A 288,358-nucleotide genomic window follows, 5' to 3' on the forward strand; every position below is an offset into this window, starting at 1 on the left:
GAATGGTGCCTTCAGGTGCAGTGCCTTCCCCCGTGAACCTTGTGCCGTGACGTCACCACGAGAATGCCTCATAAAGATGACAAGCAGAAATCGCGAATTCAAAAACCGCAAAGCATAGGTCCGGCATTCTTAGACATCGCTTTTAAATATTAGGCAAGTGTGGAATATTGTGAAATATTGTTCCAGCATATTTATGGGAAATCTCTAACCTTCCTGCGCGTAGCAAAATCTTGCTTTTTAAACTGTGACCTGCGCTCGTATCAAGTACTTAAGACCGCCATTAGAAAGTAATGGCTCCGTTTTTGACAATAAACAGCGTAAAACCGCAAGCGTCCCGAAGAAGGATGTGCGAATTTATTGATTGTGATGGTACATTCTTATACGAAATATTTCATTTATAAACGACTTCCCATTGAAAAAAATCGGCTTGCCAAAAATTTCTGGTTACGGTAAATCTAACATTGCTCAGGCATATAACCGATAGTGAACCACAGGAAGACGGCACAAATACACAAGCGCTATGATTTAGTAAAATATATTTTTAAAAAATTACTAAAAAACATGCACTAACTCGCCCAAAAAGAAGTTTTTGCAATTAGCAAGCTAGTCAGAGACAAGCACAACAGTTCAGGCTTGTTTTTAAGCATGAAATGCTTTTAGCTCTTGTTGTCGGCAGTGTGGTGACGTCACGCCGAGACCGAGAGCCAACCTCCGGGCACTGAATTCCAGTCATCCGGGCATTGAGTTCCACACATCCGGGAGCTGAAACGAGAGCATCCGGGCACCGTACGAGATTTAACGAGACTCATACGTGATCTGTTAGGGACTTTGAGAGAGGGCCGCTTAGAGCAAGTGGGGAGCTGGAGGGCGAGAAGGGCTTTTGGCGGAAAAACTGCTTCCGCGCCGTCCCCAAGGATGGCGCCGCGGTCCCACACTCACGCATGTAAAAGACCGGCCGCTGGGCCTTCAGCTCATGACGTTTTCCCCTTTGGCAGGCAAATATATACACGCTCGCGGAGTATTCGAACACACTGCATATACATTCTTGTCCGGCCTGCGTCTCGTCGTGTCCGCGTACGGTTCTGCATTGTCCTGCATTTCAATGCCGCCACCGTCACAGCTGCTTAAGCCGAGGAATGGAGCCTGATGAAAGGAGAGGTAGGAAGCGTCTTGCGGAAAGCGATTGCTTTGCGAGTGATACGCCAGAGCAGAAGACTGCTCGCCCCTGCCGACAACGTCATGATTATGCGGCCGCTCCCGAAAGCAACAAGGCCGCCACGGTTCGCGGTTGCCTACCTAAGCCCTCACTATTGCAGGCGATCGCTTCGGCGCAACAAGAAGAGTGTGGTGTGGTGTGTTAACACAAGACCCATTTCAAGATTTTGACTAGTACCATCTAGCTACAACCAATGTGTTATGCCCGTAAAAATTTCATGCTTACTCTACTCTCGGTTACGGGAGAGGCAGAGATTTCTTTTTTCTCAATGCGCGAATGTTTTCTCATTGGTGTTGCTTGAAAGCGAGCATAGCGTGTCAGCTTCTTCCGAACTGTAGGTTTTCAATCTGCGCGTGTTCTCCCGCTGCAGAGACATCACTGCAGAAGGCAGTGCAGTGTGGTTGGAATATACATCGCACAGAGTGAGGTTTGGTGCTTGACTAATAAAATATGATTTGGTACAGCTTTGTCGCGAGTGTTTACCTGTTATCACACTTTGACAATGGCAAAATAATTTGACATTGTCACCCGTTAATTGGAAGGTGCGAAAAGATCGCATCTTCTGCTCGGGCTCCGCTGAAATGACATCACCCGCTGGCTACTAGAAGACAAGTGAAGATGGGCTTCGGCAGCGTGGCACGCACCCTTTTGTTCTTATTTCTCTTATAACGGGAATGTGTGCTGAGATCGAGTGTTCGGTTGGAGCGTCCTCAAGAGCGTCCGTTGAAGTGGCGTTGAAGAGCGCCACTTCAACGTCCCAAGACGCGCCTTAAGTATGAAATCCATTTTTTCTGAAGTCCTCTTCTCGATGAGACTTTGGGTGCACATTGGGGCAGAGAAGTGAGCGAGCAGCTGGTCACGTGACAACTTTCAAGGCCAATAAATGAAGCTACGTGAATCGCAACTTGACGGAAACAGCACTACTAGCGGTTTTTCGAGGTGATCTAAAACTTTTGCGTTGACACTTTCTTCCTGAAGTTAATAATTAAAAAGTTAGCTAATTAAACTGAACTAATCACTCAACTTTGAAGAGCGAAAAAAATACTCAAAACTAGGCCACGCGACTATGAACAACCCTGAGTTGGTTTCAGGACTAGGACACTTCGCCTTTTTTACAAGTTTGGTTACATTTAGCTGGGACACTCGGTATATGCGTTGGTTGAAGCAAACAGCCTAATCATGCGAGTTACTCAGTTTCTGATTCCTCCCAAAGGAGGAATGAGAAACGTTCATTCTACCGCAACGGCTTGCATAGGGACGAAAAGAGGAGTGAGAAAAGCGCCAACAACACCGCACGATCTCCCGCGAAGTGCCAAGCTCTGGCGGCCACAGGAGAAAATTACGTGAGAGCGTAAGAAAAAACAATCGTGGGTGTGTAGTGGCGGTGTAATGACAAACCGGTTTAACCAACAGGTAGTTTTTCTTGCTATTTTCCCGGCTCGTTTGTGTTCCTTGTTCTCGACTGACAGCCAGCCACGCATACCACAGACTGATCATGCCGAAAAAGAAACTGAAAGGCGGTGCCCGAGCAGGAACCTGCGCTGGGGCAATGTGGTCCCCCCCCCTCGAGATTACAGACCACATGCGCCCCAAGAAAATGTCCCTAGTGTCACTCCACACAAAAATAGACAAAGAAAGTTCGGGATACGATCTCGCACACGAGTTTCTGTTCATCACGGAGTAGGCGACGTGCCATCCGCGCAGTCAGAATCGTTTTTTTTTTCCTCACGGCAGAGACAATCGTTGCTGCAGACAGGCGAGTACTGCGTAGTCTTTCAATGAGGCTTGCACCAGATCCTCTGCAGCGGCTAGCGGCAAGTAGGTTCCGATGCCTGCCCGCGGTCGACTTCGGCGAAGCAGCTGATTCGGCGTCGCGTTTACCGGACACAGCCGTCCTCTCGGCAGTGGCACGAAACACTCTTCTTTCGGGAATTACGTTGTGCCTACTGAAGCAGTTTCGCGGAATTGACTCGAAGAACGAAAGAATTAAAGAAAGAAAGGAAGAAAGAAAGAAAGGAAGAAAGAATGGAAGAAGGAAAGAAGGAAAGAAAGAAAGAAAGAAAGAAAGAAAGAAAGAAAGAAAGAAAGAAAGAAAGAAAGAAAGGAAGGAAGAAAGGAAGAAAGAGAGAAAGAAATGAAGGAAGAAGGAAAGAAAGAGAGAACGAAAGAAAGAGGGAAAGAAAGAAAGAAGGAAAGGAAGAAGGAAAGAAAGAAAGAGAGAAAGAAAGGAAGGAAGAAAGAAAGAAAGAAAGAAAGAAAGAAAGAAAGAAAGAAAGAAAGAAAGAAAGAAAGAAAGAAAGAAAGAAAGGAAGAAAGAAAGAAAGAAGGAAAGAAAGGAAAAGAAAGGATGAAGGAAAGAAAGAAAGAAAGAAAGCCCTCATGACTCAATGAAGTCGTTTTGGTTCCTTCATTCAAGTGGTTTGTGCCCGAATCAGAAGAAAATTGCCGAGAAGAATTATCAACTGAGAGAATCAAGTAGAATTAGTGCTCTAGGAAAAGCTATTCGCCACTGCACCAGCAGGTTGCTGTTTGCTGGGCTCCTGAGGCCCAGGTTGCTCTTCCCGAGCAAGTCATTAATTTAACTGCCACCTGCCACGATGGACAAGATATAATGATGTCACAAGGTCACGTGACCTGTTTGGCTACGCGCCATATTCCATCTGCTGCTCCGGCTACGAGTCTTCAAACGGACGCTAATGCCGACGCCGGACAATTTTTTTCCGACATGGGGCACTAACGCTGACCCGCCGCGGTGGCTCAGTGGTAAGGCGCTCGTCTACCGAGCCGGAGTACCCGGGTTCGAACCCGACCTCGGCGGCCGCGTTTCGATGGAGGCTAAACGCAAGAGGCGCCCGTGTGCTGTGCGATGTAAGTGCATGTTAAAGATCCCCAGGTGGTCGAAGTTACTCCGGGGACCTCCACTACGGCACCTCTTTCTCTCTCTCTTATTTCACTTCCACCTTCTTCCCTTCCCTTGCGGCGTGGTTCAGGTGTCCGCCGAGATAAGTGAGACAGATCCTGCGCCGTTTCCTTCCCTCAAAAACCAATTTACCAATTTTACTAACGCTCCCAGGAAGAATGAGTGGGATTGGGTATGGGGGGTACTGCCTTTGGGGAAGGACATTCCCAAAGGTAGTGAAAAAGTGTGGATTTGGTCACGCCACAGGTGGTACAATCAGGACGAAAGGTGGGGTGAAAGCATGAGAGACGGTGGGGTGAAATAAAGCAGCCTGTCTGTAATTGTCGCCATGTGGCGCTGGATAAGGGCGACAAGGTACTGTGGGGTGGTGGCAGTGTCATGCGGCTGAGTTTGTAGAATGTGGTGATTTGGTGATATGTAGAGAGGACCGATGGGGCTTCTTGCGCAGTGTTGGGTGTCTGATCATTACGTGCTTTGAGGTGAAAGGAAAAACACCTTGAGGTGAAAGGAAAAATTCAGAAAAGGACAAAAGTGAAAACAATAAGTTTACGGAGGTCACTTGAGACTACTTACGAATTACTGAGCGCCGCTCAAAATACGAATGTAATTTAGAAATGAAAGTTTTAGCGTGCCGCCTACAGATGGAGAAACCAGTTCGCACGTAAGGCCACAGCCTAAGCTCCGCAGACTAGCCACTGGTAATGACCGCATTTTGTTGCGATGGTTAGCGCACGTTAAAGATCCCCAGGTGGTCGAAATTTTTCCCGGAGACCTCCACTACGGCACTTCTCTCTCTCTCTTTCTTCTCTCACTCCCACCTTCGTCCCTTCCCTTACGGCGGTGGTGGTGAAAAACATTTATAATGCAATAAATATTTACAGAGAGGTGATTGGGGTAGGCCCTATTGGCCCTTTCCCCTAACAATACTAGGTGGAGCCCCTATTCCGGGGCCCCATTGGCAAGCAACGCCGCCCGCGTCCGGTGAACCAAGGCCTTTTGGGTCTTTAGGTCCTGACAGCCGAGCAGGGCCGCCTCCCAGTCCTCTCTGGTGGGGTTGGGGTTGGGGGGGATAGATGGGTTTGATTGACACGCCCAAACCATGTGGAAGGTGTCAGCCACCTCCCCACAGAACTGGCACGTGCCATCAAAGGAGGCGTTGAAATGTTTAAGTACCGCCGGGCACAGTACAGTGTTAGTAAGATTTTTGATGAGGAGGCGCTCGTCAGCGCGATCCAGTCCCTTACAAGGGGCCGGTTAGCGCCGGTGCTCCTCCTTGTAGTAATCGGTGATGTGTTTGAATGTAAGGGCCAGATTGTCTGATTGGGAGTAGGCGCCCAAGGACAGGGGGATAGCCCGGGGAGAGAGTGCGCGGGCGGCCTGATCGGCCTGTTCGTTTCCCTGGAAGCCCTGGTGACCGGGGGCCCAAATCAGCGCGGTTCAGGTGTCCGACAGGATATGCGAGACAGATTCTGCGCCATTTCCTTTCCTCAAAACCAATTTACCAATTTTTTCCGGACACGGAGTAAATGCGTCCCAGAGGTCTCTCGGGCGCAGTCGCTATACAAGGAGGAACTTGTAGCGACAGCCGCTAGTGACGTTAGCGGTATGACCAGGTAGCTGGGTCAGGATGGCTGCAGTTAGTGAACAATGCGACATCCCACAAATGGACGTGCACTTATTCCAATAGCGACCCGAGCTCGGCAAAGGTGGTTTCCTCATACTGAGCCTTCTAGACAGCACGGTTAGGTTAATCAGGCACTGGAAGCGTCGACGCAGCAGTGTCATATTCGCCGCCGTTTGGGGAGCAGCGGTGACCGTGTTACAGCTGGGACCCCCGATTACTCCGGTTTCGGATTGTGGCATGCTGACACTATTTTCGGGCGCATTTTTACAGCACGCGGCGGCGAATGCAGTCCGGCTATCAATGCTCCCCTGACGGCAACGGTGGACTCGGGACACAGTACGCTAAAGGTCTGCAGTGCCGATGGGTGGTGAGAGGAAGTAGCCCGTTGGCGTGTTGAGTGCCGTACAAGGCCGGCTGTACCTTTCTGCTGCATTCGGTATATCTGTCGTCTAAAATTCTTTTTTCAGTTAATCAAAGGCCAGTGCAATATTGACACATTCAATATTATATCGTTCTCCTCAGGGTACAACACAAGACAACGCCATGATTTTACAGTATCACTATTAAACGCACGAATTAACACCTTTAAGTACTCCTGTTTCCCCACAACGATTACAGACTGGAATAATCTAGCTAATGATGCCGTAACCCAGACTTCACTAAAAAGGTTTGAAAGCCACCTTTAACTTTTTTATATTGTCGTACCGCTACATTTCTGTGTTTCGTTTCTACTTTTTGCAATTGTGTTCTTGATCTTAAATTGTTGATCAATTGTTCTTGAATTGTTTGCTTGTTCCTAAGATCGTTTTGTTGTTTCCAGCATTTATGTATTTCAATATTGTGTGCCCACCCTGCGAAGGTCTTGCAAAAGATCGCAGTATCAATAAATAAAAATAAATTAATTAACCACCCTGTTTCCAACAAAGGCACGTCACATGTTTACCATTTTGCCGCCTACATATTTAGGGCAGTCACACGTCGAGACGCGTGTCAGTGCGATTAATATTTGGTGCCAAAACGCTATTCCGGTTTGGTTATTCGGTTTGGTTTATGGGGGTTTAACGTCCCAAAGCAACTCAGGCTATGAGGGACGCCGTAGTGGAGGGCTCCGGAAATTTTGACCACCTGGGGTTCTTTCACGTGCACTGACATCGCACAGCACACGGGCCTCTAGAATTATTCTGATAGGTAAACCCCGAGCAAGATCTTGCGATGTTTGTATGCTTGCGGTGTTTGTGGGTCAGTTCCAAGTGAAATAAATAAATAATAATAAATAAAATAAATACCTGCGAATGCGCGAAAGAACCAGCTTCGCTGGCCACTGCGCGAGAGCATTAGACTGTCGCCGCTGCCGAACGCGCCTCGTGTTAAACTGCAACACATTCTCGCGCTGTACACTGTACATCGTCTACTTCATCAACTAATACTACTATCTAACTAATATTCACGCATGAGCTATGTAACGGTAGTGACAGAGAGATGTGCGCTGCATGCGTTGGTGAGAACAATGTTTTGGCAGAAACAAGGAGCTAGAGCAATACGCGTTGGCGTTGACGGCATTGCTGCAGAAACGCGGCACTTGAGCATAGGGTAAATTGGGTACATGCGGTAACTTGGCATTGACGATGAGAAAGTTGAAGACGCGCATAACTGGCTCCGTGAAGGACAATGTTGCCAGCTTGTGAAACAGACCCGCTGCAAGCTTGACGGCATTCGCCTACTGCCTCCTTATACAAGCGTACGTTGCAAGATATAAGCTATATGCCTCGAACAGGCACAAAGTCGCGAAAAATACCACACGAGTGCTTTGAACATCTAGACTCATTACAAGCCCAGCCAGGCCCCCTGCTCCGAGGCTCTTAAGACTGCTTGTAATATGTCCATAGAGAGTTGAAGCACAGTGTTTCCTTGTTTTGTTTTTTTCCTGTCTGTCCTTTTTGGCCATCTGAAATGTGGACATTTCATAGAGTCATCCAGCAGTTTATTTCTTGAATGTTTTGTTGTCATTTTCATGGTGTTTTAATGAAAGATTATTATAAAGAAAATCTAGTATTGTATTCAACATTTATTTGTCCGTCACAAAATGAAGTCGTATTTCATACCGTTACCTTGCTGCATCTTTCCAACTGCTACAGACAAGGAAATGCATCGAATGAAAACCGAAAATAAGGGTCCTAAGTCGCAACAAACTAGAAGCAACACTCACCTCCTGTTGTCGGCTTCTACTGAGCTCGAATGCAGGAAAAAAATATTTCCTATGCTTTGTATAGAAAATAAAAAGACAAAAAAAAAACTCCGCTGCCTTAGCTGTGCATAAAAAGTCAAAAACTAGAATAATATTCTACCTCAGCTAACCCATAAACTCTCTCATCGTACTTTAAAAAAACTCCCACAGAATGCCGAAAGGGGTCATCGGGATGGAAAATCTTAACTCTTATACGCCTGTCACCTTCATGGGAGTAAACAAGATACTGGATTTTGATGGACTATATAGAACCTCCCTAAGTGCGTGCGCAGGAAGACAAGTCATTACATCCCATTTGTGCTTATTTTTGCTAATAGTGTAGGCACACCAGATTTTCGGGGCCTTTTTTTTTCTTTCGACCTGTAAGGAAGACAAGTAAATGTGCCACCCCCGGTGAATTTTTTATGTCCAGTATTTCTGGCACTATTCCCCGGTAGATTTTCTATGTCCAGAATTTCTTGCACTGTTATAACTTTCTATTATGGTGTCAGCAACTCAACAGCGAAGTCAAGACCTGCATTTTTTTTCGGCAAATGAAAGGTGCCCTTACTAGAGCACGGCATTTTCGCGGTTCCTCCTACGTGCATGAGGCTACGTGGCGGTGGCTCGTTCTACAGTCTGATATTATAAACAACAGCGATGACTAATGAAACGTGGTCTCTAGGCAAGCAGCAGTCTGTATAAAGGCTCCCAGCGCCAGCATCTACACTGCCAACGCTACAAAAAACGCGCACTTCAGCGACGTCCACAGCGCACGGTCCGATGTGCTTCAAGGCTGAAATATTCCGACGCCATGGCAAATCTCATCGCTGTACTTTCCTCCGGAGAACACTTTGCAGAGTCTATTGCGTCGTTTCCAAGGCTCGTGTGCCCGCAGCATGATGTCTGGTCCGGTGGGCAACTACGTGGCGAGGACGCAATCGTCGGAAGAAAGCCCCCAAGTCAGCGGGCGCCAAGAGCAGATAGTTCGGCACTCCTAAGCGCAGACACCTCGGCACATTGCCCCTTACTCTTCGGAGCTCCCGTCCAGCGAAGCTGAGACACACGTAATCCCTTGCGCTTCACGGGGTATCAACGAAGCTCGAACGGCAGCTACGGCACTCTGGAGAAGAGGCTTAGCCAAGCCGCCAGCGCCAGAATCAGCGGCAAAACCAAGGCTGGCTTCGGTGCGCAGCCGCTGCAGGCGGGCTCGTCGATGCGGTAGCCCGAGCAGTGCGTGGACACGAGGTAGCCGCCAGCCTTGACGATGATGTCCTCCGCGAGCTCGGCCGCTTCCACGTCACAGCGCAGGAGCACAGCCGTCTTGGCACACTGCTTGTAGCCGTCCATTTGGCTGCACGGAATACCGTGGGCCACAAGTGAGGATACACACAAGCGCACACAATAGTCGTACGCTTGTGCGCGCGCATGCTGGCGGTTCCCCAAGTCTGTGCTCACAATGACACTTATATACAGCGCCCAGAGTACCGGTTCTGCGCATACTTGTATGTTACACTCTGTATCGAAAAGCTTCACTTTGTTGGGTATAGTCTCGTCGACTACAGGCCTGCAAAAGGACAAGCACTCAGTGACCGGCATGACGAGTCATGCCCATGGTTTTGCTAGCAAAATGCAGAAGCCGTGTGCCTTTTACGCGCGATTCAAATCACAGCAGTAATGGCAATGTGCTGCACATAGGTAGTTTGCAGGAAAAGCTTCACCGTACCCCTGCTTCAGCCTAAAACTTCTTCATTAGGCTCTAGCTACAATCCCACTAGACGAGGAAGAAACCGTAGACGTTTTTGCAGACGATCCTTCGAAAGCTCAAACATTTTCAGCAAACGCAATTCGATAACCACGTGTTTTGGCAGAATGTATTTTATCGTCACGATCAGCCGGGCCAAGTACGCTGCAGAACAACGGCCTCCACCAGTGATCTCTGTCCTCAGCAATCCGAGCCATCCTCCTTGGTGATACCATCTGCCCACTTATGCCTCCCTGGATGCTCTTTTCCTCTGTTTTGATCCAGGGCTATACCCAAAGAGACCATCGTTAAGTTTCGTGCAAACGCCTATAAATGTAACTAAAAGCGTACCAGCACGAGTGTCGTATCCTTTCCTGGGCGCTCAGCGCCTGTCCCTGAATCTCGGCCCGCTGAGCCATGTACACAGAGGCGCACTGGTTGTAGTCGTCCTGCAGCTCCTTGTAGCACTTGGAATGCTTCAGGTAGGCTGCACACACCACACACAAACACAAAAAGGAATGAAAAACATGCAAAGTGTTCCAAAGGATGATGCGACAAAAGCATCATCCTATGAACCCATGTTTCAGCTCGTTTTCAAGAAGGTCGCCTCAGAAATTGCGAAAAATCCTTCGTGTGTTTCTGTCAGATGTTCACAGATAGCCATTTCACACCTGTCTGCCACAGACCGCGATTCGACAACCAATCAGTGATGTCAGCTCCCTGATAGTCAATTTGTTGAGAGCCAATAGATCGCAGACTATGGATCGATGGAGGAAAATACGGGACTGCTTCTATCCTTCTGAGTCTCTCCTGGAGCGATATTTTGATTCGCGCTTCCCGTGCCTCAAAGGACGACCAACCCACATTCCCCTGCAGAGCTCCGTTTCTTGTCTTTCTATGAACCCGTAGAGCTAATCTGTATAGTGCACCTTCTGTGAGTTTCTAGTGCTGTTCCTTCTTTTGTATTATTAAATAACTTTTGCACTGCGCCGCCCTTGTGTGACGAAGCGTGTCAGGCAACAATGTGGTTAAAGAAGAACGGGCCACTCACTGAGCCTGAACCGGGACCCTTCACGGCAGAAGTCCTCGATGAGCTGCGCCGCACCGCTGGTGAGCCGCTTGTAGATCTCCCGCTGCTTCTCGTTGAAGCAGCGGTGAGTGAACGCGTTCACGCAGTCCATGGCGCTCGTCAGGTGGCTGCGAGGTCAGTGAACCACGAAGCAAGGAGCGAGCTGATTAACTCTCCTTTCAGGGCTAGCATATCGAAGAATAACTTAGTAACAACAAAGTGCTCCTTAGAAAAGTAACTTTTTGCGCTCTGTAAGTTATTACCGAGCTTCATTGCGGGCACAGTGAACATTCCGCTAAAATTGTCTGCTGCTGTCTGGAACGGTCCTCTTTTCGTGCTTGAGGCTATAGAAATGCAAATAAACGAAGTTAAGTAAAACAGAAACTAAGGTTGATTCTTAAGACGGCGCAAAGGAGACAAGGACCAGGAAGGAGCAAAAAAATAACGGGACAGGCGTTTTTTTTTTTTTTTTTCGTGCCTTCGTTGTCTTTGTCTCTTTTGCACCGTCTTTAGAATCAAGTATCAGAAGAGGCTGTTCACCATCATTCATCACAGCAGTCGACAAGGAGTCTAAAGAGCTCGGGATTGGTAGCTTGGTGTAGATAAGTGCGAACCAACTTTGCAGAAAGCCCTTGTCGTCGACAGAATAAATGAGTTGCGAAATAGCACAAAAGATCAGCAGATGCCCGCTGAAAGAAAAAATTTCAAGGGGACACTAAGAGTAGAGAAAGTCCTGTGGAAAGCACGCAGAAAATCTATTTCGTCATCGTAAGTCGTTTGTGTGTCGCTTGCGGCCTGTCGTATACACTGCAGGGTTTTTCAGGCTCGTGCCTTTCTCGCAATAAGGGGCAACAGTGGATTGGCTTCACCCTATTCTCGGTGCAACGTTTCGGTGGCAGCCATGCATGATTACTGCCGCTGTGCATCTGTGCAAACACTCTACCGACATGATCATATTCGATAGGGAGGGGGGATTGAAGGCGCTGTTATTCATTTAGAACACGTGATGAGGCATGTTGAGTATGGTTCAACTTTAGAGTTAAAAAGTTAAACTAAATAAGAAACGGTTTATTTTGTTCCAGCGAAAGAAGAAAAAGAAGTTTCGCGTATCAGTTTGTCATTAGTATGTTTTCCTTCACAAGTCAGTCACCACTCTGCATATAAAATATATGCCATTAACTTTGTCGCTTAAGCATACACTGTAGTTGTCATTCGGGGCCTGACGAAAAAACACCTGTACAGTGTTCCGTCGCTGGGGCGGAAATGTGTCCCCGGTATCAGTATTGCCGCCCATTTCCCTATCTTCAGTGAGGTCACCTACTTTAAGATCAACCCGGAATACCATGACCACAAATGACACCTTCACGGATGCTCCCTCTAGCGTGGTCACATGGCACAGGCGACACACAAACAGGCGTTACAACATGCGACGCCAACGGGTGGCAGTTGAAGCTCTAGGCTTAGAGAGGGCTCCTGTAGTGCAGTTGCTTCTGCAAAACTGCAGATTGGCGCACTGCGGCGGCAGTGGTCCAAGGAAGCATCTGTGGATGAAAGCGGCCTAATGCACCACACGCAGCGGGGCTGTTTGAAAGGCGCCGACGCAGTACTGACTCGCAGATGCGCTTCAGCTCTGCCTCGGAGGTGGCGAAGGCGAGGCTCTTGTTCTGCGACAGCAGGTCCAGCTTGCCCACGCACTCGGTCACCTCCTTGTTCTGGCACGAGCCGCCACCGTTGTTCGAAGAGCCAGGGCGCGACGCCCGCGACGGAGCCGTGGAGGCGGCCCAGCACGTGCCCCCGTCCCACTGGCAACAGCACAGCAGCGCCACGCCTGCGAACAAAAAGAAGGAAATGCGAGTTTTCAAAAGATGATTCCAGAGCTTCTAATCTGGCGCAGAAGTGACCGATATCCGTGCATTATTTTTGGATTACGGAGGACCAAATGTATTTTTGCTTTTGCATTTCACTCGCCTTTCGCGGCTACCACGTGACGTCAAAAGTCTGAGAGGCTGCTCAGTCGTGTTCCTGATATGGCGCATTATTGATACCCTTCTGTCGGATGTAACACACAGCTGTGTATTCATTTACTTCTGGAAATTCAGTGCATGCTTACCATGCTTCTCGAGTTAATCTGCATCACCAGCTGATACCATTATATTCGGCGCGTCCCCACCTCTCCACATTACTCGCCAATTTCCTGCCGCAATGCTTGGCAGCAGCGCAATACACGTCCACGGATGTTCTTCATTTTGAATGGTTGGCACTACTGCAAGCCTGCCTACCGGCATTGAACGCAGAGGTAAATGAGACCTGCTTTATTTACTTTGTAGCGGTTGTCTCGGACTCTGAGGCGCTGTTTCGTGTCACCTCTGTGCTTTCCCAATAACAACACTGGCCGATGTATCGCAAGCCACTTGCTCAGTGGCAGCGCAGTCTACTCAAAACTCATGACGAAGGGGGCACACAGGCTTGTGTTCGTAGCACCGCTGCCATCAGCACACAGTCAACTGGGTCGGATGACTGGGTCCGTTAAATGTCATAAAAACTAATATCTCTGCATTCGCTTATAGTAACTTTATAGTCCCACAGAAGTCGCAGTTGTAAATTTCAGAAGCTTCATACTCGCCGCATTCTCAGGGTGCATCGAGTTCCAGGCTCTGCCTGTTACATTTCGTTGTAACCATAGCCTCAGCATCAGGAATTTTGGCCGCCAGACGTCGCAGTCAAGCTACTTTCGAAAGTATTCACTAGCAAACTGGGCGGCCGCCGCAGCTCTCAACTGTGTCGCAATGGCTTCCTCGTCTCTCAGCCCTTATACCAAAAAAACTAAATACCATCGATAATGAACTGTTCTCCTTCCTTCCTTGACTGCGAGTTAAGTTCGCTTCCCTAGCTCGCTTAGCAGGTCCAATCAAACTGTTACCGAACTAATAATAGGCTGCGCTTCAGCATTACTGACTACGTAATAAGTTGCCTGAAACATCCGTGCCAGCGGGGAAGCTCAAATCGGTGCCTAAGAAGGAGTCTTTATTTGCTCCCTGCGTCAGAACAACGCAGCCTGTCAGCGGAGGGTGAGTAAGGGTGAGGGTGAAGGGAGGGTGTGTTCCACTAACTTGGCGCAATATTTCGCAGCCCTGGATTGCGCAGCCAAGTATAGAGTCAGGACACACCGTGTTCAACGAGAGAAGACAGTTTTCCGCCGCATTTGAGCGCCTAATAAGTGCTCCAGGCGTGCGTTCGTTAAGAGCATTGCTCATCGGCGCCAGCAGCCGGCGGCGTCCCGCCTTAATTAAGACTTTTCAGACGGCGTTCGATCGTCTTAAGCAACGCGCTCCAGCTGAGTGATTTACCTGCACGCTTCGATTAGGCGCCGAGTTATTCACTCTGCTTTCATATGGACGAACTTGTTAGCTGAGATTAACGCTGATCCAGTGAACCCTGGTCGGTCCACGAGGCGACCAGATCGCGGCTTCTTGCGCAGGTTAGTTCATAGTAGTTGTTGCAGTTGTTGCGACTGAGAGAAGGATGAAAAAGAAAGTGCACGGGCCTGCCGACTGGCTCAAGCCGAGCCAACCCCGCTGCCACGTGCAGATAGAAGAGAGTGAAAAGGTAAGAGGAAAGAGAGAAAAGACGCAACAATTGCGTCCGCCGAAGCGGACGCTGGCTGAAGAAACATAACCGGCCATGTTGTTGCTGTTGTTGCGACTGAGAGAAGGATGAAAGGAAATTGCACGGGCCTGCCAACTGCCTCAACCGAGCCACCACCGCTACCACATGCAGATAGAGGAGAGTTAAAAGATATAAGACAGCCCACTGAGTATACAGATGATGACATGAAGAAAGGCACGGACTATTGCGAGAATAGACCTTTTAAAAAGCCTGCGTGGCATGAACAACGAAGCGCAAGATGTTCTCAGCGCTTGAAGGTCACTCCTCAGTGGACGGCTTTTTTTTAACTCGTTCGGGAACTAGAAATGCTAGCTCGCTATCCTGTATCGAAAAGTACGCTGGAAAGAAGTGGTCGAGCATGCCTCCAGGTTTTGCTGCGTGATGGTGAGCCTTGAATTTAATACTGCTGTCTCATGGTAATTTCTAAGGCCATCAAACCAATTGTCTATCGACTCAAAGGCCAAGAAAGCGCCGCTATACGGGCGGCTCCGACGGCCATCGAGTCCACTGTCTATCTTGTCAATGCAGTATCATGGAACTCTTATAGAGACCTCGAGGGCCTTCGAGCGGGCGCTGCCTACTCTCGGACGCGGGGCACGCACAGCGACACGCTGGGCAATAAAATCAATGCAGTACCATCTCTGAAAATCGTTAAAATACGCAGCCTATATTGCGGAACAAAAGACAGGCCGGGCTACAAAACGCTGCAGCAAATATACCATTGCTGCCAGTGATACGAAAATAACCAACGCCAGCTTTCCCCGAAGTGCATGAATGTTAATAGAGCTTTTCCTAGAAAACGAAGTTCATTTCAAGAGTGATTAACAATACTGCTACAAATAAACGTGCTTTGATTAACCTTTTGAGGTTGAACATGGAAGCTGATTGCTGGCCATTGTTAGCATGCCCGGAAAAGTATCGGCGGCGACGATGTCCCCACAACACATTGTAGTGAGGTGACAGAAACCTTCGACGCCGATCAAGTTGGTCATGCAGCAGCGGCCCAACTCTTTTCAGTTCTACAGCAAGTGGGGATCTCGAAGGCATTTGAATGTACGCGCGTGACAGAGGTATTAGCCACGGGGCAGGCTGTTCGCGAAAGGTTTTTCTGCTTTTCGCTTTATTGTCATTATCATCATCATCATTTATTATTCATCAAAGGCCCCTGAGTGGGGTATTACAAGGAGGGGGGGAGATTGATAATATACATGTATGTATTAATGGTCATTAATAGAAAAACGAGAACAGGCACTACAATACAGTAATACAATAACATTACAAGAATACCATAGATTGTGTAGTTCGTCCCGTTCCCTCTTACGTCAAGCCCATCACTTTTCTATTCGGGACGGTCTCCACTACCTTCGCAATTACCTATTCGACGGACGCAAATGGCTCCTAGTGATCCCCCGCCATCTACGCACCGATATTTGCACCACTTTTCATGCGGACCCACAGTGTGCCCACGGCGGCGTGTTGGAAACCTACACACGTCTGCGTCTCCGATTCTACTGGCGTGGCATGTACCGCTTTGTTCGCCACTTTGTGCGATCTTGCCCATCCTTTCAACGGCGTAAATGTCCGCCTCACACCTCGCCTGCTCCACTGCAGCCGTTACCCTGTCCTGCCCGCCCGTTTGACCGCGTTGGCATAGACCTCTACGGCCCCCTCCCTCCCACTCCCGCTGGTCACCGCTGGATTATCGTGGCCGTGGATCATCTCACACGTTAAGCTGAAACGTCTCCATTACCATCTGCGTCCGCCCGCGACGTGGCTTCCTTTCTTCTAAAGAACCTGATTCTTCGCCATGGTGCTCCTCAAGAACTGCTCAGCGACCGTGGACGCGTATTCCTGTCTGACGCTCTTGAGGCCCTCCTCAAGGATGCCGCATTATCCATCGAACCGCTTCGTCTTACCACCCTCAGACCAACGTCCTGACCGAGCGTTTCAACCGAACCCTCAGTGACATGCTGTCCATGTACGTCGACGCCAACCACTCCAACTGGGACCAAGTTCTTCCCTTCGTCACCTACGCATATAACACTGCGACACAAACCACCACCGGATTCTCTCCCTTTTTTCTTCTGTACGGCCGCGAGCACCCCTGCACGATGGATACTCTTCTTCGCTACCGGCCCGACATTTCCGAGTCCACGCCACTCTCCGACGCTGTCAGGTACGCCGAAGAATGCCGTCAGCTTGCTCGCTCGTTTACCACACAGACCCAGTGGCAGCAAAAACATGACCGCGACACTTCCGCGGTCTCTACCTCCTACCCTGCCGACTCCCTTGTGTGGCTCTGGGTGCCTCCCACAACTCCCGGCCTTTCGCGGAAACTGCTGCATCGGTATCATGGTCCCTACCGGGTTCTCCAGCAAACCTCTCCGGTCAATTATATTGTTGAGCCCGTTGCACCCGCTGCGGACTTGCGTCGCCGTGGCCGCGAAACCGTCCACGTGAACCGACTGAAGCCGTACTACGGCCCCTCTGTTCTTCCTTCCCCTTAAGACGCCAGGCTGGCTCCTTTTCACCCGGGGGAAACTGTAGTGTGCCAACTGTGACAGGTTCCGCTACCGCCATGCGCCGACACTACGCTGCACCTGACGACGACGAAGTTGCCCCCCGCTCTCTTGGTGCTGGCTACGCCCGTCTACGCTGCCAGACCCTGCACGGCGGTTCGGTCTCTTGAGGACGCCTAATAAACGCACCCCTACAATTGTAACAAAGCAAAATTCAAGAACTCCCAAACAGACTATAAGCAGCATAAGTACAACATTATAAAAAAAACGCAACATGGACCACGATCACATAAACGCTAAAGAACAGCAAATCACGCAAAAATCAAACAGATGTAGTTATTTGTTGAGATGGGCAGCAAGTTTAGTCCTAAATTTAAAAGCGTCTTGCTCGGAGGCTATTTATTCGGGTAGTTCATTCTTCCATGCTGCAATTATGCTGGGAAAAAAGGACCCGTTGAAAGCATCAGTGTGACCATACAGACGCTGAACACTCATTGAATTAAAATGGCGGCGAGAAGTTCGTAGCGGCGGCTGAGAGACAGCGTTCGGTCGATGAGGAAAATGATGGTACAGTTTATGAAACAAACAAAGTTGTGCCATTTTTCGTCAGATTTCCAGTGGCTGAAGGCCAAGAGAGGCTTTGATACCAGTTATGCTGAGGCGATTGTCGTACTGGGATGGGATGAAACGGGCGGTACGATTCTGAATGGATTCCGAAGTATTAATTAGATATACTTGATCGGGGCTCCAGATTGCCGATGCGTATTCGAGTTTGGTACGGATGAAAGTTTCAAAGTCGAGTTTTCGAACGAAAGGAGGGGAAGAGGATAGGGAACTTCTGATGAAACCGAGTGATTTGGAAGCGTCTGCACTAAGTTTTTGAATGTGGTCTGACCAGGTTAGTTTGCTGTTGATAGTGACGCCGAGGTAACGATAGAACACGGTTTCAGAGAGAGCTGTTGAATTTGGGAAATGAAAGGGGGTACTGCGCACAAAAAGACACGGACAAGAAGGTAACACAACAAACGCAGTTTAGTGTCTCTGTCCGTGTCTTTTTGTGCGCAGTAGCCCCTTTCATTTAGCATGATTGACCGGCTAGCCCAACAACGTACGCTCTTAAACTAAGCTGTTGAATTTATTGAGTACGGGTAGCTGACGTTTTGCTGCTTTCGAGAAACACGCAGATACTTGCGCTTTGAAACATTAAGCTGCATGAGCCTGCTTCTGCGTTTCTGTGTTTCTGCTTTCCGCTTTCTCTTTCTTTATACAGTGCAGTCTGCTTCTGTCGCAAGTAACATTTGTGGTGTGCTCTCCGTCCTTTCTGTCTTTTTTAAGCTGTTAGGCGCCACAGACACCCGCCAACAAAACACACCCTGAATCACATTAGTCTTTGTCAAAAGTAACCAGGTTGCATGGTTTTGCTTCTCAGTCGTATATTTAAACTACTATGCCAGCCCTCAAGCTCTAAATCTCTGTATGGTAAGGAGAACCTCTGTCACCTTCAAAGAACTTTTCGATCTTTAGGCAAGCCGTAAAGGCTCACCTATACAAATGAGAAGCAAACCATGCAGCCTGGTTACTTTTGACAAAGGCTATACCTTACAGGTGGAGATTGTGGTCCAACCACCGTGGTGGCTCAGCAGTAGCTTTGGCGTTCGGCTGCTGATCGCAAGGTCGCGGGTTCGATGCCGACAGCGACGGCCGTATTTTGACGACGGCAAAATACAAGAGCTCCCGTGTGCTTGTGTAACGTCAATGCGCTTTGACGAACGCCAAGTGGCCTAAATTGATCCGGAGCCATTCACTACGCGTCCCCCATGGCCTATACGTCGAACCCCGTAAACAGGCCCGTTCAACCCAACGAAAGAAGAAAGAAAGAAATATTGAATGAAGTCACTTAATTCTCACTCTGTTTCTCTTACTTTTCCTCCGGTCCCTCCCCTGTGGATAACAGCGGAAGGGATTCCGTCTCGGGTGTAGGTCATGTTCCAGCGTAGCTAACTGATCTGTATGGCGCCTGCATTCAGATCCGCGCCTGGGAACTCGCGGCCGCATGACACTCACCGCCATGGCGTCCCTAGAACGCGAAGACCAAAGCCCCATCTTCCTGATATGTTTGCCGTCGGTAGCCCCTCTCACGGTTGCAGAATATATGTTTTTCCCCAACCTTATATATATTGTTTATATTCTCCGATGCTGTACCGCAGCCAATTTTGCCGCCCGGCTATTAGATACCCAGTCACCTGAGATCTCACATAAAATCTCAAACGCCTGTGGAAACGGAAGCTCGAGTTTGGAAGTGACAGCTTAGAGGTAGATTTACACTGAGAGAGTCTAACACCGTTCCCTTTGCACTTAAATTGCCGAAAGTCGCTATCTTCATCATTACCATCTTTTTTATTCTGTCGTTCTATAAGTAATCTTTCACCGAAACGCAGGAATCAAACATAAACGAGAGAGACACAGGTCATGGTTTACCTTTCCGCCCACTTTATAGCCAGGGACGTTAATAACTCCATTGCACATTAGACACTTTATGGAACACAAATTGTATTTTATTTTCCTTTGTGGACACCTACTGATAGGATTAATATAATTAAGAGCGGATGAAATAAAAGCTCCTGACGAATATTTAATTTCTTCACGATTGTGCCTGAACATCATCAGCCTGACTACACCCACTGCAGGGCAAAGGCCTCTCCCATGTCTGTCCATTAACCTTGTCCTTTGCCAACCGCTGCGGCCTTATCCACGCAACCTTTCTATCTTTCTGCCGCCTCCCGCCGCGCTTGCCTTCTTTTGGAATCCAGTAAGTTACACTTGAGGACCATCGGTCATCCTGCCTTCTCATTATATTCCCAGCACAAGCCCATTTCGTCTTCTTAATTTCGACATGGATGCCATTAACATGCGTTTGTTCCCTGCCCAATCTGCTCTCTAAATGTCTCTTAATGTTACAGCCATCATTCTCTTTTCCATAGCTCACTGCGTTGTCCTCAATTTATGCTGAACCCTTTTCGTTAGCCTCCATGTTTGTTCCCCATAGGCGAGTACCGGTAAGACAAAGCCCTTATATACTTCTCTCTTGAGGGATATTGGTAAACTGGCATTCATGATCTGAGAGAACCGGCCAATGCGCTCCACCTTATTCTTATTCTTCTAGTTATTTCGCTATCGTGATCCGGATGAGCGGTCACTACTTGCCCTAAGCAGACGTATTCCCTTATCGCTCCTAACGCCTGGCTATCTGTCATAAACCGCTGTTCTCTTCCAGGACTGTTTAATATTACTTTAGTTTTGTGCATAATTTTAGAGCGAAAGCTATGCTTCCCGATCAAAGCTGCAAAACCCGATTCTTCACTGAAACCTTGACCTTGAATAAATGAGCAAAATAAAATATTGCCACGACGGGTATTCGAGCCCACGGCCGCGCGAAGAGATAAGCTTCTCTGGACACCGCGCGAGAGCACTAGGTTATCGCCGCAGCCGATCACGCCTCGTGTTAATCTACAACACACTCTCGCTCTGTGCACCGCTAACACATTGATGAGCTTCTGCCTCCCCAATTTCTTCCGTTCCCTCTTGATGCTTAGGCGAATTCGACACCTTACCATCTTATGATTGCTGCATCGAAACTTGCCGAGGGCCGGCACCTTCTGCAAAGTGCCAGTGTGAACCCACAGACGGTACGAAGTCTACTGCATTTTTAGTCTCGCCACTGGGGCTTTCCACGCCGATTTAAAGTTATCTCGTGGGTGAAATACGGTATCTTTCTGCGACCTCTCCTAATAACTATCCGTTGCTATTCCTAGAGCCTATCTTATGATCGCCCGCTGGCTGATCTCTAGCCTGCTTCTTGCCGCCTCGGCATCGAAGTCGCCCATCAGCAGAGTGCACTGTGATTCTAATTTGCTCATTGCCAATTCCACACCTTCGTAGAAGCTTTAAACGATCTGGTCACCGTGAATGGAAGTAGGTGCATTATGATAGTTAGAAGCCAGAACAAAAGCACAGAACAGTGCAGGTGGGATATTGAACTGTACAGGTTTCTCCATCTTTCTTCAGGAAAGCCATTCGTATGCGTCTCCGTATTCGTTCATTTTCTTTTCGCATTTTCTCTCAGAGTCTGTCTCACTGTAACCATGTACTCCAGCAAAACAGGAGATTGCGTCAGTCGGAATCGAAATCTCAATAAAAACTTTTATCACTCGTATGTAAGCCTTTAACAATAATGAGCACATCCAGCAGAGGTAAATCTGGAGAAAAATCAATCGCGATGAGTTTTTAGCCCAAGAAACTTTGTAAATTCGAGGCCTGATTCGTAAAAGCCAACTGCCACCCTGCACGCCTATTGAGAAACATGCGATGCTTTTCTCTCTGTTGCTTATGGCTGCCCAGACCTCTGCCATTCGAACAAGCAGCACATTTTCTTCACACACAGTTCGTGAACATTCACTTTTTTTTCTTTCAATCCTTCTGCCGAGTAAAGTCATTCGTCAGACTGGGACTAACCAAGACGGATTCGTCTTATCGGTGAAAGAGTACGTTGACTTAGAGGGTGGATAATGTTGGTTCCATCTTTATATGCCAGTGGCTCCTCGAAAATGACCTTCTTCGACTCCTAGTTGGCGTGAAGCCCAATCACAGAGAGTGATGAAGATCCGTCCGCGGCAAAGAGGAAGGTTTGGGAACTTTTCTCGAATCCTCTCGTCTTCAATGCAGTGGGATTGGTTGTTTCTTTTCTTAGGCAGCGGGGCGGATTTTCGAGACCGGGTTTTCGCTGGAATTTATTCCGGGTGCGCTTTTTCGCTATATACTTTTGTATTCATTCTTTCCCCAGAAGTAGCTGTTCGTTTTCCTCTATTTTGCTGCACTGGTCATAGGTGCGTACTATCTTTGCGTGGATATAAATAATGGAAATTACAAGGTGAAAGCAAACTTCAGGAGACGTCGATCACATGTCCGTTCTTTGCAACCCCCTCTACTGTAATGCCCTCAGGACGCAATGTAGGCACATGAATAGATGTATAAAAGAAAAAGGCATATTCTGAAAATCGCAGGGAAAAAACGCGGCGGGCGAAATACAGAGAAATAACCAAGGAAAAGTGATTGCTACTGAACGCCGGGGTTCTTCCTTCAAGGCGCAAGCACCCAAAGACGGATAGCACATTAACATTTTTTTCTCCTGTGCTGCGCAAATAAAAAGGGCAGTCCCTACTTTCAGAGAGGAGAGGTTGCAGCTTTTTTTTCACCTCCTTCAGTTTTTCTTGAGTTTTAAATTTGCATTAAGCGTTCCTTCCAGCGTTCAACCAGGCCTCATGCATGCGCCACTCAAAGGATCGTCGAGCTTTAACGGTCTCTAATCATTCGCCAAGAAGAGGAAGAGTACGCGTGCGTTCTCGAGGGAAACGGCGCCTGGTCTTGTGGAAGAAAAATCGTCCACCTTCGATTCGTTTCTTGCTTCTTTCTCGCTCACTTAACGACAGCTGCAAATGTGCGACAAGAGTCGCTACTCGCGAGCGATAATGCTCGGAATTCGGCGCAGCCGTAGCTTACGCACACCGGCCAAACTACGCCCGCTATTTGCCACTCCGTGCAAATATCTCACTGAGGGCGCAGCTTGGCGCCGTCGTTTTGATTTCGAGTTTGTTTCCTTGCTTGCTTACTTGTTTGCTTCCTTGTTTGCTTGTTTGTTTTTTTGCTTGTTTGTTTGCTTGTTTGTTTGTTTCTTTGTTTGCTTGTTTGCTTTTTTGCTTGTTTGTTTCTTTGTTTTCTTGTTTGCTTGTTTGCTTGCTTGTTTTCTTGTTTGCTTCCTTGCTTGATTGTCTTTGTTGTTTGTTTGTTTGTTTGTCTGTTTCTTTGCTTGCTTGCTTGTTTATTTGCTTATTTTTGTTTGTTTGTTTGTGTTCGTTTGTTCGTTTGTTTGTTTGTTTGTTTGTTCGTTTGTTTGTTTGTTTGTTTGTTTGTTTGTTTGTTTGTTTGTTTGTTTGTTTGTTTGTTTGTTTGTTTGTTTGTTTGTTTGTTTGTTTGTTTGTTTGTAGAAGAGCGAAAGTGGTAGGGGAGAGCGCTGCCGAACGGAATGAGTAGCTTTGAAAACGCTGCTTCTCTGCTCGAAGAATGCGGTGCAGTCCGGCAGAAGTGTGAACACTGGAAGCTACGAGAACAAAGTTTGTTTTCTTGGAAGGCCCCTTTTTTTTACAGCGAGAGCTTTTAAGGCCGTGCTTCTTGTTTATGCGACGGTGATTGGTCAAAATAGAGCGTCGTCACATGTGATGTCACGAAATTTCCAGCCGCTGTTTGGCGAGAATGCCAATCACTGAGTAGTGAAAATGCAGCGACGTCACTGTGACGTCACGAAGGCATTGATCAGAGCTTACCGACTGAGCGAAGTTGCCTGTACTATCGCGGTCGAAAGAAACGAGAACAACGAGGCGCGTACACGCTCCGCTGTTGGATTTTCTTTTTACCGTGCTTTTACCTGAGTGGTACGAAAAAAAAAGTACTCGGCAAGTTAGAGTTGTCCTCGAATGTATCATGGACGACTCTAGCGTCTTCTTACTATCACCGAAGTAAAAGCGCGATCTAAAGAAATTCGAGCTGCGGAGCGCTTAGGCGTCGCACAGTTCGCGTTTCTTTGGATCGCGATAGTGCGCCAAAAAAAAACCATAAGCCAAAAAGAACCTCTAACAGGAGAACCCGCGAAAGATTGACGTACACAGCGCGTTTGACTTAAACATTGTGTGTCTGACTTCTTGCGCGTTTATTTTTTTGTCGTGCTTGCCTGAGTCCGCTAACCGCCAAGAAGCTTCCATTCGAGCCTCATCGCTGTTCGGCCACAGTGCTTGCAGTACTCGCGCCGCAGCTTAGGCTCGCAAAGTGTCTTCGTCTCTCATCGGCCGCGGAATTAAAAGAGCTCCTTGGCTTAACTTCCTTGCGCAGGCAGGCCGGTTCCCATATTCCGGAAAGTCAATATTGTCTTTCGAGAACGTGACACAGATACAACCCGGCCGCAGTAGAGTCTTTCCGCGCAGAATTTAATGTGGTTCTGTTTTACAGTTGTTTTTTGTGCGAGGCCTTTGTCAGCATAAAATCTTCGAGCCCGGAATACCGGTGAAGGACAAAACTAAAAAAAAAAAACGATTGCTACGGTTCTTGGGAGCTTTAGGACAGTGTCGCCTCACCCACTGTTTGGCTTCTCCGCTTTTGTCCCGATCATTCTTGAGTGTGCAGAGGCGACAAAAGCCGGAGATGAGGAGCGCTCCTTTGGGTACAGCTCTGAAAGTCAATATGTGATCACTGTGTGAAGCTTTATATTCTAAGCTGCCCCGCCCTATGCAAACTCACGAAGGAGGTCAAAAAGACGTAGTTATGGCTTTAGATAACGCAGGTTCTTTAGTCTTCCACGGCTCAATTAGTGGAGGGCATCTAGCCGTCTAGGACAGCTGCAAAATAACGGATATTTTGAAAGAACGTACGTGACAGGCTCTCGATGCTAACATCGATAAGCGTTTACTATTTCTACCTCTGCCTCGTTGTGCATACGAAGCGGTGTTTAACAGTTTGAACTCAGCTTTCCTTTGGAAAACTCAGATCAGTTTCTTGTTAGTATTTGAAAAAAAAAAAAAAAACAGCGCAGAAGACGAGCTGTGACACTCGGAATTTTTCCTTCGTATAAAAGGTCGATGAAAACGATTTCATGCAGGATCCATTCATTGACTTATATCAATTGTCCTTTGATTTGTGAAATCCATGTTGGCCAGGCAAGGAAACGAAAATGGGGGTATCGGCATGACACACATATGGAAAAAGCCAGGTGTGAACGAGATCAAAGACCGCAATGGCTTTTTTATTTTTCTATTTCCGGTGTTGATCAGAGGATGATCGACAGTGCAATGATTATAATTGATTCGAAAGCAGAAGAAAAAACAGCCATATGTTGCGGGTTGGATCCGAGCCCAAGACCTCCGAATTCCGCTTCCGGTGCTCGGCAAACTGAGCTAAGGTGGCAGCTTTCCAGTCTTCTGCTTAGGAGGTATTTTGTTCAACTCTTTTTAGTGGTGGTCACCAGTGCCACCCTCGCCCATTAATGTTGGCTTCCTTCATATAACTCCATAGCGAATATTTTCTGCATGCTTTCAGACCCAATAGATTACAGGAAAACCTCATACTAACAAGGCTGTTTCTGTTTGAAAACTATTATGAAGTAAAATTTCTGCAGCATCCGGTAAAAACTGCAAAAAATATCAGTGCTCAGATGAATACAAGGCTCGAACGTAAAGCTTGCTCTTAATACACAACGTGACGACCACCCAACCATTTTCGGCGTCATGTGGTGCTTCGAAGCCGTTCTCCTCACACTCCTGCCTCCTGGTGGTGGAAACTGTTCAGTCCTTCGGCCCCAGACCAGTAAGGATGGCTGTAGCGTCCGTGGTGATCACAGCCACATAATAGAGCCTCAGATAGTAAGCCTAGAGCACACACCATCTCTCGTAACGATAGCCATAATATCACATGTCTGCCGTAAGGCACGCTTGGAACTTGTGAAACACACGGAGTCTATTGCGGACTCTACGCACATCGCCTAGTTAAAAATCGAAATTCATGTGGACTCCTTATGATACCATGCACATTATGTGGAAACATGGAAACATGTATACATTGTACAGAAAGGCTTTCGAATCCACACGAGAAAGATAAGAAAATCGTATGGTTCGTTATTAAGTTTCCGTGTCATATGGACTCCTTATTTCCATATTTCCATAAGCGCCACTCATATGTCGCTTTTCTCTATGAAGCGCTACACCCGGAAGAGCACACACCTTCTTTACAGAGCCGCCGCGGTGGCTCAATGGTTATGGCGCTCGGCTGCTGACCCAAAAGCTGCGGGTTCGACCCCGACAGCGGCGGACGAATTTCGATGGAGGCGTAATTCTAAGGCCCGTGTGCTGTGCGATGTGAGCGCACGTTAAGGAAACCCAGGTGGTTGAAATTTTCGGAGCCCTCCACTACGGCTTCCTTCGTAACCTGAGTCGATTTGGGATATTATACCCGAATAAGCCAAACCAGCCTTCTTTACAGAGACAAATTTATTGGCTCCCTCAGCATCCAAGAATATATTCGCTGCAATAGTTTGACTTCCTCGAAGTCCACGCTATACCACGGGCCATGCGGGTTGATTTCCCTATGCCAGATCTACGTTCAAGAACGGCTCCTGTTTGCCGGTCGATTGGAGAAATCGTTCTCCCTCAGAAGGTAACAACGGGGTCATGCCACCGCGGCTTCCGAGCAGCGCGCCTCTCGTTCACTCATTGCTCGCATGAGAGGGAAAACACGCAGCGCGTCCGGCCGACGACGGGGGAAGACGAAGCAGATGCGGGTGTGTCTCAGGTTGGGCCCCCGAAACGGGACTCGGCGATTATACCACCACCTCCGTAAAGCGAACCCACGCGTGTGTTCGGCACACGTGCGTATACCAGACGTTTACACATTGCCGAAGCTTGGATCCCTTCAAAAAGGCTGGACATCAGGCTATGGTCAATGCAGCGAGTGATTTACAGAGAAAAATTTTGAAGGCAGAGTCAAAGCGAGCTGAGTAATATTAAGTGGGGTAAAATAAAACAAGAAAAGCACATGGGCTGGAAGCAAAGTGCGCATAACTGGCAAGTGTAAAAGCGACCTGTAAGAACACGTAACCGGCATCACCAGGGGTCAGGGGAAGTGTCGACGTTAGAAACTCTGCTGGTATAACGTATTCGCGACTCGTCAGAAAACATGACGAATTAGTGGTCATCGAGGGAGGTCTTAATGAGTGCAGTGCAGTTAAAGGCTTGAACTTAAATTGAAGGCTAAGCAGCATAGAATGGAGATTAAAATGGTGGGGGTCACGTCGAGACACCGCAAGAGTACCGAGTAAATCAGGGAACAAACAATCCTGGATTATACCCTAGCGGAAATCAAACAGAAATGGGCACGTTACGGAAGGGAAGTTGAGCGATGTACGAAAAGTTCGCCGGCGCGCCGCACCAATCGCCGCTTGAGAACTGCCGCCCCACTGCAAGCAGCCACTCAAGGAGCGGCAAGCCTCGATGCGCCGCTCTACCCAAACTCCGCCCACAACCGGTGTCGCCACCGCGCAACAGTGCCTGAGCGCTGCCTGAATCGGTGTATAAATCTCGCAAGAAAAAACAAGATAGCCTTGTCATCAGCTTTCCAGATCAAATAGCTAGGCTACGACAGCTGCTTTCTCTCACCATATCTTGATTTCTGTGGCGTAAAAATTAAAACAAAAAATGACGACTAAAAACTCAGGCGATGACAGCCTTTCACCGAACGCTCGCGAGAAAAGCAAGACAACGTTTGTTCCATATCTCAACGGCTTTTCCCATCAGCTAAAGAAAATAAGTAATCAGCACCGTGTCAAAGTCATATTTTGCTGTTTCGCGCTGATGCTGTTTTCGCGCTGTGACCGCGTTACCATGATAACGCGTTACCATGATAATCCTTGGTAACGTGTTACCGCGTTGCCAAGAGGGTCTCATTACAGTCTCTGACTTCGGGACCACCTTTCGCATGATATGCTGTACTCTCAAAATGTATCAGAAAATAAAGACTCCTTCTGATTCCGATTTCACGTTCCGAGTATAGGCTTTTCAAGGGCGCCATACGCGAATTGTTCGGAATGCTTTTGATTAAAAACTTTTCTTGTGTACCCCTCAAGGCTCAAGCATACCCTCTGTGTACAAATGGTGTCCAGCAAAAGGTTGAAAGAGAAGAGAGACTGAAGGCCCTAAACGCCCAGTGTATAGGTTTGCTTTTCAGCGAAAACCATTGCACCTTTCGATTTTCTTTGGAACCGTGTCTGGTGATTACATAAAGCTCGAACTTGACCAATAGGAGAGCAGTTTCCACACCAACATAGTTCAGCGCCATCAGAAATGTAGATAAAGAAGGACGTGACAAGGTAAGTTAAACCAACGTTGCCTGAAATTGCACCACCCTTCCTTGCACTTTCACTACGTTTCGCTATACGCAGTGTCAGCCTGCCCGGCTCAAGCCTTGCAAGGTCTTCTGACAGTTCCCGTTTGCCAATGCGAAGAATAACGTCGACGCAAGTTACCGCAACGTACCCCGTCGTCTGGAAAGCGTTTCTGCGCGCATGAAGCTACCGCGTCCACTGCCTTTCCCCGCGGGGTTTTATTTTACCTACAACTGCTCCGGCAACTCGTGCTTCCAGAGAGCATCGAAGCTCTTTTCCACTCCGTTGCGCTATACGTCGGTGCTACACAGCCTTGGATGTAGCACTCAATGCACATAGATTGCGCGATCATCGCTGAGAGTAAAAAATTCAATATGACATAAAAATCTATAAAAGGAATCGACAGAATTATGCGTCCGAAACATCCATGCTTCATGTCTCCCGTGCATCGTTTCGCTTGTCTCTCTACTTGGTTTCCTTGATCGATGCTTTACTCGCAATTTTTTTTTTCGCAGCCTTTCCTACTATCCCTTGGCTTTCCAGGCATTCTTCGCAGTTTATTGCATGCTTTGAGCAGTGTTGCCAAACATCTGGAATATTTCGGAACTGTACTACATTTCTCGACAGCCAGATGGAACGTTTCGGAGCTGCGTTACATTTCTCGATAGCCTGCATGAACTGCTTTCGGAAAGCTTGTGTTTTCCGAGGTGCGTGAAGGCCCGTCAGTAACATGCCTCACATTTGGACTATTCCTACGGTTTCTCAAATACCGCATTCCTTTATGTGCATCTCGCTGCCCCTTTCGCAAAGCATGATGCTTTTAACGCGTGAATGCGTTCACAAGTAATTTGAACCGGGCTCATTTATATTTTCCTGTACTTTTGCCTCTTATTTTTATATCGTAGGTGAGAAGTGCGTCGAGCCACGACACACAACTTTCTTTTTCCTCATCCTTTCAACCATCTAACATAACTGTATGTCAAAAGAAAAAATAGGCAACCAGGTTGTGATTCTAAAAGCGACTTGGACGTCACCATGGAATTTCGATAAAGAAAAAAAAATTCAGGGGAGCACTTCCTTGACCTGAAGTGTGCTGAGGCGAAAGCCTTAAGCGCGGTGTTTCTGCTTGTGTCACTGATGTGTGGTTAAGATGTTAATTAAGTACATAATTGTTTGTGAATCTTAAATGCTGGAGACACTGGAGGGCGTCTGCAAGGCATCCGTCTGATTCGACGCCTTTCTGCAAACACTCTCCAGCGTCCTAGACAAGGACAACTACATATTCGTTGGCAGTAAGTACCGTAGCCATTAGCACGCTGGTGGTTCGAATCCCATCGTGAACAAACATTTTTCTTGTGGTCGGACTAGAAAAAACGCGACACCGCTGCTGACAAGCTTCTGCTGACAACCTTCTGTCGACAACGATGGGGCATTAAATCTTTCGCCTTAAAAATTCCGGCCTATGTTGCCACTGGAAGTAGGTTAAGAAGAATCTTCTTCCGGCTCTTCCAGTGTTCCTTCATTTTACATTTTGTCTTCTTGGTATTTCCTGCTTCTAAAGAGTATCAGTAGTTGCTTACCGAGACAACAAAGTGGAAAGAAATCGCCCTCTCGCGTCTACTTCCCCTCCATCAAAAAGATGGCAAACAAGTAATCTGACCTCAGTCCTCTAGCCAACGTTTCGACAAGAGCCTTCTTCTACGCCCAGAGTCTCATCTCCCTGCCCTCTCTCAGCAGCGAAGTTAGTTCTAACCTCAAATATGGATCGGCAATGTCACACCTTGACACTATCCTATGTTGCTTGCCATGTATTCCTGCTCTTGGATGCAAATTTTGCTTCAGCTAACTCGTGGTAAGTCATACACCACGTACAGGTGCCGTCAAAAGTAAATGGAAGGCAATATTCACGAAAAAAAATTTAATCATTGGCCCCCCCAATTCATGCATCCTTGAATACACATGTGCAGCCTAATTGTAATCTTGCGAATTGCACTGTGCACCAACAATCAAGGACCATTGTGCTTTATATTTAAAGAAATTAATTTTTTTTACAGAGACGCCTTCCATTTACTTTTGACGGCGAGTGTACATAGCAAACCTTGAATAAAACTACTGTGTAAGCTTTGATCCAAGAAGCTTGCACTAAACTGAGCTTCTGCGAGATGCAGTCTATATAAGAGAAAACTTTTTTAGTCAAAGAGCAAGTTAGGCGTTAAGTGGCAGCGATACGTTCAGCGTAAGCGTTTAACAAGAGCTTCGTGGTTTCGTCAGAGAATCGGGGCAGGTGGATGACGCCAAGAGATGAGCGTGGTGCTGAGTGGAAGCCGGCTTGACTCATAAAGGATGGCTGGGTGATTCCACGAGAGATCAAACTACCCAAACACCTGAAATCTTTGATGTGCTCGATTATTTTATATACTGTGCACACATTATTCAGCAGGCCAACACTGAATATTTTTCCTGAAAAACCTTAATATTTTAAAAGAAAAAATCACAATTGACGTCATGGCAGAGGAAGCATTTTCACGCGGAGCTTGATTTCGCAAATTTGCAGTGATGCAGGAATCTAGATATGAAAGCCATGACGGATATATTTTTCGTGATGAATGTGCAAGTGAGAAGGAATATGTCAGGCTCATTCCCGCCATTTTGAGATATTGTGTCGCTTACTGGAAAAAATTTCGAAAACGGCACAAGTATCAAACAAGGCTATTTTCAAGAATATTTTCTCTGCAAATATGAAGCACATCTTCAAATTTGCAAACAGATAAGCACTGAGGTGCTAAAAGAGTGCTCCAACTTTCATTGTTATGTAATATAGGGAAGTGCAAGAAGTATTGTCCTAAGTATGGCATTTTTTAGTATGGTAGTGTTTTTCAAAAACCAGAGGAAGAAAAAAGCCCCATCCGCAATTTTTCTTAAAACTTCTGAAACAAGTCTCTAGAAGTAGGCGAAAAGAATACGAAAGAACATGTTGCATTGTTTTCTTCAAAAACCATGTTATCCAAGCTCAATGCTGTAGCTTCTTGAGCATCGGCAGGAGCGCCTAAATGAGGGGGCGGAAGCAGCAAACACGCCCTCCGCTCTTCTAAATTTTCCTCAGGTCCCAAGACTGAGACATTTTTCATCCAGCGAGAGCATACCTAATCACTTTTTGTGGACAAACAGTGACCTGTGACGTAAGCAGGATTCGGTGGCGCCGCTATCGCTGAGTGCGGGTAACAACTTAAAGTGCGACCTATAGGAATGAATGTAAAGAAAAGTTTGCTATGTAATTTTCTTACCCCACAGTGCATCTATAATGCCGTGTGTGTTTCCAGGCCATCGCCTTGCTCTCCCACTCCAGGCATACTGCGGCTAATTTCGTTTTCTAATTCACGTTTGATTTAAAATTCATTTTTGTTTCTTTTTCGGCCTGTCTTCATTTATTTCGATTGGTTATGCGTGTATATGTTGGATTGGTTATAGCTATGCTGGAGGAGGCATTCCCTCAACTTGTGTACAATTTTCGTTAAGATTTTTCCCATCACAGAGACTCCAAAATGAGTAAATGAGGTCGTCCTTCGTTAATGAAAGACGATAAGAGCCTATAGTACCGAATGTGTATTGAGCCGCTTCGGTGCCTCAGTGGTTATGGTGCTCGGCAGCTGACCTGAAAGACATGGGATCGATCCCGGCCGCGGCGGTTGAATTTCTTTGGAGGAGAAATTCTAGAGGCCCGTGTGCTGTGCGATGTCAGTGCACGTTAAAGAACCCCAGGTGGTCGAAATTTCCGCAGCCCTTCACTGCGGCGTCCCTCATAGCCTGAGTCCCTTTGGTACGTTAAACCCCATAAACCAAACCGAATGTGTATTGGTAAAACGTCTCTGGCTATAGAAAAAAAGATTCGCTTTGAAATTACTTTGCATACTTACACGTTATTTTCTATGGCGTAGTTGGCTTTTTTAATGAAAGACAGCCTTATAGGTGCACTGTGCAGTCAGAAATTTACATTTAAAGATTTTCTTTACATGCATTCCTATGGGACGCACTCCCAGTTTTTACCCTCACTCGGGGATAGCGGCGCTACCGAAGTCCTGCTTATAGCAGTGATCGGTGTTTGTTCACAAAAAATAATTAGGCATGCTCTTTCTTCGTGGAAAAGGTCTCAGTTTCGGGATCTGGGGAAAATTTAGGGCAGCGGAGGGCGTGTTTGCTGCTTCCGCCCCCTCATTTAGGCGCTCCTGCCGATGCTCAAGAAGCTACAACTTTGAGCTAGGATAACGTTGCTGGAAACAAAATAATGCAACATGCACTTTCGCATTGATGCCCGTCGTAACATGCTTGCGGCTATATACAGGGCGCTGGGCATTCTCCCGGACGCTCTCACGACGCTGTTGTGGCCGCAGAGCAGTGCGCGCACCCGTGAGCGAACTCTGGTGAGCCTCTGTGCGTTCCTCGAACAGACGGGCTTGACGTCCCGCCTGTTCTCCGCCAGGTCGTTACGTGCAGTGACCGAACGCTCCGCGTGTGCTACCTCGGACGATGAACAGCTGGACGCCCCACTCCAGCTGTTCTGTGCTTTGTGTCCTGCGCGTGTGTTTGTACTGTGCTCTGCAAGACCTTCACGCGCGCGCGACCTGTACATATGTTACTGTGTTAATATGTAAATAGATTTATTGTCCGGTGTACCTCTACCCCTGTCTTTTCTACTATCCCCTCACCTCTTTCATTCCACTCCTACACACTGCCTGCTATCCTTCATTTCCGCTGCCCCAGCTCAGGCGCTTCCAGCAGCGATGGCAGATACCGGGGCTAGCAACAATCGTTTGCCTTCCATTTATCATGTTCAATAAAAGCACTTACCACTCGCATTCTTTTTCGCCTTGTCCTAGAGACTTGTTTCAGGAGTTAAAAAGAAAAATCGGGAATGTTTTCTTTTTTCACTTCCGTTTTTGAAAAACACTACTATATTCAAAAATGCCATATTTAGGGCAATACTTCTCACCCTTTCCTATATTATATGACAATGAAAGTCGGTAAACTTTTTTAACGCCTCGACGCTTATCTATTGCGCAAATTTGAAAGAGATGTGCTTTATAGTTGCCGAGAAAAAAATGCTTTGAAAATAGCCTCGTTTCAGACTTGTGTCGTTTTCGAAATTTTTTCCAGTAAGTGACAACGTCCTCAAAATGGCGGAAGCTAGCCTGACATTCCTTCTCACCTGCACATTTAGCACGAAAAATATATCCATCATTGCTTTCATATCTAGATTCTTGCGTCTTTGCATATTTGCGAAATTGATATCTTCTTAAAAACCCCGCCTCTGCCACACGTCGTTTATAATTTTTACTCCTCAAATATTAGCATTTTCAGAAAACGAAATTAACTTTTGGCCTGCTGAACAATGTGTGCATAATATATAAAATGTTCAAGAAAATTCGAAATTTGAAATATTTAAGCAGTTTGATCTCTCGTTGAAACACCCAGCTATGAAAAAGCCTCTAGGACAAATTAAAAGAAAACCTTGAGTGCATTTCAGCCATAGTTCGAAGGCATAGTTGAGGCATGCTTTGACGCAAGCGCCGACGATGGATGTTAATAGCATTCCCTTCCTGAACGTAAAATAAATGACGGAAATAAAATAGAAATAACAAATCCACCAAAGGAACCAAGGGTCGAACACACGTAAATAGAGGGCTAGGCCTTCATAAGGATTCGCCAGGGGAATAGAGCGGCTTCTCACATGTCTCTCGACGTCGCGTGAAAGCGAGTCAGCCATTCAGCACGGCTCGGCCCAGTCGCTTCCCTCGTCCTCAATGAAGTGACTCCAATGTGCGCGCCAGGGGGCGCTGAAGTCCTACAAGAACTCCGCGTGAGAAGAATTCTCTCACGGCAACCTATACATGAGAAGTGAGCTCGGTTTGTCAGGTCCTGGTTTTAGGCACATACAGAGCCTTGATTACGCTGAGTGAGTACCAGCACCTTAGACTTCCTTCACCGATGATAAGAAGATAAGGGAGTAATTACTCATTGACACCGCTTCGGTGAAGCGGTGGTCCCGGGTTCGATCCCCGGACCAGGACGACTTTTTTTTTAACTACGAAGTTTCTGAGAAAGCTGTATAGCTTTCTGTCGTGTCCGGTCCCTGTGTTGAATGCAGCGAAAGACGCACACGGTACTTTAAGACTTCGTTTATTTAAGGCCGATGAGGGTGCGACCAGCGTCGACCGAGGCAGGAGCCGAACTGCCCGCCCGAAGAAAGGAGGGAGTGGAGAAGCGTCCACGGCAGGGAGTGGCTTCCCAGAACAGGAGGAGGGTGCGGGGGCGCACCGTGGGGGGGCCTCTGGCGACAGCGTGCGACGAGGGGCAAGCGGTCGTTAGGAGGGGATGCGATTGGTCGTTAGGAGGAGGACGCGGGGGCGCACATACACAAAAGCAATAAGGGGACACAACACTTCCTTCCCCCTTAGAAAGTTGCCTGGTATCGTGCAGGGGGTCGGCGCTCACGCGTGGAGGCGCGCTGGCTTTGTGCGCTCGGGGAAGAAACACTTGTAGGCTGGCTGTTGTTCGCTGTGTCTCCTGGGTCTGTCCTGGGCGAAGTCTCTTCTTCCGGGAAGAGGTGCCAGGCTATGTGGGAAAATGGTGCACGTGTTCTCTCCGCTGGCGGACAGCTCTCAGACGGCGTCGTAAATCTACGCAGCTGGTTGAGATGTCGGCGTGCTACTGTGCCATGTATGTTGACGAGCCAAGAGCGCAGGCCTATGCGTCTGACAATTGTAGCTTCCTCCCAGCGTGGCTTTTTCAGAAACTGTCGGGCGAGGACGCGCTGCCCCTCATTAAGCGTGCCGCAGCGCGGAATTGCTTTTTCTTCCCGGAACGTCTCTGCCTTTGGCTCGGGGAGGATGGCTGTGAGCTGGGTTCGCATTTCACGCTCGAACATCATTTTCGAGGGGGTCTCGCCTGTTGTGCTCTGAACCGTCGTGTGCTGCTTGAAGAGAAAGCGCGCAAGGCGGCGCTGCAGCGAGCCTGTCTGATCTCTTTCAGGGGCGCGTTTTAGCTCGGCTACGTAGCGCTCGGCTTGTCCCTTTGTCGCTGGGTGGTAGGGGGCCGATGTAACTGATGAGATCCCGTTGTCGCGATAAAACTTGAGAATCTCCGCAGACACAAACGGTGTTCCGTTGTCCGACACTACCTTGCGCGGCAGGCCGAACGTTGCAAATAGTGATCGGAGGTTGTCAATGACTGCTGCCGAAGTCGTCTGTCCCATTTGCCTTATCTCAAGCCACTTTGTGTAGGCATCTACGACCACAAGGAAAGTGCAGCCCTCAATTGGTCCTGCAAAATCAATGTGCAGTGTGTGCCATGGTGTGTCTGGCTTTTCCCATTCTGGGACAGGAGCTTTCGGCGGGGCGCTCCGGCTGCTCTGGCAAGGCTTGCATTCTCGCACCACTGTTTCGATGTCGTTGTCAATGCCAGGCCACCACATGTAGCTTCTGGCACACTTTTTCATTGCAACGATGCCCCGATGTCCGGCGTGGATGAGAGACATAGCTTGTGCGCGTAGTTCTCTCGGCATCACAACTCGGGACCCAAATATGATGCAGCCGCGATGGGTGCTCAACTCTGTAGCTCGCCTGCGGTAAGCGTCGAAGTTGTCCCCTTTGAGTTTATGCACGTTGCCTTGTTGAACAGCTGTGTAAACTAGCCGGAGAGCTGCGCACTTCTGCGTAGATGCTGCAACTGTGCCTGCTGTAAGCGGAGGTTCTGGCAGTGCTTCGAACATCAGAACGTCTCCTGGTGGAAATGGTTCGTCAACAGTTGCGTCTAGTGGCAGACGGCTTAGCGCATCGGCGTTTTGATGTTTACCGCATATCATCACGCCTAGTGGAGAAAACCAGTTTCTCCCTAGAAGGCTTGATCCTGTGCCCTTCACAACAAGCAGAGGTAGCGTATGGGTCTGGCCGTTGTAGTTAACCTGCACGTTGGCAGAGCCCAATAGTGGCAGATTCTGTCCTGACCACGTTCGCAGGTGCGTGTCGTCTTGTTGCAGGGCGGGTGCGTCAGATGGCCATGAAGTTCGGAACGTGTCCTCACTGATCAGAGTACAGGCTGCGCCGGAGTCCACCTCGAACTTAATCAGCTGGTGATGTACGCTTACTTCTGTAAAAATCTTCGGTCGCGTGCCGAGATTCATGGTGTTCAGGTCGTACAACACAGATGGTGTTGCTGATGTTGTTCCATGGAGATCAGATAGCGGCGTATTCTCTGAGGCGTTGACGCTGTGATTAGGCTGGGAAGGTGACTTTATCTTGGCAAGTCTCCGTTTCGTAATGCATGCTCTTTCGATATGCCCTCGCTTGTGGCAAAAATTACACGTGGCTGACTGGAATCGACATCCCTGGGGGTTGTGTTGGTCGTCACACCGCCAGCAGCGTTGTGCCTTTTTGACCGATTTTACAACAACAGAAGGCTTGCGCACCTGGTTGCTTGTCTGGTGTACCGGCTCGGTGTTCCGGCGAATCCCTCTCTGCTGGTGACCGGCGCTCTCCGCTCGAACGGCGATGTCGTAAGCTTTGCTGAATGTGAGGTCCTTCTCAGCGAACAGGCGCTGCTGCAGTGACTCGTCACTCAGTCCGCACACAAATCTGTCGCGTAACATCACGTCCAAGGGAAGCATGGTGGTGTTAGCAGAAGAAGCTGCGTCTCCCTCCTGCCCGGTAGCTGTTGTCGACAGCGTTCCAAAATTGCAGTCGGCAGCGAGCTTCTTGAGCGCGGCTACGTAGGCGCTCACAGTTTCTCCTCCCAGTTGATCTCGTCGTTGGAAGCGAGCCCGGCTGTAGACCTCGGATGGCCTTGGGTCGTAGTGCTTTTGCAGCGCTTTTACGATGTCGTCGTAAGACACTGCCGCTGGTGTGCTTGGCTGAATAAGGGCGCAGACAGTATCGTAGGTCTGCTCCCCGCACAGCGTCAGCAGGTTGGCCCTCTTCAAGGCTGGGTCTGTGATGTTGTTAGCTTCAAAGTAGAACTGAAGGCGTCCAACCCACGATGACCACGATGAGCCGTTGAATTCTGGTATCTGATTGGGAAACCCTCGCGTAGCCATGGCTTGTCAATAGCGTTGCGTAGCGCGGGTCGAATCCACTTTCTCGTCGCCACTGTCGTGTCCGGTCCCTGTGTTGAATGCAGCGAAAGACGCACACGGTACTTTAAGACTTCGTTTATTTAAGGCCGATGAGGGTGCGACCAGCGTCGACCGAGGCAGGAGCCGAACTGGCCGCCCGAAGAAAGGAGGGAGTGGAGAAGCGTCCACGGAAGGGAGTGGCTTCCCAGAACAGGAGGAGGGTGCGGGGGCGCACCGTGGGGGGGCCTCTGGCGACAGCGTGCGACGAGGGGCAAGCGGTCGTTAGGAGGGGATGCGATTGGTCGTTAGGAGGAGGACGCGGGGGCGCACATACACAAAAGCAATAAGGGGACACAACACTTTCCTTTGTAGCCGTATGGCTGCGCTCGGGTGGATGCCAATGAGTAATTACTCCCTTATTACAAATCTACTCCACCTTTGGGGATTCCCCTAAAAAACATTTGGTCAACAATGATAAGAAGATGGCCCTTCACCGATGATAAGAAGATGGAAGCGAGACAAGCTTTGAAAAGCAGAACATCAAGATGACACCTCAGGAATAAGGGGGCGTTTGGAAGGTGGAAAAGGAAACGGGGTGTTGGGCAGCGGGAGGTGCTACACGCGGCCGTTAACGGATCTGTGCGTAATTATTCTTGCGTTCGCTGCATTTCTTCTTCAGTTGTACTTCCTATAGCGTGACATATCAAAGCAAGATGCACAACTGAAAGAAAACAACCCTTATAAAAATGGTCTATAGACAGTCTATATGCTTCTTATTGACTCTATTGACTTCCTATAGACATTATTTTTTTGTCTATTCATGGTCTATAGACTGTCTGTAGACAAAAGTCTTCTAGAAGTGTATGGTCATAAATCTATAGATTGTCTATAGACTGTCTACGGCATTTGTATTGCCTATAGACTGTTCTCTAGGATTTGTCTGTAGACAGTCTATAGACTTTATAGACAGGAGACTATAGACACTCTATAGACTGTCTAAAACTTTTTTTGTATCGGAAGTCCGTGTGTAGTGCTCCAAGGGTAGAAGGACATTTTATGAGAGCCAGGAAGCTGGTATCTATCTGCCTGGAAGTACGAAGGAAAGGAAGCTGGTGGTGCATGTTGCAAATATTTACAATTAAGGAGAGAAACGTATTGTTAAGGGTTAACATAATCAATAGTTCGACGAAAATACGTCTGGTCAGGCATTGAGTTAAAGGAAAAAGAATACGGTCACTGACCAAGTCAAGAAATTTCCGAAACGTCTAAAATTTCTTGACTTGGTCAGTGACCGTATTCTTTTTCCTTTAATTGTTAAGGGTTGTTGGACTGGGGCAGCTCTAAAAGCTGATAGTCTCAGCCGGAAGGCGTGTATAGCTGCTTTCAACGGCAAGTGATTAACGATCCTCCACGACAAACTTATACAGTGTAACCGCGGTAAGTTCCAGCATCGCAGGATCCGCGACATGAGCAGAGAGGAGTAGAGATACTGCCAGTGCATTTTGTACCTGCATGAGAACATCGCATTGTTGGGAAAATCGTCTCAAGATTTGGAGGTGTGAACGTCCGTGGTCGCCTGTCTCTCTTTACCGTCCCTTTTTTGGGAGGGAGCGGGATGCTATGAGCTTCCTATTTTCTTGGATGTTTATTTGCCGAAGCATGACATGACTAACGAATAACTCGGGAAGCATTACGTAAAGAATAAATATCTGAGGGACCTCTACTGCTTACAACTGCCCATTAAATGGCAGTAGAACTATTTCTTGTGCTACGTGTGCTGCTTATTTCGATAACAGTGCATTTTTAACCCTTACCTTTAAATGTAGCTTTCACGAGGTTATTCGCGAAGAAAAGTATTTATGTGAAAAGGCATAATGAATCAATTTTTGGATGAACTGCAGCTCTCTTAGCGCAATGAGTTAGGAGCAAGCAAGAGCTGCATGAACTCAAAGTTCATTTCTAGGAAGAGATGAAAGAAATGTGCCTGGTGAAAACGAGCAATCAAGTGATAGCCTCCGCGGTAACGAGGAGGTCATCTCCCTCTCCCGAGGTCTCACTTTCCGGGCTGGAGTTGGACCCCTCCGCCATCCCAGGAGCCTCTGCTCACCTTCAGAGATATCCTTACCCACTACGGAGACACCCGGCGCGTTTACGCACCGCCGGCTCCTTCTCTAACCCAGGCCTCTCACTGGCGCCGACTCCAGACCCGTACTGCTGCCTTCACTGGCGCCGACTCCAGACCCGTACTGCTGCCTACCCTATTCTTCTTCATGCCCGCTACTCCGATCAGTTCCTCTCCTCCTGTAAGCTCTGTGGGAGAGCGAGAGACTTTATTCATATCATCCTGACATGCACTACCTTCCCACACCTTCCACCCCGACCACGGCGGAGTCATACTGGGAGACTCTCCTGGCCAGCTCCGCTGCTGCTGACCAGCGGTGGATAAATACAGGCGCCTTGAAGCGGATAGCCCTTGGACTGTCCTTTGGCCTTTAAAGGCAACCCCCTAAGGTTGCCTCGTGCCTCGTAAGTGGGGCCAGGGTTTGTCCCTTTTGCATTGCTTGGCAGTAAATGTTTCCACCACCACCCTCACCAAAGCCCTTTTTGCGCGGCATCCCATAAATAGTTAAACGGGTGCACACGCATTAGCCATATGAACTTTGCACCTCCTCGAAACACTCCGCCTCGCCATCCGTAGTGCGAGGCGGAGTGTTTCCCTCTCTTGGCTGTGCGGCAGCGGTGACCCTTGCTCCGGTGATGTCATTCGCGTGCCGCGTTTCTGCCATTGGTTTCTGATGACGGCTGGTTTTCGCACAATGAGCCAAGAAATTCGAGAGATGTTCTGGAACTAAAATAGTGTATGCGTCCAGAATAAAAAAAAACTTGCCTTAGAGAAAGGGAAAGCATCCTTCTCGCGTATTTATAGAAACAATTCCTTACTGCACACAAGTAAAATTGTTTCTTTCATAATGCTTCGACCAGTGGATGTGGGACAGTCGGGAGGTTTCTGCATGCGGCCTGCGGTTTTCGCTGCTTATTGCTGCTTATTGCGCAAGATGTCATTGCAATCTCGTTCATGTCGTTTAACCGCGCATTATGGATCTGAATCCCGCATTATCGACCAGTGGGCGAAGAGCTTTTCATTCGCAAGAAACTGTTTTCTATTTCAGGCGGTGCTGCTTGCGCGGTATCGGCGGTTGTTGCCTCAGCCAGTGAACACATGAACTCGTGTCGTTAAGCTTACGTGCCATACAATCCTGCGTGTGCAGACAAGCTCTTTCTCGGGATCATTATGGGCATCACAAAGACGAGCCCGTCTTGCATGTCTTACCGGTTAATGCCCCACAAATGGTCGTCCGCTCCTCGTTTCGGTCCTTACCCGGGCCCTTTGTCATCGATGCATTGCCTTGCCTATCGGTGAATGGTTTGATTATCATTTTTTCGGTGTCTCTCTTGCGCCTCTCTTTTCTGGCTTCGACGGTATGACTCGAGGGTCGACGCACTCGCATAGAAAAGGATCTTTAAGGACTGTCCGGCTGCTCGGATATTTAGCGCGCATCAGTCAGCTGTGCGCAGCGCCATGAAAATGGCGCTGCAGCCTTCTTTCCTCGAGCGTGCCAAATCAGAACTGACGGTGCAGATCAGTGTGCCCTCCAAAAGGTTTAGTGAAGATCGAGAAATCATCCCCTGCAAAGAAATGCAATGGCGCATTTGACGGATCTTCACGTGTACGCGACGGCGATTGAGCTCTGAATCTCTCAGTGCAAGAAATCCGAAAACAAAAGATTACATAGTTGGAAAAATTGATGCTCAGCTCAGAGAGAAGCAAGACGCCGTGGCCGAAGCGCGTACTCGGATGGGAAAACTGCCCTGTTGAAGACAACATTAGTAAGTTAGCTTCTTAAATCAGGGACGCCCTTAACCTTTCCGGTTTGTTGCTTGCTGTCAATTTTCTTTGGTTCACTTTATAGTTCTGCATCTTTCGTGTGTTCTTTCTCTTCTTGAGTATGGAAAGGGGTCTAGAAATACATGACTCGATGGAAAAGGTCCCTTCAGTGCTGAAATCTCCGGGCTTTGGAAAAAAAAACTGATTCCAGAAAAATAGCATTACATTATTATTGTCCTCAGGTGTCAATGGCAAGCAAAATATTATATGGTTTATAGCGCGTACAAAACATTCGTTGTTAAGCATGCTATGTTATTATTCGTCTAAATAAATATATTATTAACACTGATATTTCAAATAATACTTTTGCGTATACAAATATTACTACTGCATAACTGCTAATGAGGAATATTCCCCTTTCTTTCTCGCGTTGTCATCACCATACCGCACATCAGCTATCGCTTTACTGATGTCAACGGAAATTTCAGTCAGCACAAACAATGTACGGTCATTAAGATTTCTTGCTAAGCGGTTGGTCCAGTATGACGGACTGACCTGAACAAGTAGAATCCATGCAGAATCTGGAGGAATGTTTGAAAATTTCAGTGTTTCTTACTCATGCTGTGTTCCACACTGCTGCACCTATTTCATTGTAGTCATCACTGTGACGATTTGACGCCTAATCGCACTTCATACTGAACATCTTTTTGTTTATTCCTTTATTAAACGCTGCGACGCGCAAGCGAAATTCTCTTTTTAGTAAAGCAGTGCTTCCAGTTACTAGCCTTAGTAAAACATTTCAAATATCTCGAAAAACTAGTCTGGGTTCAGATGTGGAAAAAAAAATATGCATTTGTACTATTCGAATGCTCCAACTGTCATTGCTGTCGCCACTCGACCGTCACGTGACCCTTGTCCGCCTTCCTCACTCGCATGTAATCAGCTGAATTAATCAGGTGCACGAATCTTTATCCGAAGGCAGTTCTTATCTGAAGCCCTCATCAATTATGCAATATTCGCCCTTCGGAGGAGGAGGGTCTCATGACGAAAACTAAGGTGCGGTTAACTGTCTCTCGTTGGGTGGACGCCTACACTGCGTCACGAAGCAACGAATGAACGGGGTCAAAGAGAGATGGGAGAAAAGGGTTTAAGCCCGAACAACGCGCGGCTTAAAGGGTGCGTGGGTCCATACGAACCAGCTATTTTCTTTTTAATTTAATTTAAGCATTCAGCTGCTTTAAAGGGCAACTGCGACACTTTTCGAGAATTCCTCGATATTCAAGGATTCAAACCTATATAGGCTGTAGGTAAATCATGAAAAGTGTTTTTTGCGCAAGCATTTAAAATAGTGACGTAATCGACGATTGAATCTTAGGCTCCTCCACACAGCTCCGTAGAAGTGTGGGCATGTTCTGTGTGACGTCACAGAAGGTGAGATTTCAAATTACCGCTGCCGTCAACTAAACCCTGCCGAGCCTCAGTTGATGCTGCCAAACAACTCTCGGTGGGCTTTGCTTTCCTTCAAAGCAAGCGTTTGTGCTTTGGAAATGTACTAGTACCTTCCATGGCGTCATCAGACCCTTTTCTGAAGGGCTCTGCGCTAAACAGACATTCACAGGAAAAACGTACAGACGACAGGACAGAAGCTCCTTTCAGAGAAAATCATGTACCAACTAGCCCGTCAGAGAGTCTTACTTCATCATACGCCCGCCACTTTGCGCTGTTTGTGGCGGAAAAGCTTTACTGCCATCACGATTTTAATTAGCGTTTACGACACCATTTCAAATGCCAACCCGAAAGGACTTCGCATGCTTTAGCTTCAAGTTTCACATGTTCGACCCATTTAAGCACACCGATTTCTAAAACCTACGCAGTTGCCCTTTAACGAGGCAATTGTAAGGTGCGGGGTAACATTCAGAAAATTGATTGCAAACGCGTTTAGGAAGAGACAACGACACGGAACGAGCGTTTTTGGCAAAGAGTTCATTACATCAATAGTGCGAGGGGAAAAAAAACTCCCTGAACAAGTCCGTACAGGCGTGAAAAGGTGAAGTGGTTAGATTAGGTTATAACAGCTCCTTGTAAATGAAGGTTTGCAAAATCTCAGGTAATCATCGAGTGGCGGTAAACGAGGCGTAACAGTTAACGCGTATATAAACAAACTTGAGGCATGCAAGGCTACGACGTGCACTAAGGGAAGCGTGGCCTAATTGGGAAGAAATGAGTACAGAGAAAAATTCATGCCCTGTCTGCTCTGAATTTCTCGAGACCAAATTTTTCAGGTGCGGAGTTCCTGTACGAGCTGTGTAACTCTCCCGCATGGCTCCGCTTGGGTGGATGCTAGTAATTTTTCCTCTACTTCTAGTCCGCTCCACCAGCTGGATTCCTTTAAACATTTGATGTACAGATTCTACTTTGTTAGCATCGCACTACTTATATGGGCTGCAAAGAACTAAATCGCAATTGAGGATGACATGGATGAGCGTTTTGTACGTTAAACTTAATTAAGGATGACTAGGTGGTCCAAAATAACTCTGTATGTTTTATCTGCGCAAATTACAACCACGCAGCGAGCGTAACTACCATGAAGTCTAATATATTCCTCGCATCACTGACATCGGGCAGAAAAATGTACCCTAACGCCCTGTTCCACAACTTGTACCATCATCCGGTTATACGGGATCAATTTTTACCCCCAGCCAATTTATGTATCCAATCGCATTGATCATATTCACAAATTCGGAATTGTATCATGCAACGCGAAGTGCTTGTCGCAGTCATTCCTGCCGCGAACCTCACGTGACTGGAACCACCTTCCCGCAGAAGTCGTTGACATATCAATTATTATGTGCAGTCCCGCGAAGCACTAGCCAACATTGTATATTTAGGTGCTATTTAACATTCATGTAACCAACTGTACTCCTTCTTTCAATTTTTTTTATATTTACCGCTCCCCATTTGTAATGCCTCTGGCGTGATGTAGGTATCTTAGCTAGTTAGCCCTCTAAAGGGCCTTGTTACATATCGTATCATGTGTTCTGGCCATAGCATGCCAAGCGTGAACTGGAAGATTAGATATCTGTATTCGAAAATATTTTGTTAGTGGGTTGTATCAAACGGTTTTGTAAAGAAGGGAGGGCCCAAATCTTGTGAAAATGATTTAAATACGGTCTTGTAGAAGTTGGTACTCATTTGCCACGTACAAATGAATGAATGGGGCTTATTGGGGTTTAACGTCCCAAAGCGGTAAGGGGAGGCTACGGCTATGAGGGACGCCGTAGTGAAGGGCTCCAGAAATTTCGACCACCTGGGGTTCTTTAACGTGCGCTGACATCGCACAGTACACGATCCTCTAAAATTTCGCCTCCATCGAAATTCGACCGCTACGGCCGGGATCGAACCCGCATCTTTGGGGTCAGCAGCCGAGCGTCATAACCACTGAGCCACCGCGGTGGCTTAATGAATGAATGAATGAATGAATGAATGAATGAATGAATGAATTGTAAAGAGCTACGATGAGCTCCGCAAGCAGCGCATTCTGGTGCTACCACCTTCCATGCAGCCTCTCCGTTGCCCTTCCCGTCCTTTTGACAGAGTTGGGATTGACCTCTACAGCCCCATTCCTTACACTGCTGCTGGCAACCGCTGGGTTATTGTAGCCGTCGACCACCTGACGCGTTACGCCGAAACCGCGGCTCTTCCTGCTGCTACGGCACCACACGTTGCCTCTTTCATCTTGCATCACTTCATTCTTCGCCATGGAGCGCCCCGGGAACTGCTGAGCGACCGCGGGCGCCTCTTTCTGTCCGAGGTCGTGGAATCTCTTCTCAAACAGTGCAAGATCACTCACCATACCGCCACGGCCTACCATCCTCAGACTAACGGTTTGACGGAACGGTTTAACCGCACCTTGGGCGATATGCTGTCGATGTACGTATCTTCCGACCACTCCGACTGGGACCGGATCCTGCCGTTCATCACCTACGCCAGAGGTTCTCAAACTTTTTTGCTTGGAGGAACCCCAAAAGCCTTCAATAAGTTCCAGGGAACCCCCCCCCCCCCCCCTTCCCCACTCCGCTTTCCCTTACCAGCAATGTTGTCGAGTGCATTTTTGCAAAGAGAGAGTTGCAAAAGTTAAATGTTTATTGCACAGATTAATAGTAGTAGTAGTAAAAGACTTTTATTCGACCAAAATTTATAGGCCGAGCATTTCGACCGCCTGGGCGACCAGAAGCCGCTGTTCTTCTTCCCCTTCAGCGCCAAGCCAGTCGAGCCAGGTGGTGATGGATAGAGAGGGTGGCGGGAAGGAACCCGACTGCTGAGCTGCCGGGCAATAGAAGAGGCAATGGGCAAGGTCCGCATAGATACAGGGGCAGTTGGGACAGGAAGGGTCCGATCGATAGCGATAGAGGAAGAGGCGGGACGGGGTGATAACTGCATTCATCTGAATGTGCCGAAGAAGGCGAGACTCCGGCACCGTGCCATACCATGTTGAATACGCCGGTTCTCAGATTAATACAAATACTAATGCGATGGGTGGTACTACTTCCCTTTTGAGAGCAAGTCAAAGCGTGGCTCAGCAGCACTCAGAGCCAGTCTCATATCAGCTGCCGGGTCAGGGCCGGTGAGGGTTCTCGCGGAACACAAGAAGACAGCCCGCGGAACCCCTGTGTTCCGCGGAACCCAGTTTGAGAACCCCTGACCTACGCCTACAACACCGCCACGCAGACCACCACCGGCTTCTCGCCGTTTTTTCTCCTCTACGGGCGAGAACCTTCCTCACCACTCGACACAGTACTTCCTTACCGGCCCGACGTGTCTGAGTGCACAACTATTTCGGAGGCTTCCAAGCATGCCGAGGAGTGCCGTCAGCTCGTTCGGTCGTTAACATCCGGCGAGCAGGGGCGTCAAAAATTCCGTTTCGACACAAGCCACACTGATGACAGTTTTCTACCCGGATCTCTCGTCTGGCTTCACGTGCCGCCTACCTCACCTGGCCTTTCCTCCAAACTTCTCCCCAAGTACCACGGACCTTACCGCATCGTAGAGCGCACTTCCCCGGTCAACTACATTGTCGACCCGGTGACACCCTCCACAGATCAACGCCGACGTAGCCGCGATACTGTTCATGTGTCACGCCTGAAGCCGTACTATGACCCGTGTGTGTTGTCGTCTCCCTGACTCGCCAGGATGGCTTCGCCTTCAGCCCGGGGGTGATTGCAAAGAGGAAGATGAGCAGCGGCGGCTGCCGCTCCGCTAGCGCGCGGCGCGAGATCATTGGCTGGATGACCGAAGCTCGGACCGGCATTTTGGCTAGCTGTCGCTATGTTACTTTCCCCGGAAATCCTGCTACAGAATGAATGAATGAATGAATGAATGAATGAATGAATGCGTGTGGGTGTGCGTGAGGGGGTACATTGCATGTGCGTTCGTGCGTGTTGGAGTGTGCGCAGAAGTCTGCGAATTAATTGTCAAGCGTACCATAATCAACAGGTGATGCCTGGAACTGTGACATAGCGAGTGCACGCCTCAATTATAGAGCATCACTTTGACCAGCTTGAATAAAGCTGTTCTGCTGTCGACGATTTAACCTCGTTCGTAGTTGAGAAGTGTATACCGAGCTACATGCCTGCTCTTGGTCTGGCTGCTGTATTAATTGTCTCGTTGACCTGCACCGGCGGAGCTGGTCCCAAACTCTTATCGATGCTACTACGCTTCGTGGGCAACGCTCAAACTGTTTCTCGCAACGACTTATTTTTGTTTTCACAACGATGCAAGCCATTTGACTTCGACCTGCGTTAGCGGAAGACGCCCGCGAATAAATTTCAGACACCCCGACAGCTGCCGATGCGAGCGCATGCATCGAGCGCTGCATGTCGCTTCACGAAGAATATACTACAGGACCACGCATTCGTACCAGCTACCGTGAGCAGAGCAGTATAGCGGTTAGTATGAGGCAAACCGATGGAGTCAACTGCGCGGGGTCGTAAATTAACGCCGGACGAGAGAGAAAGGAGTGGATACTGGTCGTGTTGCACTAAAACTGACAAAGCCCATTTGCGGCCGCGTGTAAAGAAAGGCACGAGTATCTTTTAGCACCCGTCAATTCGAATGCTCACAAAAATAACAGCTCAGTAGAGTGTAAAAGTAAAAGCACCACTTCTTTTATGAGTTCTGTGTTATCCATCCAAAAGCATATACACATAAACACGAAAAAATGTACGCACGATGCATGGCAGGAATGGGGAACGTAATGAGGTCTAATGCAACGGCGCGTTCACCCAGCAACGAGAGGGAAAGAGAGAAAGGGGAAGCGAGATATGGCGCGGAGTGGCCTGAGAGAGCGAAACAAAAGCGAGAGATAAAAACGAAAGGCTGTCTCATAAATCAGAGCTGACGCCCGAAGACAGAGGGCGCGCGCAGCGTGGGCGGGCAAGCTGTGCCATTGTTTGCGTTGCTAGTACAGCCAGGCCTAGCTGCCTGTGCTCGTACTGCTGCCGTTGGCTTTACCCCGCTGGGTTGGGTCCGCGGATCGCATATGCACAGCAGAGGTTGCCGGCGTGCCGTGGTTGCTGTTCGTACGAGACGATAAATAGAGCACACGCCTTTTTTTTGCCTTCATTACAGGCTACAAGGAGGCATCGGACGCCCGGGCTTTGACCCGCATGGCCGACTAACCGCGCCGGACCAAACAGGCGTTGCATGCATTCGACGGTGTTATTTTGAATAACGGAAATTACAAGGAAAGAACGAAAGGCTGTGTAACCAGAGAAAAGGAAGAAATGACGAAGCAGAAACGTGATTTATGTCTTTGAAATAGAAAAGAAAAAGGGAAACGAGAAATGTACGCCAGCAGCTTACACATTTTTCGCCTCCATCTTTTTATTCTCATTACTCTCCCAATTAATATCCCAAGAAAAGCATTCTTGGCCCTCTCCTGTTAAACATTTCTGTAATTGACATCACTACAGTTAACCGCGCTGCACATTATACATACGTAGGTGACACCACTTTAGTATTCCTCAACAGTAATCTCCGATAACTAGAGGCTAAAGTCAACAACATCCTTCAAGACCTACATAAATCGAGTGCCTTGAACTCCTTTGAAATTAACACTTGAAAACAAAAGGCTGCTATTTCAACTCCCAGGCGATCCCAGATACCGTACGCTTTAAATGTCACATTGGGATTAGAGCCAATACAAATCTCCGACACATTTCAAACATTGGAAGTATATATTTACACAGAGACCTGTCGTGGGACAACCATGTTAAATATATTATAACATTAATCTAAATATATGAAAATTTTGCCAATATTCCACTCACACGCTCCTACCACAAGCTGTGAAACTACACATACGCAATGAGTTAATTTTTTCTCATATCAACTATCACTTTCTTGTATGAGAACCCTAAATCGCATACACATACTACAAAAAAAAAGTCCATTCGTCATATCATTGGGGCTGACTCAAAGCTCGCACTGGCGAATATTTTACTCGGCTTAAAATAATAAGCGTACTATTTAAATACATTGGGAAAAATTTTGAGATCTCTGCGGTGACCCGCATTGGAGCAATGCGAGAGCAAAACGTCCACATACTATATCGACGTCCGTGGTTGTTCTGACGTCCATGTACTATATCGACGTCGATGGCTATGTTGACGTCCACACACTATATAGCTGTGCACGGCTGTTTGGCGTCCAAGAGGATTTTTTTGAATTTTCCGCCAATAATTAATTAACAAATCTAATCTCATCGACCGAATTTTTCCTAAGCCAATATATTAGCATACACTATTTCACAAAAACACATTTTCAAACATTCATTTTCTGAGAACGACGTAATCGTGCGGAGAAACTAGCGGACAATTTTGGTGACGAGACAGAGCCAAATAATGCTTTCGCATTAAAAATATACTAACAACAACACCGCAATAAACAGGAAGAACTTAAAACAATAGCACAATTGAACGAATCAACAAGCCTTCGTGACTAACATTTTTCACAACATTGAAAACTCCTCGTTCCCTGAAAAAGCAAGGACAACAAATGCTACAGTATCCTCTTCCAACATTAGTAAACGGTCTTCACCGCAATCAATATGATCTTAAACGCCCTACCATCTCCGAGCTTAGGGTTTTCCTTGGAGAGCAAGGATCAGGCCACTCAATTTATCAGCACTGCAAAAACCCTACTATTTGCTTTTGCCTGATCTGATGAACCTCAGGACCTTGTGTACGCGCTTGTTGTAGAAAGGAATGGTTTGCGGTTTATGGTGGCTTAACGTCCCAGAGCGACACAGGCTATGAGGGACGCCGCAGTGAAGAGCTCCGGAAATTTCGATCACCTGGGGTTCTTTAACGTGCACTGGCCTCTTGAATATCGCCTCCATCGAAATGCGATCGCCGCGGCCGGGATCGAACCCGAGTGTTTAGGGTCAGCAGCCGAGAGCCGTAACCACTAAGCCACTGCGGCGGCTTGTAAAAAGACGTGCTTTCACTGTAGTATAATAAGTTTTCTTACTTGTATATTGTACCTACAATAGTATAACTGGAAAAAGGACCATGTGACTTGTTCTACTTGGTTCTATCTGTACAAGTCATACAATTGCTTAGTTCTGTACAATGTAAATATACAGTCTTTTTCAAAAGTTTACAGCCCAAGGAGTCTGCTTCTTAGCTCTGCAGCGCGTCTCCTCTTGCATACTCAGGGGCCCTAATCTCACGTCCTAAACCCAGCCAAGCTTAGGTCGGTCAAATGTGCTAAAGAGCCCCGCTACATGACTTGGAAGCGAACTGTTTGGGCAGTATTTTTTTGACAAAGACTGTACATATTTTTTGAATAGAGTTTCGTCGTGACAGTATGCCATGAAAACAGGGGCTCGGACGCAATCAAGTGAACTTGCTTCACTTTTTACGTGAACCCCCTCCGTTGTTTTTGACAGAAATAAACTGAATTTGAATTTCAGTGCTCTATTTACTTTTTCGTGCGAGCGCTCAGACAGAACTGTGTAAAGGTGCCTGAACAGCTGGAGATGCTCAGCTCAAGGCCGATACGGTTAGTTCGACGCTGGCTTTTATGTATACCTTGATCCAACAAAACGAACTCTGCTCAAAGTGGAGAGACTATGGGCAGTTATCCGGCCTGCCGAGGTTGTTGCATTAAAGCCTGTACTTTCCATTTCGCTTAGCGGCATGTGTATGGGCGGTCACATGCGCGCATTGTCAACTCCAAAAGGACTACCAGAACATATCGCAATGGTACCACATTACGAAGGTAAACAGAAAAGAAAGAAAGAAAGAGAAAAAGAAAGGAAGGAAGAAAGAAAGAAAGAAAGAGAGAGAGAAAGAAAGAAAGAAAGGAAGGAAGAAGGAAAGGAAAGAAGGAAAGAAAGAAAGAAAGAAGGAAAGAAAGAAAGAAGGAAAGAGAAAAAGAAAGAAAGAGAGAAAGGAAGAAAGAAAGAGAGAAAGAAAGAAAGGAAGAAAGGAAGGAAGGAAGAAGGAAAGAAAGAAAGAAAGAAAGAAGGAAGGAAAGAAAGAAAGAAGGAAAGAAAGAAAGAAGGAAAGGAAGAGAAAAAGAAACGATGAAGGAAAGAAAGGAGGAAGAAAGAAAGAAAGAAAGAAGGAAAGAAAGAAAGAAAGAAAGAAGGAAGGAAAGAAAGGAAGAAAGAAAGAAAGAAGGAAAGGAAGAGAGAAAGAAAGGAAGAAGGAAAGGAAGAGAAAAAGAAAGGATGGAGGAAAGAAAGGAGGAAGAAAGAAAGAAAGAAAGAAAGAGAGAAAGAAAGAATGAATGAAAGAAAGAAAGAAAGAAGGAAGGAAAGAAAGGAAGAAAGGAAGAAAGAAGGAAAGGAAGAGAGAAAGAAAGGAAGAAGGAAAGGAAGAGAAAAAGAAAGGATGGAGGAAAGAAAGGAGGAAGAAAGAAAGAAAGAAAGAAGGAAAGAAAGAAAGAAAGAAAGAAAGAAGGAAGGAAAGAAAGGAAGAAAGAAAGAAAGAAGGAAAGGAAGAGAGAAAGAAAGGAAGAAGGAAAGGAAGAGAAAAAGAAAGGATGAAGGAAAGAAAGGAGGAAGAAAGAAAGAAAGAAAGAAAGAAAGAAAGAGAGAAAGAAAGGAAGAAAGAAGGAAGGAAAGAAAGGAAGAAAGAAAGAAAGAAGGAAAGGAAGAGAGAAAGAAAGGAAGAAGGAAAGGAAGAGAAAAAGAAAGGATGGAGGAAAGAAAGGAGGAAGAAAGAAAGAAAGAAAGAAAGAGAGAAAGAAAGAATGAATGAAAGAAAGAAAGAAAGAAAGAAGGAAGGAAAGAAAGGAAGAAAGAAAGAAAGAAAGAAGGAAAGGAAGAGAGAAAGAAAGGAAGAAGGAAAGGAAGAGAAAAAGAAAGGATGGAGGAAAGAAAGGAGGAAGAAAGAAAGAAAGAAAGAAAGAGAGAAAGAAAGAATGAATGAAAGAAAGAAAGAAAGAAAGAAGGAAGGAAAGAAAGGAAGAAAGAAAGAAAGAAGGAAAGGAAGAGAGAAAGAAAGGAAGAAGGAAAGGAAGAGAAAAGAAAGGATGGAGGAAAGAAAGGAGGAAGAAAGAAAGAAAGAAAGAGAGAAAGAAAGAATGAATGAAAGAAAGAAAGAAAGAAAGAAAGAAGGAAGGAAAGAAAGGAAGAAGGAAAGAAAGAAGGAAAGGAAAAGAGAAAGAAAGGAAGAACGAAAGGAAGAGAAAAAGAAAGGATGGAGGAAAGAAAGGAGGAAGAAAGAAAGAAAGAAAGAAAGAAAGAGAGAAAGAAAGAATGAATGAAAGAAAGAAAGAAAGAAAGAAAGAAGGAAGGAAAGAAAGGAAGAAAGAGAGAAAGAAAGAAGGAAAGGAAGAGAGAAAGAAAGGAAGAAGGAAAGGAAGAGAAAAAGAAAGGATGGAGGAAAGAAAGGAGGAAGAAAGAAAGAAAGAAAGAAAGAGAGAAAGAAAGAAAGAATGAATGAAAGAAAGAAAGAAGGAAGGAAAGAAAGGAGAAAGAAAGAAAGAAAGAAAGAAAGAAAGAAAGGAAGAGAGAAAGAAAGGAAGAAGGAAAGGAAGAGAAAAAGAAAGGATGGAGGAAAGAAAGGAGGAAGAAAGAAAGAAAGAAAGAAAGAGAGAAAGAAAGAAAGAATGAAAGAAAGAAAGAAGGAAGGAAAGAAAGGAAGAAAGAAAGAAAGAAAGAAGGAAAGGAAGAGAGAAAGAAAGGAAGAAGGAAAGGAAGAGAAAAAGAAAGGATGGAGGAAAGAAAGGAGGAAGAAAGAAAGAAAGAAAGAAAGAAAGAGAGAAAGAAAGAATGAATCAAAGAAAGAAAGAAAGAAAGAAAGAAGGAAGGAAAGAAAGGAAGAAAGAAAGAAAGAAAGAAAGAAAGGAAGAGAGAAAGAAAGGAAGAAGGAAAGGAAGAGAAAAAGAAAGGATGGAGGAAAGAAAGGAGGAAGAAAGAAAGAAAGAAAGAAAGAGAGAAAGAAAGAATGAAAAAAAGAAAGAAAGAAAGAAAGAAGGAAGGAAAGAAAGGAAGAAAGAAAGAAAGAAGGAAAGGAAGAGAGAAAGAAAGGAAGAAGGAAAGGAAGAGAAAAAGAAAGGATGGAGGAAAGAAAGGAGGAAGAAAGAAAGAAAGAAAGAAAGAGAGAAAGAAAGAATGAATGAAAGAAAGAAAGAAAGAAGGAAGGAAAGAAAGGAAGAAGGAAAGAAAGAAGGAAAGGAAGAGAGAAAGAAAGGAAGAAGGAAAGGAAGAGAAAAAGAAAGGAAGAAGGAAAGGAAGAGAAAAAGAAAGGATGGAGGAAAGAAAGGAGGAAGAAAGAAAGAAAGAAAGAAAAAAAGAGAGAAAGAAAGAATGAATGAAAGAAAGAAAGAAAGAAGGAAAGAAAGGAAGAAAGAAAGAAAGAAGGAAAGGAAGAGAGAAAGAAAGGAAGAAGGAAAGGAAGAGAAAAAGAAAGGATGGAGGAAAGAAAGGAGGAAGAAAGAAAGAAAGAAAGAAAGAGAGAAAGAAAGAAAGAATGAATGAAAGAAAGAAAGAAAGAAAGAAAGAAGGAAGGAAAGAAAGGAAGAAAGAAAGAAAGAAGGAAAGGAAGAGAGAAAGAAAGGAAGAAGGAAAGGAAGAGAAAAAGAAAGGATGGAGGAAAGAAAGGAGGAAGAAAGAAAGAAAGAAAGAGAGAAAGAAAGAATGAATGAAAGAAAGAAAGAAGGAAGGAAGGAAAGAAAGGAAGAAAGAAAGAAAGAAGGAAAGGAAGAGAGAAAGAAAGGAAGAAGGAAAGGAAGAGAAAAAGAAAGGATGGAGGAAAGAAAGGAGGAAGAAAGAAAGAAAGAAAGAAAGAAAGAAAGAGAGAAAGAAAGAATGAATGAAAGAAAGAAAGAAAGAAAGAAGGAAGGAAAGAAAGGAAGAAAGAAAGAAAGAAGGAAAGGAAGAGAGAAAGAAAGGAAGAAGGAAAGGAAGAGGAAAAGAAAGGATGGAGGAAAGAAAGGAGGAAGAAAGAAAGAAAGAAAGAAAGAGAGAAAGAAAGAATGAAAGAAAGAAACAAAGAAAGAAAGCAAGGAAGGAAGGAAGAAAGAAAGAAGGAAAGAAAGAAAGAAGCAAGGAAAGGAAGAGAGAAAGAAAGGAAGAAGGAAAGGAAGAGGAAAAGAAAGGATGAAGCAAAGAAAGGAGGAAGGAAGGAAGAAAGAAAGAAAGAAAGAAAGAAAGAGAGAAAGAAAGAATGAAGGAAAGAAAGAAAGAAGGGAATAAAGGAAGGAAGGAAGGAAGGAAGGAAGGAAGGAAGGAAGGGAGGAAGGAAGGAAGGAATAACGAAAGAAAGAAGGAAGGAAATGAAGAAAGAAAGAGAGAAGGAAGGAAAGTAGGAAAGGCAGTGAAAGGAAGAAATAAAGATGTAAAGAAAGTAAGTAAGCAAGTAATAGTAAGAAATATCCATTGCATTGTAATTGTTCTCCTTGACTCCTGCTTGAACCGAAAAGTATAAACAGGGAACGTGGCCCGAGTGTGACGCCAGTTATTAATTTTTTTTAAGTCAGCGAGTTGCCGGTAAATCTCAAATTTGCATAAAACTCTCTTCCCCAGCCTTCAACATTTTTCCCTTTTGAGTGCGTGGTGACTGCTGTTGTACATATTTAACGCAGGCGCGGGCGACCGGTAACAGCCTCGGAAATATTGATGCCGTCGCTCTGCGCAGTCTATTTGAATATGCACCGACTGCCAACACTGGTCTCGATCGAGGCTCCAGAGACACAGCGTGGCCAGCAGCAGCGACGACAGTGCTGATGCTGCAGCTTGGCGCGCACTGCGGTGTCTCCGTGGAGATGAGCTGCAAGCGACGCCCTGCAGGCGTCATACGTTTCTTTATGCATGCAAAAGAAGAAGAGCATCCACTGCCTGCCGAGGAACGGCATACGCAGGCAAAATGTCTGAAGCAATCACGTCTGCCGCCGGGTAAAAAGCACGCGCATATTCATCACCTTCCCACCGGTGCAGCGTGCGTGTTCGCCGGAACGAACAAACTTCTTTGAGCTCTTTTTGTGAACAGAAATGTTGCGCTAGATTTTGGAGGACTTTCTTTAGAAACAAAATGTGTCAGAGCGCGTTCTGAGTTTCCTCAAGTGAGCCTCGAACGACCGCTGGGTTGCAGAATTTAGGTATCGATTTCTTAAAGAATTTATTATCCAGAGACAGCGTCCGAGAAACAATAGTGCGAACTTGAGCAAAAAGTTTTAAACACCTCATGACTTTTGTTGTTTTCCAAGAAAAATAACAAAGCGGTCTGGAGTGCACACTCTATGTGTGATAATGCATCACAGCCCATCGAATGATATAGCAATTATGCTCACTTCAGTCTTGCAACTTTTTTAAATACGATTCATTATTGAAGGGCTGTTCACAAATGTAAATAGTGTCACACGTGGCATTACCCAAGCATCAGACTAGCACAAAAAAAGAAAACTGTTGGCCGGATAAACTTTGCTGCATTACTGCATGCAGGCGGTCACCACAGGTGAAGTGGACATACCGTTGCAGTAAAGCGGAATTAATCTGCTATTTCTGGCGCTGTCCACATATTCAAGGAATTATTGTAAGAAAACAGGAGGAGCACTCAATAAAAATGCCCTCCAATTCTAAGCACCCTACCTTACTTTATGCGTGCGCCATTCGAGAATATTTAGAGGTTTATGTTGATGTTCATACAGTTCGAACAAATCAAATATTTAGCAAATATTTAACCCTTTTCAGGCGTTTTGTACACAATTGTGTATACAGCAAACTCACAGCTTTTTCTGGGAGATTGGTGAACCTAGCAGTCACCAATCCAGTCCAGTCGAATTGAGCACCCTTCTTGTCGCAAATAAATCGGTTTTTTGTGCCACGTAGCGAACGAAGTACATAATATTTCACTCAACAGTGAGCTAGGTCGCATTTTGTCCACCATTTTTGTGCAGACGGATTTTGTTGCTAGTGAAGACATTGATTGTTTTTGCTCAGATATGGCCGTAATGTGCATGTTGGAAACGCAAAATGATTCCACGATTCCTAGGGTGCTTACCTGAGATATGAGAACATTTCGATGTTACTATTTCTAACAAATCTGACACTTTGTGCGGAATTCTCTATATCGTTGTAAAATCTTAGCCACTGGTCTTTCAAGCTCAAAAACTAACAAACTCCCTTTCTTGAGGCCTGAATGTACTAGTTTAGTTTAGTTTATGGGGTTTAACGTCCCAAAGTGACTAAGGCTATGAGAGACGCCGTGTGGAGGGCTCCGGAAATTTAGACCACCTGGGGTTCTTTAACGTGCACTGACATCGCACAGTACACGGGCGTCTAGAATTTCTCCTCCAAAGAAATTCAACCGTCGCGGCCGGGATCGAACCCGCGTCTTTCGGGTCAGCAGCCGAGCACCATAACCACTGAGCCACCGCGGCGGCCCTGAATGTACTACTGAAGTGAAAAAATAACTGATTTCAATAAAACAAATATGAGCGGTACGTTAGAAACAGTGCAGTCGCAGAACACGAAAAGAAGCCACAGGCGGCACGAGTCCTGTGGATATCGACTCAGGTGATTTTCCTCCTAGCTCTTTGGAGGCACTGCGCGAGAAGTCCGAAAAGAGAGAACCTATGGGCGCGCTGTGGCAGCGACTGCATTGGCGCCAGAGCAGACACGCCATGTTGCAGAGTGTTTCCAAGAGCGAGATGTTCGAAAGACGCTTGGAAGCAGTGGCGGGAACCTTCCATTTCGCTTCGCCTCTTACCAGCTCAACAAGGACTTCACGTTCAAAAAATGGCTGAGGCTTAACTTAGTTAAGCCTGGAGAATGCGAAGCATCATCGTGTCGCGTAATTTGGAGGCGCGCAACCACAGCGACGGCGCGAGGTGGGCCCCCGTTTCTCCACTGTCGTGACGTCATCGTGTCACGTGGTGTGACGTCATGTATCACGTGATTTGGAGGCGCACAACCACAGCGACGGCGCGAGGTGGGCCCCCGTTTCTCCACTGTCGTGACGTCATCGTGTCACGTGGTGTGACGTCATGTATCACGTGATTTGGAGGCGCATAACCACGGTGAAGGGCTGAAGTGGTAGCTAAAGTAGTATGCTTCGCATAAAATAACATCCAAAATCGAGCCATGGTAGACTGCTGGCGAAACCGATATGCAAAGAAATATACCCTGCATATCTCGTAGTCTGTAGATGCTTCATTCTGTTGTCTGAGTAATTAGGTAAATCTCCGTGTGTATTAAGATAGTACGTTTGTTCCTGCAGGCGTGGCAGGAGTAGACTGTTAACAACAAGACGTTAGAATTGCGAAGTGTGCCGGCATTTCATCCAGTGTCGTGTAGGCGATAGCAAGCAGCGATGACGTGATTTGCATTTCACTCCCACGTAATCTTTCTACAACTCTCATATCTAGTTTATTAGGCCCATATTAGATCTCTTCTCATTGCTTCACTGACTAATCAAGGATATTTTATCAATGTCATCTTGCAAGTTGTTTGTTGGATAACGTGACATGGCTTTTATACGCTCGGGTTTAATTTACGAATCTTTAACGAAGCAGCTTACTAGTCTCATTTCTGAATTGCTTTTTCCAATGCACTTAAATACAGCCCTCTGCTCTTTGCACAACTCTTTGGATGCAGCCTCCTAAAAATGAAACTAAAAATGAGACAGTAGGCGGACTGCTGAAATGAGTTCCCCCTTGCAGGAAATTACTGCGCTGTTAATCAGAACGCGAATCGCCTTTCTGAGTTCCCGACATTAAGGGTTGACGACGACGCTCCCGTTGACAGAATGCTTTCCGTTTCTCCTCAACTCGGTCCAGCGCCTTTATAGACTCGAATGGGTTCGCAGGCGCTGCAGCGGATAAGGGGCGTAGGCCGACTCCAAATCTAAAATCGATTTTTCATACGACAGCGAAGGCATTGTTAACGGCCGGTCGTCTTGGAGGAAGCATGTATCGGACCGCTTTTGCGCCCATGCGACGACATCGACGCAGACAGCGAACCGGCAGGAAAGGGGGAAAAACGAGTTCGATGCCTTGCGTTGCCGAAAAGGACACGCTGCGGAGTCGGCGGGCCCCGATAGAGGCAACTTCGCTCCTTCCAGCTAACCTAATTAGCAAAGACGACGCTAGCGGCATCGACCAGCGCTGCCAGCAATTTGGTCGGCGAAGAGCATAGCTACGTATATCAGGTGCCAACCTGCCTGCTGCAGTTGTGTGGTGAAGGAACAGTGAGAGAACGCTTTAAGACTAGGAAAAAAAATTCAGGGGGCACTTTGGCTCTCTAAAGTGCTGCAAGCCGAGAGCGTTTCCTGGCCACTGTTTGTTTTTATTTACTTTTTATTTTTCATATTTTTCTGCTCCTTTTCTTAATTTTATTGTTTTTTATTTTTATTTTCACGTCTTATTTTTTATTTTGTTTTCATTTTTGTTTACTTTCTTATTTTTATTTATATTTTCCTTTTCTTGACTTTCCTCCTTTTATTTTATTTATGAAGCCCATGCATTCACTAGATGCGCCTTTATTCATGCTGGAACCTTGAGCCTTTTAAGCAGTGACGCCGAAAGGCGGACGAACCTGCCGACGCGTCTGTCGGCACTTCTGCTGACGCGTCTGTCGACACTCCTGCCGACGCGTCTGCTAACAACAGTATGAGGCATTAAAGGCGTTAGCCTTAATAATAAGAGCACAGAATAATTGCCGTGAATGGGCGTTTCCACGCTATTCTCGGAGTAATAATATAACGTAACAGTGCCTCCACAAAATTGTTTTTTCAATAACTCTCTAAGCTAAAAAACCAGAAGCGTTTCTGCACCCACTTCGGCAGTCAAACTGAAGGTGTGGTACAGCATATGACCCTCTAACTCGACAACATAGCATTGACTAACTATTAGATGCGCGCGCCGTGCTGCTTCTTAGAGGCCATGGCTCTTCGGCGATAAAGTCTTGTTTCCCCAACGTGTACCCTCGCTGCTGCACTCAGGGTGAACCCTTTATGTGCTATTAGGCAGTCTTAAGGTGCGCCTTGGTTCGTATTGAGATACATCTCTCACGAACTCACGCCGAACTCAGTGCGTCGAACTCAATACTTTTGCCCCGTTTGGCTGGTGCCATACCGTGCTGACTTTTCATCTAACGCCACTGAACCTAGTAGATACCTAACTATACATGTCGTGTGTTGTGTCGCAGCCAATGATACCGCTGCTAGCAGCTAACTACGCAAGTTAAAGATTCGGTCGGAACTTATTGAGTCTTGAGAAGAGAGTTGTCCCGCTATACTGTTGCACACCTCCCCGAAAATAGAGCGTTTCACAAACGAGTACAATGTGCAGATTCGTTTTGAAGGGAAGAAATGCTTAGTAAAATTTGCTAACTTCAGAGTTAGGTAATTTACTTTTAGTTTTTTAAGTAAAATTATTAAGTCAACTAACGGAGCGCACTAAAGTGCATGACGTACAGAACAACTCAGCTTATGGAAACATGGTCCGGTATAAAGCAGTGTCCGTTTCCGAAATACATTTGGCGACCATAGAGGTAGCATTTAAATACTCAATCTTCACGAAAGGTGTGCAAGTCGGCATTCATATTTTTCTTCAAACGGCTGCTTGCATTGATGTAGCTTCCGCTTTGACCGGAGCGCATCCTGCGGATAATGAATGCAACCACTGTGCATGGAATGCCAGTACAACTGGTCGCGTCCACAGTGGAATTCGGTGCATAAAAAGTCAAATACCACGAAGGGGGACCATCAGAAATAGTACGAAACACGGATGCAATTTCTCGTGGCAAGTTTTCGAGCATTACATTTTAAATAATTTCATTGCTTTTATTTCTACTTTCTTGCTTGCGTATTCTTAAATCCTCCTGTATATATCCTTTCTTTGCTGTATTCACAGTACCTGGGCCAATCCCTGGATCCCTAACTTGTAATCAGGATGTTATCGATTGGTTCCTGAGCGAGGCGTTCCTCGTTGTCAGTACGATCGCGTACACGCTGGAAGGGGAAAGCTGTTCTCCTACTTTAGCGGATGTCGGCCCTCGTCATTAAAAGAGGCAGAAGAAAGTAAAGATTCCCTCGTACCGCCGACATCCCAGTAATAATAGTAAGGCTAATGAGGAGAATAGACAGCATTCCGAATGCCGAGAAACAAAGGGAGATGCGCAGGTTGACAGAAAGCATTGCGACTTCTGAATGTCAGTGTCATTTGTTGCGAAAACATTGAACACGAACAGAGCAGAAAAAGAAAAGGAACAGGTAAAAATACGCCGCCAGCAGCACTGGCATCGCAGACTCTGCGTAGAGTAAAGCAGACCAGGATCCCGCCTGGAGGTGAGGCGCAGGGTGGGGCGTTGAATTTGCGCAGAAAAAAAAATTAGGGGGCACTTTGGCTCTCTAAAAAGCTGCAAGGCGAACGCCTTACCTTGTGCACTGCTTAGCAATGATTTCTTTTTATTTTTTATGTTTCGGTGTTTTTAATTTCTATTTTTTCTTTTCATTTTCTTTTTATATTTTTAATCATTGATTTTTTACTTCTTAATTTTTTGTTTTTTTAACTTTCCGTCAGGGAAGGGAGGAAGATGGAAGTGAACGAAGACACAGTATTCACTAGACGCGCCTTTGTTCATTGCAAACCATCGAGCTGGCATGGCGGAAAAAATGTATTCCGCCATGCCAGCTCGATGGTATTCCGCCATGCCAGCTCGATGGTTTCTACCTGTCAGCACATGGCTCGATAGGAGAAACATTTTTGTGTCTTCTGTAAACTGTCGCTTGTGCAATGTGCCTGAAACAATTGAACATTGTTTTATAGACTGCAAAGACGCGATTCTGTTTTGGGATGTGTTGCAGAGGAGGCTACAGAAAGATTTTCTGCTAAATTCCTACAGTGTCCATTACCTTGTTGTTTCCAAACCTGACTCGAAGCCCTATGATATGATTCTTCTGATTGGATTTCATAGCCTTTGGAAAACACGCATGCAAGACAGCAACGTTGAATCTGTTGTTTCGCCCAGAATTCATTTTAGCCGAATGTTGCTGCAGGTAACGGACATCTACAAGGAATTGTACACACACACACACACACACACACACACACACACACACACACACACACACACACACACACACACACACACACACACACACACACACACACACGCACGCACGTACGCACACGCACACGCACACGCACACTCGCACGCACACACACACGCACACACACACGCACGCACCCCTCCCCCACACACACACACGCGCACGCACACACACACACACACACACACACACACACACACACACACACACACACACACACACACACACACACACAAACACGCACGCACACACGCACACACGCGCGCGCTAAAACCAAGCTGACCAGACAGTACCACCGAAGAAGGTACTTCAGTCCTTTGATATAGCTGCCATTTGCCGGACCCGCTTCTGCAGCCCCTCCTGATAGCTTTTTTATTTCCTTGAGTGCAACCAAACAGCATACATGAAAGTGTTATTGATTTTTAACGGCGAGCACTGCTGTGGGAGCCACTTCCGGCCCATTACAGGTGTCGCGCTGCTTGAATAACTTCTCGGCATGAACGCGTTAAGCCCGGAGATTTGCACCCATAAAAACCACTCAGCCTGTTTCTTCCGTATAAGCAGTTCGGACGTGCTCCTTTCATAAGTTGGCTTGCATCATCTTTCAGTCGGCGCCCGCTGCAATAAGAGTCAGCAACACCACTGACGGCATACCTCCGGTGTTTGCAAATCCTTACCAACGTGCGCTTGAGGATGTCGAATGAAACAAGCCTTGTTAACATAAATATCAACAGCGGCAGACAAACGGCCGCCTTCAGAGTTCCTCAACAGCTGAATTCGAATGAGAGCTGTTCGATTAGCAACACTAATTCGAGAAAGTGAACGTCTGAGACTAAACCTGTTAGATCGAGCTGGCAAGTCCATCCAAAATGCATGCAGTCCCAAATTTCCATGCATGGCCACGAGATTACAAAACAATGGATAAAGAATAAAGTTATTTCGATAATCAGCGAGCTGACCTCCAAAGCTTTGCGAAATCACAATGGTGCACCAACTTTCTTACAGAAATATGCCCATAAAGAACACCTGCGTATCCTGCGACATGCTGGCTGCTTATAGGAATAAAAGTAGAACTTACAGGGCTCAGAAATTGACATATCCGATTCCTGCCTTCTAGAATGAACCCAGTATGGCTTTGAGCATTATTATAAAAGGCCTATTCAACGAAAGCAATGAAAGAAAAAGGAACGTATATTTCCAGTTCAGAAAAGTCTGATGAGTTCTTTCCCGATGCTGTCACACATAACATACGCTCTCTTACGGCAGCAGGCCTTTATAGTTTATCTATTTTTTTCTCTACTTCGCTACATAAATGGGCGTAGTTTTTTAGATGTCAGCATTTCTCGGGACATTAAGCAGTTATTTTTTACGATCCTGTTTTGATAAATTTAGTTTTGCGGTGATGATGATCAAAGTTGAGAGTTCTCGATAAGAAACGCACCTTGCTGCATGTCACTGCGCTGCTGTTGAGTGATGTGCATAGGGAGACGGGAAGGGGCTGTATGCCTTTATTCCAGCCTCCTAAGCAACCATTATGACAGCAACAACAGCGCAAAAAAGGGTCGGAACAAATATTGAACTCTGAGCAATATACTCTTGACATCGATGCTACCTTTTGTTCTCATCGACCACTAATGTAGAAGGGCTGCTAGCAGACGATTATCGCAGTAGTGTTGCAACCCAGGCAGCCGTCACTATGAAATGCAGTGAGATGCTCTGAAAGCTATGGAATACGCTGTCGCTGATTAGAAGCCCTGCTCGCAATGCGACTGGAAAATCAGCATCGCTCGTTATTGGCTGTGCCCAATGACATCTTATCACCGTCTGGCGCGAGTGGAGAGCTCGCGTGTTATGCGTCCTTCCCTCTGGCTTCTTCTTGTCTCGCTTGTCTTCTAAGAGTTTGTATCATCATCATCATCATCATCATCATCATCCTCAGCCTGACTACACCCACTGCAGGGCAAAGGCCTCTCCTATGTCTCTCCAATTGACCCTGTCCATTGTCAGTTGCCGCCACTGTATCCCCGCAAATTTCTTAATCTCATCCGCCCACCTAACTTTCTGCCGCCCCCTGCTACGCTTGCATTCTCTTGGAATCCACTCCGTTACCCTTAAGGACCAGCGGTTATCTTGCCTTTGCATTACATGTCCTGCCCAAGCCAATTTCTTCCTCTTGATTTCAACTAAGATGCCATTAACCCGCGTTTGTTCCCTCACCCACACCGCCCTCTTCCGATCTCTTAACGTTACACCTAACATTTTTCTTTCCATAGCTCGCTGCGTTGTCCTTAACTTAAGCTGAACCCTCTTTGTTAGCCTCCACGTTTCTGCCCCATAGGTGAGTACCGGTAGGATACAGGTGTTGTATACTTTTCTCTTCAGGGATACTTGAAGCTACCATTCATGGTCTGAGAGAACCTGCCGTATGCGCTCCACCCCATTCTTATTCGTCTAGATATTTACCTCTCATGATCCGGATCTGCGGTCACTACCTGCCCTAAGTAGACATATTCTCTTACTACTTCCAGCACCTCGCTACCAATTGCGAACTGCTGTTTCCTTGCTAGGCTGTTGAACATTACTTTGGTTTTCTGCATGTTAATTCTTAGCCCCACCGTTCTGCTCTGCCTGTCTAACTGATTGATCATGCCTTGCAGTTCTTGTCCTGAGTGGCTTAGCAAGAGGTTGTATACAAACTATGAATTCACTTGGCCAACGTCCAACGTCTCTTAATGGATTTTAGTAACCCTTTCTTCTGTTTCTCATTTCTCCTTATCGCCTGCCATATCCTCTACGTTTAGCACAGATTAAGAGGCCTCTGACGTGCGTCGGTTGTCGCAAATAACGAGATTCATGGGAGCGCGATCTCACCGGCAATTCGTGACCATGTGTGCACAGTGTAAGATGATCTTTCATCATTGTGACAAGAGATGTTCTTCGCAACGCGAGCCACTGGAAGCGCACAGACATTCAGGAACGGGTGCCGTAATACAGACCCTCTTTTGTAAACTTAAAACTAAGAAAATCCATCCAAGGCACGTGGACCAGAAGCTACCGCTTAGAAATACATACATACATACATACATACATACATACATACATACATACATACATACATACATACATACATACATACATACATACATACATACATACATACATACATACATACATACATACATACATACATACATACATACATACATACATACATACATACATACATACATACATACATACATACATACATACATACATACATACATACATACATACATACATACATACATACATACATACATACATACATACATACATACATACATACATACATACATACATACATACATACATACATACATACATACATACATACATACATACATACATACATACATACATACATACATACATACATACATACATACATACATACATACATACATACATACATACATACATACATACATACATACATACATACATACATACATACATACATACATACATACATACATACATACATACATACATACATACATACATACATACATACATCTTTATTAAGGCCGCCGCGGTGGCTTAGCGGTTATGGTGCTCGGCTGCTGACCCGAAAGACGCGGGTTCGATCCCGGCCGCGGCGGCTGGAATTTCTTTGGAGGAGAAATTCTAGAGGCCCGTGTACTGTGCGATGTCAGTGCACGTTAAAGAACCCCAGGTGGTCGAAATTTCCGGAGCCCTCCACTACGGCGTCTCTCATAGCCTCAGTCGCTTTGGGACGTTAAACCCCATAAACCAAACCAAACATCTTTATTAACTCTCACACGCACACGCACATTACCGTGATTAGCCGATTCACGCGCCTTTTTCACCTTTCTCCACTATAGATCAGGACCCTGATGCAATCCTCTTTTGTCTAAGTTACAAGAAAACGCATACATCTCATTGTTAACCAGAACCGAATGTTCTTCAGTCGCGTAAGTCGTGTCTGCAGATTTGCTGCCCCCGTAACTGAACTTGCGAAATCTTTCTTTCTTCTTTTGCCCCAGTGCGTGAAGGTGTGGTACCGTGCTGCTGTATTCAGCGGCTTGGTAAAAGCGCAGGATTGCGCATATATATGGCCTTCATTTTTTTTTCTTTCGACTATAGTAAGCTCGCTTCAATATATTCTGCTCAGCCCCACGCTACACGTGCTACATTGTCGTTGTTGCCCGGTCTGGGAAAACCCCTTCGCCGCTGATGTGTCGACTCCCGGCGAAAGAAGCTTTTGCGCAGTTCGAGACAGCATCGAACGACAGAAAGATGCAAGCACGAAAAAGTCAAACAGAAACAGAGCAGAGGAAGATGCAGAGAACGGAACAGCACTTTGGCTGGCTGCGGTGCCGGCCGAATTCGGCAGAATAGTGAATAAGTCACCTAGCAAGAAAGGAAGAAGATTGTATGCACGAGCAGCATTCCCGCTGACTCCACGCAACAGTTCTCCGCCGCAGCTAGAAAGCGCGGGGCCGCGTCGAAGCTGTAGCAGCTGCTTCTTGAAGGCAGAGAGGGGCAGGAAACTTCGGAGTCACGGTTTCAACTACTTCAGCGCACCTGGTGGCAGGAAGATTGGTTTATTCGCTTATTTGGGCTTAACGTCCCAAAGCGACTCAGGCTATGAGGGACGCCGTAGTGAAGAGCTCCGGAAATTTCGACCACCTGGGGTTCTTTTAACGTGCACCGACATCGCACAGTACACGGGCCTCTAGAATTTCGCCTCCATCGAAATTCGACCGCCGCGGCCGGGATCGAACTCGCGTCTTTCGGGCCGGCAGCCGAGCGCCGTAACCACTGAGCCACCGCGGTGGGGTGGCAGAAAGAGGACACGACGCTGCCAGAGCGCAGCGACGGTCGAACCGGACAGGGAAACAAAGCTGCTTTGTTTTCTCTGGCGGCTATTCGAAAGCAGCTCGAGGTAAGCGTTTGTTTCTGCTGAATTGCGTTGCCATGACAACGATACGACGCTCTGGTTGGCTTCCCTCCATACGCTATGACAGCGATTGGCGCTGATATCTTGATTAGCCGGACACTGGCATATATAGGGAGTTTAATACCCCTGGAGTAAACTGCACATACTTTTTGTATTACTTTTTGTCTGTTGCATAATAGTGTCCTCCACGCAATACCCTGTTATCCTTTTTTTTTTCGCTCCTCAAAGTGTGCGATGTTAGCATCGACGAAGTTGGATTCCCTCTTGATCTCGTAGAGGGAAATTTAGTTAATGATGATTGTTGTAGGATTCTTGACGTCTTGAAGATTCGAATTGCTCAATCACATTGCAAGAGGACACTTTAGGAGAGGTTAACTTTTTATAACGATTAAAAGGACAAAAGAGGATACAAGCAAGGAGAAAACATATTTACGCTTGACTGGCTCGCAGTTCTAGGTGACGAAACCAGCCCTCGGTCCTGCCGAAGCAGCTGGTTTTAAAACCAATGCCCCCGCCCTCGGTTGGAGAATAACCAATCAGGTACTGTACAAACATCCACCCAATAACTTATTGGGGAAAGGAAAATACACCCAATGAATGATTGGGGAAAGAAGGTAGCCCCTCGCGACACCGTGCACCGTGCACGTACACTTTCTACTATCACTGCTGCGAGCTTCGCGAACATTCACTTTCCCATGATGCAGATTACTTCCAACGTCCGGTTGACCCAAGTTCCAGGAAAGCCATTTCAACTCATCTATTTCTCATCGTAGCTCCTCATGCCTGCAGCTAGCGTGACAATACGTCAAAGCACGCCGCTGCCGACATAGCACAAAAGCCACGCACTGTGACGCGGGTCAGACTCGCTGTACACACGTGCACACAGGATGCCACCTAACGACTCCGTCCATGAGGGGAGTTTGACGTCTCCCGTAATCCCCCGCCATTCGGCGCCTCCCTTCTCCCGCTGGGTTGACTGACCCCTTTCTGTGCGGTTGTGCGGAGGGCCCAAGAGAGAACGTAATGGGCATTCCACTACGCGAACCGGATGCGGCAAACAAAATACGGCACCGCGAACTTCACTCCTCCCAACCAAGAATGTCACACAGACACTTGTTGTCAGTGGGACATTAAAGTTCAGCCACGGTGTCCGACAACAAAAGTACATACGCACGCACACACACGTACGTCGGCTGTCCGGTCAGTCCACACACACGCACGCGTGCGCCGGCTGTCCAGTCAGTCCACCAGCACGCACACATGCGCGCACACAGCGGATATTTCAACCCGCACACACAAGGCCGGAAACCAATCTGCACATTCCAGAATTCACCATGTCAGATCGGTGCCCCAAAGGGCAGAAATTACTTCTATCCGCCTACATCTCGAAACAGAACGTCAAGTTTCTGTTGAGCTTCGTCCACAAGATTGGACCAAAATTTACAATTATCCGGCACAGCGCCGGTTGCAAAGGCTGCCGCCGCTATCAGATAGATCATGTCGCTTTCCTCAAAATCGACAGATGTCACCTGCTCCATGCGCTCTACGAAAACTGCTGCCATCGCGTTTGCGATCGTCCCTTTGGAATTCACATTAGGGTTACGCCGGTCATCAGCTACCTCGCGTGCAGCTCTGCATAGCGCTAGCTCTTTGTAAGGCTGCTCGCCGATGTTCTCTTCAAATAAAAGCATGCCCTCGTTCATTCTCTTCTCCATAGTTCCTTCAGCAGCTCGCTTCCGCACTGCTGATAACGAAGCATGTTGCTCCATGTCGAAACATAAATAGATGGGTGCATTATTCAAATCCTGCTGTTTCCTATCTGCTTCGAACACCGTTACCGCGATCAAATGCGCATTTCTTACACCCTCGGCATCAAATGCAGGCTCATCTTTCCTGGTTAGCCTATGATCATCTGCAATAACATTGGCAGCTTCCGGATCTGTCTCAAGCTCCACTGGAGCCTCAGGTTTGTCTGGAACAGACTCATGCGCAGTGTTGAAATCGTCTTCAAAACATGCTTTCTTATTTGCTACATATAGCTGCTCCTTGTCTGGCTGCTTTTGCAGCGAGTGTGTCTCAGGTGTTGCCAACTTCCCTACACCTTCAGCTATAGCATCTGCTGTCACTGCGCAGAGTGTCCGCTCCGGCTGGCTTACCAATTCATCTTTGGCAGCCAGCTTACCTTTGCCTTTAAAGAGTGTTCCCGCTATTCGCGCCGGCTCTACCTCTTCGCCGATCGTTACAGCTGCCGCAGAGTTTGCGTCAACCTGTTCTGGCTCAATGCTGAACTCCTGTTCACAAACAAAACACTCATGTGCCTCCTGGGTCTCCTCTATTTCAGCTTGCTCTGACAAGCAGCGCTTCAAAGGCGTGACTAACGCCCCTATGCCCTCAGCCATCTTTCCTGGCACGGCACACACGGTTGGGCCCTGCTGCCTAACCGCTGCAGCTTTCACACCTATAGCCATTGGCCCGCAGGTCATTCTCAATACGGGAACATGCTGTTCTCGCCTCGATTTCGGACAGTCAATCATTAAATGTCCAAATTTCATGCAATCAAAGCATTGAATTGCAGCAAATTGGATCTCGCTAGCAATTTTCGGTCCCTGCTTTAATTTCGATTGCATCTGTGCAAGCTTTGTTTTTTCTTGCTCAATTAGAAGTTTCAACTTCTCAATCTCCAAACGTCGCATTATGCCCTCCTGATCGTACCGTACGGCAGCCATCTCCCTTTTCCGTGCTATCATTTATAGCACGAAAACACTACACCGACATGGTGAATTCGGAGAAAGCAAAAAGGTCTCCTACCTTGTCACTAGTTGCTCTCCTCTGCCGCGGTGATCTCGTCGCTCTGAGTGACGACAGCGGGCTCCTCGATGCGGATGAGTTGAGCCCCGGCTCTCACAGCAGCTCGCTGACTTGAACCTCCTCGTTTGACTTGCTGGTCGCCTGGTTCTCTTGAACCTCAACGCGGACGCCTAGTTCCTTCCGCAGCTCACGGACTTGACACCTCCACGACACGTCGGTCGCCTGGCTCCTTCAGCTCCTCGCTGACTTGAGCCTCCTACGTCCCGTTGACAATGACCAGCTGTCTCTGAAGCTTCCAACGTCACTCTGTGACTCTGACGTTCCTCCTTTAGGACGTACCGCTCTGCAGCTTGTCCACCGACTTGATCCTCCACCCCTCCGTCAGATACCTCGAGCAGAAAGACGTAGCAAATCCTGTCGACTGCGCCAGTTGGATTCCCTCTTGACCTCGTAGAGGGACATTTAGTTAATGATGATTGTTGTAGGATTCTTGACGTCTTGAAGATTCTAATTGCTCAATCACATTGCAAGAGGACACTTTAGGAGAGGTTAACTTTTTATAACAATTAAAAGGACAAAGGAGGATACAAGCAAGGAGAAAACATATTTACACTTGACTGGCTCGCAGTTCTAGGTGACGAAACCAGCCCTCGGTCCTGCCGAAGCAGCTGGTTTTAAAACCAATGCCCCCGCCCTCGGTGGGAGAATAACCAATGAGGTACTGTACAAACATCCACCCAATAACTTATTGGGGAAAGGAAAATACACCCAATGAATGATTGGGGAAAGAAGGTAGCCCCTCGCGACACCGTGCACCGTGCACGTACACTTTCTACTATCACTGCTGCGAGCTTCGCGAACATTCACTTTCCCATGATGCAGATTACTTCCAACGTCCGGTTGACCCAAGTTACAGGAAAGCCATTTCAACTCATCTATTTCTCATCGTAGCTCCTCATGCCTGCAGCTAGCGTGACAATACGTCAAAGCACGCCGCTGCCGACATAGCACAAAAGCCACGCACTGTGACGCGGGTCAGCCTCGCTGTACACACGTGCACACAGGATGCCACCTAACGACTCCGTCCATGAGGGGAGTTTGACGTCTCCCGTAATCCCCCGCCATTCGGCGCCTCCCTTCTCCCGCTGGGTTGACTGACCCCTTTCTGTGCGGTTGTGCGGAGAGCCCAAGAGAGAACGTAATGGGCATTCCACTACGCGAACCGGATGCGGCAAACAAAATACGGCACCGCGAACTTCACTGACGACTTGTCGCATTAATGCGCTGAGTGCTGTCCCGAATATATCAAAACCAGATAAGGACACACGTTTTGAAGTGTCGCCAGGTGAAAAGGAAAAAAATCCTCCACATTTGAAAACCCGACACATTCACTGGCTCGTGATTTAAAAACTCCAACGGTTGCAGGGCGCACCTCATAACTGACGCCTGAGATCGTGCAGGCTAGTTCTTCGTCTTTAGGCCTAAGGACGCTCGCCGCAGAGGGACGACGAAGCCACGATTAACGACTTCCGGTCGATGAGGCTCGGACGAACCCATTCTGGCGGAAACTGGCGCGTTCTTTATCGCTTCAAGGCGCTCTTAACCTTGGCAGTGGTGCAGGCAACTAACTACTGGCACGGTGGTGCGTAACTTCGCTTCACTGTCGCTGCTGGACCCGATTTCCCGTATACGGCTACAGCGTCAACGGCAGTAACCGGAGTGCCGGGAACTCTGCGCGACGCTCGTAAAGGCCCGACCGACGTGAAGCTGTGTACTAAACCGCCGTCGCAAAGCGGGCGATGGGGCCGCCGGGCGGTTTTTCGGAAGCAGCCCAGGAGAGCGTGCGAGAACGACTAAACGATAATGCAACGTGTTTAGGACGCCCGGCTATTTGTAGACTGGTATGTGTTCCCTCTCCACACTTGCATTTTGTTGTTTTGTGAAAGCTCTACTCTATTTCTAGTCTTGGGGAAAGGAGAGAAGGGAACGTGAAATAATTAGTATTCGTAAAGAGGCAAACCCTGCGGCATCTGCTGTGCTGCAGCTCTTCGTCGTGGAATTTGCCTAAGTGAGTGAAGGAAAAATGGGGTAGGAAAATAGAAAATAAATAATTCACCAAGGAGTTGCAGGAGTTAGAACGTTGCAGTGGCGTTGAAGCCGCAGTGAGCATCAGCTGTCCAGGGTACGCGAATGCATGTTTTGGAGTTGTAAATGGAGTTGTAAAATCAGGGCTGGTGTGTGTCTTGTCTCCTTCTTGGTCTGTATGTGTTTGCGCTGTTGAACCATCATTATGGATGTTTTTATTTTAACTCAAGTTAGTTACTTCTTTAGCGACGTTATTTGAGTCGTCATGTGGAACATAGCACGCCTTCGTGTTACCCAAGCAAAAGTTCTCGCGGAGCTTGCGCAGTAGTTTTATTGAAATAAGTGCTCGCGTGTCAATGGTGTTTTTTTTTCTTTTCTTTTTGACATGTTGCATAAATCTGTCTGGCCACACGTCACTATCCAGGCTCTAAATAACTCTGCAATGCACTTGCGAGTGATTATTTATACAGTACTATGCAGGCTAATGCAATGGAACGGGCGGAAAAGCGCCTTCAGCGTAGAAGGCGAGTTTAACGAAGAAAAAACGAAAACACTCGCCCCATCCCAATTCTTTCCCTCTTTCCTTCTTCCTTTTTTCCTTCTTCCTTTCTTTCCTTCTTTTTTTCCTTCTTTCTGTCTTCCTTTCTTTCCTATCTTATCTCCTTCTTTCTTTCTTCCTTTCTTTCCTTCGTTCTTTATTTCTTTGTTTCCTTCTTTCCACTTTTCTTCCTTCCTTTCTTTCTTTTTTTTCTTTCTTTCATTCTCTCTTTTTTTCTCTTTCGCGCTTTCTTCCTTTCTTTCTTTTTCTCTCTTTCTTTCCTTCTTTCCTTCATTTCTGCCTTCCTCCCTTTCTTCTTTCCTTCCTTTCTTTCTTTTCTTCCTTCCTACCTTCTTTTCTTCCTTCCTTTCTTCCTTCCTTCCTTCCTTCCTTGCTTGCTTGCTTTCTTTCTTTCTTGCTTGCTAACTTTCTCCTTTTCTTCAATTCTTCCTTTTTTCTTCCTATATTTCTTTTCTTCCTTTCTTTTCTTCAACTTTCGCTGGGAGCCTCGGGCCTTTGCTACATGGTCAACAAAATAACTAGAACGTACAAGAGCGTGGCGAGCCGGCACACAACTATATCGTAGCCCGGAATATGAAGTATTAAAAAAAAATTAAACAGCACGAATTTAAGCATCACGTGCAGAAAAAAAATGCATTAAATATGCACACTGCAAAGGACGAAGTCACATGTACCAACGCAAAGAAACCACATAAATTTAAGACAACAATTTAAGAGAACACAGCATATCAAGTAAATTGCATAGGTAGTAAGACCCGATATGAAAGCGAAGTTTTATTTTGTAGGCTATAAATGATGAGCAAGTCATTAAATTCATATATGTGTACAATAGAGACACACCAAATGCGCAAATGTATATTGCGGACAGAACCGAAAAACAGTAAGCAAAGTCAGGTTATTTTTACTCCACCGCGCTACACCGATCTGCTCGTTGATTTGGTGTAGGACACGCAGCGGACAAACTTACGGACAATAGACGTACGGATTACATACGGAGTAACAGAGGAAACTAAACTTTGTACTAACACCTCGACAACGATACTGATACAGAAACTCACAAAAATAACAGAAGCTTCGCTCAGCTCTTGAAGCTGACTAAACACATAAGGCTCAGCTACCGAAGCTGACACGGTAAACTGCACTTGAGCTCAACGCTCGCTCTTCACTACTTGCCGAAAGCCTGGCAGGCCTAGTTCGCTCCGCGAAGGCTGACCTAGAAGCGCTTAACACCACGCAACAACACAAGTGTTGTTGGTTATCTGGGCTTGTTGGTTACCGATCGTATCTGAAACAGTGCAAGGACGGGACACAGCAAGAAGACACCACGCGCGCTCGTAATGTCTTCTTACTGTGTCCCATCCTCTCGCTGTTTCAAGCGCAACAAGCTCTTACGAAGCAGGTCCAAACTCTCTAGAAGCGGGCGGCGGCGCTGAGAAAGGCAGCCCCAGCGCGGGCTATAGGCTGCGTCTCTCTCCCCCTGTATTCTAAAAAGAGCTTGAACCATCTCGAACCCTCGGTCCACGCCCGCTTTCGCCAAGGTCACCGGGGAAAAGAACCAGTGCTGTGCCCTGGGACGAGCTTGCGGAGCGCCCACCTCCCAGTATATTCATAAAAATCTTTTCTTTGTCTTTTCTCTTCGGCCCCGTCGCGAACAGCCAGCGTTAGCCATAGCGGCCTTACACTGTGGTCCTTCAAAGATGTGTTACGACATCCTGGACTGAGTGATTTTTAATAAGGTGAATAAGTAACACCGGTGCCAATATAACAAGAATACACACTAGCGTAAGAGCTGTGTATAATAATAATAATAATAATAATAATAATAATAATAATAATAATAATAATAATAATAATAATAATAATAATAATAATAATAATAACAACAACAATAATAATAATAATAATAATAATAATAATAATAATAAAAAATTTCTGCCTCTCCCGTAACCGAGAGTAGAGTAAGCATGATGTGTTTACGGGCCTAATGTCAACTCGGTGGACACCCGAACCGCACTGTACAGGAAGGAAGGAACGCCACCACCCGTTCAGCGCGATGCCTTGCCATTTGAACGCAAGGTTTCTTGAGGAAAGGAAATGGGGCAGTAATTCTCTGCCATCTCGGTGGACACCCGAACCGCACCGTTGTGGAAGGGAGAAACGCCACCACCCGTTCGGCGCGATGCCTTGCCCTTTGAACGCAGCGCTTCTCCCCTGGGCCCCTGTGCAACTGCGCGGCTTTGCTTCGATGCGCGAAGCCCCTAAGAGATCACGTATGACAACGAAGTGTATCGTGGCATTTATGTGCTTTTTGCACGCGTTATTAGAAATCGGAAATTATAATTCCGTGCATTATCAAACGCACAGCGACTGATATCTTGATAAACATTGAGAAGGCACTGGCAGCAGTTATTTCTTGTGACTGCTTTGGAGACCAACCGGCGCTTGCATGCCGGTCGCGTAGGAGGGCTTAGAGAGTCTCGTTAAATCTCGTTAAGTCTCGTACGGTGCGCGGATGTTCTCGTTTCAGAGCCCGGATGACTGGAATTCAGTGCCCGGATGAGTGGATTTCAATGCCCGGATGATGGCTCTCGGTCTCGGCGTGATGTCACCACACTGCCGACAACGGGGGCTAAAAGCATTTCATGCTTAATAACTTGTTTATTTCCATCAGTGATGGGGGAGACTGCGGATAAAAGCCGCTTGACTACAAGCGACTTGACTGAAGCCCGCAGCCTCCCTACAAAGCAGGCAGCGATAGAACAACAACAAAAAACTCGCAGAAAGCACAATATTGAAAATTAATGCACCCACACTTGATAGTCATAAGAGGTAAATAACAAAAGGCAAGATAACACTTTTAGTTGTTATTGTAAGCAAGGATTGTTAATGAAATGTTTGCGTAGGGTTCGTACAGAAATTGTATGCAAATCTATGCCTGATTTGTGGAATGAATTTAAAAGGGTTGGCAGTGTGTAGGACACTTTTTGCCTGTTATAATTTGCCAGCACAGTGACTACCTTCCATGGTTCTGTGTAACGGGTGGTGCAGGAATGTGTGTTTTTATCGAGATCTGATAATGCAAGTATGTGAGCATGATATGCAACTAGCAATCTGAAGTAGTATACCTTGTCTCTATTAAGTATATTGCATACCAGACTGGTTAGTATATCAAACCAGTGTTTATCTAATATCATCCACTCGAGCGTATCTATTCCGCAACCAGGAAAGCTTGGAAACTCCGCTAAAATACGTTGGACTAACATCGCTTCCGGTCCGAAATGCTAATAAATTCTATGTCGCCCTGCAATCAGCTGGCGGCCTAGTTAACGTTGTTGGAAAATTTCACCAGTGCGCACAGGTGCTGTCTCTGGTTGCAGCCTCTTCTTAAGGCTAATTTTATTTTGCCTATGACGACATTGAGAAAGTTGTTTAGCCATCCCTGTAGGCACTTGGCACCGCTGCGGCGGGGGCTTATGAGAAATCAGTGTTACCGCCAAAGTCTACTCCGCAACACGAACAGAGCGCGAAATGTTAAGGTGTAAGCATACCGTTGTCAGTGGTCAGAAAATATTCGTGCCGTATCGAGAGGTTCGATGATTGAGGCTTCTCCGGTGCGACAACCAATATTAAATAAAAAGAAAAATGTCTGATGTCTGGCCTCCACCTAAGCAAGAGCTAAGGTCGACGGCCGGCGAAGATGTAGAAGAGTCGTAGGTCTAATCACGGAGGGTTGTGAATCCGGGTCTGTTAGCGGTCGACAAAGTTAGCGGCCCACCGTACGGGGAGAATTCAAAAAAAAAAAAAAAACTGGCTGTGGCTTAGCCTGGTTTATTGCCTGGTAATTGAGAGGCAATACGATAGGTTCCGCTATTTTATTGGTTTCCCATGTACTGACACGGCTAATGACGCATAGCCAAGAATGACGACACACACGTGTTGCTTTGTTTCTTTGCATTCTGCCGAAGTGTCTTGCTTGCTTGAGGCGGCATCTGACCGGCTTGACGAGAGGAGCGAACCGGCGTTGGTGCCTACCAGCCTCGCGCTGCGACGGCGCGAGATGGGGCCCCGTTTCTTTTACACAGATGGTTTGGTTTGGTTTTGTGGGGTTTAATGTCCCAAAGCGACTAAGGCTATGAGAGACGCCGTAGTGAAGGGCTCCGGAAATTTCCACCACCTGGGGTTCTTTAACGTGCACTGACATCGCACAGTACACGGGCCTCTAGAATTTCTCCTCCAAAGAAATTCTAGCCGCCGCGGCCGGGATCGAACCCACGTCTTTTGGGTCAGCAGCCGAGCACCATAGCCACTGAGCCACCGCGGCGGCTTACACAGATGGTATGACGTCACTCCGCGCGCGGCGCCCCTTGGGAGAGGAGCGGGAGTTAGGCCGCCGTTGGTGCCTACCAGCCTCGCGCTGCGACGGCGCGAGGTGGGGCCCCGTTTTTACACAGATGGTATGACGTCATGCCAAAGGTCATGCCAAAGGTCAAGTGGTGCCTACCACCGCCTCGCGCTGGAACGGGCTGAGGTGGTAGCTAAAGTAGTATTGCTTCGCAATAAAAAGGCGGGAGCCGGACGTTAATTCGATTTAATTAGGTAAATCGACCACACAGGGCAATAAATCGAAATTTCTAATAATGATCGGAACGTGTAGATTGAGTTCCCGCGGCAGAAAGACCAGTTCAGAATCCTCTTCACTGCACCTTTAGGTGACGTCAAAAGGGGCAGTCCACTCCCTTTTAGAGCGCCACCATCTCCCCTCAAACATATTCAAATGAAGGGAAAAAAACAAGATAGGCACGTGGAACGCCATACTCGCCTTTATAGACGGCGCAAAAAAAAACGACATGAAATACCGTGGCGCTCGGGGCGATAGTTTCCCTAACAAGAGTGCTCGCTGAGCAGCAGCGGTGAACCACGCGAACGTGAGCGCCAGCAAAACTCATTTTCTTCCAAAAAGACGAGCCCCGAAAGCCGACACCGAGAGGCCGGCAGAGAAGCACATGCAGCGTACTCCTGCGCCCTTAACAAGACGTGACACCTCGCGGAAGCGTGTAGGCCGCTCTCTTACGCGGGATAGTGCCCGAAGCTATATAGCGGAAGCTCTTGGGGCAGAGGGAAGATCGTTGTTTTTGCAAGAGAACCGCGTTTGTTTTCATTCCACCGACATCGCTGGATGCGGTGAAGTCAGCATAACTTTATGCAAACCCATAGACAAATTTGATCCGGACAGGTAGCACACCGGTGTGGTAACCACCGAGTGCATGAAGAAGCATATTTGGGAAAGAAGCTTGCTTCCAGGAGATGCTGCAGAAGTCGGGGAAACCCACATTTGCAAGACAGCAGCGGTCATTCACGGAGACAGCGACGGTTTCGATGTATGTTGTGTATCCAGCCCCTTTTCCTGCATTCGGAAGCCGAGAGTGCGCTGGAACACTCTGAAGGAAGGCCATTTCTTTAGTTGTTGTTATTATTGTTGTTGTCTATTTTTGCTGGAGCTCTCAGCACCGGCAAATGCAGTGCCAGCGTGCCTAATCCTTCCTCAAAGGCCTGGCGATGTTCGGGAGTTTTCTGACGTTTCAGGCGTGATAGTAGCGTACAGAAAGTTTGTCTTAACAGGGATGTGTCTTTCTCCACCGGGGCAAAAGGTGAGATTTGTGAAAAAAAAACTAAACAGAAATCAGCAACCACCTTGAACCGCACTCAGTTCAGACTTAGCTCGGAAAATGTTCACCACTTTAGTCCCGTCGGCTCTCTGCCCCATTTCCGTCAAGACGCAAAAAAAAAAAAAAAGCTTCCTCGCGTTCCGAGGAGCAGAGGACTCGGCATGCGGAGATTCTTTACCGTGCACAGAAATAACGGTGCACGGGTGCTGTAGCCCTGGGGGCCAGGTTTCGCAACCGGCACTTCCCAGGGCACTTCGCACCGGCTCACTTTCGTAAAGACTCATCCACGGCAGACAGTATTGGAAATTTATTCAACGCATTATTCGCTACTGCTGACAGCATCATTAGTTACAGCGGGATTTTCGTGATAGAGAGACAGGTACTAGTTGAACGTTATTCATTTGCTCTTACCAAAACCCACCAACATTGAATAAACCGCACAGCTGTCGAAATCGCCAGCACACGGACAAGCCGTCTATATTGACATGTAAAGGAGCCAATGTGAAAAAAAAAAAAACAGAAAGATTAAAGACACGTGAGCGAACTGTGTCCGTTCGATCGCGCAAATTAGATTTTCCTCTTCGGCTGCCGGTCATGAGCGCGTGGAAGCATAGCTGAGGTGTTATGGAAAACGGGAAGCACTTCTGCCTGCCGATAACGCGCCGGCCTGTTTTTTGGTTAAGTAAAAGGTGGGCCCAGCTCAAACCCGACTGTAACACGCAGCCACTGTACTCGAGCTAGTAGTGGCTTGATAAACGAAAAACGATAAAAGCAAACACATGGAACCCAAATAGGAAGGTTATTTTGCAGCAAGTTTCTTTTCAATTCTTTCTTTAGGCTCTTGGCTATTTTTACCTTACCTACTCGCTTATTTACGCTCGCAGTGAATTTGCGCATGCTTTCGTATGACACGGCAAAAACGCATGTATAAATTCTTGTGCTTTTGTTTCGAATAAAGTTCCTGGAAGTTAGCGCTGTGCGTGTCTACTCGTTCTTGGTCCCTTGGCCTGTTTGCGCCATTGCTCCGAAACACTGTTAGCACTTTGTACAGAAATATAGAAACCAGAACACAATAACTTTGCCATTAGAAATCATTATTCAAACATGTTTGGCCTTCTATTTGGAGTGAACAGAAGTTGTATTTTGTGTTTGAAAGTTCTCAGACTTCTACATGATTTTGCTATCGCGAGGATTTCTGGGTAATTATTACATAGTTTCATATTTTGATGATCAATTGTCTGCTTACCATAATTTGTCCTTGGTTTTTCTTTGACAATGAAAGTCCTACGCAAATTGTGACCAGTATCTCTATTTAGATAGCGACTAACAAAACGACTGTAATTGCTTGATACTTCAGATAATATGTACGCAGATAATTTCTGTGTGTATATTTCGTAAAAAGGTCGGATATTTTGAGTTCTCATTAAGGTTACACGGTGTACGTTTTTTTTTTATATATAGTGTTCTAAAGCTGGTAACAAGATTGGCTAAATTGAGAAATTTCTCCGAGATTTCTGGAATCTTTAGCGCATTCGATATGAACCACTGTTTTTGATTGGGTTTAAACGAATCCTGCTGCACGAATTTCTATAAGCTCCACTGTCAACTCAGCTGGTTTTGTAAGAACTTCAGCATTGGACTTAGGACGTTGAAATGGTGCACATGCATCACAGCCTAGCAAAATTCTTTCCTAAGCAAATCTGCGTCATGCGAACAGGTCTGTCGGCACTGGACTAAATACGAACACAACTGAAACTTTTTCCGCTGCTTTTCCTTTGTCATATTCACCGCTTCACCTCTGCATTCGTCCTGTGGCAAAAGGTTGTCACCCAGACTTCGCGCACGTTTACGTGGGAAGCTCCCAGACACCCTTAGAGCGTGTGGGGGTAGCGGTCTCGGACTCAAAGGAGATGCCCTCGACTCAGCGTGGCAAACTCAGCGGAGACCAGCTACCAAGTGACAAGAGGTTTTCGGGCGTTCGGTGCCCAGCTTTCGCCGGTCGCAAGCCAGAGAATGGGTCGGAGCCAAGGGTTCACAAACAAAACAAGGTTTATACAGCAATTGAGACGATACAGAGGGTTTCACAACCACTAGTACAAACACATACCAAGTGATTAACAAAACAATGCAACTCGTGCAAAGTTAAACTCGAGAGAGAATGCAATACAAAGGCAATATTGCACCTAAAGTGCACTAACACACGAGAGAGAGGTAAACAAACAAAACACAATTTGTTCACCGGGCACTGCGGCAGTCCGACGACCAGAGTTCCACGACGATGCCGTCCCGCAGACTGGCGAACGTTGCCTCGTTGGTCCGATGCTGGCCGAGTGGTGTTTTCCCCGGGAGTCGAACGGGCGCGCTTCTCCGAAGCTTAAACGGCGGTCCGGACTGACTGATAGCTGTCAGCGTCCTTCTTTTATAGGCTCGCTTTCACGTCTGTTTGTTCAACGCGCCAGAGTAGGCGCGCACATACACGCAGCATTTGCAGTGCTGTCTCCCTTCTCTCTTCTCACTGGCCGCGCGTCCCCATTGGTCAGAGTCAGGAGTCGTTTCGCGAAGGTTTCAGCGTGTTCTAGCGTGGCGCTGTCGTGGCGGCGTCGCCGACGTCCGAGTGCAGAGGAGGGGGACGTGACTTAGTGCACGCAAGGCTACGCACTTTTCCTCCGGTCAGCAGAAGAACCGACTCGCATGTTCGAGAATCTTCGGCATGGATGACTCATTCCTTCGGCGCACGCCGTGGCGATGGAGAGAGAGGCACGCGCTCGGCGGTGGCTTTCCCTCTCTCCCGTTGGGCTCGCGCCGGCGAGACGCCGTGCGCGCGGCGGTTTTTCTTTGATTGTTTCTAAAATGCGCTGAATTTTGTGACACTGCCCCTTCCTTTAAGAATATTGTGTAACAATATTCACAAAACACAAAATTCGCGCGCACATGCATGCGCTCACAAAGTCAGTGGCGAATGCCAAAATACATACATCAATACCATGATGTTTTCGCATACACAACACAGTACAATGTTCACAATGCACATAAAAACACGCCGAGATTGGGCATTACATTCACATTGCAAACAGGAAGCACACAAGTATGAGGCATACTTTCGCCTATACTTCCAGGTTTGGCCTACAAAGTTGGTTCGGAATAGGAATGTTTCGCTCAAGCTTTCGGCCGCACTCGTGGTTCTCTTACGCACGCGACTCTGACTTTTCTTCCTGTCGTGCGTTCTAGTCTTCTTCCGCCTCATGCTGAGGCTTCTCTTGCGAACGCTGTTGTAGCCCAGCTTCCTGTTCGTGCTGCTCTCTGTGCATCGGTTCATGCTTCGAGCTCTTCCTCTTTTCCTGTGGCTAGCGCGTCTGTTGCGAACAAATTTTACGCCAGTTCGCTCATGACGGCTCCACTTCTCGTGCTTTCCTTCTTGGCGTGCGCCCGTTTCTTTGCGCTTTCGCCTCCAGACGGTGTCGTTGCTGAACGCTGGGCTTGCTCGTCTCAGCTTCTTTTTCACTTTGCTGCGATGCTCGTGCAGCTTGCTTGCATTCGGCTCGGCTGTCTTCAGCTTGGTTCTGTCTCTGTTCTTTTTCTTCCTGAATTTTCTCCAGGGCTTCTGCTTTTCGGTTTCACCTCCTTCGGTGGTGTCCGACTCATTTCTCTTTCTTTTTTCTTTCTTCCAAATTCTTCTTCGGGTCAAGGCCGGTTCACTGGCAGTTGCGTCATCCGAGCTGTTCTCTCGTGATGAAGCCACTCGTTCAGCTTTCTCTTGTTCTTCGAGCACTGAGCTTTCTTCATCCAAGTCCTTTTTCCTTTCCTTTGGAGCCTTCCTTGTGAGGAGCATTCTGAGCATGGCTCATTAGCCGTTGATGACTCATTCTCCTCACTTTCGCTCAGTGTTGCTACCTCAGCTTCCTCTGATACTTTCCTGAGCTCGTTAGTTTCAGTGCAGTGGTGCTCCATGCCTTGTACTGCACATTCTCCTTCTTCCGAGACAAATGTTTCCTCGCCTTCGTCATAGGCACCAGTTTCCTCGCCTTCCTCATCGGGAAAGCCCTCCTCGCTGCTCAAGGGTTCACTCGCAATGGCTTCCGGGTCTTCACTGGGTGCGCTCTCTTCAGGTATTACCACGTCTGAGCTTTCACACTCAGTGCCATTTAACCACTCTTTCTCGTGGTCTTCACTGCCGGGCTCAGAGGTGTTGCACTCGGACTCCTCATTAGAGATCCCAACTGCTTCTTCGTCCCCAGGCGGCTGCCCTAGGGTTCCCTCTGACTGAAGCGTCAGGTTGGCCTTTACTTCAGTGCCTACTACCTCGGTAGTAGCTACACAATCAATTTCTAGAGGAAGCGGCACTCCGGTTTGTTCTTCACTCTCTGTGGTTTCAGTTGCAGGAACAGGCTGTTCCACAACCACACTCTCACTAGTGGAGCTAGTTACAACCTCTTCCGTGGTTGTCAACAAATTAGACTCGTTAGTCTTCCACCCGGCCTCTCCGGGGTTAAGCTCCACTGGATCTCTGACGCTCCTCGAACGCCGAATTTCGGCAAGCTTCTTCTGAATGATTGCCATCTCTATTTCAAAAGCTCTTTCGGCTGCTTCTTCTCGCCTTTTCCTTTCTCTCTCTTCTTTTTCGCGTTTCTTTTGCCTTTCTTTCTCAGCGGCTTCTCTAGCACGCTGTCTTTCTTTCTCCCTTTCTTCTGCTTTTCTCTGCCATTCTCTCTCTCGCTCCAAAGAGAGCTTCTCCGCCTCTTCTTGTCTCTTCTGCCATTCTCTTTCTCTCTCTTCTCGAGCTCTCTCTCTTTCTTTCTCGGCTTCTTCCCGAGCCCTCTCTCTTTCTTTATCGGCCTTCTCTCTTTCCTGGTCCACCCATTTACGCAGTTTGGCTCCGGTCATCCCCATCTGGAGACCGGCCTCTACTAGCTCCTTTAGCTCCTTAAAGCTCATGTTTGGAGACCTAACTCTACATTCAAAGCAATGAATACCTGTCCACGGTGAACCTCACTAACCGCTTCGGCGCGGCACCTCACGATATCGCTCTGCTGCTAACACTCGTTTACGATTCGTAAACTCCTTCCGACTCTTTCTCCGTTCTCTGTGCTTACAAACACCAAACATCCTGTCGCGGACGCCAGAATATATTGTCACCCAGACTTCGCGCACGTTTACGTGGGAAGCTCCCAGACACCCTTAGAGCGTGTGGGGGTAGCGGTCTCGGACTCAAAGGAGATGCCCTCGACTCAGCGTGGCAAACTCAGCGGAGACCAGCTACCAAGTGACAAGAGGTTTTTGGGCGTTCGGTGCCCAGCTTTCGCCGGTCGCAAGCCAGAGAATGGGTCGGAGCCAAGGGTTCACAAACAAAACAAGGTTTATACAGCAATTGAGACGATACAGAGGGTTTCACAACCACTAGTACAAACACATACCAAGTGATTAACAAAACAATGCAACTCGTGCAAAGTTAAACTCGAGAGAGAATACAATTCAAAGGCAATATTGCACCTAAAGTGCACTTACACAAGAGAGAGAAACAAACAAACAAAACACAATTTGTTCACCGGGCACTGCGGCAGTCCGACGACCAGAGTTCCACGACGATGCCGTCCCGCAGACTGGCGACCGTTGCCTCGTTGGTCCGATGCTGGCCGAGTGGTGTTTTCCCGGGAGTCGAACGAGCGCGCTTCGATGAAGCTTAAACGGCGGTCCGGACTGACTGATAGCTGTCAAAGGTGCAAGTTCCGTGCGCTTCGGAACACCCAACAATTATTTCCTTACCAAGGGTTTTATCATGCTGTTTGATGTTGAACATTCAGGCTAAAAGCCAAAAGAAACACAAAAAAAATAAGGGCTGAAAGTTCTTATTAGACGGAACGTATCTAGCTAAGCTAGTTGTTAGTTCACTTAGCGGTATTAAGTACGAACATCTGCTCAAACTGCCGGTGCGAAAGAGCCCAGAGATGCGGCCACGCTATATGAAAACATCCACTCTACAGGAGCAGACGAGCACCTTGCCGTGTTGTATTTAATGAAGGGGTCTATTATCAACGGGTGAGAAGGAAGCATAGTCATGTCGACACGAGGATCCTCGAGGTAAGAAACTCTAGTTTCGCAAACGCCTCTTGGAAACTACGGCTCGTAGGAGAACATGCTTCGCCAAACGAAAGGAATGCGTCAGCTGATGCATTCAGTGCTGACGGCGCTCATAACCGCATTCATCCGCATTTGGAAGAGTGCCGTTACCATGCTCCCAAATTAAGCAACAAATGTTCTGTAAGCTCCTGAGCGTGACGGCAAAAGTTGTTCATTTCTGTTGGCAACCACTGCAACTCGAAAATAGAGTGAAAGGGCCGCTGTTTCTGCGACAACGGTGAGTGTGTGTCCTCGACCCTGTTATCACTGAATGTGTAGACGTGCAAGTTATATGTCAACTATCTTCCGAAAAACAAACGTAGGGAGAAAGAAAAGCGAGCCGAAAAATTGCCAGTGGTTTAGCTCTGGTTAAACCTGGAGGATTGCAAAAGCAACGAGGAGAGAGACAGGCGATGGAGAGCGCGCGGCAGCGGCGGCGTCCCGGCACGCTAGCGCGGCGGCGGCACCTCCCGCGCAGCGATGGCGGTGGAGCGCCAGCTGTCCGCCGTGTGACGTCACTGCTCCTCGCGCATGCGCAGTATGGTCATAGATCAGCTCCGCGAAATGGCTCGGAAACTGGCGTAGTGTTGCTTTCGCAACACAACACTGGCGCCGTCTTACAGAGTGCTCGCCTGAGCGAGCCAGCTTCCCTAATGTCTGACTCACAGCAGCCTCAGAATCGGGGGCAATTTTTTTTTTTTTTGGGGGGGGGGGTTATTGTCGTGTATAGTTTTATTACACACACATTAAAAATGTATTTTCGATGCCGATACTACGATGCTTTCTTTTTTGCAAGCGATACCCAATACCGATGCACAGAATGTATTCAATGCCTGGGGCTGGCGCTAGTGGTCCTCACCAACACGCTGGCCACATTCCGCCATCTTCCTGGTGTAGCATCTAAAGCTTAGTTCGACTCTAAATAAAGTTTTTCTCCCCGAGATACAACATAGGTGCGGCAGAGACCACCTATTCTCTATCCGATTCTATCTACACCATCTCTCTCCCTATTTTTACTTACTCTTCTCTTGTTGAGTTTCTACTCATTGAACACACATATGTGGAAGCAAAATAACTTCACCGTGGATTTTCCACATCGTACGCAGCGCCTGAAAGAAGTGATTTTCGCTTAGCCCACTTTTATTTTCGGAAAAGTAGGTTGAGTTTCTCCGACAACTGTAAAACAAAAACATCAATTGACAAAACTTCAACACGAGTTTAGTAAGTTCCATGCCACCTAAATGTGAGCAGACTGACAGGCGCACGCAGAAAAAGAGCCACGTTGAATAAATAACAAACGCAAAATAAGTCTGCAAGGCAAGGAGCAGAAAGGCCCGTGCTCGGCCACCTGCCGAAAGAATAAGGCACCGGGGCCGGTATCACGATAAAACAGGCGCTCTAATTTCGAGCTTCTGTGCTCAGGAGACGTAATACATCGCGGCAGCTTGGACTACTAAGCACACCGTGGAGTTATATTTTCTGCCACGTCACTGCGAACAAAAAGCAATGCCCCCAAGCGGAAGCGACAGCCCGCCCAAAATAGGCCTCTGCCTGTCTCATCGCCACGGGGTACAGACGCCTGACAAAAGCGTCGTCCTTGTGTTTCGCCCGCTACCGACCTCATCGATCACGGCAGATCAGCCCATGGCGTTAGAGAGATGCGGTTCTGACGCTTCTTCACCACGCAGGAGACTGTATTGACTTTGTATTCACTGCAAATTGCGTTCATAGGAATCCGCAAAGCCGCCCGCGGGATGTGAGTGCGAGCATCCACCGCCTTTTCCCGGCCCCTGCAAAGGGGCTGAGTAAGACGGAGGAGCGAACTTTAAGGCGCCTGCAGACAGTTACTCTACTCTGTCCTGCAATCTTAAAGCATTACGATCCTAACACGGATGGGCGATGCCCGCACTGTGGGGAGACCTGTGATATCTTCCACATGGTGTGGGCATGTACTCAAAATCTCCACCTCCCCCCTTCCCCTACCCCTTCCAGAGAGGCACGGGAGACTGCCCTCCTCAACTGCTCCTCGCTTGAGTCCCAAAGGGCTCTGGTGAAACGGGCGAGAGACGGGGCATTGTCATGCGGTGTCCCGGACTAGGGACGCCGACCATGTAGCGGGGCCACTCTGTGGCTCCCAAACTCTATTTCAGTAATTAAAAGTTTTCACCACCACCTGTCTCTCTCTCTTTCTTTCTTTTCCTTCTTTCCTTGCCTCACGGTGCACCTCAGGTGTCCACTGAGAGCGGGACCACTCCCGCGGTAGCTTTTTCTTCACGAACTAACCTAGCTTAACCCAGGTTATGTGTTTGTTTTGTCTTCGTTAATTGCATGTCAGTGAGTGTCGGTTGCAGACAACGGTGCGTCACATTCTTAGAGTAATAATAAGTATCCTTAACTTTTCCTGTTGCTGCCAGTTCCTAAAAGCTGCGATTACGTTTAATCAAGAACCTGTCAGAGATACAAAAGAATTTGGCAATAAGTTAGTTATATAATGGCTCAAAAGCAACTAAGGCTATGATGAGCCAAACGCACGGTCAGAGCTTTTGTTAAAGGTGAACCTCTTTATACTTAGAGTTTGTTTAAAACCCTGCCTTCTTTGAGAAACTTGAAAAATACATGACAAATCAACCACTGCTCGAACTAAAAGCAACAAGGGGTGTAACAGGATGCATTCATTGTAAAATGTTGTGAATTATTTCTTTCTTCGTTCTACTACTTTTATACGTGAAATTGAAACATGGTTTACTGTGAGTTCAGCACGAGAGATTTCATAGAGAGGTTTGTCTTGTTTTGTCCGCAGGAAGTTGTGTGTGTCTAATGCGGAGCCGTCATAAAATAACTTCGGTAAAACGTTCTTGATGTCTACATGATTTCAAATCTCCTAAAATCGGCTTTACAGAATGCAGTTTGTTGTTTACCTGCTCTTCCCATGCAGCCTGCCACATATTTCTGAGTTTACTGAACATTAATTTCAAACAATCCCTGTGTGGTACGTTCACCACCAGGATCCCCTTTTCCCCGGACACGGCGATGCCACGCACGGCTAAGCGCGGGTGCCCGGGCCCGTGATGCCGAACTCCTCACCATCATCCCTCTGCGGGGATGTCCATGCGGATGCTCGGGAACCCGTGGTGTCGCAACTCACCAACATCTGCATGAAGCAGATGCCCCTGCGGGGTACAATTAGGCAAGAAAATATGAAATGCAGCTCCTTATATATTAGAGCTAATATTGAGACTTTCCCAGCTAAGTGTGCGTAGTTCGTTGCGTCGCTGTTTCAAAGCGTATTATGCGGTAGCATAAAAGCCCGATGTTCTAACAGCCACCGGCGGCGTGACCCTCCGCCAACTCCCACAGTCAGCAGGCGCAATAGTGGAGAAGGGGCAATCGTCCTCTCCTCTTCTAGTGGAGAGGAGGGAAGGCGGCCACCAAGGTTGCTACACGGAAGAGCCAACTGCCAACCGTTGCAGGTCTCTGGCAGGGTGACGACCGCGGACGGAGGCGGTTACGGCGAGGACGCAGGAATGCGCTACCTAAGAGTGGTTGGCACGCTCACAACGAGGTTCTTACGCTGCCGCGTTGTCAAAGCTAATGGTAAGTAGGTGTCCTCCGAGATGTTTTATATTCACACTATGCTTCACTCGGAGGCCTCTTTGCTGGTTCATGTACAGTCGGCCAATACTTTAGCTGGCGTGCGCGACGGCCGCCTTTTCTGCGCTCCTGCGCTTCACAACGAAGAAAACTTGCGGAAAGCTTTATAATAAGCACGGGCTCACTGAGCCCCTGCTTAGATTTCTTATTTTAGCAAGTTTGCTCCGTCATAGGCTGCAGGAGCACGGAAAACGCGGCCGTCATGCACGCCAGCTAAAGAATTGGCCGGCTGTACACATCGCACTACTTAGTGATTGCATAACTGTTGCCCACTTATTATGCTAAAGAAAGAAACAAAAACAAAGAGACGTCATTGTCGTGGTGGTGTGACACTTTTATTAAAACAGCCTTTCTGTTAGGCGTCCAATAGGTCTTGGGCCAAGGTGACGAGGGCACGTTGCAGTTTTAGATTCAGGGAGGCGAGCCAGATGGCGTTTCGTTTGTATTTACATTACTACTCTTGCGAAGGAGTGAACCGATATTTACAACATAACAAGTGAAAGTTGTTACGTATAATATGCGATTAAAACTCATGTCTTAGACCACAGAGTAACTTGGAATGCGGCTTCGTGAAGAAGTGTCATGGATGTCGTGGCGCGTGTAAACAAAAAGCCGCGAGGCCGCAAACAAAAGCTTGCGGAAACACCGCGTTAATGATCAAATGCGGATGAGCTAGTTCTTTGTCTTCCCATGTCATACTGGGGATAGCGGGAAAAACATATCCCCTCCAAAGAAGCTGCTCTTTTTCCTCCCGTCACAGCACAAACACAGTACAAGAAAAGGCATTGGATTGGAAAACGTTTATTGTCAGCACTGAGCCCTAGTGGGCATTATACTAGGTGGCTTCGAGCCCATGGCTCTTGGCGACCTTGTGAGCCCACTCAGTGGCCCGGACTTGCGTCAACGGGTCTGAGCTGGCCAGTATAGCCTCCCACCGCTCTAGAGAAGGGACTGGTAGTAGGTCCGCCGGTGGCGGCGCCTTTTTGCAGCTCCATAAAATGTGGTCATATCCGGCTATCTCGCCGCATTGTTTGCAAGTAGCGTTGTATTGTGTTGGATACATGTGTGCTAGTCTCGACGGGCTAAAGAAGGCTCGCGTCTGGAGCCGACGCCACGTTACCTCCTGGCTTTTGTCGAGCTTTTTGTCTGGTGGCGGATAGATCCTCCTTTCCAGTTTAAACTGATTGGTGTATTCGTGAAATGATATGAATGCATCTCTCGTGAAATTTGGGGACTCGACCCGGCTCACTGCTCGGCTGACATAACCTCGAGCTATACTGTGAGCCAACTCGTTTCCCCTGTTCCCCGAGTGTGCCGGCACCCATATTAGTTCCACCTCTCTTTGGGCCCAGTCTTTATGTCTTAATATTCGTTCTGCCTCCTGGGAGATCATACCCCGCGCAAAATTGTTGATAGCCACCTTGGAGTCGCTAATTATGGTGACTGCTTTGGTGCTGGCCATTGCCATGGCGATAGCCGCCTCCTCCGCTGTCCCTGAGTTTTTTGTTTTGACCGAACCGGCCGTTAATGTTTCACCCGAGTCGTTCACGGCCACGACCACAAAGGAGTCGCCTCCTTCGTATTCCGCCGCGTCTACATAGGTTGTGTGTTCCGAGCCTTCGAGCTTGGCTTCAAGGGCCTTTGCTCTGGCTCTCCTCCTGCCTTCGTGAAAAGCAGGGTGCATGTTTTTTGGAAGTGGTTTAATAGTGAGTAATTTTCTAACTTTGGTCTGTAATTTTGCCTGCGCGTTTCTTTCCGGAATTTTATCATGTAATCCTAGGTTGCTCAGGATCTTTCTCCCCGGGGGTGAGGACGCAAGCCTCCTTAATTGCGCAAATATATGTGCCTCGCATAGTTCCGTGGTGGTGTTGTAGATCCCCAGTTTAAGAAGTCTTTCCGTAGGAGTGCAGTGGGGCAGCCCCAATGCTGCTTTATATGCCTGCCTTATGATCCCATCTATTTTGTTCTGTTCCGCCAGCCCTAGCTTGAGGTAGGGAACGGCGTAAACTATTCTGCTTATCACGAAAGCCTGAACCATTCGGCAGAGATCTTTCTCTTTGACTCCCCGTCTTTTGTTAGCTATTCGCCTTATGAGCCTGGTTGTCATGTTAATTGTGGACTTAAGCCTGTTTATTGTCTCTGTGTTCTTTCTATTATCCTGTATTATAAGTCCTAGGACCCTGATTTTGTCAACTCTGGCTACCGGAGTCTCATTTACCAGTACGTGAATGTCTCCTGCGTTGGTATCGCGTTTGCTAGCCCCCCGGATCACCAGAAGTTCGGATTTGCTTGGCGAGCATTTTAGTCCTGCCCATTCTGCGTATTCCTGGACAATATCGATCGCGTGTTGGAGATTTTGTTCTATTTCCCCATCGTTTCCTGTATGCGTCCATATTGTTATGTCATCCGCATATAGCGTATGGTTTATACCTTCGACAGTCTTCAATAGCGGCGGTAGGTTCTTCAACGCCAGGTTGAATAAGAAAGGAGAGAGCACTGAGCCCTGCGGAGTTCCCCTATCTCCCAGCTTAATAGTTTCTGACTGGATATCTCCTAGATTTATTTCTGCGGTTCTGCCGGTTAGAAAGTCCCTTACGTAATCGTAGGTCCGCTTTCCAGGGGTAATCTCCGCCAGATTAGTTAGTATGACCTCGTGTTTGACGTTATCGAAGGCTTTATGTAGGTCTAGGCCCAGTATAGTTTTGGCGCCCCCTTTGTTGGGCGGGTCTATGATGTCTGCTTTGAGCTGGAGCATGACGTCCTGCGTGGACAACTTGCCCCTGAAGCCTAGCATCGTTTCAGGAAATACCTCCCTTTCCTCTGCGTATTCCTGGAGTCTGTTTAATATGACATGTTCCATCAGCTTCCCCAGGCAGGACGTTAGCGATATCGGCCTGAGGTTGCCCACTTCAAGTTTCTTCCCGGGTTTTGGAATAAAGATTACTTTGGCATGTTTCCATTGTGAAGGTAGACTACCTCGTTTCCATATCTCATTTAGGTAATCTGTGACTGCCGTGACCGAGACTAGATCTAGGTTCCTTAGCATTTTGTTGGTTACCCCATCTGCCCCCGCTGCCGACGTGGTTCTTAGTTGACTCATTGCTCTCCATACCTCCGCTATCGAGATGTCCTCATCTAGCTGTGTGTTCTCTGCTCCTTGGTAAGCTGGAGATGAACCCCCTTTGTCTGTGTTAAGGTGCCTGCTCTTCAGTTCCTCTATTAGGTCCGCGGCTGTTCCCTGGTATTTGTGAATCAATCGTTTAAGCTGCCCTTGTGCCGCCGACTTTGTTTGTCCTGGGTCTAGTAAGTGGCGAAGAAGATGCCACGTGTTCTTGCACCCTAGCTTTCCATTCATTTCATCGCAAATTTGTCCCCAGTGTTGACGCTGAAGCTCGTTTGTGTAGTCTTCTATCTGTTTTTCGAGTGTCGATATTCTCTTCTTTAGCCTTCTATTGTGTTTCTGTTTTTTCCACCTCTTCAAGAGGCTCTCGTGGGCTTCCCACATGTGGGCTAGCCTCGAGTCTGTGATGTCATGTTCGGTGGTTGGGGTCTGTCTAGTGTGACTGTTTACGTCTTTTTTGAGTGTCTCAACCCATTGATTTAGATCCGATATCTCCCTCGGAGCGGTTCTGTCCCGGACTTTTCGGAGGGTGTCCCAGTCTGTCAGCTTCGTTTCGCGCAGCTTCCCCTTCATCGGCCTGGTTTGTGTTTCAATCTCTATGATGTAGTGTTCGCTACCCAAGGTGTGTCCTGTGTTTGACCATCGTTCACCCTCGAGGTCTTTGCCTAGCGTCAAGTCTGGGGACGTGTCTACGCTGACGCTATTGCCTATCCTCGTGGGGTCTTGCGGGTTGTTTAGTAGCGTGAGCCTTAAGTTTTGGATTTCTGTCCATAGTTTGTTTCCCTTAGGGGAGGCCGTTCGATATCCCCATGCCGGATGCGGGGCGTTGAAGTCCCCCGTGATTACTAATCCCTTCTTATAAGATAGTCTAATGGCTTTACGTAATAGGTCCGCCAGCCCTGTGCCCCGGTTTTTCGGTGAGTTGTATATATTCAGAATAAAGAGACTGTTGTCCCCCTTTCTGTTTGGGATTATTTCTAACATCACGTAGTCCTCGCTTGTGTTTTCGAGTGCGTGTTGTGTTGCCGTTAGATTTCTATGCACTAGCGTGGCCGTGAACGACTTGGGTTTGTGCTCTTTTTGCACTTCTAGCGGGGTGTACGCGGCGTAGCCATTTAATTTGACCATGCCGCTTGCCTCCTGCAGCGTGATTACGTCCGGTGTGGTTATGTTTTTTTGAATGTATGCCTGCAGGTTCCATCTTTTGGACTGGAAGCCTCTGCAGTTCCACTGCCAGATTCTAATTTGTTGGCTAGGGGCCATGATGTCCTATAGAGGCTGCTGCTGCGGTTGCAGCGAGGGGAGGGTGTTGCCGGCAACAGGGGGAAGCCTGGCTTCTATGTTTGCTAGTTGTTCCAGAATTTGCTGGAAGCAACCCATGGTTCGTTCCCTGAACGTGACGAATTCCGCCGTCAGATTGTCAGCACGTTCGGCTATTTTGTCTACCCTAGCGGTGAGGGCATCAATTCTAGCGTCTTGAGCGTCAACCCGCTTCATTAGTGTGTTCATGTCCGGCCTAACGTTCATGTGGGTTTTAGCCGATGCGTCCTCGTTAGGACTTTCTGCCGCCTTTTTGGGAGTACTGTCGTCTGTGTTTTCCTCTCTGGGTAGAGGTCTTTTCAAGGGGACTCTGGTGTCTGTATCCATTGCGTTTTGAATGTCTCCCCCTTCATATGTGTCACGCGGGGGCGCCTGACTCGCGTTTTGTGATTGTTGCAAAGGAGGTTTTTCGACCACCTTCGGCTGTTTTGTGTTAGCGTGAATGAGTTTCCTCAGCTCCGCCATTTCCTTCTTTAAGGTGTCTAGCTCTCTGTCCCTCTTAGCGAGCTGCTCTACCAGTTCCTTCTCCCGAGCGGTTTCCCAAGAAGAGGCCTTATCTGGCCAGCTCACCTTTTTGCCCGCGTCTCTGTCCTTGCTTGAGCCTCTTCCTCTGCTCGAGCTGCTCTCTCTGTCAGGACCCGAGCTGGCGCCTCCGGTCCCCGGTAATGGTGGGAAGGAGCTCGATCTGCTTCTCCCCCGGTGGCCTTGGCGGGTGCCGCTGTGGTCCCTGGTCTTCGGTCTTGGTTGGTGTCCGGAGTCAAGTTGCCCCAGGTCGTTCTTGGCTTTAAAAGGTGCTTTCTTTGCCAGCCGATACTTGCAATTCCGGCTGCCGGTGTTGTGTGGCCCCCCGCATACGATGCATTCGGGCTTGCATGTCGGCAGTTCTCCCTCCGGTGGGTCTGGATGGTCTTCGCCGCATCTGCGGCAACGCTTTACCCATGGCTTATAGCACACATCCGTCCTGTGTCCCGTCTTCCTGCAGTTGTAGCAGGTCTCTACCCGCTCTCGGTACGGGTAGACGATGAACACTGATCCCCAGTAGAAGACTTGTCTGGGAAGCTTTTTCTCTCCAAAGGTGATGAGAATAGATCTGGACTTGCCAATTCTTCTGGCGTTGAGTACTTCGATGTCCGGGTTGCGTTTGATGAATCCTTGACGGACTTCTTCCGGTGTTCCGATATCATAGGCGTTGTATACCACGCCCTTAATTGCGTCGTCGGGAGCCGCGACATAGGGTGCCATGGCGAGGGTCTTCTCCCCGATAACTATCGTCTTTATCCTCGCGTAGGTGCTCGCGCGTTGACGATTCGGTGTGCTGATCGTGTACGTGTTGTTCACGGAGTTGATTCTTGAAGTGTCTTCGTCCAGGACATCTCCGTATGGTAGTTGCGCGGCCGCGCAGGTGGCCTGCAGTAGGTGACGTGGCACGTAATCGTTCAAGTTCCAGCCTCTGGGCCTGAAGATTATTTTATAGTCGCTCTCCGGGAGCTTCGGCATTGGTGCCCTTTTTCGGATGTTCGGGTCTTGCCTCTTTTTCTGAGTGGCAGTCGATTTCTTCACCCCGGCGCCGTGATCGCCAGCGTTCCCGCCGAAATTCGCGGCGGCGTTCGTGCCAGCGTTTCCGCTGGCGTTTCCAGGCTTCCCGCCTTTTTTCTTCATGCGGTCGTGCATGCTGAGAACGGTCTCCCACTCACCGTTCTCAAATTCCGAGGGTGCCAGTTCATCTCCGTCGACGGCGTTGATCATCGTGGTGGTCACGGGGCCGCCCCAGGGGCCGGCTCCCGTCGATGCACGGGTAGCTACGCTAGGTCTGGGCGTTAGGCCTAGCTAGCTCTCACGCGTCCGAGAGGTGAAAAGTCCCATGAAATGTGAAATAGTCCACCGTCTGCCCGAAATCCAGTGTCCCCTTGCACGGAGGGAGAAGCCGGATCTGTTCGCGGTAGTTACCGGCCCGCAGGCCCAAGTTGAACGCCGAAAAACAGCTGCTTGGCGGGAGCGCATGCGACGCACGTCTGCACTTAAAAATGGAAAGTGATCCATATATCGGCAACCAAGAATACAAGCCGTCTTGAATATTCATAGGTGGATATCGCCACATGAGGAAATTGACTCGAGAAACAAAAGGAAGGCGCATGAATAGACACTTAATTGCTCCGATAAAAACGCACAATAGGTAAGGAGGGGAAAGGGAGGTGTATAAAATTACTTCTTTCACAGTGGCTCCCGGGCCTTTGTTAAGCTTCTAATCTTCGTTTTTAGCTCCACAGAAAAAGGCCCTGTGCTCCCCTAAAAATGCAGCTTATTCGGGTGAACCTGATTTTTTTTTTTTTAAATCAAGCAGTTCACTGAAAGGACCTTCCGACAACCGATAGCACACATTCCTTTTACTGTTTATTTATTTTATTTCGCTCATTTTTCAACCTTTTATTTCAAGCCACATGATTTCTTCCAACAGTTTTTCCTTGTTTTCACGCCTTTTCAGACAGCGCGCTGTCACGTGGATGCGACCAGCTTAATTTGTCCGTCCTCCGGGAACAAAGTGTCGCCGCGTCTGAGGCGTGACTTTTGGCGGCAATTAACCTGAAAATAGCGCGGACGGTGCAACTCTATCTGCTCTTACGTCACGTAATCGAATTAAACGTCCCCCTCGTCTGGATATCCCCCTCCTCCGCCTGTTTCCATTGTTTCTACTGTCCTTTCATTACGGCTCTTGCGAACAGAACACGAACCCCGGCTTGCGTTTTCTGTTCTTTGCGTCCCATCAGCGGAGTGCCTCTTTGAGTGACGCCCCTTGTGTCTCGAAGACTTAATTCTGGCTTCGCGCAGGAATCTGTACTAGACGGCTAGTTCGTTACAATGACAGAAACGGGGTTTATTCACCAAAGGCTTAGGTCGATAAAGGGCCGCTACAGCTCGATGCACCACTAGAAAGGCAGTGCGTTCGTGCAAAGCTTGCGAAAAAGCCTTCTAGCCGTGCAGTTCAGGGTGGAAAACTTCTGTCGTCGTTGAACTGTACTTGTACAGCAGGTATGTGCTGCATGTACCTACTAGGTCCATGTACCAGGGTCCTAAAGTCTATGACTTTGGGACCCTCGTCTGTACATTTATAATGTTTTGTGTGTTTTTGGTGCCAATAAAACCTAACCTAACTATGGCAGCTACCTATATGGTTACGGTCCGTGCTCAATATGCAGAATACAATGCATAGGTCAACTGCTCTACAGAGCACGAATGTTTCTCAGATATAAGGAGCACTTCTTGCTGAAATTGCAATTTTCCTGTTCTCAGTGCGAATCCAGCTTTTGCAAGCATTTCTAAACACAACTTGGTACGACTGTTCTCCAATAATTTTTTGGTGAGATTACTGCAATTTCGTGGAAATTTTCCTGAGTCGCTGCCTGAATTGGCAGTGCCTAAAGCCACTATCGGTCTCCCCAAATACAGTGTGCTGAGCTAGTCGATTTGATATTACTTGCGCAACAACGCAAGCATTGCCACCTCTTTCGTCGTCTCAAAGCTCTCTCATGCGCAAGTATAGCACTGCTTAAAGAACTAGCTACGTAAGTGACTTTTATTGCACTTTCCAGCCTCAAATTGCGTTCATGCGAATGAACGTTTCCGTAACGTCTGCTTTATTAAAATATGTGCAGCAGGGCTCTGGAAGCCAGAATTTGGGTCAATTCAGAAAATGAAGGTAACGTTGGTGGCCACCAAGCAATACGGCAACCTTAGGCCACCCGTTTCCTTCGCATTCCCCACTGGAAAATAGGCGCCATAACACGGCGCAAATATTTCATTTGATGTCCGTGTCAATAATTTTTTTCTAGTACACCTTTTTAGTACACCTTGCAAGTAGGCCATGCTAACGTGGGCATGAACGACCGTTGTTGGTTAAGATTGTTCCGACAAGCACAAGTAATTCTCCCAACTGCTGATATCTGCCATCCTAAACACTCGCACCTTGTAGGGATAAGATGCCGCATCACCAAATCTAGGCTGTAATGAGGGAATGCGTTCTCGAGCAACGCGACAGCTCCTCAGCTGTGAATCCAGTGGCGCAGTACTAAACAGCAAAGGAAGCAAACGCTGTTCTTTCTTTATATGAGTTATTTAATGCGAGCAACAGGTCCCTCCAATATGAACGCAAAAAAGCAGCTTGCTCAAAAAGACGAATGTTTGAGTTTTAAACTTGAAAATGACTTTTCTATATTATACGCAAAGGAGCAAAATTGTTAGAAAACCAGAGAAGTGTACCTGGCACCCATAAGTAAGAAATTGTTATTAATTTAATGCTCAAAACTTGCCTCCCTTTCATACTTGAAGTGCGTGTACATGAGTTCCAGAGGTAGTCACGCATAGTAATAATAATAATCTTTTTTTATTATTTTGATGAAAACACGATGGAGGTGGCCGTGGATAGAACCAGCAAGACAGCTTGACCAGCGCCCACGGTCCCCTCTTCGAGACGATACACATGAGCATTCAGAAATATTTACAAATGGAAAAACGAAAACGTGCAAAATTATTTACATTCATACAATACAATGTGCCGTAGTTTACGAGCAGTAGTGTGACCTAAATCAATTCCAGATGCATTTAAGTTATTAAGCAGTGCAGGTAAAATGTAAGACAATGCTTCCATGCAATAATTGGCACGAGGAGTGACCACCTTCCAGAATTTAGCTTGGTGTGTTGTAGTAGCTTTCGGTTGCAGCTGAGCTAGGTTGTGAAAAAAGTTGTGGTTTTATATTAATTTACGCTTAAATGTGACACTTAGTCCGTAGTTAAGTAATTTCCAAACAGATATTATGTCTCCTTGACCAGATCATGTGTATGCGAGCAGTAATGAACGTAAAAAGAAGCTTATTGCAAATAAAGGGAACCAGCGAAAAAAGACGCAACACAAGAACAGAGAAGGCACACACCACAACGCTGGTTTTTTTTTTTTTTTTTTGATGTACGAAGACACATAAAAGAGCCCGGTGTAGACGAATAGTAGTTCAGGAGTGCAAACTGCTGGGCTAGTTGGTTCATATTGCAAATAAAGGGAACCAGCGAAAAAAGACGCAACACAAGAACAGAGAAGGCACACACTCTGTTCTTGTGTTGCGTATTTTTTCGCTGGTTCCCTTTATTTGCAATATGAACAAACTAGCCCAGCAGTTTGCACTCCTGAAAGAAGCTTATCTTTTTCTGCAGCATGAACACCTTTTCCAAGTTTGTTGCTGTTGTAGAACCCCCTTCTAAAGATCAATAACAGAGATGAGAATAATAAATAGAACTGTATACAAGCGTTTTCACGCTAGCAGGTAGTATCGTTCTCCATCGCGATAGAACCCCACCAACACTTGATAGCTTAGAGTAAACCGAATCGATACGAATATCCCAAAGCATATTTTGCGAAAAAGTGACCCCAAGAATTTTGGTACTCCTTACTACCTCTATTATTGTGCTACCATACGTGAGATGTACAGTCTTTGCCAAAAGTAACCGAGCAACAGGTTCTTGCTTCTCAACCGTATAACGGAGCATTTACAGCAGCCCTAAAGACCGAACGGTTCCGTAATGTAAGGACAGGGTATCGCCTTTCTTCACACTGAATCAGAGCTTAAGGGCTGCCATGAGTGCTTCACTACGCGGCAAAGAACAAACCACCTGTGCCGGGTTACTTTTGGCAAAGACTGTACGTTTGAATTGACATGTTTTAAATTCGGTCTAAACAGTACAGCCTTAGCTTTATTGGTGTCTATTCCTAAGTGTTTGCTGCGGAGCATTCCGTAAGTCTTCCCCCACAGATAGAGTTTCCGCGGTAAAAAATACGAGTTCAGATTAGGGGTGTGCGAATATTCGAAATTTTCGAATATATGTCGAATATTATATTTTCAGTATTCGAATTCGATTCGAAATCCAAGTATTCGTGTTCTTTCGTATATTCGACCCGACGCGAATATTCGTATCTAGCCGAATATTCATTGTGAGCACCGGCGTTCATTTCGATCCGCAAGCCCTATCGACAGAGACATAACAACATGGCGGCGCCCAGAGCAATGCGCATGGATGAAGGAAAATTTTTCCTTCGAATTTTTCCTTCGAGGAAGGAAAATTTTTTCTTCCTCCAAGGGCCATGCCGTAGCTGACTGCGCTGGTGAGCTTTTTTGTGGCTATACCTGCGAAGCTGCTATAGTCAGAGCTGTGCATAAAGTACCTCGCAATACGTGCCAGGTCAGTGCCAAGTGAGAGGGCATTTTCTGTGGCTGGAGGAGTCGTTTCAGCTAGAAGGGAACTACTTCTGCCTGACCATGTGGAGCAGCTGGTTTTCCTTCACGACAACCTTTTATGTTCATCCCAGCAACGCGCTTTTGTGCTGATGGCAAGCTAGCCTTAATCAATGCTATGTACTAGCCATCCTCTCTGATATTTCCACTCTTCTAAGAATAATGTTCGAGACTTTGATACTTTTTGTGCAGCCACACACACCTTTTGTGTTCATTTAATGATCGATAGTTGAACTGTGATGTTCTTAGGTGCTCAAATAAATGTTTTGTAGTGGTTAAATGCGTCTGTCCTTGATTATTCGATATTCGATTCGATATTCGGAATCAAGTATTCGTATTCGATTCGTATTCGAAAAATTTGATATTCGCACACCCCTAGTTCAGATTCCTCTTCAGTGCACCTTTAAGTGGGGTTTGACGAACAGCCAGCCTCGTTCTTCTGCGGTGGACTATGAAAACTATTATTGGCCTTCGCGTTGCTTGCAGATTACGAAAAAGCCTTAGATGTGTACTTGGCACCACACACAAGGACAGGACAGCGTGCAGGCTTTCGCGAAAGTATTTAGAGGTGTGCAATTTCGCAGTGTCTTTCCCGATGTGACGATACTGCGCAGAAATACCGCAAAAAGAAGGTGAGACAGAAAAGAGACAGCGGTGAGTAGAAAATTGAGGACTAGGCAAGAAAACTGATTGCAGCAAGAACTCGCTGTCTGAAGTGAGCTTGTGAAACCAAGAAAGACGTAACGTAGCAATTTTTCCTTCCCTTTTATTGCATTTTTTGTCGTCCGTCACATCGAGTGACAGATCGTTACGACAGCGGTAACGTGATTTGTTTGAGCCAATTCCGAAAGGCAAGAATATAATGTAATTAGAACGGAAACGCTAACACTTCCCGCCTCCACAGTTTGTAGTTACGCTGTCCACGATGCATTTGTCGGTCCTTTCCCGGTTTATTCAATGCCCTGACAGCGAATTTTTGCTTGCTGGTTCTGGTGGCAGAGAAGCAGGAAAAAAAAGGAAAATATTAAAACCGAGTGTTGGCTCCCGACCTCGCCAGCTATATAAATAAAAAGTAGCTGCGTATATACTGACTAATATAAACCCTCTATTTTAAGCAGAATGCCTCAGTGGTCAATGTTACTCGGTATGAATAGTCGTACAATGCGTACATACTTCACCTGACATCAAACGCGGTGAGTTTGACCAGCGTACAGTAATATTTCTGCCCTTTCGTTGTACTTAGTCCAAACATGCCGCCATCTTGAAGCATTGGGAAAATCATAAACACGCTTTAGTCGTTTCTGCACGCTGTTGGGCTGCCTTGACAGCCACGTGCGCATCGCAGAAGTCGATCACGCAACTTTGTAGTTTGCAGGCTTTGTTTAAAGAGTGCACTTTATAGGGCAGTAAAAAAAAGCAATGCTTTGCACGTTCCGAAGTGCCGCACCAGCAACTGCAAGTGACGTCATGTGGAGAGGCCTTGGGGCCGACTTCGATCACCTGAGGTTCGGTCCATGAAAACTTCACCTTCGATCACCTGAGGTTCGGTCCATGTTTGGGCTTGTTGGTCAGTGATCATGGTTAAAGAACTTTTTTAACTTTTTAACTTTAGAACTTTTTAACTTTAGAACGTTTTAACTTTTTCTTAGACTCTGCATGGCTTCCAGCATTTGACACAGCTTTCGCGTAGCGTTTCTTTTTGTTGTGTTGTGTCTCTTTGACTCTGCTTTGCTTCGACTTTTACACAGTTTCGCGATATTGTTTTGTTTTGGCTTCTGTTCTTTGTTTCTGCCAATTGCCTCACGATGAGTGGACAGCAATAGACGATAATTCATTCTTTTGTTACTCGTTTATTTTGGCTCTTCCTGGTCATTTAGTCATGCAGTTTTTAGGTACCGGGGTCACGTTGCGTCGCGTCGATGTGCTGTTTCTTCCATGTTGTGTGCAATGATGTGTATTAGTGTTAGATAGATTTCCCACGCCTGTTTGCTTTAACTGGTCACGTGGGTCTTGGATGGAATTATAAAAGCTGCTCGTTTCTTTGAATAAATGCGTTGGTAGTCAGCGCCAGTCCAGTCCACTTCTTTGGTTGTCCTTGTCCTTTCGCGCTGCATTCTTTAACCATGAAAACTATTTTTATTTCACTTAGCTTTTACAGAAATGCGCTCTGCGGGCATCGAAGTCATTAAAGCTGGCGCCTTCGAGTTCCATGGCCCTCACCGGGCATCGAGCCCTATCAGCACGAAGACGGCATAGCTGCCGAGCCAATGGGTATGGCCGGTACTACCGAGATAAAACTCCGCCCCTAACGGTCCAAAATGACCGCGCCTATAGATCGATGATCAAGGCGTCTCTGGCGACGTCGGCGGATGTCAAAGCAGAGAAAATTCTTTCCATCGAAGTTATTGCGTAATTCGTCACTCGGCAGGGGCGTCAACGTCTGCTCTTCCTATAGCAGGCTCAGGGAGCACAGGCTACTGACGGCCTACGAGGCTGTACAGAGGGCCACAGAAAAGAGGGCTCCGTCCTTCGGGACGAGGGCAAACCAAAGCGTAGCTCTTTTCGGTGACACTCGCCTCTCACCACTGGTGCCTACTATTCTGAACGCAAACCAAAAAGAAATGTATTCAGTGCTTTTCCTTTCTAGAAAAAAAGAAGGCGAGAAAAAACAGGATTCGTCACCATCTCTGCTCAGCGAAGTGTAATAACAGCCCTTTCAACGGTTTCCCGGCACACAGCCAGAAATGAAAGCTGCTTTGTCAACGCTGTGTCAATTGCGATAGTCTCTGAGACGGAAAAAGGGCGCCGATTGTGAAGAAAGAAACCATAAATCGCGAAGAGTTTAGATGTGTATATTTATGTTGTTCCATGCCTTGCTGCTGTTGCCCTGTACAGGGGGGCTGTGGGCCTTTGTCAAGCTGCCGTTTACGAGCAGCTTTTACCCACAACCTCCTCCATCATACCGATGGAAATAAAGATTATTATTATTATTATTATTATTATTATTATTATTATTATTATTATTATTATTATTATTATTATTATTATTATTATAACGACGCCATAACACGGAACGGCATTTGTGCAATTGACTCCTCTCAAAGGCGTGGGGCTTAATATTTTACTTAGCTTTTCTTCTGCGTTATTTTAACAGAAAAAAAAAAGACGAAGGAGGGGAGTGGGCACAAGAAAAAAAAAATGTGTCTTTCATGAAAGACCCTACGCCCACTGAACGCCATTTTTCAAAAGCCTTTTGAAGAAACTACACTCAGAGGAAGCTAAATTTCAAGATAGCGTGGACGGAGTGAAACGGCTGGTAGTTTTTTCGTAGGCTTCCAAGTCGACCGACGCACGCAATACCGCAAAATATTGTTTTTCTTTATTTGCCCAAAGTTTGTAAAGAATTCACGCACACAAAACTCTGGTATCTCACTTGGAGTCGATATGAAGAAAAAATCTATTTATATGTTGTGAAAACGCTGTCTTTTTTTACTACGAGTTAGTATAGTTTGTTTTTCTTCATCCCGCCATCAGTTCTGATGATCATTGTGGGATGATCATTGTGGGAATAAGCGAGCGCCAGATGTAACTTTACTGAAAAGTGCAATATTAATTATTTCTCAGGTTCTACCGCAGAGAAGAGGCATCTCAGTTTGAACGGTTCCTGAGAGGCGCAAAACAAAGTCGTCTGCTCATGGCCGGCCTTCACGGTGAGTGCACAATCGCGCTGAGAGGCGGTCGACTGGCGTGGCGAAGCCCTAATTTTCAGCTTCAACTTGAGGGCCTCTCTGCATTGTTTTCTTACTACATGTATGGTGGCTTTAGCTATAGGTTCCTCTCAGTGATGAAGCTCACTGTCGTATTATATTGAAGACAATGCTTGTCTTCAGGCATTGGAACGGAAACACAAAGTCATAAGCACGACCCTTCAAACGATCGTTCTTAGGGAAACTAATATATATACATATAATACATATGTATATAATACACACACACATACATGTGTGTGTGTATGTGCGTGTGCGTGTGGGTGGGTGTGTGTATGTGCGTGCGTGTGTGTGTATGTGCGTGCGTGCGTGCGTGTGTGTGTGTGTGTGTGTGTGTGTGTGTGCGTGCGTGCGTGCGTGCGCGTGTGTGTGTGTGTGTGTGTGTGTGTGAGAGAGAGAGAGAGAGAGAGAGAGAGAAGCCATCAGCCATACAAGCGAAGGGAACACAGGGGATTTTTTAAAAATATTTATCTACTTTGTGGTGTTGATCAATGAAGAATGTTACTGAATATGTTCTCGTTTAAATATAATTGATTAGAAAAGCAGAATAAAAAAATAAGACAAAGAGCAGAAGAAAAAACCATATGCCGCCGGTGGGAACCCAACCCACGAACCCATGACCTCACAAAAGTCTGTCGCCTTCATCCAGGCAATTTATGGCGAAGTTGAAGCAGACGGAATTCGAAAAAGGCTTAGCATTTGTCAGCAAGCACGTCAATGCGCGGCGACCGTAATCCGGTGAAAGACGATTTTATTAATGGAAGAGAAAATTATAATTTTTATGAGGCATTCATTCAAGTGGCATTATTAGTTGTAGCTCCACTACTCGCCCAATATTTGTCTCCGCCAATCCCCTGCACGAAACCAAAGGGGCTGCACTTTTTTTTTTCCGTTGGAACCCTCACCTCCGCCTTTCAGTTATTCTGAATTCTGCCCCCAAACCCCGCTACGGTGAGGTAATATAGCGCCGTATATTTCTTGCATATGCCCACACAGTGCATGCCGTATGACGCCGATTTCATCAAAGGGTTAGCACCCAATGCACGGCTGCAGATGTTACTTTCCGCAGCTATTCCTTTGATATTCACCATTAACTTAATTAACACGTGTCGTTTCTGGTACACAGGTATGTGCATTTGTTCAGGAAATGAACAATTGTGACAAACATATCTGGTTTCTCATAATTTTTGTCGCTGTCAAAGCCTTCGGCTACTCTTCCAGTGTATAAAACATTCTAAAACTTATACTGGCCATCAAACTTCAAAATTTTAATGGTTTATTTTGATGTGTAGCAGGAGCGTCGCGGAAAACATCTGTGTAGTTGCAGTCTCCTCGTTAAATCGCATGGAAGAATTCAAATTGATTTTAAAAAGGCATAGGGGCTTCCCAAGTTGCTTCTCCAAAGCTAGGCGCGCGCCCATGCAGTAATCTCGCTCCGAACTTCGATAACTTCGCACATGACAGCGAACAAATTTGAAAGGAAGTGATTCCACTTTTGTTGATCGCCATATCTGCTCAGCCGTTCACCTGCGCAGGTTAGGCTTAAAACATTCTCAACAAGACGCCTCAGATAACACTCCCCAAACTTTATTTGTTCTTTTCTCGCATCCAGTCACTAGAAACGCAGAGGTCGTTCGCTTAATCCTCCCGCCTGCGCACCAGGCACGCCCGTTGCTCACGCATTAACGTCCCGAGAGACTAACGTCCCGCGTATACGCTCTCAAAACGCCGTGAATTAATGACATTCAAACAGATGACCGGCGAAGCGTTTGAGCGGAGAACTACCTCAGAGCTTCATCGCTCTGTCTGTCTATGTGCGAGAAAATGCCACTCCGGGTCATCCTATACCCTTGCGTAGTTCCACCCCTGTTACCCGATCCCCGCATCTCGCTTTCTGCGCTGGAATTCTGCGGGCGGAATGCGTGGATGGTTTCAGCATGGGGGAAGCAATGCTTTCTTGGTACGCATCGTGCTCTGCAGCTTTGCAGTTGCAACAGCTTATGAGCAACCTACAGGTCGAGTTGGGAAGCTAAGTTGGAGGGTTCGGTGCAGTCCTCAAAAGCAGGGCGGCGTAGACGAAATGCGAAGGCGTCCTTGGACACTGTTCTGAGGCGCGTTTGAGACCCGCACGCCCTAGAAATTCATCTGGAGCCGACTCCATTGGCGTACCTCACATGATGCGTAAGAAGCAACCTCGACAGACCGGCCCGTATGCGTTTTCCAAGCACGCAACCTGCCATTAGGCACCTTTAGCATACCGTGTACCGTGTTACCGCTGCCGTTACCGGAGTACCGGGAGCCCGCCCACCGGCGGTGAGCACGCGCTGATTGGTTCCGACGCTGCGGGTGTGATTACAGCTGCCGGGTATGTGGCGCCATCTGGCGCCGTCAAGGCGATTTGCGCATGCGCACTGGCTGCGCGCAGGCTCCGGATACTCCGGTACCGGTAACGCTAACACGGTACACGGTATGCTAAAGGTGTCTTGTTTCAGCTAAACTGAGAGCGTTTTACAAGGACCCCCGATTCGTCGCGACGACATCCATCGGACGCTTCACCGCAGTGGAGTATCAGTCATATGGTGTTGTCAGCAGAGTCGACTATCCTGTCTATCTTGCTCTGCTATTTATTATTATTATTATTTAAGTATACTGCAAGCCAGAGTTGGCGCAAGCAGGAGGGGCATGCAACTAAAGAAACCTATAAAAACATCAGCTACAACACCGCAAGTCAATAAACAGGACCCAAATCCAGAGTCATCAGAGTCTCAACTAGGAGTCATACAATAAGTTCCCCAGCTCCTTCTCAAACTACTTAGATTTACATAGACCCGAAAGAAGACTATTCCACTCCGCGACAGTATTCGGAAAAAACTGTTCTTAAACCCACTAGTTCGTGCGAAAATTGGTGCTAATGACTGCTCATATGCATGTCGTGTTCTCCTAGTGCTCGCCAGTTTCACACAATCAGAAAGATCTACCTTCAGATTTCCAGACATGTAATTATGAAGCAGTACTAGACGGGTAACTTTTCTTCTTATTGCCAAGAACTGTAAATTACTCTTTCGAATTAATTCAGTTGGAAAGTCTGTTCTTCTATATTTGCCATAAATAAAACAAACTGCTTTTCCCTGAACACGCTCCAGTTGAGCAATGTCTTTCTTGTTACGAGGGTCCCACACTGCTGCCGCATATTCAAGTCGGAACCTAACGTGGTCAGCTCCCTGTGACAGCGGCTCCGCAGTGCCAAATGATAGAGGCTTGACAATGGCGCGTTCAAACCACCGAGTCGCGGAGACCGCGCGATTGTTTTAGTAAAATAAAAATGGAGGCATGAAACTTGTCACCCTGGTCGACAGTCGTGGGATATTCGCTCGAGATTCTAGCCTCCCGATGCCAGAGCCACCAACGCATGACAGCGACACCCAGCAGAAGCTGAATCGGTCGAAGCAAGCGAATCCCAGTCGCAGCAAAGCGGTCATCATCCAAGTCCACAGCAGGACAAGTTGTGCAGTCGGTACTGCAGACATTTACAAGTCGCGCAGCTGCACAATCCATTCCAACATATGAGTACAATCTCGCTGAATATCTTGTCTCTCGTCGCAGGCGTAGCCTAAGTCGTAGTGTCCACCGAGCTGCAAGAAGCACAAGACGCAGGGAATGTAGGACATTTCAAAACAAAGCAAGCAAACTCGCTCGAGGCGTCTGTACGTATAAGGCGGCGGCGCTCGCTTGCGGTGCGCCTGGCGAGGCGGTGCAGGAAGCGTTTGACGGGAAGACTTATTTGCATACACCATTTCGGTGCAGACACTCCCGCCGCTGCACGAGTGAACTCGCGACGACAGCGTTGTCGAACACACCCCTCTCTTTGATTTATTCGAGCGAAGCCTTGCACGCTCCACAGCATCCGTGAAAGGAAAGCGCTTCAGGCCCCACGAACAGCGCTTTGTGAGGTTTTCTCTCCTGAAAATGCCCGTTTGCTGAGACTTTTCGCCTTCTTTTCATGATGCGATACTTAATGCATGTTGTCCCATTTTCTTAAGGTCAGAAATGCCTCATAAGCGGTGAAAGCCTGGGCTGCCGCGATATACATTGGACTCCTTTTGTCCCCAAGGGCAGTGCGTGGGCTATTCCTCTCTCTACCGGAGCCGGCGGGAACACGGTGTCTGAATTACCGTAGATATCGAGACGAAGTAAACAGCTGCTCCAGGAAGAGATAGATGCCGGTTTACTTTGGCCGCGCTCTCTACCCTGTTTAGAGAATACGCAGGTTCGGTGATTTGCACGCAATCTCAAACATGAATGGCCTCTCACATGGCATCGAATGAAACCAAAAGAAACCAGCACAACACCCGTGAATGACGAGTGGCAATGGTGAAACTTGTCTAGCACAAAAATGAGCAAGAGACGGAGTTGAATTCCGCTGGCCGTCGTTTCGACTTTGCGTTCGTCTGGGCCGAGTCCTCTTGTCGAAATGCTGCCCAGCCAACTGAAGCTTCCCGCCGTCCCTTGCTCCTTCTATGCTTTCAAGAACTGCACTTCCCCGCCCTCATTTTACGGTGGCACTCTAACACTGTTGGCCAAATGTTTAGGGGAATCCCCAAGGTGGAGTAGATTTGTAATAAGGGGGTAATTACTCATTGACATCCACCCAAGCGCAGCCATAAAGCTACAAAGCTAGCTTTCCTTTGTAGCCGTACGGCTGCGCTCGGGTGGATGTCAATGAGTAATTACTCCCTTATTCTCTAACACTACAGGCCATTATCAGCTTTATTTGTTTGGATGTTGTTTTATTGCCAAGCAATTGCGATAGTCTCACCGATGCTAGCGACCAGTTGTCAGACGGAGTAATATGATTGGATTTTTTTTTTTATATATGTCACCCCTGCCGGAAATCGAAATTTCGTCCTGCCCATCGCAAAAGCGAGGGCTGCTTCAGTTACCGGCCATTGGATGGCCTGCTTTCTTCCTTTGCTTCTTTTTTCTCATCGTACGGAAGCTCTAGTAAGGGACGTCTGAGGAAATGAATGAATTAATTAATGATAGCTCTGCCATTCCTTACACGTACCAACGCTCACTTCTTTAATTTCCAAGAACTGCGGACAGACGGAAGCCAACAGTTAGCGAAACCAAGGAGCATAGAGGATGTTTATTTAAGCTAGTAGTGTTCATTAATAGGAGATTAATAAAAGCGAAGAAACAACAACCACATGCCGCCGGTGGGATCCGTACCCATGATCTCCGAATTTCGCATCTGGTGCTCTACCAACTGAGCCTCGGCGATGGGTGCCCAATCTCCGGCTTTTGGGGGTACTTAAGTGTAGTATAAACGAACCTTGAGAGTGTTCACCAGCGCCACTCTCACCCATAGCGGCGGACGTAGTGCGTCCTGTATTACCACGAGTGCCGCGTAAGAACGCGGTCAAATGGTGGGCGCGGAAACTGTGCGAGACTCCTCTTATGCTACCTCTGGAATCAAGCGTGCCAAATTCAAGGCCCTCGTTAAACTATTAAGCATACGAGGGGGGTGGAAAGAGGTGCTCATTATGTCATAACGCCCTCATCGTTCGACCACATTCCTTCGTGGCACTCCAGGTAATACAGGACGCGCTACGTCTACCGCTACGGACGAGGGCGGTGCGAGTGAACACTCTCAAGGTTCTGTTGCACTACATATAAGTACCCCCAAAAGAAGAAGACTGGACGGCCGTTGACTTCCAAAGACGTGATTTTGTTTTGGGATGTGTTGCAGAGAACGGTACAGAAAGCTTTTCTCCTAAATTCCTACAGTATGCGCTACCTTGTTGCTTCCCAACCTGACACAAAGCCCTATGATCTGATTCTGCTGAATGGACTTCATAGCCTTTGGAAAACGCGCATGCAAAACAGCAACGTTGAACCTGCTGTTTCGCCCAGAATTCATTTTAGCCGAATGTTGCTGCAGGTAACGGACACTTACGAAGGATTGGACTTTTTACCGGATTGGTTTCCTCTCCTCATGCGCTGTGTATCCTTACCGGCCTTTTAGTTCTAAGATGTTTATATAATGTTTGTTTTACGTAGCGCCTACCTAGGTTCTCTGTAAATAGAATGTGTGCGTGCGTGCGTGTGTGTGTGCGTGTGTGTGTGTGTGTGTGTGTGCTCACGCATATGTACATACTTTCTGTACAAAAACATGTAAATAAATACCGTCACAAGAAAAAGTCGACGTAGCTCAGTTGGTAGAGCCCCACACGTGAAATTCGGAGGTCGTGGGTTCGAACCCCAGCGGTAGCATGTGGTTGTTGTTTTTGTCTCCTTTTATACAAATAAATCTCCTGTTCATGATAGCTACAAATTAAAATAAAAATACATGCCCTATCCATGCTCCTTGGTTTCGCTGACTGCCGGCTTCCGCCATTTGTGTCATAACGAGCACCATTCCCTTGTCTGTAACCGAAGACAACTTTTATTTCTCTTTTCCAACATTCGCTTCTTCCAAACCTACTCCCTTCTCGTCGCTTCCTACCCCATGACAGCCCCAAATGTGGCACGTGTTTTCGCCCGGGGCATAACACGACGTGTGCCGCACGGAGATCTCCGAGAGAACAACACCCTTCACGAGCCGCTGCCTGAATGCGACTCGCACGCTTCCTGAATGAGCTCGACGACTGCAGCGGCCGGAAGTCGCTCTCCTCTTTTCGGAATTTCCTCCCAGAAAAGAAACCCTGCCTTTGTGAGTGCACGCGCCATGGTGGAGCCTCTCGGCGCTCCTTTTGAGAATGCTCACAGCCGCGCGTCGGAACTGGACGCGCGTGGCCGACCCCCCGCATCTGGAGCACGGCGCCGACTCGCACGGCGCGGCCGTTCAAAGCCGCGTTTCTTCCGCAATTAAGAGGCTGCCCATCCGACCGCTGCACAGGCTGTATCGCTGAGAACGCGATGCAACAGCATGGAGTGCAAGCCCACGTGGGTGGGGCAGCGCATAAACTCTACAGCGATTCTGTTCTGGTATTCAGGTTGTCCTCTGGAACACACTGAACCCAACCAGAGAGCATCGACAAATTTGAAATTCCAAAAGACCCGCCAAATTTGGCGCTTGCCACCCCCCCCCCCCCCCCCAAAAAAAAAAAAAAAAAATTGTCGCTTTTTTGATTGTGAAGTATTTGCAGTTGGCCGACCTCCAACATGCAGTCGCCTCTCTGTACTTGTACCGCGATGCTTCGGCGTACATCAAAAGCTTTTCGTTTGAGGTATTTTTGCAGGGTTTGGCTGAGGCATTTCTCTTGCCTTGGAGGCTAGTCAGGTCGATATTCTTGGGCATTGGTCTAACCATGAAGGTGCCTGGGGCGATGTTTGTGGTTTGATTGCTATTGTCTTTAGTATGTCTGTGTTTAGTGACGAGGGTGTGGGCTATCCTGGCCTGCCTTCTGGTCTGATAGTCGAGCACACCTTCACAATGTTCTTCGAAGGTGCAGTGGGTTATCTTCTTCTTCTTCACCTCTTTATCTGCTCATCGAACTTCTTCTTCACCCCGCCGCGGTGGCTGAGTGGTTACGGCGCTCGGCTGCTGGCCCGAAAGACGCGGGTTCGATCCCGGCCGCGGCGGCTGAATTTCTTTGGAGGAGAAATTCTAGAGGCCCGTGTACTGTGCGATGTCAGTGCACGTAAAAGAACCCCAGGTGGTCGAAATTTCCGGAGCCCTCCACTACGGTGTCTCTCATAGCCTTAGTCGTTTTGGGACGTTAAACCCCATAAACCAACCAACTTCTTCTTCAAGGCTCATGGGGGGTAATCCCAGGGCCAGTTAAAAGCCTTTTTAATTAGCGCGTTTATTATTTTTTCATATAGAGCCCGCACCAAACTTACTTAATTCATGCATTAGAAGCTGTCCAAAATCATGCCACTCGATTCATCCACTCTTCATACTCATATGACGTCAGCATTTCTTCATTGAAATCATTATCAGGACTACCGCCCCTTTAGTTCCGTCGTCGCATTGCAAGTCTCACCCTTTAACACAAATTATTTCATTCTTCCCTCAATCGGTCACCTTAATCACAGCTGCAGCACGCATATCTCACCGCACCAGTAATCCCCTTCAAGTTTCCCGGCTGCCATCGCATACTGCCACATTTTCTGCTTCATTTTTCTTTCGAGCAGCAACGGACCGGAACCGCCTACCCCATGACATCGTCAACATCGCTTCATCCTCTACTTTGCAAGAACATGTAACCGATCACCTTCAGTGCTAAATAATATTCGCTGTTTTGTTTGCTCATTTCATTAAAATCCCACCCCTTATGTAATACCCATGTAAAATGGGCCTTTAAGGAAAATAAACTGAACTTAACTGAAATGAACCTTAAGAAAGGCGCGAAATTTTGAGCTCTGTCACTCTCCGTGTAGCGTCTTGTTCCTTGGTCCCCTTTTTTTTGATGCTTCGTTATCGTGCTTGTCATTTTGCAGGCTTGTCTCGTTACATTGGCCAGTTTCGATCGTGGGGTCGCGCTTTCCTCGTTCTCGTAACCACAGGCTCGTAACCATTTTGTCTGTCTGTCGGGTCGGTTGGCCATCCGTGGCTGTGTCAGTGTCCGCTGGCTTGTATCTCAGGGAGAATTGTCGTACGTATTCCGACTCTTCCGGTGAGCACTGCATTTACCTAGATCGGGTTGTTCGCAGCTAGTTGCAGTCATTGTTCTTCTTGCTCTGCTAGCTAGAACTCTGCTGGGTCCATACCGTTATACCGTCCGCGTAGATAACGTGTTCTATGCCTTGCATATTCCTAAGTCTTCTAGCTACCCCCCTTATGGTAATGTTAAATAGTAGTACAGAGAGAACGGACCTTTGCGGAACGCCTTTGTTAGAGGTATTCCTCATTTTTGATGGGATGTTGTTAATATCGATGGTGGCTGCTCTCGGATAGCAACGCCTTCACGTACTCGAAGGTCTTTTTTCTGCAATCAGTCGCGGATAGTTCACTCGATAATATACGCACCCATCTCGCTATCCTCTTGCCTGGGGAAGCTTTATGAAAAAGTCGTCAAGAGAAAACTAGTAACTATATGGAAGACAACGACCTGTTTACGGACACGATGTGCGGCTTCGGGCCCAAGATATCCGCACAAGACGACCTACTGCAGCTGAAAGAGACTGTCATAAATAAAATATGGGCAAAGAACGAAGCGATTCGACTGGTCATACATCTGAAGGGAGCGTTTCGTAACATTAATCGCGTACGTTTGACCCGCCGCGGTGGGCGAGTGGTTAGCGCTGTCTTCTGCTCTGTACAGGGTAGTGCTCCGGGCTCGTTTGTTGGGCATGGGTGCTTCTCGTTGTGGCCTGCATACTGTGCTTTGCCTATCTGACTGTGACTTTGGCTGTGCTGTGGCTTTGATTTCCTCTCATTCATTTTATGTTTTTGTTTTTTTTTAGTTCCCCGCTTTTCCCTTAAAATTGTGCTGATTTTATTTTGAGCGTTTAGCTCCTTTCCATTTATTCTGAATTGGCTTGGAGCCCGACAAAGCGTTCCTGGTCCGGGCTCACTCTGTGTTTCTTTTATGTCTTTTTTTTTCATTTTTAAGACGACCAAAGAAAGGGCTACTCTGCCGGAGTACCCGGGTACACCTGCACAGCCACTGCGAAGAACAACGGTGGTTCGTTCGTAGCTGCAAAAAGAGGAGTTCCAAAACAGATATCATCGGCATAGCGCCGCATAAGACGGCCAGTGGCGATGACTTTCCAGCGCCTCGCAGCGGAAGAGTTCCCTGCGGCGATGGAGAAGACAGCCGAGCAACTTCCCACGCGAAGACGCCCACGTTGGGAGCAGATGCGGAGGAGACATTCATCGACGGAAGCAAGTACCACCCACGCGTCGTCTACGAGGCGCACACAGCGCGAGAGCTGGCAATGAAAAATGCACCCCTCAGGACTCTGCTGTTGAAGGGAAAGTCTCCGTGAACCGGATATTGGACTCTATTTTTCTTCTGCGTCTCGGAGGAACACCGCTGCAAGGAGATCGTTCTTTCTCTTTCCTAGAAGACAGTGCCTGCGGGAAAACCAGATTTTCATTTCGGGACACATGCGGAAAACAAGACGCCGCTTCTGTTTCCTTCAAATTTCATCATCTCAGATAGGAAAGCCGAAATGGTATACAACCGGGCAGAAAGCCGAGCTAGTTGGTATACATTCATTGTGAAAAATCCCGGCGTTAACAAACAACGACACAGAGGGCTTGTCCCCTCAGTTTGTTAGCGCCTGGATTTTTCACAATGGATGGTATAAAAGTTACGTCACACACAATAGTGAGAAACATCAGCACCCTAGGGAGCATTTTAACACGCGTTTATCCATGTCATTTCTTAAGCTGACGCAGAGCCATGTGCGGAGAACGCAATGCGCTCACTAATACTTCGTGCTCCGCCTCCTAATTTGGGTCCTCCATGCTTCTCCATACAGCCATATACTTTTGAGTAGATAACAATTTAAAAATTCAGAGCCAATGGTACTTGGTTAGCGAAAATCGCATAGACATTGAAGAAGAAAAATTTTTGTTTAGTGTTATTTTGTCGTCACGTAAGGTGTCGAATAATAAGTGCGTTATATTGCCGTAAAAGACAGATTGGTGCTTCGTTTCATGAAACAAAATTTCTGGAAGGCTGCGCAGGATGAAATAATCTTATGCTTTCTCGCTTTCTTTTAACACTAGAATCTGCAGCTATAACATGGGCCCTGTAATACTACACAATGGACTATTTTAAATTGTTCTGCATGCATCGTTATGGCCGTTCTTGAACGCAATTTTTTTTATTGCTTCTAAATAGAATAATAATAAGAAAAGTTGGAACTAATTGTAACAGCCGGCACCGCTGTGAGGCAACAACCTCTCCTTACATGCTCATGTGAACAAATATAAAAAAAAATATAGTATAGATGTGTCTAAATATGCATCCTTCTCACAGTCTGAGCATGCGCACACGTTGACTGAATACTCATGCCGAACGAACACACTCAAGCATTCTTTCTTTCCTTTAGCCATCAGCAAATGGAATCAGCTCGATCCATCGATTACCATGTCGGACTCACTATCTTCCTTCACCTCAAGATTAGTAGAATGTAACAGGAATCAGTAAAGTATCAATAGTCCTACATTTTACCAGATGACTGCCCAACAACTACTTATTGACATTTCTTGACATGTTATTTATAAGGATGATTGCATGCCTATTGCCACCCGTTACCTTCTTTTTCGCTTTCTTCTAGTTTCTATTGTAAAATACTTCAAATACTAGCATGTTTGCTGAAATGAACGACTCCTGCTGTACTTGATTTCTTTTTGTTTCAGTTCTGAATCTTCAAGGTAGTCTGTGCTAACCTGCCTACTAGTAGTTATGTAACACTTATGTAAGAGTTCTCATTTTTGTTGATCTGCTTGTAATTTATCTGTATTGTACTGAACTCTATATTGTACTGATTGCCCACCCGCTACGGTCTCTTACTGAGACTGGCGCTATTGTAAATAAATAAATAAATAAATATATAAATTTATTTTATCCGCAACGTGTCACAGGCGAGAACAGGCTTCCTGCGGACGTTCTTTCTGCCGCCCACCGGAGCGCTGGGTCTGCAGGTGCTGTACATAGTAGTATTTGCGTGGGTAGCCACTGTGACCAGCGTTTCCTAAAAATTTTAATGCTGCATCGCTGGATATTGTGTCCTCCTCACTTTCCTTCAAAGTAGCCCCTACGCTACCACCTTCAGAGGGCAATACTGCTGAATGCTACGAGAAAACAGCGCTGACGGACGGGACGGAAGAAGAAGAGACAGATACATGCGCTGAATAACAACCAAATCTCTGCCAGGAACAAGTTGGGAGGCCTGTGCAAGAAAGTGAACCAGGAAAGTGGAAAGAAAGCTTGTCAGAAGAAACACCAGAGACAAATTTGTCAACTGTTGTTGTGGTGTGGTTACCAAGGTCCCACTGTCATGCGGCTGTTTTTACATCGGGGAGACCGGACGGTGCGTCAACGAACGGCTGCGCTAAAGACATTGAAAACAAGTCACGCCGAAATAACATGGTCATTCATTCCGCAGATTGCAATGAATGTGAGGCGTTTCTGAACCAAACCACTATCATCGCCAAGTATAGAGATCGCACCTCGCGCCTGATATCGGATGCTTTTCACATTCACGCATTAGGCAACTCATGAGTAAGCCAACCATCGGTGGCTCTATTCCCACAGGAGAACGACTTTCTTAATCAGTGATGATTTCCCGTATATATGTCATGTTATGTTCGTCCCGCATTTCCTTCCCTTCTATACTTTATATTGCCCGCCTCTTTCGCAATAAACCATTTGGTTGTTAGTCAGCGCATGTGTCTCTCTCTTCTTCTTCTTTCCCGTCCGTCAGCGCTGTTTCGTCGTACCATTCAACATGAACCAACTAGCACGACTCAGCCGTCTCCTCGGCAATAATGCAACGACTCTTGGGTCGATTTCCCCGTTGGGCTCACATCTAGAACGATCAGCGACCGGCCAGCCGACTGCCTTCGTCGCCTTTTACCATTCTTCTCCTGCCTTTAGAAATTTTTTAATAAATACTGCACATTTAAGATCACCATCAAGCCAAATCTCCACTCGAAACACCCACCGCTGGTTTATACCATACTTTCGAAATAATTATAAACTACAAGCACTAGAACATAACTTACCGTCTATTCTTAACAAATACCTTTCTTTAGCTAATATTACCCTAAATGAGCTTAAAACATACTTTGTTTATTGCTAGCTTGTACGTACCTCTGTAAACTGTTATCACCCAAGCATACTGAGTGTTCAATTTGTGGTTTGTGTTCAAGTTTGTACCTGGTGTGGCTGTTGAAATTGACTTATGTACTCATGTTAAACTTGTTACTAATATCTCTTCACAATTTCATGTTGCTTAAATATTATTGTCAAATCACAATCATCCAGTTATGTGCGTCTCATCGTCTACTGCCATTATAGAGGTTCATAGGCCCCGTCAAGCGGTTTTACTAACAGCTTTTAGCCCTGTAACCTCTGCAGGATGTATTTTTTTCTGCAAAAATAGATTTATTTGAATTGGATTGAATCACTACAGCCAAGGACGGAAGGGTGAGGGGGTGTTGACCAATCACAAAGTGTTATTTTCTCGAAGAGGCACTGTGTTTCAATCGTTCACAGGCTGGCGCCAGGTCAATCTAGCAGAGATTGCGTGGGAGAATTTCTCGTTTGTAGTCTTCTTGCTTCGTCCCTCGTCTTGTTCGCGCTGTATCTCCCCCCCCCCCCCCCCCCCCCCCCCCCTTGATGGAGAATTTCTGTGCGATTTTAGCGCTCCTGAAATCCCTTTAGGCTTCTGCTTCTCACAAGAGAGGTGCGTGTCCAGGCGCTGAGAAACAACCTCAAACGGAAGGAAATGAATCCACGCCGGGACCAGAATGGAGAGAAAAAGCGTTAGAAAGGCCGCACAAAAGATCCCCAGTCTGTAAACACGGATCAACCGCCCACAGTTCGCAAAGAAGGCATTGATAGCGCTCTCTAAAGGCACGCTGTTGTGCGTCTGAACGCAGCCGCTGTTATGTTTAAAAGGAGATTTGGATCAACGCAAAGAAGGCCGAGGCGAACGCGCGTATACTTTGCAAGCCATAATGATTACAAAGGGTTCGCGTGGGTTCCTGTCAGGCCATGCAGGGAATCGCACAGAAATAAAATAAACATCTTCTGAGAAAAATCTGGTCTTATCGCAGCAGCCTATGTCGACAAAATGCTTTTATTTGAGAACCAGCTTTTTCTGTTCGGCAAAAAAAAAAAAAAAGAAACTTTCAGTCGTGGAAATGAAATGTGAGCGTCTAGGAAATTATGGTCAACGTTCACACGTGAACTACTTCGTTGGTTGAACTACAGTGGGTCTCGAATAACTGTGCGTTCCTTGTCGTGGAAACCAAGATGGCGGTGCTCCGTCGTCGGAAACCAGCGGAATTCACGATGGGCCAATTTGGTCACAGTTTTCGACGAGCACGCACAGAAAAAAAAAACGTCGCTTCCTATAATTGTACTGCATATTTGGCTATAATTTTTCATCTCGAGACAGATGAAGATCGAGGGTTACGAAAAAAAAGTAGAAATCAAAATTATGATCAAATGCGTCCATTTATTCGCCGCGCCCTCCCTCAGACAAGTGAAAGCATTGCTTTGTCTGGCCAAAGTTTCTTATATCAGTCAACTTTTCCCTCTGAGCCCCATGGTTTTCGGAGAGGTATGTCATGTGACACACAACTAGCTACATCGACTAACGCCACCAGCTCTACCTTAGATTTTAACATACTAGTGGAGGCATATTGCTCTTAGATTTCGAGAAAACGGACCTCCCCATAAATAGTTTCTTCTTAAACTTTCATGCCAGAATCTTAACCCTCTCATTCTCGTTTGGATACGCAGCTTTCCGACTAACCGGCAATAACTTAATATGCTAATATACATTCGTCTCCTCTGACCTCCTTTCCTTCCGCTATGACAAAATCTATAGAACTCAGGCCTTTGCTTTTTCTTATTTACATTAATGACCTGCTTATTGGCATCATTTCTAAAATAAAATTATTTGCTAACGACTGCGTAATCTATCGACCTACTACTAGCAGGAAAGATGCCTTACTATTCCAAGCTCTCTTGAACTACACTGAGTCTTGGTGCAGCAAGCGGCTAATCTCTCAAAACATAATAAAACGTCAGTGATTACATTTCGCCCTAAAGATCCGTATATCTCATCTAATATACAGGGCGTTTTACCTAATATTTTACACATTTCTTAAAAATAGGCGTTTTGGGTTAGCTATACTCCGTTTCATACATAGCAAAGGCACGAAAGTAGTCCACTGCAAAAAAACGAGCGAAATGTGTCCGTCCGCATCGCGTAGTGGCTGAGTGGTACGAAGCCGCCTGTCTGTTCATTTTATAAGGGGCCAAGGTTCGACTCCCGGCTTGGCTGTTTTTTATTTATTTTTTTTTCTTTAAAGATTAATTAGGTAGAAACTCTTAACTGTCAAACTCCAATACCTACTTTGAAAAACACAGCGCTGTTTAATTGTTTCGAAGGGAAAAGGCAGGCATACATACGATGTAACTTGAGTCGGATGGCGTTGAGTGCAAAGCTGTCATATTTAACACTGCGAGAGCTAGATATTGTCACCTTGCTAGGTCGTTTTTGCGGCCATCTTATTCCAGTACAGAGACCTTTCGTGAACCTCGCAACTGTCCGAGGGCTCATCCCGGTCATCTCGCCCACAGTTTCGAGAACTTCACGCACAGTCTTCTCCGGGAAGCGCTTCCTTACGCTAGAGTAAACATTGACAATCACCTGCTTGCAGTCTTTAGAAATTTTCGGAGACTTCAGCTTGGAGAATAGGCGAGCAGGAGATGTTTTTGAAGCCGCAGTGGGCGATGAAAACAAGCGAGTAGGAGATAGCGGTGCCATTTTTGCAGACTCAGAAACCGAAAGACGAAAGCAGACGACATCACCGGTCGGCCTAGCTGCGAAAACCTGATACAGGAGGAGCCGAAAAAAACCCAGAAAACTAAGGCACTCTGTTTTGAAGAACATAAAAGAAAAATCTATCTTTTTGCAAAATAAAACACTTTTATTATTATACTACGATGTCGACCAACATTTACTTTAATTTTAAGTTCATTACTCTTTTCACTTTCGACGCACTGCATTACGATGCGGAGCGCGAACAGGCGCCGCAGCCTTCGCTGAGTTGACTGCTATGCATGAAACGGAGTATAGAAGAGTGCTTCCTTCGGTATTGGAGTGTCAGCGGTGCAGCACATTAGAATGGAGCTAAGACGTGCTAAATAATGGGATGTTTAACTAATACTGAATAGTTAACTTCTGAACTATTACTATTAGGCTACTTAATAACTGAGAGGCGTGCAGCACCCCTTAAGTAATATCATTTTTCGAATTCCTAAAACGGGGTTACCCTTGGCGCTGTGGCCCAACAAATTTTGTCTACATCGCGCCAAAATGCATGCGCTTTCGAGAAGCTTGCAGGCAAAGCAACCTCTCCAGTTCAGGTAACTCTTCAATATAGCCAAAATGAGTTGGGCCACAGCGCCGAGACTAACCGCGTACTGACGGAATTATTGCCTGAACTATGATATCCACCTTGACACGGTATCTAAGCCAGTTTGCGTAACTTTTTTCTTGATAAGAGTTTGGACTAACTTCTTCAATTCTGTCTTTCTTTTAAAAACTGTATTTGATCTCCTTTTGTTTTTCTTTTTGCTCTTTATAGTTACTGGTCAATTCCACTCAAATTTATGCAAGCTACTGTACCGCTTTCTTTTACTCCTCATTACAAGAACTTCGCTCGGTCATTTATATACGTGCTATGACGCCTGTATTATGCCATCTTGTGCTTGACTGGATGCGTATTTTCTTCCGCTTGTTTTATTTTTCCATTTTGATGTGCTTCTTTTTCGTGCAGAGTGCTGGTTATGGTTTGGTTTTGTGGGGCTTAACGTCCCAAAGCGACTGAGGCTATGAGAGATGCCGTAGTGAAGGGCTCCGGAAATTTCGACCATCTGGGGTTCTCTAACGCGCACTGACATCGCACAGTAAATGGTCGTCTAGAACCTCGCCTTCATCGAAATTCGACCGCCACGGCCGGGATCGAACCCGCGTCTTTCGAGTCAGCAGCCGAGTGCCATAACCACTGAGCCACCCCGAAACCTGTGCAAAGTGCGTGCACGTTAGGCTGTAATGTGTGCCTTCACAATGCACACGTGTACATTGTTGGGGAGGAGGAAGCTAGTCAAGCCGGCCTTCCCTCATCGTCTGGACCTAAAATAAAGCTGTTATTATTATACACAAATTGAAGAGAGAAAACGCCGCAGGTTTGGCCCGGGACATCAAGTTGCAGTCTCCTTCATTCGAAAAACCACCGGCAGTGATTTCGGCCAAATGTGCTGCTGTCTCTTGCAGGTACACAAAGACTGCCAAATGCAATTTTTCCTTCCACTGAAATAAAGATGATGCTTCTTAGTGGCTACGTTGATACGTGTTTGGCAGCAAAAGATGCATTTAGTGCTGAAGAAATGGGACCTCAAAAAGTACATTTTTTTCTCTCTCCACTGCATTCAATATCGGTCTGTCAAGACCGAAAAGAATTCCGAGATCTCTAAAAGAGAGTGAGTGGAGGTGCAGCCCAGCCTCAGAGATCCGCACCATAAATTTCCTCGCAGTTCCGTTCCGAATAGGAGAATTTCATTTCTTTTTCACCTTATCTAACTTGTGAAAGTTGTCATTTGTCAGTTGTCTCTTTGTCATTTGAACGCGCTCATTTGAACATGTACGGACCAACTTCAATTTGGGTTCCGTGTCCCTTAATTTGTAGCTAAAGATTATTTCGCGCAAACTTGGCGATTGTAACCAAGAACAGTCAACGTCGTGACCCCATGATGTTAGCCACAGTTTGTAACAGTTTGCAACAATTGCGTGGCTAAAGAGCGCGCGTATCACCAGCACGGACATACTTTGTCAAGGGGGCTTCGCATTCGTCGCCAGACGTCGTTTCCCAGGCGTCGTCTCTGCCCGCTTTTTGCAGCTACGAAGCCCACTTGGTCCGAGATACCCAAGCTTCCCTGCTCGGTTTCACTTCTTGTCACGTAGCTATCCGCCGTTCCGTCATTGGTCAGAGGCGGTGCTGTCGCGCTGCCTCCCCGATGAAATTCCAGCGGACACGAACTACGCCGTTTTCGCCGCTGGAGTCGTCCTGTTTTTCCCCTGGACTTTTTTATACGTTACCTACTACTCACCTTATGCATTTACTAAGAGGAAAATTAGCCCGGATGGTCACAGACATGCCCCGTTCCTGCGCTGATGAGCCCGTCTGCTTTGGTTTTAGACGAAGCTCCCTCTTCGAGCCCATTTTGCAGCTGTTAGACGGGTTTTTATTGCGTAAGCAATACTGCGCCAGGTTTCGAGCCGTCGCGTAGCTCCCGGCGGTGGCCGAGGTCAAACAGATGGAGCGCCGTTGCCATAGCAACCGTTTCAGCCACGCTCCACCAGGCTCCACGCTGCTTACGCAACTTGCCCGGTTTAACCAGAGCTAAACTTCAGCTAATTTTTGACGAGCTTAGCACACAGGACAGTTTTGCAGTTGCAATTGGAATGCATTGACCCCTACTGCTTGCAGTGGAAGCAGTGTGGTGGGAAGCGGCGGATACGCGATATGATCCCGACACTCCGTGCGAGCAGTCCCTTCCTTTGAGCCAAGGTAACACAGAGGAAATAGAGCTTGGTTAGGTTTATGGGCGCGTGCTTGCGGGATGGAGTTCAGAAGAAATATTAGAGCAGCCTTCCTTCCATGTGAAATGCATGTAAAGTGCCGGGAGCAAATATTCTGACATGCAGCACGAGAATTCAAATAAATCGCATTGGTTCACTCACTGAGCACATGGAAACACTGCTCAGATGAACTGAAACCAACCACTCAATGTAGATTCCAAGAGACGATGCTCTGGAAGCGGAAACACAAAAAAGAAGCATGCTGTGGCGTTCACAGCCCTTGCTACACAGACCCAAACAAACGTGAATCGTCCGAAAGTAAAAGTGGGCAAAAAAGAAAAGGTAAAAGGAAACGCCTTTAGCTTTGAGGTGAATAAGCAGGAGCCTGAATCCGGCAAACAAATTCATAAAAATTAAACTCGAAGCAATATTGCGCCAGGGTTACGATTTTTCTCATGACGGTGTGTGCTCCCGTCATCACGATTACGGTGGGGCCACAAGAACACCGGTTTCGTTCTCTGCCCCGTAACGGTATGTCGGGGTGAACCGTATTGAACGTTTCTCGGCGTAGGCAGCGCAAATGTTCCGTCATCACGCAAGTATTCGAAGCGGAGGTCGGTTAAATGCCAATGAATAAAACGATCGCTTACAGAGAAAAAGAACATTTCTAGCGTGTCATTTTGCCATCTGCAAAAGGTAATCGCAGCCTGAGCGTATTGGAAAGCATCGATTGCACTGCACGAATTCCATGCTTATCGCCGAGGCCATCGTCTTTGTAGTTGGAGTTTCTATTGGATCAGCAGAAATTTTGCTTGCTCTACCGGCAGCATTAGCTGCTTCCCACGAGTACTGGCGCTAGGAGGTACAGTCTTTGTCAAAAATATACAGCCCAAGGGGTTTGCTTCCAAGCAGTTTAGTGGGGCTCTTAAGCAAATCTTACAGCCCTAAGCTTGGGAGGGGTGAGGATTTAGGTTTCTCCCGCCATCGTGAGATAAGGGTCCCTGAGTATGCAAGAGGAGACGCGCAACAGGGCTCAGAAGCAAGCCTCCCTGGGCCATTTACTTTTGAAAAATACTGCACAATATTTGTCAAAAGATCGCCGCCTACTGCAACAGTGGTAGGACCGGGAGCGCCATCCGCAACAGCGCCACCGTTGGGAAGCGCGCGCAGAACTGGTCTCGGTAGCGATGGGCGAGAAACATTTGACATACACTGTACTTTACATTTCAGTCACAGCTGAATCAGAAAGGTTTACCGGGGTCTGGGGCGTCACTCGTGAGCGAAGCGGAAATTCTTCTGACGTCATGACACCACATGGCGACCTTCTCACAAATGTCAAGCAGCTTGTCCCCAGGCGATCAATAACCGATGGGAAAGGAGCAGAGAGAAATGAAACTGTCCTGAATACATAAGAATATGATGGTAGTATCTGCTCACAGAAGCTCGCGGTCAAAATAGTAACCCGGATGCTGTAGAAGACCACTCCCATCTCCGAGTTCGCAGACGCCCGCACATGCCACTAACTGAATTATCGCAGCTAACGCAATTACTTTCCCCGGTAGTTTGTAATATAATTGATTACTTTTTTCGTCTAGTCATTTAGTAATGTGATAAATTATTTTAGGGCAGTAATTTTATCGCCGAAGTAATCAATCCCTTTCGAAATTACTTTAACTAAAATTCACCACTGCTTCTTGTATCAGCAAAACATTGCTCTCTCGTACGCCCGGTAGAGTGCCTCGAAAGCAATAACGACACACGGAAAGGCTGGGGCAGCGTAAAGGATCGGCAAGTAGAGACGGAATTCAGTAGCACTGTGCGTGCGGGACCACCGCTGTCTTTGGTAGCTGCTGCTGGCGGCTATGAGATGGAGTCAAGTGGGCGGGTCGACAAACAGAAGGCCATCAACATCTCACATCCGGACGCCATTGACTTGGTTCCCTTGTTTAGTTTTATGTAACGGGTTAGTTGCGCCCCGGCACCGGTCATCCGGCAGTTTTAAAACAAATGCTGCAAGTCAGGTACAGTTCGCCGAGCAGCCAAGATCTTGGAAGGTGTTACCCAAAAGCGGAGCCGATACGCGGGCGGGGCGAGAGTTGCAGCAGTTAGACGGCACACCGCACGACCAAAGACAGATGCCCCAGAGGCGGACGCGACTGCGTGTCAGCATTGTTTCTGTTGCAGATGCCTTTCCGTGTGTTTGTGTTGCGCGCTGTAGCCATGAACGGAAATGCTCGACGGCTTCGTGGAACGACAACAGGTGAAAATGCGCATGGCGCGAACATTACCGAGCGTAAGCTGCCGAGGTTGATTTCTGGGACCACCGAGGCAATAAATAACCTGCTTCGTAGGCTTCCGTCAGTGCATACAACTCCGGGCAGTAAGGCGTTGGGTTCGCCGCTCGTTTTTTCTTGAGCGCAGCGAAAGCGACAAGCATTCGGCCATGTTTCTGCGCTTGTTTTTGTTTTCTTTTTTTTTTTTTGGCGTTGTCTTATCTGTGATGGGCCATGTTATACGAAAGAAGTGGGACGAGGGAATAGTTGGCTGGGGCGGTTTTGGAGCGAAGAGCAAAGAATGTGCGCGTCATGTCTGGATAACGGCTGCTGTTTGTTTTACTCTATTTACGTGTCTTTGTGCGTAAGAAGTAAAAATTAATTTAAGAGCAATTGCATCACTTTTCGGAGGTAATGTTAATGTAATGCCATTATTTTGAGAGTAGTGAAGTGATTACATTCGCGCGATTTTTACTAAAGTAATTAGTAATGTAATTTAATTATTTTTCAAAAGAAATTTTGCCACGTATGCCACCAGGAAAGCAGCATAGCGGCAGATTGATAAATCGAGACGCGCTTACGCTTCTCACATTCAATACATGTTACGAATTTATTATTTTTTCCTCGTTCTTCATGTAGTTTCTGGCGGCAGCTATTAATCTTCGGAACGCGCATGAAATATAAAACAAAATTTAATCAAACGGAGGTTCAAGCCTGGACTAAAGCTGTCTTCTTTCTAATTTCATTCGACCAAGTGTATAATAATCGAACCTTACGTAACTTAGTTAGCACCAGAGGATAACGGCCGCGACGGCTAATGCGGCCCAGAGCGGAAAGACAAGGGGGGTTGTAGCATTTACATTTACAACCCTGGAGAGCGCAAAAGGGGCGAATGGAGTACAGCAAGCAGTATGATGAATAAAAACAAAGAAATTACGACAAACGAGGCGGATGGTTAACTCGTGTGCTTCATAACGCAACGACCCTGAATAGCACCGCCGGTGTACAGCCGTGCCGGTGGAGCTAATCCGATTTAGCACCGCCAGGGAGCGCGGTAAAAACCGTAAGTGAGCAGAGGCACGTAATGCAGTGCTGTAAGCTGTGAATACGAGATTGCCCGACGAGCACACGAGCCCATTGGGGTTAATCAGTCTTATTCACGAAGCCGCGCTCGGATCAAATATGCCGGCGTCTGGTAGATGTAAGGAGAAAAAATGCGACTGAGATCCAAAGTTTCATTTTTTTTTTTTTAGGCTAGTTTATCCCCATAGGTGCACCCCAAAAGTTCCGAAACAAGACGGCCTGTAGTGTTTTACTTAATCCCCTTGATACTATCCATTTCGAGCAAATCTTTCATTTAGTTCGGTGCCTTTAATAATGAGATTACGCCCCAGTGGTATTTGTCAGTGAGTGAGTGAGTGAGTGAGTGAGTGAGTGAGTGAGTGAGTGAGTGAGTGAGTGAGTATGAGCGAGTGAGTGAGTGAGTGAGTGAGTGAGTGAGTGAGTGAGTGAGTGAGTGTGTGTGTGTGAGTGAGTGAGTGAGTGAGTGAGTGAGTGAGTGAGTGAGTGAGTGAGTGAGTGAGTGAGTGAGTGAGTGAGTGAGTGAGTGAGTGTGCATGAGCGAGTGAGTGAATGAGTATGTCAGTATGTGAGTGAGTGAGTGAGTTATTGAGTGAGTGAGTTATTGAGTGAATTATTGAGTGAGTGAGTGAGTGAGTGTGAGCGAGTGAATGAATGAGTGAGTGAGTGAGTGAGTGAGTGAGTGAGTGAGTGAGTGATTTAGTTATTGAGTGAGTGATTGAGTTATCGAGTGAGTGTGTGTGAGTGCGTGAGTGAGTGAGTTATTCAGTGAGTGAGTGAGTGAGTGAGTGAGTGAGTGAGTGAGTGAGTGAGTGAGTGAGTGAGTGAGTGAGTGAGTGAGTGAGTGAGTGAGTGAGTGAGTGAGTGAGTGAGTGAGTGATTTAGTTATTGAGTGAGTGATTGAGTTATCGAGTGAGTGTGTGTGAGTGCGTGAGTGAGTGAGTTATTCAGTGAGTGAGTGAGTGAGTGAGTGAGTGAGTGAGTGAGTGAGTGAGTGAGTGAGTGAGTGAGTGAGTGAGTGAGTGAGTGATTTAGTTATTGAGTGAGTGATTGAGTTATCGAGTGAGTGTGTGTGAGTGCGTGAGTGAGTGAGTTATTCAGTGAGTGAGTGAGTGAGTGAGTGAGTGAGTGAGTGTGAGTGAGTGATTGCGTGAGTGAGTTATTGAGTGAGTGAGTGAGTGAGTTAATGAGTGAGTATGTGTGTGTGAGCGAGTGAGTGAGTGCGTGAGTGAGTGAGTAATTGGGCAAGCGTGTGAGTGAGTGAGTTAGTGAGTAGTGAGTAGTGAGTGACTGAGCGAGCGAGTGAATCAATCTATAAATCAATATATTAAACCATAATCAATCAAACAATCCCTCAATCAATCTGGCAATCAACTGATATTCTATCTTGAAGAAAATAACTTTTGATGTGCGCTTGAGCGCAAACGCCTTAACATCAAACAACGACACAAATGTAAATTGAATATAAAATACTGCAGCAGCATATCTGTAGAATTTACAGATCTACAATCATGCTATAAGCAACTTCATAGCGCAGGGCTCCCGACCTATCCCTGAGCTCCTTCAGCATGCACAAAATTTCAGTGCAGGGGCGCCCTCCGCAGCCATTTAAATATGACCGCAGCGGCCGTAATCTTCCCCAGAACTGGTGCTTGTCAACCGATCACCACAAGGTAAGCACACTAGAAATCTTGCTCGCAGTTCGAGGTCACTTCGATGAAAAAAAGAAAGGTTTTCCCTCGGCGAATACAGGAAGCGGACTCTACCGTGGGTAACAGAAAAAAAGAGACCGTTAAGCACAGTGCTAAATGAAACTAGAGCCGCTTGAGAGCAGACCGTCTTAACTACGATATCACGGCTGAAGTTTCGCTTTGCATAGGAAAAATGTAAGCGACACCCGCATTCAACGCTTGCTCATCGCAGTCTACTCAAAGCTCTATGCCCTTGTGGAAAGAAATCGGGGTGTCCTTCGATACGCACTTTTCAGACGCCATAGCCACCTAATGTACTCTGAAAAATCCTGCTGTTGTCATAGCAAGAACGCGGAGCGCGCTGAGCGAAGCGAAAAAGTTTCACATTAAAAGAACAGAGGCGAAGAAAAAGAAACTTTCGATGCAGAAGATTGTGATGGCGACGTTTCAAAAGGTATCCCTCGACGTCTCCGCAGAGAAAGCAATGCAAAATGTGCAAGTTGCAAAAACTAAGAATCTCCATATATCGTCTTCCGGTGCAACGGGAAACTCATCACTTTCTACCAATCGAATCATCTCCCGACGATTCATTACTGTCGCCACGTATACGGCCCGACTCTAAACAGGAGGAAGATAACTTGATGCGTCTTCGGCTTCTTGAGAGCACTCTCTGGTCTGCAGCGTGGCAAAAACGAGTGATATGCTAACGTAACACGCGAAAATAACCCGGCCTTAACCCTTTCAGAGGCCTTGTACACAATTGCGTAAGCGGCAAACTTACAGCTTTTTCTGGGAGAAAGGAGCACTTAACAGTGATTTCATTATTTCAGTTTAATTGAGCACCCTTCTTGTTGCAAATAAGTTATATTTTGGTACAAAGTAGCGAACGCAGTAAGTAATATTTCACATAACAGTGAGCTAGGTAGCACTTTGTCCGCCGCTTTTGCGCAGACAGATTTAGCCGCGAATCAAAACATCGATGATTTTTGCTCGATTTCGAGCGCAACGTGCATCTTCGAAACACAAAGTGATCCATGATCCCTAGGGTGCTTACCTGACACACAAGAACATTTCGATGGAACTATTTCTAACAAATCTGACACTTTTTACGGAATTCTCCACATCGTTGTAAGAACTGACCTGCTGGTCTTTCACGCTCGAAAACTAACAAATTCCCTTTCTTGAGGCCTGGATATACTACTCAGGTGAAAAAATAATTGATTTCAGTCAAAACAAAAAATGGCGCCTGAAAGGGCTTGATTTGCATCGTGTTGCGCAGCCTCGAGTGCAGCCTCTATGCAGCCTCGAGAATTCTGCGGTTGGATAGCTTGTTGCTAGAAGCAAAACCAAGAGCTGGATTTCGGCACAAGGCCACTCAGAGACGAGCACTGCCTGTAGCAAGTACGCGTGATGGTGATGATGATGTGCTCAGGCTTAATGGTACGCTTGAATTCAGGCGGTCGTCTCCCTCTTCCTCCTCGCATCGGAGATCCTACGCACGTTGGATGCTGTTTAGTCGCGATTTGTAACGCTACACTGCTGATGTTTACAAAGGCCCTGCACTGCTGCCTGCCCCGCAAATCAATAAATAGGCCACTGACCAATGATGGAGTTGTTCATCAAATCAATCCTCAGTTAGGCGGGCATATTTGTGAATCTCTGAGGAGTTAAAACACGCAACGGACGGATCAGTAATTAACTGCGCCCTCCGCTGCCACAATTATTGTTAAACGCAAGCACGCACACGCCGCCACGGTGGCTCAGTGGTTATAGCGTTCGGCTGCCGATCTGAAACAGACGGGTTTGATCCCGGCCGCTGCGGTCGCATTTCGATGGAGGCCAAATGCTGAAGGCCCGTGTACTGTGCGATGGCAGTGCACGTTACAGAACCCCAGGTGGTTCAAATTATCTGGAGCTCTCCACACTACGGCGTCCCTCATAGATTGATGTCAAACCCCACAAAAAGACCGACAGACCAACAAGCACACGCACACATACAAACAAGCGCTTGAGCTCACAGGATCAAGCCACGTCTTCACGACAGCGGAAGCCTTCTCCATTTGCTCTTTTTTAAGAGCGTTAGCTTTGTCAAGGGCACCTCTGTCTGCAGTGAAGGTCAAATTGACCAAAACAGTAACCCCGTGACCGCACTATATCACATAGCAACAGGGGGTGCGTAGCGCCTTCATTGACACCTATACTTTCGATCCGTTATGTATGTCCCGGTATAGCGGCCATCGAACCGAGACCCCTAACCAGGACCATCATTTGCATAAAATTTGGGGGCCACCTATTTGACGCAGAATGTTTTAAGTGGTGTCAAATGATTTGGCACGTTCCTGAGGATAAAATTACTAATTGAGATAAAGCCTACCCGCCGCGGTGGCTCAGTGATTAAGGAGTAAGGTTAAGGAGCCCGGATCAGTGGTTAAGGAGCCCGGAGTACCCGGGCTCGAACCCGACTGCGGTGGCCGCGTTTCGGTGGAGGCAAAATGCAAAAGGCGCCCGTGTGCTGTGCGATGTCAGTGCATGTTAAAGATCCCCAGGTGGTCGAAATTATTCCGGAGCCCTCCACTACGGCACCTCTTTCTCTCTTTCTTCTTTCACTCCCACTTTCCTCCCTTCTATTACGGCGTGGTTCAGGTGTCCGCCGAGGTAGATGCGACAGATACGGCGCCATTTTCCTCTCCTCAAAAACCAATTCACAAATATACCTATTTACATGAAGCCTAAAATATGTGTGGGACTCGCAACGACGACCTTTTCGCACCTAAACCGTGAATTCCGAGGACTTTCAGACGGCGATTACGGCCGAATCGTTTCTTGCATGGGGTTACGGATGGTGTCAAACGATTCGTCTTGTTGAGGTGCACACGTGCATAAAATTCATTAACTGATATAAGGAAGAAAGATACCGGATATAGCGAAGGTGGGTGTACATCGCAATAGTAGTGCAAAATCCATGATGTATATGGCGCTGCTTGGGTCTTAGAAGGAATGTTTCCGGGAAGCATACATCTGCGGATGTTTGGATTTGGTCTTCTCCACGTTTGCTGAGCACACCAGTCTAAACACTTCAAGCTCTCGTAGCTATAACGCTCTTAAGTCTAACACTGAGGCAGTGTTGGCAGATAACTTTTTTAAATTTTTTTCTTCAATAGTATTTTGTTCTGTTCTCGCCTTCAGTATACAGCCACCCCCGCTTTCAGCAAAGCAAGCCAATGCGCGTGTTTTCGCTTGCGGAGTCGCAGAAATGCGAGCACGCCTGCCCATTTAAGAAGATTGCGCGGCCGACGGATAGGAAAAAGCGAAAACAGGAAGCTACACGAAGCGCGCTTTGCTTGCCGCATAACCCCATGACTTTCGAGCCAAGTTGATTACAGGGCAGCAGCGCACGCGAACGGGGATATTCTGCGCCGCGGCGACGCGCCCTCTATACGATGCACGTAAGTAAAATATGGCACGCTCTTTGCCTGCGTGTACTAACCCGTACGTACGGTACGTGCAAACAGGCGCGGATCAAAATACACTTGCAGATTTAAAGAAGTTGCATAGTGCATGCGCAACGAAGACACAGAATACAGATTAGAAGGACACGGGACAAACTTTAACGTACGTCTTCTCATGTGCGTCTCTCTTGCGAATGCGCTGTGCTACCTCTCGGAACTATGCACCGCCTAGCTCCTCTGCAAAATGTGTTGAACACACGCGGAAACTCCACGCGTTCCCGGAGGAGCAATTTTCTGTGTTTCTGCAAAGGCTGACTTCCGCTTTTCGCGCCTCTCGCCTTGTGCTCTGACTTTCGCTTTTCGCGATTTACCCCGGCTCATTTTTTCCCCCTTCTTACTCTTATGCATTCCGTTCTTATCTGCATCCTGAGAGAACGATTTATTTGATTTTCCTAAATTTTGTTGCGTAATATTTGCACGGCTGAACGTGGGCTGTCAAGCGACGGTTTGGGTGGCACGGGGGAAGGGGAGGTAAGTGCCTTGGTTTCCCGCGGCCCGAGCGCGTACCTCTGTGTCGCCCGCTCGACCCCGGGGTGCGAACAAATCCCAGCAGTCGTTGAGGCATGTTCCGCAGGTGTGCCATTCCCGCGAGTTTTCTTTGCCCATACCTGACCGAGTGAAATGTTCTGTGCAGCACTGCCGAAGTAGCCTGGGACAAAATTTAGCTCCTTACCTAAATCTCATGCTGATAGATATATATCAAAAGATCGCATTCCCGGCAATGTAAAGTGTTTATCTTGCTATTGCTAATGTCCGGCCCGATGGCAGAGGATGTGTTTTTCTCATAAACGCATCCTCATGCCAGCGACCACACACATTACGTCAGCGCGAGCATTCAGGTACAAGACAGCGAGAAAGTGTGTCCCACTTAATTTGTACACGCGCTGTACGGACACCGCCGGACAAGCAGAGCAAAATGCAATAGTGCATATCCGCCCAAACAGTTCATTCATTCATTCTCTCCTTCACTTCCTCCCTTTTTCTCGCGCGCGTTCTTCCTGCTCGTTCTGCCAGTCAAGCTACCGTACATAATGCACCGAAATATATCCGTGGTGCGCTGCGATACACAGCATTATAGTGCAAACGAATGCCGCGTGGCGATACCCAGTTGAATGCAGTGTAAAGCTGTCTCGCGCATTGTCTGCCGCGTGAGTGGAGCCGTCTTGCGCTGGTTTTGTCTACGCGCAGCAAAGCATGTTACATCACGTCAGTGCAAAATAATATAGCGGGAAGCTGTACCCTTTTTTAATAGTGCAGCGCAGTAAAGATCACGGATGCAGTGAAGCCCGGAGAAGCCGTGGATAGCCCTCCCGCACTGCATGACACTGCACTGCACTCAACTGCACAAAGTACAACGCAGTAAACGCGAAACACAGGGAGCAAATCAGCTCGTCTCTTTTTCAGCGTCCCCCGCTTTCCCCGTGCAACACAAATCTGTCTGCTCGCGGCGACGAAAAAACGTGGGATCACCGGCGCGCACTGAGCCTCGTGGCGGCGGGCATTTGCATGAATTATCCAGCCGCACGCAGCGACGGCTCAAGCCTCCCTCGCTCTTTCGCCCTCCCTCTCGAGTTTAATTATATCTGCGCGCCATTTTGGAAAGCCCTGCGCTGCACTGGATGGCACGTCGCTTTCCCTGCGGCGAAGGCTCAGGAGCCGCTTCTCGGGTCGGGAGGGCGACCTCACCATTTAAAAACTTCTGGGGCTTCCGCATTAATTCGAGCTAATCCAGTCGCATCCCTGTATGTCAACTCACATTGCGGGGTGCTAAGAAAAATCAATTTTCGAGTGTGCCTAAATGTCCGGGCAGGTTAAATCGCCTCTCATATGTAAAAGAAAAGAAAGATCACCTCCACTTACTTCTACACAGTAAAAAAATTTGCACCCTTAAAGGCGTAGCGCTCATGGCAGCACCCATTCCACACCCTCATTTTTTCGTATTCTTTTTTGGAAAAGGGTGCGCTGAGCACGTTAGCACCTTTAAAGCACCCATTGACCCTTCAAAGCTGCACGGGTGCAAGGGTGTTGTAGCTCCTGCGGGTGCAAGGGTGCGTAAAGGTGTACGGTATTCTTTGACTTGTCGAACAACATTCCAGTAGTTAAGTCATGCGTGCCTTTAATATGATGGGAGCTATTCGAGTTTTTCATTAAAAGACAGCTTCAACCTTGATGCGAGCAGCTGTGACTGGGGTCTGCGTCCCCAGAATGAGATAATTAACTGAATTATTTTAGCTGAAGGAGCAGCGGTCACTGACTCCAAAAAGGGTGCGATAAGCATACTTTGCACCTTTTTAGGCAGCCAAAAAAGTGCAACTGTAACCATCCCACACTTGCTATGGGTGCGACGAGCATATTTTGCACCCTTTTGGGAGCGTGCAAGGGTGTGAGTTATAGACGCGGAAATGCACCCTTAAGGGTGCAAATTTTTTTACAATGTACTTGTATTGTGCTCATTGCAGCAGTAATATTTTGAAGCCTATGCGAGGAGAAAATGTGAACGACTGTGACACCTATCGGAGGAGTTCTGCGCCTCCTCCACCGTTCTTCCTGACTTTTGGCTTGAGGTCTTTAACCCAGGAGCACCAGCTTGGGTTTGTTGTCTGTGCGATCCTGAGACTAACGCCGCAGGGATAAAATACGAGGGAAGCACCGAAAACGAGAGCTGATTTTCAACAACGTTCGCTTGAAAGGCACGCCGTTCTTCTCACACTGTACGCTTCCCGTCCTTGGCTTTGGTTCCTGCACTGGTTAACTCACGCAGCGATATTTCACGTCGCGTAGACTGTGTAGCTCTCGTTGCGCATACATTAGAACTGCATGGAGTAAAGTGCAGACGTGTTCTGCAGCGGCACTTACGAGGTGCACATAAAGACTCGAAGCTGGATTTAAAGCACTGCTTTTGGATGCTATGGGTTAGGCGCTTTCAAGCTTTGCTTACGCATGCTTAAGTCTTGCGCCCAGGAGAATTTTGGAAAGCTTCATCGAGGTACTATCGTAATCTAAAAAACGACTGCGCTAAGCCACGCTGTTAATTGAGGAACAAAATTCAATGCGTTCATTGGCCAGTGACAGTCGTCTCGCTTAGGCCGCATCAAGGCCTGTAACAATGTATGAATTAAATCATACGTAAATAATAATAATAATAATAATAATAATAATAATAATAATAATAATAATAATAATAATAATAATAATAATAATAATAATAATAATAATAATAATAATAGTGCTAAAAGGGCACCTAGCTCGACCCTAATATTTGTGTCGTACTACTGTTTAGTGCCTCCGAGTTGAGTCCTCATTTCAGTTCCGCAGGTCCTTGCGTGTACATTGCAGCGGAGGAGTAGCCAGCGCCCCCTACGAGTATTATCATCTCCTTACCGCCATTGTGCGTACAGTGGTGAGCAGCGCTTGAGCACTCTCTTATTTACTGCGCTGCGCAGTTTTTACTCCTTTTTAACTGGTTTTGCTTTTGGCCTATAATGTCCAAAAGTCATTCTTCGTGGAGAGAAAACCTAAAATTTGAAATTTTTCAGAATGTTTGTTCCTTATATTGCTCACGACTGTACATCCGCACCTTTCGCCCTGCCCCCATTCTGACTAATCCCTGACGAAATGGTTCCTCCAGCATTAACAGGTTTCCTTCGCTCACTTTTCGACCAAAGAGCAGGCTGCCAGCCCCTACAAAAAAAAAAGTTTCAGACAGTCTATAGAGTGTCTATAGACTTTTGTCTATAAAGCCTAGAGACTTTCTATAGGCAAATCCCAGAGAACAGTCTATAGGCAATACAAATGCCATAGATAGTCTATAGACAATTCATAGAATTACGGCCATACACTCTTAGCACACCTTTGTCTACAGACCGTCTATAGACAATGAATAGACAAAAAGCAATATATATAGGAAGTAAATAGAGTCAATAAGAAGTCTATAGACTGTCTATAGACCATTTTAGAAGAAAGAATGAAAAACGAAAGGGTGATTTCAGCCAGCGCGCACAAACCTCCGGCATGCTATGGACCCGCAGTGAGGACCGAGTCCAGCAATCAGGAAGGCACCGAAAGGTTCGAAACTCTTTATTAGGCTCCCTTACGCCCACAAAGAAGTGAACGGCTGTGCAGCAGCGATAGCAGCTAACTTCGGCGGTCGTCGAAGAACAGAATCACCGCCGCTCTCAGCCGAGATTGATTTAAAGCCGATGAAGAATTTCGAGATAAGGCGCGCTAATCACCCGACTACAATCGCGGCCATAGCAGAATCCACAGCGCACGGCTGGAAACGTTCCAGATAAATCATGTCTCGTCAAAAATAAATTCATAAAGTTGCGCGCCGGCGGCACTGAGCATGAACAAACATTGCAAAGCTTCGCGGTACTGTAGTCTGCGCTGGTGGAGAGTTCAAGTGGACAGAAAAGTGATAAATGCAAGAAAATCAAGAAAATAATAGGCATAAAATATGCGGTGAATACATATCAAGCGGGGAAAGAAAGCGATTTTGAAGTCTGTCTGTACAGAGGCCCGGTGTTCCGCAGAAAGGCGGGCAAAAAGTTGTTTCTGGCGCCGGTGTGAATGGCTGGATGAGGGTTCTAAAACACTAAGTATAACGTGTTGTCCGGCTAGCTGGTTCAATACTTCAGACATGGCAGTTGCGCGAAACACACACACAAGACAGGGTACGGGACGAGCTCAAACAAACTGATTTTATTCGAAGGGCATAGCACATATTTGAAGGAAAAAAGAATGCACTTAGAGCATGCGCAGTGAAAGGATGCATCATGTGGCAATCAGCAGCACAGCAATTGGCCTGAACTTACATCGTCTTATCGAGAAAGGCTGCCTCACTATTGAGCAGTGCAACCGAAGAATCACTGATACATGTATTGGCCAGTCACTGACAGCTGCCCTAGATGGCAGGAAGGTTTTCAGAGTTTTTAGGTACATGGATGACATTTTAGTTCTTTTTGAGCAGCCAACCGCAAAGGTTGGAATTTGACTGGCAACACTGAGCGGCCACTGCCATTTACCTTCCAAGCCGACTGCGTCGCAGGAAGGTCGCCGTGTTGGAAGAGCTTGATATTCGGTGACGTATCGGGTTGAGTGTTCACTGAAGCGCAAATACTTCGTGCTCGGAGGCAACGGTTACTCAGAAGAGAAAAAATATTGTTATTATGTGCGAAGTAATGCAGCCGGCGGTTGTTTTGCTCCGCGGTTGCGTTTACTGCAGGAACTGTGATATGATTGTGAGCAGCATCTTAGCGCTGCTATCGGGAGCTTGTGCACGCCTTTTTGCCCCTTCCGCGGAGCAAGCTACGAAGGAAACATTTCGCCGCTCCGAGCAGCAGAGAGACAAGCTCGTGGTTTTGGGCAGTGAGTATCGTGGACCGCCATGGGACCGCCGTCTCGTTCAAGCAGGACGAAACTACTTGACATTAGCTTCTTCTTCCCATCCACTCTAGGCTTCTCGAAGTCTTCAGCACAAAAGTGGTCCTGCAAATGTTTGTTGTACAGTTGGAAGAGTGATGCTGGTCACCCGAATGCTGGGCTGCCCAAGGAGGCTCCCAGGGCTTTTTCGAGTGAAGCCCTGTTTCAAACATGTGGAACAATAAAAACATGGAAGATAGCTGTAATAATAAGCTTAAACACCCAAATAAAGAGGCGAAGAAAAAGAATACGTTATAAAGGTTTCTAAGTTTACGCAGTGACACCTAAAATAGCTCATTTGCGATGTAAACACGCAAGTGGCCGCAAACACGCAGCTTCAAGGATTGCTAACATTTGACGCATTTCTGTTTTTCTACCAGTCCCAACACAACTGCACAGAAAGCGGCCGTTAAGTGGACGTAAGACATGCCCGACCATGCTTTTATTGACTGCGATCGTCACGGTCCGCGAAAAACAAGTGCCATGGGTCGAATGACTCGAGGCGCGGAAAGATCGCGCGAGTGCTTGGTGCGCGTTAGGACGCGGAATTCTCGCGCGACAAATGTGCCTTCGCGTGCCACAAGCACGGAATAGTCGGAAGAGCCGCGTGTGTTGAGTAACAAGCGCGTACACGTGTACCCGCGTCAAGCGGGCAAGCCGCGAACGATCCCTACGCGACATGTGCGACGGTCTTGCTGTGAACTCCTATTTTCTTAGCATCCTATCGCTAACACCGCGTGCACTGCGCTTACATACCTTCTAAAACAGCACCAAAAAGCACAAGCAAGGCGCACTTATCTTGCACAAGCATGTGTTTTTTGAAGGCTTGAAGTTCTCCCGGCCGATTCTGTGCAACCACGCAGAACGACGCTGTCGGTCATTTTTCCCGGTCGGAATCGCGAAAAAAGTCTTTCCGGACTCGGTTCGGTTGCTGTATCCGAAGGCGCAGCAGCCAGGCGTGATTTATTCAGTATCAAACACGAGAGCGACAGTTGCAACACGAGAAACGTCGGGAACCTGCGCTCTTCTCAGCCGGACCGACCGGCGCTTGGAAGGTATATGGCACCCCAAGATCACGTGGTACGGTTGGGCCAATGAACGCGTCGGCGGCGCGGGGAAAAGAAATGCGGTACTCTGAAATTTTTTTCCAGTGACTCTAGCTATGACGACCTACGATATGGTGAATTAGGTTTTATTTCAGTTCAGGCAACATGGTAAAGGTCTAACTTTTACTCATGAAATGTCTTCGGGGGACTGCCTGCAGTTTTTAGACATCCACATAATCTTTTCTCGACAAGACGTTGTAAGTTCAGGCCTATCTGTGCTACTGATCACCACATGATGTATCCTTTCACTGCGCATGCTCGAAGTGCATTTTTTTTTTTTTCAAATATGCGCTGTGGCATTTGAATAAAATCAGTTGTAAGTTTGCGCTCGTCCCGTACCCTGTATTGTGTGTGTGTGTGTTTCGCGCAACTGTCATGTCTGAAGTTCTGAAACACGTACAGTTAATTCTTAGTGGAAACTGGGGCAAGAGTTTCACTGTAAGAGTCTCCGGGAAACAGAGGGTTGAACCCGCGGCGTCGTACTCAGCTAAGGAACGACGCCTCGGCATTCTGAGACACCGTCGCTGGTCCATGGCTCGAAATGAGCGGCGACATACATCATGGAGGAAAACACGAAAGCTTCGCGTTTGGACGGTCGTGCGGACGTCATGAGCAGAACGGGAACGTCGCTAAATGTGTCCCACGCCTGTCGCCCGCGGAGTGAGTTATCGCTGGAACAGATCTCCAGATCAGGGCGATTCACTGTGCCGTCCTGGGAACTGCGCGACAATGCGGCAAACGAAGTAGAATGAGGAGACTGAAGAAGGCGCTGGCTAATAGAGAGTGGACGACGACGGGGAAAGGTGAGTTAAACAATGCTCTCTCTGAGCTTCCGCATACCATACAGCTTCAAAAAGAATCGGTCACTGTTGCTAGCGTTAGTATCGGCCCTTTTGTATTTATGCACACACAGTGCCAAACAATAGCCCGAAGGCTGATGACAATCGGCAGTATTCACACGAGGACAGCTCCAGGCGAGTGACTTTTCGCATGCCGCGCTTGGTGCCTGTCTGTATTTCGTGGCGGCCAGAGTGTGGGCCAGGATGAATGAGACAGGAGGAAACTCGAAAGGTGTACTTAGAGTGCGAGTGGGCTGGTCAACAGCACCGTTCGACAAGGCGGAGGAAGAGAAAATTGTCCTGAATTCTGTTTCTAAGGCTTCGTAGAAAACGGGATGCTGCAACTCTCTCCCTTGCCTGAAATCGTACTTTCCTTATTTACATTTCCCTTAACGAAAGCGTCTTAGCTGACATGAGTACTGACAATGCTTCGATATGGAAAGCTTTCAGAACCAAGACCTAGATGTTGTCAGTTAGGTGCCGTGTAAACAGTTTACTTAGGAATCGGGAGTGAAAAGCTGCGAAAGATCAACTCTCAGCAAAACAAAATTAAATATTAAAGAATGAAACCCTGCCGGGAGCCAAGCTTGCCGACAGCAAAGGTTGGTTGGTTGTTCGGTTTATGGTTTATGGGGTTTAACGTCCCAAAGCGACTAAGGCTATGAGAGACGCCGTAGTGGAGGGCTCCGGAAATTTCGACCACCTGGGGTTCTTTAACGTGCACTGACATCGCACAGTACACGGGCCTCTAGAATTTCTCCTCCAAAGAAATTCAGCCGCCGCGGCCGGGATCGAACCCGCGTCTTTTGGGTCAGCAGCCCAGCACCATAACCACTGAGCCACCGCGGCGGCAAAGGGTCTTTTGCTTGTATGCCCACCACGGTATCGGCCTCTACAACACCTCCGCCTGTATCTGCGTGTGTCTCAGCCTTTCCAGGCAACTTGTATGATTTGCGTGGAGCTTATTTGTGGGGAAATGGTAAATCATCCAGTTAAAAAAGCGCGGTCTTCTCCTAATGACGTTCGCGGTCATGATACAAAACCACGGACGACGCTTAACCTGCCCCTAAGAGCAATCGAGGTCCTTGCCGCGCCACTACCCCTTCGCTTTCATAGATTCATAGATGGATGGGAGCACTCATACCACTGCTAGAGCAATGATGCAGAGGTTAAGCGACACGCCACTGCACTGACTGGCTTGGTTTATGGTGTTTAACGTCCCAAAGCGACTCAGGCTATGAGGGACGCCGTAGTGGAGGGCTCCGGAAATTTCCACCACCTGGGGTTCTTTAACGTGCACTGACATCGCACAGAATTTCGCCTTCATCGAAATTCGACCGTCGCGTCTTTCGGGTCGGCAGCCGAACACTTAACCACTGAGCCAGCGGCCGTGACGGCTGCCACAGCACTGGTATAGGTGGCTGTTTCAAACACAGCCACCGCTAGGGCTTGTAAGACCCAGGTTGCTCCACCCGGGCTCCAGTAGGTTTATGTACAGCGCCACAGTGGGCAGGTGGAAACTGCATTGATTTTATTGGAATTAATTTCTTTACCAACTGCCACGGAGGGTAGGTTGCCGACTGGCCACTGCTGCAGGCGGGCACTCTGCTTTTTCGTGACACGGACCGACAGACAGACGGACCTCTCATGCTGCCGATTTAAAATGGTATCGAATGTTAAGAGAAAATGCGACTCCTTGCCAACCTGCATTACAAGGAGAAACACTGGGAAAAATATGCAGTCATACTTTGCCGCAGCTGCTCGGTTAGAGACCAACGCTACGACGCACCGACCTACCCGTGGTCTGGCAACTTTAAAATGCTTGAAATTGCTCCTACGACTAGTTTCCTCCTAATTCTGCCAGGCGCTGCGCTCTAATTATTAGCATACTTTTAAGTTCCGCAATGCGGTAATATTTTCTTGGCAACAGACCGAGAAAGCCTTTAATAAAAAGCAGATATTTTAGCCGGCGTGTAACAATCGCTGAGTTGTTACTCTTCGCGGGGAAAGAAATTGAGAATAGAAAGGCAGAAGTAGAGAGCCGCACAAAATGATAACTTAAAGAAGTAGAAGAATAAAAAAAGTAATAAACAGAATAAAAATAAGTTGGTATTGAATTCGGGCTGAGGCGCATCAATTAGTAATGCTACAATATATTAAATGGTGGAGTACAATGTCCTACAAAGGGACACACAAAATGATTAGGCCAATGAAAAAGATGAGGGTGCCTAGGCAATTCTTATGCGTAAACGCTAAAGCAAGGGTAGCTGGCTCACTGGGTCAGCGGACACTGCAATCTCGCAGTGAAGAGCAAATTGAGGCAGTTATGCGCCTTTCGTTTTCTCAAAACCAACGGAAGGTTTATAAACCGTTGATTTTGTGGAAAGGAAAGACGCGTAACTGGCTCCCTGGACCAGTGAACACCTCAATCGCGCTTTGAAGCACGTAGCTTCAGAAAGGCTGATGACGTCATTTCCGTGCCCGTTTCGGCCACGGGTTTCTGATGCCAGAGTAGAAGCTTGGGCGAGTTGGTGATAGTTCACTTGCCACATAGCGCTAAAAAGACACGGACCAAGGGGCACCAAGGGGCACCAAGGGGCACCAAGGGGCACCAAGGGGCACCAAGGGGCACAATCCCCTGTGCCCCTTGGTTTCTGTGGCTGTTGGCTTCTCTCATATTTATAACGAGCCCCTCATTCCCCTTCCCTTGTCTGCTTAATTGCTTAACGAGGGCCTCGGTCCTGGCAGCCTTGATGCCATAGGAAGCATAAGAGGGTTCTCACACAGCTTCCACCCTCGCCGTTCGATGACGTTCTACGTCACATCAGCGGTAACTCAGGACGTGCTACGTCCGCCGCTTAAGAACGTGGGTGGCGCTGGTGAACACTCCCAAGGTTAGGTTATTTGTAAACATAAATACCCCCAAAAGCAGAAGGTTTGACAGCCGTCGCCGTAGCTCAGAGGTAGAGCACCGGACGCGTAATTCGGAGGTCGTGGGTTCGGATCCCACCGGCGGCATGTGGTTGTTTTTTCTTCTGCTTTTCTAATCAATTAGCTTTAAGCGATAACATATTCAGTAACATTATGAATTGATCATCACCACAAAATAAATAAATAAATTAACAATCCCCGGCGCCCCTTGGTTTCTGTGGCTGTTGGCTTCTCTCATATTTATAACGAGCCCCTCATTCCCCTTTCCTTGTCTGCTTAACGGACACAAGGGAGACACACAGGACGGGCGCTAACTTACAATTGAAGTTTATTGCATGAAACCAGGCAATATAACAGAGAAGAGGAGATAAAAACATGTGTCTCCCTTGTGTCCGTGTCTTTTTAGCGCTATGTGGCAAGTTTCTGATGCCAGAAGTGTTTTAGCACAATGAGACAAGCTTCATCGCACGTCTCTGCTGCGTAAGGCATGCTAAGTAACCTCACACACAATCCACTCTTAGAGGCACTTGAGTGAGTGACCCCGTACAATGTTCATGGTACGCGCACTCGCCGGGATAAGCTTAGCAAGAAAACGGGTTCTGTTACGTTTCACGCTGACAGTTCGCACTTGCATCCTGCGTTGTTTTCTTTATTGTTTTTTATTGTTTTTCTTTCCACAGAAAGAGGCAGCCGAGACAAAAGGCTGAAAATCCTGACGAGGCCTCGGCACCCTAACAGTTTGACAGAGACGACGAGTGAAATAATAGAAGCAAAACATACATCACAGCACAATTAGTGCATACATGTATATAAATGTACACACGCAAGAGCTGCCGGAACACAAACTATACAGCGAGTGCCAAATAACCAACACAACCACAATTATATGCAATAATAAACTGTCACTAAACTGCCCCACTGTCACTCACGAACAAAGGAACATACGGTAACACGCTGTAATCACAAATATTTCGCCGAAAACAGAGCTTTTAAGGGCTAGAAAACACCAAGACGCGAAATCAACGGCCAGTGTCTAAACTTAAATGCGTGCGCCGATACCATTTTTTTCCTGATCCAAAGGCTACGCGACAGCGCCGTTTATTTCAAAGTGGTGGCAGTCGGGCCTTTTCAGTGAGGAGGACAGGAGTTTGAATCCTATGACTGGAAGATTTTGAAGCGAAAGCTTCACTACGCGGGGTAAAACCAGTTTCGCCATGGCCGCAAGTTTGACCTTCACATGACCTTCATAACGAAAGCCCATGCGTTGTTGCCAAGGTGCATAACTGGCCCCGTGAGATAGCGGACACCTTAGTCGCGCTTCATATGCCTCCTCAGGCGTAGATCCCTAGGGAAGACGGGATAAAGTTGGGGGATGGGGTAGGGTTGGATTGTAGCCAACTGCTAGCGCTTCATGCGCTGTACATATGGCGTCTACCCAAATGGCATCGTGGTCTTGCCCGTAATACTTACGAAGGCCATTAGCGCGAGCTGCGCGGCGAGGATTATTACATTGGGGATAGACGTTTCGAGGAAGGGGTTTGACAACTAGAGGTGTATGGATGTGTCGAGGGACGGCTATAAGGTTTGACTGGTTAGCAGGTATGTGTTGATGAGAAGGGAGGAGAGTATATGGCGGCCAGTGGCGCTCGCGGCAAGTCTAGTGTACAGTGTCTGAAGGTGCGCGTCAGTATAGCTCCTGAAGGGTGTTATGCATGACTAGTGCAAGGAGTTTGGCGGTGCTAGTGATATACAAGATAAGTTTAGATCTACCTTAGTCGCGAGGCATGATCACGGTGTTCACGCGTTCACCTTCTGTGAGACATGGGGTAGCGTATGGAATGCGGCTAAGGGCAAATGCATGCACTACTTTCATGTTGTCCGCTTCGTCTAAACCCTTGTTAAGGGAGGATACGCGGCGTAGAAGGTGCAACACGGATTGCATGGAGGCCTTGCGTGTTTTAAGGGTATGCTCCTTCCGTCCAGAATCCTGCAGGCGGAGGCCAAGACATGGCCAGAACAACAATCAATGTTTACTATGAACAACAGCTGAAGCAGTCCTCCTTGTGTGTCCCTTATGTGTTCTGCTTATGCTAACTCCCAAATGGCCAGCAAAAGGTATGGGTCTCTCAAATCGCATTCACCAGTTTGTTCGTGTTCTCCTATAAGCCTCGAAGAAAACAAAGGTACTAACGAACGAGAGCAGTTCCAGTCTGTCCATCCATATTAGTTAGTTAGTTAGTTAGTTAGTTAGTTAGTTAGTTAGTTAGTTAGTTAGTTAGTTAGTTAGTTAGTTAGTTAGTTAGTTAGTTAGTTAGTTAGTTAGTTAGTTAGTTAGTTAGTTAGTTAGTTAGTTAGTTAGTTAGTTAGTTAGTTAGTTAGTTAGTTAGTTAGTTAGTTAGTTATATGGGGTTTTATGGCGCATAAGCAACTGTGGCTATCATGCGCGTCCATCCATATCGGTATGCCGCATATGCCCATCCGAACGAAGAGGGAAAAAAGCAAAGCAGCAGAGAAAGAGCGGCCGGCACGCCTCAACTATTTTTCCCGGCACGTAGCGAAGCGCTCCACTCGGGGGTGCAATGAGACCCTTTACGCCCGCGGCGCATGCAGCCAGACATGCATTCTTTCGCATGGGAGGCAGAAATACCTCGGCCCACTGCCGGACCGCAAATCGTGTTTGCCTCGTTCCGCCCGAAGCACGACGCCCAAGCTGTGGGCTGGCCGCGCTCGGGCATCGCCCGCGCTCTCCCCGCTGCCTCGGGGCGGGCCGGCACCAAAGCGTGCTCCGTGTACACTCGCGGATCGGCGCCACAACCGTAGCAATTAGTGCGCGGGGGAAAATGGTCTTCTTCGAAGCCGCGTCTGCAAGGAAAGGTGATCTAGATTTCTGGCTGATAGGTGACGCGGCGGGCTCCAGGCGTCGCTGAACATGCGCAGAACAAGTTGGTTCTGACAGTGCTTGTTCTCAGATATGCTATAATCATTATGGGCAAAAAAAATAATCAGGCAGTGCTTAAAGGTGCAGGGAAGAGGAATCTGAACTCGTCTTTTTGCCGCGGGAACTCGATCTTCACGTTCCCAGCATTCTTAGAAACCTCGACTTATTGCCCGGTGTGGCCGATTTCCCTAATTAAATCGGATTAACGTACGGCTCCCGCCTTTTTTTTTAATTCTCCGCGTACGGTGGGGGGAGTCGACCAACGCGTGGAGTGCCTTTCAGCCAGCTCCGTGGAGGCTTTGCTATCGCTTTATTTTGTTTTTTTAGGTTTCCGTGAATAAATAGTTTCATTTGCAGATAATACAGCCGCAAAATAAGCCCGCAGAAATAAAAATACGCGCGGACTATTTGCTACTACGGATTACTACGTATTACTCCACCGATGGCAGAGCGGCAAGCCTCCAAGGAGCTGGCTGAAAGACACTCCACGCGTTGGTCGATTCCGCCCACCGTACGCGGGGAATTCAAAAACAAAAAAAAGGCGGGAGCCGGACGTTAATCCGATTTAATGAAGGAAATCGGCCACACAGGGCAATAAATCGAAGTTTCTAAGAATGCTCGGAACGTGTAGATTGAGTTCCCGCGCGGCAAAAAGACGAGTTCAGATTCCTCTTCACCGCACCTTTAACTACGGCTATACCCAAAGGTCGAGTGAATAGTAGCATTTTGGCAATGGCCCGAGCCAAATTTGGAGGTCGCCATCATGTCGGGCAGGCTCGGTTATGTTTAGACATCAATTATGGTCCAAATCGGCCAAGGTGAAAATTTTGGGCGTCGGCCGGGGCAAATTTTCGAGACTACGATGATCAGGCAGTGCCGCCGTACCGAGTAAACGAAAGTTGATGAAGACGACGCTCTCCAATGCAGAGCGCTAGATCGGTGGCCATTATTTAGAGGACAACAAAAACAACAAGATCTGTGGCGCTGTTTAACACGAGGCATGTTCGTCTTTGATTCCTTTGGGACATACTTCAGCGGACGATCAAAAAGGACATTGAGATATCGCCTTACGCAATAAGGTTCTTGCACGCAGCTGTCCTGAAAAACTCTGGGATTCCATGCGACCTGCTATTGGAGATTGGACTTTTTAGCCTGTGGAAGAGCCGCATGATGGATTGACACGCAGAGCCACCTCGTTCATCTAAGCCTCTCTTCCACCTCATTTATCTAAGCCTCTCTTCAGTGAACAGTGCCCATTGGTGCGGGGAGTTGATGCTGCGCAGGACCGGCCGCCTGAATGGTTGCCGGTTCTTGACGCATGCGTACGTATCCCGCATTTTGATGTGGTGGTGGAGTGCAGCGTACGAAAACATGAGAATGCGTGCCTGTATCGCAGAATAGTATGTGTGTACGTAAAGCACTTGGTAGCTTAGCGGATTAGATTTCCATGCAGTAAAGAAAAAAAAAACTATCGCGATAGCCTAGTGATCTCGCGCAGTGAAGCTGATCTGTGCGCGCCGCTGCGGGTTCGACTCCCAGTCGTGGATATAATTTCTTTCCTGCACGTTTCTTCTATCTAGGCATATTTCGACCTTGGATAGGCTGAAGGTCAAATTCAGACAGCGGACAGGTCCCGTGGTGTTGAGCGGGGCTGGCGCATAGAGTAGAGCTATCGCTCCAAAATTGAAACATCAACTTCCCCCAACTTTTCTTTCTTTCTTTCTTTCTTTTTTCTTGCTTTCTATTTTCTTCCTTTCTTTCTTTCTTTCTTTACTTCAAAGTACACATGTAATTAGATAAAGACACTCAAGGATCCTTAGCCAGAGGCTAGTCGTAGATCCCAAAATGAATACAAATAAGTCTACTGACGATTCAGGAAAAAAAACGCACATATTTGTCGGTGTAGAATGAAACAATTGCAATGCAAAATACAATACAAAATACAATATAAAATACAGACTGAAACACTATCGTATGACATACATATAACCAAAGAAAAAATAAATGTTATTCTACATTCAGACTGCCACGTTCAATAGTTTAGTAGTATTATGCCACGCCACAGACGCATATAGTGTCGCTTCACTGAGACGCTCCTGTGTGAAGGAAAAAATTCTTCAAGGCTTCAATGCAATTCTTCAATGCAGTCAGCTTTTCGTGAAAGAAGTGAAAGGCAAAAAGCTGTTGTTGCTTCTTGCAGCAAATGTGCAACAGATGCGGCTGCATTTGACGCCAGCAGCGGTACAGATGTGAATGTGAGATTGAATGACCCGTTTTGTCCACCCCGTGTGGTCAAAGCAGGCCGTTATTCACAGGTGAGTGCACGATACATTATCCTGCATTTGCAATAGCTTGAAATGCTGCGCGTGCGTTCGTAGGCCAGTACGGTTCTCCGCCCTGAAAGCATACGCCGCAGGACATGCAGCTGATCCCGAGATGGCGAGCGCGACGCACGACACCGTTACAGGCTCACGGGTCAGCGACTGCGAAGCTGGCGGGACCAAAGAATGTTGCTCTCGCCTGCGGTTCAGCTTATGGCTATTTCTTATGTGATGCCCCAAAATCTGTACTGGAAGTAATTCCAAGCGCCATTAACCTCGGCTCCCTGGGGCGTATTCTTGAAACTTTTCTCCTCTCGTGTATGTTGTATGTCCGGTGGAAGAATTAAGCGGGGCGAGCGTTCGGATCGCGTCAGATAAGACGCCTGGCAGCGGCGGCTAATTGATGAGGCAGGGCGCTAATCGCGCTGCCCGTTCACAGAGCCACGCCTCTTGCTCGGCGGTTTTCTCGGCGAAGGGGTGATGCAGTAACAGCGTGTGTGGCACTGCCGGTCTCCAGGTTACGCTCGACTCATTGCAGAGCAGTTAAAGCCCATTGTGCAGAGACACATCTGTTCACTACAAATCGAGCTGAGATGGAGCGTCTCCTATACCTTAAGTAGCTCATGTGTGTGTGTGTATATATATATATATATATATATATATATAAATATATATATATATATATATATATATATATATATATATATATATATATATACATATACCAGGTGTCCCAGCTAAATGTAACCAAGCTTTTAAAAAACACGGGGTGTCCTAGCCGTCTGAAACCAAATGAGGGTTGTTTAGAGTCGCGTGACCTAGTCTGCAGTATTTTTTGTTCCTCAAGGTTGACTAATTAGTTAAGCTTAATTAACTAAGATTTTAATTATTGACTTGAGGAACAAAGTGTCAATGGAAAAGTTGTAGATCGCTTTGAGAAACAGCTTACTGAGACATTTGCAGCAAAGTAATATTCACGTAAAGTAGTTTTTTTACCGGCCTTTAACCATAACCAGCGCAATAAGAAAAAGCTTCCTCACGACAACTGTGCAACTTCAACGTCCCAAGACGCGCCTTAAAGAATAAAATCCATTTTTTCTAAGTCCTCTCCTCGATGAGACTTTGGGTGCACATTGAGGCAGAGAAGTGAGCGAGCAGCTTGTCACGTGACAACTTTCTTTAAGGCCAATAAATGAAGCCACGTAAATCGTAACTTGACGGAAACAGCACTATTAGCGGTTTTCGAGGTGATCTAAAACTTTTTCATTGACACTTTCTTCCTGAAGTCAATAATTAAAAAGTTAGTTAATTAAACCTAACTAATTAATTAACTTTGAAGAGCGAAAAAATACTCAAGACTAGGCCACGCGACTATGAACAACCCTGAGTTGGTTTCACTGTACTAGGACACTTCGCCTTTTTTAAAAGTTTGGTTACATTTAGCTGGGACACCCGGTATATATGTATATATATATATATATATATATATATATATATATATATATATCACAATCCAATGCCGGATATCGTGCAGTTTCATGTGGCTCCCCTGGTTTGCAAACTTGTTGAGAAATACATGAACGCGGGACTGTTGTAAAGCATTGCGAAAACAACATGATATACTTCATGGATGACGGATCCCAACTTTCTTCAGCATCTACACGGCGTGTCGCCGACGGGCGGATGAGGGGCTAATTTTGGTTTACGTTCATTTATGGACTCCTTAATTTATTTATTCATTTCTACCTGCAGTGCCAGAACACATTATCCGGGGAGGGGAGGGGGGGGGGGAGAATACATGACAGAAGCTACACGTGAGTGTTGTGAAAAAAACAAAACAAAGACGTACAACGTACGCTAGAAAACAGAAAAGAGGACGACTGCGCGTATTCTTAACCATGTGTTGATCAGAATGCGATTCACATTGGCTCTCGAAAACTTCTGGGGGCAGTCGTCTATCATAGTCCGCCGGGATCAGTTTGTACGAAAAAAAATACGACTGATTTTGAGCACCTTGTAGATACACTCGGCAGCCAGATATGCAACTCGCGCCTAAAAATGTACATGCACACATTGTCCCAAATATCGTAAAAGAATAACCGCTGGGAATTTCATGCCATATTCGACGATGCCGAAAAAAAAATACCTCATGGTTAGCACCAATAGATACTGCGCCAGGCACAATAAACATGTATTTTCCGCCGACTGTATTCCGGAAATTACGGTCCCGCTACTGGTGAATTTCATGATTACAAAACATAAAACTGAGCAGGAGACAGGACACAGAACAGAAGCCAACAGGAGGAGCTCATGTTTTATACTTTGTAATCATGTCATACCAACTAGCCCCTCATAGCACAGTCTTGGTGAATTTCGAATCACGAGTTACAAATCGAGGAGCAGAGTTTCGTGAGAGTTCTTTATAATCCCTCGAACATCGCTTACATCGGAGTAAATGTGCTGCCTCCAAAGCAGCAGCCCCGTTCACTGCAAGCTTCCTCGCAGCGACCCCAGCCTGCCCAAGCACAAGCGGCGAACAAGCGGCATACATAAAGAAAAAACGAAATCGGGCAGAAACAAGGAAAGGAATGTAAACTCGCATAAACACACGAATGAGCGCGCCGGCACCCCAGCAAACCGGATTGGTGACGTCACTGCCGTAACCCCTAGGACTCTCCCTTCTCGCGCCACCACCGGTGTTCTACGTGACTGTAGTCCCATTACGTGAATGAGATCGCCTCCGTCCGCCAGCCCTCCGTCCACTTTCCCGTCCCCGCCACAGCGCACACACGAACGCACGCGTACGAACATTCCCTCCTTATAGAAGAGAGCGCGTGCAATGTCGTAGAGTGCCTATGCACTCCAGGTAGGAAAAAGCGATGGCCGGCTGACTGTGAACTCGGCGGCGCTGCCAAGAGCGGCCTCTTCACAGCCGGGGTAAGAAAACCGGAAGTGTATACGGGCTTCGCCTATGCTGGCGGTTCCTTCCGGGCCGCCGCCCACAGACCTCAAAGCAGGCTGTTTGTATTCTGGTTCGCGATCAGAAATTAAGCCTTGCCTTCACTGTCTATACGCCTGCTCGGTCGGCCTTCTGACGACAGGAGCGTTGTTGCGGTTGTCTCAGCTGTAGTAATACCTTCAGAGATTTCACAGGTAATGTTCAAGGAAACACACGAGCCCGCGCCAACGCGGGCAGGTCGGACGCCGGTCGGACGCGTTCTATATGTCTGAGTCACATATATCGTGCCTCCGCATCGTTTGCATAAGAGTTACGCACGCAGAACTACTTTAGCTATACCGGTTTCAAACTGTTTGTAAAAGCGAGTGTCTCAATTTTTTAGAACAGCTGCACACCTGCGGTCCACTTACAAAACCATGGTCTCACGTGTTCTTTTTTAGTTTTAGCTTCAGATTAGTAATATTACATGTAATGCAACATACAGCCAACCATAATAGTAGAGAATATCAGAGTCCCAGACTGATATGGAAGCGCTAGCTTTTATTCCCTTAAGACAATATGAGTTGGCGCAACTCCGTTAGATTCAACCTCAAGCTCCTCATGACTGTGTGACTCAGAACACAGTGTTTGTGCAGCTTTTGTCAAATAAATTAGGCAGTGGCTTAGCTCTGGTTAAGCCTGGATATACAAGCGAAAAGCTGCAGTTATGCTTGGTTTGACGTCATGGCTGTCGCAGTTCGCGCACAATGCACTGAAAGCACCACTATAACGGTGGAGGCGTTCGGCCGTCCACACACTGCCTGTGCAAAGGCGGAGGAGACGGTAATCGGCGCGGTTAAAATTCAGGGGGCACTTTGGCTCTCTAAAGTGCTGCAAGGCGAAAGCGTTCCCTGGCACACTGTTCTTTTTTTTTTCGATTATTTTTTTTTCGTTATATTTTTTTTTCATTCCTTATTTTTATTGTTTTTATTTTTCCTTTTTTTTTCTTCGTTCCTTTTATTTTATTTATGAAACCCATGCATTGCCTAGATGCGCCTTTATTCATGCTCAAACCTTGAGCCTTCGTGGCGGAGTGGTAGCGTCTACGTTTCCCTTTTCCTTTTCCTTTTTTTTTTAAGTAGTGACGAGTTGGCAGCGAAGGCTGCGGCTACCTGCGCCGTGCGTGACGTCACTCCGTTTCGCGCATGCGCAGAAGTGGCAAATCTGGGCTCCGGCTCACGCGAAGCGCAGTGTGACTAGCTTAGTGAAGCTTATCGTTTCAAAAATGTACGAACCATTGATTTCGCTTCTGTCGTTCAACGCATGGCTCGTTTCGCACCCGGAGCAGGGCGAGTGTTTCGAGAACGAGTGAAAGTATTATTTTCACTGCTACTAATGTTGGGAGCTCTACGGGTGTCAGAAGGACTCAAAGACGTGGCCTTCAAGCCAGCTCTGTTACCTGCATGGATCCCAAAGGGAAGGCATAGTCATGCAGTCGCCTAATGTTGTTGATGATGATAATGGTGGTGCTCCTTACGATGCTGCTGCTGGGGGTGGTAGTCGTTGCGTGGATGAGGATGGTGTGGCGATTTGGTGGTGTACCGGTAAAGATGCTAAGCGTCCACATTCCACCCCTCCCCCAATCGAAGCGCAATTTAGAGCGCAACTCTGAGCCCCCGTTCCTACGTTTCGCGTCGTAGTCGGCGTAATGGCCTGTGACAGGTGGCGGCGTGTTGGCAGGCAGTAGCAGAGAGAAAGGCCACTCTGCCATGGAGAGAGCGGAGGAGTGGACAACCGGAAAGTAGCTGCCACGGAAAAATGGCGGAGGGGGTGGCTAGCATCGTAACACGGCGGCAGGTGGCGTTTAAAGAGCTGCGCTCAAATTTCGCATTACCGACTACCTTAATCGTCTGTCACCCTTTTTATCCAGCTGCTTATGGGTGCAGCCAACCGCAGACCTCAGCCAAACATAGGCAAATTCTTTCTAGCGACCCCCACCCAGACATTCGCAGCAAGAAGGAAATGTTGGGAAGAAAGACTGAACTGTTCCTCGCATCCTAAACTCAAAGAAGAAGAAATTTTTCGTTTGGTTTATGCAGTATCAAAGCGACTCAGACTCTGATGGACGCCTTAGTGGAAGGCCCCAGATAATTCAGACCAGCACGGGTTCTTTAGCGTGCACTGACATCCCACAACACACGGGTCTCTAGTTTCGCCTCCATCGAAATGTGACCACCGCGGCCGGGATGGAACCCGCGTCTTTCGAGACAGAAGTCGAGCGCCATAACCTCTGGAGAGTGGGTGGTGCTCCCTGCAAGTTGGTGTGCCGCACGCGACCGCATCATTCGAGAGCCAAGCGCTGTCCGGTGCAGACTGGTGAGTTCAATGGAGCAACTTATGCATGTTCTGATGACCTCAAGTTAGGACGCATTACACTCTGAGCGCTAAGATGCATATTTCTGCACTCCAGACATAGGACGATATTCCCCTTTGTATATGTGATGTCAAGTTTCGTGACAGGATTGGTAGTGTAAAATAACAAATCAATAAACAAATAAATACGCATGACGATTGATATATTGGAGTTTAACGTCCCAAAGTGATTCAGGCTATGAGGGACGCCGTAGGGAAGGGCTGCGGAAATTTCGACCACCATGGGGTTCTTTAGCGTGCACTGACATCGCACAGCACACAGGCCTCTATAATTTCGCCTTCATAGAAATTAGGCCGCCGCGGCCGGGATCGAACCCGCGTCTTTCGGGTCAGCAGCCGAGCGCCGTAACCACTGAACCACCGCGGCAGGGTTATAAATACGCATGAATGCACGTAAATAGGCAAAGTGCAGGTAACACAAGAGAATACGGGTAATGTCCGTACTCGCAAAATCTAAATCAACTAGACTCGGGCATAATCAGAATTAATTGAGAGAGAGGCCTTCGCATTGCGCTCCGATACTCCTGCTACGGATGACGTCGCTTATAGGATCGTCCTTTGCACTCCGTATTTCTCACTGCCTCTCTTCTTTTTATTGCAGCCTTCATTACGCTTCCTTTTTCTTGAGACAGGCCAACTGCCTACGTTAAACATTTCTTACTGGCGTGGAAAGCTGCGTCGACAGAGTGACACCTACAACTTCAGCCACGAAAAGAAGGACGCACTAAGAGAGCAATAATTACCTCTGTTTTTTTTTGTTTCAAACACTTTTGACTTCATTCGTATACTTGCCTCCTTCATACCACATTACATGATTTCCTCTAATATGGTAGCCAAACGTTAATTTTTTTTTTGTATACTGTTATGCCTCAACACTAATTTTGTGTGTCTTAAACACTCGCCTTGTAAAAATCCTTGCCACAATGCGTGATTTTCTTGAACGCATTAAACTAACCTTGCGTGTATATTGGCCACTCTACTACATCGAATTCGAACGGGCACTGCTCGTACTCCTGCCTAGATGCATAATACGGGCATGGAATCGTCTCCGCTATGTTCTATATGTGGTGAAACTTGGTTCAGCGCAAAAGACGAACGCAAAGAAAGGAAATGGCACGAAGTTTTGTTAAACTATATGTGTTGTGTGCGGGGATATAGAACATTATATAATGCACTGCCCAGAGTACAACGCGGAAAGGTATGTGGTGTTCGCTTCCTTCAAGAGAACACGAGCCCTTCACAGTACAGTTCAGGACATTCTCTACCCGATTTGAAACCAGTCGTGCAGAAGAGAGGTTTCACACCTTCTTTTAACATTCCTGCAGGACACTGATCTTGACTCTAAATGGTGACGGTGTATGGTCTTCTGTGATTTAATGTGTGCGTAGATGGTGCCTTCTGGAGTGGTCTATGTTATCCTGTGAGTGAATGTGTGCATGGATGGTGGCTCTGCAATGGACTATGTTCTACTGTGACTAAATATGTGTATAGATGGTGACTTCTAGAGTGTATAATGTGCTGTGAGTGAATGTGTGCATAGATGGTGACTGCGGGAGTGACCTATGTTCTACTATAAGCGACTGTGTGCATAGCGGGGCAGATCTCACCGGTTTTAGGACATTATTGACATATATTTGACACTACGGTGGAGCAATTGGCGGCAGAATAAGCAAGGCTAATTCCACCTGTAGCATCAAATAACTCAACTCAACTCAACTCTATACTGTATGCCGTATTTCCTCGTCTTCAGTTTTTATAGCGGAAGCTCTTGTTTGTTTTTATTTTTTCCTTCAAGACAAGTCGAGTGTGCCTGCGTGACATCTGAGCCTTCCTTACCGGTGCGAAAAGCCACGGCAAAACCTGCCTTAACGTGACGGTGAGAGCCGTTTGCTCCACGCATGCAAACCACGAACTGTGCAAGTGGTTGTGCATGCAGAACCTGAAACGGGACGCCTATTGGGCGCCGGGTGATTCCTCAGCTATACAGCAGCGTTCGGGTGTCTCAGCGCGTGACTGCCGTAAAGGTGGCCACTGAGCTGCCGGCCGCGGTAGCTCTCTGTGCAGCCGAGTGGTCGTGGTGGTGGTGGGGCGTCATCGCAGAACACCGCGGCGGAGTGCTAACGGTGCGTGCAGCCCCGTCGGTGGCTTCCGCGTGGCTTCGACGGTGAGTGCCCCGAAGCGAGCCGGAAGTAAGTTCCGATGACCGCCTTCGGAAAACGCGCCCCGCACGGCCGCATCGACGAAGCCTGCAGCATCGAATCGGCGCACGACCTAATCTAACGCCGCCATCGCTCCTAATTCCCCGCCGGAAAAAAAAAAAAAAGAAAGAAGGAGACGAAGAAAGCAGAACACGGGAAAAAGCTGTGCCGACACGACGCGGCATAATCATTCACGCTGTCCAATCGTTAGCGACAAAATTGGCGCCAGATATTTCTTTTTCTTTCTTTCTCTGTTTCTTTAGTCGCGGAGTTGGTGCCGTTGGAGTCCCCGAGCTATTCGAAACAAAGTTTGGGAGCTTTTGGCAAGCCTTATTTTGGCCTCGTTCTTTTCCCCACAAACAGAGACTCGTACAGCAATGACAAGAAATAAGATAAGCCTCATACTGCGGAACGAGAGAGGAAGCGTGGTTGATCATTCAACATAGTGAAGTGGCGAAAATTGAGGCCAAATAAAAACGAGGTGGGCCCACGCTGAACATCTGATGCGTTTGACCGAAACGCTAGCTAACTGCAGATATCGAATGCCGGTACAGACGAAGCAGAGGAGAACTAGATAGTAGGTGTCAAGAGGATGTTACAGGATTTGGGGCAAATAGATGGATGAGGTTGACGTGGGAGAAAAATGCGCTGGCGAAAATTAGGAAACGTCTTCGACGCGCAGTGAGCGTGAGTTAGTGAGTAAGCATGATAACGAACTTGATAAAGGCGATGGTGACGCGACGGCCCTGAGTTTGGAAGTGTGCATCAAAAAGAAGACGCCTGAATGCTGAAATCCAACAGTCACCAGAACAGCTGTCTGGTTCACCGCTCCTCAGAAAGTTCGGGAAATCGCAATTTTTTTTTATTTATAAATACTGCTGTCTCTGAGGAGAGACATAGTAGGAGTGGGTAAATACATTAGTAAAAACAAATAACATGGGTAGCACAGAAATAGATAATACAGAAGTATTAAAAACAGATCCACAGGTCAAATTGTCAGGCAACTGAACAACAAACTCTTCAATTGGCATTAAACGAAGTGAGCCGTCCAATCCATTCCAAATTTCAACAGTTAGAGGGAAAAAAAAAGAAAATTTAAAACAATCTATATGTGGTTTGAAGGGAACGATGTTTAATGGGTGGTTCCGTCGGGTTGCACGTGCGCTTGAGTACACAAATGTGAAGGGTGCCTGAATGCCAGATGACGTGTGAACGATCTTGTGCAGCATAATGACGCGTTCACGTGTGCGCCTATGTTCTAAAGTTCAGTGTTCTAAAATCAGTGTTCCCATGAAACACCGCTCTTCCCTCCTCCACTCTCGGTTAATCTCGTTCGCGCCTCGCTTTTTTCTTCTTTTAATCCGCGCGGGGCGCTCAGCCAAGCGTGAAAACACAAACACCCTGACCGGCTAGGAAAATAGAGACAAGCCGACACGCGAAACGAACTGAAGTAAGACTAACGACCGAGTGTGGGCGCTAGAAAGAGAAATGTGTGCCAGAGGAGGGAGAGGGAAAGCTGCGCTGCCTCGCCTCGTGTAATGGCACACAGCGCGGCGGCGACTGACCACCGGCAAGAGCACCCTCCACCTATTTCCACCACAACGTGGTGCTGTCGCGCGGCTGGTACCATTCACTACAGGGGACGCTGACCTGCTCGCCACTCTGCTGTCGTCGCGAAAGCGGCGGTCGCCCAGATTTCTGTTTTCCCTTCGTAGAAAAGATATCCCGCGAGTCAATAGAGTAACCACTTGGACAAGGCGCTTCGCTGCTCAGATGGAGAGCGAAAGACGATAGAGGTGGACGTGCAGGATACACGACTCTATACTGACGCCTGCGAGGGGAAAAAAACGCAAGCGTGTGAGGCTTCTCACGTGGAAAGTTTGCCCTCTCGCGCACTGTACACGGCAGAAAGTCGTACGCCTCAATAAGCGGCCTCTTCGGGGGACGCGTACACCGGTTTCGCCGCCTCCTTCGACGTACAGCGTCCACAATGCGTTTCTGCGCGTTTAACTCGCGAAGACAAGTTGGCGGTCTTCCCAAAGCACGCAGTTACTGTACGCAACTTACAAGACTTAACTTACCCTGGTTATTTTTTATTTTATTTATTGATTGATTTATTTATTTATTCAGGGTACCTACAGCACTCTGAGAGGCATTATTATGGGGGGGGGGGGAGTATATTAACAGCAAAATTCAATACAGCAAAATAGAACAAAACAGAAGAAAAAAAAGTTACAGAAAAATGTTAAGATCTTCCAATAAAGACAACATTCTGACTACACCCGAGACGCAGAACCAACAATGAGACCAGCGTAATCAGATTATTGCATTGTCGGTTCCGGCCTGGAAATTCTCACTCTCAAATACTTCATTAGGCAGCAGGTTCCAGCCATTTATTGTGTTGGGAAAAAAGGAATATTTAAGTGTATTAACCCGGCAGTTATACCCTCTAATTTTCATCGTATTGTCCCTTCTACTCGAAATGTAGTGAGGCTTCCTTATATAGACGCTTTTATTCATTTCTGTTTTGTTATTTTAGATATGATACAAGAACTTTATTGTCAAAACTTTCCTTCGGTGGGATAATAATTTCCAACCAAGAGCTTCCCGAAGTTCAGAACTTCTAACCTTAAAATTATATTTCCCAGTTACAAACCTTGCTGCCCGCTTCTCAACTCGCTCTAGCTTGTCTTTCAAAATGTTTCTGAACGGGTTCCAATATACGCATCCTTATTCTGAGCGAAATCAAGGGTGTCGGCGGGGTCCGAGTCACATCGAGGCAGGATGGCTGAGAAATTTTTTCGAAGAGAGTGACCGCGGAAAACGCCAGACAGGATAAAAATAGGGCGGCTAGCAGCACCTATACTCAGTTTTAGAGTGTTGTCTCCCAGCTCTGCATACCTTAGGCCGCCGCGGTGGCTCAGTGGTTACGGTGCTCGGCTGCTGGCCCGAAAGACGCGGGTTCAATCCTGGCCGCGGCGACTGCATTTCGATGGAGGCGAAATTCTGGAGGCCCGTGTACTGTGCGAAGTCAGTGCACGTTAAAGAACCCCAGGTGGTCAAAATTTCCGGAGCCCTTCACTACGGCGTCTCTCATCGCCTGAGTTTCTTTCGGACGTTAAACCCCAAAAAACCAAACCAAACCAGCTCTACAAACTTTTTTATGCTGGCACCTACTCCCGACTACAATGTAGACCACTGATTATTTTTGTGCTCCCACCACCACTTATGGTACTCCCAGTAACCAGACTTCATAATTGCGCTATGCAAAACTGAAGGGCACTATGAAAAGAAAAGGATAAAATGCAGCGCTTAAGAATTAGCAGAGGTCAACATAGGCTATAACAGTTCATCACTTGGCGCTAAACTCTTGCATGCACATTCCGCCCTCCTTCCCGCTTAAGAAAATACAATTGGACCCACATCTGCAAGTCTAAACACTTGCTTAGATGCGCAACCTACTTTCAGCTGAACAAAGACAATTAACCGATGTCGCAGTCAGGACGGCGTATACAATAGACGCTTTATCCTGCTTTATCAGACCATGCAACGGACGAAAGAAAACACTGCGCAAAACGAAAGGGCGTGAGAAGTGGGGGAATAAGAGATTGGATGAAAGGGAGTGCGTAAATTTGAGGAGGAGATGACGCCTTTTCCGAAATACAGTTGCCAAAGTGGACGGCTACAATGCGCCGTTCTTCCTCTGCCGTGCCTCAGCGGCGTCCCACAATGCCCGCCTTGGGCGCGGCACGATGGTGGCGAAAACGCCTTTTTGTTCACGTCCACCCTCCGCAAGGCGACTCTCGCGTTGCTGCCGAAGAGTTCAAGCCCGTCGACTCCGTCAGTGTGTGATGGGCAGTGGGAGAACAAGCCGGCACTGTAATACCCCTGTCAAGCGCACAAGTTAAGTGCGCTTACGGGGAGTGCGCTTCGGCATCCCGAGTGACACTTTGGGCTACGCGGTGCTCAACGGGAAAGCAAAGTGCACTCGTAGCAAAAAAATATCGCGTCAGAAAATGAGCGGAATTTCTATAGAGGTTTATGGAAAAGAAAAAGGGCTCATAATAATTGATTGTTTAACGTGATAGCACAAATAAAACTAGTTGCAACAGTTTTTAACGATGAACAAAAATTAGAAATAGAAGAAAAGCCAAGACCGGCCGAGACTATCCAGAATTGAAATCCAAGGTTTGACGAAATCTCGTCGGGTCGGGTGAATACATGTTAAAAATAAAGAGGCACCGACCAAAAATGTGTAGTCAATATGACAGACGTTTCGGCTTCTGTTGTCTGACAACAGATCACACGCTGAATCGTAACATCGGTAATCTGCCGCCCGCGTACGCTAGATGCCTGCGGCGATTAGTGCAGCGTACTTAAGCTCTATGTTGGAATTTTTTTCCTTCAGTGAACAAGGCTTCCGTGTGGAAGCCGAAACGTCTGTCATATTGACTAAACCTTTTTGGTCGGTGCCTCTTTATTTTTAACAACTATCCAGAATTGCGGAAACAAACAAGATGGCGGCGGGCAGCGATGTTCATCTGATCACGTTTTCTTGTTTTGTTGCTTCGCTTGCAGCTATAACGAACGAATTGTTTTCTGAAAACAGTGTTATAGCTTGTAAAATGAAGTTGATGCACTATACATATGTTGTCTTTGAAGTCGCTGCTGGCGAGAGTAGGCACTCGGCCAGCAAAGTGTGGTCCGTGAACGCACTCCTAGCGGAGTGCACGCTTCCGCTAGTGACACTCCACTTGCCTCGTTAAGATGCGGCAAAGTGTACTTACAGCGAGTGACACTCCCCGTAAGTGCACTTAACTTGCCCGCTTGACAGGGGTATAATAAGTTCCGTACGCCATATGGACCTACACCATGACGACTGACGTTCGTCAGTGCGCAATACGTTTGATTATTTATGACTGGTTATGGTGTACCGCTACCAGAGGTTGATTGTGGGAAGATATTTTTGGAAAAAGGGCCAACAGAACAAATGGAGTGACTAAAAGATCGCTGAGCGTGCGCTGCTTTCAAAATGGCACTTCTCGGGCACAGGTATAGCGGTCACCTCGACATTCAACACTTTCCAGGCTGTCACGTATGAATATCCGTCGTTTGAAACAGCCCGATGCGTTGGGCTCATTTGTTCGAAGTGTACTGTTGCGCAGAACATGGGCGTTTCACATGTGCTGAAGGAGCATAAGACCAAGGGCAGCGGATATCGCAATAAAATGTAAAAATCAGCGACATGTCGATTTCTCGGTCACGCCAAGAAAAGATACTGGGCTTGAATCGTGTCGCGTTCTGACTTTATGTTAGAAGGCGTCCGAGAATAATTAGAAGCCCTTAGAGGAAGAAAGGCAATTTTAATGAGAGGAAAAGGTGGAGAGGTCGGCCGGTGGTGACATGGCCCTGGCCTGCGACTCCACAGAAGCCCTTCATACCTATCGTACCTACAGGATAAAATAACTATAAGCTATAGATGAACGCAGCAATGTTTGTTCCACTGACTTGTGGCAAAACGTACGTAGGCCAGACTGGACGCTGCTTGAACGATCGTGCACGGGAACATGGGTTATCGCTAACAACGGGGGAGGGATCTGATTTGGCAAAACATTGCCTGTCCTGCAGTGACTGTCGGCCACGGCTTAATGAGATTAGAGTTCTGGGCAAGAGTCGCGATCCAATCGCACGTGAAGTTATGGAAGCGTATTCCATAACAAAAAGAGGAGATGCATGCATCAGTGATTCTTCGGTTGCACTGTACAATAGTGAGGTAGCCTTTCTTGATAAGACTTTGTAAGTTCAGGCCTTGCTATGCTGCTGATTGCCACATGATGTATAATTTCGCTGCGCATGCTCAAAGTGCATTCTTTTTCTTCCTTTAAATATGTGCTGTCTTTTTTTGAATAAAATCAGTTGTAAGTTTGCGCTCGTCCCGTAACCTGTCTTGTGTGTGTGTGTGTGTTTCGCTCAACTGCCATGCCTGAAGTATTGAACCAACTAGCCCGACAACACGTTCTACTTAAGCAGCAAGATAAGCCAAAAGTACAAGCAGCACATTCAATTCGATCCATGTCGAATCAGCAGATAAAAATAAACAATAACGTAGCCGTCACGCAGTCCATCGGCCAGGCTTCTTGAGCATTAGAGAATGCATTTAATTTTACTAGTTAAGAGTGAAGAAAGAAGACAGAATTGGTTAAATAATATCAATTTCATTGTGTGCGCATTGAATTACATGTGTAAAGAAATCATGGCGGAGATTACCCCATACCCGGTGAGTTACAATTTTGGCTGACGTTTTCTGTGCTAGGCCTTATCAAATACAGCATTTTGTCTCTGAAAAATATATAAAATATCCAGAAAGCTCGTCAATAAAACACCTTTTATTAAAACTTATTCAGGCCTGTAGTGAGTCTGCAAGGTGATTATGTCGAACTATATTTGATGCCACGGACAAGCCAGGCATACTATAGGTTGAGGCTGACTGAAGAGGCCTCGCCGGACGGGAAAAAAAATAATAATAACCATAATAATTGACGCCGAAATCTGCAACACAGAGCGATGACATCGGGGAGCTCCGCAGCTGCAAGCGAAGTAAGACAAGCTGCCGAACACGAAGACATGGATCCACCAAAACCTCGCTTCGGGAAAAAAAATCTCCACTGTGCGGGACGCGCCACTTTAGCGGGAGAAAGCGTGGTCTAGTTCCGCCTGATTTCCTGCGCCACCGATTACGCGAGCGCTCAGAGAGCGAGGTAATGAAAACAAAACACGCGAAAGATGAAAGAGCAGAGCAAGAAAGAAAAAAGGCTTAGCGCGTGTACGTGGGCCATTCCGCCGGTAATCGGCAGCTCCGGCCGTTCCCATCGCACGAGCCGAAAGAGCGGCAATAAAGTAGGCTATAAAACAAGGGAGATGAAAGAAAATGGAGGCAAAGCAAGAAAGAACGAAGGATTGAAATAAAAGTCGAAACGAAGAGTAAAGAAAGAGCGAAAGGTTTGGAGCTGGAAATGATCAATGTCTCTTGCGTGACTCACGTCACTCAGCAGAGGAACGATCCAGTGAGCGAGGCAGCGCTCAAAAAGTAACGATCAGGAAACAAATCAAGGATGGAAATAAAGAAGAAAACCGCCACGCCAATACCCTCATCTCGGCATTCTCCCTGCCTTGCGCTATACGGACCGACGAACGATGACGTCGGATGCAACGCCGAATGGTGCCGCGCGTGCGGATGACGCGATGTCCGAAAATGATGGGGCAATGGCTGTTCCTTCTGAAAAGTACATGTCGTCACGTCTCAATGCCTACACCGATTGCGAAAGACAACGCTTAGCAAAGAGACGACAATTTTGCACGGGCGCACGTTCTTGAGAAGCATGTAACGCGAAACAGCGACGCGGTGGTAATCTGGTAGGGAGACGTCTCATCACCGCCCTGATCGACACAAGCCTGTCATTGTTCACTATTCCTGAGTGTAATGCCGAGATGGAATCCGCCTTCATTTGTAACGTAAGTACTTGGCTTGTTTGATACAAAGCGCATTGGCCATCCACATTAAACGCTGCGGTCGACTGTATTTCATCACAGACTGGTTTTACAGGGTCGGCAACGAGACCCTAGCGTACAGCCGGCCAAATCGTTAACTGGCTCGGGTGTTGCATCGCTAAATGCACCTTGTAAAAGGTTCTTTTCGGCTACACCGCTGGCATATTCATGCTGTAACCTGACGCGTGAGATGGCATTTCTTGGTTTCTTTTTGTTCATTTAATGTTTGAGCGGAGTACCTGCGGGTTTAGATCAAAGTTATCAGAAATATACAGAAATAGTCACTTCATACACTGCTGTTAGACACGTCCTAGCAGTACTACTGCGTTGCCATGCGTGGCACAAACTGATGCATTGGCGCTACGCAATTACGGCCCGCTGAAACTCACTATTGGCATTTGTGCAGTAACTTCTGTGCACCAGTCTGTGGGCAGCATTGGTAGAAGAATAATAGCTCCCACATAACGTTTCACAATGCAAACAGCGGCAGATTATGCCTTTTAGAATATGCGTTGTAAAGAATTCCGCACAAAAAACTAATTTTGAAGAAGGGATGAAATGGTTTATTTCAAAGCGCTTCCTTTGTTCGACTCCTGGTCTGCAGGAGATATAAAGGCATATAATGGTATTTGATCGCCAAATAGAAGAAGAAAAGTGGATGTATTTGAATTTCTGCTGTCAAAGGCTTCCAGATCATGTTAAATGCCCTTGTTTTCACGTGACATATGGTGTAAATCAGAAATACATAGCGTTGACCAAATCTTTAGGGGAATCCCCCAAGGTGGAGTAGAATTGTAAAAAGGGAGTAATTACTCATTCTACTCCACCTTGGGGGATTCCCCTAAAGATTTGGTCAACACTGTTCCCACTTCGAGTTATTGATCAATTCGCTCTCGCCCTACTATAAGCTTGCCGTTCCGGTTAGCTCAGTTGGTAGAGCGACTGCTCCAGTGAAGCGGTGGTCCCGGGTTCAAATCCTGGACCAGGCCGAATTTTTCCTTAACTACGAAGTTTCTGAGAAAGCTGTATAGCTTTCCTTTGTAGCCGTATGGCTGTGCTCGGGTGGACGTCAATGAGTAATTACTCCCTTATTAGAAATACATAGCCTTATCAAAATTTCAATGAACCAAGGGGAAGACAAGCTCTCAAGAATCAAGCGAACTACAGCTTGCACCTGTGCGTTTGCACGTTTGCCGAACCCACTGAACTCTATAGATCGGTAAATAATAGCACAATGCCCTCGCGTTCTTGACCGCAACTTCCAACCTACGGGACAGAAACAGCGTTCGGCTCATAGGTCGAGAGTCGCGAGGTAATTATGGACAACAAGCATCTGGTGTAACACGATTTCCGAGCGCAGCATTTGTTGTCCAAGGGTGTATTCCAACCGAGTAATGTAAGTCATTGCATACGATTAGTCATCCACTGGACTCTGATCATGACACGGGCCTAAAGGTTTCATCCGACAGCCGACGAGAAGAAACACCAGCGGAAGCCATAAGCAGACCCCAATTACACGTCTGCATATACACAACACAGGAGCATCAGCCTTTCTATTCCCTCACGCGTTCAAATATTGATCTGCCTCATGCTCTCACTAGCCAATAAGTTGAGAAGAGGCGCAAAGATTAGAGGATCAGAGGATTAGCGCAGTTACTAAGGGGACTTTGGAAAGGTGCAGGCAGCCCACTGTATCTGCCATGCTAGCCGGTAGCAGCACCGCCCCAACCCGCCAGATGGGGGCGCCTAAGCCAATGCGTACGGCGACTAAAAGCACGTGACCTGCCTGCCGACTGAGCCCTTGGTCAGCGCCACGATTTCCCGAGGGTGTGAAGATTGTTTCGCGTTTCCTTGTTTCTCCAATCTTTCCTTTTATTTTTCTTTCGTTCCGCACAATGCATTCTCAGCCCTCCTTTGGGAAATCGTTGGGGAAACAAATTGCTTCGCTACGTTCGGGTTTAACGCCAAGGGAAGAACTCCTGCCATTAGGCATTTTGAGAGCGGCTACGTATGTTGTTTTCGAAAAATACTTTGTGCGTCCAATATGGCCATTGATTACAGCCCGTTTCTCCGGACCACATGTAAAACAAGTGCTTTTGCATGTGTAGAGTTAAATTATGGAAAACGTCGTGGAACATTTAGATTGCTGTGGACTCCCTGAAGAGGCTACTATTGGGCTACTGCATTCTGCCACCGTAACAAAGATTGTGGTGAAGTAAATGAAAGTAAAAGGAGACAAACCACGAAAAGGTGAAATAACAATCACGCTGTGCACCTGGACCAGACACAGAGACTTCAAAACCAAGCGCCGCGACTAATGACCTTCAGCCCACTTCTGGCTCATAGTGCTCCACCGTATATTATCCTAAATATCCTGCCAGTTCAGAAGCTGTTCAATCATAAGCTCGCACTCATCATGTTCCGCCTCGTTCATTGCGATTTTTTCACTGATGTCTTTACCATTGCTTATGTTTCCAATGCTAATAATACCAGATTTTCTAAAAGCCTTCTCCTCCCTAAGATACGCACTAATTGTGGAAAGTTCACCATCTGGTCTGCAGGAATATCTTTATGGATTAACATCATCACCTATCAAATCAATTCTTCTAATACACATCATTAATTTCATCGCCTTTGGAACAATAACTTCCTCTATAAATTACGACGATCGCATCAAATCATGATTAGCACCGTGTTGTCTTTATTGTACCCTGTTATGCCCTAACTTTTCATTATTGTACTGTAGCGGTGGCTCAGTGGTTCTGGCACTCGGCTGCTGACCCGAAAGACGCTGATTCGTGGTGGTCGAGTTTCGATGGAGGCGAAGTTCTAGAGGCCCCGGGTACTGCGTGATGTCAGTGCACGTTAAAGAACCCCAGGTGGTCGAAATTTCCGGAGCCATTCCGAAAGTGCAGCTGCGGTAGTCACACCACAAAGCTTAACGCTAACTCCCAGCGCGATGACCCTATGGGCAGTGGTTTGCACACTGCCATTTTCATACGTTTACAATTAATGAGAGTTGATCCTGTCATTCGTGCCACTACACTTTACAATGACCGTTGAAAAGAAAGGCAATTTTGTGGCTCAAATGGATTTAGCTTACTGAGAAAGCTTGGATGCTGTGTGCTGGTGGGAGACTCAGGTCATGCAGTAAATTTTAGCACGAGCTTCGGCGGTTTGTTCATCCGGTCTCTAATTTTATTTTGAGAGATATGATTGCAAGATGTCAAATTATAATGGGAATTTAGAATGCCCATTTCCAAGGCGCAAGTCACTTTCGCGATGTTGTCGCCCGCAGAAACAGCTGGCGCCCTCATTCATCCGTAGACTACAAGCCATTTCCTTTTTTAAAACACCCGCTTTTTATGGTCATCACTTGGGCTGGTGCGCTGTATTTTCTAGCATGCCCCACGCATAGCAGGTGCAGTAACTCAAATCCGGCTACAGTTAGCCTGTAGTGATGTGTTAGACCTCAAAGCTCTCAGTGGTATGTGGGTGCGTTCTTCTCAACGTTTTGTTCTTCTTGCTGTGCCGAGTTTGCTGAAGCCGAAATTTACCGTTACGTTCTCCGCGCTTAGTAGTGAAGAGCCGGTGCATCTTTTAAAATGACGCACCTTCCTCGCGCTCTTGAGCCTCCATAGGAGTGCTAGCTTCTCCGTCTATACACCAGCAAGGTACTGTGCCCGGCAGTACTGAAACATTTCAATCCGGCATTCTCAAGGGAGTGCCCACATTGTGGGGAGGTGTTTACGGACACGTATTGCAAGGTGTTGGCTTGTCCCTCAAATCCTTCTTTCCCCACTCCGTCCCCACCCTACCCGAGAGGACTGGGAGGCTGCCCTGTTCGGTTGCTCCGACCTCCAGGCCCAACAAGCCCTGGTGGCTTGAGCCCGGGTCACGGTGTCCCAAACTATGGTCCCCCCTCCCCTCCCTTGAATTTGTAAGGGTCAGACCCTTAAGGTCTAACCCCAAACCCTCTCTACATAGTTTAATAAAAGTTTACAGCCACCACCACCGGATACATATTTCTCTCGTTTCCATTTTTTTCTGCTTTTCTAGCGCCCGCATGTGCAACGGACTCGCACGACGTCTCCTTGCTCGACCAATAGCAGTTGTTGTTGTTGTTGTTGTTGTTGTTGTTGTTGTTGTTGTTGTTGTTGTTGTTGTTGTTGTTGTTGTTGTTGTTGTTGTTGTTGTTGTTGTTGTTGTTGTGACTGAGAGAAGGATGAAAGGAAATCGCACGGGCCTGCCAACTGGCTCCAGCCGAGCCACCACCGCTGCCACGTGCAGATAGAGGAGAGTTAAAAGATCCGAGGAAAGATAAAAATAAAAGAAAAGACGTGCAAAATCGCTATCAAACGAGGCGGCTAAAACACAACTGAAAGCGCCGGCGAAACACGGGCGGCCGGTGAGAGCAGCTCACTTCGAAAGTTCACTCGACTCGTCGCGCCTTGCCTGCCTCGTTAGCGCGTTCACCGGAAACGACTTCCTGCAGCGTACAGCGGGGCACTTCCTGGCCGGCTTGGCGAGTCTAATTTGCTCGGGAGTGACGGGCGGGGCTCGAGTTTTCTCTCTGGCCACCTTTCACAACGCACTTGGGCATTGGTCGCAGACGCCGGCCAACTGCGTAGCTATAACTGCATGCACTAATGACATGAACACAAAACCGGGGTTACGATTAAGTAAAAATTAAAAAAAAACAACGATAAGTAAATGAAACTGTTTTGACGGTAAAGGGAAGGCGCAGCGTTTGCCCCAACGAGAGAACGAGGGAGCGAAAGATGGTCGAAAGAGGCTCCGCAGTGGATGGCTCCCAATTCACTTGGACCACCAGTGGTTTCAACAACGCGCTTTGACATCGCACAGCACGTGGGTGTCTTTTATATTTCACAATTAATTTTCTGCCGGGACGGAGGAGGTGGCTGGAAACCCGTCGAAGGACATGGGCGGATGTTTTTTTCGGTACATCTTGACTGATGAAATAAGAGAACGATATTCTTAAAACAGCAGAGTGTGATCAGTGTGGATTTATTCCCGTGGTGTAAGCAAGACTGAAAACGCTCTGGCATAGCCCATACCCAATCCTTGAGGCCTTTTTTTGAGGCCTATTAGGCTGCAAGGCAGTGACACATGCATCAGTGCACCGTCCTTGCATCTCACTAGCAAGGAAGTTAATTTCCTAAGCAGAAGTGTGCGCGTGCAAGATTGATAGACAAATTATCTGTATTTTGTTGTTTGCCAGTGTTGGAGCGTGTATCCACTCCTCGGTGATCTGCCACTTATGTATCTGTTTGTTTTGTTTGGTGTGTCTGATACGCATGCGTCTTCTGGTGACCTAGGTTGGCCGTTTCTCGATTAAACTTCAGTTGTTAGTCCAACGTTGTCCTGTGTTCTTCTTCTCCTCGTGTCTCGTTCTTTCGCTGGTGAAGTTATGTCTTATGTCCCATACCCACAGTGCAAAATTGTGTTGTCAAACTGCTTGAACATTTTTAGGCAGTGTAAACTTGTCAAGACTCACTGTCATGTGCTACTGCATATTTGGGCGCGCATGGTGGTTCTAAAAGAGCCCGTGCAGATCGCAAGTTAGAACCACCCGTTGCATTGAGTTTCCGGAAGCCAGAGCACCTGGAGATTCGCAGACGTAACCACCGCAGGGAGCGGGCCTACCAAGATACAGCGGCGACGACGGGCGCCGCAGAGAAGCCCCTCGAGTCAGCATCGATCGCCGGCCGAAGCGGGAAAAATGAGCCCCTGTGGGAATTCCTTCTGGCCGCCGGGAGCCTTCTATACACACGTGTTCTAATAAGTGAACAGCAACACTGACGCCTGCCTAGAACCAGGCTCGATGACGGACAGTAGCCGGTGGAAGCAAGAATGGAGGTGGGAGGTTCCGGATTCGTTGCCTCATTTAGTCTCACGTGTTCCAATCTAACATGAGAGCTGTTGGATATCACAGCAGGGCATAATGTGGTCTTTGTTTCGTTGTGTTTGTACAGATGGCTTATTTATTATTGTTTTTATAGTTCGTAACGTAGCTATAATTCGACATTTCTTCCATATTATCACTCCCTAATGCACTTATTCAGGAAAGCTTTGAGCATAATAACACAAGACGGAAGGAGAAAAATGTACAGCCTTTGTCAAAAGTTTGGACCCCAGGGGGTTTTCTTTTGAGCCACACTGTGTCGTGCTTAATGGATATCTAGCGCTCCAAATTTACTGAACGTGAGAAGATTTCTGGTACTGCCTCCTGCAATAGGTAGGACTTCCACGAATGCTCCTGGAGTCCCATTATAAAGCTTAGAAGTGAACTCCCTGGGCTCTAAACTTTTGACAGACTGTACACACACACACACGAACGTAATGTGTTATTCTGCGCAAACTTTTTCTTGAATATGTCGCTACACCAACTGGCCCAACGTTCTGATCTCCTAATGCACTGCCCGGCTCAAGGTCAGTGAGGAGTCATAAATGAGTAAATAAGAAAAAATTTGAAGTCAGACTGTAGAAATAGCAGCTCATGTTTGAAGACTGCTGTCATGCCATTAGGTGCCCTTCTATAAAACCCTCGTGAAGGTCGACGTCTGTGCTATTCTTGGTTATTTGTGACAGGAACTTTTGTCAAGAAAGTTGGAAGTTGGCAGTTTTAAAAGACAGTACAGATGTTTTACTTTGCAGGCCGAAGCCGCATCTGGCAGCGAGGTCTATAGAATGCGGAAACCGGAACAGTGAAGCTGCTGCCCAAATTTACACGGCGCGTAAATTTAGTTACATGAACATCAGATTCAGAATGCGAGCGAAAGATAAAATCCTAGCGAAGAGAGACCTTACTTTGTGAGAGAACCACGCGAGTTTTTTCGGAGCGCTAGCTTTACAACAATTTATAAGCGACGCCAGTCGAGGCGCAAACAAACCAGGAAAGAGTTCGCTGAATGTCGCATCTGACCAGCGAGCTGTTTATATCAGCGCTGAGAAAAATTGTTCAATTACATTTATGAAGGATATTACTTGCCGGTTCAAGCTGAGTGACGAGAAAGAAAAAACGCTGGTTCTATCGGTTTTCAGCGGCGGTAGAGCGGCGGAGAAAATTTTGTTAGGCCCTTAATAACTGACAAAGCAACCAGCTTTATTATAATTTCTGCTCGCACATCCCAAATCATAGTCCGTTCGCTAGGTGTCTTTTTTTAAATGTTAAGTCAGAAAAAAAAAATACAGGAAGAGTAAAAATGGTACTCCGGGTGACCATCTTCGAAAAGAAGGTGAGTGGAAGCAGTGTAGTACGTTTATACCACGCTGCCCAGGACGGCCAAGAGTGGGCTTAACCTGCCTGCGCTCGGGAGCACGCTGTCGCAAAGCGGCTAACGGCTCAGGCCGAACATGATAGAGAAGGGCGATTAATCTCGTATCAAGAGATCACAGAACAGAGATTACAGATTGTGGCCCCGTCCTGTCCTCATCTTTCTGTGTCCTGTTTCAACGCTACGTTTTTTCGTTCAGATTACAGAACACTACAGGCAATGCCGGAGCTGTTTTCCCCCACCAAACACGGCGTTAAATAGGAGTCAGGCGACGGCGTGGAGACGCCTGCAGACTGGAGTATACCCAAACCCAGTACTAAATAAACATATCCGATCGGACGGCAAGGACGATAAATGTAAAACGTGTGGGGCGAGAGGAACCCTCGACCAATTTGGGAGTGCACTTACTCCCCAGGCAGGGCGCAAAACATTAGCAGTAGGGAAGCCTGGGAAACCTTGTTGCGGAGCTCGGACCCGGAGCTTCAACTCACCGCCGTCCAACTGGCAGAAGAGGCCGCCGGCGAAACCAACCCGGCCAGCATCGACTGCGACCATCCCGTGCGGCTTGGCCGCTCCTAAGTCCCCTCCCCCGTAAAGGTTGGTTGGTTTATGGGGTTTAACGTCCCAAAGCGACTAAGGCTATGAGAGACGCCGTAGTGCAGGGCTCCGGAAATTTCGACCACCTGGGGTTCTTTAACGTGCACTGACATCGCACAGTACACGGGCCTCTAGATTTTCTCCTCCAAAGAAATTCAGCCGCCGCGGCCGGGATCGAACCCGCGTCTTTCGGGCCAGCAGCCGAGCACCATAACCGCTCAGCCACCGCGGCGGGGCCCCCGTAAAGGGGGGTGAGACAGAGCGGCCCAGGCGGTGTGGTCCTTATCTGTTGGACAATAAAAGTTTTCAACAACAACGCCACTGCAGACGCTCCACCCATAGTGCTCGCTCTCGTAGTTCATTTTCCCTATGCAGCGAACTCTCCTAGACAGAGTTTTCAATTAATTTAATTTCAATTATTTTAATGCGAACAGATATAAGTTGTTGTCTCAGAAAAAATTTCCGGTTTCTCTGTGACGAAATTCCGTGGTTGGGCGAGAGAGGTCGCGTGATCTTGTGATGTCACCACAACTTGCCCTGAAGGGCCATCCTCATTGGTCGAGGGATGTCACGTGACTTTGCGACGCCACCACAACCTGGCCACCATGGTAGGTGGCAACCTGCCCCAAATCAAAGAAAAAAATTCCAAAGGACACCCAAAGTTTTGGAAGTAGGCTCTCCTTAGAAAATTAATTAGGGCGGATTAGTGGGTAGATTATCGTGCATTCACTTATTAGTATTAGTATAATCCTATATAATTATTCTATGGAAGGTACACAAACATTCTACAATGTGATTATTCATGCATACCGTATAAGGGCAATGGAACCGGTTGAAAGCGGAGTTTTAGCGGGAAAATCGCAAGAACATTTGACGCTCATTGTGAACAACAAAGCAGACAAGCTACGTAAATGCTACCGTATTTTCATCTTTAACAATGAGACTAAGGGCCCCAAGTTTTTGTGTGTTTTTTTTTTAATAATATGATGGGCTGTATCGAAGACTACATCGGAGGGCGTAGAATCGCCATCTTAAACACATGATTTAGCATAACAAACTTACAGGCGTTAAAATACAATAGGCTATGCAAGCAATCAGCATGGCGAACGTATCGCCTATGCTCTACCGTCCTTTTCAAAGCCCTCTCGGTTATTTCGCAACCATGTATTAAGTGATGGTCAAATATTTAGGGGAATCCCCCAAGGTGGAGTAAATTTGTAGTAAGGGAGTAATTACTCATTGGCATCTACCTAAGCGCAGCCATACGGCTACAAAGGAAAGCTATACAGCTTTCTCAGAAACTTCGTAGTTAAAGAAAAATCCGTCCTGGTCCGGGGTTCGAACCCGGGACCACCGCTTCACCGGAGCAGTCGCTCTACCAACTGAGCTAACCGGGACGGCAAGCTTATGGTAGGGCGAGAGCGAATTGGTCAATAACTCGAAGTGGGAACAGTGTTGGTCAAATGTTTAGGGGAATCCCCCAAGGTGGAGTAAATTTGTAATAAGGGAGTAATTACTCCCTTATTAGTTGTATCGGGCTTGCGTGATAACACGATAACAATGTGCCTGACATGCGCAGTGCGTAAACCGCGCTATCACGAAGGCTATATATATCGATGCCCTGCAATAAACTTGGTTCTTCTTGTTCTGGCCTTCATGCTGTCGAGTGCCGTCATTGCGAACTGATACATGGTGTCAGAAGTGGCCAGTTGGGCAGGGCGTAGCTCGGAGCGCCATGGACCTGCTGAAGCCCCCGGAACCTTTGCAGCTCTCCGGTAACCTGTCGCAGAATTGGAAGCGGTTTAAGCAAAAACTGGAACTCTTCATCAAGGCGACCACGCCAAAGGACGACCCAAGAAGCGGAGCAGCGAAAGCTGCACTCCTGTTGAGCGTTGCCGGAGACGAAGCACTTGACGTCTTCAACACGTTTACGTTTGGTGAGCAGGAAGACAAGGAAGATTACGACACCCTGGTCCGGAAGTTTGAAGCATACTGTGCCGAGGTAAGCAATGAAGTGCATGAGCGGTATGTTTTTCGCTCGAGAAAACAAGAAGACGGAGAGCCGTTCGAAAGATTTATTAGAGACCTCAAGAAGCAAGCAGCGCAATGCAACTTCGAAGGACTGCACGATTCAATGATCAGGGATCAGATCGTCTTTGGGACGAATAATTCCAAACTGCGTGAAAAAATGCTGCGGGAAAAGGGCTTAACGTTGTTGAAGGCTGAAGAAATGTGCAGGGTAGCGGAATCAGTGGCACAAAGAACTCAGGTCTGGGCCAGGCCCAGTGACAGCATTGACTCCGTCTCTCGCAGTAGGGCATCGTGCCACCGCTGCGTAGACCGGCAAGAGACCAGTGCAGTAAACGATAGTTCGTACCGGTGCAAGAAATGCAACCGACGGCACGAGCCGAGGCAGTGTCCTGCTTACGGGAAAAGATGCAACACTTGTCGAAAGCTGCATCACTTTGCGATTTGTTGTCCGGCCAGGGCGGTCGTCAACGAAGTCGGCGCACAGTTCAATGATGAGTTTGATGTTCTTGACGGGCTGCCAGGAGTTCACGTGTATATCGACGACATTTTGGTGTGGGGCACTACACGTCAAGAGCATGATGACCGGCTAGTAGCAGTTCTGAAAGCTGCCGAAACAGCAGGATTGACACTAAACGCCGAAAAATGCAAGTTCGGTTTAACAGAGGTGCATTTTCTGGGTGACGTTATCGGACAAAAAGGAATTTCCCCGAACCCGAAGCTTGTGCGCAATCTGTTGGAAATGCCAACACCAGAAAGCAAAGCCGATCTACAGCGCATGTTAGGAGTGATCAACTACTTCGGAAAATACGTGCCAGTGTTGTCAGAACGAACAGCGATGCTGCGAGCGCTTATCAAACCGCAAGTCGAGTTCGAGTGGACCGAAAACCACGCGAAGGAATGGAAATGCATCACGCAGGCACTTGCGACATCACCCTTGCTAGCAATATTTGACCCCAAAAAGAAAACAAAAATAACTTGCGATGCGTCCAAGGACGGCGTCGGAGCGGCGCTTTTACAGTGTCACGGTGGTCACTGGCGACCGGTGGCATATGCCTCGACCTCCTCAGACCTCCTCAGACTGATGGCACTTGTGGGTTGCTCTGGATGGGTAATCGAAGCCGGAGGCGTGGCACCGTGGGCTAGATGTTGGTCACAGAGCCCCGGAGGCTGCTGGGGTGCTGCACTTGTAGTGCCAGAAGGCTGCGGTGTCACACTCCCTGGACTGTTCCTTGCATTTGGGTCAGCTTCGTCTGCGCAGTCGTCGTCGGTGTCATCGTCACTTGTTTCAGCATACTGCTCGCTGGAATGAAGCAGGTGTCGCCTGTTGCGCCGAAGAACACGACGACTTTCGGTTACAACGTGGTAGGACCTCGGGGCAGCTTCCCCAACCACCTTTCCTTTCTGTGACCAAGTTGTGTCTCGCAGCCTGACGACGTCACCTTTACCTAGTGGAGGCAACGGCTGTCCTTTGGGCGTCTGGCGGTGCTTCTTGACTTCGATAGTCTTGATACCGCCAAAATCGGGGAGATTAGATCGAAGGCGCCTGCCTTGAAGAAGCTCGCCAGGGGATTGACCATCAATCAGTGGCGTTGATCGGTAGGCCAGAAGGCCTAGCCAGAAGTCGTGTCGTGCGTCTTGAGTTTTCTTCATTATCCGCTTGACAATCTGCACACCTTTTTCGGCAAGGCCGTTAGACTGCGGGTAGTGTGGGCTAGACGTGACGTGCGCAAAATCATACTCTTTAGCGAAGGCTGCAAATTCTTGGCTTGAAAACTGTGGTCCATTATCAGTGCACAGTTCGACAGGAATGCCGTATCGAGCAAACATAGCACTGAGAGCCGCAACAACACTTCTTGCACTTGTGTCTGGAAGCCTCTCGACATCTGGGAAGTTGGAAAGAGCATCATATACGACAACGTAAGAATTTCCCCCAAAACAAAAGATGTCCGCTCCGACCCTGTACCACGCACACTGCGGCACCGGGCGCATTATCAGCGGTTCTTTAGCTTGCTGGTACGCGAACTTTCTGCATGTAGAACAGTTTTGGAGAAGTACTGCGATGTCGTTGTTCAAGCCTGGCCAAAAAACAAGAAGTCTTGCTCTTTCTTTGCATTTGTTTAAACCAAGGTGGCCGGCATGGATTCTTGATATCATTTCTTGTCTCATGCTTCTCGGTATGACAGCTTTTGTTCCTTTGAACAGAATTCCGTTGATTACGGACAGTTCAGATGAAAACGGCTTCAGCTCACCTTGAATTGGTTTTCCTGCTGATAAGTTGCTGACGACAGTCTGCAAGTAGCAGTCACGAGCAGTTTCCTTTGCCAATTTTTTGCTGCGTTGTTACCGTGACCATGCCATTCAGGAGCTGTAGTGCGTGAACTTCGACGTCTTCTGTGGCACCAGCATTGTCGACACCCCCGGGTGTAGTCGATCGTGAGAGCATGTCTGCCAAGACCAGTTGCTTCCCTGGAACGTACTGTAGGACATAGTCATATCTGAGAAGTCTTAAAAAAAATCTCTGCAATCGTGGGGGCATGTCACAAATTCCTTTAGCAGCGATTGACAGAAGTGGCTTGTGGTCGGTCTCGATAATGACCGTCTGTCCATACACAAACTGATGAAACTTCTCGCAACCGAACAGAATGCCCAGCGCCTCCTTTTCAATTTGCGCGTAACGCTGCTCCGGTGGTGTTAAGACTCGTGAAGCATATGCCACCGGTCGCCAGTGACCACCGTGACACTGTAAAAGCGCCGCTCCGACGCCGTCCTTGGACGCATCGCAAGTTATTTTTGTTTTCTTTTTGGGGTCAAATATTGCTAGCAAGGGTGATGTCGCAAGTGCCTGCGTGATGCATTTCCATTCCTTCGCGTGGTTTTCGGTCCACTCGAACTCGACTTGCGGTTTGATAAGCGCTCGCAGCATCGCTGTTCGTTCTGACAACACTGGCACGTATTTTCCGAAGTAGTTGATCACTCCTAACATGCGCTGTAGATCGGCTTTGCTTTCTGGTGTTGGCATTTCCAACAGATTGCGCACAAGCTTCGGGTTCGGGGAAATTCCTTTTTGTCCGATAACGTCACCCAGAAAATGCACCTCTGTTAAACCGAACTTGCATTTTTCGGCGTTTAGTGTCAATCCTGCTGTTTCGGCAGCTTTCAGAACTGCTACTAGCCGGTCATCATGCTCTTGACGTGTAGTGCCCCACACCAAAATGTCGTCGATATACACGTGAACTCCTGGCAGCCCGTCAAACATCTGACTCAGCATTTTGTGAAAAACTTCCGGTGCCGATGAAATGCCAAACGGCAGGCGCAAGTAACGGTATCGACCGAAAGGAGTGGCAAAAGTGCAAATTTTTGATGTTGCGTCGTCGAGGGGTATCTGGTGAAATCCAGAGTTTGCATCTAGGCAACTAAAGTAGCAAGCGCCGGTCAATTCTGCTTCAATATCTTCTCGCCTGGGAAGCTGGTAGTGTGGCCTCTTTATATGCTCATTGATCCTTCTCGGGTCCATGCACACCCTAAGACTGCCGTCTTTCTTTTTGACCAAAACCAAAGGGCTTACCCAGTCGGTAGGTCCATCTTCTTTTGTGATGATACCAGCTCTCTCCATTCTTTGAAGCTCGTCGCGAAGCGGTTGGCGCAAAGACAGGGGCACCCGCCGCGCTGGCTGGACGACTGGGGTAGCATCTGGCTGTAGTACCATGCTGTATGGTTGCTTTAGGCATCCTAAACCCTCAAAGACGTGCCTGAAGTGCTTGATCGCTTCGTACTCAGCAGAAGTGCTGACAGTGTCCACTGTGCGCTGCACAAGGCCTAGAGCTTCGCATGCGTGAAGCCCCAGTATTGCACGACGTCCATTTTTCACCACGTAGAATTTCACTGCAGTTGCAGCATCTCCAACGGTTATTTTTTGGACTGTTGTTCCGAAGTTGGTGATGATGCCTCCATTGTATGCTCGCAGCACAGAGCTCGTAGGATTCAGTTCGGCAGTTTTCAACTTGCGGTATATTGAAAATGGTAAGAGGCTTGCTTGTGCTCCGGTATCCACCTTGAATAATGCTTTACGACCCCCAACTTTGGCTTCGACAGTCCAATCACCAGTAATGCAGCTGTCGATGCAGACGTCAAGAACATCAAACTCATCATTGAACTGTGCGCCGACTTCGTTGACGACCGCCCTGGCGGTCGTCAACGACCGCCAGGAACTAGGAAGTTTCTGAGAAAGCTGTATAGCTTTCCTTTGTAGCCGTATGGCTGCGCTTGGGTGGATGCCAATGAGTAATTACTCCCTTATTACAAATTTACTCCACCTTGGGGGATTCCCCTAAACATTTGACCAACACTGTTCCCACTTCGAGTTGTTGATCAATTCGCTCTCGCCCTACCATAAGCTTGCCGTCCCGGTTAGCTCAGTTGGTAGAGCGACTGCTCCGGAGAAGCGGTGGTCCCGGGTTCGAACCCCGGACCAGGACGAATTTTTCTTTAACTACGAAGTTTCTGAGAAAGCTGTATAGCTTTCCTTTGTAGCCGTATGGCTGCACTTGGGTGGATGCGAATGAGTAATTACTCCCTTATTACATGTATTAAGTGACATCAGATAAACAGATTGTTTTGTTTTCCTTTTTTTACATAACGGCTATACTGGGGCTGTTCCCAGACGATCTCCATTGTTCCTCCACCGTCTTGGGATGGTGCTTCGGTAACCTCCATCGTTGGAGACGCCTCCTACTGGAGCGGGCTTCCCATCGATTTTGGATTGAGGCCAGGAGCAGCGCTGTCGCAATAGGGTCGGCTCGCCTGCCCTCGGCTCGAAGATTCTTCAAGGCGCGAGAGTGCCGCCTTTGGCCTGCTTCAGCCTCAACGATAGGCGCTGCGACAGCATGCCAGCACCTGCAGAGCTTTTATGTGTGGGCCTTGGGTTGGACGTCGTCCTGCGAGAGCAGGACTACATTATATGCTTCGGGTTCCCCAAGGCGCTATTGTTGAACACAGCATGATATCGAGGGCTCCTCTCGGATTGTCAGGGCTGCAGTCGATCGCCAGAGTTACACCAGAGGGTCGTCTGGCATCGAGTGAAGAGTTCAGGTTAAGGGAGAAGTTTGTTCGCACACTTTGTTGCACCTATATTTCAGGGTCACAAATGCTGGCCTGAAAAGAGCAGGATGCCTCCCGCCGCTTAATATTTGGCTTGCTTTCACCCCTGCTCGCTCGGCCACTCAGTCACCTTCCGACACTCATCCACTCATTCTCTCACTCGCTTCCTCAGCCACTGCTCGCTTCCACTCTCACAGACTCAGCCGGTTCCGCTGCGACGAGGGTGACAAGCGTAAGGTTTCTCTGCGTCGTCTGTGATGTGAGGCGAAGCTCAGGTTACACGGCGTAAGTGCCGTAACCAACCTGCGTGATTGACCCTGTCGTCAACGGCTGCTTCAAGGATCAGAGCACGCATATGGTGTTTCGTGCGGCTCGTTGCAGTTACTAGTCCTTGGGGTCTGGTGTGAACGCAGTGCGGCTGGGATGAAACGACAAGCTCAACATTGCAATGACGCGTACAACAGAAATGGAATTACTATCACCATCGTCATCGTCACCATAATTTATTACACCCTTGAAGGCCTAAATATTGAAGGCCTAAATACCTTCAAGGGTGGATGACGTAAAAGGGGGATGACATAAAGCACAGGAGATGGGACACGAACGTCACGCAGTTTTAGCAGGCAAATATAACAAATAAGAGAAATGCCAACTAGAAACCTTCAAGAATGTGGTTAACATCATACAAGATAGCAGGGACAACGGAATACATAAATCATAAAAATGGCAATAAAAACAATAAAAACGGTTAGTTATGGTTTATGGGGGTTTAACGTCCCAAAGCGACTCAGGCTATGGGAGACGCCGTAGTGGAGGGCTCCGGAAATTTCGACCACCTGGGGTTTTTTAACGTACTTACACTGACACCGCACAGTACACGGGCCTCGAGCGCTAAGCGAAATTCTTCATACTCTTTATTATGGCTGCAGCCGAGTGGGGGTGTTGGTTTCATGATCGCATAGCTGCAAGCAACGGCGAGGAAGAAAACGAAGATGGGTGCGTGTGTGGGAGAGGAACTTATCGAGAGTTATGTGTTCTAGTAGAGGTATGGGTAGGAGGCAAACAAAACAGGAGTTCTTCATGAGGAATGTGATATTTTATAAAAAAAAAATATTCCGCTGTGATTAGTACGCCTCTCCGCCAAATCAGAAAGAGACAGGTGTCACTGATGTCAGACACTCTAGATGTTCGGCTGTAATCACCTAGGAATCACTCGAGCTGCATTATTCTGCACGGACTCGAGGCGATTAGTCGGAGTTCGATAACGAAGGTTCCAAAGTAGAGGATTGTGATGAAGGGATGAGACACAAACGCCCATTAAGTTTGTGAAAATGGAGGTTATTTTTCCGCTGGCCACTTTGGATTACATTCTCTAGCATATGAATAATGGGTTTTACATTGTTTGTTTAAGGATAAGGGGGAAAGTGAATACCTTGTGTGCGCAAGAGCGCCCGTCGACACACTCAAATCTTTCAAGCGGACGCTTTTTCGAACTGGTCCCTCAACATAATGCGACTGTGACTTTCTTCTCTCGAGGAACGCCAACCGACGAACTCACCCAAAACTCAAATTCAATTTCAAATTCAAAATCTTTGTTTAATCTTCAAATGAATACACTAAAAGTGTGGCCAACACTGCCCATGGCAGCTTAGCCATTGGCTAGTGATGTGACAAAAATGTATATAAAATCCTACAGACACATGAAATGGCTGCAAATATTGAAATAACTGGAGTCCCTCATTTACTTTCCCCTGCCTGCTAAATAGCTTAAACCAGGGCCTCGCATCTGGCAGTCTTGATGCCATAGGTAGCATAAGAAGGTTCTCGCATAGCTTCGGCCCTCACAGTTCGATCATGTGCCACGTGACAGTGGCGGCCGTGTAGGACTTACTACGTCCGCCGCTATGAACGAGAGCGGCGCTGGTGAACACTCTCAAGGTTCGGTTACACTACACATAAATACCGCCAAAGCAGAAGACTGAGCAGCCTCAGTTCAGTTGGTAGGGCACCGGACGCGAAATTCGGAGGTCGTGGGTTTCAATGCCACCAGCGGCATGAGGTTGATTTTTCTTCTGATTTCTAATCAGCTATCTTTAAGCGATAAATATGCTGTTAATCTCCTACTGATAAACACGACAACTTTAAAAAAAAATTGAAACATTTCCGTATGCTCCTTGATTTCGTTCACTGTTGACTGTTGGCGTAGATACGGGCTTAGGAACGAGAGCTAGATTATGAAATGCCTGGCCGCAGGCTTATCTGTGAAGCTTAGTAGGCTGACGATTAGCGAAGACGAAAGAGGGTTGGACATTCAACTCCTTGTCGTTCGAATCGTAACCGGTAAAAGTTTCCCCAACGGCTGTGGCTGCGGGGTAAAAGTTTCCCTGCCGCAAATATCGCCGGGCACTGGCCTAACTCTTTCGCTCTGGTCGACACACATGTGTCCCTTAAGAGTAGCTATGATTATCCGGTGGCCTGACGGATCACCAAGAGTGAACACCTGCAGGCATTTGCTTCGGTCTTCAGTGGCGCTGAACTGTCCGCGAAAGGTACATCAGAACTCGGAGAGAATATTGTCTTTTCTCCATTCTAGTTCATTTTCTTCTGTCCCTTTCTTATCGTAGAAATCATTTCCTCCTTTCCTTAATTGCATCTTCCCTGCGTTATTCCTTTTTTGTTTTAATAGTGCGATAGCACTTATAGTGGCCATTGCCCGCATTTTGCCGTTGTCTGTTTGTCTGACGCCTGCTTTGTGGCGGCCTGCAGCCGAAACGTCGTGATCTAAATCCTCTGTTTTTTTTTCCATTTCTGGTGACTTTATCTCATACATATAGTGGCAGGCGTAAGTTCAGTTAATGATTTATAGCTAGAAGTTACACGAGAAGAGAAGCAGGGGCCTCATAAGCCCCATCAGTTAACGTTCCCGCTATCGTGGGGAAGTGTCGCATCGCTTAACCACCGCACTAATGCGCCAGGAGAGGTATGGTGACTTCCAGCGATCTGTAAATGTAAAGCAAAGAAGGAAAAATGTTACATGCACTACGGGCATTCGGCCATTATCGCCATTCGAACAACTTCGATGCGAACACCGGGAACGAAGTGAAAAACCGAAGTGCTAGAGCACCTCGCATTTGGCCTAACTACGCAAATCGACCTCCATTGCGTGCGTGTGTGTGTGTGTGTGCGCGCGTGTGTGTGCCTGTGCGTGCGTGCGTGTGTGTGTGTGTGTGTGTGTGTGTGTGTGTGTGTGTGTGTGTGTGTGTGTGTGTGTGTGTGTGTGTGTGTGTGCGCGCGTGCGTGCGTGTGTGTGTGTGTGCGCGCGCGTGTGCGTGTGCGTGTGTGCGTGGGCGTGTGCGTGTGTGTGTGTGTGTATGTGTGTGCGCGCGCGTGCGTGTTTCGTGCGTGCGTGTTGCGTGCGCGCGCGGGCGCGCGCGCGTTCTGCACCTCTTATTTGGCGCTTGGCTTCATTGTTTCTTTATTTTTTCTTTCACGCGGACTAGATGACGCACGAACGAATTCTACACTGCCTCGGCACCGACAGCCACTGAACCACGCCTCATCCATCAAGGCTTGAAGGCCGCTAGCGGAAGCCTGGTCGACCGCTCGTCCTATTTTTGCCGCTACTAAGATGCAAGTCAGGGTGACACCGCACATCAGTGTTCAGTTCCCGATACACAAGATGCAGTGAGAGCGAGTTCTCCCTAACGCGTCGATCCCGCAGGGATGTCAGCGTGACGCGACACGCTGAAAGCCCGCCGTCAGCTGCGGGACCGGAGGTTGTCTAACGCGCACGGGCGCACAAACCGTTCGCCTTTTCTCTGTCGTTTTTTCTCGCACACCTGCATCAAGCTAACCTAATACGACGTGGTGATGCAGAGGATGGTAACGAAAAAGTGTGCACTACTCTGCATTAGTCAGAAAACTTTACAGGGCACAAAGAGCCCATAGCGGGCGAGGGACGGTGACAAGCAAAAAAGTGACAGCATAAGAGCACTTACTTGGCTTTTATGGAAACCTCCTCATATAATGCCGCACCAAAAAGCAGGACATCTGAAGCAGTTTCACAACCAGCTGCAGCAGTTGCAAAGCCGCGCCACTGCTACGCTTTTTTCTCTGCAATTTAGCGAGGCTGTTTCTTGAAAGCGGCTGGGGCCTAAACTTCGCGCACGAGTTTGCAATTCGGCAAAGTTCTTGTCAAGAAGGCTAAAGAGACCTGTAACGGCTTTTTCGGGACGCACTGAATGCGGTACTAGGCCTCTCATGCTTCATCTGGCGCATCGTTGAATGGTTTCCTTCTTGTGCTTTCTTAAGCTACACATTTCATACTCCATAAGCAGCCGCTTCAAAATTCGGTTTTCGTGCGGGTCTTCCGCTATCGCGTTTTCCGTTCTCTTAGGTTTTTTTTCTTCTTTTTTTCTGGAAAAGCTCGGCTCACGCGCTTCAACACCGATCCCCACGCTGTCATCCTGTCGTTCTCGGTCCATCAAGTGTGTCGACTTATGCCCGTTCCTTTCACTCTCAACTCTCTCCACGCCGTTTTGTGTCCTTTCGTGCTCATACATATTTCACCATGAGCGATCAGCAGCAAGCCCTGCGTCGAGTATTAGAGCTTAGCACAAAAATAAAGGAATAGCGACTTCGATGCTCTTTTCAAACATGAGGACTCCATCCGCCTCCCTCGCTGAGTGGAGTGTTTGTGGGGAGTTTTAAATCTTTCTGCGCGCCTTTTCTTTCTGCTGAGCAAAGCCTAGCATTCGGGCCACCTGAAGAATACAGCTACCCTAAGGCGTCTGCACAAAGAGAGAAGACACTCTCGAACACGCGACAGCGCGTTTAAAGAAGCTGAAAGAAAAGACTGCAGCCGCGTCCCCCGCCAGATATGTTGCGCTCCGTTAAGACTCGTATAGGAACCTAGAAAAAGAAACTAGAAGCAAGAGAGAGTTGAAGTGACATGAAGTGAATCTCTTCGTCAGCCTCAGCAAAGGGAGGAAGTTCGTACCTTATATTCTTCAGACGTGGTGGCACGCTGTAGGAAAACAAAATGTCTGAGACGCAACGCAAGCAGTGAAAGAACGGGATGTAGAGAGAGTGGTTCAAATAGAGGCATTCTTATCCGAGGCGGTGGTCCGCGAAATTGGACTAACTGAGCGGCCGACGGCTTTGGGATGCGGCCGCTAGAACTAGGTCGGCGGAGGAAGAAAGCCTGAGCGTTTTGTTGTTCTTTCCTCTTTGCATCACAGGGCTCGTTATTTGGAACACTTGTCTCTTAGTACAACAAGAACGCCAGATCCTTTCCAACACGCTTCCATTTCCTACCTCCCTGAAGCAATAAAAAACACCAGCGAAGGTGTTCAAATGCACGGCTCGACGGATAAAGCATTCTTCATGCAATATCTCCGTCAGAAGCTTGCTTATATTTGTTTCGTTTTATTTGAAAGTCGTCACCGACCGCTGAATTCTACCGCACAGAGGCAAAGAGAAAATGTCGAGCGGCGGGCCGCAATAAAACAGTGCAACATGTCCCAACGCTCTCAGACCCGCAGTGTAGTTCCTCGGCACCCCCCGGGGTGACACTGCGGTAGCGCCACAGTAATATTTCTTCATATTAACGAACCAAAGAACTAAACAGCTGCTGCAGTGACAATGCTCCGCGTTGCTCCGGAACGCGGAAGTACATCTCTGGATAATTTATCTATGCGTGGCCCGCAGGAAGCACATTGGCTTTACCTAAAATGCGAATACAATCTGGCATTGGGGGGCGCGTAAGAGGATTAGACGGGGGACTTGTTATCGATAAGACTCATGGCAGACTTCTGTGGTAGCGTGCAGCGGCAGCCGTTAAGGCCGCATTTTCTGCTTATGCGTCGTCAGTGTTGTTGTCGTAACACGCGAGTTGCAACGCCTCGCGCTCATTCGTCAGAATGGAATGGTGTCACGCATGACGTCATTACAAGGCACCACGCTGACTGGTGAGAATGTCAATCACTGATTGGTCCGAGCACAGTAGCGGCACTCGTGACGTCATTGTGTTTCATATCGGTGAATCTATTCATATCTAAACGGGAAGATATTTTCCTAATCAGGTACTCCGACAGCCGACGGCGTTTCGCACCACCCCGGCTGTCGATAACACTCGCAATACCACTAGGGTAAGCGTTCGGCATTTTTTTTTTCTTCTGTCTTCACAGCGCGCTCATTAGCTCATCAACAAACCAGAAGTCATTTAGTACACGTGCATTAATTCGATTACTACAAGCTGTCAAGACTCGAATCAATCCTTCTAAAATAGGAGACGATGTAGACAGCAGCGAGAGAATCTTGAATGTAAGGATAAAGTCAGCAGCATTAAAGGGCACTTCAGACACGTTTATCTTGAGACGAGAAAAGGTATGCATGACAAAACATACACATAAAAATCCATGCAGTTTGGAACAGAGGTACACAAAGAGGCCATATTTTTCCATTTTTCTACTTCCGCTTTTATCAAAATGTAGCCGAAAATTAACCCAAAATAAAAACCAGTGGAGTGCGTGGAAACTGCGGCCCGTTCTTCACGCTTTCCGCTGTGTCTGACGGCTTTGGTTTTGCTTCCAGCGTCCCTCGATTCATCACAAGGCGGCTCCGGTCAAAAGCAAATGTGCCCGGACGGTAAGTTTGCCCCCGCCCACGGACCGAAGCATTGCACCGATGTGCAAGCGCCCACAGCAACAGTGACACTGCCCTGCGAGTAGCAATAACACTGAAAGCCCGGTTGGTTCTTCGGACCTGTCGCATCTTGTTTGGTCCACATGTGTTTTCTTCGTTAAAAAAATTCATGTGTCCACTGTTTGTTAGAAATATTTAACCGGCACCTTATAAAGTGCAAAAACCTTCAGACAAATTATCCTTTATTGGAACGACGACGACAAAAGCTGAAAGGCTGACACTAAACAGGCAGGGACCATTAAGGCATGGCATTTAGTGAGGCTAGCGCGTGGCGTATCGACTGGGCTCTGTTGGGCGTTTAAAGGCGTTTCGGTACTGAGCATAACATCAAAAGCGCTGTATTCAAAACTAGGAACCACAGACTCCGCGCATATAAGAAGCAAAAAACAAACGCACTAACGCTCTTTGACACTTCAATTTCGCTTGGGCACCGAGCAGTAAAAGCACCTACAAAAAAAAGTTGCGTGTGCTATATAGTTTATATCCCCACAGAAATTTTGCTAATATAAAAATCAGGTTTCCCGTTTTAAGCTGTCCTTTTCTCCTGCTGCGTGTTTCGGACAGCAAGGGAACTAGACGGCGATTACGATAATGTGCCTTTTTAAAATGCCACCACTACTCGAAGCGGAGATTATGTATTGCCATGTAAGCATTGTTATGTTCTTCATGTTTATTTTGACGCGGTTACCAAAGTTGTCAGAATGAATGAAACGGCAAGTGAGGGATGACGCCATGATTCTCAGAACCAATCTCACGCTCTCAATTGTGAGCGGTCCATACGTGGTCGCTTGACTGCAAGTGATGTCACGTGATGTGTTACGCCAACCCCGCTGCTCATGCCTGGAATGAGCATACAGCTGCGCTGTAACACCAGATATAGCGCGGCAGCTTTGCTAAGTGTGCCGCATATGAACCAATCTCACCACGCTCGCTACGCGTGCGACCCATTGCTCTGGCGGCCATGTTGCCTGCAGTTCTCATACGCGCATCGCTGCACATTTTACGTTCAGGGCCGCATTGAGACAAGAGCTGAGCCTCGCAATACCCTGCACTTTATGGTGATTTCTGCCTGTCAGCGCTGAGCCCAGAGCACATAGTCGGAAGCTTTCAAAGGTTGTTCCTCGAGAAATGAAGGCAATGTCAGAGTCCTTCAGTACTTTTTTTTTTTTTTACGCATGACTCGTCCGAGGAAGTTTGAAATGGAGACAGAAGCTGCTGCTAGATGCGCGGCGTCAAGACAGGGGCCAACGAAGCGGCTAAGGCTGAGAAAACTTTATTGCGCATAAGCGCAGAGGATTAAGGCAAGGTAGCTAGCGCGTCGCAGGCCGTGGAGCCGTTTAGCGACGCCGGCCCGGCCCTGGGCTCAATGTCTGGGTCATCGCTTCGGCACCGCCGGGCTACGGCACATGCTAATGCTATAAAATGTACTTGCATTCATTTATGACTATTTTTGGTGTTTTTTATCGTGTGAGCATCTCTTACAAAAAAGTTTTAGACAGTCTATAGAGTGTCTATAGACTTCTATCTATAAAGTCTATAGACTGTCTATAGACAAAAGTCTATAGGCAATACAAATGTCATAGACAGTCCATAGACAATCTGTAGATTTATGGCCATACACTTTTAGTAGACTTTTGTCTATAGACAATGTATAGACTATGAGTAGAAAATCAATATCTACAGGAAGTCAATAGAGTCAATAAGAAGTCTATAGACAGTCTATAGACCATTTTTATAAAGGATAAGCAAGTCATGTCTTCAGAACAAATATTTCATCGTGCTCTATGCGGAAAATAAATGCAGGAGACGACTGTGCACTCAGGCAGTGCATATATAGACACTTTGCATAAGTCATTGCAGCTTCGCAGTGCCATGGTCTCTACTTGACATACGTTGGATCCTTAATCCGTGTTTCTAAGTAAGAATAAGATCTGCATAGCCTCTCTGGACCGCCGCAATGAATGTAAAATTTTACCACAGTGTTTTGAGGTCCTCCAACACATGAGACAACTTGCCGTAGCACTCACTGCACGACCCGCGGATACGACGCAATCCAGTTAATATACGATTACAAATCATTACCTATCTCCGAAGCGCACAAGTATTCGAAATACAGTGAAAAATTATAAAACACAAAAGCTCGCATCCGCCAAACTTCAATGAACCGTTTACTGTCACCCCACCGAGTGTCGTACCCCTGTCAGTCAAGCAGGCAAGTGCCCTTACGCAGAGTGTCACTCGCTCTAAGTGCACTTCGTCAAACCTGAACGTCGCGAGTGGAGTGTCAGTCGCAGAAGAGCAAACTCCGCTTGGAGTGCGCTCACTGAGCACACTTTGAGGGCCGAGTACGTAACCTTGACAGAAGCGACTTTGAAGGCGCGATATATATGGTGCACTAAAAGCACTCACAAGTTTATTTTACCTGTTATAACACTGTTTTTATATATATTTCTTCATTATAGCTACAGGCGAAGCAACACAAGAAAGAAACGCGATCAGATGCAACACCGCTGCAGGCCGCCATATTGTTTGTTGCCAATATTTTGATAGTCGTGGCTGGTATTTGCTTTTTTCGCATTTCTGTTTTTTATTGTTAGAAACTGTTTAATTAAGCGTATTTTATTGGCGCAACCACTTCAAACAGTCGATTTAACTTTTTCTTCTCTTTCGTCAACCTCTTCAAAAATTCCGCTCAATTTGTGCAATAATTTTTTTTTTCTTTTACTACGAGCGCACTCTGCCTTCCCGTTAAGCACCGCGCAGCCTAAAGTGTCACTCGGGATGCGGAAGCGCACTCCCCGTAAGTGCACATGTGCGCTTGACAGGGGTATTACAAATTGTTCACAAGCTGAAAGATTCCTCACTCATGGATTCTCTACCGTGGCGAGAAAGTGACAGCTGTAGGCGCGCTATTCTCTCTTGCTCGCATTGTCGCAGTATACAGCTGCTTTATCCATTTATGCAATACCGAGGCCGCATCTCTGTACTCGCCTGCACTTTCGCAACAATCAACAGCAAAGCTCAATCGCATACACCTCCCACGACCACAGCGCGAGCCGAACAAAGAAATAAGCGCGCTGCTGCCCTCTATGTCATCGTTTATGTCAGCTTCGCTGGAGACGCTCCAGCACGGGACAGACGCTACTTTTCGTTGTGAAGCACACCGCGAAGCCTCCGGTTACGAGCCGGAGCAGTCGGGGCAGTGTGCTTCCATCCTGAATTCTTAGCGGGAGCAGCGAGTTCCATCTGCTCTCGCGCTGCGACAGACGACAGCCTGGACGTCACCATGTCACTCACGCAAAAAAGTTCGCTGTGGCTTAGCTTGGTTAAGACCGGTAATTGCGAAAGCAATATCCGTACCTACGCCATAGTACAGCTGGTAGTGTAGCTGGTGGTGGTGTTTGTGGTTAGACTTGTGGTGATGCATCGGTTACACAATCCAAACCAATGCAATCCAATCCAATAACATCAAATCCATTCCATTCCAATGCAATGCAATCCACTCCAATCCAATCCACACCTATCCAATCCAATGCAATCGAATCCAATTCAATATAATCTACTCTAATCTGATGTGATCTAATCTAATCCAATCCCATCAAATCAAATCCAGTCCAGTCCAATGCAATCTAATGTAATCCAATATAATCCAATCTAATCCAACTAATGCAGTCAACGTCAAATGAAGGTCAATGGTGGTCACCTCCGCGGTATGATGGTGGTCACCCTGGAAAGTACAAGTAGTATTGCTTTCGCAATAAAACGGTTTCTGCAGACGCAGAGGCTCGGACAGTCGAAAGAAACAGCTACCGCTTCTCCCTGTGGCGTGGCCGATTATAGCACTCTACGCCCTTGGTAGTCACAAGGTGAGGCGGACAACGACGCATTTTCGTGCGTCCTCCTCCAGCCGAGCCGGCAGCGTGGTGCACAGCACAACTTCGGTATTAGTTGTCGCAATCCCACGCTGCATTTCACACGCACTATACTCCGTTTCATACATAGCAGACAACGCTGCCAAAGCTAGCGCGCCTGTTCACGCAGGCTAAGACCACACGCAAAAAGTAGTTCGCCATACAATCAAAGCGAACGCAAACATACTTCGTAGCGTCAAATCATAAGTGCCGTGACTGGCACCTCCTGGACATCGTTTTACCTCTTGCCACATTTTTGTCCTGCGACTCGTCGAGATTTCGAGAAGCAAAAAGTAAACGTGGCGGTATGATACGCGGTTGGTAGGGCGAATCGCTTCTACTTAGCGTGTCTAAGGACGACACGCTAACATTATTAGCGGTGCTTCAACAAAACATCAATACACATAACATCCGAAATCCAGAACGTTGGCATATCGCTGGCTGTCGCACAAACTATGGCAAGCAGATGCTTCGTTACAGGCTTCCTGTTTTACTCAATCAGCACTCACGCAATAGTCGGAAAGATTTTACAGTTGTTTCCGTGAAACAATTCCGTCAAATGTTTTTGTGAACAGTTTGTCCATGTCCTCATTTAGTGCTTTGTACATGATGTACTTTGATTTTTTCGTGCTTTTTAACTCAAATTTCATTCAATTTTGATTTATTGATGTAAAAATTCAATCAGTTGATTTATCCTGCGCTGCCAAATGCCGTCAGTAAGGGGGCAGTCGCCCCGTCAAGCTGCTCTCTGAAGCAGCTTTTTCGCGGCTGCTCCTTTCCTTTATAAAAGAGGAAAAAATAAACTTTTTTTATTATTATTATTATTATAAATCCGCGCTCAAAAAGTAGTTCACACTCCCTGAAAATTATGGCCAGAGAGCCCGAATACTTAGCGCCTCACAGCTTCGACCGTCATTTTCAATGCTACTATGTCGTTTTATACCGCTCTTTGTATTCGTCCAAACAATGACCGGAGTTTCGAGAAGAACGAATGATACGTGGCGGACTAATACGGCTTCGCGGACGCACTACTTCAGCAACCTCCGCAGCGTTGCCTGCTATGTATGAAACGGAGTATACACAGAATGAACTGAAGAAGTTCCGTGTCAATTCCCCACGATGTGAGTTCGTCACATCACTGCCAGTGGCCTTCCCCGCTGCCCACTGACTCCCCACGCGACCGCTAGCGTCGCAGAGCGGCCATTCCTGGCAGTACGGAAAGCTCTCCATAGCTCTACGCGAAAGCTTCATGACCAGAAAGCTATTGAATGATTGTGGCGATACGTCTTGTATGCGTACATAAATGTTTTCCACCACCACCACCACCACCAACTACTCCCCTGCACATACTATTCCTTCAAATCAAAAGTAAAATTTCTCCTAGAATGTGTTGATAGATACAGATAAACTGTCGTCGGTCTCCCGACCGGCCTCTGCATTGATAGCAGTGTTTCCAAGCATAGGTGGCACTCGGCGCCCGCTAGGAGCTAGTACTACTGAAATTTGAAATTTTCTGCATCTGCGGTGGCCTGGTCAAACACGTGGTTGGGCAGGAACCTTGGCAAACTTTGTCCCCGAGCCCAAGCTCCCCCACTGTCCTCCTGTAGCGACGAAGCAAATGCGCGTGATATGGACTGAGCCTGTCCGCCACTTGAAATGAAGCACTCCTGCCGGTTGCCTGTCTTTATTTCCCACGCATCTAAGCCGAGTTACACATTTGTTTATTGTGACTGCACACGGCAGCCAGTACTTGACTGCACTGCTGTCACTTCCCACCTGCTCCCTCGGAGCGCCCGTTTCACCCATTTCATGCCTGCATAGGAGACATCTTGCTGACATGATTTTTATGCCTTACATAAAGACAGACAACTCCATCGAACATTTGCTCCGAGTGAAAATTGATTCAATGCTCTTGCGGGTTATGTTGATGTTAAAAATTTTCTTCGCACTAGATTCAAGCTTGTACTCAAAGAGCGAAAATTACTCCGTGACCACCGTATGCAAGTGAATGGTAGCGTACCCTAGCCTCAGAGATCCGTAAAAAGATGCCTTGGCGTAGTGCAGTCTGCTTGCGAAAACAGCCGACTATGGCGCCATATGTATTTAATTTTTATTTTTAACTTTTTCTCCCGACACAAGCCAGCTTCAATTAGTCCTCGGTGTCGTTTCAAGGAAAGAATTGTGAAGACAGCCGTGTAGGTCTTAAAGTTCAGTTATCGTTGACACCAAAAACAAAACCGTCTCGCCTATCGGCGAGAAATTTTGCAGCACGCCCAAGCTTGTGACGAATGTTCCTTCGTCAGGGCGCGAAGCTCCATACACTCACGCTCGGAGCATTCCCCGTGCTACTGCTTGAAGAAGTGGGCGAATGCAGCGGTCAAGGAAGCGCCATTGAAGGACTGTGGCAGCGCTAAACGGCGAACTGGGACGCGTCGCGAGACGCAGCAGTACAGCCGGTACTGGAGTTCCCATTACTCGAAAACATCGGACGAGGCCCCTTAGCGTCTTTTTGATGAATTCCCCCTTTTCTTTTCTTTCCTTTCCTTTTTTTTTTTTTTGCTCCCGGCAGTCAGTCTGCGCAGAAAGCGGAAACCCTCCAGGGACTCCAACTACCATGCAGAACGAGCGGCGCGACAAGATTTGGCTCTTCCCGTCAGGGTCGCGGCATACTTGGAAAGCGCGGTCTGGATACGGTGTGGTGCAAAAGCGAATGGGTACAAGGACGTACACTTTGCAGTTCCGAAAACATCGAAGCCTGAGGTGTTGCAAATTAACGCCTGTACGAACCCACAGGAATACATAGCTGATAAGACTCCGGGAGAAAGCTGATGCGCTGCTGAAATGCAAAACGGCATCAACGAAGCATAACGATGTGTGGATTAAATGGCTGATTGATGATTGCTTGGCTTTCAGTACCGTAGCATGACGTGCCTCCTGACCCACAAATGTGCTTCGGCCCATAAAAATCAATCAATATATAAACCAATAAATTAACAAACACCGCGGGCAGGAAAAAAATCCTCGACCTTGTGCTCAACAGCTGAATGCAACTGTGTAACCGCTTGACCCACCTAGGCGGTGCAAAGACAGACATAGCTCTTACTTTAGTAGTACGCGTCCATGCGTTAACACTACGCACAACGAAAGCGCGGCTGTGTCCCGTCTTTTCTTCAAAGCCGCCGCGTAGGCTCAGTGGTTATGGTGCTCGGCTGCTGACCCGAAAGACGCGGGTTCGATCCCGGCCGCAGCGGTTGAATTTCTTTGGAGGAGAAATTCTAGAGGCCCGTGTACTGTGCGATGTCAGTGCACGTTAAAGAACCCCAGGTGGTCGAAATTTCCGGAGCCCTCCACTACGGCGTCTCTCATAGCCTTAGTCGCTTTGGGACGTTAAACCCCATCAACCAAAACCATAAACCAACCTTTTTTCTTAGGTTGCGCTATGTTGTATTCCCAGCTCTCACAATGTGAATGAGAGGCCCCATACATGCTGAATTCCACTATAGCGCGCATTAAGTGGCCAGGATCCAAACAAACGGATACGAATCGTGGCCCTGTATTCCCGGTGGACAACACCTGCTGTTTAACAGAAGAGTGCGAGATCGATGGGATGACTGAGCGGAAGCGGCTGGCACGGAAGCATTGAACGGAGCGCGCTGCTCCGGCGTCGTAGTCTACAAAGTATGGAACATTCCATGCTTCCAAAGGTGAGTTCACCCATTTTATTTTTTTTGGAGCCAATTTAAAATAAAAATACGAAAACATTTATTCCTCTTTATGGAAGCGTAACACCGCCTCAAATCAGTATTTCAGCAGACCAGGTAATTTTAGCCAACAAACAAGCATGGTAACTATATCAATAATAAACTCTACAGGACGAAGATACGCCTTGTACATTTTTCTGAATGCCTATGCTATTGATTTTCTCCACTTTTTTTTTTTTTGGGGGGGGGGGGGGGGAGGGGACGTGGCACCTTCTCTCGCCTAGATGGTGCTGCCGTCACCGCCGTAGATGTGTTATTCCAAAACAAAGAACACTTTCCCAGGGTGGATCTGAGCACTGAAATCATTTTTCATTTATGATTCTCCTAACGAAGGTTCTCGAAGGCCAGCAAAGACCAGCTCGAATTTTGTGCCTAAAAGCATCGAGTACATAAAGCAATGGTTGGTGGCGCTAGGTGTCAAAAAGTTTTTGCTCTCTTCCGCCCACACTAACCCCGGAGGCAGAATGATGTTGTCAGAATATTTTCCTGCACTACTGACATGCAGCTAACCAATCTTGCCGGTTCGCTCTGTGTAAATAGCGTTAATTTTTTATCGCAAACCGCTAAAGTGCCAATTACAAGTCGGGAATTTATCGGTTTGTGTACATTCGAAACTGCATTAAATTAAATCCACTACGAACCGTTTTCCCATTATCGGTGCTTCACTTCGCACAACTGAGTGCATGGTGGCGCGTTCAGCATGTCCATAACGCAATTTCTTGAGGCAATGCCGCGCTAAAAGCTTTCGCCCTCAATCACTTTCATCCGTGGCGCGCTGAGGTAATTGCTTTCTCGCCTGAGGTGCGAAGCAAGTTGTTTGAACCGGACCGGAACAAAAAGCAAGCAAGGATGATGTTCATGGGAACAAGGGCGAGTTCTCTTATTTCATTTTTTTTCCCGGGACCACCACAAACGAGAAATTGATGTGCGAAGTTAGAGGGACCAAGCGTGATGCAAGGGGACGTGTCTTGGCTCGGAGCTTCATTTTCTTGGATACTTCTGAAAGAGTTTGTAAAACAAAAAAATGCTTTAAAATGAAGAATTTTGAACACACGAGGTAAACAAAGATTGCTGAAAATTGAGTTTTCGCCTGAACACCTGGCAACAAGAGACAGAGGGCGGAAATTCCTAGTAAGAAGGAAACATAGCTGAACGGTTGAAAACAACAAGGATGAGTTCGCAAGAAAAGAGAAGGCTGGAAACGTGCGTTCCCTTCTTCGAAGAAAGGGCGAGGAAGCCCCAGAAAGTTGCGAGATGAGATTCCAGTCAACCGAAACCCAGCGCATCAAATCTATGAGTCCTTTGAGAGAAATTAAGGAAACCTTTTTCTTCGCTCGTCGATAAGCTTACCTAGAATAAGGCATGTGGCCCACACAACTACGAATCTTTATAGATTTACATTTCTAAGAATTTCAAATTTCGTCAGACAATCGCTGGTGTGGACCTCGCAGTATGGGACCGCACACTGATGCGTATAGGATCGAGTCCGGACTGCTTTTTAATCGACGGGGGTCATTACAGAATACGCGATCTTCGGAAATGATAGGAGGGTTCAGGCAGCTGTACAGGTTCGTCCCATCCGTAAATAATTTTCGAAAAGGTTCCACAGAAAAGCAAAGTGCTCCCGAAACAAGGCAGTCTGTGCAGAGGTAGAGCGAGGGGTTTTGTTCAGACCTCTTCGGTTGGAATATATCACTTGCTGCTTTGAAATTCTTCCAACGCATGACTGCCGCCGCTGAAGTTATAAAAAATCCTGTACCGGCCCGGTTCTCTTGTTGATTATTTTTACCCTTCTCGACACGCATTATGTCCTGCGATGGACAAAAATCTGAAAATTCATGAGTGCATATTTAGAATCTCCTATTCAACAAAAGCAAATAGATGAGACAGGCTAAACAGAAGCCTGGGCCGGTTGGTAATCCAATGAGTAGAAACAGAAACAGCGTGGAATTAAACTGGGGCAAAAAGATACAGCGCCGTCTCTGAACTGAGGCTTAGTACTTGGCCCACAGAAACACTGCCGCGAATGTTTGTATAGTGTTTGTTTGTTCATTCTTCAAAGCTACCGGCACGCCGCTTTATCGCTTTGTTTTTTGATGCAAGGCGCACATAGATTTATCACGATTGATCCCATCCAGGCGGAGCCGATTCTACGTTGTTCCCGAGTGTTCTAGTAACTTTCAAAGCTTTAACTTGGAAACAGCATGGCCGAGAGCATAGCCGAGAGCGGTCGGCATTCTGTTCGATGACCGCCGAGCACGCTTCTTATTGCTTACGCCGCCGCCGAGTGATTCAGTTCTTTGCGGGCGCAAGTCAGCCCAAATAAAGCGTTTCGTTTCAAGTTTTGACGCGTGGCACGTATCATGCATAGAGCGTGCGAACCCGCCTAATAGCAAACATCTCGAATAAAAAAAAAGAGAGAGAGTTTCGTTTAGGAGCCATTCTCGCTGTTTTCCTGTTCGCTGGACTGCAGTCACCACTACTGACAATATATACAACAGGCTCAACCAACTAATGAAAACATACCGGCAATCACAGGAGGATATATATGTACCATCCACTGCTGCTGGTGACAACAGCGGTGTCTTTTCGTTGTTGGTAGAAACCTTGCTGTTATTGCCACAGAGGAATTGCTGACGCATGCTTCCTGTACCCTGGCGATTTCTGCAGGGTCACGAATTTCTCGCCAGTGAGCTGATTGTTACGTCTCTCTATCAGTTTCGCTTCCGCGAAGTATGGCCAGCAAGTGTTGCTGTTACAATCCCTGCAGTGTATCCCAAGGTGTCCTTTCACCGTTTCATGTCGATTGTTACGATGCTCCTTCAGGAGTTCATTGAGGCATGTTCTTGTTAGCCGCACGTACTGTTTACCATCCGATGGCGGGATGGAGTCCATAGCAACTTCATGATATTGCTAGGGTGTTAGGGAACACCTATTGCACAAGCTCGGCACGTTCTCCCATGGCATGACCGCGACTCCCAGGACACTTTCCTGCTTAAAGGAGCCAACGTATGAAATTTCGCTGGCCATAGGCCTTGGACAGCGTTATAAATCGGAATACGCCGGAACTTGTTCTTGACGACTGCAGCCGCACTTTGAAATGCCAGGCAATCTAGCAGTTTATTTTATGAGTACTTGCTTTGTCCAACCTCCTGCCAGCATCCACGTTCTGTCTCAAATAGACACCTATAATCTATCATCTAGACCACTAAGACCACGCGGCAGCTCTGCGGGCTGCAGACCTTTCGCGTCTTTCGCACACATGTATTATTAATATTTTAAACTTTTTAACTTTTGTATAATTTCTTTTACTCCATATTATGTTTTCCGTGCCATTTTCATTTTCATTTTTCTGCATATCTCTTGTCATTTGTTATTTAATTACATCAACATCGACTTAACTCGATAATCTCAGAATGATTTAACCTGCGCGTGCATGCAAGTCTCGAAACCACATGCACTGCGCCAAGCTTTATCAAATTACTGTCACCATGTCATATTTGTTTGGCGCCACAATTCATCAATAATTTCCTCTTTTTTTTTTCTTTTCTCTTTCTGTGTGTGTGTTAATATTTTTTCTCCTCTTCCCTCCTTATGTTTTGTTCCCCCAAATTCATCTTTGACTTCCCATTACGCGCTCGGGCTAGCTCAGTATTTTACCCGACGGATGCTGCTTTTTCACGGGAAGCGCACTGCGGTACACGGGTTGAGACAGCCTAGTATATTTATGGGAAGAACGGCGCCAGATTGTCTGGTAGAAAAGCCCGACAGGAGAGCAAAGCGAAGAAATGAAGCAAAAATACGCAGATGACAAAGTCGCAGTTTGCCGTTGCGGCGGTTAACAAGTGAGTATTGGCGGTCTCTCGAACGCGTCTCCCGCAAGCGCCTCAGGATACCCGATACGTGCCGCCTGCGGGGGTGTGTGTGTGGTTGGAGGGGGGGGGGGGGGGGGGGGGGGTGTTGCGGGCCTCCGAGTGCTCCGAGAGCCGGGCTTAACGCTCTTTTGCCTCTTCTATCATTCTCCTTTTATAACATGATTGCACATGAGTTCGGGCAATTCAAGGACGACACATAAAGCTCCTGCTTTCTTCCCTTTCGAATATTACGTTTGAGTATTATGTCCTTCCTGCTTGTTGTGAAATACATGACCTCCCACCATAGTAAATTCCTCCTCAAGCTTGCATCCTTGAAACAAATGGATCCACCCAGATCTACACGCCAAAAATGAAATTGACAGTACCACGGGTTCGTAGTAATTATGGGAGGCAAATGATGATATTCTTGATTCTTAATGCAATAAATTCAAATGAGTGGTGGTGTGAAAATACCGATCTTGAAAGGAGTGTGTTGATGAAGAAACTTCTCAGCTTATAATAGATGACAGTTTTTTCTCTTCAATATTGTCCATCCCAAATGTATCGCAGTTTAAATAGAAAACTTCACCTTGCTATCTGCATTTTCTCACACAAAATATTCTTCTTAATTTCTACTTAAGCCTCTATTATTTAGAATTCCTTAGTTGCACTGTGTTCTTGACGTCTGAAAATGATGTCCTCTATTGTTTCTTGTTTGTCACATTGTGCCATTTCAATCTCATTTATTTGCAAAAAAAAATGCTTTGCACGTTTCTAACTATTGCATTGAAGTTGCGCGACTAAACAAGTGAATTTTTTAATTCATCGTTGTTGCATTTTTATGTTTATTTTCTGCCTATGTTCCGCGCGCAAGCGCCAAAGCGTGCGCGCGTGTGTGTGTGTGTGTGTGTGTGTGCGCGTGTGTGCGTGTGCGTGTGTGCATGTGCGCGTGTGTGCGTGTGCGTGTGTGTGCGTGTGTGTGTGTGTGCGTGCGTGCGTGCGTGTGTGTGTGTGTGTGTGTGTGTGTGTGTGTGTGTGTGTGTGTGTGTGTGTGTGTGTGTGTGTGTGTGTGTGTGTGTGTGTGTGTGTGTGTGTGTGTGTGTGTGTGCACACGCTTGAACAAATTTGTACTTTATGAGATGTTTGTGTGTACAGCGTGATACCGCAGGACTGGACCGCATAAAAGTGATGTTGCTTTTTTTTGTACGTACTTTCTTTCACCCTCTCGCAGCTACTCTTCCTTGCACCTTTTGATGTACCAACCAAAAATTATAATTATAATTACCAATTTCTTAAGCGGCATAATCTGAATTTTTGCTGCGGTAACTTAATGCTTCACTTAGGGCTTCAGGCACCATGGTTCCGTCTACGTCCGGTTTTTACTATTAATATTACAGGTATGGAACGCTATCAACTCTTGTTTTACAATCATTCGTGCTCCGCCCATATCTTTTTAGCGCAGCATCTATTATTTCCCTTCATATTGCTAGTTTCCACTGAAATTAGTTGTTTTTCTAGGTGCACCCAGTTGTTTCTCATCATGGCCCCTCCACCCTTCCAAAGAAAAAAAGAAAGGGTTCATTCCTAGACGACAATGTAGTGTGGAAAGCAGTAATTTGTTGTCTGCCCTTCGACGCATTTTTCGAGAAATGTGGTAACCCACACACTGGCCAGCAGCCCACACTGGCCATCGACTAGTATGCACAGACACACAGACGCACAGATCCAGCGGGAGTCGGAAAGGAAGGAAAGGCGTCCGCCAATCCATCAGCGTAAAGCCTCGGCCGAACACGCGGACAGAGAGAGAAGAAAGGTTTTCCTGCCCCCGCATCGCTCCCCGGGAGCTCGTTAGGACTAACGAGCCCGAACTGAGGGGGGGCTTGCGGGGGCGCTTTGTAGAGGCGCCGCCCACGACGGCTCCCTTTGTGTTCCGGGTCATCTCCACTGCGTCCGCAGAGCTTCCAGGGAGCGACGTCGGCACTCTGCGGGACCCGATCTCGGGGCCGATTTAGTCGCCGTTTGTCGTCGCTTGTGCCGACAACGGAAGGAAGGAAAGCAGGAGGAGGAGGAGACTGCAAGATCGGCCGTCGGACACGGATGAGAGCGCCGCCGATGGCTCCCTGTTTGTGTGTGCGTGCGCGAAATCAATTGTGTCACGGCTGGCGCGAAGCAAGCTCGTTCTTAGTTGTTGCGGTGGGCACTAGCGGCAGTAAAGGGATATCGCGGAAAACCCATCTTGGCAAGCGGCGGTGCACAACAAAAAGATTGGAAAGGACATGGTGAGAGGTTAAAGCCCTTAGTAGGAATATGCTTGGCCTAGCGACGACAGTACGCACATTATCTCTTCGGCTTACGCAACTGAACCTGTCGACGAGGTGCAATCGTAGTTGGCACACCAGTGCTCTCTTTGTTTTAGAAGACAGAGCTGACACGACAACGGACACAGGAGAACGCGTGCGTGCGTGTGCGTGCGTGAGTGTGCGTGCGTGCGTGTGCGTGCGTGCGTGCGTGCGTGCGTGTGTTTCTGGGCACATGCGCGTCTTTGCGTGTGAGCATAATGGTTGATGATTAGGGCCCGGAAATTTAGGCACTAAAGAACCCCGAAATAGGCAGGCATCTAGGCTCTAAAAAATATTGAAATAGGCGCTATATGGCAAAAATAGGCGCTTTGAATAATACACTTCAGTCATAAGTACAAGATTTATAAGTTAAGCACGGAGAGTACGCAGTCCTCAACAGAAGCAGTAAAGCGCATTCTCAGGTTTTCGAACTTGAAGCTCCTTCGGTTTTCGCTAAGCTTAGCTTTGTACTTTAAAAGGCTTCTTTTAACATCACATGAACTTAGTGGCGCGAACCTAAAGCATGAGAGTTGATAAAGGCTTAGGCCTTCAGATGATGTGGCCGTATCGTCTCCGCGTAGAAAGTCTCCGATTTGGGAAATTGTTTCTAGCATCTATTTTTTCTACCCATTGTTGCATCTTCGTAGAAGCAGTAGCGCTCTTTCCATCCAGGCCCCTTCAACGATTCATCTATTGAGAGTACAGCCTTTTCCAACTATGTCGTCCTTTCCGTCATTGTTGAGAAGTTTTCACTAATGTATGTCAGGTCGCTTTCCAAACTCGCCTCTTGCTACACTTCGAGATAAACACTTCGTTACACTACGTTCAAGCTACAATTCGAGAAAAACATTCGTAGAGACCTGCGCCTTTTGTGCGTGCATGGGCGCGCGCCTTTCACCATACATAGATGTTTCAAAATTCAAAAACGACACCGAGGACCGAAGTGCCGGATTTAGGCATTTATGGCAAAAAGTGCGGTTAAATAGGTAGTATTTCCTAAAAAATGACAAAAAGGCAGGCAAGTGCAAAAATCCCCCGTTTAGGCATTTATAGGCATGTTTAGGCAAATGCCTAAATTTCCGGGCCCTAATGATGATAGTGAAATTTTATGGCGCGTGGATATCTGCGGCAAAAGAGCGCCATGGCACAAGGTATGTTCGTTTGCTCAAGGTGGGGTCAAAGACCCATTTTCCCAAGCATTTCACCCTAAAGAAGCCGAGCACCAGGCCAGGGGAAAGCTTGTACCCATTGTATGATCAGTGGTTACTCGGCAGCGCTGGGGATCGAACCTTTCACCTCCCGCATCAGACGTGTCAGCATGAACGTGTGTTTTGGCGCGTGTGCGTGCGTGCGTGCCGCTGCTACTGGAGGTCCATCCGTCCATGTAATGACGCACCGAACGTGCGTGTGAGTGAGGCCGCTGACGTCCGCCTGGCTTTATACATTGTGCACGCAATAAAAAGGCGCGACACTCCCTCCTCCACCGCCTGGCCTGAACGGACTGCGTTCCTTGGACGGAATTACCCAACCTGCAGCCAGCTCTCCCGTTCCATTAATTGCGCGCAGTATCGCACACCCTGCATTTGAATTGTATAACCTGTTACGTATTTCGGTGTGAGAAACGGCGCGGGAAGTCGGGAAGCACGAAAACAAAGACAATGAATTATTACCAACTCGCACAAATCAGCAGTCTTGATTAGCGAATTTCTGGATATTAATGCGCTCAATTCATAAAGGACGACATCGCTGCAAAGTCTGAGTCCGCGGCATCTTCGTGCTTTTGTCATTGCGAAATTATTTCGCGCAGAGAATTCATGTTTTTCTATCAGTTACTATTATACGTTCGCCGGAAAGTAAATGGAAATGTTTACAGAGTATTATTTAATTAACAGAATAAAAACAGGTTTTATTGTAATGCACAGTACGTTTTCAGATACTGATGCGGAGAAAAATTTATGCTTGCTGCACATCGAGTATTCATTCCAGCGTAAGGAGCATGCATGCCTCCTCATGCCTTCGGTTTTTTCATTGGACTGGTTGGCCTGATGACGCCGAAATATTGTTTTATGAAAGCGCATCCCGTAAGCATCTGCCTGCCCCGCGACGACCTAACATTACTCCCGACCCTTTAATTGGCTGCCGGGCGTGTGGAAGAAAAGAAGGCAGGAAGGGCTGAAGGTTTGAAGTTTGAAGTTTAAAGTTTATTTCCATTTCACTAAGAAATGAGGGACCCGAGACAAAAAGTGAACGTTAATTCACTTGACGGCGCTCGGGCCCCATTGCATGGCAAGACAGCGAGGTGTAGGTAACAACAGTTGTACGAGTACATTTACAGACATTGTAGCTTTTACTACACATAGTTCAGTTTTTGTGTGTGTGTTAAAGGCAAAGCCACAATGTGAATGATAAACATGATCAGCGAATAACAGCAATTGTGAATAGTAACAAACCAAAAAAAAATATAAAAAAGACAGGAGGCACACACTGCAGGAAACCAGAAAAAAAATTACATTTGTGAGAGAAAGAATGAATGTATTGTTTTCTTATTAACATTTTCAATATTAACATTACTTTGACGAAAATAGTTTAACAGAGTGGGGAGAGTACGTGCGAGCATTTGCTGGCCAAACGTCGTTCGTACGAAAGGCACCATCCAGTTATGAGCAGAGCGCGAAGGATATGTTCGTGGGCTCAGAAAGGGCCAATTTACGGCGGGGACGTGGGGAAGCCGTCTGAGAGGAAATAGTAAAGCCTCTGTCAACCCTCACTCGCGTCGCCAAACTGCAAAAATGCTGAAATATGGTAAATTAATTTAACTGGATATCATCTCGTGCATTATATGCTGACACACGCATTTAATTACAGTTTAATAAGAGTTGATGAGGCTGTGAAGAATAGAAGCTGCTGGAGAATTCATAGTCGCTGGCCAATGTTTTTCGAGGATAATAGTGCAAAAAAGAAACTGAAACGGAAAAAACATTTGGCTCGAAAAAAAAAAAGCCTTGTCTGCCTTGGTGCCTGCCGCTCATTTTTTGCCACTGTGTTGCACAACCAGTCCTCTACCATAGAAACATTGATTTTCAATCACGAGGGTCCTCATAGTAATATTTGCCCTTGATCGCCTTCCAGCCTGTCCATTTCCCATTTTCGTTTCATTTTATTGGTCTGTGGCACAGATCACCGAATCGCAGCTTGCCGAACGGAAGTGTACCCGATTCTGCACACCGCGCGTAGACTTTAAAGGCGACACTCGTATCCAATTTTTTCTCCCACTGAAAATGAATTTTATGGCTCTACCCTGTTCATTTTGTTGTGCAGAAAAACTAGCACTTGGTGCTGAAAAGACAAGCTTTTGGAATATAACATTTTTCTTCCCCGCCACTAGATCGAAACTGGTGAAGTAACGGCCGAAAAGTACACCGCTATAGCACTTTTTTAAAAAAAATATGGGAACGCTCAAGTTCCCTTAAGAGTGGAATGCGACAGAATTCGAAGCAACGTTGCTGCTAGATGCGCCTGTGTCAGTTCTTTCACCACATACACAATGTGGTCACTGTCATCGCATCTTTATTGGAAAACACGTAATCATATGCAGAGTATATCTTCGTCTCTCCTGTGCCTTTGTACATGTCGGTGACCAGATGCCGTCGACCCCTCTCACTACATTGTTTCCAACCTGTTCGCCTCACCCTTTTCCAGTCGCATGGGAAAGATCGAGACCAGCGCCGTGGTCATGTGACTTTGTGACCTCACCGCCCTCGCGAGAAATCAGCAAATCTTGGTTTGGTTTACGGGGTTTAAAGTCCCAAAGCGACTCAGGCTATGAGAGACGCCGTAGTGAAGGGCTCCGGAAATTTCGACCCCCTGGGGTTCTTTAACGTGCACTGACATCGCGCAGAACACGGGCCTCTAGAATTTCGCCTCCATCGAAATTCGACCGCCGCGGCCGGGATCGAACCCGCGTCTTTCGGGTCAGCAGCCGAGTGCCATAACCACTGAGCCACCGCGGCGGCGTTAAATCAGCGAATTTGTGAATAACGCAGGGCGCGAAATCGCATGATGTCAAGTGCCACAGTTTGCAGGTAGCAATTGAATTGAAATTAATTAAATTAATTACCGCCTGCCACTATGGGTAGAGCCGCCGCGGTGGCTCAGTGGCTATGGTGCTCGGCTGCTGCCCCGAAAGACGCGGGTTCGATCCCGGCCGCGGCGGTTGAATTTCTTTGGGGGAGAAATTCTTGAGGCCCGTGTGCTGTGCGATGTCAGTGCACGTTAAGGAACCCCAGGTGGTCGAAATTTCCGGAGCCCTTCACTACGGCGTGTCTCATAGCCTCAGTCGCTTTGGGACGTTAAACCCCATAAACCAACCAACCACTATGGGCAGGTTGCGAGACATTGCTATGGTGCGCGCAGAAACCCCGGCCGCGAACTGGCCAAGCTGCTTAGTGACTCCCGGCAGGGGATGGTCCCCTCGTACAGGCTGCAGCGGGAAACCGCAACTATGCGCACCTGCGCCTTTGCGAGGAAATAACTTCAGGCAGAACAGAGTTCGATCGTGTTACGCTCTCCCGATAACACCGGAGGCGGAACAATTAGAAGCGAGCGGGTACAGCAGTTGTCCTAGAGCAGCACGGGACGCGAGCTTAATGAATGGAGCGGGGGTGTCAACGTAACGCTCCTCCGACGTGCAGTGCCGCAGGGCATTGGCGCGCCGTTCCGTCTAACGTCGTTAATCAGCCCTCCAATGGTTCGAGTTCAATTCCACTTGTCTCCTCTACGTCACGCTGCCACTGGACACGACGACCTTCTTCGTTGTCCTTTCTCGTTTCTTTCTTTTAGCGCTCCGTCACTGGTGGAGAGACTCCAGGGCTTCATCAAGCCTTTAGAGCTGGTGTCCGCAGGCGGAAGACAGAGTTGAAGTGCGCAGATGCAGTGGATACATTTGTCTCGGAAAAATGCGACTTCTGAGCCTGTGTCTAGCAATTAAACACCGTGCCACTCCTTCCATGCGAGGCAGAGTCATGGATGCCCCAGTAATCAGGAACTGATTGAAGTGGCACGCTCTCAGTATCCCCCAAAATAATCGGTCACGAACGACTGACAGGAGGCCTAGAAAAGAGCGGAGAGATCCTGAATGGCGAATGATAGAAACGGTCCCGTAGGTTTCGAATGAAAGTGAGCTCCGTCTAAATCTCGGCCGTCTGTGCTCTTTTCCCGGTTCATTAGACAAGAAAAGGCAAAAAAGAAGTGTAACAACGAAAGCGTAGAAACGTAAATCAGCAGATCGATCTATCAATCGGTCAATCAATCACGTTTAAATTGTTATAGTCTGTAGCACAGAAAACGAGCTCTCACATGTAGCTCCACTGTACGCACCGCAAAGCACAGTGGAATCACGAGAACTAGTATGCAGAGGCAGAGAGTACGTTCTCCTGCGTAAATCGCGACAGAATCGGCCACAGCGGCGTAGCAGTAGCAGGCACACGTTGGCTGAGCCAATATACCCAGCCTGCCGCTCTCCACCCGCGTGGTTGATAGTATCTCTAATAAATAAATAAATAAATAAATAAATAAATAAATAAATAAATAAATAAATAAATAAATAAATAAATAAATAAATAAATAAATAAATAAATAAATAAATAAATAAAGTGCAGCGCAGGCGCAGCGGACACGTGCGTCCCGCTTGTGACTTCAGCGCTGTATCACATCGTCAGCGACTGTGTTACTCAACAAGGAGGAATACTGCATACGAACGCATTTAGTCAGCCTTTAATATACCGACGATAACAAAAGTTTATGACAAAAGGTTCCACACTAAAAAGCCCACCGTGTACAGAACATTAAGTGCGCCCCTATGCCCTCTCCGGCAGGCCTAAGAGCCTCGCTCGAATCGTTTTATTTCAACTGGAGTATTGCGAAGAGTACAACGAGCATTGTCATAGTTATTACTTGCCTCAACTCTCTGTAGCGCTGTCATTATCGCCGTCCTAGCTATTAAAACTGTCACAGTCTAATTGCACTCGCTGTCTTGATTTGTCCTTACTGTTGCGCTCCTTCATGTTCCTGTTGTGTTGCTGTTATGCGTCTTTTACTCCCTGTTACGTGTAATTGTGGCATCGGCATTAAGCCTGCCATTCACTCTTAGGCGTATTTTTCAATATTATGGTACGTACGTACACCATGTCTCGCAACCTACTCATAGCGGCAGGCGGTTATTAATTTTATTAATTTAATTTCAATTGCTGCCTGCAAACTGTGTCACTTGACGTCATGCGATTTCGCGCACTGCGTTATTCACAAAATTCGCTGATTTAACGCCGCCGCGGTGGCTCAGTGGTTATGGCGCTCGGCTGCTTACTCAAAAGACGCGGGTTCGATCCCGGCCCCCGTCGGTCGAATTTCGATGGAGGCGAAATTCTAAAGGCCCGTGTACTGTACGATGTCAGTTCACGTTAAGGAACCCCAGGTGGTCGAAATTTCCGGAGCCCTTCACTACGGCGTCCCTCATAGCCTGAGTTGCTGTGGGACGTTAAACCCCAATAAACCAATAAACCAAACTATATATGAAACGACGCAGCAAATCCATACCGCATCAACTGCACGGAAAGAAAGATGCCCGGGCGAACGGCAGCTCAATTCTTCATTCGCTCATTCGAATGCAACCCACGACTTCACCGCTCCAGGAGGGAAACAACGCTGGCACTGCACTCCGTACTCGCAGTTGTGTGCATTACTTTCGCTGCTTAAGAGAGAAGTAAGGAGAGCACTCGCAAGCAGTCAGGATGAAACGGACATGTTCGACCGCTGTAGCACGCCGAAGAATATAATGGGTTATTTGTAATAAAGTAGTAATCACTTATTATCATCCGCTCAAGCGCAGCCATACGGCTACAACGGAAAGCTTTAATTTCAAGCAGTATGGCTGCCCATGAGTAATAACTCCTTTATTAGAAATTCTACTCCACCATGGGGGTTTGGTCCAATTAAGTAGAGGGTCGACCATCCTCATTTTCCCCATCCGTTCGGTGGCACCTTCAGACGGCATCAACAGCGTGTGCTAACTCGTCGCTTTCAGGCTAATGCCCCTAATGCCCCGTACCATTATGACTCGCACCTACACTGCAGCATCTTCGCGAGTAGGCACGGTGCCACAGACGCACTGCGCGCAATTCGTACGACAATCGTCGCCGCCACGTTCTTCCTTGACTGTTCGAACGTGGGATGCCATCGACCAACGAGCGTCCTGGGTCTTCCTATGTCGCGGCACCCTCGATCAGATGGCCGCCCGGATGCTTTGAGGACGCGATAACGAGAAGTGGACCGCACTGCCGCTTTCCCGAGGAGCCCACGGTGAGTGAGAAAAAAAATGGAATCTCGGCCGAGCCCTGCCATCGCCTCGGACGCTAAACGAGTTGGGGAGACCCGCTTTCTACTGGTTCGCCGGCTTCCTCGTTGGGTCCGCTTCGGTGGCCCTTGTGGAACCTCCGTTCGAGTCACTGCCGATTCCGCGGCCATGAACGGTAGTGCAGCACTGTGCACGGAAGAAAACAACAACGTAGCGGGAAAGTGATGTCCTGAACCAAAGCACGCATCAAAACGACGCCTTGGAGCACGTCAACGGCGTGGCCAGAATGAGCCTATTAATCCTGTTTCTTTCCCGCTTTGGAAGGAAAAGAAAACAGATAAACGGATAAAGCAATTTCATTTTGGAACACATTGCCACCCACTATAAAAACATCAATTTCCTTGCCTGAATTCAAAAACAACCTCAAAGTATTTCTATTGCAACGCTGACGTGTTATTCTCTTTTTGTGTATATTACCTGCGTTACTGTGATTTTTTACTCTGTTTCTGTGAAGTATTGATTTGATATTTTCTATATTTTGTATTTATCCGCTAACTATGCTGTAATCATTTTTTGTATTATTGATTTATCGAGGGTCCCGATACAGTCTTTGACTTTGGGACCCTCGTCTGTACTTTTATGATGTTTTGTATACTTTTTAGGGCCAATAAAACCTAACTTTTACCAGTGAAGCTTAAACCTACTTTTAAGAGTGCGGTGCGATAGCATTAGAGATCCGTCCCGCGTAAGTACTCCTTCTCTTCCATCGTAGTCGTTGTCATTCTATGATTTACTGCTCTCTTTTCGGCCAGAGTGTTTGACTCTAGCTGAATTTTTTTAACTGTCATCGACCACGGGGCATGTCGCCAACAACCCAGTAGGCAGGTTGTGGGGATGTCATAAGCTCACGTGACCACTTTCGATCATCATTAATTGCTGCCTACCACGGTGGGCCCGTTGCTCACAATCCCGTGCACGGCGGACAGGTAGTGATGACGTCACAAGGTCGCGTGAACGCTTTCAGGTACCGTACCGTGGTAGGTGAGGCACCTGCTTTTTGATGACACGTCATGACAGGGACAGGCAGACGGAAGGACGCAGGTTTTTTTTAAAGAACGGGATCTGTAGTGATACCGAATTAAGTGATATTTGAATATATACAGAGAAACGGCAGTGCATGAAGGAGAGAGAAGAGGCAGAGAGAATAACTTTTATTAAAGAAAAGGAAGCGACGAAGAAGTCCTCAGTAACAGGGCATCGTACTCGACAGCCCCCTGGAGGCGGCCCCGGACCGGGTTCTCGAGGTGCGCGGCCCGTAGCGCACCTCCCCTTCCCTATCCTTCCCTATCCTCCCTAGAGGATAGGGAAGGGGAGGGAATGCCCTGGGTGGTGAGTATGCCCGCCGTTCGTAGTGATACGGAAGCAGGGTGGCATGCGGCACCCCACTGCGGCCTCGCACCTAAGAAGAGAAATAGAAGGAGGAGGCAACAAAGGTAGGAACTGCTTGATGGATGCCTTAGTGCTAAAGCATCTCTGCGCTCTATGAGGGATGCCGCAGTGGAGATCCCCGAGTGAATTTGATGATGAAGCTTTGTTACATTTGTTTACCCATGTTCCTTATTCATCGGTACCGGCACACCATCATCTCACTTTCTGTACGCGATCTAAGGCCCAAACGGATTTCTGAAAATACTCAAAATCAACCTCGAGGACCAAATTTCGGATCAGCATAACATATCTCTCGAGCTCGCAAAAAAATCTTTATATTCCACCCCACCCCGAGTTTCACAAAGATCGTCGAACAGTTCGAGCAGCACACCCTCCTTAAGCACTACTCTACAGATCCAACAGTCACATACGTGGACGCTGTGGAATATTCTACCACCTCAGCCTATGCCATCGCAGTACTTAATCGAGATCATAATCCCTGTTCAGCTTTAACTTTCAATCGAGCCCACCATACGGTCGAGGCTAAAGAATAAGCTATAGTTCTGGCGATTACTCAGACAAGTGCACATTACATATTCTCATATTCGAAATTACCATAGGAAATTTCGCCAAACACCAGATTCACACACCAGTACATCGTGTCCTGAACAGTTCTTTAGCACCTATTGGGCTCATTACATTAATCAGGGTTCCTGCCCACAGGGACATGTCGGAATTCGGTCGCACACAGTCACGGCCTAGGACTCGTCGAAGGGCGGTGGAGGGCCTCCCTTCGTTCCGTAGTGTCAAACAACACGTGAAGACATACCACGAAATTACGCTCCACTACCGGGGTTCCCGACTAGTTTACTCCCGTCCTCATTAATTACTCAGTAAGGCCAAGCAAGTCATTTGGAGCTGGATTCAAACAGATACTTTTCCGAACGCATTCCGTCATGCACCCAGGTGACTATCATCCGGCCTGCAAATTATGTCAACACCCTAAGGCACCTGTCTATCACATCCTGCCCTAATTGTGCAACTCCCCCTTTTCTCAGAGTCCGCGACCAGGAAAGATGGGAGGCCGCGCTGCAGAGCTCACAGCCGGAGGTTCAGCTCCGGATGGCGACCTGGGCCAGTGAAGTCGCTGGGGCTCAGGGGCTCCTGGCCACCTAGCGCGATCGCGAGGACCACCTGTCTCCTGCAACGCCTCTTTGCCCTGTCCCCACCCTCACCGGCTTCCTGCTAAGGGTTGCTAAATATAAGCTTTTCCACCATCACCGACAATCGTGGTCAAGCCACAGCAGCTTCGATGTTAGAGGAAGGAAGGAAAGAGACTTTAATGGATAATGGAGAGGTCTGCCTGGTTATAGGCCTGGCATGCTACTCCAGGTGAGGATGAAAGAAGAGGGTGAAAAAAAAAGTGACATCAAACATACTCAACACTCACGCACTCTCACACACAATGATTATCAAAGTATGTTCACTAAAACCGTGACCCTTAGATGACTATTAAAGTATGTCCACTAAACCAGTGTCCCTTAGAAGAACTAAGAGAGTTTTTGTCCCTCGCTCAGCCGAAGTTGCATCAGTCCAGGGTCCAAGGACATGCTCCAGGTGCACGGGGTCGTCCTGACGAAGTCCTAAAGCACCTAACAGTGCCTTGCGATGAGTATTAAAGATTTGGCAGTGGCAAATCAAGTGTTCAATATCTTCGCGCACACCACATGTCGGGCACAGAGGGCTACTTGATACACCAATTTTATGCAGATAGATGTAGATGTAGATGTATTGGAGTACCACCAACTTTCAGCCCATAGCGCGAAAGATCACGCCTTGAAAATGCAATTGCTGAGCTTTTATCGGACGAGATGGCGAGACCGCGCTTGCTTAAGAATGATTCAATGGAGCCTATTGCCCTCTGTAGACGGGCATGCACAATGCGCCTATTGCGTCCGGAACACCATATACAGATGGCATCTGCATAAAGGGAGATTTCAACTGTCGGTGGCAAGCATTTTTCCAAGCCAACAAGTGAGAGATTGAAAAGGGTGGGACTTAGTATACCCCCCTGAGGTACTCCGCGAGACATTTGATACGGAGCTGTGTCACCTTCATATGTTGACATAAAAATCGATCTCTCATGAAGATAGTCACGCAGCCAGTTATACATTCGTCCGGTAATGCCAATTGATTGTAAAGCTGAGTGAATTGCCTCATGTGTGACGTTGTCAAATGCTCCCTTCACGTCAAGAAACACTGCAATGGTCATAGCCCGCACTGCTTTGCTGCGTTTGACACAATTGGCAAGGGCAATAACATTGTCAATGCTGCTGCGTCCTTTTCGAAAACCAGACATGGTCGGAGGATAAATTCCCCTGTTAGTCAGGTCCCAGGTTAAACGGGAGTGAACCATTTTCTCCATCAACTTCCCGACGCAACAAGGGCTATAGGACGATAGGCGTTTAAGTCAGTTGATGGTTTTCCAGGCTTGAGGATGGGTATGACACGCGCACGCTTCCAACACGTTTCAAGGCGGCCGAACTCCCAGGAGGTGTTATAAACTGCAAGGAGTTGAACCTTGGCGCTAGTTGTCATGTGAGAGAGGGTAGTGTAGCTTATTCCATCTGGTCCAGGGCAGGATCTCTTATTGGTAGTTAGTTGCCAGAGCCACATGAAGTTCATCCATAGTGAACGGTTCGTCAAGGAGGGCGGTGTTAGGTGAAGAGATAAATCTTTGGGGAGATAGTGGCACCGATACGGCTGATGAACGAGCAATTATCTTAGAACAGAAAGCCTCCGCTGCGTCGAGACGAGAAATATTCGCATTCAGAGCTACGCACTCAAAAGGATTTAATGGTGCCGGCTGACTACTGAGGCTGCGCACAATGCTCCAAATCTTCGAAAGGGGCTTTCTGGGATCGAGCTTTGTGCAGAAAGATCGCCATTCCCGTCTTGCGAGTTTGTCCAAATGGCGCTGAACGTGTTTCTGTGCACGCTGTTGGGATCGGGTGAGCGTGGTCGGGCCGGAGAAGGGACGAGGAAGGTGGGAGACGGGGTTACGAAGGTAAAACAAAGAAAACTTTATACAGGCTATTTACATGATTACAGAAGAGCAACTGAGAGGGACTCTCAGTGGATGAGGACTGCTTCGCTAGCGGGAGAGCACACTGGAGTCCTCAAAACAACTCCCGTTAAATAACGCACGGATTCCCCAGATCCCTGTCTGGGGAATATAGTTCGAAGGATGATGTCCAATAGCATGAGCAGACGTGGACTCCGGAGGTACCACCCACGGCTGGGGCGGCGTCGGGCCGTGGGGTCTCTCGCGGCCCGGTTGATGGGAGAGGGTAGAGGCTCAGTAATCAAACACTGCTGTCTTTCACTAAGCACACCACCACTCTGTTCGTTGACCCGAGGGTCGACTCGGCCACGGAACGCCGCCATCGTCGCCGCATCTTCGGCCTTCGGCGGTCTTTGACTTTCGCCGCTGCGACCATGGTCCCACGGTCCTGGAAGGTCGCTGCCTTAATCCCCTTAGGCAGGAGGGGAGGCATCACAGGTCCTACAGCACCCCTCTTTGAGCTTCGCCGCTACCGCCATGTTCCCACGGTCCTCGAAGCTCGCTGCCTTAATCCACAAGGCAGGGGGGGGGGGGGGGGGGGGGGCATCCCAAACCCAACAGCACCCCCGCCACCAGACAATGCGTCCGGAAGATGAGCCGCTCCTACGCAGCTCGGCTGACAGGACGTGCAAGAGGGGGCTCTCGTTTTCTCCAGGCCTCTCTTCATCGGCTGTCGATGTCCGGCTCTCGGAATTTCTCTGGAAGGCGAGTCAAACGGAACCACAAACGCCAAGCCACACACAGCAAAAGCAAGTGCCGTCTGTTGCCCACTCGCCCCGCCAGACCAAAACAAAAGAAAACTGATTAATCAGACTTCCCTCTAAGTAAAATCTTAAATGAAACAAAATTTTCCTGAACGAACACGAAGTGCGTAGCCAGTGCACGGTTCAAGTGTTCGGACCTCTTCAAAGTGTTGTCATAATGCATGACACTTCAAGAAACAGAAGGAAAATTAGAATGGGTCTAGAATCGGTCGGACAAATTGAAACGATTCTCGATGTCACCCGGGCAGGCAGGAATCAGCCGAGAAGCCAGACAGAGGCTTGCAATTTTGCCCCAAGCTAATTCCTATTCGCAGCTGCCACAGCTGCCCATGTCGTCTTCGTTGCGTTCTGCATCGCAGCAGACACGTCGTAAATGTGCGAAACTTGCACAACAAACCTGCAGAAGTGAAACTGTACTGCAAAGCTAAATTCGGCTGAAAAGGTAGCCTCTCTGGGAGCTCATGCCATCTACCTTGATGGCCAAAAGTGGCCTCGCTCGTGCTTGAGTGTCAGCGGACACTAGCACGCAATAATCGGAGCAGTTTAAGCTCACGTGCCAAACCACGAAACGGACCCAACAAAATTACAGCTCGAAGTAATCTCGCAACACCCACGCGAGGGACTACGCCACATTCGCCCATGAGTTACTTCGCTGTACTTTCGTGCCTCAGCGGGCACTATCACAATTCGCAGCGCAGCTAAACTTATATACAAATGCCTGCTGCACGGCAATTCGCATCGAACCTCAACTGAGTGATGCCGTCAAATAACAAAACATAGATAATAGCGCGGGTGAGATTACAGCTCACAAAGGAAATCGTTCGCGCTACACTGAACTGCGCTATACAAAGGTTACGTAAAAGTAAGCGTCGTCAAGGCTACATTACAACAATGAAAGCTAACGAAAAGTACAAAATTCACTCAGGTACAAAAGCTCAAAAGTTGGTTTGCTTTCATTTTTCTTTTTACAGTTGACTAAATGAAAAAAGCAAACAGTAAATACATGGAGCACTTAGCCCCGGGAATGCGCCTAGACACGGTCATCTGATTCAAGGAATCCACTGGTCCCTATTCTTCAGACGCGCCCTGCGGGGTCGCGGTCGGACGGCAGGGCTACCAGTTAAGGTTTCCAAAAACATGTGGGGCTGATTAGTTCCGCCTGTGCTAGAGCGGCGCTTCCCCTTCTCTTGGTTCCCTGCATGCTCCGTCCCCCTCCGACCCGCGGGTCCTCTGTGGCGCTCTTTTGTGCGGCGACCGTGCACCCTTCTCCCTAGCACGCCGCCCGCGTCACATGCCTTGTAAACCCCTCTGCGGTCTCTCGATGGAGCAGGTGGTTTACATCTAGAGGGCGCATTATCAGTCGCATGGGTTTTTCTGCAACGCTTGCGAACTTTTGCGCGCCGCGGTGGCAATTTCGAGGAATTACGCGGAGTCCTCCAATGCAGAAGCTTGACTCGCGCTTTTTGCCTTCTCGCAGACGGATTAGCTGCCTTCACGCGTGGCCGTCTTCCGGAAACCTCGCCTGTTAACTTTCGCTGCATGTCGAAAGTTCTCGCGTGGCCAACAGGTGCTAAGCTGCCGGCCCTCGCCTTAGTCGAGCCATCAATTTTCAGAGGCTGATCGGTTTCGCCATCTTTCTCTCGCAGCAAAGCCACTTGTGCCTCTCTCACAGTGCCAGGCGACGGCTCACCTGCACAATCGCTCGCTCCCGTGACCTCTGCTGTTTCCTCTGAGCACAACAGCTCTCTGTCCTGAATTTGGCGTTTTGGGGCGGCGTCATCAACCTTCCGGACTCCAGCGACAATCTGACTGGCATCGCTCTTTATATCTAACGCTGCGCTCTTACTTGGCGCTTCAACGTTGATATCTGGTAACTCTCCGTGGCGCTCTTTCCCGGAAAGCTGTCTTTCAGTGCGGCGGCATACAAGCTCAGTACCGTATTTCTTCCGCCGAACCTCCGCCTCATTTGCCATAGCGGCAACTGTCTCAGGGCTAGAACTAGCCATGTCACTCTCTTGCTGACTGTCTACAGTTGCTACCAAAACACTCTTGGTGCTTTTGCTACGACTGGCGGCGTTGTTACTCTTTTTGTCTGCCTTTAGACCTATACTTTCGGTCGCTGCTCCTGCCGAGCTGGCAGTTATTTCTGAGCTTGCAGCTGCCCTGTCACTGCTCTCCTGAGCGACTCTTTTGTGCGCAGCGGACCAACCGGGGTTCGTTGGCTGGTCGCTGACGCACTGATGGGAGCGCTGCCCGCTGCCATCACTTCGACCTTTGGAGTCGACCTCTCCCTTTATGTCGAAGAAGCGAAATAGGGCGCTTTTCGCTATTTCATAGTGGTCTACTTCCTCGTCGGACAGGCGCGCTAATACGCCGCCAACGTCACCAGGGAGGATGGCCACCAGCATCATAGACCATTCGCCCTGGTCGAGCTCCTCTTCTGTGCATACCTGCTCAAAATTTTCGAGGAACGTCTTGAAGCTCTCGCCTCTTCGGTAACTCCTCAGACGATCTCGGGCCCTTCGCCATCTGAGAAGCTGAGTCTTACGCATGAGCTCCTGCTGCTCTCGCTCACGTAGTGCTTCGAGCTCAGCGCGTCTCTTACGACGCTGCTCCTGCCATTCTCTTTCTTGCTCCTCTCGGAGCCTTCGTCTTTCCTGCTGCTGAAGCAGTTGTATCTTCTCGTTCTCCTCACGGAGTTTTCGCTTTTCCTGCTCCTCTCGCTTCTCTCTCTCCTGGAGAAGCCTCCGCGTTTCTTTCTCCACTTTTCGTTCAACAATCGTCTCCCACGTCTCGTCTGCCTCCTCGACTGTCACCTCCTCCGCCCGCATCACATCCGAAATCGCCTCTCTCGTTTTAGAGGGGTCTGCTGATATCCCCAATTCTTCCAAAATTTCAAGGAGGTCCTCTACCTTGAACTTCTCCATCGCGGAACGCACCTCGTGCCGCTAATCCCCGCTAAAACACAAGCCTTAGCTTGAGGCGAACAAAATACAAAACTGCCAAATTTTCATTTCCCAGAAATCCAAAATCCCGCTACTAACATCTGCCTGTGCTAGTGCGGTCTGGCGAAACAAATGGCAAACATCGGGCACTCACCCTGCCGAGATACAGCTGACGCCGTGAGTCCCGTAGCTGCCGGGGTCCGTTGGAGCCGGTGACCTGACGCGTCCAGCATTTCTCTGTCTTCGGAAGCGTAGCTGATGCCGTCAATCACGTAGCTGCCGGGTTCCGTTGGAGCCGGTGACTTGACTTGGACATCTCATCGAGCGATCTAGTTGTTGGGTGCAGATTCTATCTCACCGCTGGCAACCAGTTGTTGGGATCGGGTGAGCGTGGTCGGGCCGGAGAAGGGACGAGGAAGGCGGGAGACGGGGTTACGACGAGAAAACAAGGGAAAGAGAACTTTATGCGTGAATATTTACATGATTACAGAAGAGCAACTGAGAGGGACTCTCAGTGGATGAGGACTGCTTCGCTAGCGGGAGAGCACACTGCAGTCCTCAAAACAACTCCCGTTAAATAACGCACGGATTCCCCAGATCCCTGTCTGGGGAATATAGTTCGAAGGATGATGTCCAATAGCATGAGCAGACGTGGACTCCGGAGGTACCACCCACGGCTGGGGCGGCGTCGGGCCGTGGGGTCTCTCGCGGCCCGGTTGATGGGAGAGGGTAGAGGCTCAGTAATCAAACACTGCTGTCTTTTACTAAGCACACCACCACTCTGTTCGTTGACCCGAGGGTCGACTCGGCCACGGAACGCCGCCATCGTCGCCGCATCTTCGGCCTTCGGCGGTCTTTGACTTTCGCCGCTGCGACCATGGTCCCACGGTCCTGGAAGGTCGCTGCCTTAATCCCCTTAGGCAGGAGGGGAGGCATCACAGGTCCTGCAGCACCCCTCTTTGAGCTTCGCCGCTACCGCCATGTTCCCACGGTCCTCGAAGCTCGCTGCCTTAATCCACAAGGCAGGGGGGGGGGGGGGGGGCATCCCAAACCCAACAACGCCTAGCAACGCTGATGTCTTCCCTGTTATTGGTCCTGCGTGCTCGTCTCTCTGCTCTGCGGCGAATTGCTCGAAGTCGCTCATATTCAGCATCTACACTTGAGTACACTGTTGGTAAGGTTACAACTTTAGTGCTGGTCGTTTTAGCACGTGCTACAGCATCAATAAAGTTTTCATAATCAAGGTGGGAGAGCTGCAATTTCTCTACTGTGTCAGAGAAAACATCCCAATTCGTGTAGCGTACCTTACGCCGCTCGGAACTTAAAAAAGCACCACCAACCTTAATATACGTAGGTAGATGATCGCTGCCATGAGTTTCTATGTCTACATTCCAAAAAAAAAAAAATGTTAGAGGTTGTTCGCAGTATTTTAGGCCCATTATCGCGAAAGTGTCCGATCATCTTTAAGTGGTGTGCGGCCATGAGCGGTGGTCATTCTGTTCCGGGCTTCCGCCTACTGCTTTTGTTGCAATCGTCGCCGTTCACTGTCGCCACAATTTCGGCCTAAAAACAGTTAGTCTCTAATCGTACGCTAGCCTGCTATTCTTTATAGTCGTTTGCCTCCTGTAACAAACTGAGCGACACTATACAAAGACCATAAAAATTTAACCACCTCAGTACGAACTGACGGCGCTTGGCCTTCTCTGCATTCGCAAGCACTCATCCAAAGGCAACTAAGAACACCGTGGGGAATGCCGAAAGGAAAATGGGGGGAAAATGTTAATGAGTTTAACGTAAAACTCAGCACGACGTGCAAAAGCACGTAGGGCAACACCCCCTCAAAGGCAACGCATGCAGATCTTTTCGTCAGCAGCTATCGGCAGCCGCTCGCTGGTAGTAAAGGAGGGGGGGAGGGGGGGGGGGGGGCGGTTCCGCGCGTTGACCGAGCTGCTGCGCACGGTCTCTGCCGCTGGCCCTCCGTCAAAGGTTAAAGGCTCAGGGTTCACACACAGCGCGGGTTTTTCAGTTTTGCTATCGAAGTTGTACTTCCGCACCACGAAGAAATGAAGACAAGCACTCGAGGTTTTTTGCAGCCGGACGCTCCCTGGAGCTTCGCTGCCCCAAATAGCGGCTGTCCGCGCATTCGACACGAAACCCTCTACGCAAGCGTAAGCGAACGCCCCCTGCGGTCGCCCACGCAAATCACGTTGTCGGCTCGCGTGCGCGGCGTCGACAGTGAAAGGCTGCCGTGACGCAAGTATGTTAATTCGGGAACCGTTCGCTTGTCCGGTTGTTTTTTTTTTGTTGTTGTTGTTTTTTTCGGCGTCGTTGTTGTTCATTTGTTGCAGCCTGCGGCGTCGCTGTGACCTCTGAACTTGCACCGGCACGCACGCGTGACGTCCACACTGCGTTGGATGGCTCCAGTGGCAACAGCATGCCCACGCGCTACGTGCACGGGGTGACGAAGTAAGCCTCCGCTGAACGATGCCGTTTATTCGACGCTTAATTGGAGACAGGAAACGAGCACTGGCGACGTATATCACCTGGGTCCAATCATGACGCTTGCTCCAATGGAGAACCACGAAGGGGATTCTGCTCGCCTTGGCTGTCAATGTCGTTGGCAATCGTGGGTTGGTCAGTGAAATTATGTTGACCAATCACGATCTGTCTGAGTGCAAACGATGCCCCGGACAAGGCTCGTGATTGGGTGCGGTTATATGGCTCCGTAGCTTCGAGCTACGCCACCGCATGGTTTAGTGAACTGAGGCGCATATAAGCTTCTTTTCGTAACTTTATATATCGACAACGGTGAAAGCGAGCTGTACCTCAGAAGTCATCCCCGTGTGCGTGTGCGTATCCGTTCGAGTCCAAGGCGGCTGAAATTATTTCCCTGCAGTTGGCAACGCCATCTGATCGCAGAATGAAGTACATAGTCAGGTAGATAGAGAGTCCTATTATGATTTTTGTTACAAATCTAGTTTGTAGACGCAATATTTGAAAACAAATGACAAACAGTTTTGGTAGGGAAATAAGGGGCTTCCTTTAGATAAGCAATATGGGCGATTTCCAGATCGCAAAATCCATAAGAAAAGTCGGAAAGCACGTCTATCCACTTTCTCCAGCGCTTGGCTAAATCAGTGCAAACACAGCTTACTAAGAATGAAAAGAACGACACGAACCCTTGGCGTTTCCATGTCTAGCATTCGTCCTGCGCTCACTGGACTGGATGGCGTGCGGCTCATGCATGATTAGATATCTAACAAAAATAGTTATCGAACCAGTTATCTTTAAAATCAGTTCACACTCCGAGCTCCGCCTGTCTGTGTGGTTCTTTTTCGGCACCTGTCGGTCCTAACTAGAGTAGCGCACTGAAGAAGTCAATCAGTCGTGCTTTAACAAGACGAAAAAAAAAAAATAACCGCCACTTCTTTCGTTTTTTTTTTTTTTTCGGGGCTGAAGCTTGTCCGACCCTTGCAGAAGATCCCGCAATGTTCAGTCTCCAAATGGTCGACACTAGCTGCACGCGTATGAGCTTTTGGGCCCAGATGCGAACACGGAAGAGGCTTTCCAACAGCATAAAAACAACATGCTTGTACGATTAGAGAGACGTGGCAGACTTGCTGTTAAATGAACATATTAATACTGCTGTGGATCACATACCGACAGGACAAGAGGTTTCTGACGCGAAGAAGACAGGGACGGAAGAGGAACACACATGAAGTGCACAGAGGGCAACTTTCTACTCTTCCATTTCTTAAAAATGGGTCATAATTTGCCATTTGTAGAAGCGAGAGCGATCACAAAGAACCAAAAAACCTTTGTGTGAAAATAAAGCATAGCAAAAAGAAAAAAAATACACGTGGGCGAGTGAAATCAGCAGTTGCCAAAGAACAGATGAGACATTTCATATTACTAAACCTGGTGAAAAATGAGTTAGCACTTCTTTTTTTCCTTCTGAAAAAAGAATCAGACATCTTGGACGAACACGAGTGAATTTGTTGTACAACTTGCTTGACTTACAGACACATGTTAGCTTTTTAAGGTTTGATGCTGATTTCGCCTGGCATAATTTTATTCTTCACTCTACTTTGCTATGACATACTTTGCACTGTTGACCTGGTGTTTACTGCAACTTTAGTCATTGTCTCTGTTTTACTTCTTGCCACTGCTTTTCCAACGATTCTAAGTAGCCATGTTTCACTATCACCGATTTACTATACATGCTGGCTCCTTGAATTCATCAGAAGAATTTGTTGCTGTTTCGCTTTCGGATATATGAGAGTTAAGTTTGGTGAAACTTGGCTTCGCATATAATACCTGGCTGCAGTATTGCTGATCTGAATCGCTTCAAGCTTTTTGCTTCAAGCTATCCTGACCTCTTCTGATCACTCTCGCTGGTGTGAACTGTAGCTGCTGTGTCAGAAATAAATAAACAGCTGGAAGCTCCTCTCCGTAGATTTCATATGGACTCGAAGTTAGTGTGTGTCTTCTTCGTACAATCTCATACTTTTGTGAATGAGCCAATTCGCCCAAACGAACGGGCTAATCAACATAAATCGAAGGCGGTAAGAGAGAAACACAACGAAAGGACACCGGTTGTAACGGCAATTCATCATCATCATCAGCCTGACTACGCCCACTGCAGGGCCTCTCCCATGTCTCTTCAATTAACCCTGTCCTTCGCCAGCTGCGGCCACCGCGTCCCCGTAAACATCTTATCCGCCCCCCTAACTTCTGCCGCCCCCTGTCACGCTTGCCTTCTCTTGCAAGCATGCAATGAGCATGCGAGCAGAGTGAGTGGATGAGAGTAGGTAACTTTCGCCTTTGAAGTTCAGCGAATGCAAGCGGATACTTAGCTGCACAGTGGTGAAACGGAAGGAAAGGAAAAAACGGTGGCTCATCCTTTACACTGCCGTATCCGTGCCAGCGCGCCCGACAGAACAGACGCCGTCCACAAGGTTTCAAGCGGAGCGCGATTGCCGTCTGAGCCTCGTTGCTGAATTCAAAATCAGCTCCATTGAGTGACCAAAGCTTTGTGCGCACCCAACGAGAGGAACTCTGGTTTGATGGTGCTGCAGAATCGTGAGGGAGACCGCGTGGTGTGTTCGTAGAAAAATGAAGCGCCAAACGGGGCAGTCCAGAGGAAGAGACGACGAGACGGAGAGCGCAAACCATGCACCGAATTGCCCCGCACCGTATTTTAGTGGTGTGTTCCTGATGCGCGACGAGGCTTGGCTGAGCCCGACTCAGAGGCTTCACTCGCGTTGCCAAATAACCAATGTAGCGGCGACAGGGCTACATTATTCCATACCAGGTCGGCCTGCCAACGTACCCCGGCGGTGCCTTCGCATCAAAGTGCCGCATTGGAGCAATGGAAGGCGGCCTTGACCAGCACGATCCTGGTGAACCAGCTCGCCTTTATAGACCGAGCCTGCATGGCGGCTGTGTCCGTGGAAGCCCTGGACTATACGAAAGAAGTCCGGGGCGACCCAAACTGTTCCCAACGAGAAGCCTTCTAAGAACAACGGTAAACTTTAGTCTTCTCCTTTTCTCCGGGAGGGGGGGAGTTATTGGCTTGTTAGTTTATTGGGGTTTAACGTCCCAAAGCGACTCAGGCTATGAGGGACGCCGGAAATTTCGACCACGTGGGGTTCTTTAACGTGCACTGACATCGCACAGCACACGGACCTCTAGAATTTCGCCTCCATCGAAATTCGGCCTCTGCGGCCGGGATCGAACCCGCGTCTTTCGGGTCAGCAGCCGAGCGCCGCAGCCACTGAGCCACCGCGGCGGGTGGAGGGGAGTTAGGTCGAGGGAGGTTGTCGGAGGTGCATGGGTAATCCTCTCAAGGCCTTTTCTCATTCTGGCCATTCAAGTGAAGTGGCCACTTGTGGACGACAGGACAATGTACCGCGACAGGAGAAAAACACGAAACAAAGCTCCAGCACCACTCCTGCTTTGTCGGTTGAAATACCTACGCACTTAATGTTTGTGACAGTCCTGACATATTTTTTCTATAAAATTCCTTTGAATTTCTTAACACGCCGGCTCTTTGAAGTTGTCTTGCTTAAGGTTGTTCTGTTAGATGAAATCCCCCGTCCGGTGGCTTACATCTTTAATAAGCAGAAAGGGGAGCAGATTCAGAAGCCTCTCTTCTATTCATAAATGCTGCGCTGCTTAGTTGTACACGGACAAAGAAACTGGACAAATGCTGAGGTTAAGCGCAATTGCGCTTAACCTCCGCAGCGCAGCATTTATGAGATGTTCCAACTAGCCCAGTCCCAAAACCTCTCTTCTAACAGGCGGCTCATTTGGCGCAGCCCACTCCTGCATAGCTTCGCATGCTAGAAGACACAAGTAGTGCACCAGCAAGCTAACAGCTCCCCCCGCCCTTCCTCCAATCATGAGGAAACGCGACCGTCGAATATTTGCTCGGCTGTTCTGGTTCTGCCATCTCCATGGCGAGGCCGATGACGAGGCACCACAGACAACGCGCTATGTACATCACTGTCATTTTGGCTCATAGACGAGACAACCGAATTAAAATGAAGAGATTGTCCAAGTGACACGTATAGACTTAAACGCCTTCTGGTTTATTGGCCACATCCGAGTAAAAGCGACTAACTTCGAATTCGTTTTCTCACCTCCATGGAATCAGCATCGCAGTAAGACTGCACGTTGTGCTTGGATCATCAAAAAAATATCTCCCTCGTATATATATATATATATATATATATATATATATATATACACACACACACACACAATGTTCTTGTAGCAGTGCGAAAGCCATTTCAAACAAGCACTAGACACGATGTGCTCAAAAAACAGAAGTCATGTGGGCATTCAGTTTGCTTCGCCATTACGTCTTAGAACTTGACGTAAAAGAAGTAACAGCGCTTTCTGAAGACGGGACAGAAAACGAGACAGAGTCTCGTTCTGTGTCCCGTCTTCAAAACAGCGCTGTTACTTGTCTTCCGTCAACATGTACTACCAACCAGCCCGTATTATCCCTCTTCTGGAGTCTTACAACTTCCAGAGTACGAAAAGAGAAGGACTAAATTCGAGCTGAAAGCAAGCTGCTTCCGTGTCTGTCCTTGGCGTTAGGAGCTCGTTAGCCGGCGCAGACCGCAGGCAGGAGGCAGTGTGAGGCGAGTGGCAGATATCGCTTCCGCGCAGCAAACAGCGTGTCTCGTGGCACGTAGCCCGAGGTCAAGCCTGCTTTCGACAGCGCGGCGGGAGCGAACGCCATGAACCGATCGTGTGGCTGCCACTCGTCTCTTTGGGAGACAAGCAGTCCGAAGCGTATGCTGCGGAGATGCAGGCGTGCAGATGATGTGCATTAAACATAACGGGGTGTCCTTTACTGGCTGCAATGCATAAATGCTAGTGGCTGCAAGCCGCGGTGGCTCAATGGTAAGGCGCTCGTCTACCGAGCCGGAGTACCCGTGTTCGAACCCGACCGCGGCGGCCGCGTTTCGATGGAGGCGAAACGCAAGAGGCGCCCATGTGCTGTGCGATGGCAGTGCACGTTAAAGATCCCCAGGTGGTCAAAATTATTCCGGAGACCTCCACTACGGCACCTATTTCTCTCTTTCTTCTTTCACGCCCACCTTCCTCCCTTCCCTTACGGCGCGGTTCAGGTGTCCGCCGAGATATGCGAGACAGATGCTGCGCCATGTCGTTTCCTCAAAACCAATTTATTATTATTATTATTATTATTATTATTATTATTATTATTATTATTATTATTATTATTATTATTATTATTATTATTATTATTATTATTATTATTATTATTATTATTATTATTGCAAGAATGAGCGGAATGTGGTTGGCCGAATGGTTATTATTCACTGAAGGAAGACGCAATAGACGGCTCCGGATTGATTTCAGTCCCTCGAAGATATTCAGGCTCCCCGAAGAGCCTTTAACACGATCGTTTCACAGTGACGTCTGTCAATGGCTCGTCTTCCGGCTCTGCGGCGTCGGCGTAAAACTGAGGATAGCCAGGAGTGATGGCACGCATGCTATCACCGCAGCGTGTCACGCTAAACGGTTCGGACGTAGTGACGTGCGAGTGACTGCAGAGTGAGATCACACGTACTCTTAAAGAGAAAATGACCATTATGAGTAAAAATTATTGTATTCCAGTCCACAAACAGCTGTTATTGTACATCGCGTTACAGAGTAACAGCTATCCTAAGAGTTTCTTGGATTTCCCGTTGATCAAAGTGCGACCGTCAAGTCACATCTTGAACGCGGAAATTTATGCCCGCCAGCCGAACCCCTCGGCCTTCGGCAGTAGGCAACTCCCGTTAAGACAAGCCTAATTGCATGCGCGTACTTACGCACTCATGTAACTGCTCTGAACATTTGTCCCTACGCTTAACGCTAAGTCCCGATGTGGTCGTTTTATATTTCTCGATGACGCACCCAATGGCGCCGAATTCTAGCCAGCGCATCAGTCATTCTTTTTGTACACAGTTATTATGCGACTTCATCCAAGACGCAAAACGAGAACGAGTTGCAATAGCACTCCGTTTGGCTGGTATACGTCATGTCCAGGACATAAACAAATCCGCTTTAAATGCTGAAGGCAAGTGTGCACCCAATGTGGAAGTGCAATAAGAAGAAGAACGCATGCGCGGGGACTTCCGCGAGAACTTCGGACAAGAAGTGCCCCGAAGCCTTCTCCAAAATGGAACAGAGTCGTATAGCAATAGGATGCGCAACGGAGGCCGTGCCTTGCGATGAGCTGTGACTGCCCCAAAGGCAGAAGAAAGGGAAGTTGCGGGGCGATAAGAAAAAGTAGTAATAACAGACGAATATGCAGTAGGTAAAGAATGCTAGCAGATAGTGTGGCGAAAGAGGAATGCCATTAACGGTATGTAAAACGAAGGCAACGTAAAAACGGAGGTACAGACCTAACGGGAGTGAATAAGTGTCGGAAATGCATAGCTATATGAGCGTAAAAACGAATATTTACTGAACTGTAGATGCCGCCGCGGTGGCTCAGTGGTTATGGTGCTCGGCTGCTGACCCGAAAGACGCGGACTCCATCCCGGCTGCAGCGGTTGAGTTTCGATGGAGGCGAAATTTTAGAGGCCCGTGTACTGTGCGATATCACTGCACGTTAAAGAACCCCAGGTGGTTGAAATTTCCGAAGCCCTTCACTACGGCGCCACTCAAGGTAGAGTCGCTTTAGGACGTTAAACCCCGATAAACCACGAACCAACTAAAAAACAACGCGCAACTTTAAGACAGACACAAGGAAAAGACGGACACCACAGCGCTATGGTAGTAGTAGTAGTAGTGGTTGAACATTTGATATGGAAGGTAAAAGAATGTTTGCTGCCCCGGCATCTGCTATCGCGACTGGAAGCACCTGAGCTGGGGCAGCGAAATAAAGGATAGCAGGCAGAGAGTAGAAGTGAAAGAAAAGGGGTGAGGGGACAGTAGAAAGGACAGGGGGAGGGGTACACTTTCAATGAATCTATTTACATATCTACATGGTAAACATATACATATATACAGGTCGCACGCTCGTGAAGATCTGGGAGATCACTGTTCAATCACACGCGCACGACACAAAGCACAAAAACAGCTGGAGTGGGGCGTCAAGCTGTTCATCGTCCTAGGTAGAACACGCGGAGCGTTCAGGTCACTGCATGTAACTACCTGGCGGAGAACAGACGGGACGTCAAGCCCGCCTGTTCGAGGAAACAGCGCTATGGTGTCCGCTGAAAGAACGCGGGTACATGAATAGATTATTGAAATAATTCATCACAAACGAATAAAACAACACAACTTGTTGCCAGAAGACGTGCTTCGTTTTGGTTCAAGCACGTGTGCCTGAAGTAATGCGAAGAAATCCGTCTTTAATCGTGAGACAACCAGCCCCAAGGCAAACGCTGGTAAAGTATTTCGTATCCAGCGCGCTAGACTCTCAGTGGTATGGCGGTGCCTAGAAGCCTTGTCATGGAAGAAGGCGTATGTTGTGACGTGAGGATGCCAAGTGCAAGTGGAAAGCTCTGCGACCGCGTATCTCGACGGGGACCGGCAGCGGCAGAATTCCACACCGCCTATTGAGTTACACAGCGGCGCCACTCTGCCGCCAAGGACGGTGACCCAGACGTAAACAAGAGCACAAATGCGTTCGCTTTGGGTCGAACTACAGTTTCGAATGACAGAACGCCATAAATGATAATATACTTGCCGCCTACAACTTACTTTTATGTCGCACTGCAGCTGGCCAATAAAGATTGCTGCCGTGATATATGGTACTCCTCCAGTACTGACGAACTTTGCCATGCTATCCAATGACAGAGGCCGAACATTGCCCAGACAGTGTTCGGTCTTTGATGCTGGAGAGTCTGTGGAAGTCACTGCCAGCTCATGATGACCATGTTTTTGCTCGTACGCCCTGCTCATCTATTACATGCCACTCTTGCGATAAATGTTTACACGGCTTCAGCATGTTCAAGCAAACGCACGAGCGAAGAAATAAGCATGCAAGGCAGTTGAGTCACTTGTTTCGGATACTCGATTATCTTTAAAAAAAAAACTGACATTTCACTGCTTAAGAGAGAAGTCTCAGTCTTGACAACGCCTTTTGAACTGCGGTGCTTATCCCCAGAAAAGAAAAAGGTTTTCTTGAGCACTGTATGAATGTTACTAGATCGCCTTCTCATGAAACTGGAGGTTTTCGCGGCGCGTAGCAGGCAACAACACATTTAAGTGCTTCCCACGCTAAACTTCTGAGACTACACACTCCTAATGCGAATTAGCCTATATGGAAGTGAAAACAGAGTAGGTAATCTTCTACCACATTCCCATTTAGGGGCGGGTATGCATCACAAGTCCCGGGGTAGATTTCGATCGCTAAACATACGGAATGCTTGTTCACGGCAATGGAGGCATACTCCTAACGCAAATAATAGTAACTCGATGCAGTTAGAAATGGGAGAAAGTATTGAAACACCGCAGCGGAGGTCTCGAGGTTACCAAATGGAGGAGATTGAAATCTCTTTTAAAATTCTTGGAACTGCTGGGTTTTGAAGAGGGAACTCGTTTCCGTTGATAACCGTATTTATGCCGTGTGTTTAGTGCTAGAAGTCTACCCCAGGACTTGCGCAGAATGCCCCGCCCTTCAAAGGGAGTGCGCTGTAGGTCAGCTTATTCCCTTTTTGCTGCCTTATAAGCTCAGCATTACACCATATATTACCATATATTACAGACTAGCTCCCGTTATGTCTTCAAAGAACACTTGCAATGTGTACAGTAAGCTAGCTGAGCGAAAGTAACGACGACACAACCGGGGAACGGAGTAGTAAGGGTGTTATCAGGAGGCTGTACCTACTCTGCGGGGATACGCATATACCGTAATTTCCGGTATATGCGCAGCGCACTTTTAAAATTTTCGGGCTATTTTTAGGTGCGGACTATAGTGTTTTTTCTTCAATATCGCCAAATATGGCAAGAAATTTGTCAAGTTTATTTTCTTGCGACGTTTTATGATACTTGCAGTGCGTGTAAGGACATTTTTAGGCGCTCGTCGCACACCTGACTCCTGCAGGCTATGTATATCCGTTGCGGACAATGCAGCAATTTTTTTTTTCTGCCAGAATTGAGCCTTGCTGACTACAGACCAAGTGCGGATTGTATAACAGAAAATACAGCAAGTTAATTTCTTGTGAGCCCAGTAGCTCAAAAAGTGTGCCTGTAGAAAGTGCGTGGTTAGTACAACTTTGCAGCCACTGTCACAAACTGCACAGCGTCTTGGGTGTCATTAGCGAATAGCTTTAATGCTTGGTTAGTAGCGCAGCATATCGGCTCATGATGTAAATGCTAAAATAGCCGTGGCAGTTGGTCTATTTTTGGTTGTGCGGCTCGAACAATGCAGATTCAGCCCATGGTCAGTATAATTACGATAATGCACAAAAAGAGATCATCACTCCAGGATCGCATCCACTGAAATGGCTGTCCTCCCAACGACAGCAACGTCGTTGTAGAACCCCTAGAGGCCAGATGCTAGGGAAGTATCGGGAAAGGCGACGCAGGGACGAGCCATTTCGAGACATTTTCCGTTCCGAAAGTTTCTCGCAGCTGCTCACCTTAAGAAATATTCCCCACAGTTCTCCTCTTGTGATTTATTCTGTACTCATAAATATGATTGTTGGCTCCTCGCACATCATTCAATCTCTAATTTATGCCGGGACACACCCGTTAACGCTTCGTCTTGAGTCCCTCTCTGGGTGAGACCAAGCACTCGAGAGCTCCTCTGTGCATGCTATCTCGGCAGGAACTGCGAGCAGTGATCCTTCCTCATCTGGGGCGGAAATGAGGGCCCAAAAACGTGCTCTCGCATGCGCGTCGTACCGTGCGTATGCAGTGTACGCGCGGAACTGTGACAGAGCCCTTTTCTTAACCCCATTTCTTTTTTCTGCAACCTTCCTTCAAGAACGCACAGAAGAGGAGTAAGGCGTTTCTTGCTTTGAAACTAAAATAAAAGAAAGGTTAAATCTGTTCCCTGCACCAGTAAACACTCCATATTCGGGAAGTACTGAAAAAATTTTTTCGTTGTTTTATACCTGATACTGTAGCCACATAGATCCAGAATGCATTATTTCTTTCTTTCTTTTTTATTTGTTGCTTAGACGTTTGCCTAAGAAGGGGCTGAGGCTAAAGGCACAATGTTGCCTGACAGGGCCTCAGCCTCCTACTACATTACAAACAAACATACAAATTACAAAAGTCCGGCGGGCCGGTACAAAATAGTATCGTTGATAAGGATAGTTGATAGTCGATAGTTGTTTGCTTCTTTTCTTGTTTGCTTGCTTGTTTGCTGGCTTGTTTGTTTGTTTGTTTGTTTGCTTGTTTGTTTGCTTGCTTGTTTGGTGACTTGTTTGTTTGTTTGTTTGTTTGTTTGTTTGCTTGTTTGTTTGCTTGCTTGTTTGGTGGCTTGTTTGTTTGTTTGTTTGTTTGTTTGTTTATTTATTTTTGTTTTACAATCTGTACCTTCCTTTAGGTTGGGCACCAGAGGCTGACTGCATTTTCCTCGACTTGTCTAACGCTTACGACAAGGTATGTCAGCGCTTATTATTTTTCAAACTAATTCAAATGAACATTGACCATAACGTTTTGAAATGGGTCGAATAGTCTCTTCCTAAGCGATCACAGTTTATTTCCGCTGACAACTATGATTCACCTTTCAGTATTTCTCGTTTACACCAATGATCCCCTTGCCAAAGAAGCATCTAACATCCATCTGTTTGCCGATAATTCCGTTGTTTTTCGCGAAATAAATCGCCCGATGTTGCTAACCTTCTTCAGAGCGATCATACCTATATTTGTATTTGTTGTTATGATTGGCCCATGAACCTAAACACTGACAAATGTAATGTAATGCGAGTATCCCGACACGGTAATACTCCTTCCAGGTACTGCTTAAAGAACGTTTTGCTAGAATCTGCCACTGCATATAAATAATTGCGCATCCCCATTTTTGCAGACCTCTCCTGGTCGCAGCACATCGAGTACATTATTAACAGTGTTAACCGCATGTTGGGCTACCTACTCCGAAACTACACGGAAACCCCATCATATCTTAAAGTATTGCTTTACCAAGCGCGAGTCCGTTCACAACTGGAATATAGAGCTGCCATGCGGGATCCCCACCACGAAAAACACTTCGCTGGAGATAGTCCAGAATAGTGCGGCGCGTTTTACTTTATCGAACTTCAATCCTGGTGCAAGCGTAACTAGCACGAAAGCTTACCTCTCTTTGCATTCTTTAGCATGTCGGCGAAAAATATTTCGTCTCAGTGTTTCTCATAAATTGTACCATCATTCCACTCTATGGAACACACTCCTTGCTCGTGCCCACTACATTTAAAACCCCGCCGATCATCGCCACAACGTTGGCATGGAAACATTCAACAACTTATCAGCATATTTCAGTCCTTCTTGCCTCGCGCTTCACGTGAATGAAACAAACTTCACGCTAAAATTTCCGAAATTAATGACAACCAGCATTTTCGCAAAGCACAAGCTAACATTTTATAAATATCAGAATTTTTTAAAGACTCAATGTTCTTTTGATGCATTTCTTGTTTGTAACCACTCCTCTCTCTAATGCCTTTCGCCCTGGTTCAATAAATAAATAAATAAATAAAATATTCCAGTGATGTAAGTCGTGGGAAATTAATTGCGGAATTTTTGGGAGTGATACAACCTCATTACTCCAATTTGGTTTAGTTTGTTTTATGCGGGTTTAACGTCCCAAGCCTCCATTGAAATTCGACCGCTGCAGCCGGGATCGAACCCACGTCTTTCGGGTCAGCAGCCGAGAGCCACAAGCACTGAGTCACCACGGCGGCACATTACTCCTATTTTTTACCAGCGCGAAAAATTCATACGATGGAACATGCCTTTTTGCTCACTGTAGAGTGACGTTTTACAAAAAAAAAAAATTGACGACATTGCTAAGCACGAAATATTGAGCGAAAGTAGGTATTAGCAGGTAGACAGCACCGCCATATATTGCTGCTGCGTAGATGCGCCATCCACCTTGGAGCAGATTGAGTCGACCCGGGCTTGCCCCGCTTGTTTTAAAATCTCAACCACGTTACTCGTCTCCTCCAAATCTACTGAGTGTATTTTTTTTCATCGTCATTGCCAATTCACCCAAAGAATGCCCGCGAGCTATTATTGCTCAAGTGCTGCGTTTCTGCAACAATGCTGTCAACGAAAACGCGTTTTGCTCCTGATCCGCGTTACTGGCAACGCATGAAGCCGTGTCACCTCTCTGTCCCAACCGCCACGCAGCTCAACGCGTGAATGAGGTGTCCACTTGTCCAAGGAGCCAATTTGTATGCGCATTTTAAGGCGAAAGCCTTTAATGCCTCATACTGTCGTGACCAAGACGTGTTAGCAAATGTGTCCGCGTTTCGGATGCATGCCTTATATGGGCATATGCCAATCAATAGGCAATCGATACTTAATCGGGTGCAATCGAAAGACATCGGAACATGATATAAAGGGATTTCATGCTTATATCTTTGTACTTAATGACTAAATGACTAATTGGTAGTTAGCAGTAAACAAGTGGCATGTGGGACTGTGCACTGCGCCTGCACCTTAACTAACACTAATTGATCAGGGTACTAATTAAGGTCATGTTATCATTGACCATACATTAACTAGTATCACGAAGTGTGAAAGTCATGCTTAACTATCATTAACCATCGTTAATAGATGTTTCTAGACGTTTCATAGACAGTGTGTCGAACATCCCAGAGTTTTCCATCACTTGACAGGTGAATGACAGGACATGATGGATGGCATCAGGACAAATGTTAAAGACCAATTAGCCTAATTAACCTTTCTAGTCAGTCCACATAAATAAATAAAACCGAGTAGGTAATTGGTCTAGTTGAGGAATCGATTCAGTGTCTCCGGAGTGCGAGACGATCACGCTAACCTCTCCGCCATGCCAGCTCGATGGGTTGGAACGAACAAAGGCGCGTCTAGCTAATACGGCGTCCTCGTTCAGTCCCATCTTACTCCCTTCCCTTAAGGCGAGGATCAGGTGTTCACCGAGATATGGGAGAGAGATACATTTCGTTTCCTCAAAAACCAATTTACCGACTAGCAAGGAGTAGAGCCGAACGGGCGATGGCGTTCTGTGGACTCCCTGGCAGCGTTGCAAGACGCTGTCGCGTTTCACTCTTGGAGGCGAAGCTAAACATCTTAACCACACATCAGTGACACAAATAGCAAAACCGCGTTTAAAGCTTCCGCCTCACCGCACTTTAGGTCAACAAAGCGCCCCCCTGAAATTTTTCACTTCTGCAGGTATCTTGGAGGCTTGAGACACACCTCGCCCTTTTCAGGAGTGTTAGTGAAGTAGTGTTCTCGCACTGAAATAGCACAGCATCCGTCGTGATGAAAAGAACGTATACTTTTACTATTGTTTCTATTTGTAAATATATACCGCTATTTTTTTTCAACAGCCTACCCTATTCTTATCAAGGTCTCAACGTGGCTGTCGCCACCGGAAAGTTTTTTCTTTAAAACAGATTTACCGCAGAGACGTGGCATAACACATGTCCATAATCTTTTTTATAGAACAAGCCATTGTACGTTGGCCACGTTTGGAATGGCTTGCGCATTTGCTGTCCATTTTTATGCAGATGGAGAACTAATCGCATCACTTTCGCTGCGCTCGCATTATTCTGCGTGAGAACTAAGCTCGTTTCCGATATTATTGATCAATAATAAGTATTTCCAAATAAGAACAACCTATGCCTTGAGCGTACGCTTGGGAACAGAAAAAAGTTGAAATTGTTAACTCGCAGTCGTCTTTTCAAGGCCCCTTACATGGAACGACCACATTGATTACCTACATTCAAACCTTGCATCAGCAGTTGATGCCATCGACCGAACAAGATACTTGCTGCCCGCTAAAATAAAACTTTTGCGATATAACATGCATCCGCTACAGCTTCACTGCTCTGCAGCTTACTCTGGCGCATCACAAGGACACCCAACTTATCCAAATCACACTATTTTGCAGAAAAGAGCATTGCAGTATGTTACGTATGTGTCTTACTGCCATCCAACCAAAGAGCTTTCACAGTCTCTCAGTGTTTTTCTTTGATTAGAAAATAATCGTAGCTCATATTTTTTTCAAATCTAAAGCCAGTGTTATTGTAAGCAGAACGAAAAAAAAATATACGAGACCGACAAACGCGAAATAACAAAAAATATTTTGTTTCGATACCTCGTAAGTATTCATGCACTCATCATTATGCTAGACTGCACCGAAACTACTAAATAAGGTGCATGTAGCTGGATTCGATCCAGTTAATGAATCTAATCGTCAAATTCGTCTTTTTTGCCGTGAACAACTGCTGTGAACCAAATGTTCTTTTGTGTTTAGAATGTTTTCATGTTGACGTATTCCGTTTTTATGACTGTAAAATGTAGCACGTGTCTATTTTTGTTTTCTTTGTGCCTTACTGTGCATCTTATTTTTATATGGACAAAAATAATGGCATGAAACTCTTCCATGTCTAAAATTGTGCACGTTCCAAACTGATTTGCCTCTTATCTGTTGCTCCACCCATTATTGTAGCGGACCAGGGCCTTGTCAATCTGCCCTTCACACTTTCAGTCCTGCCTCCTACTTCTCGACGAAAAGAAAAACTTGACTTAACTGTATAATCTTGCTGCATCACTTTCGCCACTGTTCGGCCCATATAAAGCCTTGTTTAATTTATTTCACTTATTTATTGATATTTCAATCCTGAAAATAATTTGCAGGCTTGGAATGCAGAAATGAATTAGAAATACACACCAACTCTTCAGTGAAGCCAAGGAGGAATAAAAATAGAAATCAGGATCAGAAATTCATTATTGACTTCGTCAGTGGTCAATTTTGGAATGGTCATACAAAAGTAAGTCCTATAGTCAACGATTTTAAGAGGACCTCCTAGCTAGAAAAACAATGAAATTAGTGACGCAAAGTATAGGATATTTATAAATGCATCGAGCTAGAACAACCTTTACTAGTTATTCTGAGACCGAAGTCAAAACAGTATATATGTGAAACAGCAGTAGAGACACTGTGGTTTCTGGAAGAGGTGAGAAAGATTGCTCTGAAATTTTACACTTCATGAGCTGATCCTTTTCACTTACAGACCTTCGAGAAAAAAAAGAATAATCTAAGCATTGACTACGCGCTTATCACAGCGCGGCGTTGTTTTTTATCCGCCCAACACAACAGAAGCGAAATATTCATTAGGTCCAAATTAGAGTTCGCTTCGGTATTATGGGCTCCATTCATAAAGAAAGACATATACAAGATAGAGATGGTGCAAAGGAAAGCGGTTAGGTTTATTTATAACAAATACAGGAGGTTAGACTCACCTACAACACTAACGAAAACCAACCATATTCCATTACTTGAAGTAGGCAGAAAAATTTCCCGTCTGTTGTTTATGCATAACCTTTTAACACATAAACTAAACACACCCCGCCCTGTAATTCTCAAAAAATTGTCGCGCCGAACACACCATTCACGAATTCATTTGCTGGAACCCATTTTTGCAAAGACTGACTCATTCAAGCACAGTTTTTTTCCACGGACTGTTTCCGACTGGAACTCTCTTCCCGAGGCCATTTTCCAGTCCTCAAATTTTAGTAAAGCTCTTGAGAAGCATTTTCTCGAGTGAATGAGCGTTGTATTTCGCTATTCTGCTCATTGTTTGTAACCCCGTATATTTTCTTAGTATTTGTCATTTGCAATGCCTTGTATAGCTCCTCCTGCATGGGCCAATCTATTGGCCTGCAGTATTTTGGAATAAATAAATAGATAAACGCTAAAAAAAGAAAAAAGCATAAAAGTGGTTAGCAAAGAGGATTTCCCTGCCCTGATGTCATCTACAGAACGAGGGGGGGGAGGAGTGCCAGTGTGTATGACCTCTTCGTCTTCCTGTGTCGCGCGTTGAGAAGCAAGACAGTCGTTTCCCGTCAGTGGTAACGAATCACTGTGGTCTCTGCAACGCCCGCGGGACAGTGGGTTCATGCGCTGCTGGCAAGCGAGGGCGCATCGATCATCGCCGACTGGGAGCCACAATGCACCGCCAACACGTACACGAACGCAGACCGCAGGGAAAGTAGTCGACGCACTGCAGCGAAACGTTACACCAGACAACAGAAGAGCGCAGTTTCTACACGCTGAGCACAGAGAGATTAGATATCGTCAGTACCCGCGCGCTAATTGGATTCGCTCCAATGGATGCGCCACTCTACTATCGAGCCCGTTTTGCAACACTTCGATGCCGGTAATCTTGTTCGAAAAAATAGAAGCGCAAATCTAACGACACGTAAATGGACAAAAACACTTAAATGTGCTCGTCTTCGTGGGACTGAGTTCCTTTAGTCGTCGCTGCTCGTTGTCCATATGTCGCAGGCGTGTGCGCTGCTCCCAGGCGAATGACATGCCTGAAAGCTATGCATCGACGCTGTGTTGGTTAATTACCGCTAAGGTGAACTGAACCAACATGTGGTGTCTCTGAAGAAAAGAAGCAGCAACCTTCGTCAAGCTGCTAATCAGCAGCTTTTTGTTCCTTGCCCTTCATTTTTGTACTGTTCTAAAAAATGCGAAATGAATTGAACTGCAAAAAAAAAATAGGAATACAGCGACGCAGAAACCTGTACTGCAGACCTTTCGTTGGCCGGTGCAAGTGCATTGGTGTGCTAGCTGTGCAAACGAATGTAACCGAAGGGAATCTTCGACAGCGCACCAAACGCATACATGGCTCACAACACGCCTTCATTATGAACTGCGTGATAATTGACTTTAAAAATGACACTTCCAAAGATGCTCGGTATTTTGCATGACTGAAGCAAAATTGCGTGGCTGTGGGAATCTTCCTGACAGAATTGAAGCCGTAAATAGGTCATGGCGCGCATTTTATATATCAAGCATCTCATCACTGAGCTTGAAAATTACGCTCGCTGTCAAAGAGCGTGTCCGGTAAAAAGTATGTTTCATTTACGGTAAAAAAAAATCAATGGATAATTTCGGAGAAAGAAAGAATAAATACGTGGATACTATACGTATGCTTAGAGTATGGTAGAAATGGTAGGGTTGGTTTGATTTATGCGGGTTTAAAGTCCCAAAGCGACTCAGGCTACGAGGGACGCCGTAGTGAAGGGCTCCGGAAATTTCGACCACCTGGGGTTCTTTAACGTGCACTGGCATCGCACAGCACACGGGCCTCTAGAATTTCGCCTCCATCGAAATTCGGCCGCCGTGGCCGGGATCGAAGCCGCGTCTTTCGGGTCAGCAGCCGAATGCCGTAACCACTGAGCCACCGCGGCTAGGGGTAGGTAGAAATAGCGGGATACATTGTTTGTTACAAGAGTTGTTAGAATACACGTGTAAAGTTTGATGCGACTGTTAAGCATTCGGACTGAAAAGTTCCGTGGTAAACATTTTTGCATTATTACTTGCCCTTGCACGTCGTTTCAGCAATTACGACGACCACGAATGGCCGAAATTGTAAGGGCCCGTGTTCGCTTCCCAGTAATACTGCTGCCGTGGGCATTCCTAAACTCGCTCGTTTAACCTTTCCATGAATGACGATAAGGCTAAGTGAAACAAGAATCAATCATACACAGTTCAAGCATCGTCGGCTCATTGAAAGCCTGACTTTGGTCCACTGTATGCAATGATACCGTAATGTCATTTCTCTTAAATTGCTTCCCAATATAAGCAATGAGGCCTTGTAGCTGGGCAAGTCATAATGTGGCTTCAAGTTTCATAGCTGAAATCTGCAGCAGCTTGCCAGCATGTCGTAACGCAAACGCTCCAACCCTCGCGTTGCACCACGTATGAGAGTCAATGCAGCCGAAGCTCTGTTCGGAATATAACAGATGTTGACAGGTCTGTTTAGGGTAGGAATACTTTTGAATAGGCAACTCACGTATGCTTGACAAAAAAACGCATTGTGTGCAACAGAGAAAACACACAACCACGACTGCAGTCCACTTTCTTCTTTTGCTCAGACGAATGCTTGGAATCGGGACTGTTTTCGCAGGGGGCCGCATCGAAGAGCTTACTTCTTTTCGTTTGAGGGACGCCTCACACAGGCACCTAGCGGTGTTCATCAGTAATCATTCGCTTATTGTAACAGTGTTCATAGCATGCGGCTTTTATTCTGATCATGATTCGAACTGATGTCTTGTATCTTTTTTTTACGTAAACAAAATGTAGCTGCATTTGACGTTTACCGACGTTTTAAATTCGAGAAGATAGCGCCCAGTCGTCTCCTGTCCTTGATAAAAGAGGCTCTGAAAGCATGAAGAGCGTTATTCAAACTAATTCGGAGGCATACGCAATGATGTATGGAGCATTTACTCAAGGACATCGGATCCGTAATTTCATGAACTTCAGGTTAAAGGAATTAGCATTGTACCGGAATGTCGGAAACCTCGAGAGAAATCTAGCAGGTGCCAGCGTTGTGGCGGTGCTGCGGCATAACTGCCATCGTTTGAACAGTGTTAGAGTACATTTCATATTAAGGTGCTTTTCCCATGAAACATCGTATATACAACCGAAATAACTTATGTTGTATTCAGACTTTTATTTGGTCATCAAGAACAGCAGTGGAGACACTTTCCCATCACTACGAATCTTCAGCCTAATGAAATCATTTCAACTCTGATGCAAGCCCAACTCATAGGTAAGATGATTTGGTTTTGGTTTGGTTTATGGTGTTTAATGTCCCAAAGGGACCCAGGCCATGAAGGACTCAGAGTGAAGGGCTCACAAAATTTCGACCATCTGGGATTCTCCAACGTGCACTGACATCGCTACCGTACAAGGGCGTCTAGCATTTCGCCTCCATCGAAATGCGACCGCTACGGCGGGAATCGAACCCGCGCCTTTCGGGTCAGCACCCGAGCACCATAACCATTGAGCCACCGCTGCGGCGGTTCGATGATTCAGAAACTCCAACAAGTTATTATAGCTTATTCTCGAGTAAACCATGGTGCGCAGTGTTTGTCGCCCAAAGATAATCTGTATCTTCTACGGCATTGTTTTCAACTATTTTTAGAAGCACGTGCTTTCAAACAATAAAAACGGATGCTTCTTTGTTGTTGTTTTTGTTCTTCCCGCTGGGCGTTCCTATCACAACTTCGGAGCTTCAATACCTGCTGAAAGACTGAAGTCAAAGAAAACAATGCCCCACAATCATCGGAGCACATCATCTGCGGGGAGGCGGACGCGAGAACGCAGTTTCGGAGGTTCCCGCGCCCCAAAACCATGTGCTTGGCGGCTGACGGACGTGCGGAGGTAATACAAGCCCGCTGAAAGGAAAGGCGAGGAGACGAGAGAGGCACCGCGCCGCTCACCTGTGGCGTAAAGTATCCAAAGTCGGGTGGGAGGCCGCATCCCTGCCTCACTTCGCTGTCGTCGCAGCTCCTCTCCGCAGACCGAAAAAAGCGAAACTTGGAAAGCGCTTGCGGGGCAGCCACCGGATAATCCGTAGGAAAGCGACCGCGCACGCACACGACCACCGCCAAAACAACTTCACTGCGAAGGCGTCTGCTATAAACGCGGCCGCGGGACGATGCGTGACTGCTGCGCACCCACGTCACCCCGTCCTGCGACTGGTGGCGCCATCTGGGCCGACCACTGGAAAACTGCGCGGAGTAGTAGTCCAGTAGCTGTTATCCGCAGGCGGGTTACAGGTCAGCGGCCGCTCTGGTGTTTCGGAGTCATCGGCTGGTTGGCGCGAAAACACAGCTCCTGAAAACAGAACTTTTCCGTCATGGTTGCTAGTGCACTGTTGAGGCCGTGAAGTGTGAGAGACAAGTTTATGGGTTTATGGGGGTTTAGCGTCCCAAAGCGGCTCAGGCTATCACGAACGCCGTAATGAAGGGCTCCGGAAATTTCAACCACCTGGGGTTCTTTATTCTGCAGAGACATCGCTCAGTACACGAGCCTCAAGAATTTCGTCTCCATTGAAATTCGACCACCGCGGTCGGGATCGAACCCGCGTCTTTCGAGTCAGCAGTCGAGTGCCATAACCACTGAGCCACCGCGGCGGCCGAGAGACAAGTGGACGGAAGCCTGCACTGACTAACAACTCCGAATGTAACGGTAGGGTACGGGATTCGCGCTTTCTCAACCATCTGACTTGAGAATAAGAAACAAAACTAAATAATAAATAATAAACTAAATAATAAAAATAAATAGTCAAATGAAAAACAAAATTTAAGAAAGGGAAGGTTAAGTCCGCTATTTCCGCACTTCTTTCATTTCGATTTTTTTTTTTTCACCGCCAAGATCGATCGATGGTTGCGCGAAAGCAAGTGGCCCGCGAATAGTGTCATGTGCGTTTAGTACCATGCCGTGTCCAGTTGTGTCTTTACTAGAGCACTGCACGGGCCTCAATCTGAGGCCCAAGCCCGGCCCGGGCCCGAGACCTGAAGCCCGAGCCCGGCCCAGGCCCGTGGCTTCAAGCCCGAGCCCGGCCCAGGCCCGCTAAGTTATCATTCTGGCGAGCCCGGCCCGGCCCGTGAATCCCGGAGTGAAGCCCAGCCCGGGCCCGGCCCGGCCCGTTCAAAGTAACGCTGGAGGTGTACTGCTCACTCTGAGCAAGTAGACTGGTACTAGATCGATAAGGAACTGGCCGGGAAAGGTTCTGAAACCACAGTTTGGCTTGCAGAAAGTTGCTTCTTTTTAACCCAGAAGGAAGTGATTAAGAGCAGTGCTCGCCAGGCCCGTCTTTTGGTCAGTGATCTCGTGTAAGTGCGCAAAGATAAACTTGGAAGTTCCGAGAGCCAAATAAAAAGGGCTGCATACGCACGTAATAGACTACTTCGCACTCCCCCCATGACTTTAATCAGTTATATTTTGCCGCCCGCGAAGTATAAACATTAAAGTTGCCAAGCAAACAGTGGGATGACATTTTTTTAGTGAACGCAATCTCACAGGTGGAACTCATAGCCGAACTGATCGCCTTTCAGGAGAAAGTGAAAGCTAAAAGGCTTGAGTATTTGACGGTGTGTGCTTGAAGACTATAAGCGTCCTAAACTAATATGTTCTTCCCGAATGCATTTCTAATAGTGTATAGGTATGTTTTGGGATGACGAACGATCAATGGCCATTTAAGACCGGTTGAATTTTACTCTTACTGGTGGAGCAGAAAATAACGCGCGAACAACGTGATAACTTACACGGCAAAACACTTGTCGTGACCACCAGGCTGAAGAAGCGAGGAGGGATAAATGTGGTTAAGAGATGAGATTTACAAACTCTCGCGAGCTTTTGTGGCTATTTCATTTATGAGACGTTCCGGTCAGCTGGTCAAAAACAGAACCAAGCGCGCTTTAGTTAGTGAATTTTCTTACATGAGAAAAATATAGCTATAAAATAAAAGCTATGTTTTTGGGGCTTAAGGGCCCAAGGGGAGTCAGGCTGTGAGAGACACCGAAGCAGAGCGCTCCGGATCATTTCGACCACCTGGGTTTCTTCAACGAGCAATGATACCACAAAGTACATGGCTGTCATGCTTGCCGCCTAAATAGAAATGCGGCCGCCGAGGCCAGGAGCAAACCCTGTTTCCCCGGCTCAGTAATCAAGAGATTTGACCACTAAGCAACCGCGGCGTGGAAATACGGAAATAAATAAGTCAATGAATAAAGCTTGTTTTTTTTTTCTCAGCGCGTACTATAATTCTCATAGCTCATCCGTGTCGCTGCTCCAATGCCGCGGTTGTGTACTTCACTCTACAATAGTCGATGAATAGTCGGACACCAGCCGTTTCTGTACGGACCCAAGCCCGGCCCGGGCCCGCAACTTCAGGCCCGGGCCCGGCCCAGGCCCGGCAAAACAGATCCTGTCCAGGCCCGGCCCGGCCCGCGGGCCGGGCCGGGCCCGGGCTTTTGGGTTGGCCCGAGCCCGTGCAGTGCACTAGTCTTTACTCAGTTTCCTGCGCTGTCTTCGCTTGTCGAGTGCTGTGCGGCTGAAAGCACAAGGGCCACCTGAGAGAGGGGGAATGCAGCAGTGGGCGATACCGGATGCCCTCAGTCCCCGATGTTCCTCCAGGCTGTGCTTTCCTACATAAAGCCAATGGGGTGGATCCGCGCTTCAAAACGGCACCACACATGATGGGGCGAACCAATACCGGTAATATTTCGTTTGGAAAAGATAGCACTGCGACAAAATTCGATTTGTTTGTAAACATATATGTCTATTTGCAGAATAAATTACCCACAATAGATGATCCTGAGTAGTAAATAAATAAATGGTTTGGTTTATGGGGTTTAACGTCCCAAAGCGACTAGGGCTATGAGCGACGCCGTAGTGAAGGGCTCCGGAAATTTCGACCACCTGGGGTTCTTTAACGTGCACTGACATCGTACAGTACACGGGCCTCTAGAATTTCTCCCCCAAAGAAATTCAACCGCCGCGGCCGGGGTAGAATCTGTGTCTTTCGGGTCAGCAGCCGAGCACCATAACCACTGAGCCACTGCGGTGACAAAATAAATAAATAAATAAATAAATATATAAAGTCGATCCTCAGGAAAGGAAAAAAGTCGTTGGGGATAGCAGTTTCAGCTTTGTGTCGAGGTGAAGAAACCCGGAATAGAAGCTTGCATCCCTTTGCGGACGTCGACCAACTGAGAACCTTCAGTCAGTATGAACATGCGTATAGTGTTAGCAAAAAAAAGATATGGTTCTCATTCTTTCGTGCTTAGAAAAGCAACAATTTCGCGTGGGCAAGCGTTAAGCGTTTGCTTTAGCGCACTTCGTTAGCTAAGATAGAAGTTGCTTTCAGTTTTGCAGCCGACAGCGCTTCTAGCCTTCTGTACACTTTATGAGTGGATCACATCAGGGACAGCCCCAGCGCAATTTCAAAGCATCACCAAAGCAGGTGAAGCATGCAAGTTCACCGCGGAATAATCCACTCTGTGTATTTACAACGGGCATGGTATTGCTTTTTGGCACTATCCTTTCTGTTTTTTTTTCCTTGGCAGAGTGGAAATGAACTTCAGTTAGTTGACTTATTCCTGGGATAATATCAAAGCTAATTTGACCTTTGTTACCTAAATATGTTTTTTTTTATGTTCGTACAAGCTTTCTCTCGGTTGTTAATATCGCCCGCTGACCTTCGTGTGGTTTCTAAAATTATTAGTATTGTGACTATCCATTTCCCCGTGTTTCTCAAGTAAATGAGTCTGGCGCTTTATAGCTAACCATTAGCCTTATCTTCAGGCCGTGGTCAGGTTATGATGATTATGTTGGTTTGTTTGTATTGCTCGAACGTGTTAAGGAGCGCGCAATACGACCGTATCTTATGTTCCAATGAGAATACAGTCATCAAGATTGGACTGATTTTGTCAGCACAAAGTAATAGTAACAAGCACTCGGCTGAGACTAAAAAACGCTGGCCAACGCGCCGCACAGAGGGCGCTGTGCTCCGTCAAATTGGCTACACCCGCACACTCTATACTCTACGGTCTCGTCTTCCTCTCCGACAGCAGCTTGTTGGATTACGTTATATTTCATTATTTTATGTAATGCAGAAACAGCTTGCAACAACCCAGGACCACCACGACAGCTCCAGCGGCGCAAGAAAATAAACCGCTCCCTTGCACAACTCGTCCTAATCCTCCTAATCCTGCACGTCAATGAAGTGCTCGAAGAGGGGCGGCAAAAACAAGGCTGCAGTGTCAGGCTGGACTCGCGATTTTTTTTTTCCTCTCCCCCCTCCGTTCAGCATGAGCCGTTAAAGGCTAACCTCGAGGATGTCTCGTTATGAACTTCATTTTTGTTTTAATCGTCTTTCCTTCGCACTCGCCACCGCGAACGAAAAAAACAAAAAGGCCAGTGGAGTCTTCGTGCCCGCTACGCCGTCTTCGTTTTCCAGATCGGTGACACATTCAGGACGCGTGACGTTGCTCCGGTAAATTATCGGCCAGACAGGAGCGGAGACACGCCAGTCTTTCGCTCGAATGCCCACATCTCTCGCTCTTCCCTTTTCGGTTTCCTCCGTGGTGTCCTCGCTGTCAGCTGCACCGCTCAAGCTTCGCAGCAAAACACAAGGCGCCGTGCTGTATACTTATTTGCGAATGGCTTTATATCTTACACTCGGAGGTGGTGAGAACTCGACGGCTTTTTTTCTAATGCATTCCTTTGTTCGTTGTCTCGGCATCAGCTTTTTCGTTCTTCTGCGTGTCTACCCGCGTCTGTCTACGTGTTTTTTTTTTCTTTTTCTTTGGACTGGTATATTTACTTTCTTCTATTCTGCCTTCTTATTCGCTGCAGACATGCTGCAGCATTCATTGTTTTCCTTTTCTTTTCTTTTTTTTTTCTGCTGTGCAACCTGGAGCAGCGAAACAGCGCGGAAGGCAGGCGCCCGATTCGAGGGTCGTTGTAGTGAATATAGGGAGATTTCGGCGGCAGGTGAATCTTACGGAGAATAGAAGAAAAAAAAAAAGGAATAAGCAGAACGAGTACAACCTAAGGAACGCACGGGACGACTCCTAATAAAACACTGTGAGAAAAAGAAATGTTACTGCGTGACTGAATTTCGCTTCGTCATCCTCGGCTTCCTTCATATCCACGCTTCTTCAAGCACAAAAAGTAACTGAGCACAGCAGGGCATGGATGGAAGTTACAGGATATAATGATGCTAATGATGCTGTTGTGTGGCTAGATGGGCACCGGAAACAGCTTGGATAGAATCAATTTGACACTTCAGTGGTGTATGGAAGTGAGAAACATATGTAGCGAGACAGTTGGGGCATACTCTATCCCTAGGGCTAACGACACATGTGTGGGTACGCCGTCGGTCAACCTTCACCATAAGAAATGTCCTTTTTTTTTTTAATGCGATGTTGATTGCCTCAGGGCATAAAACGGCATGTAATGATAAATGAGGATGCCTAAATAAATGAGTAAAGGTTCGCTGATCTAATGAAATCGAGCAGTGAACGATGATGAGGTCCTTGTATCCAAGCGGTGTATGAAGCACTATTATCGGGCGAAAGACCCGCTGCCGCCAGGTGCCGAATTCTTGTCGGCTTCAACGCCGGGCAAACCCACAGCAGGTGGTGAATGTCGGCCTCAAGATTTCTGTTCTTGCAGACTGGACACCCGGGGCGGGGAAATACACCTTCGAATTGCGGCCACTTTCGTTGTACCGGCGCAACGATTACTGTGGTTTGATATCCAGCCTTTCACTGCTTGGAGTCATGTGCGCGCGCATCTTTGTGCTGGTCTTCTTTCGCCTCTTTCCTTCATAAATTTCGGTCGATAGACCAGCCTTGTCTTGTGTTGCTTTTTTCGGCTGGTTTCAGGATAAATCAGTACCAGCTTGCCCAGTCTTCAGCTCTCCTTGAAAAAAAAAAAATGCTGCTGATAGTTCCAGCGCTGGTCTATCTTTACTAATAGTTAGAGTTTTGATTTCCTCAAGTAGTGGCTACCGTTACATCAACGGAGGGGGAGGGGGGGGGGGTAGATTCTGTGACGAGTCAGATGCTTTTGCTATCATTATTTCATGCTCCCTGGCACGTTTGTTGATACAACACCTAGTTTCTCCGACATACACTTTGCCCCACGCAAGGGGGATCTCGTAGACCACACCCGTGGCGCACCGGACGCACGCATTGCGTGTTTAGTTCCAAAGCCGGAAGTCGCAGGAACACCACTGTTCACCTTGGAGCACATTTTGGCCAATGCATATGGAGCAGAGAAGACCACAGGGACGCCGTACCTGCTGCTAACTCTTTTGAGATTATGGAACACCGTGATAATGTACGCGCTACTGACCGGGCTGTGGCGTTGCCGAGTACTTCTTGTCTCCGTGTTTTCTTTGACACTGATTTTTTCTGCAAAAGTGCCTCGGTCACAACTGTCAACACGTCGTCAGGGGACCGTGCTTTTTTCGGATCCTAACTACCTCACCCCGAAAGCTCGCTTGCATAATGAGACGGCATGACTTGAGAAGTACGGATTACAGAGAAAGGGTCGCAGTAGCCCTATTAGCAGTTTGTGATTGGCCCGAATCAAATGGCAAAAAAAGCTTTCTTGGCTTTAGGCAGGTAACATAGCAAGAAAGCCATTTCTTCTGTTTTGATGTTCAGGTCTAAAGATTGCAGACGGTTTTGTTCAGGTGACTCGCACGTGAAAGAGGGCCCCTTACCAAGTTGCTTGCCCGAACTGTCGTAAAAATTTATTCAGGGTTCACTCATGAATAATGACTTGTATTACGTTTCTTCAAAAGCGGTAAAAATCGTCAACACATCAAAAAATGTTTAGGACAGTTCCGTTGTCAGTTAGTAAAGCCAGAGTGTTGTGAATTAATGCAAGAAAAATGTTGCGCAAGAATTGAGGCGGCGCATGATACGTTGCGAATGCCCTGGCGCTGTAGAAACCGCCGGTGGTCGAGGTAGATTGGAAGGGCATGGGAGAGGCTTTTGCCCTGCAGTAGTCTTAGTCAGGCTGACGGTGATGATGACTAGAGAATAGATAATACTCTGCGCCTGCGCAGTGCTGTCGGCTGCTGCTCCGGAGAACAAAGGCGCTTACATGAGCTCACACCACGGAAGCATACTGCTGCAAGTCCTATGCACAAAGTCACGTGAGTGGCTGACGCAAGTGCGCCTTCGGAGCATGGCGTTGCACGGTTCTACCTAGAAGACGAACTCTCGAACCGTTCACACCAGAAACGGGACAGAAAAAGAAAGAAATAAATTAAGCAAGTAGTCGTTTTGAGAACGGAGTAAACCTACCAGTTCTTCGTCGATCGTTCAGCGAATACAAGAAACGCTCTCAGCTGTTTGTTTCTGTGCTCCCACGACGGCGACACACTCTGCTGCGATGCAGTTGTGTCGAGTGAGATTTCAATAGAGAGTCTCTCGTTTGGAAAAGTAAAAATACGAGCGCACTAAACTCCACCTTGTGTATTGTGCCTGGCGTATATCGCTTCGTCTTCGGAGCGCGTCGTACGCACTGTCCTTTGTCGCACGCGTCTCCGGCAGAGCCGCTTCGAGCGCTTTCGAGCAGGCGAAGCGTCGTCGCCACAGCAGGATTCGCGCTGCCGTGTGGCCCGTGCCTTCCTTCCGCTTGAATAAAACAGGAGCCGGGGAAAATCTGCGCGCGAGGCTACGGTGCAGCCAACAAAGCACCCTGCAGAAGCCATGCCAACGGCGCGCAAACACTTATTCATCTCCTGTGAGCACGGAACCGTATCTTGCGTGTACGGAAGCGGCACTGAAATACTTCAGCTTCTAAAATCGCAATAAGCCGGGAATATGCACGCATTCGAAAGTATGATATTAATATATTTAGTGCGCTTTCGAATTCTTTCTAGTATAGCTCTCTTTTTTTTTTTTTTACTACGACTGCGGTGTTTTTTTTTTGCGTTGTACAGAAATGTGAGCGTATACCGCCTCTATAATGGCTTCTACAAGGGTGACGTACAGAATGAAGCTTGAAATCTCTATTCCGTGGATTTGTCGACTGTGTTTTCAGCGTTGTAGGGATCATGAAAACGTTAAATACAGAATGCCAGACGCAAAGAAGTGGGGAGTCGATCTCGCAAACCTTCGCAGTTACGATGAGGAAGCCGTTAGCTTTTGCGTGTACTTCCCTCCTCATCGAAGCTGTTCCAACTTTTGCAGTTCAGTAAATAAGAGATAGCGGTGGCCTTTGTTAATATCTCATAGCACTCACTTGAAACCGTTCTAAGCTTTCCGACCAACATGTCCATTATAAATGGCGGTCGGACTTTTCGGTTTTTAATATTTGCACATTCGGCGGTCTTTTTGTGTTTATTTATGTGCTCACCTCTGGCTTTTTTTTTTAGAATATTATACCCTGCGGATGAATTACAGGTTTTTGGTTTTAATTATATAATGAGGTATTTCTATGCGGTCCAAAGTCACTTATAATTTAGCGGGGCTGATTTGACAGCCTGCGCATTGGATTTACTAGTATTTAGCACCTAAATAGTCATTTATTACCGTTAAAGAAATATGCCTATAGTTCTGCATGCCGAAATAAATGTTATCACCAATTAAAGTGCTATGAGACCTAAGTGATAGAACTGTTACATAAAAAGAAAAATATGGGCTGATTTTCACTACGTGGATTGTTATATTACCGGTGAGCATTTAAGGTAAGCTGAGCTGGAGGTGGGTCCATCACAACTCAGTGTCGTGATGGGGGGATGGAATTGGTGCCTAACCCTCGCGGTAGCAAGAACATGACACTCTTTCGAGGCGCTAATCCTTGCTTTCAAGTGTCAGAAACCTGCTTAACCAGGTAACTAAGGTGAGTGGTGACAGAGAGCAGCCATACGCCAGCAGACAACGTTTGGCGATGATATAAAGCGTCGCAGCTTGCAGAGGTTCGTTAGGTAGTGGAGCAATACCTCGAAACGCACAGCTGCGCAACCTAATCCAACGTGTGAGGACGCGCCTCGTCCCCTGGGGTTCGCTTCTCCGCAGTGCACCCTCAACTCGTCCCCGGTGGTTCGCATCCCCTCAGTGCACCCTCCTTAGTAGTGTTACTTTAACTAACAGGGGAGGCCGCTCGCGTCGCAGCGCCATGAGCGCCACGAATGGCGTATTTGCTGCGCGCGCGGGGGAGAGACGGGCCTCTTCTGCTCGGCACCGGGTAAGCGCGCGGACATGTCGCGCGCCGCTCCGCTCTTCGTCGGCGGGCGCCTCGTGCTCGGAACATGCTCCAGTCAACCCGTCCCGTCCGGCCTCGGAGTTTTCCCTTGCCCTAGCGTGGGCGCACATTCGCTCGTAACCGTGCTGGTGAGTCGGACGTCCTCGATTCCTCAGTGTATTTTGTTGCTAGCTGGCGTTATTGTTGTTGTAGCAATAAATGCCTTGTTTGTGTCAGCCGGAGTGTCGTTCCTTTGTTCCCTCAGAGCAAGGCCCGCCGTGGTCGGCGTGCGCTCGGTAGCGTCCGCGATCACGGGGTGGGGACCGGCGGTGTTGAACTGGGTCAGCCGCACTTAAGCGGGGAGAACGGGTTTATCTGCCCAATTAAAACCCCATAAACGATACCGGCATCTCACCATCGCCCTCACTTCTGCACCTTGCAAATTTATCTCTTCTGACTGAGTGTACGTCCTACCGGATAGCCAGATAACTGCAGCATGCATGTCAAATATACTGGCGTTTTCAAATGTGTCAAATATACTGACGGCCGCTTGCTGAGTCACTCTATTTTTCTTGCTATCACTGGGATTTTTCTGTACCACCTGCGAGTGCAGAAACATATACACACACGCCGCCGGATTTTGGCGTAATGGGACTTGTAATAATGCCGCGTAAAATGCTTTTCAAGGTGTTTGTCTTTCTCGCGTTGTGGCATAGTACGTAATATTAGGCACAAGAGGCGCATGCACTAGCGTGCAGTTCATAGCGCGCACAGAAGAAAGTTACTCTCCTTGGATAGAATTTTAGTTGCGTCAGTTGACCTTTAACTTTTCAGTCCTCGTACTGACTTGTAAAAATAGTTTTTTTTTTTGCACCCTATTGAGATTCGGAATTTACCCTTCCTGCCCTACTCGTGCTCTTCCTATTAAACAATTTTATAGATTCGCCGATTTGCAAATGACATGTTTTCAGTGTGCGTTTGCTTTTGCTTTCGCAAACCTATATGTTGCTGATTGTTACGGTTTCTTCGTGTATTTTTTACCTCCCATAGCCTCCTGCGAGGCTGCGGTACGTGAAAATAAATCAATAAAATTGTATGAGAAGTGGAACAAGTCTAGCAATCCAAAAATACAAAGAACTTATTTCCATTCAAATCCTGAACCGTTCCGTGATTACAGTTGCACTCAGGTGCCTACGCTTACTTTTCCCTAAGTCCACGTCCTCCAAATTCAGAGTGGCGCAAGGTCATTGAGTGTACATACACTGGCTGGTTTCCGTTCACATCTGTTCACAATCGTGTCACAGGCTCCACGGGGGGGGGGGGGGGGGGGGGGGGGGGCGCTGCTGGGCAAAGCATTAAGCGCGGGCATTCGCTCACCAGGGAACTGCGATGCGAATCCCACTCAATCAGAACCGGTATCCCCGCGAGCAGGCATGGGATCAGAGGGATCTTCCGGACACGTGTACACGTGTGTGTACTGCGCCCAAAGCCCCCGCAACGTTCCCCTGAAAGCAGCCGGTGGCTATGTGCCGGCGATCAAGTTCGTCGAGGGAACCGACCGAGGGCTACGTATTACGGAGAAGCCGCTCTGCCAGAGGCTCTTCTTTCGCATTAGCCGCCGCACTGAAGAAAACACGCTATACAAATCACCGGGGTGCCAACATAGCACATACTCTCGCCGTCGTAGGCAGAGAACAGGTTAGTGCAGACGTCCACGCGCTTTTCTAGAGCACTAGCAGTGGCGCCATTAACGGGTGGCCTCGATCTTCCTCGCGCATACGCACATTAGCATGGATAGTGGTTTACTTCTCATGCTCGAAAAGTTGTGCCTAGCTCGGCAGCCCACAGCGCACGTCAGAAAAGCACAACAGCAGAGCGTGACCACTCTAGACGTCTATAAGAGCTGGTATGGAGATGTGCAGACAAGATCCCATCCACGCACCGTGTAGACAGGTTATGCTAGTGGAACGCGCTATGCGCTTCTTTCTACTGTGCACATTGTGAATGCAGAGATCAGACACTGCGCCACGCGTTTCATTCGCGCATATTGTTGAGCGCCCGACACACGTGGCATGTGCGTCTACATGCGAAACGCTAACGAATAAGCGTATTGGATAGTTACGATTAGCGGGCCGCAGATTCACTGCACGCGCACGTGACCTGCAGTTTACGGGTATTGACGTGTTTGGGAAAAACAGCGCACAAAAACGAAACGGGGAAAGGACCAGAGAAGACTACTGCTGTCTGCGCCTAAAAGGGCTCAGACAGGAAGAAATACATATGCATGTACACAATACTAACAAAACAGAGTTGCTGAGGGGCATCCAGATACGCAGCTGACCAAAACTTAAAACCAAAAATGAAAATAACAAAAAAAAATTAGGCAGTGGCTTAGCTCTGGTTAAGCCTGGATATACAAGCTAAAAGCTTCAGTTATGCTTGGTTTGACGGCCGTCCACACACTGCCTGTACGGAGGCGGAGGAAGAGAGGGAAACCGGCACGGTTAAAACTGCCCGCAGGAATGCGGAGACGAGGGTTGCCGGCTGCGACGCGGGCAACACGCGGCTGCAACGAAAGGTCAACGGTGGGCGAGGAGGCGAAGCGCGCAGTTGTAGCGACAGCGAGGAGGCGACGCACATGCACAGTGGCGCGCGGCTGCGCCGAAAGGTCAGGCGACGGAGTCGGAGGAGGTGACGGCAGCGGCGAGGAGCGACCACCTGCGCGGCGCGTGACGTCACTCGATTTCGCGCATGCGCACAACTCATCAGTTCGGCTCACGCGAAGTTCAGCTCTGACCCGCGTAGTGAAGCTTTTCGCGTCATAACGACGTTTCGGCTCCAGTCCCAATCTCGACTACACGCAACTTCTGTAAAGCGCAGCACGATTTCTGGGCTACTCGCAGTTATTTGCGATGCATATTGATCACAGATCTGGGTGGTTTCGCGCATGATCTGGTCGCAGCCGCTCAGAAGGACAATGGAGCCTCGCAATCGCGCAACGTAGCATCATGTGAGAACGTGAAATGGCATGCACGCTCAATCGCCAGTCTTCTATGCATATTCATGCACATTTAGACCTGTGATAAAACAGCGGTATGTCTGCAACGTTCAAAATTCAACGTTCAACGTTCAGCACGGCTCGGTTGACACCTGAGCCGTGCTGTGCGCTAGGCGATGAAGAAAGGAGTGAAAGAACGAAAAACTTTGTGACCACTGCTCAGGCGTTAAACAAGAAAGTAAGAGTGAAAGAGAGATTAAACAGAGGACTATTCAGCAAACGCGAGTTGAGGGCGTTCTAATTTAATTGAAGGGGAAAACAGAGGACTAACTAAGGATGCCGGTATCGATTGACTACCGCGATCTAACGATAGAGCCACTACATTCACTGAAAAGGAAGCTTTTATTACTAGAATAGGTGAAAAAAATAGAAATCGCCGGTCGATTTCACCAGTTGACTGCAATGCGTCTACATCGAGTCTCAGAGGCTAGGATTCATCGCTATTCACTTTTAGACACAGATCACGGAACCCGCTTCAGTGCTTGTGGTATTCCATGCTTTTTACCATGCATTTTTCTCAGCACGCAGATGAGGAGCTAATCTTCAAAGACAAAAGCGTATAATCGCCGCCTATATAAAGATTAAACGAATAAAGAAATAAAGCTTACTTCAGGCTAACGGTATACAGTCAACAGAGTCGAGGCGACTGTCAAACGGCAGGCATCATTTGCGTGATACTTTACTCAAGATTCCGAGACCATGAAGCCACTTCCTTTGCTTTTTCTTTCACAGCAAAACACGCCTACCACTGTGGCGGACCACGAGGGCACGGGAAAACACTTGCAAAAAAAAAAGAGAGAAAACACGGATAGAGACATACAGAGAGATGCACTTGTTGTTTTGGGGGAAAATAAGTGAGGCAAAACCGAGGTACAGGCAGCAGGCGATTGAGACAGATGCGGAGGCCAGCAAAAGAAAAATGGTGTGGGGCGACCTTTTGCGAAGTGACAAAAGGCGGCCGACTGCAACAACAGCGGCTATCGCGTCGCCGCGACGACGACTCCGCCGGGTCACGTCGCTTAGCTGCCGAGAGGTGCGCTGACCTCGGCGAAAACAAGCGGGGGAAGAAGGCTGCGCGCCCGGTTCCCATTTGTCTGTCTTCTGGGCAATGCGCACGAAACAGGGTGGCTTGTGAATAACAAGGAACAAATGCGGCAACCGGAAACCTCACTTGAGATGACCACCGTTTCAGTGTTTTGTTTCTAGGTTTACTTTCTATCCCCCTGACGCTGTTTTTTGCCTCACTCTACTTTTGCTGAGACGACTTGACTGTGCTTTTTCTATGAACTGCTTTTATCAATTTAATCCGCGCTTCGAAGGTTCTTCGTTCGCTCCTTGCGTGTCTGAAAATCTGGCTTGTTCGAGTGTTTATCTTCGGGCTCCCTGTGAGAGTACCAAGTTTGTTGCTGCGGGATGCACCTTTATGTTTTGTTTTTGTTTCATTTACGGCGATTGGTCACACGATGCTCGCGCTTTGTATAAACATGCAGCCGGCTTGCTGCGATAAAATAGTCGGTCATCCCATTTCCATGCTTCTTCTTCCTCCTCTTTGTGTGTGTGTGTGTGTGCTGGCTAGTGTTCCATGATGCGCAGCCGACTAGCCCAGACCAAGATATTCATCAAACAAAAAACGTGGTAATTGGAATCAGGGGCAATTTCAGCACCAAGACCTTCCTGCTTTTCCAATGCATGTACGAAGCACGGAGGACTTCGGGGCCAAAGGCATTTTAGGTCACACGATGCCACGTTCTGACAGTCATTAGTGCAATCAGATATTAACGTGGTATTTTACTGAGCCCACTGTGATATGTTAAATGCTACTAGTTATGAAATTAGGTTAGGCGATAAATCTACGGAGAGGCGCCAATGCAGCATGCTCCAGATAGGTCTTCGGAGCTGTTGTACAGTCTTTGTGAAAAGTTCAGAGCCCAGGGGGTTTGCTTCTAAGCCTCGCAGTGGGACTCCTGTAACATTCGTGGTAGTCCTACCTATTGGAGGAGGCAGGACCAGTAATCTTCTTACCTTCAGCAAATTTAGAGCGCTGGAGATGCATTACGAACCAGACAGTGTGCTTCAGAAGCAAACCCCCTGGGCTCCAAACTTTTGACAAAGGCTGTACTTACTCAATGCCTCCTCGATTATCAAAGCCTGTTAGATCATCTTCATTCCAAAGGGGTACCCACACACTGAATACTGAATGCTGAAATACTGAATAAGGAAGGAATGATAAGGAAAACGGCCATCACCACAAGTGGTGCTTTGGGTTACGCTTGCTCGAATTAAAGGGAATGAAAAATGTGTACACTTGGTCGCATATCAAGATGCATTCACGAATTGTTTGATACGCGGAAGCCCTCGTTCCGAAATAAAGCTGCAATCTTCTCGGATGGCAGCTTTCTTTACTGCAAGTGACAACCAAAGCAACGCGAAGAATTGAGTCCAAGCTGCGGAACAACAGAAGAGTTAAGAACGGGAAGAAAGCGTTTTAAAGCGGATTAGAGATAACACCGCGGAATGTTAGCGGAACAATAAAAAATGCCGTCGAGAAACCGGATTATTACTTTACATTAGTGAACTTTTAAAAATGATTACATCTAACCAGCGCCTATTTTGAACATCAAGCGAACAGGAAATGCAAAGCAGGATTACAGGAAGGGCGACGATAAGTATAAGAATAACTTGGATTTTTCTTTTCGGTTGCATTAGTTCTGCGAGCTAGGTGGGGCTGCGCACATCGTGGAAGGCAGAAATGCGCTATAATACGGAGGAAGCCAAGCAGCGCTCGCAGTACCTTCCTCGCATAATCAGCTTGCGAAGGAGGGAAGGGCCGACTTCGATCAAAGAAGAAGCATCGCCTCGTGTTTGAGGTTTTATTGGAATTTATCTCGCAAGCGTGAGATTAATAAATGGCCAATACAAAACCCTCACGGCGTATTGCTCGAGTTTGAGAGCTTAGAAAACACACACCTGGTACATGTTTTATTGGAATTTTTCTCGCCAGCGTGAGACAAATAAATCGCCAATACAAACCCTTACGACGTTTTGCTCGACTTTAAGAGCTTAGAAAACACACACCTGGTACACGTTATTCCGCCACTATTTCTTCTTTGTTTTCTTTATGGTTTTCTTTTTATTTCGGAAAAGCTCTACATCTGACGCATTGATTTCGGGCCACCTAGGTTTTGGAAAGAGCTCGCTTCGCTGGACAGGCTGGTGATTTTCTTCAGAGCCTGATACCGCTGATGAACCCCGCCGAAGATTGCAGTCTGTATAGAAAAATAATTCTTCCACGTGGAGAGTCGGCCCGTTCTCGACAGCCTTCAATTTCCTCCACTCAGTCAGCCGCATCAGGAATCATTTTTTGTCAGTACTTCAGTGTCTGCGCATGCATGCGTGTACGTGTGTGCGCGAGAGCTTGCGTGGAAGTTTTTACATCGTACCTGAATATGATACTGCGCGCAGCCTGGACGCTTCCGATCCAAAAGGAATGTCATGTCCTTTTGCAAAACGCGTAGATATGCGGCGGACCAGCATTAACTTCGTGTTACTTCGACTCCGTCTGCATATTATTTAAAGTCAACAAGAAAAAACGATACGGGCACCTGCATATTCTTCGAGCGATCCTGATACTTAGGTACTGGCATTTTTTCTTTCTTTCTGGCGCACAGCTGTGCCACAGCATGCAGTCCTTGTCGGACAGTTCGTACGGTGACAGGTGAGTAAGCCAGCTCGGCAGAATAAAGCCCCTGGGCGTAATTCAAAAGAAGCATATTAGTGACCTCTATATGCGCATGCAACCCAACTTGTTACTTGCTGGAGTAAAACTCTCCTATATCAGTAGTTCGCAGCCCGCTTTCTACACTTTACTAAAAAAACATCTCCTATCAACCCATTCAGCTTCATGCCATGCTTAAGGTTGCCTTCATCTTATTTTATGTTCCCCACTCTGACAGCAAACGGTCATATTGTTAATCTTCTGGAACCTCTTTTTTTTTTTTTTTGGTTTCTCCGCCTGTGTATTATATCTGCATTTATTCAATGCCCATTGTTATCTGATGTCTTTTTGTGTTCTTTCTATTGCTCTTATGTTTTGCTATTTTATGCCTTTTTGTTAAATTATGCCCGCTAACTATTGTATAACTTATTCATTGCCGCAAATTACACTAATAGGTTTTAACTTGATTGTATACTTTTGTTCCAGCTCCCCTGCCAAACTTGTGCACTTTTCTTATGTATTCCTGATGGGAGGTCCCCCAGACAGTTTTCACTTTGGGACCTCCTACTGTACTAACTTTTTTATGAAACTTACAACTCATTTGTATTTCGTTTTAATAAACCTAATAAACCTAATAATAATAATAATAATAAAAGCCATGTACACAAATATCTGCTTTTCCTGCGTAATACTTTCATGAGTACGACGTACCTGGATGTAAACAAAACGTCCATTAAATATTACTCTACCGATATATACACAACACCGGTGCCAAACAGAGGGGTTTTCATACGTTGTGTTTTTTACACTGCCATCGGCTCTGATGCCTGACAGCGATATGCGCACTGTAATAAATAAACAAGTGGCACATAAGAAGATGCAAAATACTCCGAGGAGCACCACATGGCGGTGAATAATATGATTGCTTTCTTCCAGCTGCGATGCACTCCCTCTTTTTTTTTTATGTCTTGGCTCAAGTTACATTAGTCACCATGTATATATCGTGACATCATCTTCCAGGTCACTCCGCCGGACAGCCTTTGTCTGTCTTCGTTCCAGTAAACTTGGCATAGCTTTGGGGATCTATAGGGCGCAATAACGGCGTTCCTATATTTCCGTCTCTCCCGTCTTCTATACACCGCGACTTTTCTTGACAATACAGCCAAAAGAAACACGCCCTACCTTCCAAGTCAGTGATTCGCAGTCCACGGTTGCAGTTAATAGTATACTCTTAAGGCATAGTACTTTAGTAATAACGAACACTTAAAGCGTATTTCTAACTTAACTGCCCGTTCTCAACGTTGGACAGTTACGGCAGAAAGAGCTCTGCAAAGAATAGCTTAGGAACTCTGGTCACAAGAAACATTGACCAGCGAGTGATGAGAGCAACCACGCAGGAGCAACTTGCCAGGCGGACGTCCTACGGCCAAACTATTGCCGGCGTGACACAGACGCTTCACCTTGAGGGACTCCAATGATGGGTGTTGAGTTGGCACTTCGCCCACGTACCACGGGTTCGGGCAACAGCAAGCTGGAGGCACATCCACCGTTAACCGCGCGCCTGCTCTCTCACTCCGAAGGAAGGATGGAGCGGTTAATCGAGAGTACAAATGGAGATTAATGCGAAAGCGTTATATAATTCAAAGTCAGAGTGATTTTATTCAGGCAGCAGTAATATATGCCTAGGAGGCAGACATAACGGCAAATTAATGCCTGCCTCAGTATCGCTCCCCTTCCCCTCTTCCCAAACACATCCCTCAACAGCAGTTACAGTCACATCATTGAATGAAATTTTGATCAGTAATCACCACCATAAAAGGAACATATTAAGACACCATAGCATGCAGGGCTAAGTCATATTGCGAGGAAACATACAGCTAAAATAAATGACATGTAGTAATAATAGGCAGAGGAAATAAACAAGCAAATAAACATGACCCATCAGTCAGAAAATCAGGCGTTCTGTCCATGAGAAATGGACCCAAAAACCTAGGCTCCTTCATGTCGCCATCGGCAGTGCCTACATCATCTGGAAAGAGAAACGAAGTTTCTTTCGAAGTGGGTAACGAACCAAGGCAGGCGCGGACAGATCAGCTTCTCTGGCCACTGAATTATAGTAGTGCGCCATCACCCCAGCACAGCACCCTACGCGCTAAAAGGCCATTCTCTCGTGCTGGGTTTAGATGTCATCGTCTTCATCAACTTCCATTCAGGTGGCCCGAACAGATCAGATTCGCTGGCCACTGCATTGCAGTAGTACGCCATAGGCGCAGCCGAAGAATCCGCGTGCGTGCGTTTGCCTTCACAGCACGTCAGTAGTCTTAATTTCGGTAATCTTTGTTTACAGAGTAAGCTGCCTTGCTGAATACTGAGTAAACCCCTGGCCTCGCTACTCAGGAAGTAATGACCACAGACGCATGACATTACAGGTAAAGCCGACTGCGGGCCGCACGGCCAATCAAAGGGTTAAATCGCCAGACAGTGTACGAAGGAAGATGAGAAATGCGCGGCGCTCATTCAGATGGCACGGGTCGCACGTCTATGGCCCATTCACCGTGGCCACCGGCAATGGCAATGGTGACAAAGAATGAGCCAGATCAGCCCTCCCGACCCTGGATCGTCAGCGCTTCTCAGCATACATACAAGATGTTGGCGTTAAACCATGCAAGTTCTTGAAACCCCGCCAGCTGCACTGGGAGGCAAACACTACGCGTATTTCTGCTGTCGGGGTCGATTCCAGTCTCCCCGTTCATTTCCCGCTCCCGACTGCTAACACAACGCTGCAAACGTCACTCAATGGCGGCCCGTACTCCGAGTTTCTGCCCTAACTGAAACCATAATAATCGGCCACATCGGCCACATCTGATTGGTCGATACGCCAGAAGAGGATGTGGGGCTCGAATGCAGTGAGAACTCGAAAAAATCAGACGGTGCCAGTCACGTACTTTTATTCCCTCTCTCTCTCTGACGTTGACGTTGTTCTCCTGGTGTTGACGTGGAGTGGTAAAGGGAGGGACTCGTGAGTGACCCTGGGGACGTACTTCGCGACTGGTGAGTTTAGACAGGTGTGCAGGTCTTCGGATGGTGAGGCACTTGGAAGGCTTTCTTCCAGAAATTATTTATTCCAAATATATACACAACTTATTTACACATGCCGAAAGATTTCGGCCTCTCCGCTTTAAAATAAAAACCTCAAAACTTCCACGAACTCCGGACCACCGCCGGCCACCACACGGCCAACCCGTCCGGCCGCCGCTCAAGTAACTCGCGCCTTAAAGCTCGCATCGCCGAGCTCACTCAACGAGCGGATGAGTATGCGGCCCAACTCGCCGATTCCAACTGGGTGGCCCGATGCAATACGGCCGCGCGGCAAATGTCAAGCCGGAACACGTGGCGGCTCTTTCGCGCCCTAATTGACCCAACGCAAACACGCACGGAAACTCAAAAACACCTCCAAAGAGCAATACACAGCTTTCAGGGCAACACAACTCAATTGGCGCACAAGCTCCGGGACCAGTACTTGTGCACCACCCAGGACACCCGCGGGCCGGCGTACTCTTATGCAGGTTCTGAGAACGTTGAGCTGGATCAACCGTTCCAGCTCCACGACCTGAGGGCGGCCCTGGCAAAAATGAAACGCGGCACTGCTCCGGGTCGGGACAAAATTACAGTCAAAATGTTAGCCAACCTCCCCGACCCGGCATACCTGTCTTTATTGAATTACATTAACTCAATCTGGCTTGGGGAAGTGCCACTCCCCATCGACTGGAAGACCGCCCTGGTCACCTTCATTCCTAAAGCTGGCAAGGCCATCAGCACGAACAACCTCCGCCCCATCTCTCTGACTTCCTGTGTGGGCGAACTCATGGAGACGATGTTACGTGACAGGTTGTCCGAGTTCATGGAATCCAAACACGTTTTCGCAGACACCATGTTCGGGTTTCGCCCACACAGATCTGCACAGGATGTTCTGCTACAACTAAATCGGGATGTCCTCGACCCCGTCGAATGCCCTCACAATGACAAGGTCGTACTCGCCTTAGATTTGAAGGGTGCATTCGACAACGTTACCCACGAGATCATTCTCACCCACCTCTCTCAAACTAACTGCGGCAGAAACACCTTTCAATACATTCAGCAATTTTTAACCGACAGACAATCTTACATTCGAATCCAGGATAAAGAGCATGGCCCTTTTCATTTAGGAACCAGGGGTACACCCCAGGGCGCGGTGCTCTCTCCCCTATTGTTCAATTTGGCTATGATGCGCCTACCGGCCCAGCTGGGCGCTGTCGCCGGTGTGCAGCATGCGCTGTACGCCGATGACATCACCCTGTGGGCCACAGAGGGTTCCCTTGGAGATATTGAGGCCAACCTGCAGGAGGCGGCGACCATAGTGGACCGTTATGCTCGCCGCTGCGGCCTCCAATGCTCCACCCAAAAGTCCGAATTTGTGCACATACGCCCCTCACCAAAGTGCACAGCCAAAATTTCATTGTCTCTCGAGACAGGTCCAATTCCTGAAAATATCGAAGTCCGGGTATTGGGGCTCTTCATACATCAAAACAGACGGTCAGAAACAACATTGGCCAAACTTCGTCAGGTGGGGGACCAGGTAGGCCGCTTGGTGCGCCGGGTTTCTAACAAGCGTGGGGGGTTACGATGTAAGGACGCCTTGCGGCTAGCGCATGCATTTGTAACCAGTCGAATTCTATATTCGACTCCATACCTCCACCTGCGGAAGCAAGACGAGGATTCACTCGAAGTCATCCTCCGCAAAATTATTAAGCGGGCTCTGGGCCTCCCCGTGAACACCTCCAACAAGCGCCTCCTGGGGCTGGGCATGGTGAACACATTTCGGGAGCTTCGGGAAGCCCACTTGACCAACCAACACACACGTCTCTCAAAGACATCGTCGGGTCGCCGCCTCCTTGCCCGACTGCACATCCAACACACCACTCTTATGGAAGAGCGCGTACGTATTCCATCCCAGTGGAGATGCGCCCTCCACGTGCGCCCTCTTCCCGCGAACATGAACTGTGAAGACCATAATGGCCGGCGCCTGGCGCGGGCGGAAGCCCTGGCCCGCCACTATGGATCGAAACCCGGCGTATTCTACGTGGATGCCTCCGGCCCCCACCATGGGGGATGGTACACGGCCGCAGTCGTCCACCAATCCAAAACAGTGAACGGCCTTACTTTCCGAGCCCGTGACATAACACACGCGGAGGAGGTCGCCATTGCGTTGGCTGCATCTGATTCTAATTCAAAAACAATTATTTCCGACTCGCGAGGGGCATGTCGGAACGTCGAGCAGGGCTGGGTACCATACCTAGCCTACCGCATTCTCCAAAACAGCGTCTACACCGGGGACCCCGCGCACCGGCGTATCGTTTGGGCTCCTGCTCACATGGGCCTTGAGGGAAATGAGGCAGCTGACGCCGCCGCCCGCGCGCTCTCTCACCGGACATTCCCCTCCGACCCCGACGATCAGGACCTCGAATTCACTCCCGCTTACTCCTTTAAAGACATTGTTTTACTATATCAATCTGGCCACGGTCTTTATCCCCGCCCGTGTAAAGGTCTCTCAAAGGCGGAGGAGCGGCTTCTGCTTCGCCTGTATACCAATACTTTGCTGTGCCCGGCAGCTCTCAAACACTTCGACCCTTCTTTCTCGGGCAGCTGTCCGCACTGTGCGGAGAAGTCTTCGGACATTTACCACATGGTGTGGGCCTGCCCCTCCAACCCTGCTATCCCCCCTCACCCCAACCCAACCCAGGAGGACTGGGAGCCGACCCTGCTCGGCTGCTCTGACCTGCAGGCCCAACGGGCCTTGGTCGCGCGAGCCCGGGCGGCGGCTGACGCCACTGGGGTTCCGAACTAGGGACCTCCACCTAGTACTTGTAAGGGCTGGCCCCCTCTGGGTCAGCTCATGCAATACCTCCAGTAGTGCATGTGTAAATAAATGTTTTCCACCACCACCTCCAACTGTACGCCCTCGGCCCCGGGACCACCACCGGCCGCACACGACCGATCTGTCCGGCTGCCACACACCCAACCCAGGGCGCTCTCTTAAGGGGTTCTGTGAAACTTTAAGGGTTTTGTGAAGTGTGACAACAGATTAAACCGCAGTAACTTATTTGTAAAAATTTGGTTTGGTTCGGTTTGGTTTATTGGGGTTTAACGTCCCAAAGCGACTCAGGCTATGCGGGACGCCGTAGTGAAGGGCTCCGGAAATTTCGACCACCTGGGGTTCTTTAACGTGCACTAAAATTGCACGGTACACGGGCCTCTAGAATTTCGCCTGCATCGAAATTCAGCCGCCGCAGCCGGAATCTAACCCGCGTATTTCGGGTCAGCAGCCGAGCGCCGTAACCACTGAGCCACCGCAGCGGGGTTATTTGTAAAGTATTTTCATATTTTCACTACGGACTTGAGAGCATCTTCAATATGGCTTCACTGCCGCAATTCACGTCGTACAAATTTCCGCGCTTCCAAGCTGCATCCGCAAGTGAAATGAATAAAACACGAACGCAGTAGTTGGGAGCGAAGAAGTTTATTTAATGAAACTTCAAAGCAGTGCGTCTAATCCGAAGCGGGCCCATTAGAATAGTTTTTGGAAGCCAAATCTACCGCACCGGTTCCCATTTCTGAACATGCCGCATTCACCGGCTTCTGGCCTTCGAAACTAGTTGGTGTTCCTCTCCAAGCGCGCTTAATGAACCGGGGAAAGAATCTTTCATATCCAGTGATTGGGAGCGCTCATTAGCGCGTAGACGCATCATCCGTCCTTCGGTCATGTGTCCTTCTGGCGGTTCGGACCGCCCATAAACCGGTGGAAATGCCCTGCGTACCCTTCCACAAAACACACCTAAGGGTTTGTTAGCTGGCCATGCTCTGTCGCTTTATGCATTGTTAGCGTGACGAATCCCTTGAAGTCGAAAGAAACTCCCGTCATCGTCACTCCACAACATAGGAATTAAATCGATGCTACAAGAACCCCAATATATGCGTGGCTCATTACCAAACTCTAAAAAGGCTTAAAGGCGCTTAAAGACTTTCTTTTGCCGCTACTTATCGCTGCCCGCACGAACAAGAAGCACAGAAAATATAATTTCCCCGATCCGGTGTTTATGGAACACCTTCGTGCCTCCTTTCCTTTTTCCCTCTCTCTCTTTCTCTGTCCCTTTCTCTCTCTCTCTTTCTCCCTCTATTTATCCTCCTCTCTCCCTCCTTCATTCATTAATTCATTCTTTCTTTCTTTCATTTTTCTTGCTTTCATTCTTTATTTTTTTCACTCTTTCTTTCATTCTTTCATTTTTTCTTTCATTCTTTCTTTCTTTCATTCTTTCTTGCTTTCATTCTTTCATTCTTTCTTTGAATCTTTTTCCTTTGATTCTTTCTTTGAGTCTTTCATTCATTCATTCTTTCATTCATTATTTCTTTCTTTCATTCTTACTTTCTTTCATTCTTTCTTTCATTCTTTCTTGATTTCATTCTCTCTTGCTTTCTTTCTTTCTTTCTCCCTTTCTTTGATTCTTTCTTTGAGTCTTTCTTTCATTCCTTCTTTCTTTCATCCTTTCATTCATTCTTTCTTTCTTCCTTTCTTTCTTTCTTTCTTTCTTTCTTTCTTTCTTTCTTTCTTGCTCCCTTTCTTCTTTCCTTTCTTCCTTTCTTCTTTTCTTCCTTCCTTTCTTCCTTTCTTTCTTTCTTCCTTCCTTGCTTTATTTCTTCCTTTCTTTCCTTGCTTTCTGTGTTCCTGTCGAGTGAAACTACCAGTCAGGAGGGTGCTAACCTAGAAGGATACGCAGTGGCACCGAAAGGAAATGTTGAGTTGACGCTCGATCCCGTTGGCTTCATTTTTCAAAGCCAGTGGCTCGGCGAAAAGGACGTCCGTTTATTTTTAGATGCAGTGAGATCCAATCGAAGGACCATCCCCGGCACAGAGGGAAGATTTGTGAACTGTCGTCAAATATCCCTTCGTCTTTAATGTGAATGGGATCGGTTGTTTCTTCTCTTGGCAGCTAGCAAGGCAGCTTTTTGAGAACGCGTGTTGACTTTAGCTTATTCCGGGTGTCCTTTCTTATTGCATACTTTTTTGTGTTTTGTTTCCCCATCCTTTGCTGCTCTGTTATTGTTCCTGACTTCACTCTGCTTCTCATAGATTGCGTACTAGATTTCCGTGGATAGAAGGGTCAAGAAGATACAGGACGGAAACAGGCTTCAGGGTTCGTCTGTCATTAATTAGACGCGTTCTGAAAAACGAAGGGAGGGAAAATCGCAATTGGATGAATTCCAGAAATAACTGGGGGCTAACACCGGAGATGTTCTTTCAAGGCGCAAGCATTCATCGACGACTGAGGCCGTAACAATTTTTCCCATCTGGCGGGAAAAGAACAGTTTCTTCTTTTACAGAAAAAAGAATAACGCTGTTTTCCACTCCCTCACTGTTTCTACCGCTTTAACCTCGTAGCAATTCGAAAGTGCAACCAAACTTTATGCATACGCCGCTCAATGGCTCGTTGTGCTTCAACGCCGATCAAAAAAAATCGAAATAAGAGCGAAGTTCTAGAACGTACGGCTTCAGTCGTGTCAGAAGAAATTCGCCTCGGGCGAATTCATCTTCGTCGTATTGGTCTACGGTTATTTTGGTTCGTTGCATTTTCTCACTCAATCAAAGACAGCTGCAAAACCTGCAAGGAGAATCACTCCGCATGTGCGTTGTTGCTTAGAATTAGACAAAGGCTAAGCTTACACCAGCGACGTTTCGCTCGCCATTTACAAGAGCAGGGCTTCTTGGGCTCGTTGGTGAATAGTGGACAGACGAGTTGTAGCGCAACAGAACACGAGGGAACAGAACGCAGGCGAACAGAACAGAGCTCGTTTGTCCCCATTCTGTGTCCTCTTCTCCTGAACTGCAGATTATTTGCCTTTTTTTTTTAACACTCCGTGCAAATCGCCGACAGACGGCGCAGCTTGGCGCCTTCAAAAAAATTTCCCCATTCATTTTCTTTTTCTTCACAGAAGGAAGGGAAAACTTTATTTACACTAATGTTTTTTCCTGCGGTTTGGGGGCATCTTCAGAGACGTCCTGGTTCTACCCCCAGGAGCCTTCTCTGTCGACGTCGTCCGCCTCTAATCAGTGGTCGGTTGCCCTCAGTCCAGGGCTCCGCTGGCCACTGCCGCCCGTTGAGCTCGCTGTACCAGACCTTGTTGGTCTTCGCAGCGGTCGCTGGACAGCAGAGTCTCCCACTGCTCCGCACTCGGGTTTTGTATTTTGGGGACCACGTCTATGTTTTGGCAGGCTCATGTGATGTGGTATAGTGTAGGTTTTTCGTCGCACCAGGGACATTTGTTCGTGTATATCGTAGGGTGCATTTTGTTTAGTATATGTAGGTTTGGGAAAGAGCCTGTTTGTAATTGTCTCCAAGTGACAGCTTCCTCTCTGCTGAGAGATTTGTGCGGTGGGGGATATCGCATTCTTCTGCCTCTATAGTTTTGTAGTATGGCCGAGTATTCCCTGGGTGCTAGCGTGAGTTCCGCGGTCTCGTCGGAAGCTCGGAAAGTAATGTATCCTCGAGCTATCCTGTCGGCCTCTCGGTTCCCTGCCACCCCCGTGTGCCCCGGTACCCACACAATTTTGTGTCGGATCTTGTCGTTTTGTTCTTCCCGGTTTTTAATTCTGTCACTCGCTGCGAGGAGTATACGGAGCGCGTGACGACCTATCCTGCCATTCATGTAATTTCGGCAGGCTGTTTGAGAGTCCGTAAGTATTGTTAGTGACCGCCCGGTTCTATAGCCCTCCGCCACCGCTAGAGCAACGGCTACTTCCTCGGACTCTGCAGCTGTGCAGCCTCGGAGAGACGCGCTGGTCATTTCGCGTAAAGACGAATCGACCACCGCCGCTACAGCGACTTTGGTATCTCCTCCTCTCCAAGACGCGTCTGTATACACGGTCGTGGCTTGAGGAGCGTATGTTTTCTCGATGAATTCGGCCCTCGCTTCTCTTCTGCCTCGATGGAGGTTGGGATCCATGTTTTTTGGTATTGGCGCTACCTGGAGGGTCTTGCGAAGCTCGTCGGGGATCGTTGCCGTCCTCGACATTTCTCGCATCTGCTCGCGGTATCCGCGCCTCTACAGGAGCGCTCTTCCTGTCGTTGTTTGCAACAGCCTGAGTTTTTGCGGCTCAAGCTGCGCCTCTCGTAGCTCCTCAAAGGTGTTGTGTAATCCCAGGGCCATGAGTTTTTCTGTAGACGTGTTGCGTGGTAGTCGGAGCGCTGTCTTATACGCTTTGCGTAGCAGGGCATCCGCTTGTTGTATTTCATTTTTGTTGAGGCACTGCTAGGGTAGACTGTACGTGATTCGACTAACTACTAGGCTTCTGACTAGTTTTAGTGTGTCTTCTTCACGCATGCCATGTCGCCTGTTGGTGATGCGGGTGATCATGCGTGCGACTTGTAGCGTTGTTGCTTTCAGTAGGGTAAAGGTGTGACTACTGCGCTGGTTGGATTGAACCCACATGCCCAAAATTCTTATAAGAGAAAGCGACAGGAAGAGTGGAATGAATAGCGTTGAAAGCGGCGCTTCGTTCCTCGAGGAATTAGTTCGTACTGACTGCTGTCCAAATGGCGGCCGACGCGAGGAATGTCCGTTTTCTTCGCCCTTTATTTTTCCAGCGATTGTTGGGAAAACCCCCCGCCGCGGTGGCTCAGTGGTTACGGCGCTCGGCTGCTGACCCGAAAGACGCGGGTTCGATTCCGGCCGCGGCGGCCGAATTTCGATGAAGGCGAAATTCTAGAAGTCCGTGTACTGTGCGATGTCAGCGCACGTTAAAGAACCCCACGTGGTCGAAATTTCCGGAGCCCTCCACTACGGCGTCTAACATAGCCTGAGTTGCTTCGGGACGTTAAACCCCAATAAACCAAACCAAAACCAAGCAACAATTTCAGCTGGGACTAGGATCTGCGTAGTAGTATGCCAGAACCAAAAACAGGCGCATTCACCGCCTGCTAGCGGCTCTGCTCCCGGTGGGTCACAACCGCAAGGAATGTATGAGCCGTGTGGGGAGATTCAACTCAATTCTTTACTTCTTCCAGAACTATTACATTCTGGAAAGGGTGAAGGGCTAAAAGCTGAGTCGACAGCTTGACTGGGCCCGTGAACCTCGTACATGGCAGTCGTGATTCGACATCAACAGCTATCATTCAGGTTTGGTCGACATTGAGTACAAAAGAAAAGAGCTAAACGTACAATAGAAAATGTCTTTTAAATCAGCCATCAGTAGAAATGTTAAGAGTTGCAAATACAGTACAATACCACATTACCAAGGAAGAAAACAAAACGTGTATTGAATTCATGCAAAGAAAAAGGAAAACAAGCGAATACATTGAGAAACTTATTCCTTGTTTAGAAAATACGTTCTCAATTCCTTCATGTAGTAACTAATTACATCTTTATGTACATTCAAAATAAACGCCAGTTACGTTGTAAGGAATGAGTTCTGTAGTTAGTACAAAATTTCGAAACAAACCTTATGATCACTGGTTCTCAGAGATGCTACATTCGACAAAAATTCTCTGAAAACTGGTGAGCAAAGATAGAAGGAGCGCAGAAGGCGGAACGGATATAAGCTTAAGCATTCTCCTTTTTTTTTCAGATCGTTTCCCTGTTTTTCACGGCTTACGTAAGCCGAAAATTGCGATCAATTGCACAGGATCCCAAAATTCAGCGGGGCGCTTTATTGACCTAAAGTGCGGTGAGGCGAAAGCCTTAAGCGTGGTGTTGGTGCTTGTTTCACTGATGTGTGGTTTAAGATGTTAAGCTACGCCTCTAAGAGTGGAACGCGACAGCGTCTTGCAACGCTGCCCGGGAGACCACCGAACGCCATCACCCGTTCGGCTCGACGCCTTGCACGTCGGTAAATTGGTTTTTGAGGAAAGGAAATGAATCTGTCTCGCATATCTCGGTGGACACCTGAACCTCGCCGTAAGGGAAGTAAAGAAGATGGGAGTGAACGAAGACACCGTATTCACTAGACGCGCCTTTGTTCATTTACGGGCGAGGACGCGGTTGTCGCCATCACGAACCCCTCCCTCCAACCCATTGCCACACTTCACATAACCCCTACTGCCACTTCGGAGGAGGCCGAAGAGGCCGCCATTGCCCTGGCCATCACCCGCACGGAGGCGCGATATATACTGTCAGATTCCAAAACTGCCATACTAAATTTTGCTCGCGGGAGAGTTCACGTCCCTGCATTTCGCATACTGGACTCCCTCGCCGCGCACCCGCCCCGCCATGTGGAGCTGATATGGGTGCCTGCCCACTCCGGGAATCCCGGAAACGAGGCCGCCAACGCTTTAGCCCGAGCTTCTCTCAACCGGGCACCGGCGGCCTCCGACCTGGGGTTCTCGCGGGAGCGCATGCACTCATTCAGTGAAATGACGCAGGCCTACAAAGCCGAGCGTCGGCTCTACCCCCCACCTCATCCTTCCCTCGACAATTACCATCAGACACTTTGGAGGCGGCTCCAAACACGCACTTTGCCCTCCCCTTATATACGCTCGCGATATCACCCAGTCCACACGAACCCTTCCTGTACCCTCTGCCACCACCCCAAAGCCACCCTCGACCATATTCTTTTCCTCTGCCCGGCGGATCCTCCCCCGCGGGGCCTGGAGCACCTTACCTCATGGGAGGCTTGGGAGACCCTACTGCGCTCCGAGGACCCGGCCAAGCAAGCCATCGCCACCGGCCGGGCTGCCAGCGTCATGAGCCTCCGGGACATGAACGTTTGAGTGCAGTGGGGCCGTGCGGGGGCCCAAGGACCGACGTGTCCAAAACTCCCTTGTTACAAATAAAGTTTTCATCATCATCATCATTTCAAACCATCGAGCTGACATGGCGGAGTGGTTGGCGTGCTCGTCTCGCACTCCGGAGACCCTGGTTCGATTCCCCAACTCGACCAATTTTCTACTCGGTTATATTTATTTATTTATTCATATTACTTGGATTATGACTATACCATCCCTTTATTTGGTTGCATGGTTGGTTGGTTGCATGGGGCCAAAGTACAATTGGCCTTGTTTGAAACTTGCGCCCTGTGACATCACGACCATTTCGACCAATTGAAAAGCGTGACATTTTTGTCGACAACTCCTGCTTACAACGATGGGGCATTAAAGGCTTCCGCCTTAACGAATTCTCTTCAAGAGAGAGAAACAACTTTATTGCCATAGATTGGTGGGATTTAGGGCAGGTGGGCTCGGTGTGGCCCCCATGTGGGGGCGACATCCTGGGCCCACGAAATGAGTGCCAGTTGGATGCTCTTGTCTGGCCTTTTGAGGAGTTGGTTCCATCCTTCTTCGGAGGGAGCTGGCAGTAAGGTTCGAGGGGGCGGATTTCCCGCGCAACCCCAGAGGATGTGTACCTGGGTGGCGATTTCTCCCTTGTAACAATTTTGGCAGACGGGGTCGTATTCCCCGTCTGTGATGAGTGAAAGTCTAGAATGGCTAAGGATGGAGTACGTCTGCAACCTGCGGAGCAAGCTGGCTTGCGCTCGATTCAAGTCGGGGTGTGGAGACGGGAAATGGCGTCTCATCTCTCTGTAGAGGTTGGTAATTTCGGCAAAGGTCTGGGGAGCCGCGGCAAGAGCGTCTGGGTCCGTGGGGCCGGCCGCCCGGTTGGTTAGTCCTCGGGCTAGTCGGTCGACCCCTTCGTTTCCAGAGTTTCCCGCGTGGGCGGGTACCCAGACCAGGTTGATCTTATGGTCGAGAGTGCAGCCGCGAAGGATGCGTGCAGCGGGGTGGCAGATAAAACCTGCCGAGTAATTTTGTATCGCTCTTTTGGAGTCGCTTAAGACTGTGCGCGTACGTGGGTCAGCGATGGCCAGCGCGATGGCGGTTTCTTCTGCCGCTGTCGGAGAGTGAGCTACTACTGTGGCGGCGGTGACGAGAGTAGATTGTGGCGTGGTTGCACAAGCCACGTATGTGTTTGCACTTTGCCGTGCAGCATCTAAGTATATTGCGTGTTCGTCGGCAAGGTATGTGGCATCTAGTGATTGGGCTTTCAGCTGACGGCGCGTGTCATGGCGGCCAGGTAGCATATTTTTGGGGATTGGTTTTATAACTAGGCGGCTATAGACCCCTATCGGAATGGGCGTCGTGGGGTGGACGTCGCCTATGGGGTTGATGTTGAGACGGTCAAGTATGAGCCGCCCGTGTTTAGTGCGGGAGAGGCGGTGGATTTGGGCGGTCTTGTGTGCCTCTATGAGTTCTGTGAGCGTGTTGTAGATGCCGAGTTGGAGTAGGTGCTGTGTGCTGGCGTACTGAGGTAGCCCCAGTGCCACTTTGTACGCTGAACGTATAATGCTGTTCACAGCTTCCTCGTCCTTCCGGCGGAGGCGATAGTAGGGGTAGGAGTAGACTATCCTGCTTATGAGGAAAGCTTGCGTGAGCCGACAGAGGTCATCCTCCTTCATACCTCTGCGGCGGGTGATGATGCGGCGGATAAGGCAGTTGATCTGATTGGCTGTGGTGCGGAGGCGCTGAATGGCCTCCGAGTTTCGCGTGTTGTTCTGTATTAACATACCCAGAACGCGGATGGTGCGGACCGGAGGTATGGGATGTGTGCCGACTTCAAGCACAATAGGTTCTTGCGGGTCGGGGACTGGCAAGCGAACTCGTCTGTCCCTGATGACTAGTAATTCAGACTTCGTGGAGGAGCATGTGAGCCCGTTCGCCTGTACAAAGGAGTGTACTTTATCGATTGCTGTTTGGAGCGAGTTTTGGATTTCCCCGTCAGAGCCAGATTTGGTCCACAGGGTAATGTCGTCGGCATATATTGAGTGTTTAATGTGAGGTATCTCTTCCAGGAGCCGAGGGAGGCCTCTCATTGTAGTGTTGAAAAGGAACGGAGATAGGACTGCTCCTTGTGGTGTTCCTCGGGTGCCTAGTGTGATTTTCTCGCTGTGGAGGTCTGCAATGTGAAGTTCTGCTGTACGGTTATGAAGAAAGTCGGCGATGTAGTTGTAAGTGCGAGTGCCTACATTCATTTGTGAGACGTTTGCCAGGATGGAAGCATGTGACACGTTGTCGAAAGCCTTGCTGACATCTAGGCTTAGGATGGTTCGTGTAGCTCGGATGGGTCTCGGATCGAGGATGTCGTGTTGGATTTGCCACATAATGTCTTGAGTGGAGAGGCCGGTCCTGGAGCCGATCATAGTGGGGGGAAAAAGGTCCTCTTGGTCTACGTGAGTGTGGAGTCTATTGAGTATGACGTGTTCCATGACCTTTCCCAGGCAGGACGTGAGCGAGATGGGCCTAAGGTTGCCCAGCTCGAGTCGTTTGCCTGGCTTAGGTATGAAAATCACTTTGGCATGCTTCCAAGTGTCTGGAAGGCGACCCTCATGCCAGTGTTGGTTGAAGAGGTCCGTGAGTGCCTCGACGGACTGATCTTCGAGGTTACGAAGCATCTTGTTGGTTATGTGGTCGTCGCCAGCGGCTGCGGTGGTTTTAATCTGGTTGAGGGCGGCGCGGACTTCTCCTGCCGTGATGTCGGCGTCCATGTTGGTGTTCTGAGCACCCGTGTACCCTGAAGGGATGGGAATTTCAGTGGAAGTATTGATGTATTTGTCTTTCAGGGTAGCGAGGAGTTGCTCATTTGTGCCCTGAAAAGCGTGTATGACACGGGTGAGGTTCTTGTGAGATGTGGATTTGGTGTGAGTTGGGTCCAGTAGATGTCTGAGCAAGAACCACGAGTTTGTGCATCCTAACTGGCCGTTAAGACGGTGGCAGGTTTGATGTCATTGCTCCTGACTCAGTTTGATGGAGTAAGCTTCGATCTCTCGCTCGAGGCGAACGAGACGGAGCTTGAGGGATCGATTGTGTTTTTGGCGCAGCCAGCGAGCGCTAAGACTACGCTGGGCCTCCCACATGTGCATGAGTTTGGCGTCGGGAGAGGGGCCATCCTCGTCCTGGGTAGTCGTGGAGGTGGCATTGGCGGTGTCTTCGAGCAGCGAGTTTGTCCATGTGTCCAGGTCGTCTATGGTGGCCGAAGTGCGTTTGGCGCGCACGTATCGGAAGGCGTTCCAGTAAGTGTGCCTGATTGTTTGGGTGGGGGCTTTGCTGTGTATAGCCGTGAAGGTTGTGCTGAGAACATAGTGGTCGCTACCTATGTTCATGCCGAGGTTTTCCCAGCGTGCGTCTGGGATGTTGCGGGCGAAAGTGAGATCGGGGCAGCTGTCCTTCAAAGGACACCTCAATCGTGCTTTAAGCTAAGTGGCGGTAGTGACAGGTGTGCGCTGCATGCGTTGGCAATGGCAACGTTGTGCCAGTAATGCAGCGCTGAAGCCATAGCCCATCGGCGTTTATTGTGTTCATTGGCATTGACAACGCTTTACACTCCGATCATTTTAAGGAAAGGAAGTGCGCATAACTGTCTCCCTGGGTCAGTGGACGCTTGAATCGCGCTTATAGGTGTGTGGGGTGATGAGAGAGAGAGAGAGATGTGGGCTGCATGCGTTAGCGCTGACAACGGTAAGCGAACTCTCGCGATCAACCATTAACTGCCACCTGCCACGATGGCAGGGTGGGTGGGGGCTTTAATGTACATATAAAGACAGACAGGAATTTCTTGCCACTTATGCGGGAGAACATCCGGTTCCTCTAGCTCGTAACGCCTCCTGTGACAACCTCGCGAAATACTTGCGCAGACCTCGTCTTTGAGAACCAGGCATTGATGCAGCAGGTCGAGCATATATCCATCTACTTTGAGAACCAGGCATTGATGCAGCAGGTCGAGCATATATCCATCTACTTCTCCGTCCACAGAGCTTCCTTCATGACAATCAAGAACTGTTAGTGGAGTGTTTCTTGAAGAAGAAATATGTGTGAAAAATAACAAGTTGTCTGTAATTGTACATACATGTCTTGCTCGAATTCTTTGCCTCAATCTATCGAAAACCTGAAACAGCTGATGAGCTGCGCTCAAATTTCGCATTAGGAAATAACGTAATCGTCGGAAATTTTTTCCCCCTTGTTCGCCTTACGCAGGCACCTGTTGCCATGCACCAACGCAGCGCAATGGGTCCATGGACAAGCGCTAGCTAATTAGGATTCGTATTATGGCATTAAAAAAGAAGACAGGACAAAAACAAGAAGCGGCCCACTTCTTGATTTTGTCCGTCGTCCTCCAGCGCTGCGTTGTTTTCAGAAGTATTACTACTACTTCCTCTGAATGCGACCCGAGCAGTTCTTTAAACACACCGCACCTGCCTTTCAAAGCGAGGCCTATTCCAGACCGAGCTAGTAAAAAAAATGGGGGGGGGGGGGGGGGGGCAGAATTCAGGGCAGGTTATCATGACGTCGAAAGGTGACGCGACTTTTCTGGACCATTATCCTGACACCGGACATCGGCAGGGTTTTGGTGTGACGGCAGCTCTAATTCTACCCCATTAATAATTTTCTTAGATAAAACAAAAAATACATAGACTTGAGTGTTCCGTTAAGCGGTTTAGAAATACGGTCGCATACTGTGGCCAGTTTTGGAGAGCCAGCAGACTCAAACCGCCGCTGGTGAGCCATGGCATCGCTCATGATCTGCGGCACATTATACGCTGTTGTGCCATAGAGGTGGTCCCGTAGCGCTCGCCACCCGTTTCGCGACTGAGTGCTGCCAGCTCTCTTGGCGGTAGCGAAGACTCCAAGTCAGGCGTCGGTGAGACAAAGAAAACGTTTTATACACTACATACAAGGCATAGTATAGAACAACATCGGCACGGGTACCGAGAGTTAACATAACGCGTCTGTTCTCGCACAGCGACGACCGGCGAGACTCCAACGCGTCACACCATCCGACTCCAATCGTGAGCAGCACTCGACTCACGGTGGGTCTGTCTCTTCTCCAAGCGGCAGCGGTGGGGCTTATAAAGCCTTAGGAACGTTGGTCACTCAAAACGGTCCAATTCAAAGGCAGCACTTGACGGCGGTCCAAGAGGTCCAACCAGCGACCGCGCTGGCCACCCGCTTCAAATTTTGCTACGCGCTGTGATATCCGGGGGAAAGGGAAACCGGCGCCTCGCTTTCTCGCAGCTTGCTGCGTGTTTGGGCATGTTGCCGCCGATGCTTCCCTTTAGGACGCCGCTGTCTTGCGGCGCAGCCTAGTGGCTTGTCATAGGGTGCCTCGATGCCAGCGGCGCTAGCATCGAGACACCCTAGCTTGTCAAGGAAGCGTTAGGGCGCCGTTGCCTTGAGGAGCAGCACTGGGGCTTTCAAAGGGACGTTCGCAGGAGAAACTTTGCGTCGTGCAGAATTAGAATCCGGGCGGGTTGCCCGGCACAACAACGCACGGAGTTTCGCTGCGCAGGTCTCTCAATGTCAGAGCTTAAGGAATGGATTCAAAATCTTCCAGACTGACAGAAGTCAGCGTGCCATTCTTTGAAGCATGAAGCTAAATATATCTTGCAAATGGCGCCATTGAAAACTCCACGCCACAGATTTCATGTTGCCCAACCTCCTAACTCTTAGCACTATGTTAGAATGAAGAAGGGCAGGATTAGCGCCAGCAACGTCTGGCTGTTCATCCTGTACTCGAAAAACTCGGACGCAAAAGCAGACATACGACCTTCGCTGAGCAGCGTATAACATCCGGTTATCCCCTGTGCTCTGACCGCCCTTTGCTGTCGCAGTTGAATTAGTTCGAAGACTTTTGTGCCGGCTGGCCAAATGTTATCACGCATTAGAATTTGATGCCGTAAATGGAAGGACACCTGCTTTCTCCACAAGATAGCAAGCTGACCACACCCTGTTTGTAGAGATGAACACGGGGAGGACAGACGAAAAACGGACGATTTCCGGCCCTGTATGGAAGCTAAATGTTCTCAGTCGCTCTAGCTCTATGTAATATACATCAGGCTAAATTATTAATATTTAATGTGAGGATATAAGTAGAGCGTATCTTTTCATAGCATTTAATTTTGCAGAAAAATGCCTTACAGGCAGAAAAAGAACACACGGTGCAGCGTGTGACAAAATTTACTTCAAACACAATCTTTTTAAAGCTGCTTTCCAAGAAAATCTTGACACTTATCTTTGGGAACCCAGTGAAATCATTTGTTTTATCTACATTACCTCTCTATTATAGGCTTCGCACGCCTTTTTTTTTCGTCTTTCCGGGCTATTTTGTCCTCTTAACAGCTTGTATCACCAAGATTTGCCCTGGGCCCCGTGAAAGTGCACTTGACGTGTCGAAAGGAGCACTCTTGTGCTCAGTTCGCGCAGCGTGATACGCCTGGCCGCCATATTGATTAGGTTTTTATCAGCGTTCTTATTGAAATAACTGACATGGTCCAAACAGCCAAAACCATCAAGCCCATGGGGAATGAACGGCCGCGTGACAAAGTACCTCGTTTCTCCAATAGGCTGCAAGCGGTCGCAGCAGAACCTGGCCCTATGCCAGCTAACCTTTAAGTACCCTTAGAGACCAAGTTCGACGAGGCGTGAACGATTAGTGCTGCCCACGGTTATTTCAACGCGCGCAAATAATTCTGTCAGGCTAAGCCACACACAGGGCAGAGATAAGATACCTTATCAACAAGGCTAGGTTGTAAAGCAGAAATGTGTTCGCGAGAAGCGCGATGATTCCTCGCCTGTAAACCCAATCACGCAATACTTAAAAACGAATAAAATCAACCATTATTATTTTGTTATTTTGGCTCGTCAGTCCAACGTACATTCCTTCTAGAGGTACTGGCGCCTAGTACTCCAAAATAGATTAAATGAACGGCAACAATTCTTAACTACACAAAACAATCAAGTACGTACAGTTTGCTGTGGGGAGGAAGAGATGTAATAAGAAAAATGAAAAAAAAGAGTCTCTTTACATGTGCAAGAATTGCAAAGTTTTCCCTCTGGGTTGTGAATGCATTAGGAGATGGAGCTGAAAGATGCTGAATTCATAAGAAAGTTTGGAACGTCCTCTCTTCCAAGAGCACACCACTTTAGTTAATGCACCGCCCCTGGAGGGCGATGCAGCCGTCTTCGCAAGCCGTAGTGGAAGAGTTTAGTTTAGTTTATGGGGTTTAACGTCCCAAAGCAACTAAGGCTATGAGAGACGCCGTAGTGGAGGACTCCGGAAATTTAGACCACCTGGGGTTCTTTCCCGTGCACTGACATCGCACAGTACACGGGCCTCTAGAATTTCGCCTCCATCGCAATTCGACCGCCGCGGCCGGGATCGAACCCGCGTCTTTCGGGTCAGCAGCCGAGCACCATAACCACTGAGCCAATAAGGGCGGCTGTTACCGGCACCAGCGGCGTTCTGCAATGCTGGCCGCTTCGTCGCACGTGAAGAACGTACCATTTAGATGTTTCATTATCCTTTCAAAAAGGAAGAAATCTGATGACGTCAGTGGTTTGCTGCAAGATCGGGTTGAACGAACAGCAAGCCCTATTCTTCTCCGGCAACATGTGGTAACTATACATGGTGTGAAGCATGTGACGTATTTATGGAATATGGTTACAAACCATTACGAAGAGCTCCCGTCGACCTATAAGTCTTAGCTTAGTTGAGTTGTTGACATCAGGCAGAAGAATAGGACACTGCGCAGGCTTTTGCAATAGTATTTAGGAGGGTTGCTATGGAGGCGTTTAGTTTATTAGTGCCTTTTCTGGTGTAACGACATGCGAAGAGGTAGCGCAAAAAGAATAGGAAACGGAAAAGAGGCCGCGATGATTACAGTATGCGCGACTGCTCAACAAAACGGGTTGCTGTAAAAAATCACTCTCTGAGGTGAGCTTGCGAAGCCAGGACACTTGTTTGGTTTATTGGTTTGTTGTGTTTAACGTCCCAAGGCAACTAAGGCTATGAGGGACGCCCTAGTGAAGGGCTCCGGAAATTTCGACCACCTGGGGTTCTTTAACGTACACTGACATCGCACAGCACACGGGCCTCTAGAATTTCGCCTTCATCGAAATTCAGCCGCTGAGGTCGGGATCAAACGTGTGTCGTTCGGGCCAGCAGCCGAGCGCCGTAACCACTGGGCCACCGCGGCGGGGCCAGGGCACTTGTAACGTAGCAATTCATTTTTCGCTTTAATTTTTTTCGTCCGCGACACCGAATAGATAAGCCTTGCGATAGTAGGGGCGTCGATTTTCTTGAGCTAGTTCTGAGAGCCTAAAATAAAAATGGAATATTATTCCATAAACACTATATTTCTCATCCTTGACATCACAGTTTTTTGTTACGCTTTCCTCGGTTTATTTTACGGCCTCTTTCTCATTGTTTAGACCTGCCTTTATTTCTCGCAACGATAACGACCTGCTACCTAGCAGTGCTGACGGCAAAGGAAAGGAAGAATGAACAAAAAAGAAGAAGAAGAATTGTTACATGGCGGCATGTTGGCAACTTTTCCTTCTCCGTATTTTTTTTTTTTGTACAAATTCTAGCTCTGCGTCCCAAAATTTTAAATATACTCCATTCCCTGTACATGAGTGCGTTTGTATCCGCTATGCACCCTGGCCAAACCCCCGCCGTGGGTATGTGCCATTCAGCCTGAGGCCATCATCATCATCATCATGTTGGATCGCCCTTTGAGTGACTTCGATGACCTGGAGTTCGGTCAAACATGAGCATTTTTTTTCCTTTGTGCTTCGGTAAAATGCACCCTTCGGGAGCATGAAACCCATCAAAATGGGTCGCATCCGAGTCGTACATCGTTCAACGTTCATCGAATGGTTTCAGCAGCAAGACGCCATTGACGGAGAGCCGACTGCCGGCATTCGCACTTCAAGGGTCCAACACGGCCGCGTCTCTTGATGGATGTGAAAGACCTCTGTGACGACATCGACGGGTATCTAAGCAGAGAAAATTTGTCCCATCAAAGTTATTTCAAAGAGATGCTGCCACACAGATCACTGCTCAACTGGGGTGCTCTGTCCAGCATGCTCGAAGGCGATAAGCAGGACAACAGGCCGCTGACGCCCTACGAGGTTTCATAGACGGTGCACAGAAAAGATGGCTTCGTTCGTCGCACTGACGCTGAATAAAAGCCTATCTCTTTTTGGCGACACTGGCCCCTCACCATAGATGGCTACGCTTCTGAACGCCACCCAGAAAGAAACGCATTCAGTGCAGTTCTGTGTATGAAAAAAAGAAAATGAGAAAAAAAAAACAGGATTCGCCACCATTTCTTCTCAGCGAAGTGTAATAACAGCCCTTTCAACGGTTTCCCGGCACACAGCCAGAAATGCAAGGTGCTTTGTCAACGCTGTGTCAATTGGAGCAGTCTGTGAGCTGAAAGGGGGTGTTATTTAGGGACAAAATAAACAATAATGGCGTCGTAAAACGAAAAGACATTTGTGCAATTGATTCCTCTTAAAAGTGTGTAGCTTATTATTACTTAGTTTTTCTTTCGCATCATCTCAACAAGAAAAAAGTAGATGTTGGATGGGAACGGACATAAGAAAAGAAAAAGTTCGTTTCACGCAAGCTTTTAAGCCAACTGAGAGCTATTTTTCAAAAGCGTGCAGAATAAAGTTTGCTCAAAGAAAACTAAATGTCAAAATAGCATAGAACACTTAAAAGGGCACCCTTTTCAGCAGATTTAAAGTCGACCCCCGCATCCATTCATCGCAGAATTTTGCTGTTTGCTTGTTCAATTTTTAATAATTTGCGAAAAATTCGCGCAAACACACACTTCGGCTCCCGACTAGGAGACCATAGAAAGAAAAAATACCGTTGATATATTATGACAGGGGTGTTTTTTCTTCCACCAAGTTAACAGTTCTTTTGCCACGTATCGCCATGTCATAAAAAGCTCCTATGATCCTCGAGGGAATAAGGTGACGCAAGTTGTAACTTTAATGAAAAGAGCAATAAAGTGTGTTTGTTGCTCTTTTGCAAAAGTGAGGACTTCTTTCATTTCTGTATGAACGAATATCAACCCTTATCAAAGCACAAATTAAGGGGAGGCCCTTGTCGCAAATCTTGCTTTCGTTTCTCTCTTCTTGCTTCTTTTGTTGTTCCTTTCGAAAAAAAAATAATGAGCGGAGTACCCGTAAAATGACATTGTGATAATGCCACTGCTTTCAAAAATGCCGCGTGAGAATTTTAGCCAAGGTGGAAATTTGCCTAAACATTTCTTCACGTTTAATCAAGAAAACTTTTAATTTATTGGTAACATCCATCGCTGTCTAGTTTTCTTACGACTTACGGATGTGTCAGTGATGGAGCCCGACGCAGTGTCACGTTTGAAAATCTTGGTCGTCTTCAGCACAACTCCATCCGATCATTGTTATCAGTAAAAATTTATTCTCTGGCGCTCTCCGGCTGTGTTGACGTACGTACGGCAGCAAAGTACGCACTTATCGCCTCACAAAACGGGTTTCAAAACCTTCCCCCCCCCCCGTCGATTCAAATCCGCGGCGTCCTTAGCGAAAAGAACTGGTTGCAAAATTTTAAAGTGCATGGGGGTGGCCTCTGGTATCAGCGCTGAAAAAACGGTACCGACATACGCATTTTGCTCGAGAAATCTGCCGGCGATCGCTAAACCTGTGTCTTGTTTTTTGGTCTTTTGGTGAGAGTGGTTCTTTTGTGATCAGAACCTATCGATTCAGGCCAACTTCAACTTGTACTGGAGGTCCCTTTAAACTAACGGTGCTAATAGAATTCTTATAATAAGCTATGCATATCAGAAAACTAGGCTAACATCAATGTTCGCTTTGTGAGAGTTCTTGCGATGACTGAGTAGCATGCTTTTGTGCTATCTGGTGGTTCCCGATACTTGCCTGCATTAGCCAGTACGCGAAGGAATCCGGTCTCTGCTGCTCACCAGAAAAGTCCGAAGTTATCCTCATCCACTCAACGTAGATACGACAAGAACAGTATTTGACCCAACATTTATCTTGACGGATAGGTGATTCCTGAAGTAGCAACACTATGGATCCTGGGCATGTGGCTACAATCAAACCGTAGTGTGGACCACAGGCTCACACCTCTCTCCTACTTTTCAGCCCAAGTGACTCGTCTGATCACCAGGGTGACCAACACAAGACGTGGTTTCAAGGAGAAGGACACGGTCAGATCGATATCAGCTATAGTTGTCAGTAGAGCCACGTGCAGCCAACCGTGCCAAATCCTTACATGCCAAGAGGTCGAGCAGGTAGAGGCTACGCTGCGAAAGGCGTATAAGACGGTGCTGGGTCTACCTCCGCGAATATCTGCGCGTAAATTAACTGGTCTCGGAGTCTCTAACACATGCCTAGAGCACCAGGAAGCACTTTTCATCGCTCAGAAAGGACGACTTCTACATACTCAGACGACAAGGCTACCCTGAGAGCTGCAAGAAGATCCAAGAGATGGAGCACCTACCCGGCGACATCAGATCGACCTACACAGTCCTACCCATCCCTAAGCACGTGCACCTACAACTGCATAGAGGCAGGAGAGAAGCAGAGATTCAGCCGTTAGAATAGTGCACCACCGGCAAAAAAAGGATCGGCCTTTGTAGACGCAGCCAGCTACCATACACACAGTCATGGGGGCAGCGGCAATCGACTACGCTCACAAGAAGCTAGCCAGTGTCATCATAAGGGATTGCACCTCTACTTAAGCAGAGGAGACTGCGATTGTTCTCACAATCGCCAAAGGCAACAGAAGAAGCGAATCCCTGGTAATCATCTCGGACTCGCAGACTGCCTGTCGAATTCGACCTGCCTGCCGAAGGACAGAACTGGCAGGAATGCTCTCCGCGTTCAAAGCCAAGGTGACTCGAGCCAAGAAAAACATTCAATCATTTGACACGTCGGCCTGTCTCGGAGCCACGCAACGGACGCCATCGCTCGAGGACGTGCTTACCGAGCGACAGCTGATGCGTTGGGACTCGAGCCAGTTACCCAGACGACATAGAGGAGCACCTTAGGGCACTAAGGAAGATCTGTCGCTCGCCCCATAGCCAGTTCTATAGAGAGCAGACGGTAGGTTGGAGACAGCTCCAAACAAACGCATATCCATGCTTCTTTATTCTAAATAAGGTGCAACCCACTACATGCAGACCCACATGTCCATGTTGCAGAGAGACATAAATACCAGCGCAAACCAGCAGGGCACACGACGAAGAACGAGGACACACAAGCGCTGACTTCCAACTGACGTTTAATGGGTGAAAAATGGGCTTAAATCAGTATTTAATAAGCCCATTTTTCACCCATTAAACGTCCGTTGGAAGTCAGCGCTTGTGTGTCCTCGTTCTTCGTCGTCTGCCCTGCTGGTTTGCGCTGGTATTTATATGTTATGGATCGCCAACTAGCCCGCACTCTTACCCTGCAGAGAGACAGTCACACTATACCACACTGCATGGGGATGCTAACACAACTCTGAAGTCTCAGTGATAACAATGCCACGCCGGAGCAGTGGTAGGTGGCACTGTCCACCTGGTGATCAGTTTTCACTGGTCGAACGGGATCATGCTGCCGCCGCGGGAGTCCTGGACTAGGGGCTCCACCCATGAAGACGCCCAAGACGCTACGAGTAGTGCATACACGTTTTTTCTCTGTCTCTCTCTCTCTCTAGACAAATTCTCGCACGTTCCCGGCCGATGGAAGCGCTTAGAGTGCAGAAAATCGTGTGAACCTTTGAACTGTGCCGTGGTCAAAAAATCAGCGTGCCCCAACAGTGTCCGATGTCAGGGCGCCACGCTTTTCCACTTTTCCTCCTTCGCTGCTCGGCTCCTCCCCTCGCCATCGCGCATGTGCTAGAAAGATAGATCACCCTGTGCACCCACTCAACACGCTAAGCACCCCCCCCCCCCCCCCCCCCCCATAGCCATTCAGTTTGCTGAAGAGGATTTTGTGCTGCACGCAGTCAAAAGCTTTTCGGAGGTCTAAGTACAGACAGAATGTACATGTTGTCGATTCGATATTGTTAATAACTCTTTCCTTAACATCGTGTAAAGCTTACTCGGCCGATTTATTTTTTAAAAAGCCATACTACTGGAACGGGTTAATAATATTATAAATGCTGAGAAATTTTTCCAGTCTGTTATTAATGGCTCCTTCGAATATCTTACATAGCACAGATAATACGGAGATAGGTCGATAAGTCGTGAATTTATTTCTATTTCCTCCTTTATATACCGGGCAGACTGGAACTGTTTTCAGTTCACCCGGAAATACATCACTTGTGAATATCAGGTTGATAATATACACTAGAACCTCGCATACTGACGGAGATATATACTTTCAAGGTACAGCTTTGATGCCGTCATGGCCTGCGGAAACATTTTTCTTTATTTTACTGATATAAAGAGCTACTTCTTGTGGAATCATAGGCAGCAGCGCAATAGAAGTAGGTAAAATTCTAATGAGGTCACACGTCGAGGTGTTTGAGGCAGCTTGATCCAGTGCGGGTTTACCAACCTCAATGAAAAACAAGTTTATGGTGCTTACTAATTCAGTTCCACTTAGCTGGGAATGATATATAGTAATTTCTGCATCATTTCTGCACTTGTGTTTGTTTAATAATACATTTGTATCCGACCTCGCTCATTGTGATGTTTGTTAGCTAGTTGCTGGCAGCAACGCAGCAACAGAAAACGCAGGTTTTCGGTACAACTCCCGTCTAAGGGGAGCACTGCCTACATGGAACATGCACGCGTGGATTTATGTGGTCGTCTGCCTACTTCTTCTCTACGAACGTTTTGGATGCTGTCTTAACGCAACAGCATCAAGGAGCTCGTGTGGCAGTAAAGCCAGCCTCATCGTCGGCATCGGCGTCGTTGAACATGAGCGAAAAAATTGGCAGTGCTTTAGCTCTGGTTAAACCGGGTAAATTGCATTAGCAACGACTGCAGGGCTGCGCTTGTGTGTTCGATTGTGGAGTAGCTTGTGGCGCAGCTCGATAGTTCTTCTGGCGATTCTTCGGCGCGTTGCCTTCGCCTGGAAGCATTGCGGCGTTCCTGAGCAGTCAGGTGTTGAGATTCATCGGTGACCGATGACGTGGAACCACTCTGCGAGGTAGAACGTTGTCGCCGAGCTGCATCCTTAACACGACGCTTTGCAAGACGTTCATTCACGCTGTTCTGGCGTCTCTTGTGCACGTTGTCGCTTTCTCACTTCTTCCTGTCGCTACCACTTCTCCTTAGAGGACTGCATAGCAAAGCATTCACGCCAAGACAAGCGCGAATTTATACGAGCGGCGTGGCGCGGCCGCGCTGCGCGCCGACGGCGCTGCCATCTGGCGGAGCGCGGCTGAAGCAACGGCGCGCCACCTGCTCGGCGCAGCGGCTGTTCAAGGTCATAAGTCACTACCGACCGAGGCTACGCGGCGAGGCGAAACCTGGAGTAGTATTGCTAACGCAATAAAATCCACGAAATATCCAACAGAAGCAAGCTAGTGGGAAGGTGGGTCACCTTGGTCACGCGACTTTGTGGCCACATCACAACCTGCCCACCTGACTGTGAGCAAAGAACCCGCCGTGGCAGGTGGCAGTTGAATTAGTGATCTGTCGTGAAAGGTTGCTTGGGAAAGGCAACCTAGGTCGCACAATCCCCACTAGTGGCAGCGCCTGCCATCGCAGGGCAGTGGTGCATCGCTTAACCGCTGCACGACTGCGCTAGGACTACCTGGAATCCATGAAAGCCAATTCGAGAACTACCAATTCCGCATATAGGGGCGTCAATCCATTAACGCTGTCGCATCATACCCTAACGGCGGAACTTGAGTGTCCCTCCAATCTCTGCTGCGATTTCTGTTGTTACAAGGCTCATGCTTACTTGAGCTTTTTCCTCCTGCCTGCAAATGAATGAGTAAATAAACACAGTAATGAATGAGTCCATGAAGATATCAATCCAAAGGAGATTAAACGATTAGGGAATCTCTTAAGTACGAAAACATTCCTCGGAGGGAATAATAATGCATTCTTCCATTCGCACCTTATTGATAAGCACAAGCACACTCAGACAAACATGGGCGCAAGTGCCAAACACGCCCGTAAGCGCAGAGGACTCAGCCACGTCTTCCTGATCGCGCGAATTTTTTCTCTCTCTCCATTCTTCTTCTCTTTTCCATTTTCTTTTTCTCTTGCCCACAACATAAGGCAAGGAGAAATCTCCATATTCGACACAGCAGGTCGGCGCGTGTGGCTTCCTTTGCGAAAACAAAGCGATACGGGCATATCCGCACATTTACGAACGTTCCTCCGCAGACTGTATGACAAAAAGATTAAAAGAGATAAAATTCCGCACGCTGAGAACGCTTCGCTTCCAGCTTAAAACCAGGACTCTGCCGCCAAGTTGATTAGGCAGTGGCCGCGTGCGCAAACGGGATTTTGAACGTCGCGACGACGCCTTCGTTAGCATGCGCGCACGCAAAACGGAGCAACCGCCTTGCCCGCGCTTACAGGAACATGCGTGCACAAGAAAACACACGTGTTGAGAACATCAGCGTCGCGGTAAGGGCTCTGAGCTTCGAGCACCTCTCCCTTTATGCTCTAACCTGCGCTTTTCGCGATTAAGTCTCCAACTCTCCCTTTATACCTCCCTTCTCTCCCCCTTCCGTCCTAATCTGCATCCTGAATGTGACGCGTACGATGTGTCCAACTCTCACAAACTTTGTTTCTTTTTCATGATGTCTCTGCGTCCGAACGAGCGCCCCAAAGTAGGGATTAGGATGGTGCAGTGCAGGTGGAAGTTTTGCGGGGTCCAGACCGCGCACCTCTCCACGACACGGGCCCGGCTCCGTGGTGCGAGCAAATCCCATAGCCGTTGAATCCTGTTCCGCCAACACGCGCACAGGTGCGCTGTTCGTGCGGAGTTTCTTTCCTCATACATTTCCGAGTCGCAAGTTCTGTTCAGCATTGCCGCAGTAACGAAAGAACGTTAATTGCTTTCCTTCCTTATTTACTGTCTTCCTTCATGCGTGGTTTCATTCCTTCCATTGACTTCTGTTTTCTTTCTATCTTTCATTCTTCCTTGCGGCCTGTGTTCCTCTATTCTTTCATTTTCTTCCTAAACTCTTTCCCTCCTTTCTTCCTTTCCGTTTCCTTTCTACCTTAGCGCTTTTTCTTCCCTTCGCTATTTCTGCTCCTCGTTTTCTTGATGCGACCCTTGCAGTATACCATAAGAAAGTTGATCACGGCGTGCTGCGATGATATAAATGGGTTGCTTCTGAGCAGATCACAGACGAAGACACTGTCTCACTCCTTGGTAGACACGTCAACAGCAACGTGAGGGAAGGGAGGAAGGCGGGGGTGAAAGTAGAAAGAGGCACCGTAGGGGAGGGATCCGGAATAAATATGACCAACCGAGGATTATTAACGATGTAACACTTTGCAATGTAATGCAGTGGTGTGCGGCGATACCAAATTTTGTTCACTGAACAGCAGTACAGTTATGCAATGTGAGTTCGCGCATGTACAGCCTTTGTCAAAAGTTTGAAGCCCAGGGGGTTTGCTTCTGAGCCTCACTGTGTGGTTCGTGATGCATCTCCAGCGCTCCAAATTTCCTCTGGGTAAGAAGATTTCTGGTTCTGCCTCATTCAATGGGTAGGACTTCCCAGAAGGCTTCAGGAGCCCCACTGCAAGGCTAAAAAGTAAAACCCCTGGGCTCTAAACTTTTGACAAAGACTGTACCTTACATAAAGCTAGTGTAAACCAACACTCAAGGAAGCAATGCCCATTACAAACAGTCTAACGCAGCGAAAATCAAGGATGCAGTGAAGCCTGGAGAAACCGCTGCTTACAGACGTGCATGTCGTGCTACCACACTGCACGCAACTACACACGCAACTACCCTCTTTTCAGCACAGCGCTTTTCCCGTCCGCGGTCTGGTCGTGGCGACGATGGAATCACCGTCGCGAACTGAGCCCCGCGGCAAGAGGTATTTGCATGAATTATCCAGCCACACGCCGCGTTCTTCTTTCTCTCCCCCCCCCCCCCCCCTTCTTTTCTTCTCGAGTTTAATTATGCCTGCACGCCATTTTGGAGCGCCTGACGCTGCTCTGGCTTCGCTTTCACTGCGGCGCTGGTTCAGAGGTCGCTTTCCGGGTCAGGAGAGCGACGGACCCTGTAAAAACCTCTGCGACTTTCGCATTAACTCGAGGCAGTCCAGTGCATTCATGCATATCAGCTCGCATTGTGGAGGGCTACGAGAAGCGCATTTACTGGACTGTGGATAGATTAAATCGCCCACTGCTTTTCGATGAAAGGATATTTCCTCGAGTCAGCCGGTGAGCGTGCTCGACAGGCCGTCAATACTTTCGACGCCTAGGCGATGGCGAATGTAGTACATGAGTGTGCGTGACGTTCTTCGAATGAGTCAAAGGCGTGCGCTACCTTTCGATTTCATGAATTTTGGTTCCCCGTCCGTGGGAGCCCCGGACGACTCTAATTTTCCATTCCACTTAACCTTTTCATTCTCTCATTTCACCTCCCTCCCCACGTGTACGGCAGCTCATCTTGTACTCACTCCCTGCGTTTCAATTGACCTCGGTTTCATTCAGTTTGCCTTTCATAATCTAAGAACAGCAGCTTGCACTTGTTGGGTTTGCGTCATAAGGCTAATAGCGCAGCAAGCAAATACGAGGACGGGTGAGTGCACACAATGGGCGCTGGCTGTTAGCAATACTTACTTGAAAAACACACAGCGCTTCTCACTGTGCACTTCCCGCAGTACTCTGTGTACTCCTCCAGCCTCCCGCTTTGGCCCCTGCGCTTCTAACCTTGAGATGAAGAAGTACGACTGGGGCTAGCTGGCATTTCTTCTTATGTTAGAAAATCGCTAGGTCACGAACTGTAACGGGACTAACGGGGAACTATCCATCTTACCGTTTTCAAGCTATAGCGCTTTTATAACACGAGGTAATCTCGAGATATAGCCTAAGAGGCAACAATTATTTGAGAAATCCTACGCACGCAGTGGCAATCATCAGAAACGTCGAACAGACTGCACAGCGTTTCTCCCGTGTTGCAAACACGATGCAACTTGTTTCCATCAGCAGAGTATAGTTCAGACTTGTGCTGAGGCGGGGCGTACGAGACGCGTACGAAGAGAGTCCTGAAAAGATAAGAATGCTTCGCTTCTGCAGACACCAGAAAACGTCACTGGTGTTCTTTGGTATCAGGAAAGTAGCGTTTTCCATCTTTGCTTGGGCATCGTTAGGTTAGTAAAACAATTTGGAACGCTTCATCGAAGTATTACTTGTATCCTAACGCAAGGAAGGCTGCACCGAGCTATTCGTTGAATGAAGGAAAAAATGGCTGCGGTTTAGCTCTGGTTAAACCTGGTAGAGTAGCGAGAGGTACATAACCCTCGCTACACTTATGTTTCGCTTGAAAGAAAGACACACGGTTTTCGTAACGGCTTGAGCTTTATTGTTGATACCAAAGAAGACGCTCCGGAGGTCAGTAACATAGTGAGGCTTTGTTTCCACTTTGTCGATAGCATGATTTGAATCAGCGCAGAGTTTCGCTGAAGCGTCAAGTCTAGAATGCTTACCCATTGCGTGGTGGTAGCCGGTTTTTTTTTTTTTTATTCACGATGTTTGCCGTTAGGCATAATGTAAAAGGGAAAGAAAGTTATAAAAAGGAGTGTAAACAAGCCTCGCTTAAAAAGTAGTCGGTTGTAGTATGCGCACAACTCACGAGGCGGGCGGCTAGAATTTAGATGGAGGCTAAATGCTGGAGGCCCGTGTACTGTGCGATGTGAGTGCACATTAAAGAGCCCCAGGTGGTCGAATCTGTAGCAAACAAATGTTAGAAATGATGATTATTTATTAACAGTGCATAGTGTGCTTCTTTGTCTATGCGCTTGTGTTTGGGGCATGTACTCTCACATAGTGTATGGGCTTTGTAACCTTGTTTATTTTTGTTATTATATTTTCTTGTTCTAATTTGTAACTTCACCATTGTTGCTGATCCTAAGGCATAGTACTTACTAACATATGTATGTACCCTATCCTGCTTGGACCGATTCGGTCTGCAGTATTCTATGAATAAATAAATAAATAAAGTAAACAAATAAAAACAGCCATCCCGTTCACTGCTCGCTTCTCTGCAGCGGCCCCAGCCGGCCAATTTGCAAGCGGTGGCCAAGCTAGGTAAACAAGGAACAAGGAACGGAAGATAAACTAGCGTAAACATATGGGTGCGCTTGGCAGCACTCCACTGAACCGCGCGCCGGTAGGCCCTACCTTCCTCCCCCCCCCCCCCCCCCCCCCCCCCCCCCGCTGTAGTACATACACGAACTCCTCAAGAAAGAGAGTGTGTGCAATGTCAGAGAGTGCCTATGCGCACCAGTCAGGAACAGGCTGCGGCCAGCTCACCGATTAACAGGCTACGTTACCGAGAGGGAACACGCCCTTCCTATAGCTAGAGTCCGAACAAACCGAAAGTGGCCACTATATGCGGGCTTTGCCGATGCTGGAGTTTCTTTCCTGGACGTCGCCCATACGCCTTCAAGTAATCCATTTGTATTTCGGTTTGTTTGTGAAGCCCACCTCTCAGGTTACTCATTGCCTTTTTCTTCCCCTGTGCGCTGCTCGCTCGGCCGACTATTTATTTATTTCGTGTGCCCTCAGGGCCAGAGGAATTATAGAGGTGCGCTGTTGCAGACCTGTCAGCTGAGCAATACTTGAGAGAGTGCACAGCTGGAAGCCATACACACAAGCCGTGCCAACGCTGGCCGATCGAACACCCCTAAATATTGGAGGTCCATCCCATCATGCCGCAAACACTTTAGAAATCCATTTGACACACACGAAAATACTCGAGGCATGCGTTGCTCTTAAAATTATTAGAGTTATAAATATCGAACACATGGCCCGTTGCGCTGGCGAAAGGGCGTGCCTTCAGTTTCTAGAACAGCCGCACTTTGTCGCTGGATCGCAGCTACACATTGCTTCTATCTCTACTGTATGTCTCAAGGGGGTTTAACGTCCCAAAGCGACTCAGGCTATGAGGGACGCCGTAGTGAAGGGCTGCGGAAATTTCGACCACCTGGGGTTCCTTAACGGGCACTGACATCGCACAGCACACGGACTTCTAGAATTTCGCCTCCATCGAAACTCGACCATCGCGGCCGGAATCGAGCCCGCGTCTTTTGGGTCAGCAGCCGAGCGCCATAACCACTGAGCCACTGCGGCGGCTATATCTCTACTGTAGCGCAACGATTGTAAACCAATGAAAACACTCTCAGCAGGTGCGAGTTCTTTGTGTTAACCCTCGAGGCCCCCCTTGTCTTTGTAACTCAGAAAACAGCGCATGTGTAGCCTTTTGATTTAATGGGGTTTATCTTCCCAAAGCGACTCAGGCTATGAGAGACGCCGTAGTGGAGGTCTCCGGTCATTTCGACCACCTGAGGTTCTTTAACGTGCATTAACATCGAACAGCACACGGATCCCTAGCATTTCGCCTTCATCGAAATGCGCCCACCGCGGCTGGGATCGAACCCGCGTTTCTCGGGTCAGCAGCTAAGCGCCATAACTTCGAGCCACCGCGCGTCCTATGCAGCATTTTGTCGATGATTCTCAAGCCAGCAAGTTCGCTTCTGGGCCATTTAGCGCCTCTTGTTTTACATCTCCAGCACTCCGAATCATTCGAGCGTTAAGGGAGGTATATTCTTCACCGCTGCACACTTTAAAAGCTCTAGGGCTGCAACAAAATTCGGGCAGTGGAACCCTGTACAGCAAGCCTTCGAATCTGGAGCTCTTAAGAGAAGCCTGTAACGTGCGCTCCCTGAACTTTGATGTCATTGATGTTGACGGTGCTGGAAGCATGGAGGTATGCGCACACCCAACACGACTGCCTTTTTGTACAACTCGTGTTTATTCGTGCAGTGGCCCACGGAGCTCAATCGAACGCTCATCAAGTGTTTCAGCTGCAGCGTGTAGATTCCGAAACGTTAAGCGATGCAAATGGTTGGTGGAGAATTCTCACGGTGGCGTTGTCCATCAGTGGTCGTTTACAGCGACGGTAAACAAGGCACGTTTGGTTGAGCAGGGTTATACTTTTCTTGCCCACCTGATTGGCGCTCGGGCAAAACCACTGAATACAAAAACAGCGCTGCGAAAAGAGACGAAGAACACGACTGCACGTATTGGTTTTGGAGTACCTGTACATGGACAGCAAGAACAAAATATTAGCAGCCACGGGAAAAAGGGCGAAATGGCCGCTGTGACTGCATGGGGAACTCAACGAAGAAGGGAAGCGAGGAATGGTGCTCGGGGGCGGCGACCGTCGCGTACACTACAGAGACACTACGGGAGCGTATGCTAAGTGTATGGTAAGGTAAAGCCGAGTAGGATGAGATTGGGTTTGTTAGGACATAGTTGTGTATAATGTAGCATAGGGTAGGTTAAGGCAAGGCTGGGCAAGGCATGGTGATGTAGGGTCGAGTAGGGTCCGGCAGGGTAGGGTGGGCAAAGTATGGGATAGGATAGGGCCAAGGCAAGGTAAGGTAAGGCTAATCTGATAATGTATACAACAGTAAGACTAAGATAGTGGTCTGAAGGGTAAGTGTACGTCGTTAAGACACAGGCTTTTGTCTTGCCCTGGGCTCCATTGCTACGGTTACTGACGATGATATTGAATCATACTCATGATAGGATGATGTTTCTTTTTTGTTTTGGTCATGGTGGTGTTTCAGTTCTAGATCTCTCCGACTATTTTAGGATGCTTCTATGCGTTTTAATTTCCCTTTGTTTCCACCCACAAGCGCAGCCTCGAACAGCTATGACAACTCACACGATAAGATTCAAGAGAGTAATTATTCGGAACAGTTGGTGCACGACATAAACGCGTACGTCAGGAAGGGATAAAAGGGACAGGTTGGAATAAATGGGACAGGTTGGGATAAAAGAGACAGGTTGGGATCGTCGCTGGCTTCATACGACAGGGTCAGGCGGAGAAAACTGAGCTCAAGTTGAAATGATGTGGACCCTCAGGTTGACGAAAATGTTAGCTGGCTGCATGCACCAAATACCGGCATAAGCGAAGGAGAGGAAAGCAGGATAGCAGGTGGCAAGAGGAATTTGGGCCAGTGAATGGATGAGGTTGACGCGGAATAGGACGGCGGTTGTAAAGAACTGAGAAAGCGCTCTCCCCACGATTGACGTGATTCGGGCCGTAATTATTGTCAAAAGGAGGATAAACACGTTGGCAGCGGGACGGCCCCGTTTCTACCGGTGTGCGCCAGAAAGAAGAGCCTCGTAGTCCCGAAAGCCAACAACTGCCCAGAAAAAGCTCGCCGCTACTCGAAAGCTCGGATAGTGCAATCAATGTTCATACGAAGCACCTCTGCCTCCTCCTCCACTCCCTGTTAATCTTGTTCGCTCTTCGCTTTCCTCTTCGATTGCTCTTGCCGCACCGAGCGCTCAGCCGAGCGAGAAAACCCAAACTCCCAGACACACCAGAAGAAGAGAAATGGGACAGGCCCTGCCTGGCACGCGAAGCAAAATGAAGCGAGACAAACGGAAGCGTGGCCGAGTGCGCGCTCTAGAGAAGCAGAAAAATAAACGTGTGTGCGTACGGCGAGGCAAGCCTCTCAATCTGGCAACGGACGACCAAAAGCTGCACTCTGAAACGAAACTGGGAAACAGGAGAATAAGAAAAAGAGCCAAGAAGGTAAACGTGAGCGAATAAGATAGTTTGGGGAGCGAAGGAGGCCGTTTCCAAACTTTAAAGAGCTTCCGGGAGCGTTGAAGTGGACGGTCGTACGTTTCTTTCATCTTCGGTTTCTCCCTAGGGACGACCCACAGTGCCCATCCTCGGCGAGGGACGACGATGGCGAAGACGCCTTTTTGCTTGCGTCCACCCTCCGCGAGATGGCTCTGGCGTCGCCACCACAGATTTCAAGCTCATTGGCCCCGTCAGGACCAGCCAGAACTTCAGGTGCCATAAATGCGACACACTTACGTCACGAAGCCGTCTAACTGGCGCCGGTGTGCAACGCGTTCGATTATTTATGTCTAGCGGGGATCTGTAGCGGCTTGATATTGCTTGCGGCAGGTAGTCTTCAGAAAAAAAAAATACAGCCGAAATAAAGGGACAATAGTACAGTTGCGTAGTGAGTGGTTTTAAAATGGTCCATTTTGGGGCTTTTCCTAGTGGTCACCTCGAGTTTGAAGGCTTGAAGATGTGAAGGTTTACTATCGCAACAACTTTTTGCGAGGAAGCCGGCAAAAACTTGTAGAAACAGCTAGAGAAATCCTGACTTTCTGCTCAAAGAAAAAGAACAGAATTATAAGAACATGTATGCTCAGCATAGAGAAACGTGAATCTGCGCGCATCATGTGATGGATTTGTGGTAGGAAAAAAAAAAACATCCGGCAATCATAAGAGGAACAATGGCACAGTCATTCACAGAAGGGCTAGAGGGAGGACGAAATTTTTTATTTATTTATTTATTTACAAAATACTGCGGACACTGAGTCCAAGCAGGGTGGGCGAACAAGTCAATCAAGAAACAAAAAAAAAGGAACATTTCAAAAAATAACAGCACAATATAGAAAAAAAAACTGGTTAAAACTCTTGGGACAATGGTTTAACTAGCTGATTCCAATCTGTTATTGTGCGTGGAAAAAACGAAAACTTGTAAGTGTCTGTTCTAGCGAATATAGGGGTTAGAGAACTGGGATGGTGTTGACGAGTTTGTCTGGTTGGTGCCGGCGTTAAGTATGATGAGGGATCCAAACCAAGTTTGTTATGTAATAAGAGATAAATAAATTCTAACTTAAGCTTTCTTCGCCGACGTTCAAGTAGTTCAATTTTATTAATCTCCATTAAAGTGGTTGGGGAGTCAGACCTTGCATATTTATTAAAGATAAACCTGACAGCTCTTCTCTGTGTTCTTTCCAGATTTTTTACGTTAGATTTAGTATACGGGTCCCACACTACGCATGCATATTCGAGTTTAGGTCAAATTATTGAAGAATAACAAAGTAGCTTAATGTTAGAAGGAGCATTTTTTAGTTTATGTCTTAAGCAGCACAATTTCCTAAATGCAGCAGAGCAGATATTGTTTATGTGCAAGTTCCACGATAGATTGCTACTTATTGTTACTCCTAGGTATTTGTAGTTGGATACTTGTTGAAGAGGGAGAGAGCCTAATTTATATGTGTAGCTATGAAGTATGGTTTTTCGGGTTATCGGCATATAAACACTTTTATCATCACTCAGAATCATGCCCCATCGGTCGCACCATTCGAAAAGAAAACGTTGTTCAAGGCACTGTCCAGGTCACTTTGATCCTCCTTATTTGTAACTTCTCGGTATAGAATGCAATCGTCAGCAAACAATCGAATATGCACTGGTGGGTTAACAACTTGAACAATATCATTGACATACAAAAGGAAAAGCAGAGGACCCAAAACACTTCCTTGGGGAACACCGGATGAAACTGGAAGAGAGCCCGAACGATGTCCACCCACTTCAACAAACTGCGGTCTTTTAAGTATGCAGTAATCGCTGTGACTAAAATATCAAGAATGCCAATTTCTTTCATTTTAAAAATTAGTTTATCATGAGGAACTTTATCAAATGCCTTGCTAAAATCCAAAAATAAGTAAACGTGGTGTAACTGACACGTTGAACGAGTAGAAAATTGAGCTAGTTGGTCAGAAAATTGGCAATGCTGATGTCGTCTTACTAACCGAAACATGGCTTTCTTCCAAGATAGCGGACATTGAACTATTTGACTGTAAAAAACGCTATAACGTGTTTAGATCTGACAGAAGTGAGAGATCTGGAGGAGGTGTTTTAATAGCTGTCGCGGATAACTTTGTAGCAACGCCTATTAATATTCCAACTAGCCTGGAACTGGTTTGGGTGGAACTTAGTGTACGTTTTAAGAGAATGATTTTGGGTATATGTTACCGTCCCCCGTCCTCGAGTCCAACATTCGTTGATGAACTGCATGATTCCCTTAACATGATCACTGTACGATTTCCGAGTACACCTATTGTCTGAGCTGGCGACTTTAACTACCCTAGTATCGTGTGGACTAATACATCACCTTATCTCAGCTCTTTTTCTACGGAGTGTAAAAAGTTTTTGTCAACTTGTATGGATTTCAATCTTTCGCAGTTAGTCTCTAAACCTACTCGAACTACTTTATCCTCATCGAATGTTTTAGATCTTGTTCTAACTAACGTGCCTGATCTTATCCCTTCGATTTTTTACCTACCTGGTCTCAGTGATCATTCTTTGCTCCATTTTGATGTACAAATTCCTGTATCTATCCGAGTTAGTCAGACTAAACAAATTAGAGATTATAAACGGGCTGACTTTAACGCTATTAACTGCGAACTAGCTCGTTTTTTGGACGATTACTTACCAGGCTTTTCACAGCGTTCTGTTTACACTAATTGGGATTTGTTCAAGGATATCGTTGAACATCTCATTAACACTTTTGTACCATTAAGATCTCTGAAGTGCGATCGGGAATCACCCTGGTTTAATAATGTTTTAAAAAGACTCTGCAATAAAAAGAAGCGCTTGTTCCGCTCTGCGAAGTTGTTGAATTCTAAACAACGATGGGAGGCCTACTTTTCCGCAGCTGCAGAGTACAAAGGTGCGCTAAAAAACGCAAAGGACACATTTTTTAACCACACCCTGCCTGCTATGCTGGTCAATAATCCTAAACAATTTTGGAATGTAGTTAACAAGAAAGACGCTTCCACAATTCTACTTACTTCTTCTGATGGTGTTGCCTTTCCTCCATACGAATGTTCTTCAGTTCTAAACAATACATTTGCTGCGGCATTTTCTAGCAATGTTTTTCTTGTTCATCGCGTGTGCCCTGTTTTTGATGCTCTTCCTATGGATCCAGTTGTATTCGACGCGTCAGGCATCCAGTGCATCATAGAAAATCTTAAGGTTTCCTCTTCCTGCGGTGTTGACAACATTAATTCGAAGTTTTTAATTAATACAAAGTTCTATTGTTCCATAATTCTTACTGAATTGTTTGAACAGTCTCTTGTAACAGGTTGTATTCCCAATGATTGGAAAATTGGGAAGGTGATTCCACTGCATAAGTCCGGAAATAAACATTATCCTGATAACTTTAGACCTATATCGCTCACTAGTATTCCGTGCAAGATCATGGAACACGTCATATATTCTCATCTCATCTCTTTTTTAGAATCTAACTCCTTTTTCAGCATTGCCCAGCATGGTTTTCGTAAGTCTTTTTCATGCGAAACTCAGCTAATATGTTTCACACATGACCTTAATTGCATCCTTGACCACGGGTCTCAGGCAGACTGCATATTTTTGGACTTCTCGAAAGCGTTTGACACTGTTTCGCATGAGCTTCTCTTTCTTAAATTAAGCAATCTTAACATAGACCCTAAAGTCCTTGCATGGCTACAATGCTTTCTTTCTAACCGTTCACAATTCGTAACAGCGAACAATATAAACTCGCATTCTTTGCCTGTCCGTTCCGGAGTGCCTCAGGGGTCAGTTCTTGGGCCCCTCCTTTTTCTCATCTATATAAATGACTTACCGGCTAACATTTCTTCTTCAATTAATCTTTTTGCCGATGATTGTGTTATTTACCGCGAAATTAAAGATGATAATGATGTCTGTTGTCTTCAATCCGATATTAACAAGATTCTTGACTGGTGTTTTATTTGGAACATGCAACTAAACATTAATAAGTGTAAACATGTACGCATTTCTCGTCTCTCTAATGTCCCTTCCTCTTATCACATTAACAACGTGTCTCTCGAAACCGTGTCATGTTATAAATATCTGGGTGTTTACGTTTCTTGTAACCTGTCTTGGAAAACTCACGTTGAATACATAATAAATAACGCTGATCGCATGCTTGGGTACCTTCGCAGAAATTTCTCACGTTCATCTAGTTCAATATAATTATTACTTTATAAAACATTGGTACGGTCCAAGTTAGAATATGCTGCATCTGTCTGGAGCCCTGGCATCGATTCACTTGTTTCAGATTTGGAAGCTGTGCAGAACCGCGCATGCCGTTTCATTCTTTCTAATTATCACCGAACAAGCAGTGTAACCACCATGAAATCAAGTTTGTCCCTACCACTTCTTTCCCACCGCAGATCAATAGCCTCATTGTGCCTTTTTCATAAAATTTACCACAACAGCTTTCTCAACCCTAAGTTACTGTCAAGACCATGTTACATATCAGCACGCGTTGATCACCGTCATAAAGTTAGAATCCCATCTTGTCACACCAAATGTTTTCATGACTCATTCATACCTCGAACTTGTGCCAGCTGGAATCACCTTCCCCACGACATCGCAGGTATTTCTGATAACAATGCATTTCGTCAAGTCCTTAATGTTTCTTTCTGAGTATGTGTCGTTTATTACTGTATAAAAATTGCCTTTCACTGTCTACACACTGTTTTAATATATCCCTACTGCATTCTAATCTTATTGCCTTCCTGTGTTTTCAATTTGTCATGTATTCCTGGTTTATTTTTGTTTTCTCTTGTTGTTGCTGTTTAGACTGAAAATTTTATGTATTCCCACTCCCCTCTGTAATGCCTTCGGGCCCTGAGGGTACAATAAATAAATAAATAAATAAATAAATAAATAAATAAATAAATAAATAAATAAATAAATAAATAAATAAATCGCTACAAAGCTATTACACGAATATTTAGCACAATTCATTGTGACAAATGTCGGACAGGGAAAGATTGTCACGGCTGTACAGTTGCTACGATTAGTTTAGGTAGCGTATATTGCATCATTAGTTATCCATAATTTGAGCGGCATTTTTAACATACCAAGGCTCTCCTCTGTGGATGTCATGCACTGTTTTGTTTTGCTCTAACTCAGTAAGAGTAATC

At 47.5% G+C, this 288,358-nt stretch overlaps 2 protein-coding genes and 1 non-coding gene across 3 annotated transcripts; 2 read left to right on the forward strand and 1 right to left on the reverse strand.

Annotated features, from left to right (window-relative positions):
• Positions 1–7,805: 7,805 nt before the first annotated feature.
• On the reverse strand, positions 7,806–231,736 carry LOC149334849 (uncharacterized). The gene is made up of 5 exons (XM_089551478.1): positions 231,487–231,736; positions 12,409–12,625; positions 10,780–10,925; positions 10,080–10,215; positions 7,806–9,338 (listed from the first exon to the last, which is right to left on the reverse strand). The coding sequence occupies exons 1-5, from the start codon at positions 231,524–231,526 to the stop codon at positions 9,098–9,100; spliced, it is 780 nt and encodes a 259-aa protein (XP_089407604.1). The 5' UTR covers positions 231,527–231,736; the 3' UTR covers positions 7,806–9,097.
• Positions 167,887–169,062, forward strand: LOC149334850 (uncharacterized). The gene is made up of 2 exons (XM_089553587.1): positions 167,887–168,830; positions 169,033–169,062. Exons 1-2 carry the CDS (start codon positions 167,985–167,987, stop codon positions 169,060–169,062), a joined length of 876 nt encoding a protein of 291 aa, XP_089409713.1. The 5' UTR covers positions 167,887–167,984.
• Positions 172,682–172,755, forward strand: TRNAS-GGA (transfer RNA serine (anticodon GGA)). Its single transcript has one exon. It is a non-coding gene; the product is annotated as a tRNA-Ser (tRNA).
• Positions 231,737–288,358: the final 56,622 nt, after the last annotated feature.

The sequence above is a fragment of the Amblyomma mixtum genome, chromosome 7 (genome assembly GCF_055824585.1).
Source record: "Amblyomma mixtum isolate Tamu chromosome 7, ASM5582458v1, whole genome shotgun sequence".
In the NCBI taxonomy this organism is placed as follows: domain Eukaryota; kingdom Metazoa; phylum Arthropoda; class Arachnida; order Ixodida; family Ixodidae; genus Amblyomma; species Amblyomma mixtum.

Excerpts from the sequence above, each read along its gene's own strand:
- LOC149334850 (XM_089553587.1), top strand. The coding sequence starts at position 167,985 with ATGGACCTGCTGAAGCCCCCGGAACCTTTGCAGCTCTCCGGTAACCTG. Across the intron at positions 168,831-169,032 it reads TGTATATCGACGACATTTTG|AAAGCAAAGCCGATCTACAG; the intron begins GTGTGGGGCACT and ends TGCCAACACCAG.
- LOC149334849 (XM_089551478.1), bottom strand. The coding sequence starts at position 231,526 with ATGCGGCCTCCCACCCGACTTTGGATACTTTACGCCACAG. Across the intron at positions 12,626-231,486 it reads TTGGATACTTTACGCCACAG|GCGTGGCGCTGCTGTGCTGT; the intron begins GTGAGCGGCGCG and ends TTTTGTTCGCAG. Across the intron at positions 10,926-12,408 it reads GAGCTGAAGCGCATCTGCGA|CCACCTGACGAGCGCCATGG; the intron begins GTCAGTACTGCG and ends CTGACCTCGCAG.